General features: G+C 42.9%; 2 protein-coding genes and 1 long non-coding RNA gene across 10 annotated transcripts; 1 reads left to right on the forward strand and 2 right to left on the reverse strand.

Moving 5' to 3' along the window:
- Window positions 1-1,742: 1,742 nt before the first annotated feature.
- TEX29 (testis expressed 29) lies at window positions 1,743-27,385 on the reverse strand. The gene is made up of 5 exons (XM_025179421.3): window positions 22,843-27,385; window positions 13,424-13,534; window positions 10,318-10,387; window positions 4,970-5,094; window positions 1,743-2,958 (listed from the first exon to the last, which is right to left on the reverse strand). Exons 1-5 carry the CDS (start codon window positions 23,108-23,110, stop codon window positions 2,927-2,929), a joined length of 606 nt encoding a protein of 201 aa, XP_025035206.3. The 5' UTR covers window positions 23,111-27,385; the 3' UTR covers window positions 1,743-2,926.
- Window positions 27,386-30,824: 3,439 nt separating this feature from the next.
- On the reverse strand, window positions 30,825-225,959 carry ARHGEF7 (Rho guanine nucleotide exchange factor 7). 8 transcript variants are annotated; one of them, XM_075918736.2, is made up of 22 exons: window positions 225,578-225,958; window positions 208,156-208,242; window positions 163,905-163,989; window positions 152,962-153,092; window positions 132,222-132,423; window positions 112,241-112,329; window positions 99,674-99,768; window positions 99,203-99,298; window positions 87,676-87,798; window positions 71,433-71,571; window positions 70,330-70,389; window positions 69,108-69,254; window positions 68,259-68,345; window positions 65,479-65,557; window positions 62,877-63,016; window positions 61,243-61,467; window positions 58,129-58,222; window positions 51,870-51,959; window positions 48,305-48,481; window positions 35,807-35,906; window positions 34,144-34,198; window positions 30,825-31,277 (listed from the first exon to the last, which is right to left on the reverse strand). In XM_075918736.2, the coding sequence occupies exons 1-22, from the start codon at window positions 225,740-225,742 to the stop codon at window positions 31,155-31,157; spliced, it is 2,589 nt and encodes an 862-aa protein (XP_075774851.1). In that variant the 5' UTR covers window positions 225,743-225,958; the 3' UTR covers window positions 30,825-31,154. The 8 variants fall into 8 exon arrangements, with proteins under 8 accessions (XP_075774851.1, XP_075774669.1, XP_075774693.1 ...); XM_075918554.2 differs by lacking the exon at window positions 48,305-48,481 and adding an exon at window positions 207,613-207,654; XM_075918578.2 differs by lacking the exon at window positions 48,305-48,481.
- A 184-nt stretch (window positions 225,960-226,143) lies between these two features.
- LOC142826462 (uncharacterized) lies at window positions 226,144-236,673 on the forward strand. The gene is made up of 3 exons (XR_012900599.2): window positions 226,144-226,284; window positions 234,655-234,846; window positions 234,954-236,673. It is a non-coding gene; the product is annotated as an uncharacterized LOC142826462 (long non-coding RNA).
- Window positions 236,674-256,283: the final 19,610 nt, after the last annotated feature.

Consider the following 256,283-nt stretch of genomic DNA (forward strand, 5'->3'; position numbering starts at 1 on the left):
TGATTAGGTCTACGTACGACATCACCATCAAACTCGCCTTGGAACCCCAGTGGAAGGGCCCGCATCAGGTGCTGCTCATTACCCAGATGGCTGTTAAGCTATCCGGCATAGCAGCATGGATACATGCTTTGCAGTGTAAGAAGGCACCACCCCAAGCAGACCAGTCATCACCTCAGGACCACGCAGAGTCAATTTTGACTCCAGAAGAAGACGTAGAGAAACAGCCTGCAATACCTTACAACCTACATTCACGTAAGGGTTGCCTGAAGCAGACGACAACCAAAAGCAAGGCCCAAGAAGAAGCAGTAGTGAGCCTAGCGCCTGCTGCCTGGTGGACATAAAACCGTGACTGCGGTTCCCTCAGCTGAGGTTGTCAGAAACAAAAAGGGTCTTGCCTTCAACATGTGCCTCTGGTGGGGCCTGTTCCTCGGCCACTGGTGTCTTAAGGTCTGGGGAATTCACAATGACAATTCTTTTGTCCACCAGCAAGTATGGATCGCTCAGACCCTTAATATCTCTAATTGCTGGGTCTGCAGCCACATCCCAGCCCACTCACAAGCTGGTTCCTGTCTTGGCAATCCCACTTAATTCCCCAGGCCTCACCGGAGGACCTCATCCGTTTAACAAGACATGGAACAGTAATGACACTTGGGAAGCAGTGGGAATAAATGTATCTAAATGGTTAAGTGTGGAGGAGGGAAAAGGTCACTGGTGTTGGGTGTGTAACGGGACGGGTCTGAATCTGGGGAGGAGCAGTTGTCTAAGATCGGAGAATGAAATCACTCTCATGCTCCCCCTACAGCCATCCTAGTGAGAACAGTACACTCTTTCAATGCCATGCAAATAACACCACTCCTCGTAAGGAGAATCACCGTGTGCCCTTCGGGGGATATTACTCCTCCTTTGTAGACACCTATATGGCAAAGGGGTGCAACCGACCCTTCCCAGCTTTGATAGGGCATCAGTGGGTCTGCGGGACAAATGCCTATACCGCGTTACCAGTTAACTGGTCAGGTATCTGTTATCCCGCCCAACTTTTCCCACAATTCCGAGTGTTAGAGTCCTTCCCACGAGAACGCCTCCGTAATTTTAGGCGAAAAAGAAGGGACTTGTCAGATGCCCAATTGTATGTGAATCACATAAGCCCCTTAACTTGGGAAGAGGCTATTGGTGGTTCCTTTATCCCATTTGGGGGAGTAATACATCATGCAAAAAGGCTTCTGAGGTTACAAGCAGTAGTTGAAATCATGGCAAATGAAACTGGAGAAAGTTTAAGGGCCCTGGCCAAAGAAACAGGAGCGATCCGACAGGTGGCCCTCCAAAACCGTCAGGCATTGGATATAGTTCTGGCAGAAAAAGGAGGGACCTGTGCTCTCATTGGCAAAGAATGTTGTGTATATATACCTGACAACACCAATGATGTAATAGATCGCGCTAGCCACTTGGAACAGATTGCATACCTTCCCAACGAAGAGCCAAGTTCCCTGTGGAAATGGCTAAGTAACTTGTCCAATTTCTCTGGCATAGGAAACTGGTTGTTTCAGGGAGCCCTGACTTTTCTATTTGGGATCTTAATGATTTTTTTACGTTTTCAGTTCATATCCTGTTGTATCCAAAACTGTGCAAGACATGTCACAGACATGTCCCCTCACCAGAGTGCTAATCTGATGATTTTAAATATCACTGATGAACAGAGAGACAAAGAACGGTTAATGTATGGAACCCAGTAATTGTTGGTCGTAGGCGTGGCTTGACCAAAAGGAGGGATTGTGAAAGTAGAAAGAATTATAATGTAAGAGAAAGATGAATTGTGCTGTAATAATTGAATAAGTTGAGGGAATACTGTTTGTCTCTGAACAGGAAGAAGAAAAGTACATTAATGTTGTTTGTAGGTATGCAGATCAATGTGCTAGCCAGAGTTAATAGGAAAAGGAACATTAGGTGCTAGGGAGAAAGCAATTGAGAACCAAGTAGATATGGACAGGAGATAGCTGTGTGCTTGATGTGGAAATGAAGATACTTGACTAAGTCTCACACTAATCATGTGAAGTTTTGCCCCTCCTTTTAATCCTGTTAACTTGACTTTTTTTTGACTGTATAAATCAAGGGGTTTGAACCTTGTATGGTACTCACATTTTCTGGATGCATTTTAGCAGAGCTTTGCTGAATAAACAGAGCGGTCTGACAAATCTGAGAGTCCTGTCTGACTTTGACACCGGGAACAGCACTCCACAGCCAATGGGAGCTGTGATCCCCTGTACCTGTACCTGTGGAGGTAAACACAGCGGTGGGGGGGGGGGCCTGGCAGACAGGATCTGGCTCATGGGCTGGTATCCCCCTCTTTTTGCCCTCCAAAATACTTTGCTGAATAGAAATGAAGACATGTCTAAAATGTAAAACCATGCATCTCTTGATCTCATTCATTTTAATGAATCTTTTTTCTTTCTCTGTGCATGTGTGTTCAAGGAATACTTAAAAGGGTGATTTCTGTAGTGGCCCACCAAACCACAGAGAAACATGTTTGACGTTGTAAGAGTAAAGTGCAGGTTCTAGTGACCATCTTGTGACCACTGAGTCCAAGAGCTCCTATTTAAGGGTGTGGCTCAAATCCCATTGACATCAATGCACAAAGACATGTTGAAAGTTTTGCTTTAAACTCTTCCATACTGGGAATTATTCCTCACTTACCAAGAAACACTTTCCAAACATCTCTCCCCTTTGTGGCCAGTTATGACATGTTAAATACGGTAATTTAATGAAACATTAAACAAAATTTATTGTTATAAGTAATATTTGGGGAGGGTTCTAAGGAGTGTTATACGAGATACACCGTGTAAAATGGAGGAGTATACAATACCGGGACTCCATATTAACACTGGATCATTTTTTTTCTTTTCTCTTATTCCAATTCTTCCTGTATCATCTTTCATCCATCCTCACCAGTAGTTTGAGTTTCACCTTATACAAAAAGATCACATTATAGAAATAAAAAGAGCCTTATTGTCTGAGTCAGCTTAGTTACACGTACGGTGGGTGATCTTTTACCCTGGGGATAAATTTGAATTAAGATATGCAACTTCAGCTATGTTAATTGCGTAGCTTAAGTCAAAGTACTTTAACTTGAATTTTGGCTCTATCCACACTGCGGTAAGTTGAAGGGAGCACACTCTCCCTTCGACGTCACTTACTCCTCACAGAAGCAGAACTACTGGCATCGACAGCAGCACCCTCTCAGTTCAAATTAGTGTGTCCTCACTAAACCTGCTAATTTGAACCCGGGAAGATCAACTGTGGCTGCTTCGGTCTTACCTATAGTGTAGATGCTTATGTAATGCATGAGTTTAGCCAGAGAAGATATACAGCCTGGGCAGTAGCAATATGAGCTTCACCACAAATCCCCCATAAACATGGAAGGACCACCTCTGGGTGAGAGAGAGAAACTCAGTCTCTGTGTACCTTCAAGTTATATAATGCTTGATTGACATGGGAAATGGCACAAGCACCGCCCTAGCAACATGGCTGGCACTAGCCATAAAGCTTTGTCAGGTTGGGCCAAGTGTGACAATGGATTTTGGTGACAGTCACTTGACTGAGAACATAAGCTCACTTCAAGCAGTGGACAAAAACGTGGACTTTGTCAGCTGTTTGGTGGTCCACAAGCGACAGTTTTTAAAAGCACAGGCCTCTCTCAGGAAAAGATAAAGACACTATGGCATGACAGAAGTGGACTTCAGTGTCTGTTGCTTTCAATATGGCACCTTGGAGAGCCCTAATTTTTTTTTTTAACAGTCACTGCCATAGCCCAGCCAGAGGAAAGTTGAAATGCAACCATGGGATGTGTTATGATTTTACAAACTGGGCTAGTTTGGTGATCCAAGGGTAATACTGTGCACTAATAACCAGGAACCTGGGTCAGTTCCAAGATCTGGTCTTTTGCCCTCTAGGCTAGTCAGAACCAGAAGTGCTTCAGAGAATATTAACTTAGTCTGTGCTGTTAGAAGAGAATGTCTCATTTAAGCATTTGCAATGTTAACTGTTTTCTCCAGTTCTGTTCCCCTACTCTCCTTTCCCTTTGTCCTATCTCATGCATTTATGTCTACCTAGCATTCTTAGGGCACATCTACACAGCAGGGCTAAACTTGAAATAAGCTATGCAACTTGAGCTATGCTAATTGCATAATTTAAGTCAAAATAGCTTATTTTGACTTTTGGCACTGTCTACACAGCAGTTATATTGAAATAGAGCACTCTTCCCCCGACTTTCCTTACTCCTCGTACAATGAGGGTTACAGGAGTCAAAGAAAGAAACCTGTTATTTCTAATTCATTTCAAAATAATAGACTTGTTGTGTAGACTTGCACTGATGTTATTCCGAAATAAGACTGCTGTGAAGACATATACATAAATATATATAAAGTTTTTACTATTCAAGCAGCACTACTTCACAACATGCAAGGAGAATGCCAAGGTATATCCATTACAGTGAACCCTCGTTTATCGCGGTAGATAGGTTCCAAACCCGACCGCGATAGCTGAAAATCCGCGAAGTAGGCTTTGAAAGCCGCGGAGGGGCTCCGGCGGGGGAGCAGCCCAGGCGCGCCTGGGATGCCCCCCCGCCGGCTTCCCCTGAGGCTTTGAAAGCCACGGAGGGGCTCCGGCGGGGGAGCAGCCCAGGCGCGCCTGGGATGCCCCCCCCGCCGGCTTCCCCCGAGGCTTTGAAAGCCGCGGAGGGGCTCCGGCGGGGGAGCAGCCCAGGCGCGCCTGGGATGCCCCCCCGCCGGCTTCCCCCGAGGCTTTGAAAGCCGGAATATACGGTAGTACTGTTAACAAACAACCCTTTAATGTACAGAAAAAAGTCCGCGAAGTCGTGAATCCGCGATGGTCGAACCGCGAAGTAGCGAGGGCTCACTGTATATAATATCCAATTATAGCCCTGCCCCAAGGAGGTGTGATAAAAATATGGCCTTACTTTTTGAATCAGAATTATTTTTTCTTTCCTTGTCTTCTTCATTAAAATCAATAGCAGTGGGGTACAGTTCTGATGCATTTTTCTGTCGACACATGTTCTTTCTTCTCCTCTTCTCCACCAGAAAACTAAAGGAAATTATGCCCTGATTTAATTGTTGTAGCATTGTTAATTTAACCACCCACTCCAGACTAATCGCAGGAAGAAAAAGGAGCATTGCCTCTTACTCGGAGCATGGAATTTTGAGCCAGGAATGCCGACATTTTAATTCTTCCTTAGAAAAAACTCCCTCTGGAGTCCTGAGCAAGTCATTGTTTCTGGCTCTGTGTGATTATACTAACTGCTCTACTTCACAGGGATGGCAGGAGGATTAGCATTTCATATTTACAAAGTGCTTTGAAGATGAACAGTACAAAGTACAACCAGCACTCTGGGTCAGTGTGGTACTGAAAATAAAGTGAGATGTCTGACTTTCAGCACCACAATGCTCAGGTCTTGAGTCAATGCTCCAATGTACTTCCTGGCCTTGAGTCTGGGTTAACAGGTAATACAAAACCAGCCATGTAACCAGCATGGCTGTCCCACACATTTCTATTTCGCTTGTCCTAGCCTCCCAGATTCCTCCCTCCAGAAAAGACTCCACTGACCTTTACCTCAGGAGGAGTTAATAAACTCCATCTGCTACAAAAAATTATGAGATAATATATAATTACACATGACTACAGTGAGGTCTAAAGCATGATGAACAACATAGTAACCTTCAGCCAAAATCTTGGTCCAATACCCTTCTACTATCTGTTCCTTCAGGGACATTACATTAGTGAGGAATCAACACAGTGCAACCTTGCTCCACCATACTCCTCCTCCCCACTGCCTTCCCACTCCTTGCCCCTGCCATTCCCCTGTTACCCTCCCAGGACAGGTACTGCTCCTTCTGGTATAGGAAGCCTACTCCCCCAGTTTTATGCAAGTGGACACCTCCCCTACCCAACAGGAATTCTGTATCGTGCTCTAGCTGTTTAAAACTGAAGTGAATGTGCCGGCCAACAAATCCAGCCCTCTGAGTTACTAGTCCCAGGGCAGAACTAGTATGGGAGAGAGGAAATTTGACCAAAAATGTAAGCTCTTTCCCATCGCCCACTGATCGTAGCAGAATATTTTCCTCTGTATATTCACAGAAATATCCTCTACTAGAACATATCAGAGAAACTACCTCAGAGGCTGGCATTTTTTGAATGAACAGGGGAGAACACCATATAATGCTCTCAATGGGCAGATCGTGGCATTTGGTGTAGCTGGAAATGGGGGAGGCAAGCCTGCAGCCCCACTTACCACCCCACCCTCTCTGCTAAGGCCCCACCACCATCACAGGGTGGGGAAGAGATGGGGCAGTATGCAGTAGTGCACCCCTTTGCCCTCTGCCACGAGGAGGGGAACAGACAGGAGGGAGCATGTGTCCACATGTGCCTCAGCCTGCCCGGCCCCCAAAGCACCAGGGAGGGAAGAGGCCAAATTGCTCCCACCTCCCTGGTTCCCAGTGCACTGGGGGCAGCAATACTCTACCCCCAGAATGCGTATAGTAGGCATTCTGGGGCGGAGTGTGGGTGGAGCCATGCCTGGCAGTTTGGGGAGGCAATTTTCTTCCCCTGCTTAGTCTACCGGACGCCCATGGGGCTGATGTTTCTTCTCCTTAAATATGTGATCAGTCCCTGTGATGGATAGGATGGATGGATGGCCAGCATTCAGTGACTAAAGGGTTAAACTCAGGCAGTGAGGGTATGTTGGCAGGGAGCCAGAGGAGCCAAAGGGAGGAAGTGTTGAAAGCTGAATGGGAAGATATACCTGCCTGCTGTTTTTTGTGTGTGAATTTTAAGTCAGGAGTTGGGGGGGAACAAGATGACTTAAACCTTGTAGAATTACCATGCCTACAAGAAATACTGGTCAGGGAAATGGACTGGAGCTGAAAGCATGAATCTGTAAGAAAATAGGGAATGAAATATTTATTTAGACTCAATTAGGTTTATTTTCTTTGTTTTATTGTTTGGTCAAACTTCTCTGTGCTCAGTCCATGTGCCTCCCTGCCCTCCAATACACTGTTTGAAGCTGAATCCCAGAGATACAATTCTCTGTGTTTTAATCTGTTCTTTTCTCAGTTGCTTTATAACACTTAGCAACCGAGTATGCTTTACCGTATATATCTTTTTTGTTTTGTTAATAAAATCACCTTTTTAAAGTGATGATTTGATTCTTGTGTCCTGGAAGGTAGGAGGTTTGAGTATGCGTGCCTAAGACTGAGAAGTCTGCTACCAGAGATTGCAGATTGTTTTCTCTCTCTTTTTTTAAAGCTCTCTTGTGGTAAAAGAGCTTGGGGTATCCTTCTGGAAGAAGTTCCAAGTGCTTTCTTCCTGGGCCTAAGAAAAAAGGGGTTTTCACTTGATGGTGGCAGCCTATCTCCCAAGCCCAGAGAATCTGTGACCTTGGGAAGTTTTTTAAACAAAAGCCTATAGAGGCAAGGTATTTTTAGGGTCTCTTGCAGGCCCCCATCTTCCGCACTCAGAGTGGGTAACAGCCTTGACAGTCCCTTTAAGATACTGATAGAAATGTAGCCGTGTTAGTCTGGGGTAGTTGAAGCAAAATGCAGGACAATGTAGCACTTTAAAGACTAACAAGATGGTTTATTAGATGATGAGCTTTCGTGGGCCAGACCCATTTGTTCATTTTTTTAATTGTATCCTTTGGTATATATGGTTGTGACTACTTTCTTCCACTATTTGATCTGAGGAAGTGGGTCTGGCCCATGAAAGTTCATCATCTAATAAACCATCTTGTTAGTCTTTAAAGTGCTACATTGTCCTGCATTTTCCTTTAAGATACAATTCATGTCAATGCCCAACATCTCTGAAGAGTGAGAAGGCTGTAGATGCTATAGCAGAAGGCGACTTTGGGGCAAGAGGAGGAGCTCTTCCTGCAAAAGCATTCTCCAGAACAAATAAAAATACCAAATGTGTTTCATTATTTTAGACCAGCAGTGCTCAAACTATGCATCGGGACCCCAAAGTGGGGTTAGATTTTCAGGGACCCACGTCCTAACCCAAAACCCAGGCCCAACCACTCAGGTTTTGACTTTAGCCCTGGACAAAAGGGTTCTGGTTACAGGCCCTCTGCATGGGACTGAGGCTCTTGGGTTTTGGCTGCCCTGCCAGGTTGGTGGCGCTCAAGCTTTGGCTTTGCCCCCTCACTGTTCGCCCAGGGCAGTGGACCTCAAGCTTTGGTCACTCCCTCCTGGGAGTCATCTACTAATTTTTGCTATCAGAAGGGGGGATTGGAGTGCAGTGAAGTTTGAGAACCTCTGTTTTAGATCATTCCATGGTATTTGTTTCATCTTTTTCACTACTCAAATCCTTAATTGTCTTATTTTTCCTCTTCCAACTTGAGGCACTGAGTGATAATGATCATGTATTTTGCTTTAATGGATCAAATGAACTTTAGGTACCAAATCAGATCATTTGCTACACATTGGTTGCATCAAAAAATAAATGTAAAAACATCAGGGAGTTGTTTTGATTTTTTTTTTTACCCTTCTCTGTTCCTAGATTATTATTAATGAAACTTCAAGAAATCTGTCAGAAAACTGAGGTTAAGTGCTGATAGAGCAACGAACCATTCAAGGCTGATTTGCTTGAATGAGCCAAATAATGCAAGTGACATATCTTGATAAGTGATCAGGTTTAAACTAAATATCCTAGATGCTTACAAAGCTTTGATGAGATAAAACAGCTGTACTAAAAGTCCTTTTAATCCCCGTTCTAAACAGAAGAAATCGGTTATGTATTACTGGCCCTATACACTCTACATTTCTAGCTTTCTGTAACAAATAATTCTAAAAGTACCAAAGATAGATGCTAGTATGTGTGTAAGAGATATGGGGTTTGCTACATTTAAATTCACATTTTTTGGAGCACAGCTTTCTCCTTCTAGACTTTCTTTCTAGGTGCTCATCTGGCCCACATCTTAGTAGCTCACAAACATTGGACAAAGTTTGCAATACACTTCTCCTCACTCCTGTTAGGTGAGGTACAAATGGAGAGTTGATCATGGATTAAGTGAATTGTCACTTGGCATATAACAAGACAATGGCAGAGCTGCACACAAAACCTGGCGCCTCTAAGTCCCAGTCTGGGGTTTTAACCATCCTTTCCTCACCTAAAAGGTCAGCCAGCTATAGGCTACTAAACAGGTGGCTACTCCAACCAACTCCAACAACCTACACACTACACAGAAAGTCACCGCAGAAAAGGTAGTTCAAAAGTTACATTATACAGACCCTCGCCTAAGCCTTCTTTCCAGTCTGAGCTGGTCCTATAGGCCAAACTGGTCCTCTGGGCAGAGCTGTTCTCCTTAGGATTTGTCTTCTCAGACTCTGGCTTCATCTCCCCAGAGGGCTATGCTCATCTCTCTTATGTCAAAGGTGAAATCTAATGAACAATACCTCCCCTAAGGCCATAGGTAATTTGCCTGCAGCTCCAAGGAGGGTACCAGGATCTCCTGTCAAAGCAGAATAAGACTTTCCCATCATCCTTCTCTCAACTGTCAGTTGCCATGATCTCAAGGTACCATTTCCCACATTTCCCTCCGGGCATATCTCCCAGAAGCAATAGAATCTGAGAGACCTGACAAGGCCGCTGGTGCCTTGTAAGCTAAGTCTCTGTACTGTTTCAGTATAATCCATTTTAGTACCTTCTGTATTTCTGTAGAAAAAGTCTAATCCTAAAGAATACGAGAATACAAAACAGTAGCCGGACACTTTTGTACCTGCACCCAAGTGTTCCTGGAGTTAAAATGGCTCACGGAATGATTCATTTCTTTTGGGTTCCTATATTTCTAAAAACTTCAGTTTTTACTATCTATGCATCCTATGATCACCAGCCAGATTTCTGCTTGTTTGCAGATCTTTGTTCATTGGTTCAAGGCTTTTATGTAAAGTGCAAAAAGAGGGACATAAGCCAGACTTCCTTAATGTCACAAGTCTTCTAGATATGATTAAGTATAATTTCTCTCAATCCCTTCTTCATTGGTATAAAGCTGTAATCAACCTCTGTTACCCTGTCTTCATGACTGAGAGGAGTTAGTCTCAACAAATCACCATCAAGCTTACATTGCAGATTACAGTGTTCAAAATAGTTTTGTCAGGGCTCACAACATGGATGATTCTCTGAAACATGGGGATGTTCGCTGAACATTCCCCAGGCAACTAATAGACGGTGTACTTTGAATCAAGTTATGGGGCACTTTCATTGGATATTCTCTGAGTCATAACTGTTAAACAGATTTTATACCATAAGAGTACTCACCAGAGGAATACAAATAAAACGAAGACTCCCATGATGAGCAGTATCAAGATGATGAACACTTGCATATACTCTGAAAAATAATTGCACTTTAGTCTCATCTACAACGCTCACTGATTTTTTTTCTTCTTCTTTAAATACTACTTAGGACAGCCTGCAGATTAAATACAGGTACAGCATGGAGAACACTGTACTAACAGCATGCACTCATCTTTGTAACAGCCATAGCTTTTGGCAGCCAATATGTGCTCCACTTGGTAAAGTCTAAGACACTCAGCTGGGTTTAGAAGCTGGAGTCTGGATTTTTCTGTTGAGTACTGAAGCCATTAAACTAAGAATGCTGTGTAGTTCCCCTTTCTAAATTCTTCACCGCCCTCCTTCGATTTGCAAATGAGACATGAAAACAACATCAAAATGCAAGGAATTTCTAAAGGAATTCCCCTCATACCTTTTCTCAGACATGTAGGCATACAGTAGCCATTGATGGCAACGTGTTTGATCTGCCAATGTTTCACAATAAAGGAATACACATTCATACACAATCTGTTTTTAAGGAAGCAGTTTATTCCTACCAGAACTCTGATGGAAGTTACAATTATTGTAAAATTAGATATTCAAGGGGAAAGTTTTAATTTTGATCAATCATCATTTTCCAACAAAAAAACTGGTTGGAAATGTTCCACTCGACTCCAGTCAGAAGGGACTGTGCCCAGTCTAGCTATTCTAAGGCATCCCTGAAGTTAAAGGTGTCTTGAACCCTGCCACCTGCACCTCTAGGAAAAATTCCACAGGGTTATTGTGAACCTGCTGCTTTAGGGGAACATAGATCCCTAGGTCATGGAAAATAAAGTGGGAGAATAGAAAAGCTAACTGGCACAATGTGCAAGTTATCAGCACTGAAACACTGGAGCAAACACATGTGGGTTTGTTTCACAAAGAGGAATGAAAGGAAAATAAAGTCATGTAAAAACAAACAGTATGAAGGGGCAGAGAGCCTTAAAGTGAAAAGAATCTAGAAATGGAAAATTAGGTCATCTAGTCCATCTCCCACTGTTAATACAGGACTATCGCCAGCTATATGTTCACTAGCCTTTTGTTTAGTCTAGATGTAAATTTGCCTAGTAAAAGTGATCCCACCACTTCCATTGTTCCCCAGGCTAAATGATGTCACTATCAGGAAGTTTCTCTGCATAGAGAGGGAGTGGTATGTGCAAGTGGGTGTCAAGGGCAGGGAGGGGTGCTGCACTTACCTAGGGCACCCCCCTCTGGCAGCAGCTCTGGGGGAGAGAGGGGCTGCCACAGATTTCCTACCCCTACCCCCCGCACATCACCTGACCCCACCTGCTTCCCTATGCACCCCCCCATGCATCTCCCAGTTCCACCTGCCACCATTTAATACAGGTGTTTGTTCCATGCCACTGCTACAGAGAGAGAAAGAGAGAGAGAGAGAGAGAGAGAGAGAAGGCCTCAGAGATGCATGTGGTGGCTCGTGGTATTTTAAATTGCCCAGAAGTGGCAGATTGAGTGGGAAAGAAGGGGGCAGGGCCAACGGCAGTCGGCCTTCAGCACTGTCTGGACCACAATGTGCCCCCTCTCTGCAGTCTTCAGTACTGCTTGGAGCATGCCGCACAGCACATCAGCAGCAATTTAAAGGGTCAGGGGTTCCAGGACCTTTTGAATTACTGGGCCCCTGCTTCTCCCCCCGCCATTGTCAGGCATGGCAGAACGTAAACCTAAACATAATGTTGAATGGGAATGAAACAGCTATCTCCACAATCCTTAGTTCTTCTCCCAATTGGCAAATTTCTCAAAGATGAATAACACCCATCATTTAGTATCTAGAATTTGACATGCTGATTTCTTATGTAACCTGGGACTGCAGTATCTCCCTCAAAAATCACATATTGTGTCACACCTACAGTTGTCACAACACTAACTGTCAACACGGCTCCGGAGAGATCATTTTGTTGATAAATAGTATAGTCAGTTGCTTGACCACACTATGGTTTATTATAAAATACACTCAGGAGACCAAATGACCAATGTTCTTTACATTTATTCCTATAAACCAGTAATAATATATTACAGGAAAAAAGCTTTATACTACACCAATCTCCAGAAAACCATCTTCTACAGTGAAATGAATTCACCTTACATAGAAGGCGTATTGCCAAAGTTACACATTTCAGCTGGTATAATTAATCTGATGATTTCACAAGTTACCTATCTCTCTTCATTCTCTAAAATACAAACTAGTTATCCCAGTTCCCTAACTTGTTGTTCTGTTCCTTCCTGATCTTTTGTTTTGACCACTAGCATTTCAGGTAGCCATCCAGGAAGTTACTTCCATAGTTAGTAGTAAGACAAAGAACCACTGTATCTTGAGTTGACAACTTTCCAATCTCCTTAAGGCTTACTTCAACTAATGCAAGGCATTATGGGATACTTAACACAAGAGAATAGGATTATAATAAAGGCATAGCCAATTTAGGCTAACTGCTATGTTATTTATGTGTAATGCATACTAATGTATATATGGTACCGATAATGTGTATAATTTTAAAACATATATTATAGTAAAGGTGACAACACTGCTAAATTAATATATCAAGCAGTGGTAAAGGCCTTTATTTGTGATTTCAAGTGTTTTACCAAACTGCATGAGCAACAATACATAATAAGAACAGCTAAAATGAATACATCTTGTAATACAAGCAAAGCTTTAAATGCAATTTCTATTCAATATGTGAAATTAGTATTTCAAGATCCCGATCATAGACAAGGTCATTCAAGGCTTGGTTTGGCTTGTGCATGTCATTGCTCATTTGATTAATGTGCATGTATTACTGATCTACATTTAAAGATGGTGGATTAATATGCACATTAAAAACAGGTACGTAAGAGTCAACTGTATTCTAATATTAACCAAGTCAAAGGAAAGGCTCCTGTTGATATCAATGGGCCATGGACCAGGCTCATAACATGCTTCCAAATCCTGCCATTGGGGGAATGAGAGAAGTGAGCAAGGTGCATAAAACTAGAGTTAAGGTCACTTTAAAAACAAGGACTAGGATCTCGAGTATATCATGTTGTTATTCTAAGTACTTACCTGGCACCGCTTTCTTGTAGCAAATTTGTTTATGGAAGCAACATCCTAATACTGAACACTGGATTCTGGATACATTTTGGGAACATATTTCATACAGAGGAAGCTCACACACTACGAAAAAAAACCAAAACAAAATATTAAAAATTAAGCAACAGACTAAACATTAACTTGTAATGCAATTCCACTGAAAGTAGTATTCTAAGATATAGAATACATTTAATTTATAAGCCAACAAAATGAGATTGTTAATTATACAGAATGAAACACAGTTTTCAAAAGTTTAAGATAATACACTTCAGTGGAAGGCTTCTGCCAATGCCAATCCAAGTAAGCACTTTGTGCACTCAAGCAGAAGATGGGGACAACAGAAATTTTTGGAATTCAGTTTGTAATGCATAATTATTCCAAATTTAAATGTTCTCCAAGTTTAAATTACCATGGGATTTTCTTTTTTAAGATTTTAAGTGCATGCAATTTTTACTCCAATTTTGATAGAAAAGATAGAGAAGATCGACAGAAAGCTAGACAGAAAGATAGATTTCCTAGTAAATGACATTTTCAATCATTCAACATTTGCATCAAGAAGGGGTTTATATTATAAAGTGGAAATGGGAAGACAAAATCATTTGGACTAGGTAATAATACATTCTAAACTAAAAAAGACCCATATATAGACATATTAAATGGACTACATGAGAAATACTTCATAATAGGAGGGAAAAGAACAAGCAGAATTTATCACTTCCTAGCCACAAAACAAGCACCAATAAAAAGAAAAACACTTTTAAATAAAAAAAAAACAATATATATCTCAATAGAAATTTTATAATCTACTATTTATTTGAGTGTGTGTCTGTCTGTCTGGCCATTTGTTCAAGAACTCCTCTTAACAGGTAAGAACTAAGAATTTGGTACACGACTTCCTCTTATCATAACTTAAAGCTAGATAAGTGTTTGGTTGTGGCAGGAAAATGGAATGTGCTTGGAATGGGATTGCTTCTCATAAAAACAAATAGAAGAGACAGAATCAGGACTGCTCCAGCCCTCCAACCCCCAGGCACCCTTTTGGGAGCACAGGGGGTGCTAATGCTCCCCCCTCTCTGATTTCTATGAAGATGTTGCTGGTTGTGCCCTTTTGTCAGGCTATGAGGGAAGTTTACTGCATTCCTCACTGACTGGGCTGTGCAGGGAACAGATGAACATGGACCTGCATCAGCTGGGGGCATGCACCTCTCCCTTGACTCTGCCTGCTGGAGCTGCAGCAGCCATGGCAAGATGCTTCTCACCTGGCCCCGAGCTGCTGTGGTGAGAGATGGATGGGGCAGTTGTTACCTATCAGCCCTGTGCTCTTGGGGAGCCAGGGAGTGACATTCATGGAAAACCATCCCCCCTTCCCCTAGGCCTCTGCTAGAATCAGACAAAGCAAGGAAGAGGCCAGGGAAGACACACCTAAACTAATTAAGGAAACACTCCAGCCTCATCTGCATTGAAGATAGAACTCATTAGCATACAGAATGGAGACCAGCTCTTCCAAAACAGAACCGCACTGAACTATGGGATACCAAAAGCAGAGGAGCACTGACTGATGGGAAATCTCTGCTCCAGATGCTAATGAAGCCAGGCCTGCTCACACCCAAATTAGTCATTATCAGACCAATTTTAGTAATGGATCCTATTGATATCCAAAATACTGAAGCTGCCTAGTTGCATTGTGAGCTCTTTCAAGGAACATCACCCATAACCAAGGGTGATCAGTCTCTATTGTCCCGCCTCTGTTTCTCTTTGAACTATTGTCCTATCCCTATCAAAACTCCTACCCTGGCCCAAGAAAAACTGTTCTGATACCTGGATTTAAACTGCATCAGTTCCATTGAGACTTTTTCATCTCCTGTCTGATTGTGCTGGGGGCTCTACTCTGCTTGTCTCCTGCCCTCTGGACCCCCAGCTCCCATCACCATCTGGGAACCCCAATCAGTGCAAGTTCCACAGAGTGGTGAGGTCTCTCTCTCTCCCACCAACTACCTATCTCTCTAAGCCTAACCTTCTGACTCTGCCCTATGTAAGCTGTTGTATGGTTAGCTAGCCCTAACATTTGTAATCAGTTTCAATTTAGATTTAATATTGTAACTGTTATGTGTGTTTGGCCTCCTATCACTACCCAGAAATTAATAACTTTCATTGTTAAGCTGGTTGCTTCTCTCTCTTTCTTTCTCTTTCACTCACTCTTCCTCAAGGGGTGTTGTTTTGGCTTCCCCATTCGCTCTGCAACAACGCTTCTTGTACCCAAGCTAAAGATCCCTGTAGTGCCCAAAGTCCTGAGGGGTTTGCTTATCATGTGGTTTACGGCTTATAAATGGGGACAGAGTGGTGCTGAACCCAGTGGTTTATGAGGATGGCAGCTTAAAGTGCTGTTTAATCCAGTCACGGAGTCCAAAGGCTCATGAGGGTGCAGTGTGGAATTGCTGTTAACCCAGCCTGCTAAATCCAGGGACATCTGAGGGGTCAGCTTGTGAGTGCTGATTACCCAGTCCTTTCAGGCATGCTCTGTTAGTGGGTGTGAGTGTCTGTGGCTGTGTCTAGACTGGCCAGTTTTTCCGGAAAATCAGCCGCTTTTCCAGAAAAACTTGCCAGCTGTCTACACTGGCCGCTTGAATTTCCGCAAAGGCACTGACCATCTCATGTAAGTTTGTCAGTGCTTCTTGTGGAAGTACTATGCTGCTCCTGTTCGGGCAAAAGTCCTTTTGCGCAAAAGGGCCAGTGTAGACAGCTCAGCTTCGTTTTCTGCAAAAAAGCCATAATCGCGAAAATGGCGATCGGGGCTTTTTTGCGGAAAAGCGCATCTAGATTGGCACGGACGCTTTTCTGCAAAAAGTGCTTTTCCGGAAAAGCATCCGTGCCAATCTAGACACTCTGTTCCAAAAATGCTTTTAACGGAAAACTTTTCCGTTAAAAGCATTTCCGGAAAATCATGCCAGTCTAGACGTAGCCTGTGTGTGTTGCTAAAGTGGGAAGAATCCCATCCTGAGGAACCTAGTTCCTGCAGGAGAGCTCCAGTGGGGAGGGAGGGGGTATTGACAGCAGGGAGAGAATTCAGCTCCATATGAGAGCACAAGTAAGCACTGATAGAATTCATAACCTTCCCCAGTCCCATAAGAGTAACCCTTATAAATGAGCATACCCCATAGTATTGAGCAAATCTGGTAACACAGTCCTCTCTTCCCAGGGTAGCCTGCATACTGAACCCCTCATCCCCCGCTCCATCTCAAAACAATGATTTAAATGAAGCATGAAGATTTTAATTTTATATTCCAAGCAACAAAAATTGAGTAAAGGACCTGAACAATGCCAGCTCAATGCATTGCTAGTAAAATATAATTGGAAACATCCGTAGCTCAGAATCATGGGTTTGCAGAACATCTCTCTCTTCATAATGATGGGGATTTGAAGTCCTGTTTTGAAACACCACTGTTGTTTCAGTCTTGCACAAAAATATTTTTACAATGATCTCAGGCTTATGAAAAACATTTGTATGGTTGCTGGTTAAATCAGTCTTGCTTCACATATACTGCAAATTGCTTAAGAATGGAAAACTAGCACAAGGCCCTGGAAAATCATGACTAAACAGAAATAAGACACACACTTTTTAATAGTGGGGTAATTATTTATTGAAACAATTTACAAAGGGGCGTGGTGGATCCTCCATCACTGGAAACATTTAAATCAGGACTGGATATCTTTCTGAAGGACGTGCTCTAGCTGAGTCAGAAGATATGGAATTCTATTGCTTTTGAAAGAAAGAAAGCCCTGCCTAATTAAGCCTTGCCTTTACAGCCCTAAGCCAATATGCCTAAAAACCCTGGCTACAATGGATGAGATGATCATTTAGTTCATCATCTAATCCTTTCAGTTTCTTCTCTTCTAACAAGAACCCCGGTCATTGCTTCCCCTCTGAAATAGTGAGGTATTTTAATGACTTTTATCAGCATCACCATATCATAGTGCCTGGTGTATCCACGAGTGATTATATTTTTCAGTTGAATACATTAACTGGCGCTAGGATAGTTGGGTATCAGAAAGCCTGTTGAATTTCAGAAGTCTTGTTCTTGAGTATCGGAGCACTATGTAGCTCTTTCATTACCTTACAAAAGTTGGTTTTGGCCTATGTGGTTAAACACTTCAAAGTCTGCAGTGCTAGCAGCCCAGTTTAACAATCGGAAGAGCATTGATAAGGAATCATATATATATATATGACACACACACCACAATATTTTGAATTATCTGCAGTATTCAGGCTATTTCATTGATCCCTATTTTCCTGCTGGAGTTAGACCCATGCCTAAATTCAGGTCTGGCCCGAGCCATTTATGGGCCCCGGGAGCACAACCCCGGGGGCCCGGTGCATGCGCGGCCCCGCCCCCAGGGCACCAGCACATGCGTGGCCCCGCCTCCACCTGGTCTGGCAGCCCCACGTGGTGCCCCCTACAATGGAGCACCCTTAGTGGTAGCCTAGTCAGCCTGTAGCTTGGGCCGGCTCTGTCTATATTCCAAGGCCAAAAGGGACCTCTGTGATCATCTATTCTGACTTCTTTACAAACCAGGGCATAACATTTCTTTTCGAAAAACATCCAGTCTTGATTTAAGAATTGCCAGTGAGGAAGAACACACACACACAACACATGGTAAGTTGTCCCATAGTTAATTATTCTCACTATTCTAAATGTACAATTTATCTCCAGTCTGAATTTGTCTTGCTCCAAATTCCGGCCATTGGGTCATGGAATAACTTTTTCTGCTAGAGTGAAGAGCTCCTTATCAAACATTTATTCCCCATGCAGGTATTTATCAACTAAACAAGTCATCCTTTAAGGTTCCCTTTGATAGACTCAAGGAGCGGAATCTATTCAGAAAGTTACCTTTACCGGCCTTGTTACATTTTAAGATGCTTGATCACATACAAGGCAGACATACTTAATAACCAGCAGGCGGAGCTCCTCAACTATTTATAATGTCTATTCAGCTTGCACAAAACCTGATTTACAATGTGCAAAGGCAGCTTTTAGGAGCGCTACACATACCATACTCAGAGTATGCTTAGAACTTCCCAGGTAATATACAGCTCTTTACTTCTAAGTGATCATGTTTTTTTAAATGTAAAAGAATCAGCAATAAAAACCAGACTAAGACTCAGGTTTTTGAAAGTATGTAGGTGTTGCTGTGCTAACATTGCAAAGTCTAACTGCTAGGACCTTAAATCTCATGGTAAGAGAGAGGAGCGGAGGAGCTAAATCCATTAGAATCCTAAGTGTCCAAATCCCTTTTGAAAATGAGATTTAAGCCCCTAAATCAGTTAAACCTTGAGACACTGGGGCTATGTCTACACTATGGGTTTTTTCCCGGGATACCTCCAGTATCCTGGAAAAACTCCACTGTGTCCAGGGAATGCATCTGCTCTTCTGCTTTTTTTTTGCGGAAGAGCACACACGCTCTTTTGGAAGCCCTGTCTTCCACAAGGAAGAAGCGCTCTTCCGAAAGAGGAGGTTTTTTCGATTTTTGGCCCAGTGTAGACAGGCCAAATTTCGGAAAAGCATCTTCTGAAAAAACTATTAGAAAAAGATACGCAAATTGTGGAGCGCAATATGCATACCTTTTTCCGATAAATCATTGTAGTCTAAACATAGCCTGAGTGACGCAGTCCAAATACCTTTACAAATCTGAGCTGAAGGCAGTGTCAACACTTCAAAGAAAAGTCAGAAAAAGAGACTTTCACAACATCCCTTCTTCCTTGTAAAATGAGGTTTACAGGGATGCTGACAAAATGTGTCCGCTTTCCTGACATTTTTTCAGAAAAATGGATGCATTCCTTGGAAAAGCTCTGTAGTCTAGACAGTCTCCTAAAGAAATCACTTAGGGCAAGTCCTACATGGAAAGTGAGCTTTTGTCAAATGCTGGAGGGCATTTCTGAAGCTTGCAGTTTTCCGGAGGCTTGCTTCAAAAGAGGTGATATTACATAGCCCACCTATGGCTCTGTTCAACCACTTTTAAATGAAGTTCAAACCTGTGAAAATCTTTTCCCATGCCATACTCACACAATGGCTACGTCTAGATTGCATCCCTTTTTCGTAAAAGGGATGCAAATTAGACGTATCGCAATTGCTAATGAAATGGGGATTTAAATTTCCCCCACTTCATTAGCATAAAAATGGCTGCCGCTTTTTTCCAACACGGAGCTTTGCCGGAAAAAAGCACCAGTCTAGACATGGATCTTTTGGAAAATAAAGCCTTTTCCGAAAGATCCCTTATCCCTTATTTTACGAAAAAGGGATGCAATCTAGACATAGCCAGTATGTTCAAAGCCATGTTCATAGCAGATTTATCTGCAGGCATCTACTATCCTGTGTTCCTCAGGAACTCCCCTTGAAGTGCCAGTTGAAGTTCCCTCACTTTGCCCACCATAACTCCCCCATGCCCGACAACAGCCCCTAGGAAAAAAGGGGAAGTTTCAGCTTAACCTGGGAAATTGCACCAGGAAGAAGGACCAAGATAGGACACTCAGCCCAGGAGCAGACACCACGAATGGAACATTACTGGGAGGCCTCTCCTGGAAGACCAGAATTGGGGGGCTGTGATAGGGTCTTTGCTCTCTGGGATGAGGAAGCCACACACACCCAGCAATGCTGGGCATGCTCTGACTGGCAAATATGTATAAAAGAAAACAGCTCACTCATTCAGGGCTGACTGGCAAAGAGGGAGAACACATGCTGCAGGCTCCAGACCCAGATTCACTGAAGCCCCAAGCGATGGAAGAGATGCCAAGAAGTAGGAGATGCCAAAGAGTGACAGAGCTGCACAGATCAAGGAGACCAGAGACCTTGGAGATGCCAAGTTCACTGTCCTAGGGATAGGGTAGGAAGTAGCTCAAGGTGACTACTAGTGTCAGTGTCTTTTGGATGGATTCTCCACTGACCAGCATACTTATCACTGTCAGGGCCCTGAACTGCATCCCAGTGGAATCGGAAAAGTCCGGATCCCTCTACCCATCCCCACGTAGCAGCCGACACCCCCGACCAGCCACCAGGCTACACTGCCTTACTGAAGACAGCCACTATTCTGTTTCTGGGCCACACAGTCCTGCAGAAGAGGGCAACCATATTGATTCTGGCTACTAGGACACAGAGTCCTGAGAGAGGGCAGCCATATTGACTTTCACTCCTAGGCCACACTATCTGGAGACAAGGGACAACCTATGGATACAGCTGCAGGGAAATAATTACACTCACTCTGTTGCCAAGAGGAAGAATGGTGCACTTGCCCCATGACAAGGCTCATGGTAAAAGAGTCTGGTCACACTCAGCTGGATGGGCTGATGAGTGGGACTCTGGATTTGGTGCAAAAGGAATTGAAACAAAGTGCTGCTACTGATTCTTGGCTGAATGACTCCAGCCTTGTGTCCTGGGAGAGAGGCCTGGAAAACCGCTGACTTTTAGTATTTACCGTGGGAACTGGAGAGTGGTTTTACTACAAAGCTTGTGGGGATTATTTATGCAGAACCTGTCCCTCCATAGGACAATTCTGAGTGGCCACCCTGGGCCCCACGTTTTGAGGTTCTCATGGCAGATGCCTCAACCGTCCTATGGATGGGACACTCTCCCGAACTGAGTTTAGCTCACAGGACCCAGGGTGGCTGGGATGATTACCTGTGGCACCTGGCAACAGCAAGAGTTGCCCCCTCTCTCCCACATATGCACTCTCACTGCAACGGTGGGAGCCACAGGAACCAGAGTGACACAACAGCCTGCTCTGTCCCCACCATCTCCCAGCCAGGTTGCTCTGCTTCACCATGGCAGCAGAAAGTGGAGCAACCTGGCCCTGGCCTGCTCTGCTCCCTCAAGTGACACAAGTTCAGGGGAGTAGAGTGGAGAGGAGCCGGCTGGGGCTGGGTCACCCTGCTTCCCATTACCATGATGAAGTGGAGTGACCCGGACGGAAGCTAGTGAGGTGGAACAACCTGCTGGGTAGCTCTGCTTCCTGCTGCAGCGAGTGTGAGGGCTCAGCCCCCTACTGCATCCCATGCCAGGTAATCTCACAAGTTGCATAGCTCGGAGAAGGGAACTTGGTTGAAAAGGTGCAATGGGGGTAGGAGAGAGTAGAGCAGGAGCAAGAAGAGGCAGAGCGGGGCCTTGGGCACAAGGTGGTTGCTTGGGCCCCGTTCCCCTTAGAGATGGCCCTGTTTGTATAGAATGGTTTTATATCAGACACTGAGAAACGATCATCCTTTTACGGCTGAACCAAATGGGAACAGAGACTGGGTGCACTTTTTGTGCCACAGCCTAATGCTGGAAGGCTCCCAGGAAGGAGCCACCCTATGACAGGTTCCCAACCCCAGGAAAAAGTAGTTAATATGCATCTCAGGCACTTAGTTCCAGTTGTACTTATCCCATTTGAAACCATTTCCTTTGTCAACACCCATACCTCAGCTGGAGACATCTCCACTGAAGAATCTCCCTAGGGTCAGTCTTTATGAGCGGAGGGAAGGACTAAGCACCTTATTCCTAAAAGGATCTATGAAACCCCTCTATGGGTGTGTCTAAACTACATGGCTCCATCAATGGAACCATGTAGATTAGGCTGATCGGCAAAGGGAAATGAAGCTGTGATTTAAATAATTGCGATTTCATTTAAATTTAAATGGCTGCCACGCTGAGCCAACAAACAGCTGATCAGCTGTTTGTTGGCTCAGCGCGCTAGTCTGGACACTCCCGCGCCGACCTGAAAGCCCTTTATCGACCTCTCTGTTATGCCTCGTAGGATGAGGTTTACCGGGGAGGTCGATAAAGGGCTTTCATGTCAGAAGGGGAGCATCCAGACTGCCTCAATCTGCTGACAAACAGCTGATCGGCAGAGCGGGGCAGCCATTTAAATTTAGCTGGAAACAACACAAGCCACCAGCAAGACAATGGCCCACATAGCAAGGCCTAAATAGGGCTAAACCATGTCATGAGAGAGTATTTCCTGGGACTGGATGCAAATGCACGCATTAGTGGATTGTTAGACAAGCTGTGTGTGAAAGAGGAATAATAATCATCATCATAATAAAAAGAACAGAGTGAGAGAAACAGTATTGAGCATGGCCCTGGGAGAGAAGTAAACAGGGCTCTTTGGGCACAGAAATGAAGACCTAAGAATTTATAAGCAAGGAAACGGCCTGTTTCAGTTGGTTAATGCTATGTTCAGGGAAACAGGCCTTTGTACACTCTGCATAAACAAACAGGATTAATCCAAAGAAATACTTGTCTGGTATCAATTTCTCCTTCTAACAGAAACCGTTCAGTCCTAGACCCAGATATTGGTTTACTGCTTGGGCCAAAGGGGTGACAATACATTTATTCGCAAAAAGATATGGATTCAATCCCTCATCTTACCTGCAAATCCATACCGCATAAAATTTGTAGATCTTTTCTTTAACAAATGAGCAAAAGGTGCAGATTTCATTGTACTGTCTAAGTTAGGAGGAAGTTTAGCAAATGCACATGTAAGAGAATACACTGTGAGGAAATACAGTAAAAAAATAAACTGGGGGTTCAACCCATGTACTTGAAGCCTTTGTGTTGGGAGCACTAAAGACAAAAGCTTGTGCAAAAGCCATGAAATCAGATGAAAAAGAGTTCTAGCCAGTCTTCTGTGTGGCATCTGAAAGCCTTCAGAAAGTCAAGGAGAAGGATATATTTGTGAGGAATAGCAATCTGAGTGCTCACAGTCAGGCAAATCTTTTCTCTCTCTTACCAACTTCCTGCCTGCTAAGATGCTGCCGCCATTCCTTGCCACCCACAGCCGTGAGCAATCAGAGAACATTGTGACATCACAGCAGACACCTGTGTTGTCACAGTCCTGGTTTACCCAGATACCTGAAGGCTAGAGCATGATTCGGAAGAGGAATGGAGCAGGAAAAAATTGACACAAGTTGGCAGGAAAAGAAAGGCACCCTCTAAATAATTCCATCTCCAGCAATGACACACAATCATCCCTGAGTAAAATACTTTACCCCCTTACGTCTCCTTCTGCCCTCCCTCCCTCCGCACACAAAGCAATTCTAAATCCATCAGCTCCAGGCTCTTCCTCTCACTAAAAAAAAAAAAAATCAACCTGATTGAGAGAATCCAGACAGCCCTCACCCTTCTGTTACTTTGTACCCAGCTGGGTTTCCCTTGTGCTCATCACCATGGTATTGGAGCACCTTCCAGGCATGAAAAGCACTTATATCACAGCAGCTGTGGAAGAGGAGCACAAGAGTTGCCGCAAATTCAACAGATGTCATTTTGAGTGAGTTTTTAGGCAGACCCGATTTATTTCTACTGTACTCCCTTACTCCCTGTTCAGCTTTGGGGCAAGGACCAGTCAATTTGTCAGTATGTGGATTGACTGGCTACTGACTCCCTTCATGAGCAGGGACTCGGCACTGGAGATAGCAATTGTTGCCGTATGGCTGAGCTGTCAGTTTCAGAATGTCTCCATTGTCTCTACATCACAAAGGAGAATCCCTCTGCCATCATCCCCCAGGGGAGCACTCTGAGTCAAGCATCCAGGTAGCCAAGCATCATACATATGTAGCCTCTGTTATTTTATTTAGGGTTTTTATTTTATTTACCGCGTTATTCCCCAGAATATCTCAACATGACAGGCGAACTAAAACCCACTCTATGGGATACAATTATTGCAAGTATAACTGCCTATATTTAAGTGACGTATTGTAATAAAATACAACATTCTATGGACAGAAATGATCCCAAATAATCAGATTGTACAGAAGCTTTTTCCAATGCGATGGTTCACTAATACTCACTTCTGTCCATGTTTGTTTCCAGATAAAATCAGATTAATTGTTACACTTAAAACAATCTAAGATTCTGCAACTGTAAAAGGCAAGAAGACCTGTATGTGTTGTGTTCTGTGCCTTAGGGAATGCAAATCATACAATGTATACACATATAACCAAGTGAACTGCAGGGTCAGGAGGCAGCACAGCACAAGCCATGACTGGGGAATCAGATGACCAAGGAGAGCAGCGCAGAACCTTCAGTATCATAAAGAAACTTGAGTTGCTGCAGAGCCCGCTATCCTGAGGAAGTTACCTCAACACCAACAGTTCCACCAGCAACAGAACTAGTGCGTCTGTTTCCTCAGCTGCCCTGCTCACTTACAAGCCATCTGGACCTAGATCAGACACTGGTGTTCTTTCGGAAGCCCTGTATTCTTCATAAAATGAGGAATAAGGGATCTTCCGAAAGAGGAGGTTTTTCCCACATTTGGCCCCGTGTACATGAGCCAAATATCAGAAAAGCCTCTTCCAAAAAAAGCTGAAAAAGATTGCAGTGTAGATATAGCCTCTATTTATTCCCTCTGGGGCATCTGGCATTGGCCACTATCGAAAGACAAGATACTGGGCTAGGTAGACTTTTGGTCTGGTCCAGTATAGCCATTCTTATATTCTCTCACAGTACTGATAAGACTGTAAACTTAAGACATGTATGTTTTGGGGGCATCAGCTGTTCCTTCCAGCTATCTACAGTCATTTTCCTGCAAACTGCTTCCAAACACTTGTGAAAATGCTTTGGGGAGTAAAACCTTTGTTCTCCAGTTTGCTAGGGGAATTGGAGATGCTGGTTAATCAAAGATTGTGGTTGACTGGGAGTTCTACTTTATCAATGAAATATCAATTTTCAAAGAATTAGAATATAATAAGATGAGTGAAGTGTAAAACACTATATAATTACTCCCCAATCCAGTAGTAGTACTGCACTGCAGAATGATTGGTTTCTTGAAGCACTTATGTGTATACAGGTAAAATGTTCTATACAATAGGTTATCTTATCACTATGAGCAGTGCCCGGCATATAGCCAGATCACTAAAAATACACAACCCTAAAACCATACTGAACATAATTTAATTTTCCTTTGATTCAGAAGGCATTTCAGGATCTTGCCATGTCTCATCATTATCAACTTCAATTATCATTGCAGATGAGGAAGATGTAGGAGATTGTGCTGAATCTATAATGAGTAAGACACAACCTGGAAGCTGCTTTTTAAAATAAAACTCTGATTTCAGCTTGCGTGGTTTCTGCTTTTGCATAAAAATTGAGCAGAATATCCAGTTGCATAATGCACTGGGCAGTATACTAGTCTGAGTTACTAGGTTGAAGATTTGTATCGGCCAGTATCAGAAATGCCTGTTAATTGAGCTTTCTGGTTAATTAAGTGCTTGATAACAGAGCTTTTACTGTGAAAGATTAACAATGGCTTAAATTTAAACAGGTATGAAATGCTCAAAAATGTTCAGAAAATGCATTTCACACATTTATGAAACATGAAATTCAGCTGCTTGGACAAAATATAAATTGAGAGAAATTCTAAAAATGGCTGAGAAACTTAAAAAAATGCATTAATATCAGTTATACAAAGAACAAAGTGGCCAATTTCCAAGTTCACATTTGTTTGGCTAGCTTAGGGCAGAACATTTCCTCTTCCCTTCAAGATACATCTCTATCCTTCCTGTATTTTCTATTTATATCTCTGCAGAAACATACACTTAGTTAAGTCCTGCTATGCCTACCATAGCTCCCAATCCTGCAGACATTCAAAATTAACTTTATTCATGCAAGTAGTCCAATTTGAGTTTAGGAGAGTCCCATAAATTAAACTATTAGACTGGGACCTCTGCATAAGGATTTGTACACTGTTTATTTTTTAGACTTGCTCACCTCACAGTGCCCCTCCCCACAATAAAAAAAAATGGAAAGACACTTCTCAGCAACATCAGCAACGAAATATGCCTGGAGTTGGCAGGCCAAACCATTTCTGAAGCTAGGAGAAGCCAGAAGAGAAAATATTTAAAGTGAACATCAGGCAAAAAATTAACACTAACTCATTTTTTCATTACTATATTCCTAGAAAAGCTGCCCAAAGTTTAAACTTCAGGAAGATTGCTTTATCATGGGGGTATCCAAGGGAAGTTTAAAAATTGGGCCTATATTATGAAGTTAGCTTCAACCTTTGATCATCACTCACAATTTTCCCTATCCTATCCTAGACAGATTGTGTAAACCAAAATTAATGTTTTAAGTATGAAAGATATCCAAACATATGTTTATGATGGACCTACCAAGTAAGCCCGCTTGTTTGTTACCTTGTATCCCTCCATTCTTTCTGCCAACTCCTTAACCCAATTCTTATTCTTCCTTGTTTTTTTTCTGGACTATAAGAGCCCTAAGAAGTATTACATGCAGAGATAGTTTTTCTTCTCTTATATTTTCATTTTATTTCTTCCATCTTTTTGTACATCATGTATTAGTTCACACGGGCACGTACTATGTAGATTCCACTCTGGCCCCGATAAAATTATCAATTTTAATATTGGCACCCGGAAGTCAGATCACGCGGTTCACCATTCCTGGCCAAAGGGAGCTGAAGGCAGCCATGCCTGCTGATGCGCAGGTAAATAAAACACCTGGTGGCCTGCTAGGAGCTACCCCTGGTGAAGCACATCAGCCCATGGATCACTTTTTGACCACCTCTAAACTAGAATGACATCTTTTCCCTTTCTATTCCGTTTACCTATTTTTCCAGTATGTCTGTAAGACCATTCTTCTTCCTTAAACACCCACACTTCATCTCTTTGCTCCTTGTTCTTCATCTAGTGGATTAAGGATTAGGAAACTGCTGTTGGTATAATCATTACATTTCATATTATCTTTTCCCCAGTTTTGTGTTGTCTTCTCTTTCCATTTCTCCTATTGGTATCAAGGTCTTAATATGTATGCCAATATAAATCCTATGCAAAGGTATTTTTTTTCAGGATAGCACACTGAATTATAAAAATATCTATAATTCAGGAAAAAAAGGGAAAAATGTTTTCCTTCATATTAAAGTTGTGCATCACACACTAGATGAAACTTAACTCTTAGGGGAAAAATAATTGTTTGATTACATCAATCTGATACAAAAATATAGTAATCACTATCAGGACATTATCTGTAAAGCGTAGATTATGGTTGAATTCTCCACAATTATTGTAAATGGATACCCTACATTCTTTAAATGATTAGCATAAAAAATGTTTATACAAAGGCAGTCAGTTGTTTAATTTTTAAGATGTCATGACATGGTGAAACAAACAAGCACATACATTATTTAAGTACACAGTAATGTTATGCTACATTTTTTAACAGTTTAGAACTGAAAGTGCTTCACATCGATAGGATGAGAAATGGCTTCACCTCCTCATCCCTAAATGATGAGAGCAAAGAAACAACCCTTTAATAAGTTAAATAAACAGTGCCCCATTTATCCATGCGTATATAATGTTCCCAACAAGTCAGAAGGTCACATAGTGAAATTTACAATCTTTATACAGTATAACAAATTTTAGAAGAACAGTTAACTATTTCTTGATTCCCGAAACCCTGATCTTGCTCTCTTTTGTAGAGCTAAAGTAACGACAAAAAGTAACATACTGTATTAGCCTTTTTGCTGTGGTTTTAATACCAATTTCATCCCAATCCATTTTGAACATCATTATATCATGATATTAACTGTTTAATTATAATATCAAAGGCATATTCATTAAGATATCAGTATGAGGGTACAGTCAAAGTAAAAAAAAAATTAGATCTCATATGTACTGTCAGCAAATGTACATTGCAATGCTACTGTTTACAATGCAATGTAAAATAAGATCATGTTATGATAGAAGCTGTTCCTGAGTTAAAATTTACTGAATACTATTAGATTAAATATCTTCCTTTCATGTTTTTCCTCTGGAATGTCTTTTCACGGGTACTCAACAGAAGATTAAAATTCACACTAAAATAAAAGCTTGAGTAAATCACTTGAATTTCAGTGCCTGAACTTTTACAACTTCAGCATACCTGAATAAAACTCAAATTGCAATGGTATTCCTAAATCTAAATTCGGCAAAAACACTATAAATTTGTGATATTTAGTATCATGCATCTTATTCTTTCTAAATAATGATATACAGTATGCTAAACAAATGCTAATTGAATATATCAGCCCAACAGTTTGGTTTGATTTCAGCAACAGGAAAACATTTCAAGGTAAGACATTATAATTAATAATGAGTTTTTGGGAAGATATCTACAAAGCTCTCAGAATATATCTACACTACAGGATAAGGTCAAATTAAGACACGCAACTTCAGCTATGTTAATTGTGTAGCTGAAGTTGAAATACCGTAATTCAACTTTTGGCGCTGTTCACACTGCAGGAAGTTGAAGAGAGCACACACTTCCTTCAACTTCACTTACTCTTCCTAAAAGCAGCATTACCAGCATGGACTGGCGTGCCCCTCTAAGTTCGAATTAGCATGTCTTCACTCGACTCGCTAATTCAAACCCTGGAAGATCAACTGCAGCAGCTTCGATCTTTTTCAGTAGACATTCTCACACACCTGAATGCTTTAACTTTTACTCAGTCTGTTCCTTAAAAATATAGGCCAGAGGATCAATTTTCAAATGTGAGTATATGGAATCAAGTGCCTAAAAATATATTTAGCTGTCTAAAATGGTCTTTTAGGGTCTAAGTGCCCACTTAGATCCCCAATATTATATTCCCAAGCAATTAATGTAATTTTTAAGAGATATTTTTACCCATTGTTAAAAGAAATCTCTATCCATTTTTCTCAGCCAAGCAATTTGAAAAAAATCACTTTTCACCAGAGATTAATTAAAAACTGCATATGAAAAATGAAGTTTGTAGATAAAATGGACTTTTCAGAGCACACTCTTCAGCAGTCATCTTGCTAAAATGTGACACAACAGGGCATGAGCCCTATGAAAAAATGTGAGAAATAAGCATCACTTCTATTTTTAAAATGGTTTAACAGACAAAAATACTACTACTTAAACACAACAAGAAACAAATCTCATTCTATTTGCCTTCATATGGGCTCTGTTTCAACAAAGCCTTTAAGTATGTACTTCACGATAAAATCAATAGGAATTAAGTCCAAGCTTAAATTTAAGCATGTGCTTAAGAGCTTTGCTGAATCAGGGCTACAGTAAGCACCACTGGAGTAGATGGAACCACTTGAATAAAGATTATGGCCTTTTTTATAACAATAATTAAGCCAGTGCTGAATCTTGACATACAGGTGCTTATGCTAAACTTCCACTTTTGGCTGCTGTCAGCTGACGAAAAGAACAGAGAAGGAGCTGGAACATATTACTTAAATGAGGATACACCCCTCTCCTCTAGTGTCATGATTAAACAGAGTAGAAATTTGTGTTTCCTAGTCCTTATCCAAGCCTACTAAAGTCAATGGGAGTCTTACTATCAACTTCAATGAGTTCTGAATTGGATTCTTAAGGAGGGTATCAGCTGCAGATCTGTAGTGTCTTCTATTTTAAATCTAGGAAGACACCACAATTATTGCATTTCTAAAACCTACACACTGAATGTTTTTTGTGATGCTCTCTGTATGCATTGCTGAGCTTCCAATTTACCAGAGTTGCAAATTATGAAACACACTTCAGTATAACAGATGCCATGAAAAGGCTATTTGCAATTACAAACCTTATTTCTAAACTTGCTTCTGTTTATTCAGGCTGAAACGAAAACAATATTGTCTTCCATGTGATAAGAAAAAGGGATTGGGCACAGAAAATTCTTCCACTAAGGGTGTTCTGAATAAAAATATCCTGACTAGTAAAGAAAGAACAAAAATCTGTCATTAGGCTGGCCTAACCTGACTGGCCTATGCTTAATGAGAATTTCTGTTTGATTATGATTAGGCCTTTTTTTTTTTTTTTGCTTTGACAAAACGGCATGTATGTTCCATTACATTATCAGCCAGTGTATGTTAAAGTACATGCACGACAACAGAAAATGTACATAAACACCTAAAAATCACAGTCATTAAAAAAAAAAAAAGCAAGTACATCAGTCTTTAATTGGTCAAAATAGTGTTGCATATTAGTGCTCCAAATATGTGTAAATAAATATCAATTATGGGGGCATTAGAAATGAAACAAAAAATGGCGTCAATCCACAATTTATTGTATCTCTTTTGATTTAATACTGTTTTCAAAAGCATTTAAAACTGTGTTTAAATGTTTGCACAGACATAAATAATGTTAATTAAATGATTTAAATATATTGGTCAATCAGAAAAAATAAATTTTGTAGATTTGTGCATGTGATACGAGTAGGATAATTTGAAACAAACCTACAAATGATCCAAACACTCCATCAAAGAACTCTGATCTGTCTGAGGTGAGAGTGTACTGTTATTTCTAAAACTTGTGACAATATAATGGGGGCGGGGGAAGTACAGTATAACGTATCAGCCCTGATACATCAATCACATAGGCATTCAAAATTACAAATATTTACATGAAAAATATATATATTTAATTAAAAAGCCACTGAAAAACATGGACTTTTTTAGTCAGCTGCTGCACATTCTGCAAAATGAGGTAATTTGGATGAAAACAAATTAACTTTTGTAAAGTTCAGGATCCATGGTCTCCACACACTTATTGATTGCTTCAGTGAAAGGTTTGACTTGTTTGTATACATTACAAGCAAGAAAAATCATTAGATCCAGTTAAATCCTGTTTTGTAGTGCTCTTGGTGCAACACTGACTAGTCAGAAGGCTGCCCAGCTTGGTTTGACAACTGGTCTTTCAATAGAAAGAAACAAACAATGGTATATTAGTTATAAATTGGTTTCATCCCAAGAAGGATCATTCATATTCTTTAACACTTTCCTAACAAGCTTTTCAAGGTCCTTGCGAGCTCTTTGCTCTTCTTCTAAAGATTTCTTCATCTTTTTGTTGTCCTGTAAAACAGAGGACAAATAGTTTATGGCAACTTTTTTCAACAGCACACTTATCTTTCCTCCCCAAAATGCATGCTGCTAATTGAATGGCTCTTTTAAAGTAAAAGTCTGTTACGATTTTGTGGCTTCATGTGACTATTTTGTGTTGTATTTCTTCAACATTCAAAAGTTATTTACACAATTACTTGGTAGAGTGAAGCAGAAATGCCTAATGGAAACTAAAATGCTTCTCTCTCATACAAATTTATTAGTGGAAACTAGCCATAAATCTAATCTATATACCTATATAAAGGAGAATGTTTGTATGTTTGTGCTCTAATAACTTGGACACTGTAAAACCTACAGCAACCAAACTTTCCATGGGATAACCTTTCCTCCAGGAAAAGGTTTTAAGGTACTGTGGGAGGGAAGAGATGAGAGACCAACGCTTCTCCTTGGGACTGCACGGAGGTTGGCAGTGCAGGGAGAAGCGGCTTCTCCACCATTGCTGGAAGCATATGGAGGTCCCTCTTCAATACTGCGATTGGCTCAGGGTCCAGTGGCCAACCAATGGGCGGGTGGGTTGCTGCCGGGGCTCGCTCTAGTCGTGGGGGCGGGGCTGGTGTTACTGCTCAGCTGCCACTTTGAAAAAATGTCTGGAAGGAGGTGCATTAGGGATCTGGAAGTGAGAGCGGGGGGGGGGGGGCGGGGGGGGGCGCTGGACCATTGGGGGCGAGTGGAGGGTAGGGCAGGATTGGGGAGGGCTGGACAGTTGGTGGCCGCATGGGAGGGAGGGCAGGATTGGGGGGGATGGATCATTGGGGGCAAGCTGGTCCAGGGGGGCTGGACTGTTGTGAGCAAGTGGGGGGAGGGCAGGATTGTAGAGGGATGAAGGAAGTGGGGCAGGACAATCCTGCAGGGAGTGAGTGAGAAATGAAGCCCATGGCTGGGGGTGGGGGGTGTCTCTTTTAAGGGGCACTGGCCCAAGGGACAGCACTGGATGATGCTGGGTGGGTGAGAAATTAATCCAAGGCGGGGGGGAGGGGAGGGAAGAATCCCTCAAATCCGGGCACTGGTCCTGGGTTTGATACTGGATGATCCTGGGGGGAGTGACAGATGCAGTCCATTGGAGGGGCAGCTGATCAAGGAGGTGGTGCTAGAGGAGGGACTATACAGGTGAGAGCAGGCTCAGGTAGTTGACTCAGTTTCATCAAAAAAGATGGGAGAAAAGTTTGAGGTGTCACCTTGAAATCTCTCAGATTCAGTAGGGCCAGCCCCATTGATTGAGACATCCCTATACTCAGCTCTTGGATGAGAATTTGCAGACCCAGCATGTCTATCTCCTACTTCCCTAACAAAAAACCATTAGATTCTACAAGGATAATGAGCAAAAATACCATCTGATAGGAGCAAAACATTTCACTATTGAAGAGAGGCCTCCACATGCTTCCAGCAATGGTGGGGAAACAAGCCATGGTGATTTGGGGGCTCTCCCTTCCACTGTGCTTTTAATGGCTCCAAGACTCATGACATGGAAAGAAAACAGAGACATAGTTTCTATTGTGACTTTTATATCTAAGTTTGCCAAGTCAAATAGCTCTGATTCTCAACATTGCAATGCCTCTTCTTTGAGTCCGAGATTTTGCTTTATGCAGCAGTAGAAAAGCACGGGGGTCTGCCATAATGGCCAGATGTCAGGCACTGGCAGCTGCGGTGTGGCTGGCGGCTGTCAGGACCAGCTTCTGTTTTTATAAATTTTGTTCCTCCAGTTTCCTGGGCAATGCCAGGTAAGTCCAGCTAGTAGAAAATAAGTTTGAAGTCTCTTGTGAGAGTTGAAGTATATAAATAACTACTATGGAATATATTTGTAATAAAGAAAGAGGACGAAATAAATAGAAACCTGATAAGAACTACTGATAATTCAAAGTTCTTTACATGCAAATAAGATTCACAAACCTAAAACAAGACTCACTGAGTATTAATTTGCTTTATTAGGAAATGGTATTGCTTTATTGATCAGAACACAACTCTTGATTCCTCCTGACGTGTTTTGTGACTTCACTTCCAGTTCGAAAACTACTAGTCAAACAAACGAAAACAACTCCTCTAATTACACCTTTTCACCCCTTAATTGTGAATCCAAGTCCCAGAATTTTGCCCTGTGTTTGAAATTCAACCCACAGCCTTTGGGGACACAGGGTGCTTCAAACTGAAATAAATTATTATTAATTATTAATAACAATAATAATAATAAATCCAGTGGAGACAGTGGGGATATTCGTGTGGTCTGGGGGAAGCAACCAGAGGATACAGTAAGTATTACAATAAAGCTCCCAAGATTGAAGGTGTGTGTGTCTACTGTTTACAGTCAGATTTGTAATCTGGACAAGAGCCCAGCTGATCCTGGACTCCAAGCAGTGCTGCCGCTTTGAAATGCTGGATGAAGCCTGGATTCAACTGGGGACTCTTCAGCTGACCCCAGGCTCCATCCAGCATTTCAAAGTGGCTGGGAGCCCGGGATCAGCTGGGGACTGTCCAGCTGACCCCAGCTGCACATGGTGCTGCTGCTTTGAAATGCTGCGGCAGCATGGCGCCCGGGGTCAGCTGTGAGGCGCTGCCACTTTGAAGTACCCCCCCTCTTCCTTCCCTCTATCTGATAGAGGCAGCAGGGCAGGCGGGGAGAGGAGGGAGCGACGAGTCGACAATCCTGTTAACTATCCGATAAGCATTTGCTTATCGGATAGTTGACTAGTCCTAACTCTGCTAATGAAAAAAAAATTAACCCTACTAACTTTAATAATTATTTGCCACAATTACAATGTACAATCTGCGCACTCCCACTCCATCCTCAAGCATTAACAAAACACAATAAGCACTATTTACCAACCTGTCTTAATTCCTGTACTTCATCCTTTAATGCATATACTGTGTCAACAAGGCTTCTAAAAAAGAAGGTTAAGATCCATTACAATCATTTTCTAAAGTGAAAATGGATTAACAGCTCTATAGATTACTAAAAGACATCAAGCGTCATGAAATAAAAACTATATGAAAAATCATGAAGCAAAAAGCCAGCTAGCTCTAATAACTTCCCTTTTATATAATATTATACATTCCTATTAAGATATAAGCAAGCAAGGTAAATTCTTTGGAAAAGCACCTATTATCATATTTGTAACATCCAGCATAATGGATATTATTTTATCTGTCTCTAAAACATTATGCATGCCTAGTAAGTTTAAGTTATATATACTGCAAAATAAATAATACAGGCAGTCCCCGGGTTACGTACAAGATAGGGACTGTAAGTTTGTTCTTAAGTTGAATTTGTAAGTAAGTCGGAACTGGTACATATTGTACCCCAGGGTTCCCCGATTCAGCCACTGCTGAAACTGACCAGCGGCTGACTACAGGAAGCCTGAGGCACCGCTGCTTTGCCCCGAGCTTCCTGGAATCAGCCGCTGATCAGTTTCAGCAGCAGCTGACTTATGGACACCTGGGGTAGAGCAGCTGGGGTGCTGCCAGGTTGGTCCCCGCAGCGCCAAGGTGCGGCGCTGCGGGGACCAACCCGGCAGCGCCCCAGCTGCTCTGTCCCAGGCGTCCAGATTCAGCCGCTGCTGAAACTAACCAGCAGCGGCTGAATCGGACACGCCTGGGGAAGAGCAGCTGGAGTGCTGCTGGGTTGGTCTGGTAGCACCAACCCTTGGCGAGGCGGGACCAACCCGGCAGCACCCCAGATGCTCTTGGGGACGCCTGGGGCAGAGCAGCTGGGGTGCTGCTAGGTTGGTCCCGCTGCGCCGCACCTTGAAACTGACCAGCAGCGAGAAAAGCCTGGTCTGCTGGGGGGGTGGGGGCGCACTAGCTGCGCCACCCCCCCAGCAGACCAGGCTTTGCTCGCCGCGGAAGACGGGAGCGGTGCGTCTTGGCTGTCCCGCCGCCCGCGTCCTCCGCGGCGAGAAAAGCCTGGTCTGCGGGGGAGGAGGGGGCGCACTAGCTGCGCCCCCCCAGCAGACCAGGGAGATGCGGGCGGCGGGACCGCCCAGACGCGCCGTGGTCCTGCTGCCCGCGTCCTCCGCGGCTTTGCTCCACGTCTCCCTGGTCTGCTGGGGGCCCCCCCCAGCAGACCAGGGAGATGCGGAGCAGCTTTTCTCACTGCGGAGGACACGGGCGGCGGGACCGCGGAGCGTCTGGGCGGTCCCGCCACCCACGTCCTCTGCGGCAAGAAAAGCCCCGTTCGTAAGTAGGGATCCGACATAAGTCGGATCCACGTAACCTGGGGACTGCCTGTACACAGTCGGAAAGAAGCCTTTAGGTTGGCACTAAAAGACTATAGCACCCAGGGAAACTATTTTTCCAACAAAGTTTAACAATTTGCAGCTGATAGTATAACCTATGAATAACCAGTAAAAATCTCCAGTATGTATATCACTACTGCTACAGAATAAAAACAGAAAAAGAAAACTTCACAGCCAAGTATATCACACAAATTACTTTTGTACAAGTGCAAAATTTAACTGTTTTAATCCCATAGTCATTAGATACTTTCTTACTTTTCTTCAATCACAGTCTGGCCATTACTCTTTGTTTCTTCTACAATAATTTTCTCTTCCTCTGGAAGCAGCACTTGGGGAGCAGACTCTTTACGGGAACCTATTATTACAAAAAAATGTATAAAATGAGTAACATGCAAACATCATCAGAGACTTGCTGGTGATTGTTTCATCTCTATAATGCATGGCACATTGATGAACTAAGGTTTTGCTTTACATTATTTTTCTCACAGACAGACAGACAGCTATTGACTCATCTCCTTTACTTCCTTAACAATGTTTTTCAGTAGACTGGAATTAAAAAAAAATCTGACCCTTTTTTCCCCTTTTCAGTGGTGATGCTGTCCAGAGATGAAGGCACAGTACAGTATCTGCCTCTTTGAATTGGTGAGACTCGTGTGGTTTCACCACATTGAGGTAAATGAGAATTGCGTGTGTTGTACAGACAAATTGCAGTCAAGCCTTTAGGGCTAATTCTGATCTTCTATACATGAATATAAATCAAGATTAACTCCAGCAAATCAATAGCTAAACCAGTGAGAAGCAGTGAAATTGATTGATTTCATTTGTGTCCTGGAACGCACATAAGAGTGGGAGTAACGAGAAAAAAATAAAGGATTTCAATTTTTTTCCAGAAAGCAAGTTATTCTTTATGTATCTAAGTTTAGAAAGATCATTCATCCTCATATAAATTATTAACAAATTACATTATTAAAAGCATTATACTAAATGCACAGCTAAAATATAAAAACACAAACTACAAGGGAAAAATGATTTCACAACTATCTCAAAACACGTCTCCTTCCACACCATTTTACAATGTACATTTTTATTAACATTACAATATGATAGCACTCTAAGATAATTAGTGTAAATTGTAAAACAGGTGGCCCTTAACCAATATTGTGCTGCTTTGAAGGCACGTGTCTTTCATGAAGCAAACTGTTCTAGAAACGATAATTAGGCTGCAACAAATTACTAGCGTTTTTTGAAAAGGTTTGTAAACAAATGCTGCCTAAGTACATATTTAGTTAAATAAAGTTGACAAGCCTTTGGAGCTGTTGTGTAGTTACCCAAAATGTTAACTTTAAAATCATAGACAATACTGTCTCATATACCAAATCATTATCATGATTTTCATCTAACTAGGAATGTATTAATTTTAGCACGATTTCAGTTCATAGTCAGTAAATGTGTATTGCGGGAGCACTTCTGTTAGTGGAAATTCATTCATTCTTGATGACCAGCTGCTTCATTCTTATCTTGCCCTTTGCTTCACAGATGGTAACAAAATGCTGTAATCTCTAAACACAGGGCAAATCATGCTGAAGAACATGAGCCCAATGGAAGACATTAAACTATCAAACCACTGCAGTCCTATGTTCTGAGAACAAATAAGCCAACAGGGGAAAAATAGAACGCTGCTGAATCATATAGAAAAGCTCAAACTACTTTTCAGTAAATGAGGGCAATCAGTTAAATCAGTGGGAACAGTCCTTTGGCAAGTAAGGAGGATCTAACCAGTTCATTCACATCTCTGTATAGTAATGGTCCTGAGAAAACTGAGAGAAGAATCTGGTCCTAAACAATTGTAAATCCTATGTAATAAAAATAATCAAATGTTCTTTTAAAATGAATTAATGCCGTTGTGCAATGAGAGAAATCATAATTTTGCAAGGAAGGAGTGACTTGAATCACTGGCACAGCAAAGCTCTATGTAGCTGGTGAAAGTAATTTCTGTACTGGCACAGTCCATCATAATTAAAACTGATGCAAAAATTATTTGCCTTGAGCTTATTATTGATTATTAAGCTGAGGCCTGAGGTAAGTCTGGCTATTTGTGAAATGTCAGTCTATTATGGAGCAATGAGATAAAAATGATTTGAAGAGGCTAGACTAATGATCTGGCAGTATCAGAGTTTGGGTCCCACCTTCCAAGTCAGGAGGGGCAGAGGGTGGTGTTTATTTGGGGGAGAGGAACGGGTTACTTCTCTCCAATGACTCTCTTGAGCCAACTGAAGGAGTGAAACATTTATCTTTAGATAGCTGTATCCAAGCCTCTTAGGTCACAGTGACATCGGTAGGAGATGGCATGGGGAGAAAGATAGCTAAAACCAGAAAAAATGTGACAATAGAGAAGCTATTTCACAAATATCATATATACTCTATGCATAATCTATACACACACGCACTATGTTCATTATATATAACCCGGTGTGTGTATGTATGTGTATGTTAAAACTGAAACAGAGCACACAGAAAACATCTTGTGATACTGGGATGTAGAATGGTGAAATAAAATTTAATCACATTTTATAAAAAAGAAAAATGCAGACAATAAATACTGCACGCACAATTGTACACACACAAGTACACATGTGTATAGCAGTTATGTGAAATATGAACTATTCCTCTGACTGGTTTTTGTGGTCCAGAGCATACAACAATAATGAAGTCAGAACATGGAGAGCTCCATTGTCATTCTTCTTGCATTGACAAGCTTCATAATGTTTAAATTGTTTTTTTATCGTTGCCATCATGCAACTCTCATTGTTCTGTCCTCAGATAGATGTGTTTGTCTTGTTCCAATGAAAAAGGTAATTTTGTATTTCAGTCTGTCATATTCTATTTGCATTTCACAAACACCTTCTGATAGAATATTAACAGAAGCATGAGGGAGACAAAAAATACCATTTTTCAATCTGTACTAAAACCATCTTAGAAGGGCGACTCATATAGTATTTGCAGAAAGCACAGATTTGCTGTGTTAACCTACAACAGAAAAATGCAAATCTCTATTAAACTATTTTATTGTCCTGATAATTCTTTTCTATACCTTAGGTTGTTAACATAGAGATTATATGGACTTCGATATATTTGCCTGTAAATCTGCCTTTAAAATAAGTTTTCATCTCAATCAGAAAATCTAACTGTGTGAATGGAGATGACTATCACACAATAAAATGAGAGCACACAAGCTGCAAAACTGTACAACTGAAAAAAGCCCAACACTGCTTGAGAGCTGAAAGGCACGCCAGGGTTCCGAACCCACATCACAATTCACTACCGCCAACACAGACAAGCTGAATCAACAAGCAGACACAAGCTTCTGTCCAGCAGTAACACTTCGGTTTTCCAGGGCTGAGGATGAAGTAGCTCTGATGTTCCTTTATAGCAACATCTTCCAAGGAACAGGCTGAACTTGTAAAACCCACCAGATAAGAGAAATGTGTCTGTATATCAGCTCATACATAGCTCTCTAAGCAGTATTAAGAGATTTCTGATACACACTTAACACAGGAAAGAAAGATCTATATTTGCAGAATGCACATATCAGATCATTCAGTGATGACACTGCTTTTAGTTGCCAGTGACTAATATCTTCTAGACACGGATTATTCACAGGGGAGGGCAGTTTCACATATCTGGAACTTTCATCAAGCAACATAACATCATTCCACTTACATTAACAGCTGCATTCACATGGGGACAAAACAGGCAAATGCTCTCTAAAGCCAGCAGGACAAGACTCATGACCATGACTAGCACAACTCCAAAGGAAAGCCAGAATGCAGACTGGAATCCACCAAAGTTCTCCCTAGCGTCCAACTGTGACCAACACAGTAATTCCTCATTTAACACTATAGATATGTTTCAGAAAATGATCACGTTAAGTGAAAACGTGTTATGAGGGGCCAATTTTCCCACTGAAAATAATGGAAAAGGTGGGACTTGCGTTTCAAGCAGTGGTGTCTGTTGGGACCGGGACATAAGGTTGTGGGAGAAAGGAAACTGGGTTACAGCAGGGAGGGGAGGTGTTTGGCTCTGGGGAAGGGAAGAGGAAGAGAGGAGAGGGGGATTGGGTTGGGAGTATGCCCCTCTGATGGGTCTGCTGGGACCTGCACTGCGTCCAGTGAGGTGGGGTCGCCAGGGAATGGTGCGGCAAGCAGCGAACCCTCCGCCGCTTTGCAGGGAGGCGGGGGAAGCCCCGCGCAGCCACCAGCGACGGGCCGGCTAGGGAAATCATGTTATTCTGCGGACGGTTGTGTAATTCAAAAAACATTCCCTAAAAAAAAAAATCATGCTATAGCGAAAACGTGTTAAGAGGGCACGTGTTAAATGAGGAATTACTGTAATTAGTCAGCTCCTCCTAGTTCTGCTTCTCCAACAACCAATGACTGTTGGAGTTGAGGGTGGACTACAAAATAAAATATGCAAGAACACATCCATATGTGTATATATATGATACAGCTCTACTGCCTTCAAAGGAGCTGCATCAGAGATGTGCCTGGCACTTGATTTTGAATCTGACATTGGGCACACTATATGATGGTAGCTGGATAAAAGCAAACATACCTAATTATATTTTTAAATGAAAATAAAAGGAAGACAATAAAAGACAAACCATTTGTAATAACCACACATTAGGCCTCTTCCTAGACTCAGACCCTGGGCTGGTTTAACAAAAATTATTTTTTTTAAATACAATTAAGACACAAATACCCTATATACACTGCACATGGGTGGGCAAATACCAACCCCGGGACTGACTCCGGTTCCCCATGGTTAGTCCTTGGTAGGTCTGTGTTGCTATATTTACTTGCACCTCCACAAGTACAGGTGCTTGCAGCTCCCCCTAGACACAGATCACCATTCATGCCAATGGGAGCTGCATCACTTTCCGCAGTTCCCATTGGCTGGGAATGGTGAGCCGGGGCCAATGGGAGCTGCAATTGCTTGTACCTGCAGAGATGCAGGTAAATAGAGTGGTGCCAGCCGCCAGAGGCTAACCCTGCTGAACTGCCGCCATTTTATTGTCCATCCTTGGTTTAAGAGCTGTTAATTCCCAATTTGTGCCGTTCATTATTGTAAGTGTCCTACTGCCTGTCTGCTTTTAGCTTTTAAGTGGCCAAATTAAAAACAAAAACAAAAACAACAAAAAAAAACCCAACAAGGTTGAGGGTAAGGCAGACTTTTACACTGATCTAAAGTCTTTTGTAACTGTAGTTTTCACAATGCTGCTAGCCATTCTTGTTTTCTATCATCTCTTTCTACAAAATCTGATTTTTAATAGAATAGCAAATCATTTTCAATCCTAAGAAATTCCTTTTTAAAGTAACTACTAACTGGATTGTTGTGCTTGAGTTTCAAGCTCTAGTTTGGAGATCGAATTCCCCAAGTGTGAATGTGTAAATCAGGGGTGTGCACATGCTAATGGCTATATATAGGACTGTTGATTATTTACAGTTAACTCAAATTTATCATAATTTAAAAGAATTAATCATGCTTAATCGCAGTTTTGATCACACTGTTAGTACTAATTGTTTCCTATTTTTGAATATTTCATAATATTGTAACATCCAAGAAACGTTATACACGTTTCAGCATAATGTCTCTGTTCAGTATGTTTTATTGTTAAAGCAAATTACTGCAGTGTCCTCGCAGTACCAATCACGTGTGCCATGACCCCAAGGTAGCTGTGACTGGTCAAGGATGACCAGTGATCTTCAGACAAAGCATCAGCTAGTGCATTTTTCAGACATTCCAATCTTGTGGTCTTCTTGTTATATAGGTCATGTATTCATAATACAATGATTCCTCGAGAGGACCAGGTGTATGATGCATTGGAAGAGGCAATTTTTATAACATCTCTTAGCCCTCTGCATTTACAATGGTGAGTGACCTACAATTCATTGCTATCCACTTTGCAGTAGCATTGGTTAAGCAAGGGCTACTCAACTTTCGAAGCCCTAGGGGCCACAATGATACTTACAGCACATGCCGAGGACCGCAACTTAAGTGTGGTTGCATAAACATACAAATATATATGCAAACATACGCAAATAGCCTCTTTCACACTGACGGGCATGAATACAAAGATTAAGGCAAGACTACACAACACACAGGCCCCATTTAAGTCAGTTCTGCTGATATTAATAAAATGCAGTATATGCTTGATTTCCACTCATATGACAGCACTTTTAATGAGCAATGAGAGTCCAGGAATTTAACTACAGGAGGCCCCCGCTTTGCGACAGCTCGATTTACAACCCCCTGCACTTATGACCTTTTCCGTAAGTGCAGAAGGGGCCGAAATCCCCTGACTTACGTCCTCAGCCCCACATTTACAACAGTGTACGATGCCTGTCGTAAATGCAGATTCAAGTTACAATGCCCCTGACTTGGGACGCTATCTCCAGAGCCGATCATGTCTGTCGCAAGTTGGGGGCAGCCTGTATTAAAACGCGTATCAACAGAAGACCATTATATTGACTACTTTTTTGTTTTGGCTCCCAACCGCAGGCCGCAAACAAATGGGCTGCGGTCCTCATGCGGCCCATGGGCTGTGTGCTGAGTAGCCCTGGGTTAAGCTATTGTACATTCAGGATCGTTACAAGCCCACGGATCAAACAAACTTTGCAAACATACTCTGTCATAGCTGGTGGAAGTCACCCACTGTCTGTGTTATCTGTAGCACAAAATTCGGAGGCGAAAGAGTGGTTAGTGTATAGGTGGTACTGTTGACATAAAGTACTTTAATGTTATTGGAACTTAGCCTTGCAATAGCTACATATAATTATCTTTTTATCCAGTGCAATCAAAACCGTAATTGTGACTAAATTTATTTTTAATCTCCTGACAGCCCTACTTATCAATCTCAGTCTTGAAACAAGTTCATTTTTTTATGCCCACTACTCCCCTTGAAAGGCTGTTCTAGCACTTCACTTCTCTGATTAGACCAACCCGGCAGCAGAGCAGCTCTGCCTCGGGCTTTCTGGAGTCAGCCGCTGGTCAGTTTCAGCAGTGGCTGAATCGGGGACAGCTGGGGTGCTGCCGGGTTGGTCCTGCAGCCCTGAGGGGCAGCGCTACAGGACCTACCCGGCGGCACTCCAGCTGCTCTGCCCCCGGCTTCCCCGATTCAGCCACTGATCAGTTTTAGCAGCGGCTGAATCAGGGAAGCTGGGGACAGAGCAACTCCAATGGTCCGGCTGCCCGGAGCACTTTCTGGTTCCTGATGGTGCCGAACCATCAGGAGTGTCAGACCATCAGATGCCGGATCATCAGAGTTTTACTGTACAATGGTAATAACGCTTACCTATCACTACTGGAAATATCTCACCCAATGCATCCTATGATTGAATTAGCTTTTTTCACAGCTGCATCACATTGGCAAACCATAGTCATCAACCAAAACACAACACCTCTCTCACTTCTAGCTGGGGAGTCCCAATGACCTTTCACTCTGCATTAGAGCTGTCAACTAAGGATTAATTCACAGCATAATTCATGTTTTAATTTTTAATGTATTAATCAGACTCCAAAGTCAATGGGGCCAAAAGTCCGCATCTGAGTCCTGCGTTGAAAGAGGACGACTGTTTAGGAATATAATTTTTTTTCTATGTGGGTGGGGTCACAACATTATAAGACCAAATGGGTTCACCAACACAAAAAAGTTTAAGAAACATCACTCTAAAGTTTTACAGTGTTTTGGTTTTAGAATGCAGTTATGTTAAAAAAAATTTACATCTGTAAGTTACACTCTCAGTAAAGAGATAGCGTTATAGTACTTGCATGTAGTGAACTAAAATACTCTTTGCTTTTTCACAATGCAAATATTTGTAATAAAAATAATATAAAGTGAGCACTGTACTCTTTGTTCTATGTTGTAACTGAAATCAGCATTTTTGAAAATGTAGAAAATATCCAAAATATTTAAATAAATTGTATTCTATAATTGTTTAACAGCACAATTAAAACTGCGATTATCATTTTTAATCTCATGATTGTGATTTTTTTTAACTCGCTTGACAGCCCTACTAGATAGATATCTAACTATTTGTATGTACACTTGTGATATAGTCATTTGCAAATTAGGCCATACACACTTTAAATGTTCAATTCCCATTGCATTATTCACATTCTATTCATTAACACAGATGGATATTACTGCCAAATCAGGTACACAATTACCCATTGAACAAATTGTATAGCATGTTCTACTGAAGAACTCTAAAAATGGTACCCTGTACCTTGTATATGTATTCAAATAATAGAGATTTAGCCATATTAGTCTGGTCTTGCTGAAACAAAAGACGGGACTATGCAGCACTTTAAAGACTAACAGGATGGTTTATTAGGTGATGAGCTTTCGTGGGCCAGACCCACTTCCTCAGATCAAATTGTGGAAGAAAGTTGGCATGACCATATATACCAAAGAGAGACAATCAAAAAAAGTAAACACATATAAAATTGACAAATCAGATTTTAGAACGGGGTGGGGTGGGGGGCGGAGGTTAGTTATCTCATAGACACTAACCTCTCCCTCCACTCCCCCTCTGTTCTAAAATCCGATTTGTCAATTTTGCGTGTGTTCACTTTTTTTGATTGTATCCCTTTGGTATATATGGTCATGCCAATTTTCTTCCACAATTTGATCTGAGGAAGTGGGTCTGGCCCACGAAAGCTCATCACCTAATAAACCATCCTGTTAGTCTTTAAAGTACTGCATAGTCTCTTATTCAAAGTAAGTTTGAGCTACTTTTTATTTTTGTTAGCCCTAATAAATATAAAGAAGAGTGAGCGGTAATCTGTGCTTTCTCAGGCATCAAATCAACTGTTAACCAGGTTCCAATTGCAGAGCCAAATTTTGCCCCAAGTCTAATGTATACAATGCCATTGAAAACCACTAGATTACATAGTTAGGTTTAAACACAAAGAGGGTACACAGGTGTAGCTTTAGCTAAAGACAGAATCTGCTTATAGCTGATGCTCATGTATAAGCAGGAAAGAATCTAACATGACTTTCTTATCTTAGGTTGAGTTTGTAGGACTAAGAACTAAAACTATCATTTTATTTACATGTCAATATGGCAAATTCAGTCTTTTTTTGGAACAGAATGAATTTTCAAGAGTTTATAGACACAAGTAAATACTTGGAAATAATAATGGTGCACATAGATAGTATATATGATTGGAATAAAATTAAGTAAGGGGCTTTCTACTTTTGGAATAATGACAGTATGTGATGAGCCTTAAGAAAAATATTGAAAGGGTATACTTACGTTAAATACAGGATTGCCTACATATTTCCTTAACTGATTGAGATGTTCACCAGAAAAGATTACACTCACCATTCTGTTAGATGGCTCTCAGGTTAGAAAAAAAATTGCTACACTGTAGCAAAAAAATTAAGACTACAGCTATATGCACTAACCTGTACTATTTCTTCTTGTGTACCAGGTCCTCTGCATATTATATTCAATCTTTTAAAAACTGATCCATTTTTCTCGAGTGTCTGTTTAGCTTGTTCTCCTACTAACGATAAACTGACAAAATTCAATTTAAGTTTCCCCATATTAAGGGGAAAATTACTACTTCCATATATGGAAACGGAAATCACGTTCTGTAGATGACAATATCTCTAGAGAAGAAAAGTTTTAAAATAAGAAGGAAGAATAGCAGGATACAGAATAGCTTGTACTCTGATGGATTATGTTAGACTGTCTAGGTTACATTACACCCAAATCATACGTGGAAACCTTCACTAAAGCAGGTTAGTGCTCTTATTTTAGCATTTGGCTTTCATCATATCATGCTACTTTCAGAAAAAGCCAAACCAACATGAAATTGTGACTTATACTATCCTTTTCCCTGTATAAAGATGAAATATTAAAGTCACAGGCTAGCAAATGCAAAATTTATTTCAACTGTACATAACAGATGTCCTTTTTTATAAAACAAAACACTTAATTGCTATATGCAACCACAAACAATATTCGGCATACTGTACAATACAATGCAACATTTAGATATACATCCAGTTTGTATTTTCAAAAATCAGTCACCTTCTAAAGATGGCTTTTCCCATTCACAAATGAAATGCACAATATATAGATTTGTCAATGTTTTACGTCACTATATACACATTACTGTGTTTTGGCAAGATTATGCAAAAAACACAATATAGCTTGGTGTCAATTTATGTTAAATACTAATTTAATGGAAACACCATTTAAGCCACATGAAAAGGAGTTGATAATGGCTTAAACCTACCTTCTAAATCTGATTCTGCATTCTTTCAGTATAATACGAACTGTACACACATATTTTACAGAATTGCATAAACATAAGATACTATTATTAGCATTACTAAAGTTCCACAAAAATAGAAACACTGAACCTTTGGACTGAATACCACCATTTTCACACTGGTATATTTTAAGCTTGTTGTATTAATACTTTTAATTAGCTGACAATAGTTAATGATCTGGAACATAAAAATGCAGATGATTTTTAATTCTGCAGTGATGTTGGCACTGAAGATCATTATTATAAAATAACATTATTCTGATGACAGTTTGTGATTTAACTGCTACAATAATGAATGTGGTAAACTGTCAAAGCTTTGGTGCATAGAAAGTCAATAAAATCTTCAGATCTGGGTAACAAAAACATTGTTTTGTATTATAAAGGAAAGTTTAAGTGCAGCAACTATTTCAAAAACTCATTTATAGTACATAATATATGTAACATGGTAGTATTATGTAAATGAAAAGGAATTTAATCAATGCAGAAAACATCAATATTATTCCACCAGAACACTGTTTGTCCAAAAAAAAAAAAAATTAGGGAAAAATTATCCATGCTTTCAGCAATATTAAAGTAAGTGAATCCTTTGTGCGACTTTTAAAATAAAAATTAAAGCTAAGTGATTTATAGATGTATCTGATACAGCATGAAGTACATACACCATATATTTGTCCCCTTAGCTATTTTTCCTAGTTAAAATTAGGTACAGTGCATACACGTACCTAGTTGTCACAAAGGGTCAATAAAATGACCAGTACAATAATAAACCCCTGAAATATCTCTCTCATAAGCATTTTAATTTCAAATATAACAGTGGTAGAGTATCAAGTAGGTTATCAAACACTTAAAACTGACAGTGAAGCTTTGGATATGAACTGCTTCTAACACAAGCTTATCTATTTTGACATCCTTGTAGGATTGGTCATATGAAACCACTGGTTCTTGCTTAGATCACCTGTAGATATTTACTATTAGCTTAGAACTTGTAAAAAGTGTAATCAAATTCCCAGGCCACAACGATTGTGCCAATATTAATTTGGTCATATAGTGATGTCAGAACACTGAGCACTGTACATGTCTTAAGAAAAAAATGCAGCATCCTGGAGTCTTAAGGAAAGTGAAAAATGTTATCCCTCTCTTAGAATGCTGCCATTTATGCTAATGTTAATAAAGGATTAGAATACAGAATAGTTCCATTTCAATTCCAATGATGTTATTCATAATACAGATCACAGCTTTTCCCCCAGCAATATCCCAGGTGCAGAATATATAACTGAATATGTAATCCATCATATTCAATTCTGTGCAAAGCAAAAATTACTGTGAATGATGAGCCGGTTGCTGAAAACCAATGTTCTTATGAGAGCAATTACAAAACATAATAAATACATGTCTCAGATGCATTCAAACTATGAAAACCAAAGCCAAGCAGTCTACTTTACAGAACTTCCTACATCTTCATTTAGAGCACAGTTATACCTATGGTTCCAGATGCTGAACACATAAGTTTTCATAATGGGAACCTTCAGGGATGCTCATTTTCTCATTGAATTTTGTTGTTTTCATAAAGAATGATCAATGATTTGTTGATAATTGTGCATTCTACTAGGCAGGTCAGCATTTAAAACCTGGAGCCTTTTACACAGTTGCGTACAGTACAGCGAGTGTATGACTATTGGTCAAGTGAAACTATCAAAACACTGTGTTTAACAACACAGATTTCCAAGTCTTTAAGACAACTATACTTAACTTGTGAAAAATGTAAGTCTCTTCATACATGTTTAAACAATGAAAAAAAGACAGCAATATAAACATTTTCATGGGTTTCCAAACGCTCCACCATACACATTGCCCAGGATAGGAGTATCTGAATGATTTTACAGTTCTTGTACTGCATATTTTAAAAATTTCTCTTGTTCTCCCTGCTTTATACCTTGTGTTTATAATACATAGAAAATTAGACCACTCTAAGGTTAAAGTGGTTCCATATTGCTGGCACTTAGCTCGCAAACCAGTATGGTTTCAGTACAAAATACAAAAACGCGCTGTATCGGGGGCAGAGGGGTAGAGAAGAACTGTGGCTACACTGGCCAAGTCAAAAAACAAACTATTCCGAGCTATAAATCAACAGCTGTCACTTTTAAAAAACCTTATAATATCCTTCGCAGGATATACACACTCAATTTAGAATGACTTAGTTGTATGTGCATTAACTTGGCAACAGAGCCTCCCACGAGGTACAATTGAAATATCAGAAACTTTCAAAAGTTGTTAAAATATCACATTGAAGAGACAAGGAACAGCAAGAAAACATCTAAGAAAAGCAGGCTGTGATACAACAAGCATTTGTTAAGAAAAGCTCAGAAGTGCATTAGTTCTGGTGAGAGATATATGAGCAACAGCTCTTACGAGATGTAGACCCCATTCTGTAACTATGGGCTGTCCATATACTGTCATAGTCAGAGTCTTCTGAGAGGTCTGAAGGCTCCAAACGAGAAAGGCTACTGCGACGACCCAAGGAGTCTAGACTTGATTGGTCATCATCAGCCAAGACGTGATTATGCATCAGATCAGTGCCTTGCCATGCTAAGGATGTACGGGTGAAATGAAATGGTGGATGTGGACACGCAGAGGTGGAATGAGGAGGGGAACGTAAGGAATAGCCACAACCAAAACACATGAAAACGAAAGCAAAAGGTGATGGGAAGAGAAGGAAAAGAGAAAATATTGTTAAAAAGGCAGCAAAGCTTTCTTATTCTTATTTTTGGTGGATTTGATGTAAAAATTACATTTGGCATGTAATAACTTTGAACCGTCTCAATCTAATTTTTTAATTTTAATTGAGCAGTTTTATTTAAAAATACATGTCCTAATTTGAGTATGCCTGAGATTTTATGACTATTATTATCATTATCAAAAGGGCAGTCAACACTAGTTAACAGAGAAATCTGAAAGGGGAGGAACATTATATTAGCCCACAATTACAACTTTGCTGTAACAAATCAACTGAAAAGCTTTTTATAAAACGCCAAATTGATAGGGCTAATAAAATGTTTCAAGCCACAGTAATTATCTCAAATCAACTGCAAAATATTTTAAAATGTTTTAGACCTTGTGTGCTACTTCCAGTTACCTCCTTCCAAAACTAGCTAGCCAGAGTAGTCATTGTCATGATTGTGTCTAAGCTTACTTCTCAATACAGTCACTATAAAATTTCTATTAGGATGCCGAGGGGGGGGGGTTCTTATGAAAGGTAAAAGCCTGAAAATATTTGGAAACTGAAAACTGTAGGTGGCCATATTGTGAGCTACTGCGTTACTAATGATGTTAAACCCTTATCTAGAGAACTAACTTATTTTTCTGAGTGACGGATGGAATGCATAGCAAAAGACAAGATTTATAAGAAAGGAAAGCCCCACCCTTCTTTCCATTTCTATTGCCCCGTCATCTCTCCAGATTTTTTAAAAAACTGCTTTTTCTACAAGTAGTAACAAAAGGTTGCTGTCTTACCTCTGATGCCACTGCCTTCCAATCCACTGGTGCCCTACCCGTGCTGCATTTGCATTCCCAAAAGCAGCACCTCCTGGATGCCAAACAGAAGGTGCTGCTAGCAGAATTGCCAAATCAGCGCAGTGAGGGACAGGCGGAATGTGAACACAGAGGTAAGAAAGGGGTATAAAAAGAATGAGACATTTTTACTCAAGTGGTAATTTTTGAAATGCATTGTTACGCTTACAGAAGCAATCCCAACACCAAATGGAGAAGATTTTCTATTTGTGACAAAAAGCTAGACATGGAATGGTAGAAAACCTAAATTTGTAATGCTAATACCACCCTTTACAAGAGAAGAGGCCGTGCATGTCACTGATACTTCAGTTGTTTCTTAGTGTGGTTAAATGCAAATAAAAGCTGTTGATTTTTGATGTATGCAATGATATTTACTGCACTATGTATATTCCTTAAATATACATAGAAAGGGAAAAATAGAGGGGGAAAAAGCAAAAATATACTTTGCACCAGTTGCATGTGTTTTTGAGTACCCACACAACTTCAGAATTAAAAATTAAATGTTTCACAAACCATTTCTTGTCAGTTTATCTTTGAAAAATGATTAACATCAACTGAGCACAGTTGTGACATTTAAAATAGTATAATTTAATTTAGCTGTATTTTTTTCCATTGTTTATTTTTAGAATTTTAAACAGTAAACTTGTTTCTTTCATTTTTACCAGGTAAGCCACATTAAAACAGAATGATCATAGATTTAAAAACAAATTTGTGGTGACTAAAACATGTCCAAAACAGGGAAAAGCTAATAAATTACTTCATTTTATCACCTTGAAGACTGAGAATTTGATAAAATGGATCACAAAGACAGACCGGTAGCGTCCCTTTTCATACACATTTTAAGCTTGAAACAATGTAAATGAAAATAAAAAAACAAACAAATAATGTTGCCATAAGCTCTTCATTCACACGAAGAGCCAAATTTCAAAATAAAGTATACCTGCATGCAAAGCAGGATTTTTCAAGGTGATGAGAAGGCAGGCAACTTCACATTAAAAAAATTTGTGCACTAAATTTCCAGTCTTATTTTGTGACTTCCCAATTTCCAGTCAAAAATGCTTTTGCTTGGAAATGAAGTATGCACAAAAAAAAACTGTGTTGGAAATAACACTGACAAATATTTGTCAATTTACACTGTTTTAATTTCTAATGAATTATTTACAATGTCCACACTAATAATAATATCTGACAACAATAAAAACACTATCTCAGAATCATTTTACAGCATGCTGCAGAGATATAATTCCTAAATTTAGGTTTATATACAATGGCAGAACTGTGCAGCAAATTGGAGCAAAATGAACAGCATGCTCTCCTACCTTACATAAACATGCATGCTGGTGGATTCCCCTGCTATGTTGAGTGTTTTACTTACAACACAAAGGGCCTCCATAGCTCCTGTCTTGTTACAGATTAAGTGAGGGTGTGCAGCTGAACATATATTTGAAAAACTTGAGAATGGCAACCTTACCCAACGCAGAGATCTAAGAAAACTAACAAGTGTTCCCTGAAATTATTGTAAGAGAGAATTTAAAAACAGTAATAATAATCTAGTGGTAAGGAAAACTTTATGCCCCATTTACCCTCCCACAGTAGGAGTGAAGGTTTCTCAGAAGCTTTTGGGCAGAACATGTACACCCGTGGTCCCCAACACGGTGCCCGCGGGCGCCATGGCGCCCGCGGGGGCATTTGTTGGCACCCGCCAAGTGCTCAGGGCTGGCCTGGTCCCGGGCACGTGGCGCATGCGCGGTGCCGGAGCCGGCCCTGGGTGCGTAGTGCACGGTGAGCACCGGCCCCCGGGGCGCTGCGGATTGACCCCCCGCGACGCATGGGGGGGGGGGGGGAGAGCGCCAGCGCCGGCCCCAGGCACGCGGCGCTTGGGGGAGGGGGGGGAGAGAGCGCCAGCGCCGGCCCCAGGCGCGCGGTGCTTGAGGGGAGAGCGCCGGCCCCCGGAATGCGGCTATGGGGGGGCCTCGCCCCGCCCCCCCCAGGCGCCCGGCGGGCGAACGGCCACGCCCCCTGGCGCCCAGCAACCCCAAATGGTTGGGGACCACTGATGTACACTATTGAACAGAACCCTCAAAGGCATAAAACAGATATAGCTCCAAAGCCTAACATTAATACTGCTCTTCCATTTACCTCTACACTTACCATTTTCTCTCTGAGAAAGTGTACTGCAAGTATCATTACATCCAGACACTTCCCATTTCTTGGCACGTGCTTGATAAAGATCCATACCATGGAAAATGTAGTCTCAAAACTGGACCTCAGGCAGGGCTTCTGATATGCTAGGTAGGACACCCAAGCACACCACTCTGAGACCAACTCCAAAGGCTGATTTTCTTAGTGTTGGGACCCACCACTGCAATAGCATTTTTGTTAATTATTTCTGCCTTTTCTAACTTACTTGAATTTAGCGTTTGGCGTGTTTTGGCACTTGTGCAGTATGCTTCAATCACCTTAAGAATCTGGGCATCTTCTTCCAATGCAGCTGTACCTGAAGTCAACAAAAAATAATTTTTTACCATGACTCTAGTTACTACACCAGTCATGTCATTGTAAAGTCATTTTAAGCCTAGAGGCAAATACCAGATGATTCAACTATGGTTTAGCCTCAGTAATTCTATACATTACCATCCTGAACTTCCCTTCACAAGTTGTAGATGATACCTTAAATTATAAGAAGGGTGGTTATGCCCGTCTCATGCTGGTGTGAGTTTCAATGAGTGAAAAGCAGAGTTTCAAAAAACAAATATATACTCAAATATTTTAATGAAATGCATTGAAAAACACCTCAAAACTGGGCAATTAAGATAAAGAAGGTTTCTTGAATATTTCAAAACTGCCCCTTTCTATTTCTCTTAAAAAAAGATCTGTGTGGCATGTTTCGAAGAAGCACGTCTTCCCTCTTTGGTATTGAGCAAACAGCAGACACAAAGTATACCCAGTTATTAGTTGCACCTTAATACATATCACAGTTTAGAGAAACACAAGGGATTAATTTCTAGAAAATCAGAGCACACGTAGTTCAACCATTAAGTTTTTAATTGGGGTTCACAGGTAAAACATACATACAAATTTTCCATAGCAATACTATGAAAGGAAGTCTAGCAATCTGAAAATTGAACTCAGCATCACATTACAACTTATGCAGTTGTACAATTTCAGCCTTGTATCCACCAGAAAAATACCACTTACCATAAAAGCACTTTTGTGAAATTTGACAGCATTTCACAGCTATTTTCAGTGTTAAGTGATGCTTGTTAGATTTCTTAGCAGAGCTTAGGGAAGAGAAAACATTCCAGAGACAAAATTGGAAGACTATTTGCTTTGGAGATAATTAACAAAAATCCATGTGTTCCTCCTGGGTTTCAACAAGATTCTTTTATCAAAGTTGCTTCAGTTAACAATAGGGGGTGAAATCCTGACCTATTATGAGGTAAATGGGAGTTTAGTCCTTATTTCAGCGAAGCCAGAATTTCACCCAGGTTCATTGGTTATTAAATTTTCATCCGTTTTTCCCCATCCCCAAAGCGCTTTATATACCACAGGCCTTGAAGATTTTCACTAAGGGCATCTGAAAGGTCTTTCAAAATCAGCAAGTGAGCACTGTCTTCTCTGAGCAGGTAAGACATCCAGAAATTCCCACTTTTACAACAACGCAGATACTCTACAGAATATCCACTAGTGGTGACTGTTTGCAAACATGACTAGGAAGAGTTCAGAGCAATTTGATAGTTTCCCAACAAAGTTTAGAAACACTTCCTACCTAATTCCAGAAGTGAGAAAAATCTCTCAGCAAAGCAATTCTTTAGGCGGGGTATAACACCATTTTACTGAATGCAGAGAAGGAGAACTACGAATGATGTAGGCATTACTTTCCTACATTAGAAGTGATTGGTTGACACAGCTCACGTATCTGATCGGTTTGTTGAAAGCACAATTAACACAGCAGGACAAAGACTACTAATGACTGAAACACTGGATAAAGGAAGATGGATATCCAGCAGCATCAGTGACGACACTCAAGTAAGTACAAGTCTCTGCAAAAAAAAAAAGTCATTAACTTTCCCTTTCAGCAGACAAAGCCATCCCTTACATCAAACATGCTGACAACTAAAATTTTAAAAAGTCTTTCAATTAAACAAATAAGTTCTATTTCATCTTTCTTTGAAGTTAAACAATAGCACTTATTAATATAAGATTTTTTTTATCATCTCTGAGCTTTCAGGGGTCTGGTTGCTATCTTGGAGAAGTGGAATGAAGCTGCAACTGCATGCTGATGATACCTGAAGTTTCAGACAAATATTTGATTTGATCTGTTGTACTGGGACTGCACTGCAGCAATTTCTTTATTCCTTAGCTGACCTCCATCAGTTAGAGTCCAGCATTGCTTCTCCACATTGCTTCATTTCTATTTCTAATTCTAGCAGCTCTGATAGAATAAAACATTGATATTTCAGAAGTTCTTAAAATTAAAAGATGGTCAGATTAGAAGGGACTAGCAGTTCTAGACTATCCTTTCTTCCATATTTTGATACTTTATTTCTCACATTCTCCTAAAATAATTCAGTTTGTGATGTACTGCTTTTACATTCCATATAAGTGAAATACAAAGGCATTTTAAGATTATAGATCCATTTCCCTCTCCCATCAGCCCATCTGTTATCATCATACCTCTCACTTAAAAGGCAAAAGGCATAATAATGAAAAGGATGTTACAACTGTTTTTAATTATATAGGTGCATAAGCTACAACTAGTTCACTGTCTCAAACAATTAATACCCTAATTAATATTTTATTACTGGGAAGCATTGTTAATCTGTGCAATCTTTAATCTAAATATATAAAAAGTATACGTTGTAAATTTAAAGAGCCACATGAGAAATGGTCTAATGTAATTATGTTGTATGTTTCCTTTAAATGGATTTAAAATAAAAATATTAGTTGCTTGGATAAAAAAGTCTTTGCCATTTTTTGATGCAACAATCACTTTAAAGAAAGTGCTTCAATTGCTCAGGAGAATCTGATGAAAAAAAAATGTCCTTTGAATTCTCAGCTGTGATTGGGGAAGAGCAAGAGAATTAAAACAGCATCGACTTGTTTTGTACTATTGGGAAACTTTACTCTCTTTTGTTTTGAAGATTCTGAGAGGACAGTACATTTAAATAAAGAATGCCTCCAGATTCAAAGTCTTTGAAGATGCGAAGGGAATAAAGCAAATCTTGTTTTCACAATATCAAATAGAAAGTCTAAAGTATTAAGAGGAGTGAACTTGAGTGTCTGGTACGAAATGAGGATGTTGATATTATAGTCATCAGTGAAACTTGGTGGAATTATGATGATAATTAATGGGGACTGGTAATTTCAGGGTGCAAATACATAGGAATAACTGAGTAGGTCACATTGAGGAGGTAGAGGGTAAAGATTGGCTCTGTGTGAAAGAAAGAGTCAAATATAATAAAAATCTACACAGTACAGAGAAAGAAAAAACTAATTAGCAGCTGCCATGTGCTGAGAAAACATTTAAAAGACTGACTTCTCAGTTTAGAAAAGAAATAACTAAGGGGGGAAGAAGATAAAGGTCTATAAAATCTTGAATACTGTGGACACACCTCACATAAGAGCCAAGAATCACCCAATGAACAGGCTGCAGGTTTAAAGCAAACACAAAGTAGTACTTCTTCACACCATACTAAGTCACTTGTTGCCAAGGCCAAATATATAGCTGGGTTCAAAAAAAGAACTGATTAAGTTCATGTAGGACAGGTCCATTAATGGCGATTAACCAAGACTGATGGTCCCTAAACCCCTGGCTCCCAGAAGCTGATGACAGCGGATGGATCACTCAATAAATGCCCTGTTTGCTTTGTTCTCTCTGAAGCACCTGGAACAGGCACTGTTAGAAGACAGGACCTACAATTCCCTATTAAGCTGCATGGCCACGCAGCCTCCCATTAAGCCTTGCGCAGGGGATAAGGGCTGCAATGGGCAGAGACGTCTCTTCCCAAGCCTTCAAACTGTCATGGCTGGTGTGAAGGTGCCTCTCCCTGCTGGCCCCTGTAAGGAGCTCCTGCAGGTGGAGGAGAAGGTACCTTCCCACTGGTCCCGTCATGGAAACAACCAGGGCAGCAGGTCCAGCTCCTAGCAGGGGGACCAAGGGACTACCGGCAGTGTGGAACCTCACCCTCCACCCATCAAGAGCTGGAACTGCTGGCTGCTTCTGGGGCGCAGCGTGGTTTCTCAGGACAGGTAGGCAACCTGCCTACCTTAGGACTACTGACAAGGAACAACCCAGGTAAGCCTGAGTCCCAACCGCCTACCTAGCCTGAGCCTCCACAAACCAGAGCCACTTCCTGCACCCCAAACCACTCATCCTGGCCCCATCCCAAACACCACACCTCTAATCCAGAGCCGGTAGCCCCCTCTTGCATCCCAAGCCCCACCATCACCAGGCTCACTCAAGAATCCTCACCCTTCCTATATTTCAAATCCCTCTGCCCCACCCACCTAACCTGAAACCCCCTCCTGAAACCCAAGCTCCTCATACCTCAACCCTGTGTCCCATCCATGAGCCCCCTCCCAAATTCAGAACCCCATGGCCCCACTCCTGCCATACAAATTTTGTTACGTGCCACAACATGAAGATGATGTGTACTTGTCATATTAGTAACAAATAGCCCAAGGTTTATAGCTCAGCTGTTTCATGCAAGTGAACTTGTTATGGACAAGTCAGCTACTCACACGCTACTCAAATCATTTCCATCAGCATTATGTGTAAACAAAATATCATAGGTTCCTGCCGAAGAAAATCTACAGCACATCCTAAGGGAACAGAAAGCCCCCACTCTAAATCAGCAAGTGGTGTAATGGAAAAAATTCCTTCTCAACTGAAAGTATGGTGATACTTCATGACACTACTGACTCTGTCCTTCACAAATTCCAGAAACTCTAGACAAACAAGTCTCTGCTCTAAGAAGCCCACAATTTTAAGGACATGGAAGCAGACAAAAACTGAAAAATGTGAATGTGGTTATGAGTATATGAATTAGATCAATTAATTATTTTAAGCACTACACAGTCCCGTTATCGCAAAATGAACTTGTCCAGTCGCACATGTGAATTGAGATATATTATTAAACACTACAGAGCCAAAACTAAACTGATGTTAAGACAGTAGAATAAAGACTTTTTTTCCTGGATAACTCCACTATTTACACTTGTCTTTTCTTTCATCCTTTCTACTCTCCCATGTTTCTATTCTACTGCCAATGGTCCCCCTATACTTGCTTAACCTTTTGTCCTTTAGGGTATTTTTTTTCCAATCTATAAACGCATCTTGTTCCTTGGAAACTTCTCTAGCTTTCTCTTATCGCCTATGAAACATCTGTCCCAAAATAAACAACATATAGACAATAGTTCTATGGATATACCAGTACAAATAAATGACCTACTCTGAAAGATATTAGTACCAGTATTTAGAGGTATCTTCTTTTAAATCCCAAACCCACTGGGAACTTTGAAAACAATCAATTAGATCTATATTCTTAACTATATCTTGAGATGGTAGGATACCATTTTTAAAATCTAAAATTGCTCTTCACAAACCTGAAGTTTGCGTATTCAGATTTATAATACTTTCTTTCATTTCAAAGAGGTAGTTACAATACAAATAACCAGGGTATGTCTACACTACCCCACTAGTTCGAACTAGCGGGGTAATGTAGGCATACCGCACTTGCAAATGAAGCCCGGGATTTGAATTTCCCGGGCTTCATTTGCATAAGCAGGGAGCCGCCATTTTTAAAACCCCGCTGGTTCGAACCCCGTGCAGCGAACTAGGTAGTTCCTATTCCGAACTACCGGTACACCTCGTTCCCGGGCTTCATTTGCAAGTGCGGTATGCCTACATTACCCTCCTACTTCGAACTAGCAGGGTAGTGTAGACATACACCCAGAGAGTTAAGAAATGAAGTTCTACTATATTAAGATCATTCCAGGAAAAGTCTCCTTCCTCCCTCCCTTCCCACCCCGCCCCGCTAATTAGCATAAACAGCAAACTGGAAGTGTTGATACTCAAAGAAAGTTGAAAATGACATTTTTAATTAAAGTTAAATTGTGTTTAATCAGCTAATTGAGTAGTGGATGGAATTTCCATCGATTACTCAATTAGTAGGTAAGGGGGAAGACTGCAGAGCCCAAGTGGGGTTAGCTCCCAGCCCCAGGAGCTAACTCCGGTGTGGCTCTCTCTTTTAAATGTAGTAGGAGCCACCCTGCTCTTATTCTATTTTAAACACAGGGGTACAGCATCTGGGACTGGGCACAAACTGGGACAGGTAAGTCTCAGCTCATGCCCGGTCCCCTGGTGCACCTCTGCCTCCCCTGCCCCCCTGCGGAGACAGTGCTGGGAGGGGAGGAAATGGCTTTTAAGATGACTCCCCTCATCACTGGCTCCTGCTCCTCCCCCTTGGAGAAGGGACCAGTTGAGAAGTGACTACTACTTAATAAGCCCAGGCTTATTGGGGAGTCTACTACTCAAATTAGTTGCTTACATCCCTACTTTTCATTAGTTAAAAAAATATAAATGCCATCTTATTTCTCTGCAACTTTCTTTTTATATACACTAGCACCTTGGGAATACACAGATATTTTTCAGTCTTACTTACTTTTTCTCAGTGCAAACTCTTCATCTGATGGCTTCCGTTCAGGCTTGCGCTTAGGAAGCAACTTTTTCATGGTTTTAGGGCTTTTACTGAGATCCTGGATGAAAAGAACAGAAAAAAATAAAGCTTCTTTAAAAAAAAAATCCAAATGCCAAAATTTTAATTTGTGTTCAAGTAGCTATTAACTCTAAAATCTTATAAAGCTACATCAACATTTTGCTGGCTGATATTTTTGGCATATTTCAGGCTTGCTTGAGTTGTCTTATCTCCCCTCAACCCTACTGACTATTAACATGTTATTCTTCTGATTCTATTAATGCTGCTATAAGTATTCAAGCTGTCTGGGAACTAGAGTGAAGCGAACAAACGCAAGCAGAACACAAAGTATTTTTCTTAACTTTTGAGAGGTAAACCCATCTTATTTATAAGAGCTAAGAGGTATTTCTTTAAATCAAAATTTGAAAAGTGCTTATTATAGCTGTGAAAGGAGACACCTACAGCAAAAGTATGACACAGGTAAGAGTCATGCTAATGTTATAGGGATGCAAAATACATACTGATCTACCCCTTACCTTCAGAATACAAGACAGACTCACAAGAAAGTGAAAAGATGAATGAGCAGGACAAAGACCAATGAGGATGAAGGTAGGTTTCAAACATTCAGCCATACACTAAATGTTATACATATACCCATGCATGAAAGAGGTTCACTTATATTTAATTTAAAAGATGGACATGCACTGTAACTGAATGAGCTAATACAGTCATTAAACTAAAACGTTTAATTTTAAATTCAAGCCCAGCTCTCTCTCTCTCCCACATTCCTTGTTTTCTTTTGCTAAAGGGTTTTATGAGTGACAACTGTTTGTCAAAAGATTGACCTCAATTATTAAACAGAGAGCACAATTTGTGTGCCTGAAAAAAATTCAAATTTCTGACCAACCCTCACTGTGGCTGCAAGGCTTAAACCTGGTTACCTGGTTGAGCAGGCTCCGCCCCCACAACCCTGCTGGGCATGCTCCAGCTGGAGGCCAGATATAAAGGCCTGTGGAGCAGTTCAGTCTGGACTGACTGCTGACAGGGAAGAAGGTGCTGCTAGAGTGCCTCAGGAGGAGCCACAGATGGACCAAAATGAGGCCAGTCAGTGGGAAACTCCAGGAGAAGCCCCCAGTCTGGAGGAAACTGCTGAGGATGACACTGGAGAGACCAGTAGAAAGTAGCCTGGGTGCAGGTGGGAAGGTTGCACACTGGGAGCTCAGCATATTTCAGTGGAATTCCCTGCTGAGCTAGTGGTGAACCGCCCCACTGCTGAGAGGGCGCTGGGCTGGGATCTGTGGAGACGGTAGGCCTGGGCCCCTTTACCTCATCTACCCTATGTGGGGATCTACACCTATTGCTAGTGACTCTGGCTGCTGAGCTCATCACCCTGTGAAAGAAGGACATTGTTATTAACTCTCACCATTGGGACACAGTGCCCTATGGAAGGAGGGTGGTGTTATTCACTCTAGCCATTAGGCTTGACTATCCTGAGGAGAAGGGGGGTTGTTATTGATTCTGTGATTGTGGCCACCAGGCCCCACACCCTCTGAGAAGATATTGGTAGTGACTCTGGCTCCTAGGCCATGCTGCTCTGTGGGAAGAGGGCAGGGTTAGTGACTCTGGCCATTAGGCCTCACTGTTCTATGGAAGGAGGGATTTGTTATTGACTGACACTGCAGATCTTACAGCCTGGGTCAAGTTACAGGTATAGTTGGGAGGGGAGGCACAGCAATCCCCTTGCCCAAACTGGTACACAGATGGATTTCAGCACCCCTCTGAGGGGCCTCAGATGCCCAGCGCCCACTTCCCAAAGGCGGGGGGCTTGCTCGCACTGAGACATGACCATCTTTCACATGCAATTTCATCTCCCACATGCACACTCAAGATATTTTCAGCAACAATTGCACACGCTCCTTTGGGAACTGGTTTTTAACATTAAATCAGAATCATGATGATGCATTTAACAAACTTTTCAAAAGAACTTTAACGTTGCTTCTGAATAAAATATAATACTTCTCTGCTATATGCCCATTAGTGTACTGAATCAGACAATCTCAGCATGCTGTATCAAAGTGGCTAACTACTATTTCTCCCATTTCATAGCTTGTACATCAATAAAGTGGCTGTGAGTTGCCCATGATCTCACAGTAAGTCAGTAATAGAATCTCTGGCTTAATTTACTAGACACGGATGCCTCTGTTAAATTAAACACATTACCAAATTCTGCATAAACCTAACATTTTAAATATTGTTCACTTTTACAGGGTAGAATTTAGTGCAGAACGTAGTGCCAAGAACAAGTTAGTCTACCACTGACATTCTTTTGGGGATTAAAAAAAAAGTTTTGTATTTCTATTACAACCCTGACTCAAATCTGCCAACATTATAGCATGAGGGGTGGGGTAGAAGGAAAAATAAATAATTATTATATGTCGTCATAAATGGTACCATAATTCAAAGTTGATGTCAAATGAGTTTCACGTGAGCACAAAATGTCAGCATTAACTTCTAGTATTAAATTCAAAGGTTTAAACTAAGTGCAAATAAACAGTTTAATATTCAGGAATTAAATTAGGCATAACAACTGTAGATATTCTACACTGTTTGAGACGCCGTATTTTCATATGAGGTAGGAAACCGATGTCAGATTGCTGATTCTGGACTCTTTGTCCATTCACAGCAAGCAGTGGCAACGCTCTGATCTCGGGAACTACTCAGAGAATGTCTCACTTTGCTTGCTAATGACTCTGATCAATTTAAAAGCAGCATTGTCCTCATTAACCAGGACGATGGTAGAGGTAGAGCAGGTTACAGAGAACAAGGTATAAGGGAAGTAGATAACATACACACACATATTCATGGTTTGGAGAAGGATGCATAAATGCAGGGGATTTCCAGAATGAATACAAATGGGCATTAATTACCATTCTTTCAGTTATAGCTTAAATGAGGTGAAAACATACATAATATAAACATACATACAGAACTATATAGGATTGCGATATGAAGAGAACTGAGTTACACCTCTTAGTGTACTTCTGTATTTTACAGTAGTATTTCTGGGTTCTAGCGCCTCACCTCTTTATAACACAGAGCTGCTGAAGGCCGTAGTGGAGGTGCAGGTCGTAAACAGCTCAAGCTCCAAGGTTTGGGAGTTTTAGGAGGTTCCAGAGGTCCCCAGTTTATAGTGGTATGTGGAGTCCCATGATGTGAAGGATGTGGAAGTGTGTGGTATGCAGGAGTTAGTGTTATTGGTTTGCTGTCTGAATGTTTGCTGGATGGTGTTACTGAATGAGAAGGAAGCTGCCAAATGTAGAAGGAGAGTGAAAAAAATGATACTGTATTAGTCTAAAAGATAAAGAAGTAATTGTCAAAGACACATGCAATCATTTACACTAGCTACCTAAACATTTCTATCTATTATAGTTCCAGCTATTGTTGTTTTAAAAGCTGAATAATAATTGACATAGCAGAACATAATTTCTTTCAAGAAACTCATTGTCTACCCCAGAAACAATATGAACTGATCCTCAACACCCTTGATCGCATCCCTCTCACATCACATTTACCAAGTGAGTGCAAAAGAGCTATTTAGCATAACTCACTCAAATTTAGAATTACTGGAAAGTTTGAAACTCAAGACTTCTAGTATGTGGGGACATTTGGAAATTTAGTTTTTGAACTGAAATATTTTCTAAATTACCTGCATATCAGTTTCATAAAACTTTTGTTTTAGAATTTTGTCACAAATTTTGTTAATGGTTTCTCTATTTTTTCCATTATTTTTGCCTTATTTTGTAATATGTGAACTATTACTACTTCTGACATCATCATATAGCATACTATAATAGTTGACATTTTATTTTAATTTATATTTAAATCATTATAGACTATGCTATTAAGTGTAGACTGACACATTTTTATCTTCTTTTCTCGGTCCAAGTGTCTCCTCTGTGTTGTAGTGAAACAATCTGACACAAATAAAATCCATGAACGATAACAGTTAACATGAACATAAAGTTAGAATGCCATAATGCTGCCAAAAACTGCAATATAAATTGTACATGGCTTTTCCTGACTTGCTATAAATTAATATAAAAATAATATACAAATGGAAAAAGCTACAAAATAAATTAAAATTAAAAAATGATACTTCAGAATTGCCCAAAATAAAATCTTGGAATTTCCTAAATCTAAAGATTTCCAAAATTAGCATTTTTTCATTTAGAAGTTTTTGTCCTTGAACATTAGCCAATATCAACAATTTCATCTGAAAAAACTAACAGATTTATTCAGAAAAAATGTTCTGATGAAAAAGGTTCCCAACCCAGTCTCAACCTGCTTTGTCAAGTTGATGCAATATAACCTGTAATTCTAAGGACAATTAAAGGAAAAAATCAAATAAATTATTCAGGCACAAAAACGAGAAGTTAGAGATGGAGTCACAGATTAACCACAATTTTCCTGGGGTTTTCTTTTTATTTGTTGAAGCCAAACTATTCAGTTACATTAATATATTTTGTATCTGCATGAGTGGCCAAACCTTTCTTCTCATTTTGAAAATATATAAAGCAAATTGGGTCAATTAAAACGTCTGGTTCCTGTTACTCATGGCGGAAAAAAAAGTTAGAATGATTTATAAAGTAGTATGAGATTCATAATCCTGATAATCTCTCAATTTCAAACAAAAGCTTGAGTACAGTATTTCTTACAGTGTGAGATGGCACAGAATGAGGTTTAATAGTGGGATTCCCAACGGTTGTAACTTTGGTTTGCTTCTGCAGATGATCCACCCATTCATGTAAATCCTGTTGGTTGTTACATGATACTAATATCCGCTCAATCATATTTCCTAGAAGAAATCACAAGATTGAGAGTCTAAACACAACTTTATTATTTTAGTGTTTATAAAGAATAAAATAACCTCTTTTTCCATGCACCCAATTCCTGAAGTACCTTAGGCCTGAAAGAAAAAATTAAAAGTGTAATTTCTGTCCAAAGCAATGATATTTCAACCCATTTCATCATTGTGATAGTTTTTTCTCCAACTATCTGTCCCTAGACACAGGTCATTTTGAAGTCTTGATTAAGGGAATTGTATGCAAAGAAATTGATCTACCAATTAAAGTCATTCTGGTCTCTAGTGAGAAACACAGAGAAGACCACCAAAAAACAAGCAAGCAAGCAGAAAACAGCACCTAATAAAAATATTACCTCACCTACCTTGACTCTCTAATATTCTGGGATGGGCATAGTCACATCCCTGCATACAGAATCCAATGTGAGAATTTCTCCCTAAGCTCTTATAAGTTATACATTTTCTTACACTGAAGAACCACTAATCTTAAGGCATGTACTTAATGAGGAAACTTGGGTTGCTACATCTTCATCATGCAGATGACACAGCTTAGTGTTTCCATTTCATCTGACCTGGCCAGAACAACAACTCATTGCACTACACAGGCTACATCTATATTGCACCCTTCTTCCCCAAAAACTTATAAAAATGAAGCATGGAGTAGAATATCACTGCACTTCATTTGCATAACTAATTAGGGGCCATTTTTGTGCAAGAGGCTTTTGCGCAAAAAGAAGCTATGTAGACGGCTCCTTTTTGCGCAAAACCCCCCCTCTTGTGCAAGAGCCATTCTTCCTGAAAAAATGAGAAACTTGAGCTGAGGCCTCTTGATGGTGGGAGTTTCTTCTGGCAGACAGTTCTCTATTGGAGACCCTCTAGAATATTCTTATTTTCTTGGTCTAAAGGAGTAGCCTGAATTTGCTGACTTTTAGAGGCATAAGCTGCAAAGTTTGTCTTTTCTTTTTTGTTTTTAAAGGGGTAAGGGGCAGAGAAGAGATTTGTGAAGACTTAGGCCAGGGGTCGGCAACGTTTCAGAAGTGGCGTGCCAGGATTTAACTTACTCACTTCAATTTACGGATTTGTGTGCCATTGATACTTTTTAAAGTCAATAACAGTCCTACTTACATTTTAGCAGCATCATTAATAAGTAAATTAAGATGCAGATCTTACAATGAATGTAAATAGCCACAATATTATAGCTCTTTCACCATGTAAACATCTTACTGCATGCCATTAATATCTATTGAAGAGAAAAAACATATAAACTTATTTGATAACACTCAGCACCTGCATAGATAAGAACAGAGAGACAGCGTGGAAACGCTGATTTCTTCGTCTTTCTTTCTGGTTGTTTCAGCTCCGTGCTCAGAAGAAACACAATCATGCTGCGGTGCCTACAATGCTCAACAAGCATCCCCAAACTGCACTTTAAGGCTTGCTTTCTTCCACACAAACCCACTAGCTTCTGCAACTCCCTACCAGGTGATTTAAGGAGAGTGAAGATCAGAAAGCTGATGATTCTGGCCTATCAGCTTTTGCAACTTTGCTTTCTGGGAGCTAGTACTGGGGAGAGGAAAGCAGTTCAATTGCGCCCTGCTCCCTCCTATCCATCCAGTGCCAGCCTCTACGGGACTCAGGAATTGCCCCCGCCTGACAGTTCAGCAGCAGCTAGCGCTCCGCACACGCATTTGTTTGGTAGCAAGCAGGAGAGCAGCAACAGGATTTCTGTCTCCCGGGCTGATCAACCCTCCGCTCTCGTGCCCCCACTCGCAGGGTCTCATGGCCAGGGCTCCTTGGCTGCAACTCCCCACCTAGGAATCAGGGCACTGCCTGTATTTTCTCCCTGCAGAGCTAGGTACTGCTTGGGACCACTGCCCAAATACCTTCCCTGCTTCCCCAACCACCACTACCTGCTTCTCTGAGCCAGGAAAAGTGTGTGCCGCGCCTCGGACAGGAGCCACCTGGCCATTCGCACCATCAGGAGAAGAGCTTCCCTAGGGGAGGGGCCAGTTCAGGCTGCCTGTCCTGCGCTGTTAGCCTTTCATTGCATGTGCCACTCAAAATCATCTTGGGTGCCACTTATGGCACATGTGCCGTATGCTGCTGACCCCTGGCCTAGGCAATTGTGTTGATGGGGACAGAGACTTGGAGGAACAGCTTATGTGAAATATAAAATGTCCTGCTTGGAGTACACAGGAAAGATCAGTGGGGTTAGAATGATGTAAAATACACTAAGTGTAAGGGCATACATAGCCTGGGATAGCCAGTCATTTTTTTTTTTTAATCAAAAATAATTCTTGGAAGTTTTAAAAAATAGGTAAGATGAACAGGGATGACCTAGCTGTACTTAATCCTGCCTCTGTGCTGGTGGACGGATGAGATGGCATCCTAAAGACCCTTCCTATATGTGTATGGAAAAACAAACACAAATCAACAGACATGCATATGAATTTTACCTGCTATTTCAAATGAATTTTTGTGACTTTCACTGTCTTCTAGTTTTGTGATGGTCATTCCTGTCATTGGCAGTTTTCCCTAGAAAAATAATAACTTTTTTGTTTTTTTTTTTAAACCCTAAAAATCTTTAATCAAAATATATACATTTAACATATGCATAATTCAAACATGCAAAAAAAATGATAAACCAGTAAACTGAAACATACATGTTAGATCAGCAATATTTAAAGTTCCATGGAAAAAGAATAGTCAGATTACACAGCTTTATGAGCCAAAAACAACTTCTGTATTTCATATCATGAGTCAATCTGAAATCTGTACGAGCTGTAGGTGGTTCATGCAAATATATTAAAATGCAAATTCGCTAAAAGAGGACCTTGACTACCTGTGGATTTGAGACCTACTAAGAACACATATTTCCACCCCTGTTTCATACTTAGTGAGGATGATAGTTTAAGTAGTATGAATGGAACTTGAGACAGTAGTGAAACAAGACACTAGCATGATGCCAGAAAACCATACGATACAGTGGAACTGTCTTTCTGATGACATGGAAAACTGAGGACCTCTTCTGGCTTGACATCACTTTATGCAAGAGTACCAAGGTTTTAAACTGAACTGAGCAAGTAATTCCTCGTCAACGAATTATGATTCTTTTCCTGACTGCAAACGGTCTGCAAGCAGATTGCAGTTCTCATGTTTACTTATTAAATTAAGATGATTCAATAATGTCTGCACACAATTTTTTGTCTGTAGCTCATTCAAGTATTCAGTATTCAACATTTGAGCTGTTTTGATGGGATGTATAGGCCACATAGTAAATTTCTATGTGCTAACTGGATGACTGACACTTAGAATCTTATTTCCAGTGTAAACAAGTATATAGACAAACTGAAATTCCACAAATATTCACATTTTTTCCCCAGGCTCACCGTAAACGGAGGCTGCTCCATGGGAGGCAGAGCAGCCTCTGTCCACGGGGAGCTTAGACCCTCAACAGACAGAGGCTGCTGCCATCCCGCACTGCTGCCTCTATATCAGAGGCAGCAGCACAGGGTGGCAGGCAGCCAGTCTGCGGGGGGAGCTGGTTTTTAAAATGGCTCCCTGCATGGGCCAGCTCTCGTCTGGCATGCTGCTGCCTCTGATACAGAGGCAGCAGTGTGGGGTGGCAGGGAGCTCCCCGGGAGTGGGGCTGGAGCACACTGGAGGCTGGCCCTATCCCCAAGGTCTATAGAATAGCTGAGTAACCGATAAGAATTCATGTGGTTACTTGACTATTCAGTTACCCACTTTCTAACATCCCTAGTGTAGGCACAGACCAATTCTCACTGCTAGAAAAGAACCTTCCAGTCTTGTGTGCATGCAATGAGTGCACTCCCACCGCGAATACCTTTGGGAACAACACTCAAAGAAAAACCAAACTTTTCCCAGGTGACCACAAATTGCATGTTCGCCATTTTCAGTATGTCATACATGAGACACCTAGAGCTAGATTTATGGAAATGCTGAGCATTTGCTGCTGCAGCTGATGTCAACAGGAGTAATCTTTGAACATACCTGAAAAATTGTGTCCACCTCGCTCCACTGAGATATTGTAAAGATAAATTCATTAATGACTGTAAAGCACACAGTTATTATGGTGACAGCATCACCATTATTATTAATTTCTCATATGGAAATTAATAATGGTTTATGCCATGCAGAGTTTGAATAGTGAATGTTAAATAAGGCCTTGTGTCACGTGCTGAATGTGGACCATAAAAAAACATGAATGAAAAAGGGGACTTCTGGAAAAAATAATATGTAATTATAGAATACAGGTTGTACCTCTCTAAGCTGGGACTCTCTGGTGCAGCAACATCCGTGGTCTAGTAGGACCACAGATGTTCCTGGACCAGAGAGCCCACAGGCAGGGGGCTCAGGCAAAATGGGGAGCACAGCACCAGAGGGCTCAGGCAGTGCGGGGAATCCTGCAATGCGTCCGGGAGCCCTGTGGCAGGGGGCTTGGGCAGCGTAAGAAGTCCCATGGCAGGGGACTTGGCCAGCCCAGGAAGTTCTGGTACTTCAGCCAGGGGTGCCATAGCAGGAGCTCAGGCGGTGCAGAGTACCCCACAGCACAGCTAGGAGCCCTGTAGCTGGGGCTCGGGTGTCATGAGGAGCTCCAGTGGCACAGCCAGGAGCACTGCAGGGGCTTAGGAAGTGCAGGGAACCCTGCAGTAGAGCTAGGACCCCTGCAGCAAGAGGCTCAGGCGATGCAGTGGGGACTCCCAGGGCTAAGGGGTCCAGCCAAGGCCAGCAGCACAGCTGGCTGAAGGCAGGGGGCTAGTTGGTGGCAGAAACAGAGTCAGCAGGTGCCAGGGGACCTCCCCTGGTCCAGCAAATTCCCTTGTTCAGGACCGGCTAGGTCTCAAGGGTACTGGACCACAAAGGTCCAACCTGCATCATAATATATACACATATGGAAGTTGAATTAAGGTTGCAGTGTTAATGATGGCATTTCCTAACTTCTGAGTGCTTAACTTTGTAACCTGAATGTTTAACAACGTATATAAAGGAAAACAGTAATACACAAATAAAGCTGCTCGCCTACATTAATATAGCGGGTCAGTGGCAGAAACAGAACCTAGGTCTCCTGACTCTCAGTCCAGGATCCCAATAGCTGGATAATTCTGCCTTCTATTGCATATACACATACCGAGAACATACAAAAAGAGAGTGAACATTTTTGAAAACTTTTTAATTTTGCAGTGAATAACCATAGTTAAAATATCTGATTTACCTGATAGATAAACCCACTCATCCTAGGGCTGGCAGACAACATAAGCAAAATATTAGGGAAGAGAAGAAGATATCTTTCATTCTTTTCCTTATAAAAAAAAAGAAAATAATTAATAATAAATATAAAGCAGTAAGCCCGAATTATTTTTTTACTTAAAACATTTACTAGTGTAGTATCCATTCTACTGTATTTTTAGCAAAATTAAACATCTATATTTAGCAACAAGAGGAGTCACACGGCACTCAATTTTCTGTTCAGAAAGGTCAGTGACAAGCTGTTGTACTCCGATTTTATAGTATAAGGAACTTTGAAGAAATAAACCTCAACAGTAGCAAGTAACTATACTGCTACTCAAGGGATTCCTATTGCACAGGAGACATTCCATTCATGCTAGTTCTTTCTATTTAGGAGTTAAGGTTTTTTTCCTGGGGGGGGGGGGGGGGGCGAGGTTTAAGCAAAATATTTACAATTCTCCCCCGCTGTCCCATTCTAAAAGTTATCTTAAAGTATTCTAAATGGAGTTTTTTACTATTTATGTGACCCATAGGCCAGTTCCTTAGCTGGAATAAAAATGGCATCGTTACTTATGAATTCATGGCCAATAACCTACACGACCCAAACTGAAGATCTAGATCTAATGTTTTCTTATGCATTTGATAAGAGAGAAAGCATATGAGAGTATCTGAGGGAGTCTCAGATTTTGTTGAGCACGATGTATATTTATGAGTTTTGTAAAAGAACATAATCGTTTAGTCTGTTTTATCTTGTTTTTACTACATACAGTCCATTATTAATTAACTGTAGTGGCAAGAACAGAAAAATATCTAATGAAGACTTGAACTGCATTACCTCACTTCCAGCACACTGAATCATGACTTGGGACATGTAAATTACATTGCCAAGGGTTTTAATGTCCTCTCCCTCCCAGCAGCGGATGGCTTCCGTCAGTATTTGGAGTTCAAGTTCTTTTCTTTTCCGTACTTCTTGACACTGTGCCTGTTAAATGTATGGAAAGTGCTAATAAGATGGTGTCTGTGAGAACTCTATTATGAGTCAGTATGAGCTGAAGTAATTACTTGCTTGGAGTATAAAATAAAGCACAGTGATAAAGCTTTCAAGTGCAAAGTATTTCTTTCAGTGGACTATATTAAAAATGCCAACCATCTTGTTAGTCTTTAAAGTGCTACATAGTCCTGTATTTTTAAAAAAATTTAGCTTTGTATTTTTCTTTTAATGTACTGATCTCCACATTCCTTTAAAAAGTCACTACCTTGTTGTTCTACAGGGCCAATTCTAATGTTATGTCTATTATTCACTCCCCACTAATGACTAACTAGCCCTGCAGAAAAAAGTAGGAATGCTGATCTAATACATATCCTTTTTCCTGTTTGATCACAAGTCTCATAGTGACCACACAGTCACACTAACAGTGGAGCTCCATCTAACAGGAAACACAATGTTGACTATTTTAGTAGCTACAAAAAGTGTTAGCCGGTTGCACACATCACTAAAATCACATCTCTATTCCTTGCTTGGATAGCTATGTTAGAAATAGTCTTAATCCCCAGCATTGGAGCCTCTCAGCTCATACATTCAGGGCTTCAGTGCTGTAATGCTCATTTTCTCCCTTGCACTAGGGAATAGGCTGGATTCCTTAGCCTTCTATCACCACTCTGCCTAAGTGGCATGATGAGGCCATAAAGTGGATGGAGAAGGCCAGGGTGCAGGTGAGCCTTCTTCTACTCTAAAGCTAAAAAGGAGATGATTTGGAGACAAGGAGCAGACTGGAAAGGGAAGTAAAGCAGAGTTCTGCTACATGGAATTTTCAACTGAAATTAAGTTAGAGCTACTAATGTACAGCCTTAATTTCCAATGAAGCTGGGCAAACAAGGAAGGAAGGAGCTGGAACAGGCTGCCAGCAGACACCTCCCACACACTTCACTATGCATGAGCACAGGATCAAGAACTATATTTGTAAAGATTTCAAGTGTTAAAATATTAACTTTTATAGGGTATGAAAATAGCACCCATTCTCCCAAATAAATACATGTCTACTCCTCAGAAGTCTTACGGAAAGATTTTTGAAGGCTGTCATGGATTTCTGAATGTCTGGTCGATCTGGATGATAATCCTGAAGACAAAAACAATAATACTGTAATTCCCAGTAAGGGTAATGAAATGTTTCCTAGAAGGCATAGTAACTACAGTATAGACAATTCTAACAGTTGTAGCAATCCTTTTTGCTCTCTTCTTATGCCCTTTTCATTGCCTCCTTCCATTATTACACTTGTATTCATTCTTCTAGCAAGAATGCAGAATTTCTCATGATGTTAATATTAATGCTATACTTTCATGAATCCACAAAGCAAGATCTGGAAAATATACTTCATAAGATTTCAACAGATTACTTGTAAACTTAAAAGTTTCTGCCACTTGCACTCCTTTAAAAAGGTTAACATAAATCTGATGCTTTTCATATTGCTCTTTCCTTATTGTCACAAGTGTCACTCTAAGTCATGCTAACATGTGACACGATCACATCTCGCAAATCATAGATATGCCACACCAATTCCACTTCCCAATTTTTTTAAACTAAAACATTTAAATGGACGTTTAGATCCTTCAAACTCTACCACATTAGAACACTTCCAGCCCAACAGAAATTCAGTGAAACTGTATCAAGCAGGGAGTTTGCTACTAAAAAAATACATTCTTTTTTCTAAGATAAAACCTAGAGCAGCCTTAATTACAATTTTTAGAATACATATTCAGACTGTAATCCACCTGGAGAGCCTGTGGATTGGATCCATCCAAGAAAAATTCAGATTCCTAGGTGGGTTTTGCCTTATGTTTACTGAGTTTTTAAGTGAATCTGATTATACTGAGTTTTAGGCCTGTTGCATCTGTGATTTCAAAGGCAGTGCTCATGTTGCACCAGAATGCCATTTTGGCACTTCTCGTGGTGTTCCAGTACTTCCAATATTTCCATGATATTGGAAATGCTTTATGGCACATCTTTCCCGCCCTCTCTCCCCTGATTGGAGCACTGTTCAAAAGGCTGAAAAGGAGAGAAAAGGAACACAAATATGGGGCCCAACATGCTTGACATGTACCTTTAAAATAACTGTTGCCAAATCATCATTAAGATGGAACATAAATGCTGATAAGATATACCTCCATGTGCCTTTCAAGCTCTTTGAGTAACGTGGGGTATTTATCCAGGCGCATAAAAGGTTTGCTGAGGCCAGTGGTCAATACAAGGATCCCAGGACTGTTGGCACCTTTCATTTCCATGAATTCGCCTAGTTCTTCACTGAGCATGCAAAATATGTAAACAAATGAAGAATGAATTACCAACTGAAGAGAAATAAATTAGACTCTTGATTATACTGATCCTTCTGCTCATGGGAATTTTGCTTGAAATTGCTAGAGGTGAAAATAAACAATTCAAATGCAAAATATATATTTGTAATTATTGTTTATCGATCCAAGCTGAAACTGATGAACTTACAGCCACAAGGATGCCCCTAGCATGGGATTATTAAAAGACTGCACTTGTCAGAGTTCTTGTGAGAGCTCAGATGAATTTTGGTAAGGTTATTAGCAGGCATATAGGACCTTTTATTATTTTTATATGGTTTCTCTGTAATGCTTTGTACCTAAATTCCCTAAAAACTGACATTTTGATTTGGGAATTACTGAATTTCTTTTAAATAAATAATTACTCTTTGGCAGACCCTGAACAAGTCCGGTGATCAGAGCTGGATGAAGTCTGGGTCACAGTCAGAAGTCATGCCAAAGGTCATAGTCAGAAGTCATGCCAAAGGTCATAGTCAGAGTCTGAAGCCATAGCAAGGGTCAATCTAGAGTCAGCAGCCCCACCGAGAGTGAGTGGCAGGGTCGGGGTGGGTAGCCATGCCAAGTGGTAAGCTGGAATTGGAGTGAGGCATCACACTAAGGGCCAGGACAGAGTAAATCAGTGGAATTAAGGCAAATACATAGGAATCAGGAGGAAGAAGCAGAAAGTAGGTGAGGAGGCAGGAAGTAGGATAAAGGTGTGGTAATGGGAGCATGGAGAGGGAAGCAAGCAAGAAGGGAGAAAGTTGGCCACAAAGGTCTCATTAGCATCTGGCCTAGCGACTTGTTGGACCAGGCATAAAGCTTCCTGTTCCACCTCTTCTCTGACCAATCAGCTGTCTGTTGCTAGTCACCTGACCCAGCTGAGTCAGTGAGTGTAGCTTCTGGGCTTTGAGGTGTTAGATGCAGTTTCTTTAGCTGACCCTGTAGCATGGCGGTGCAAAGGATAATGTTCTTGCTTGACAATCCCAAATCATTAAAGGTACAAATTCTTGCCAAAAAACAAGATTCAGGCTAATGGGGGGCTTCAAGTCTAAATTGTGTTGGAGTTATAATAACTAGATAAATAATTTAATTAAAACTACTTTCATCAGACTTTCCTTAAACTTTCCAGAACAATTCTATCTAACCGGGCATAAAATCTCATTGAAAAACATACAGCGAATACAGTTACTAATATCAAACAAAAATAAGGCTCAATCCGTGTTCCAAATGCAGTGCAATTTTAAGTCATACAAGTTATCAAGGGTGTGACTGTCAAAAACTGATCTTATTGAAAATTAACATTAGCAAGTAGAGTCTAGATATAGCAGCAATTTTGTTATCTACTAGTTCTAGACAAATATAAAAACTGTATGTGGAAGGGATACTGTCTTCATACTTGCCCGGACAATGCCATGCACATCCACAGATGGCACTATATATAGCAGGGCTACTTAATGTGCGGCCCGTGGCCCATTTGTTTGCCACCCGCCCATGGTTAAGGTATACATGGGGCTCAACACATAGCCAGTGGGTGGGATCCTTGGAACATGACCTCCATTGGGAACATACTCCACAATAGCGAGGCATCTCCCAGGTGGGATGAGCATTGACAGACACAAGCAGATGGGCTGGCTGGAACAGACGGGTTCAGGATGTCGGCATTTCTAGGCCCCAGAGAGGAGATGCCAGGAACTCCAAAGCATTGCGGGAGGTGTTGGCTGCTTAGCCTTGTAGGCAGAGCCTGAGAAGTGCTAACTGGCTCACATTGGCCACATTTGGGTCTGGCGCCACAGCTTAAGACTTAATCTTTGTATTCATGCCTGTCCATGTGAAATAAGTTATTTGCATATATTTGCATATATATGCAACCACACTTAAGTTGCAGCCCTCAACATGTGCTGTGAGTATCATTGTGGCCCCCGTGGCTTCCAAAGTTGAGTAGCCCTGATATACAGTAAACTTTATCTAAATAAAACACTAGTGATAGCTATTTCCCTGAATATCCTATACATTTTTCAACCTACTGTTTGCCTTTTTCCCAGATATTGTTTTCCCCGCTTATGAACCCTGTTTGGCTTCTTTGTCTTTTATTTGCCACCATGGGCGGGTAGCAAATAATTTCTTTTACGCTGTCTGCCCTCTGCCCCATTTCAGGCAACACTATCCAATTCAATGGTAAGTTAGCCTTCCTCTGCTCCTCAACAACATTAATCTCTTTTATGCATTCCAATTATGAAAAATCACAGCCCACCCTTTTTACTGTTTTGTATTGTTCAGTACCAACATGTGCCTTTAGAATTATACAATACTGAAATCCTTGCCTCTCATCATTCAGCACATTATATGCACGCACACAATTGTTTACATATGATGGTATAATAAAAATACTTGCAGATCTATCTTCAAGTACAATGCCCCTTACTTACTAGGTCCTGCTACCATACAGCAATTATGACTACTAACTTCCCTTCCCAATCTTCAAACAAACTTCTGCTCCTTGTGCTACCCAATTATATTGGGATAAAATACTATTGTGCCAATTGAGTCCAATTTTGGCACCATGGAGGCTTCAATGGGTCACAGATTTGGCAGGGTCCTGGGGAAAAGCCAGTATGAGAGAGTGCCCCATACAAACCCATTTTGACCCCTTAACTTTTTTCATTGCATGCTTTGGGATTCCTGCCTGTATTTGTTGACTCTAACAATATTATCTGATGCTTCAGAAGGGTAGCCATGTTAGTCTGTAAGGGTATGCGTTTGCTCTTTTGGAAGAGTAAAAGCACTTTTTCGGAAGCCCCCTTATTCCTCATAGGACGAGGAATAAGGGGGCTTCCAAAAGAGGGTATTTTTCTGACATTTGGCCCATTCTAGACAGGCTAAATGTCGGGAAAGCCTCTTCCGATAAAAGGATTGAAAAAAGCTAAACAAAATGCAAAGCATATTTTGCATAGCTTTTTTCGGGGGGAAAAAAGCAGCAGTGTAGCCATACCCTAACTGGAAAAACGTAAAAAACAATGAATAGTCTAGCAGCACTTTAAAGACTAAGGGTTGTGCCCACGAAAGCTTATACCACCATCTACATGTTTTGTTAGTCTTTAAGGTGCTGCTAGACTACTAGTTGTTTTTAAAAATTATCTGAGTTGTTCTCCAAGTTGTTTCCTGTTCTTCAAAACAAACGATGTCTAGCAAGAGGTGGCATCTGTTTATTTGCTCAGAGTCTGAGAACCTAAGTTTTAAACCTAAAGCAATTTTAAATAGATTCAAAACCTGTAAGCATAGTTTATTAACAGAAGCATAAAAAACAATTTAATAGAGTGGAGTTAACGATAATTGAATTACATAGTTTTGCTCCCAACATTCCTAAGATGATAATGTTTTTGTTTCCACAGTATTTCTCTATACTTTAGCAGCGTAAGATTTGTCATGCTAAAAATAACAGGATTTTAAAAAATAAATACATAATTTTTCTTTTAATGTAACAGATATTGAATTATTCAGGCAAAAACGTTCCATCATCCAGACCCTATTAGGAATCTGCTCAAGCCCACACAAGAGAGTCTACTGTGTAGTTTCATGAATTTCCCTGGATTCTTCACGTCTGATTAAGACAATGCAAATAAAATGGAACTTTATTCCGATGAAAGAACAATCTTTTTTTTTTTAATGGAATATGCATTCTTTATCCAACATATTTTAAATGGCAGAACAAAACAGTACTGGAGATGGGGAACAAAATACAAGTCATACATCAGTTTTATTTACTTTTTCACTGGATCATGAGTATTCAAATCAATGCCGTTAGCTCAAGATCACAGCTGTTTTGACAAAGACAATGGCTCTTTCATATCATGCAATTTTGACTGGCACTTGCAAGTTTTGCACAGTGTATCTCCTCTGTACTTACTGAAATGACACAGTTAAGAAACAGGGCACACATAAAAAAGAAGCATCTTTTAACTGAGCACGAAATAACAATTATGCTTTTGAAATAACAGGCTAAATGATTAAACCTATAATTTATTCAGAATAACTAGTCACAAATACCTGCTTTTTGAAGAACAACAAATAGGGTTATTACAATATGCTACATATGTTTTTTTAACAGAATTAGTGTATAAATAAAAGCATAATGGAAGCCTTTGCTGTATAAAGTGATCATTACAACTTCGATGCCATGGTCTGCAGCTCAAAGTAAGGCTATCTTAGCGATATTTTTAGAAATCAACACTACAACCTCAGCCTTTAAAATGTATCAATATTCACATCTCAGTGTTAGCTCTAACATATACTCAACAGGCAGTTTTACAAAAACAAATGAGAAAAAAGCTAAAACAAGAAAGTATCATTCAACAAACTACAATAATTTGGAGGGCAGAAAAAGTGACTTCTTATATCATACACAAAAATCAAGAACTAAACATGCACCTTTAAGAGGTTTTTTTTTTAAACTTACACTTCTGAAGCAGGTCTTTGTTTATAGTAGATAGAAGTTGAACTCTCACTGCTGAGCGGTCTGAGGACAGCACATAAACACCGCATTCTGACAATGTTACAGCAAGAACTTGGCTTACTTAATGAACCCAAGTCTTATAGCTTCTAGTTCTTTACTGCTGAATTTCTAGAGAGAGCGCCTTACTCTGGGACTGTTGCTTAGAGGATGACATCAGCCTGCATGCTTGCAGGCTCTCGGATACACAAAGCAGAGGAGGTACAAAGAGTTGTCTGACTCAAATTTAGCTGTATTCCATACTCCTGTTATTTGTAGAAACTAATGTAAAAGCTCCACAGAATGTATCCAAACTGCTATTAAAATGAGGATGTAAAGTATACATACAGCAAATGTTTGAAAGGAATTATCCCAATAAAATTGAACTCTCAGAATCTAAAAAATATGATACTGCTTTGGATATCTTTTAAAAGCTTTAAATTAAGGATAATTGTCTACCATTGAAAATAAACTCTTCTCAGCTTTGCACTGGCAAAGAAAAAAGCTAAACCTATTTATAATAGTAATGATTCTTGCTTTTTTTGAGGCCATAAAATAATTTTCTGCGCTTACAGAGTTATTCTTTTTTCCGCTTATTTTGAGATTATGTGCTATTCACTACCTAATATAGTAAATTGGAGTTTGTTTTTTAATCTGGAAAAAAAGGTTTTAGTCCATTGTCCACAAGTTTCAACACATAAATATTTAATGTTAAATTAAAGATTATGCCCCTGATATTTCTTCAGAACAATTACACAATGACTGAGTGTAATACTTAGTGACTTTTCTTTGTAAATGTGTCACCACTCCTTCCCCATCTCCACAATATTATGTTTTTGTACAGTCCATGTAAGGTCCTCTTCCCAAGACTCTGCTTCTTTTTAGATTAATTCTCCCTGGACTTTTTTGCTGGAGTTTCCCTTGCAATAGATTTCGTGGCTCAAACTCCTCCACGAGCCCCCACCACATCCCCTCAGGCTTCCGATAAAACAGGTGCCATATCTTGATTAGTTTTCCTGTCCATTCCCTTTCTGCTCTGTGACAATTATTTGCCTCCTTTCTTTACCTCCACTTTTCCCTCACAAAACATCAAGCACATTATCAATGTGCAGTAATGTGTGTAAGTAGCCTCTTTAAAGGCCAATATTATTTAGTCATCATTGAATGTGCATCTTTATATGTTCCTCACTTTACTACTACTTCCGTATACATTCAAATACCTCCCTCTGGAGTTGGAAATTTTCTGTTTAACTATCAAAAATGTCTACAAATGCACAAACATGTACCATACTGGGATGAGATTTTCAAGGAGCCTAAGGGACTTAGGCACTCAACAACCACTGAAATGAAGCCATGAGGTAAGAAAGGAAGCCATGCAGGATAAAGTGTACCAGTGGAAGACATGACCTTAGAATGCTAACAGGTAGGGGAGCCAACAGCCTCCTGAACAAGGCCTCAAGAGCTGCCTGGAGCATGTCGCACAGCGCTAATGTGGAGCATTGTGCTCCTTTTGGAATGCTGGGCCCCGGGGCAACTGCCCCCTTTGCACTCTCCTGTTGACAGGCTTGCTAAAGGGCATAAAAAGTAAGAGAAAAGAGAAAAGATGAGAAGAGCAATGAGGCGGAGCCTAGGAAGTGCTGAGCTCCATCATATTCTTCATGTCAGAATGTTCAAACTTAGCTACGCCGAAATTGACTGCATCCTTTTAAAATCTAAACAGTATTAAAAGAGTGAAGTTTCTGGTGAGACACCTGCATCTAGACTCCTGTGGTTTTACCGCCATAATTTCCTAGTTTCATAATTTTCTCTCTCTATTGTTGATGCATTAAAGCTCCACTTGGACAACAGATGCTTGTATATGCATTTGCCCAAACCCAGCAAAGGTATTATATATGAGAGTAGTTAAAGAGTTTATTCACATGCATAAAAGTTCTGGATGAAGGCCTAACTGACTACATGCAAAGCATGTAGGAAACCCACAGAGAAAATATTTTTTCCTCTAAGCTTTTAGTTTGTCAATTTACACATTACCTATATAGGTAAAGAAAATTCAAGCTGAAAAATTCCCCCCAAACAAAGATCCAAGGAAAAAAATAAGCTTTGCCAGGCTTATTCCTGGGAAAGAAGCTGATGGTTCTAAAATAATCCATGGCATTTAAAAATTCTGGCCCAATTTCACAAAGAAAGGTATTCACTGGAAGAATAATACCTTAGTTAGTGAACCTAATGCATGGATAAAGTTACACTCGCACAACTGAAACAGAACAACAGGGCTAGTTTAGACTATCCCAAGCTTAATAGAGGATGTGAAAAGTGAGAGTTCCTGTCTGAAAGCAAGCAACAACTCTAGAACAGATGGCCCGGTAGTCAAACTTAAGAATGTACAACATCAGCTATTACTCCTATTTTTGCATGCTGATTTATGAAAATTTAGGATTCCAGTTTTTATTTTACTGATTTGGTTTTTAACTAATTTTAACTAATTTTACTGATTTGGTTTTAGTACTTTGAATTCTGAGAAAAGACAAACAATGTATATGCTTGAGGCTTGGTAAATTTGAGCTAAACTCTTTCATTCACAATGAAAGTAATAAAAAAAGAAAAATATCCAAACCTTTTTTAAACAGTTCTTTATTGTTTGCATCCTGTATTTCAACATTACCACTATACAGAAGAGCCTCTTTTCTTTCTGATGCTATATGAGGCTAAAAGGAGAACCATGAAGAACATGAACAGGAAGCAATACAGACTGGCATTTATGGCGGCTGGTGCAAACAGCAGGTTAACGTCATTCAACGTCACTTCAAAATAAAAAACTTGGCATTTTCTTGCTTGCTCTCTCTCTCTTTTTTTTCAACTGATGCTTGAAAAATTATAATTCACCCAGACTAGACTAGATTTCTAGAGAACAAGAAGTTGGCTGGTTTGAATAAAAGAAGATACACCAGCATGAAGGCAGGAAACAGATGATCAAATGGGTGAAGAGATGTGCTAGATGTTGGAAACGTTTCCAATAGGGCTCACTGTGCTTTTCTATACTGTGCATTTTTTTTTCCATCTGTTGGCCTAAAGCCTGAAATGAACCTTATCCCAAGAGATGCAGAGCACCTTATTCCACTGTCCCTGCCACCCCAGAAGGGGGGGGGGGGGGAGAAGAGACCTAAAATGGAAGGGGTGGGGCCACAATGCTTCTGGGCTTCCCCACCCACAGACCATGATTGGTCTGTGGATGGGGAAGCCCCTTTTCCCTGTCCCCCCTTCCCACTAAGCACCCATGTTCCCTGGCAGGGCGGGAAGAGGCTTCACACTCTCCCCCACCCTCAGGCCAATTAGGGCCTGGGAAGAGCACAAAGTTTCCTCTGCCCTGGCAGGAGCACGTAGCACTTTGAAGGGCTGAGTGCTCCTGGCATGGTGGGAGGAGACTTCACATGCTCCTCCGTCCCAAAGACCTGATTGGCCTGGGGGTGGGAGGAGCATGCAAAATTTCTTCCGCCCTACCCCCACTCCAAAGCCAATCAGAGCTTGGGGGTGGGGGAGCACGTGAAGTCTCCTCCCGCCCTGCCAGGAGCACATAGCACTTTGAAGGGCCGTGCACTTCAAAGTGCTACGTGCTCCTGGCAAGACAGAGGAAACTTCATGCCTTCCACTAACCCTAATTGGCCTGGGGGTAGAGGAGCAGCAGGGCCTCCATGGGCCAGATCAACCCGATTGGCGGGCTGGATCCAGCCCGAGGAGGCCCTTTTGCCCTCCCCTGCCATAGAGGATCAGGCCTTGTAGCTCTTGCCCATCTCTTCAAACTACAGATGCAGCCTCAAAACTTTCCAGAATTCCTCTTTTCTAAGCCTCCAAAGAACCTCTCCACCAGGCTTTTGGGGATGATTAAGAGTAAACCAACAGATGTTTTCAATCTCGGATATAAGTGACAAAAAATAAACACATACTGTATACAGATCTCAGTCCTGCTCCCATTCAAGTAAATGGCTACACTTCTTTAGGTTTGAAGCCTCCGCATTTTAAAATATGGTACAACTTCTGACTATATTAAACATAAGGGCTACATCTAGACTGGCCCCTTCTTCGGAAGAGGCATGCTAATTTCTAACTTTGGAATAGGGAAATCCGTGGGGGATTTAAATATCCCCGCGGGATTTAAATAAACATGGCCGCCGCTTTTTTTCCGGCTTGGGGAAAAGCCGGAAAAGAGCGTCCAGACTGGCGCGATCCTCCGGAATAAAGCCCTTTTCCGGAGGATCTCTTATTCCTACTTGAAAGTTGTACTTTCAAGTTGACTTGAAAGTAGGAATAAGAGATCCTCCGGAATAGGGCTTTATTCCGGAGGATCGCGCCAGTCTGGACGCTCTTTTCCGGCTTTTCCCCAAGCCGGAAAAAAAGCGGCGGCCATGTTTATTTAAATCCCACGGGGGATATTTAAATCCCCCACGGATTTCCCTATTCCAAAGTTAGAAATTAGCATGCCTCTTCCGAAGAAGGGGCCAGTCTAGACGTAGCCAAGGAGATGGGTGTCAGCAACAAAAGTATGGTAAGAGTGACCTCCAGTTCTCCCCCCAAAAAAATCACAGCAAAGCGAGTTGCTCTAGGCATTGGGATAGAAGAGATAACTCAGTGACACTAGTCAAAATTGCATGCTGAACATTCAAGAAAATTAAAGCCATTCTATATCTTGACAGGCAAGTGATATTTTAACACACATAGTTTGGCAGTTTCACCTCAACTGTCTCCCCGTCCCTTAAACTTAAGTTGAATTTTAAAAGGCATCAGGATACTAGCTCAATGTAATTTAGAGCTTGATATATTTATATTGAAAAATGAAGCAATGGAGTCCAGCTACCTAATGTTTCCTTCAAAAGGACTTGTTGAACGCTTATCATATGACCTTGATATTACTGCATTCAACTGGTAGCAAATGCTACCATGAATGCTATAAAATGGTTTCTAAAGTAACCCATACTTATGCATGCTATGAAAAATTCACCTTTATGGATGAACTTCCTGAGTGAAGGGACAATTTCTATAATTATATTTTCAAAGCTAGAACAAAATCCTTCTAGCAGCTTGGGAATTCTATGAAAGGGGAAAATATTTTTAACAATTAAAATCATCCTTTTAAAAAGTCTTGGGTGTAGTAAGAATACCCAAAATGTTTTCTATAACATGGCATGGACTCAGTCCTCTTTGAGGACCAGTGGCTTTGGTAAATTGCACAACACTTTTTTTTTTAATGTAGCCAAAGTTGACTTTAAAATTGTATACTGAGCACATGAAGGGGACCATTTTGTATTCAAGCGCAATGCACAAATGTGCAAGTTACTGAAGCACACAGAGGCTGAGTACAAGGAAGTTACAATCTCTGATGGAAAAGATGGAAGGTGTTTGAAAATGGCTTTGCACTTACTCTCTCAAATACAATTAATTCAGTCTCACAATATATGTAAAACGCCAAAAAGTTAGTGAATGACTTCAGACTACATGTTGTTTTTTCTTGTTAAATGTATAGCTTAGTAATATTCATATTTTTTCTGTTAAATACATACCATAAAAATATCCAGGCTTCGCAATACAACTGAGCATTAATTTTGGAATCTTAACTTTTGCATTCTCTAATTTAGTGCAAATGTAACTGTGCAGTCTTAATGATTGGCATTTAATAATTGTAAAGACGTCTCCTCATTTACTGTTTTAGAGGCTGCTATACTCATACAGATCTTTATGTTAACAGAAATAAATTATGCAACTAAGAGGCATGGTGTGGTATTATCCTTAGAATTTTTACTTCTGTATTTTTACTTGTGCCATCAATGCTCAATGACACAAAGCACAAACTGATGTTTCCAGATCTTACAATCTACGGGGTTTCTGTTGCTCAAAGAGAGAAGTCAACAGTTCTGGAGCTGCACAGTTTACATTTAATTTCTTGCTTCTTTAGAGTAGCTTTTGAAAACAGAATTTTTAATGGCATACACTGCTCTGTGTTTAATAAAAGAAAAAGGACTTAAAATTTTAAAAGGAGGTTTAGCAGCCTTCCACCAAGACTCACAGGGAGAAACTACTCAAAGCCCTCTAGTGGACAGAGCCAGGCTGCACCTGCCCCTGGTGCAGGAAGCAGAGGAGCAGAATAGGAAGTGTAAGAGGTGAAGCCTCCAGCTCAGTTGAGCCAGAACCAGGGAGGGGTTTGGACACTTCTGCCTTGCCACTAGGCCACAGGCCAGGGACTGAGCTGTGTCGAACTCTACTCCTGGAGGAAGACCCTAAGGGAGGGCAATTTCTGAGGAAGCCATCACCGCATACCCCAATGAGATGCTGGGAAGGGCATTAGACAAATACTCTGAAGAGCTGCTGGGATTGCTAGCTGCCAAGTACTCTGTAGAGACTGGGGGCCTATGAGCAACAGAGCCTTATGAACAAGTAGAGGTAGGAAGTAGCCCAGAATCAGCATGTTTTGGCATGATCCAGAATGACCCAGTGGCGGGCCCACTCACCACTGGTAGGGTCCTGGTGGAATAGGATGGGGCTGGGTTCCCCCATCCTCCAGTTGCCAACCCACTCCTGGGCTGGCAGCCTCCTCAACTTAGGCTAGACAGGGAGCTGGGCTAAAGACTTCCGGAGCCATGGACGCTTTGCTGGCACTTACGGTATTTCTACATGACAAAGTTTTGCCAATTAAACTTATGTTAACATGCAAAAATCAAGAAAGCAGAAATCACCAGAAGGTATTCATACTTGCTCCCTCTGTCGACAGATCACGTCCACACTGCACTTGTGGGAAGGAAGAGCTAATCCCTGTGCATCTTGGGATTCCGTCTAAGTTTTTTCACAGTCTCCTCTGCTGTAGGGAACAGCATCTTGAATAGTTCTGTGAGGTTTCTGTGCTGAGGAAAGTCTAAGCAGCACAGCAGCCTATCCCCCTCTCCCTGCAGCAGCAATCTACCAACCGTGAGGCAGAAGAGGAGCATTCCAATGGTTTGGCTCCCCAAAGGAAGCAGCTTACTCAGCTGTCAAATACTTCCCAGAGCTTTGAAAGGGGCAGGGCACATGCCTGCAGGGCAGCAGAGACCAGAGCAGAGTGATCAGGGGAGGGATTCTGGTGGAAGCCAAATCTGTCAGCAAAAGAAACAGCAGTGTATACACAGGCTCTTTGTCGACAATAAAGGGAGGGGGAAAAGAAAGTCTCTGCTGGGGTGGAAGTATTTTGTTGTGGAAACTGGGCATTTTTCCTGACAAATGTCACATTGCACTGTGTACACTCTCACTGTCTTGTCACCAAAAGGCAGTTTTTGGTGATGACATCTGATAGCATAGACATCTGATAGCTTCCCTGTGCTAATCCCCTGACAATTAGCTATCAGCCATTAGGTGGTGTAGCAAGGTGGAGTAGCCAAAGCTGACAGGAAGGAAACATTCTACCTATTGTAGAGACTTCATTACAAATCAAGGGTTCATGTTTCCACTGACACATCATATTGAAACATAATATGACATGCTAAACAGGATCTCATTCATCAGGACTTGCTTCTCTTTGCTCTCTGCCTCTGGTAAACAGTCCAATTACCTTCCAACTAGCTGCAATTTTACAGTCTATGTAATTGTTCTATGATATTTATGTTGATTCCTACAGGGTTTCACTAAATTGATTTTACAGACTAGAAAGGAAGTGCCGTATCTTTTACCTGGGTGATATCTTCCGGAAGCAGCATTTCTTCCTTTGTCTAGTCACACAATTACCTTGATTAACATTTTATCTAACGCACCATTTTTCCTCCTCTGCTCTATGAAGAGTTTTGAAACACTGGATAAATCTCCCCCCCCTACACACAGCCAAATCTTAAGAAACGTATCTGTTTATTTTGCTATCAATCAACTTGTCATATTTATATGGAATCCCAGCCCAACACGTGCGAAGAAGGCAGAGAGGCACCAGCTACTTAGCAGAAAATTTGAGAAAGTCCTTAGGCTGAAAAAGTTTATTAAAAGTCCTGAGCTTGGACAGTCTGAATGCTGTTCAGCTACAGAGAACACCAGCTGAAACTAATCACCAAAAAGAAAACAAAGTCACAGATTTTAAACATTTAATTTTGTTTTCCTTTCTCCTCCCCTCCCCCAGAGTACTCTTGTCACCGTTTGCTTGTACTGTAACATGTAGCAGGCATTTCAGTTTGATTTGTCACACAAACAAAAATTAGAAAACTTTAAGAAAAGAAGAAGTCGGGGCAGATCACCTGTACCAAATGATTCAGATTCATACTTTATATTATTGTGAATGAAGAAGAGGCATGACTAGACCATGCTTCAGAAAAACTAGTAGTGGTGAAAATGAAGGCCTCAGTCATGCCTTACTTTGCAGATGTGGAGAGGGTGCAACAGTGGCGTAGCGGGGGCAGGGAGGCAGTTGCCCCTGGGAACCACACTAGAGGGATGTCAATTTATTCCATCTCGGTTCCCCCTGTCATCCCTCGGCTTCTCTGCTCCTCCACCACCCGCTGGCGGCGGCTGGAGCCTCCTCTCTGCCCCCAGCCTGACCCTCCTCCATCTTCACTGGCGGGTTAGTGTGTGCGGGGGCCCGGCCCCAAACTGGAGGGGGTAGGGGAAGACGCGGTACAAGCTCTCTCCCCTCCTCTCAGGGTCAGGCTCAGCTATGCACCAGGTTTGGGGCCCCGTCATGCGGCAGTAGCAGGAGGGGATGCACGCAAATTTTGCCTTTGCTCCTGGGTGTATAACACCCTCGCTACGCCTCTGAGATGCAAAGTGCTTTTTCCCACCAGAATTTTTGCCCAAGACATTGAGCCATTTGCTGTCCTGTAACCAATCTCCTCCAAAGGATTCATGAGAAGCAAATGCTAGAAAGACTAGGAAGTGTTGGTGGCTGCTGTGTGCATGAGTCAGAGAACCATGGCTATCCTATCCCGTCCATGAAGTTAGAATCTATGGGTGAGCTAGCAGGGAGCAAGGGCAGGGTAGGATGGCCAAGAGTTTCTGACTGATGCACACAGCAGCCACCAACACCTACTAGTCTTTCTAGCATTTGCTTCTCATAAAGCCTTAAGAGGAGATCAGTTGCAGGACAGCTCCCCCACATTCACGTGAATGCCGGCTGTGGCTTAAAAGCAACAATCTGGCCCCAAACTTTCTCCCTCTGTAAGACATAGTGTCTCTAACTGTGCTACAAATGAATGGGCCCCATGGGTGCCCAAGTTAATGTAGGCAAGGGAAGACACAGCTTTCCCAAAACTGCATACGTGACTGACTGCCTAAGGCTGCAGCCACTGCTGGAGAAGGCTGAAACCACTATGGGTATGTCTACACTACCCCCCTAGTTCGAACTAGGGGGATAATGTATGCATACCGAACTTGCTAATGAAGCCCGTGATTTGAATTTCCCGGGCTTCATTAGCATAAAGCCGGCGCCGCCATTTTTAAAAGCCGGCTAGTGCGAACCTCGTGCCGCGCGGCTACACGCGGCACGGACTAGATAGTTCGGATTAGGAAGCCTAATTTCACCTGACAGCCATGATGGGCCCTAAACACAGATGAACAAATCTCAGCATCTAAAGGCAGTTATGGTAGCTCAAATGCCCATTTCTGAAAAAGTAGAGAAGCTCATTTTGTAAACTGTACACAATTAATGCCCTGATCCTGCAACACCTATGCACAGGGCTCGACAATTAGGGCAATCTACTCGCCCGTGGTGAGAAGATTTTAGCCCGGCACGGCTCCACAGCACAATCATCGCATGCGCAGCGCGCCAAACCGCCGCCGCTTGTCAAGCCCTGCCTATGCACATATTACCTATAGTAACAGAAATCGTCACATTGATTCCACTGGAATTGTTTGAGTGAAGTTGTAAATATTCATAACTGTTTTCAGGATTAAGTAATATATTAACATTTTCTAAATGGTTTTTCCATGCAAATGTATTGCTCTTTAAGGGTGTGTCAAAATACATCCCTCTGTCGAAAGGGGGATGTAAATTAGGCAAATCGAAAGTGCAAATGAAGCGGGGATTTAAATATCCCATGCTTCATTTGCATAATCACATCACAGCAGTCTTTTGAAAAAGGGAATTTCGAAAGTGAAACCGCCGTCTAGACGCGGTTCTTTCGGGGGAAAAAACCCTTTTTCGAAAGATCTCGTACTGCTCAAAAATCCCCACTTCATTTGCATTTTCTATTTGCCTAATTTACATCCCTCTTTTGACAGAGGGATGTAGTTTAGACACACCCAAAATGAAAGATTCAAGTCCTAATTCCAATATGTGGAAATGCAGACTGCCCTTTACTGTATTGAAAAATTAAGTCTCTCACATATGTGTTGAAAGAGATCAAGTTTTTCAAGACATGTGGCGATTTATGCTTATGCATCTGAGATTAGACTCTAGCCCTGCACTTAGCCCTTCAAGAAGCTGGAAGGTTAGTTATCCAGTAGTACCCTTCAAAGATTAAAGTACAGATGGCAGACAATAGAAAGTTACAGAATCCAAAATCAGTCATGCCAGAACTTACAAAAAAAAAAAAAAAAAAACCCACACATTTTCATATAGATCAGTGGTGGGGAACATAGGATCTGGGGGCTTGATTATGGTCCCCGATTTGTCTGAATCTGGCCCCTAGCACTGGGCAGCCCACGCTAGTGCTCCAGACCCCCTGCCCCGCTGTCCCTCCATGGGGCTGGAGCTACGGATGTTAAATGACATTTAATCAGCTTATCAACTAGTTGATGGAATTTCCATCGACGAGTCGATTAGTTGATAAGGGTCGGAAACTGCAGAGCCACACCAGGAGCTAATCCTGCTGTGGCTCTGCCTTTTAAATGTATTAAGAGCTGTCAGGTTCTTAATATGTTTAAAAGGCTAAAGCACAGTGGGGAGGACCAGGCGTGAGCCAGGACAGCTGATTCCTGGCTCATGCCTGGTCCCCCACTACACCTCTGCCTCCCCTATCCTCCACAGAGATGGTGCTGGGGGAGAACTGGCTTTTAAGCCAGCTCCCCCCAGCACAGGCTCCTGCTTCCCCTGCGATTGCTGCCTCTCTCTAATAGAGGCAGCAAGTGGAGGCGGAAGTGACTACTCGCTTACATCCCTAGCTAGAGCACACAAAATTTACTAGCTTGGGCCGCCCAAGGCTCTGGTATGAGAGTGGAAGGTCTCCTCCTCTGAGGCTGCCTTAGTGAGGGCTTTGTTTTGTTTTTTTATTCTCTCTTGTGTGCAGCCATTTACTAATTTTCTTGTGGGTCAGTAGTTCCTGACCCAAAAAAGGTTCCCCACCCTGACATAGATGCTATGAAAACTAAAATTGTATGTACTATGGCTTCCTTTACACTTTCAACGTTTATGTGCATTCTTTATGCTGTAAAAGTCTTCTCAAATAAGACTTTTTCCCAAGAGTGATACAATGGTACTAATTACGCAGAATAGCTTTGGTTTGGTTGAAAGAGCCTACAATGCACTGAATACTCACCAAAAAAGGCTATAGGAAATTTACAGTAAGTGCACTGATCACTTTAAAAAATAAAATCATACTCCTCCTTATTTTAGTCACTTTTTATGAATGCATTTAATTGACTATAAAATAAACATACCTGTGTTCTGTGAGAACATTTACTGCTGATGGGTGGTTGGCACAATATGCAAGGTACAAATTTTTCATCTGTGACATCAAATTTAGAAAGCATCCTCCGACCCTTTGCTGAGTTTCAGGCAATCTGAAGTAACATAAAAAGATTAAATTATAGTAACACTATCAAGAATACCAAAAATCTTAAACAGCAAGAACATGTTATACTTTGAGAACAGTGATTCAACACACTTCATTTAAAATTAAGAAAGGCTTTTATTATTCTAAAACAGTATTTCTCAAAGTGGGCTGAGGGGTAGCTCTGAGAAAGCTGCTGCTGGGCCGCTCCGGTTTGTTTACTTACCGGTTCCGCAGCCACGCAGCCTCACGACTCCTATTTGCTGCAGTTCTCCATTTGCAGCCAAGGGGAGCTGTGGGAAGCAGCAGCCCGGGCCAGCTCCCGCAGTTCCCCTTGGCTGCCCACAGCAAACCAGAGCCAATGGGAGCTGCGAGGCTCCATGGCTGCAGAGTCAGTAAGTAAACAAACTGGAGCAGCCTGGTAGCAGCTTTCTCACTGTGGGCCCGTGGACCACTTTGAGAAACACTGCTCTACAACCATCAGTCTTTCCCAGAACCAGGAACTATAAATATCTTCCTCTCCCAAAGCTTCAACCCTATAATCACCATACACCACCATTCAAAGCTATACATTCTACATGATTCGGTAGGCAGAATGTACAGTGACACTTATAATTCAAAGTAGTTGTTCTCATGATTTTTCACATCAAAGTTGTACTGGTAAGACAATGTTGGCTAGGGATGTGATTTTTTTTAACCAATATAGTTATACCTATACAAGCCCCAATATAGGTGCAGCTATACCAGCATATAGGGGACTTACACTGGCATAGCAGACTTCCTGCCAGTGAAATAGTTACACAGTACTGGTGTAAAGCACCGTTACACAAATATAACACTATATTCATACTAAAAGGATTGTACTGCATTAACAAGTTGTAAAATGGTACAACTTTCCAGTGTAGACAAGGCCTTTGTCAATTGCTCATACACCTTTTCTTGTCATTTACTTTTAATGAAGGAATTTCCCACGTTGGGTCTCTGCATGAGGATGAATTTGGCGGAAAAGTTTCAATAAAAACAATTGAACCATTTTTAAAAGAGGTTGTTGTTTTTTTTCCCTTTCTTGAGTGCTTTAGCCTCAGCACAGGCAACAAAATTGAAATGTGTCAAGGAGTCTGCCTTTAGGAGGAAAGTTGTTTTTCACAATGTCTTGGTCAAGATCCGTTTAGATATATCAGAGAGATACATACATTGTATTACATACAAGCACGGTATACTTTTTAAAAACTGTTTTGTGTGCATAATTATCTCTCAAATTTCTATGAGCAAGGAGTTAAATGTAGATGCTGTTAAGTTAACAGAATGTAACTTGGGGTAACCCAGAGGAAAATCAGGCCCTGAATTCTAAAATGCATATATACAAAGGGGACAAAGTTAAGGCTGTGCGGGTAATCTTATTTTTGTCACTTCCTTACTTTTAATATTTCACTTCACAATATTAATGTTTATTAGTTTCATCCCTAGAAAATATTAATGAGCAATAGAATAATTATACTAATTCCCTTTCAACCATAAAGTCATTTCAATTTGAGGAAATACACATTGATGGGAATTAGGAGGGAGGAACCCAAATTTAGCAGTCTAGTTTTGTTTTGTTCCTTCTCTGACTACCATCAGGGCTGCTCACAATACTACTACTATAATAATTTACATCCTTCATATGTTATTTTAGACATTTTATTGGCAGGCATGTGTTATTTTGGGAGAAAGTGCTATACTTTCAATTTTAAAACAATAGGTGGGAAATTACATTTTGTCTAGACTAGAAAACTGACTTGTTGGAAATGATTATCAAAATAACTGGCATTTCCCAAACTGGCGCTAAAAGCTTTACAGGTACTGTAGATGGAATAAACCTTTTCAGCATTATTACAGGATGTGCTTGCTCTTGACACTTAAGCTCACTACTTCCAATCTCTTCAACAATAATCTTCCATTTCCCTGAACAGTGACTTGAGAAATTTATCTTCCCTTCATAGAATCATAGAATAATAGGACTGGAAGGGACCTCAAGAGGTCATCGAGTCCAGCCCCCCGCCCTCAAGGCAGGACCACGCTCCGTCTACACCATCCCTGACATCCCTTGTATTGCATATCTTGTCTCTCTCAGCTTGTAAACTCTTTGGAGCAAAGGCCATATCTTAATTTAACACGCTGTGTAAATTTGCAGCACAATGGGGAAAACTTTTAAACTAAAACACTATGAAGTTACTGTATCGCTCTTTAAATCAGAATGAAATAATCTGCAACCCTTTGCCTCTGACCATATATTTGGTCACTTTTAGAAAACATCCATTAAATGAAACAATGTTCAAGTTTGGAATTTCCAAAGCAACTCAGACTGTCTGGTAAGCATTAGGAATATGACCCATTATTGACATGGATCCCTTTGACCAAGTACAGGCAGTCCCCGGGTTACGTACAAGATAGGGACTGTAGGTTTGTTCTTAAGTTGAATTTGTATGTAAGTCGGAACTGGCGTCCAGATTCAGCCGCTGTTGAAACTGACCAGCAGCGGCTGAATCGGACACGCTTGGGGCAGAGCAGCTGGGGTGCTGCTGGGTTGGTCCCGCAGCGCCGCTCCTCGGCGCTACTGGACCAACCTGGCAGCACCCCAGCTGCTCTGCCCCAGGTGTTCCCAAGTCAGCCGCTGCTGAAACTGACCAGCAGCTGACTACAGGAAGCCCGAGGCAGAGATGCTCTGCCTCGGGCTTCCTGGAATCAGCCGCTGATCAGTTTCAACAGCGGCTGAATCTGGACGCCTGGGACAGAGCAGCTGGGGCGCTGCTGAGTAGGTCCCCGCAGCGCGGCACTGCGGGGACCAACCCGGCAGCACCCCAGCTGCTCTGTCCCAGGCGTCCCCAAGTCAGCCGCTGCTGAAACTGACCAGCGGCTGATTCCAGGAAGCCCGGGACAGAACAGCTCTCCCTCGGGCTTCCTGTAGTCAGCCGCTGGTCAGTTTCAGCAGCGGCTGACTTGGGGATGCCTGGGGCAGAGCAGCTGGGGTGCTGCTGGGTTGGTCCAGTAGCTCCACACCTCGGCACTGTGGGGACCAACCCGGCAGCCCCCCAGCTGCTCTACCCCAGGCATCGGCGAGAAAAGCCTGGTCTGCTGGGGGGTGGGGGGGACACGGAGCGGCTTTTCTCGCCGCGGAGGACGCAGGCGGCAGGACCACCGCGGCGCATCTCGGTGGTCTACTGGGGGGGGGGGCGCAGCTAGTTCTGGGTTCCCTCACCCCGTTCGTAAGTAGGGATCCGACGTAAGTCGGATCCACGTAACCCGGGGACTGCCTGTACTGACAACAATTCAACAGCTTGCATAGGGAGAACAACATCATTTTCACTCCTTCTCAATAATGTTTTCTTTAAAGGTGCTAAAAACAATTTTATCCTATCAACAGTAGCAGCTAACACTCTTTCCGCAGCAAAGAAGGCTGTTTCTCAAAATAGTTATTGGAAGTGGGTCAACTTCCTGGTGTTAGAAGTAACAGTTCAACCCTATTAAGAACAAATTACATATACTACAAAAACCTTACAACATTTACTTGCACACATGCACATACAAGCACACACACTTCTTGGTGTGGTAACTGAACACTATAAACCTACTGCAGCCTCACCAGGATTTCCCACATATTTGAGAATTGATCCCTCCTTCCAGATAATGCAACCAACTGTCTCTCATTTTAGGTTTACAGTCCGGAGTGGAAAGTCCTTACTCCCCGCCCCAAAAGCAGATATTCAGACTCAGTTGTGTGGCTCTGCACAGAATACGTAAACTACTTCATGTCTCAAAGCAACACGGACATTAAAAGTCTCATTACTGCCTTGTGAACTTGTAAGGATAAGGCCTTTTTCTGAAAGCCTAAAGCCTTTGTCTGCAGCCAGATTGAAAAAGCAGCAACCATTAGCTGAAAAGCAGGAAGTCACACAGACATAATGAAATTCTGATGGAATAAAAGTAGTGTAATACCAGCCTGTAAAAAAAATACCCTGACCTAATGGCACACAATAACACCAGATAAAAAAAACGGATCAATAGCTGGGGTTGTGAAATCTTCATCCCATTACTGTTCTATTACCATTCTTTCTACTTTCTTATTATTTTGTCTCTATGATCTCTGTATGGTTTTTAATTGTTTCTTACTACTGTATAATTAATTTTGTTAGGTGTAAATCAATTAAAGTAGTGGTGTATGATTGGTTAGACAATTTTGTTACAGTATGTTAGGATTGGTTAGTAAAATAATTGGTTAAGCGATTGCTTAGCAGAACTCAAGTTTCACTATATAAACTGGGGTTCAAAAGAAGTTTCTTTGGGAACCAACTCCAGGAAACAGCTCCAAGATCAGAGGTTGCAGACCTCAATCCTCTCATAATGATACTGTGCAGAAACTGGAATTCCCCCAGATGGACCTGGTCCTGACTGGCTATCAAGAAAAAGGTTATCTGTGTGGTTGGGAGCAGTGAGCACTGTATGATAGGGTTGCCAGGTGTCCGATATTTTCACTTCCTGTTCAGTAAAAAAAAAAAAAAAAAAAAAAAAATCAGAAAATACCGTACACCTAAAATGTCCAGTATTTTCTGTTTTTTTCCCCTGCCTAGAAGCAGGGAAAATACCAGACTCCTGGCAACTCTATGCACACTCAGCAACTGAGCCCAGTCCCTAGGCCCCCCCCAACCCACCCCCACCCCCATCCCCCCACACACACACACAGTTTACCTGGTTCCACAGGGGAGCTCTCTTCTGGCACAGAGTAAGAAAACAAGATGACCACCAGAAAAAAAAAGCCACAAAGGCCTTGAAGAGGCCATGCTTTTTTGTATTTTTTTTGTGTGTGTTTAATAACTGTCGGGGTCCTTCCCCCCCCCCCCCCCCAACAACTTTGGTCTCCCCCTTTTTTCCCCCCTCAACAGTGGTTGGGTTTTTTTTTGGGGGGGGGGGGGGTTGTTTGGTATTTTTGGTTAAACAATCTGGCAACCCTATATGCTGAGCATGTGCATTCTGTTTTTGATGATTGTTAATAAATAGTTACTAAATAGAATATCAGTGGTAAAAGACCCTGCAAAGCCACGGAGCGTAAGATTATTGTGGAGTCTGATAGCAGCCTTTAACTTCCTGAAGGGCGGTTCCAAAGACGATGAAGAGACGCTGTTCTCAGTATGGACGGATGGCAGAACAAGGAGCAATGGTCTCAAGTTACAGTGGGGGACGTCTAGATTGGATATTAGGAAAAACTATTCCACCAGGAGGGTGGTGAAGCACTGGAATGGGTTTCCTAGGCAGGTGGTTTTTAAGTCTCCGCTTGACAAAGAAAGCCCTGGCTGGGATGATTTAGTTGGGGTTGGTCCTGCTTTGGGCAGGGGGCTGGACTTGATGACCTCCTGAGGCCTACCTTGCAGGAGGCATAAGGGATCTGTCGAAAAAGGCTTTCTTTCTCGACAGATCCCCCTCTAGACTGTTGCTTTTTGTCAACAAAGTGCTGAGTTGGCAAAACGCGGTGGCCATTTCTATGCAAATTAGGCACAGGATATTTAAATCCCTGCCTCATTTGCAATGTTGACCTCCCTAATTAGCATCCCTCTGCCGACAGAGGGATGCAGTCTAAACATACCCTTTAAGCCCATCCCCAACCAGGGGTCCCCAGGCACAGCTACAAAGTGCAGAGCCTTACTCCCTTTGGGTATGTCTACACTAGCCCCTAGTTAGAACTAGGGAGGCTTATGTAGGCTTTCAAGTTGCAAATGAAGCCCTGGATTTAAATATCCCGGGCTTTATTTGCATCTTCCCGTCTGGACGCCATTTTTAAATCCCCTTAGTCCGAACTAACTGCCCGCGGCTACACGCAGCAGTCAAACGTTAACTCGAACTAAGTCCTTAGTTCGAGTTAACTGTTACACCTCATGACACACACGCACACACACACACCACCAGCCCCGCTCACTCCACCCCTTCAGCTAAGGCTCCACCTTTGCATCTCCTATTCTTGAGAGGGGCTGATAGGCAGATGGGTGCAGAGTACACTTCCCCCACCCCCGTGGGTGCTCCAGCGATGGAGCTGGCACCTATGAATCTGATCTAGCCTCAGAATGCTCAGCAAGAATCTCAAAGCACCTAATACAAAGGATGACCAACAGCAGAATTCTGCACCCTTGAGAGGATAAAAGCATCTGTCACCCTGTACAGATCTGCAGTCACGTAAAATCACTCCATTTAAGGTATGGTAGGTTAAAAAGAAAATAATATACAAACAACCATGTATAAAGTTGGAGGGATGGGTGGAAGTATGCAAATACATAACAGAATGTTTGGAACATTATAAAAGGAATATCTTTGGGTGTGTCCATACTGTCCCACAATTTGGACTAAAGGGGCGTGAATAACAGTGCCCTCTAAAGCAGAGTTTAGTAACTTCCCTGTGTGGACACACCAGATAAAAGCTAAAAGGTTGCTAGTTTGTGTTAACATAGCCCTGACTGAAGTTGATTTTCTTAAATAGAGGATCATGCAGTTAATGAGTAAAATCAACATTCCTTTCCCCAAGTATAAGTACATGTAGCAAGGCATCAAAAATAACCATAACTATAGCACAATTAAGTTTTTACACATTATTTCAAAGACAGATAGGCTTGGTCTTTCCCAGGCAACTGACATGCCTGTAACAATGTTTATCAGAAACAGGCCATCCCTCCTCTAAATTGCTGCTGAAAAGGATTTATCAGTCTCTCTCAATGTTGTTTTCTGTTTAACTGACACATTTTCAATATTTTTTCCCACATAGCAACATCAAATTGCTTGCCCCTTCCCTTCAAAAAATCTCTACTTTTACCCAGAGTGAAAGACTATTATTCTCTACTGTACATTTTTAGATGTATTGTAATATTAGACTATTTATTTCCCCATCAACCTGAGCTAATTGACGTAACACACTATATGAAAGGGTTGGTAACATTAACTATTATAAAGAGCATGTCTTTTTTATCTCATTTAGCTGTCTGAAGAACAATGGTTAATATCACCACATCACATAAAGCGGTTAGCAATTATAGTGTTAAATCCAGTAAAGATTATTAACTATTTTATGTAATTTATTCTGAAGTTGACATTCCAGCAGTATTCTCACATTTTTACACTAATTAAAAAGCAATTACAGGAATTAAAAATACTTAATAGATCTATGTATATAATATACACACAAATGACTTTATAAAGTAATAATTTTCCTCTGCCAGTAAAATTATAGTTACGGTTCTGACAACATATACACATTATAAATGACAGTGTTATTGTGTGTGTGTGTGTGTGTATTAACTCTATGAATTTTCAAGACAATACACTTTTTGAAGTAGTAAGTCTCAGACAGACTTTACTTTCAGATATGTTTTGTATTAAAGTGATGTGACTGTTTCATTTATGAGGGGGACCAAAAAAGTGTATTTATTCTGCATGTGGAATTATAGGTCTGTAATTCACAACCTGCATTTTTGTACATTTACTATACAAGTTGTCATACGACTACATAATCATATATCTGTGGGATTACTATTATTTATTATGATATCTATGAGCACTAGCATCAATGGTATTACTTAGATTTAGAATGGAGAATCAGGGGTTTTGTAATGAAAATACTTAGAATAGCCTCATACAACATGTCAGAGGAAAGCTGGAAGTTTTGGCTGCAACAAATGCTGTTCGCTCCCAAGGATGAAGTTTGGGATAGTGGAATAAACACTTTAACTGGATATTATTGTTTATATTAGGGATGTTAGAGTGCAGCTGAACAACCGTTTAACCAATAAGCTGATACTTATCGGTAATGGTATCAATTGCCTACCCTCAGAGGGAGTAACTCAAACAATCTAATGACACCAAGTGCCCAGGCAACCAGACAAATGTCTGTGGAGCACCACACCGTCTACCCTATAGTACAAGTGTCCCCGAGGCAAGTTTAAGGAACAGAAACCTTCTACGGAACCAACAATATTCAAAAACACTAAAATTATCACAGAAAGATTAGGTCCCAAAAAAACAGGTGATTTTGCCATGCCAAAAAACCCACAACAAAGCACAACTTTATCAAGTGGCTAAGGCATGTGTGTTCTATTATCATCTAATTTACACCCATAGCAGGACTAAACAAGTTATATAGCAACGTGCTTAAAAAGAAGCCTAACAGTTCACTGGAAAATATCTGTTGCTCAGATACAAACCAATGAATCTTTGGGAAGCAACTCAAAGAGAAACAAAAAACAAAAAGCCACTACCTAAGAAGAGGAAGTGAAGTGATATTCAGATTATTTCCATTCTCTTGTACGTCAATATGTCATATTATCAGGCTGGCAATACTATAACACAGAAACGATTTTAAAATTTCTGTCAGAGTCTGCTTTTGATTATTTGTGCACATCACATCTTTTCACTGTACACTGCAACACTAAGTGCCTCAACAATGAAACCTTAAGGTTCCTGCCAAAAAGACAAAATTATACACCTATTTTGAACCTAGAAGTGGCTATCAGTTTATAAAGCAGGTTTGCCTGCCAAAACAATAACCCAAGTTGACAAAACCCAAGACATCATGGAAAGCATTCTTCTACACTGCAGGAGTTATGATGGATTGGATTGAAACAACAGGAAGTAAGTCAGTATAGTAGGATAAAAACTAAATGGAAAATACAAGTTGGCATTGCTAGTATGTTTATGAGGACAATGTAATATAGAACATTTGCAATCTTCTGTAGACCTGGGGCATTGTTTCCTATACCCACTTACCAGCATCCATTATGCTCTCAACATATTACACAATAGCATTATTTTAAGTAGCAAGAACAGGAAATAAAGGATATTACAGAAAGGTGGTCTGCTACAGTTTACATTAGGTAGAAAAGTCAAAATAATTAACTTCATATAAAAAAGTTTAAATGCTGAATATCACTGCACTAATCTAGATGTCAGTGGTACACAAACTTGCATTATTAAACAGCAAAGGTCTTTCCTTGGGCAAGGGAGGCTGGTGTTATGCTCTTGTTAACTTTATATATCTCAACTATCAAAATGCATGAAGAATTACAATATGTACATGTAGAACATTTCATTTAAGTGTCCTCCAAAATGCAATAGCCATTATATTGGCACCAACAGAATTGGGTAATACAAATGAAATGACCCCCAAAAAAAGGCATTTAAGAAGACAGAATATGGTTTCTTTCAAGGTTTTATAAATTTAAGTAACCCATTCAATCCAAGGACTATGCCTACTTGGCAGGGTGAAACACCTGTCCTCCCAGGCACCAGTGGAAGGAGTACTATTGCAAACATTCCTCCGTCACCCTACATGCAGTTCCAAACTCTCTTGTACCAGGGAGGGAGAGTAAAGAAGTCTCAAAGGTGTAGCCATATTAATCTTGTAACTAAAAAAAAAAAAAAAAAAAAAAAAAAAAACTTAAAAAACAATTAATGGTCCTGCAGCATCTATGGGTATGTCTACACTACCACCCTAGTTCGAACTAGGGTGGTAATGTAGGCAACCGGAGTTGCAAATGAAGCCCAGGATTTGAATTTCCCGGGCTTCATTTGCATATTGCTGGGTGCCGCCATTTTTAAATGTCTGCTAGTGCTGACTCTGTGCCGCGCGGCTACACGCGGCACGGAGTCCGCACTAGCAGACATTTAAAAATGGCGGCACCCGGCAATATGCAAATGAAGCCCGGGAAATTCAAATCCCGGGCTTCATTTGCAACTCCGGTTGCCTACATTACCACCCTAGTTCGAACTAGGGTGGTAGTGTAGACATACCCTTGGAGACTAACAAAAAATGTAGATGGTATCATGAGCTTTCATGGCACCAAACCCATTTCTTCAGATGAATGGAGCAAGGGATCCAGAAGTACAAATAAATAACAGGAAAAGAGGGGATAGGGAAGGAAAGAGAAGGGAAAAAAAATCCTTGTAATTATAGAGTGGCCGTGCTAAATGAGGCTAATAGGGTGGGCGTAAGTGCCCAATACTTCGTTTTTGATGTCATTAGGGTACTGAATGTAGCAGCCTATCCAGAGCAATGCCCCTCTGCCAGATATACTGGCCAAACTAGATAGCCTCCATGACAAAGGATGAATGGACACAAATCAGATATTCAAAATGGTAACACACAGAAACCTGTTGGGGAATATTTTCACCTGCCTGGGCACTCATTAGTGGATCTAAAAATGACTATACTATTCGAAGCAATTTAAAAAACCAGTTGGAAAGAAAAACTGTGGAACTTGCCTTCATCTGCAAATTTGACACCTTTAATAAATGTTTGAAGAAAGACATGAACTGGATAGGCCACTACATTCGATACCCTAATGGTATGCCTCATTCATCTGAAGAAATGCGTTGTGCCCAGGAAAGTTCATGATACCATTTATATTTTTGTTAGTCTCTAGGTACTGTAGCACCATTTGTTGTTTAAGTTTTTTCCCTGGTGCAAAGTTGAACGTGGAGCCAGATGTGGGAAATAAGCATGAGGAATTATAGGTGTACCCCAAACAGGGCCATGGCTTTAAAAAAAAAAAAGTTCCTAATTCCTTAAATGTGAGGTTTTTGTCTACATTAAATTTAAAAAAAAAAAAAAACTTTCATTCAAAATCAGTAGCTTATATTCTGCACTATGTTATACCGGGCATAAGCAGCAAACATTACGTTACCATTTCAGCCTACCTCTCCTGTGGGGGACCTTGATAACCGGATATAAACACCCCATGGCTATTGGTGTGGCAGCACTCTCTCTTTCTTGCCAATTGCACAGCCATATTATATATATGGTACAAGCACTAGGAGCTTGTGTATACACACACACACACACTCTCTCTCTCTCTCTCCCTCCCTCCCTCCCTCCCTCCCTCTCAAACAAATGACTGTCAGAGTTCAAGATTTAAACATATGCACATAATATTTCCCATACACAGGCTCTCTCCTGAGTCTCACACACTTTTTTTTTTTTTTGCATTATTTCCCTGCCATTTTCCTCACCTTATACATTCTCTCCATCCCCAACAACCTCTCTTGCACTCTCCAGTGGAAGAGGAGGGTTATTCCTGAGTTCCTTCCTTTCACAATAAAAGGCCTCTTTCTCTACCACTTCTGCCATCTGCTCAACTTTGCCTCATCATACATGCTGTGACATAACGCAACAGCCCCTTTCCATCCTCCTACTACTGCCACTGCATATTCTTAGCCATTGCTTCTTGAGCAAAGAACTGAGTGGGTTGTTCAAGCTTATATTGCTGTAAAAAGCTGAACCAACTATTGAGATGACAGCAATGATCAATGAAAGTTTCATTTTTCAGAAACAACAGTGCCCCCCCAAAATATGCAGAAGAAAGAATTTTACAACTAATTCTGCAGCCTGTTCATGTAGTACTTACTTGGTGCATTCTTCTAATGACTGTACAAGCATTTGCTGGTAAGAACTGATTTCTTCCAGGTTTCCCATTAAATATGAAGTATTTGCAGAGCTTAATCTGGAGCCAAGAAAAATAAAAAGAGCTTAGTAAGCAGCTACAAGCTCAAAAAAACCTGTATGCAATTTCACTTGTTTCTTCTTCAACCAAAAGTCCTATCTTTTACAACAAAAATATGTATTTACCATTATTATTTATTTGCATTAACATAGCACCTGGGAGCCCTAGTCATGGACCAAGGCCCTATTGTGCTAGCTAGCCACTGTACAAAGAGGACAAACCCACAGATCTTACACAATGATCTTATAATCACAGTATAAGAGTCAATGTCAAGTAGCTTCTTAAACTCTAATGCTTGTAAAACAAAAGTCTGGATCATACTAAAAACAAAAATCCAAGCCTTGGTTCATTTAAAACAAAACAAATCTCACATACTTTTCACTGACTTGTAATGGTCGCAGGTAGTTTGAAAGCATTGTCTGTAGTTCCTTAGCATATTCATTTTCTGTTTCTAAAATATTTTGTAGCACCTACAATAAATGCGACAATTAGTGACTACTTTTTTCCCAAGGAGATATTGCTAAAGATTAAAACTTTTTTGAAATTTTTTAGCATTTATAATAACTAACATAGTGTAAGTAAGACCATAAAACTTAGACAAAGAGCTAATAATCAGGTACTGAGTTAGATTCAGACACTAACAATGAGTTGTTAAATATTACACAGTGCTTCTATTAATCTTTTATCAGGTACTGTTTGAAAAATGCTTTTCCATCAGATGTCTATGTACAACAAAAGGAGGAAGCTCAAAAGAAGGTTTCATTATACTTGGCAAGAATGGCTCCTGTAGAATTTAGATACCTACTCACTGAGCTTTTTAAAAAGTATGAGACTATTATTGCTTCTTTACACTTTAAAATGACTGAGAGGTTATCAGAAAAGTACAAAGAAGTACAAAGAGTGAGCATCAGTCTTGAGTCCCTTGCTGCCATCTTTCTCTCTACTCGAATTGTTTCCTCAATCTTAACGATTAAGACCTATGCCCAATTTTGACTGCCAAAATTAAGACCCAATTTTGACTGCCAAAATTTGTTACTGAGCTTACTTGGAAGTGCAATTCTGTGTCTAAAAGGACAGCATACAAAAGTTACAGTAATTTTTAAACAGGCAATTTCCCACTTTACCTAGCAACCTGTTTAAACATACATTACAGCTTGCTGACTATGACTGTAGCCGCAGAACGCTATTGCAGAAAAGTTACAACAGTTTCAGACATAAAACAAAGAATATAGCATATGCTATTTTGTACATCATATTACCACCTGTAAATCAAGAGCAATAAAATAAGGAGTCATTTAAAATAACTTGAAATTCATACAGATGATTGCCCCAAAATATCCAAAAATGTATTCTGTTCAGAACTAAGAATATAAAAATGGACATACTGAGTGAAGCCAATGAGACCAGTTGGAAGACTGATTACTTTGGCCAGTGCCAGATGCTTCACAAGGAATGAACAGAACAAGAGAAGATATTAAGGAATATATTTCATCATCCAGTCCCAGCTTCTAACAGTCAGGGGTTTAAGAATACCCAGAGAATGTGGTTGATTCCCTGAGCTGATTTATTATAGAGGCTCTCCTTTTGTTAAGCAACCACAGTTTTGTAGCCCCTTCAAACGGATTTCATTGTGTCCAAAATGTCAACAGACACAGACAATATAAAACCAGAACTTGGTTTTGCTTAGAGGTGATTCAGCAACAGAACTGCCTTTCCTATTTGAGTTAAGTATACTTCTCCAGATTTAACTGTTAGAATGTTTATATGTAAGGAAACAGGCCATTTTTAAACTTTTCTGCCTTAAGAATCACAATTAGATTTGTTTTTGCTTTATAGAAACCAATATAAGATGGATGTGCTCTGGATAGTTCTGTGACTTTTAATGCATGGCATTAAGATGCCACATCACTTTCTCTCTTTTGTGTTATATTTGTCTATATTAATGTCTAATTTCATCATTTATAATAAGAACTGATCTAAATGCATTATTCACTGTTGTAGTTCATACTCTGCTTTAAAACATAAAAAAGCCATTCATGCCCAAATGCAAACCTGATGAAACAAATGACATCTGAACTATTCAAAATGAAGAATTCACTGTTTCTTTCATTGGTGTCATTGAATTCTGCTTTATCCCGTGAATGCTTCTATTCATCTGAAGGAAAAGAGACCACTTTCAAGTTCATTCTCTTGTTGGAGCTCTGAATCCTGACCCAAAGATTAAAATGTCTCCATTCTTTAAGACACCATGACAGAGGAAAGCCACAGAAAAAAAGCATTAGCTATTAATTGAGCAGCTACAACATACAGTACACCAGTGCACAAACTGTATGTGGAAATGAATGTATTAGTTTTAATGTATTTGGCAAGGGACTAAAAGATAAAACAATAATTGACCATTACAGAAGCACAAACAAGAGCGTACAAAGTTTCATACAAAACATAACAAAAAGAGTGCTGAAATAAAATACATAATAAATATAGCCATAGGTATTGGCACTCTAGGGGCTAAACCCAAAATTAAATCTTTCCAACATGGCTTTTCCATAAAACAACATGCACACAAACAAAAAAAACTTTCCAAAGCTGAAGAAATAGTAACGAAGATGACATCCTGTTGAAGCACTGAACCATTTTATAACATGCTCCAGTACCCAAAGTGAAAGAAATGTGCAGGCTAAGCTCCATATCATTGCAGTCTCTGACATAGCAAATACATTGTGAAACAGTAAACATTCAGTGTAATAACTGCCTGAAGATACGATTTAATAATATTAATCAGTATAGAGATTGCTTGAATTAAAAAAAAAATTTAAGGCAGCATATACAGTATTTCAAAATTTTATGAATCAATATGAAGCAGTACCTCCAGAAAATTGCAATGCATTGAATAGTAATCACTGTGCTGTTTTTATACAAAACAAAAAAAGAGAGAGAGTGAGTTACTGGATTCGCCTACTTTTCTTTAAATTATTCTGAAACTTTACTGGTCTGATGCAATGCTATTAGACATGCACATATTAATAAAAGTCAATTTAAATATATTAAAATTTCTCCATTAGTTGACTTTCCAGTCTCCACAAAAAATGCTGACTGTAACTGCATACAGCATTTTTATTTCTACTTTGAGAAGCACTTTTAAACCTTGTACACAGAGCTCTAAATGCCATTTTCTGTGTCTCCCTGCACCCAGCAACTTTCAGTATTACTCACCTCCCTCACAATGAAGTTGTGAGGATTAAATGTCTGTACGGCACTTCGAAGATATAAAGTTCTATAAAGTGTACAGAGTATTACAGTGCCTCTCCAGAGCACTCTTTAATTCCTAATCTCATCATCATGCCCGTATTCTCTAATAATCACCTTTCTCGCATTTCCTGCTTTCTGCATGTTCTGGCTGCTGCAAGACCCCATGAGACCTCAAAGACCTTGTTCTCAAAGCTCCATCACAACATTTGCACAGATAAGTGTAGGTACCAAAGGAACGGGTCTTATTCATTGAAAGGGCAGCTTTTACAATACATAACACTAATGAATGGCATAGAAAGCTGAGCTCATCCAGTGCAAGCTTTCCCTTAGTCACAAGGCATGGAAAAAATCAAGCGTGGTTAACAGTTCTGTCACATAAACCCAGTAACCTCCCTAAGGGAAAAACTATCCCCCAAAAAATGGATTTAAATGACCTACATAAAACTAAACAACTTTCAAACCACATGAAAACAAAGTCAGACTTCGTTACAAAATTGAAGGACGTGAGACATGTTCTCATTTTGACAAACAGCTAACACCTTGCTCATCTAAAGCATCACCTCATTATAACAAAGAATCATCATTGTGCAATTTGCTCATGTCACTGGAACTGGAAAAGTGACATCCTCAAACATGAGTTCCTAAGCAGGGTATGCAAATGTTGCACATGCACAAATTTTGCATCTATAAGCAAACAAAGGGGACTGTCCAGAACTATTGTCCACATGCAAATGACAGCTTAGAAACTTTGGCCTTATAGAAAAAAATAATGTAAAATTAAAATTGCAAAATGAACTATTTCTTTACCTCTTTTCTCAAAGCTAAAACAGTCACTAGAAATCTTTCTCTCCTTGACTTTGTGCTATCTGTATATAGCAATTATCTTATAGACTTAAATAACGGAGGAATAATTCTTAACTCATTAAACTCTATCTACTATATATTTGAGAGATTTTGTGTGTTTGTCTGCTCAAGAACTCCTCCTAACCCGAAAGAGTTAGGACCACTGTATTTGGTATGCAGATTCCTCTTATCCTAACTTAAAGCAAGGTCAGGGTTTGGTTGTATTATGAGAATGAGATGTACCTGAAATGGAATTTCTTTTCATAAAACTATACCGAAAGACAGAATCACCAGGAAGGTGAAAGGGGCTGGAAGAAGGCGTGCCCCCTACACCTCCCCTCCCTTGTGTGGGACTTACCCAGTCCTGAGCCTACCACCCTCCAGGCACCCTTTCGGAATGGGGGAGGGAGGGTAGGGAGCGCTCCCTCGACCCAATCCATACGGGAACACTGCTGGCTGTTCCCCTTCACCAGGGAGCTAGGGCAAAATGCATACTTTGTTGCATTAATCATTCTGACTGGGGAATGTAGGAGGGCAGACAAACCTGGACCTGCCCCAACAAGGATTAGGGAAGGCATGGGGCCCTCAAGCTTCACCCTTCCCATGTATACGGGGGCACTGCTGGCTGTTCCCCTTCATCAGGAAGTGAGGGGAAAGTGCACAGTTTGCTGCATTCCACACTTTGGCTGGGGAGTGTAGGGGCCAGAGGAACCTGGACACGCCCACTACAGCTGCAGTAGCCATGGAGAGGTTCTTCTCACCTGGCCGCAAGCGGCTTCAGTGAGAGATGGCTGTCCTCTCTTCCCAGGAAAGCCTGCACACTGAACCCCTCATCCCCAGCCCAACTCCAGAGCAATGATTTAAATGAAGAAAAACAATAATGAATTGAGTTAAGGACCTGAGCAATACTGGGTAAATCTTCTAGTTGTATAATAATCAACTACCAAAAGGTGAAAGTACAAATAATGTATTTCTTTAAAAGCCTCTCCTTCAGGGATTCCATGTGATAAGATGCCCACTTCGTAGACACTAGTTATTTATTTATTTTTCATTTAAGAAATTTATTTCATTGTTAATTCTACATTTGGTTCATATTATGTAGATCTTTAATATCTTTATGTGCTAAGATGGAAGGGCTGTGCATCAATACATTCTCTGCAATTTATATATTTCTCTGCCAAGCATACATCTTGTCCTGCATACTTAATCACAGTGTTATATGTACTAAATAAAAAACTTACTTTGAGATCAGAATATATGAAAGCAGTTTATTAAGTGCAGATGGTGCTCTATAAATTGATAAAATAAAACAACACGATCAAGGAAGAGAGGCTGGAATATTTGTGGGAACAGCCTCTGGCCACCAGATTATGAGATTTTTCCACTGCCCTATTCTATCTTGGAAGTGGAATTGGCAACGTTTCACCCACCATATGATGAGCTTACTCTGATCTGCACTTTGGCTCCTTCTTCTTTCCAAGAGGGCTGTCTAGTGTCACAACTCTTTCTCCCAAAAAAACCATAGGATCCATAAACTTACTGTGAGGGTTGAACGTAAGAATGACCATACTGAGAGTCAGACCAAAGGTCCATCTAGCCCAGTATCCTGTTTTCCCATAGCGGCCAATGCCAAGTGCATTTATATAATTCCAAGTGGAATTATATGTCATTACATTTTAGTTGTAACTGAATTTTAAATGTGAAACAATAGCTTACGATATTCTTAAAACAGCACTTCACAGGTCTTTGGGGTGCATATGAAGTAACACAATGTTACACAATTCCACGTACAGAAAAGGCAATCATCAAGTTATCCCTCCCGTGTCACCCATTCCCAGCTTCTGGCAAATGGAACCTAAGGACACCATCCCTGCCCATCTTGGTCAACAGTCATGGACCTATCCTTCATATATTTATTTAGCTCTTTTTTAGACTCTGTTATAGACTTGGACCTCACCACATTCTCGGGGAAGGAGTTCCACTACCTGACTGTGCATTGTGTGAAGCAATACTGCCTTTTGTTTGTTTTAAACCAGCTGACCATTAATTTAATTTTGTGACCCCTCTAGTTACTGTGTTACGGGAAGGAATAAGTAACACTTTCATATTTACATTCTCCATGCTAGTCATGATGTTATAAAACTACCATATCCCCACTTAATTGTCTCTCAGGGTACATCTACACTTGCTCCCTAGTTCGAGCTAGGGGTGAAAATGTAGGTGACCAAAATTGCTAATGAAGCTGGGATTTAAATACCCCGTGCTTCATTAGCATGATCTCGCTGGCGCATTACTCCGCTCAACAGCTGATTTGAACAAGGAAGTGCACACCAGGACGCGCTAGTTCAAATCAAGGGGTCTGGTTCGAACTAACGTGTCCCGGCGCGCACTTTCACTTTCGAAAGCAGCTGTTGAGCGGAGTAATGTGCCAGCAAGATCATGCTAATGAAGCGTGGGATAGTTAAATCCCTGCTTCATTAGCAATTTTGGTCACCTACATTTGCATCCCTAGCTCGAACTAAGGAACAAGTGTAGATGTACCCTCAGAGATTTCCTCTATGAATCGATACATTACAAGAACCACATTACAAAAATCCCCAGGAGCACCACCACAACTAAGCTTGCCAGTTTCAAAACACATCTAGTTGCTGTAGAGATAGACGGCCCTGAATGCACGTGGATCTGAACATATTTGTTTTGTTTGTTTTTAATTCACACTGAAGTTTTCAGCCTAGAAATGTCAACCACTCCATCCAAGATTGCCCTGTTTTTAGTCTCTTGGGATTGGCTCAAATTCATTAGCAGCACAGAGAGATGATGAAATATCTGACATAGGAGAAGGGAAGTACAGTGACTATGTAAGTGTGACTGACCATCAAAAAGCAGAAAGTTACAGCTAATGTTGGAAGATTATTTTAAAAACACAATCTGACTACTTATATGTCTTTTCCCGGTCCTTAAAGGCACACAGTATACATTTCTTTCCTCTGTAGCCTTCCACAAAGAATAACCCATTTATCAAACCTTCCTAGACACCACTACAGTAAACTTCCGATAATCCGGCACCTTTAGGACCCAGGGGGTGCCGGATTATCAGATTTGCCGGACTATCGGAAGGGGGGGCTATAAGGGGTCTGGGGTGGGGTATGGTGATGCCAGCCCAGACCCCTCATAGCCCCCCCTTCCGATAGTCCGGCTCTGCCCCAGGCGTCCCTGATTCAGCCGCTGCTGGTCAGTTTCAGCAAAGGCTGAATCGGAGATGCCTGCAGCAGAGCAGCTGGAGTGCTGCGTGGTTGGTCTGGTAGCGTCGACCCTTGGCGCGGCAAGATCAACCCGGGAGCACCGCTCCTTGGGAGTCAGCCGCTGGAGTCAGCTGCTGATCAGTTTCAGCAGCGGCTGAATCAGGACGCCTGGGGCAGAGCAGCTGGGGGGTTGTCGGGTTGGTCCCACAGCGCCGAGGAGCGGCGCTACTGGACCAACCCGGCAGCACTCCAGCTGCTCTACCCCAGGTGTCCCCAAGTCAGCCGCTGCTGAAACTGATCAGGGGCTGATTCCAGGAAGCCCGGGTCAGAGCAGCTGGGGCGCTGCCGGGTTGGTCTGGTAGCTCCAACCTTTGGCCCTGTGGGACCAACCCGGCAGCACCCCAGCTGCTCTGTCCCAGGTGTCCCCAAGTCAGCCGCTGCTGAAACTGATCAGCGGCTGATTCCAGGAAGCCCGGGGCAGAGCAGCTCTGCCTCGGGCTTCCTGGAGTCAGCCGCTGATCAGTTTCAGCAGCGGCTGAATCGGGGACAGCTGGGGTGCTGCCCGGTTAGTCCCACAGCCCGGAGGGGCAGCACCACGGGACCTACCCGGCAGCACTCCAGCTGTTCTGCCCCCTGCTTCCCGGATTCAGCGCTGGTCAGTTTTAGCAGCGGCTGAATCAGGGAAGCTGGGGGCAGAGCAGCTCCAATGGTCCGGCTGCCCGGAGCACTTCCGGGTTCCTGATGGTGCCAGACCATCAGATGCCGGAACATCAGAGTTTTACTGTATTACTTTTTTCAAACAAATTTAATATTCAACAACCAAGATTTATTTCTAAAATATAACAAAGAAAAGTGGACTATGTCGAGCAACATGTACAGTCATGTGCCAGAACTCACTAGTCATTCTTTTTTCAATAGAGTGAAAGCAAAATGTATTAATATTTGTTACATTACAGAAAAAGAAAGCATTATTTCTTGAGTTGTCTAAAAAAACCTGTTCTTTGCAGTACAATCTCCAGGTTTGATGCCAGCATAAGGCAACTTTTTGCACAACATATTATTGTCTCTTCATGAGAACAATTGAGAGAGAGGTCATAACTACTGACCTATTTCATCAGTTGTGCACACCCAACTTTCACTAGACTTCAGTGGTAGCTGCCTGTGTGCAAATGACAAAACAATCTGGTTGCAGGAGCTGTTTGCAGGAGATTAACATTTGATTAACTGCTTCAGTGCTTTTGTGAACCATCTCCATAAATCAATGGTTGATAATCACTTTCTGAAGTTTTGGGGATTTCTAATGTTGTATCTAAATCTTTATCATCTATGATGCAGTAAAATGAAACAATAAAATAATATCCAGATTCTCTATAGCACCTGGTCACCTTAAAGCACTTTACAAAAGAAAGAAGTCCGAATATGTATAGGGGAGTTAAAAGCTGAAATTTATATCCAAATACAGACATGGCATTTTAAATTCTGAGAAAAGCAACAGGGAGGCTAAACTGAAACATTCACAACATGTTTAGAGCACTTTGGTCACCACTGAATTCAGTGGTGCATAGTTCAGACAAGCGTGATGCACACTATGTTTACATATGGATCCATATATCTAAGTAAATTATATACGTAACTGTGTTATTTATAAAAATCCATTATGAGCTTTAAAAATAAAAATATTTCTACTGAGAAAAGAGCAACTTTTAATTAAAAGTGTCTCAATCTTTATGATGCATAATGTAAGCTAATGCTAATAGGAGTTGCACGAGTGGAAAGAAGATCCCAAAGTAAACTGCACTGGGTCAGAGTTCAGAGCATAAGAAAAGGATATTTAAAATGCATTTTAGACTTAACACAAAATGTAGGTTCTCTTAGTGAAAAATGTATCCTTGATGTCCTGCCCAATACCCTAATCATGTGTTTTTGCGGTAGGGCAGGAAGGTGGGCTGTAAAGCAACCATGCCAACACTATTACTCTGTATCCATTCAATTCAGCTTGAAAGTAAGGAAGTTGGAGGAGAGTCTGTTGAACATCAATGAATAACTTTAGAAGGATTAATCTTCAGACAATAAATGAAAAATGTATTCAAAATAAAGGCTGCCCTGTTGACAGACACATTACTTTGTGCACAAGGCTGAAGCACAAATTTCATACCATAACAGGATCATTCACATTTCCATGGATCATTAGGAAAATCACTTCACAGCTAAAAAAATTGTAACATTAACATTTTCAAACCCAAGAAAACAGAAGAGGGAAAAGTGAGTAATATTTTAAAAACCCACAGCAACAGTGTCAGTTTTTTGAAGTTTTGTGTTTAAAATTACATACTCTTACACACTTAAAAGAAGTTATTAAACAATAATTTGTTTGTCATGAAGAGTACACAAGTATGATCCTTTAGATTACAAAGGGAATATGGCAGAACCTTTTTATTTGTTTTGCTTGTTTATCCTAACAGGTACTGGATGCAATACATAATCCACTGGAGCCCTTCATTCCCAATAATATTAATGATTGGGAGAGGCACTCTAGGACAGTGGTTCTCAGTCCAGAGTGTACAGCCTTTTGGGGGTCTACAATCTGATTTCAGAGGGTCCATGAGCCCCGGAGCCCTGACCCTGCTCATAAGTGGAGTTTGGGGACATTGCTCTTCCCCAAAAAGCAGTGCTTTAACCACAGGAAGGCAGCTTCAGGGGTGGCTCCATGCGAGTCCCTTCCCCCTGCTCCTCCCTCCCCCATACCCATTAGGTTCATGATGGTGTAAACGGTTAGCTGATAAGCCTAGACTCATCAGTTAAAGTTCACAGTTACATGTAGCCCCCCGCCCCTCCCGCCACACACACACACACACACACACACACACACTGGTGCCTTTGTATCAGCAACACAGGAGGGAGGGAGAGCAGGAGCTGTCAGTGCTCATGGGGAGCTAGCAGCACAGGAGGGGCAGGCGGGAGGCAGTATGCTCTTCCCCACCATGTAAACATGTACCCGCTAAAAATCTCAGCAAGTATATGTTTACCAAAACAAATGCATTTTAACATCCCTGACCCACACTCCTCTCTCCATGACCCCCTGAGGCTCTACTTCTAGCCAGTTTGGAGGCAGGAAACCAAAGTCAGGCAGTGTGCATTCGGGCTGCTGCTCTGGATGATAGTGTGGCACTAGCCTCTCTCCTCCGCCTCCTACTGCTGGTACCCTAGGGTTATGGCTGCTTAGTTCCCAGCCTCCTGGGGTGGCAACCAGCTCTGGTGCTGGCAGAGGCCTCTGGAAGCACCAACCACAGTGGGGCTCTCCAAGCACACAGCCCCTAGCTACCTCACTCCCCGCACCCTGAGCTACGCCTTGTCAGCAGACATCCCCTAGTTATCCTCTGCCTGTGCCTTGAACTACTCCCTGCCTGCACACAACCATAGCTACCCTCCTGCCTTCACCCTGAATGGTTTTCAAACTTTTTGAGCTAACTCTTCCTCCTGAGGATTATAGTTTTTGGTTGTGTGTTTCCCTCGCCATCCCAGAAAAACTGGGAGAGGGGAAGCCTACTGAGGTGAGTCAGGGCAGAAGTGGCACTCCCTACTAGGTAGCCTGACCCTGCTCCCCTAAATGTAGAAGTCAAATTACACCTGTGCCAACCACCCTTCCTCCCCCAACAGCTGAAGCCCATCTCCATCCCACTGTGCAATGGAGTTTTTATAGCATACTGAGGGGGCCTTGGAAAGAAAAAAAAAAATGTTGAGAACCCCTGTTTTACAGTCAGGATCTTTTTTGTTTCAAATCACTGAGTTATGTACAATTACTGCATTCTTCAAAATGATTCCTGTTGGTCCGCTCCACTTCTCCACAAATCATAAGAACATCAAATAATTATATTCTCTACTTCAAGAGTCCCTCTGAAAAAATACTAATTAAGCAGAAGAAAGAACAGCTGCATCTAAGCAAAAGGAAGACTTGGTGTTCTGATGTCAGCAAAAAGCAGCAGTTAAAATGATAAATGTTTTAATTTCAAACAAGATGAAAGAACTTCCATAAGTACCCACATTTTATAAATAAGGGATAAAACCTACTGTATTGATAGTATTGATTTTTAAAAAGTTTTATAATATTATATATTGTATCCAGTAAAGAAATGTCAGTAATATGCTAAGTAAATCAGGCAGTCCCCGGGTTACGTACAAGATAGGGACTGTAGGTTTGTTCTTAAGTTGAATTTGTATGCAAGTTGGAACTGGTACATATTGTAGGGGAAACTCTAGCCAAACATTTCTCCAGAGGTCAGTTTTATTCTCCCACACTTCACTTCCCTCAGTCCTTTATTCTCAAGCTGAGGTGTCTGCTGTGAAAAGCCGCTCCACGTCTCCCTGGTCTGCTGGGGGAGGGGGCGCTAGCTTCGCATCTCCCTGGTCTGCTGGGGGGAAGCAGCTAGTGAGGGGTTGCCTCGCCCCGTTTGTAAGTAGGGATCCGATATAAGTCGGATCCATGTAACCCGAGGACTGCCTGTATATAAAATGTTGAAAAGTTAACCAACTCTAGGGTTGCCAGGTGTCCGGTATTCACCAGGACAGTCCAGTATTTTCGCCTTCTATCCGGTAAAAAAATTCAGAGACTACCAGGCACCTAAAAAGTCCGGTATTGTCTGATTTTTTCCCCGGTCAGGAGGCGAAAATGCCAGGCACCTGGCAACCCTACAAACACTCAGTGCCCGGCCGCCTCCTCCGCCCTTAACCCTTCCTCTCCCCTCCCCCCGGCTCCCAACACCCCCAGCCCACCAACCCCAGTCCCCATGCTTACCTGGTTCCGCAAGACAGCCGACCAAAGGGAAGCAGTGCTTAGTGCTCAACTGCTCCCCTATTCCTATCCCTGCACTCACTCTTACAGGGGACACGCTGTTTTAATGCTGTTTTATTTTAATTTTATTTTATTTTAGTTTTTGCTTAATAACTCTTGGAGTCTTTTTTTTTTTTCTGAACAACTTTGGTCCTCCCCCCCCACCCACCCTTTTTTTTTTTCCTTCAACAGAATTTTTTCCCTGTGGTTTTTTTTCGGGGGAAGGGGGTGTTCGGTATTTTTGTTTCAACCATCTGCCAACCCTAACCAACTCTGTCTACTGATTTTTTTCTCTGAAAGTTCACATCAACTGTGTAAAAGGAGAGTCCCAGCAGCTGATTATTCAGTTATGTAGGTTCATTAAGAGCACAGTAAAGGAGACAGGGAAGACAAGAAACTTCTTTGCATAATAGTTTAGTCTCTTTGTTTTAATACAGCGGACAAATAAAGTATAACCTTGTTAATTTAAAAGGAATGGAAGAGATTGTAAATAGCTGATTTTTGAAAATAAACAAGTGAGCAAAAAGGTATAACATGCATTACAGACAAACTTTGGTTTGCTTACTCTGACACAGTCTTGTTCAATTTACTTATCACCACACCTTACAGCATACACATATATGTAAACAAGTGTATTTTGTAAAAATATCGTAGGCCTTGGTAATATGACATTCACCACAACCCTTGGCTTTCTAGTTTGGGCTAAGTTTTGGCACTTTTATATCAATTATAAAGAGAGCAATCTCCTATTATATGTAATTCAAAATGGGGATCACTCACCACATTATAATAGCTTTTGCTTATTGCAGACGTATCAAAACCTTTGGGAGGACTCTTCAGGGTTCCTGATTTGGGGGACACTGGTTTTTCTGAAATGTAAAATGTTTTGTCAATAAGATGCAATTTCATTCTTCAACACTAGAGGTCAAACAAGCTGCTCTAAGATCACTGAAATGAGATAAAGTGGATATACTGCTTGCCTGAGAATTTTACAAAGCTATATTTAAGTCTTGTATACCTATGCAGGATCAAAATTAAGTATATAATCACAAAAGATGAAATTCCAGTGCCACTGAAGTCAATGGCAAAATGCCCATTAACCTCACTGGGACTAGGACTGCAGCCAATAACATTAATTTGACCAAAATATCTTTTCAACAGTGAACACATCATCACAGTCATGCTGTAATTTTAAAAATAGGTATTTGCAGTAGTCTAGAGCATGTCATCTGTTTAGACAAAAGCAGTAAATTACTTTTGCTTTTTCACTGAATTTAAATGGATAAAGACAAAATCCACAAAAAGTCCAACTTCATCATACTTGTAGTTTGTTGAAAGAAAATACAAAAAAGAACAAGTTAGTACAGAAATAAAATGATCTGATAGAAGACTTTTCTGGGATATTAGACATTTACACTTATTATCTATGTAAAAGAAATGCTTTTGCAGCAAAAACAGTGTCTCCATCAGCACAGAATATGTGCAATTTTCCAAAAATAAACAAACAAACAAACAAAACCCCAACCAACATCTCTGGAAAATGCAGCCCCCTAAAGTATCTATTCCTCAATTATGCTCTTTGTGGAGAGACAACATATGTCTGCAAGATCAGAATGATTGTACTGACAGCTTGCAACACAAGACTGCACCACTTAATGAGCTGTTCTAAGAGTAGCTTCTCTCAGTAGCATATACAAGCACAAAACAAATGTTCTCAATCCTCCTTCCACCACTCCTCTGATTTAACACTAGTGGGTTGGAAGAATTTCAAATGTAAAGCCGCTCTGCAGAATCAAAAGATGGAAGATACATAGTTTCTTGCAACCTCGTGCACGTGACTTATTTAACAGATCTGAATGAGCAAGCTCTTTTGGCAACTGCCAATTAAACTACAAAAAGGCTTTATTCATCTGGACATTATGATCCTTTCATTTTATATTAAAATGACTTGTTTTATATGCTGACTTCAGACAAGTACTTTAGTTATTAATACTAGATAGTGAAATGACAAATTGTCTGAAATGAATTGTAGTAGGATCAAAACACTCCTACTGATAATCGAGGCATGCCACTATTTTGAAGACAAACTCCTTCGGTTCAGTAAAGCTTTAACTTATTTATACATTTTATTTAAAATTTAACTTGAATTCTGGTCAGTTGATTTTTAAGTATCTGGGATGAGACTCAAGTGCAGAACAGCTGTTTTACTGGACTTTACATCACATGAGGAATTTTCTACTGAGTTGGCCATACCAGTCATGGGAGAGGGCTCTAGTGGCTCTTATGCCACTCTGCCATACGGAAGTTTCGAGAGGAAACTGTATGTGGACCATGGGAGGCCATGTTGCACAAATACTCAGTTATGGCTTTGTAAGGCTGGGCAATAGCTGTTAAACTACAGCTATCCAGAAGCTGCTGAGTGTTACGCCTAGGGCCAGGCTGCACACACAGCATCCTAAGGATCAGGAGAATGAAGAGGTAATGAGACACTCTTGTGCCTTCATCCCCCCGCAGATATTGTGAACACTTGGGCCTAACCAAATGTAAAGTTGCCAGGTATCCGGTATTGACCTGGACCGTCCGATATTTTCGCCTCTTAAAACGTCTGGTATTTTCTGATTTTTTTTCCCGGCCAGGAGGCGAAAATACTGGGTGCTTACCTGTTTCTGTAGGGGAGCTGTCTGGCCCGGAGCAGGAAGACAAGATGGCAGATGGCCGCCAGCAGCCTGTTAAGGCCAAAAAGCCCTAAAAGCATTTCTTAAAGGGGCCTTATTGCTGGGTTCTCCCCCCCTTGGGGTCTTTTTTTTTTTTTCCTTCTCAACAACTTTGGTCTCCCTCTCACCTTTTTTTTTTTTTAAACTCAACAGAATTTTTTCCCCGGTGATTTTTTTGGGGGGGGGGAGGGAGGGGTGTTCGGTATTTTTGGTTAAACCATCTGGCAACCCTAACCACAGGATTTGGTCCAAGTGGCAGCTTTGTCTCTCAGATCTCTCTTCATAGTCCTTTGCCAAGACATACCATGACATCAGGGAAACATGGACAAACTGTTCTATTGTACTGCTCCTTAACAACAGAACATGTAGACACAAAAATGGGAAAACCTAAGGCACTACATGAATGAATAAGAGGTTCTATAAATATGTTAGAAATAGAGATGTAAACAGGTAACTGGTTACTTAGAAAGCATCACCCTTAACGGTTAACTGTTACCCAGGAGCAAAGCTCCTTCTACCCTGTCCAGTAGGCACGACCCCCACAGCTGCTTAATTGACAGTCAGGCAAGGCAACTCCATGTGCAGAGCCCTGAGCCCTGGTTAGGGCTGATTAAGCAGCCACAGGGCTGTGCTGCCAGGCAGCTTAGAAGGAACCTTGTCCAGGAGCAGCCTCTGTCTGCAGCCCATGCCAGGCAGAGGACTGCTCTAGTCCTGCACAAGGCTGCTGACGCCCAGACCCAGCAGCCTCATGCGGGGCCGGAAGTGGTGGTGGAGGGAGGCTCCTCCAGTCCATTAACATCCATAGTAAGCACCTAGAGGAGAATAGGAATAGAAGATCAAAAAGAAATGATCCCAAATCAACATAATTTTCTTCTAGGATGGGGTTACAGGCCTAGGAGATAGGAGAAGTAGTAAATACAACATATCTTGATTTTAGTACAGCTTTTGACAGAGTCCCACTAGACAGGATGGGAACAGATGCTGTCCCTAGCCATTCCCTTTGCCAGAAACTGGGAACAAGTGACGGGGAATGGATCACTGGATGATTACTTGTTCTGTTTATTCCCTGAGGGCACCCAGAACTGGCCAATGTCAGAAGCCAAGACACTTGGTCTGAGCTAGAATGGCCATTCTTAGGTCTTTTTATAAGCAAAGGAAGGAAACGCAATCCAGATGAAATTACTATAAAGCAAATAAACTGATTGAAAGACTATATTCAAATATCAATGATTCACCATCCAACAGAGAAAACATAACTAATGGGATCAATACTTTCATTAATGACTTGGATAACAGAATGAAAAACATGCTTATAAAATTTGCAGATGACATGTTGGGAGAGGCTGGAGGCATTCAGGACAGGATTAGAATTGAAAATGACCATGACATATTGGAGAACTGGTCTGAATTAAACAAGGTGAAAATTTAATAAAGATAAATGCAAAGTACTATACTTAGAAAAGGAAAAATCAAATGAACAACCTACAAAATGGGTAAAACACTGTGTTTCAGTGTGAGGTAATAGGCTGCAGTGACTGTGAAATTCGTAGCAAAACATATCCACCACAATCTCAACCTCTACCGAGAGGACAGCTATTCAGTCTCTGAAATCCAAACAGCAGAGGGCGAGCAAACCAGCAAGCACAAGGAGCACCCCTGTGGTCTCAACAGTGATGACTATGTCAAGGAGTCCATTCAAAATCTCTCCGGGAACATCTACACTGTAATACAAGACCCACGTCACTGCTGCAGTTGGCCCAGATCAGCCGACTCAGGCTCATAGGACTCAGACTGGAACCTAGGCAATGGAAACCCCAGAAAATGGTTTCCGGCTCAAAACATCTACATTGCTACTGCTACTTTTAGCTGAACAACCTGATCCCTGCAAGCTCGAGTCTACTGACCTGGTTCTGAGACTTGCTGCCATGGATTTTTAATACAGTATAGGCAGTCTTCAACACTACTTACTATAAAGAATTCAAAGAAAATCCCACATCACAACACACCTAAGAATTTGAGGCTATCACATCTTTCTCCAAAAAACTTCAACAGAAAATCTATATTCTCATCCCCAACCACTCCACCACTGGGATCTTCTACATGATTCCCAAGATACATAAACAAGAGATCCCAAACAAACCTTTCATATATGGCCATAACACCCTACTGAAGAAACACTGGGACTGAGATACCATCCTCAAGCCATTCAACACACAAAGAACCTACTTTTCTCAGGACACAACCAGTTTCCACCATAAACTCTGCAACAAACTCCCCGTACCTCAGAACATCCTCCTTGCCACTGTGTATATGACCTCCCTATACACCAACATCCCTTGCAATGGTGGCATTACATCTACAAGACAATGGGCAACACTCAGATTTGCACCCCAAACACATCACCAAACTCATCCCTTTCATCGTCACCCATAACAACTTTACAATAGACAACAAACACTTCGTGTTCATGCTGTTCCTGTAGTTTGGATGAAGACAGCTCTCCGATATGCCGGTATCTTCATGGGCCACCTCAAGGAAGAATTTTTGCAAAAAACACACCATGAAACCAATGATGCACCTGAGATACATCAATGATATTTTCATCCTCTGGACAAAGGACCCAAACTCCCTCAAGACTTCCTCTGCAACCTCAGCAACCACCATTCAATAAATCAAATTATTTTTAGAACATTCCCAAACTACCATCAATTCCCACAAAACTACAGCCATCTTTTAACAGTGGAACCTTGCAGACAATAATATACAAGAAACCCATGGATCACCACACTTACTTATCACACTCACAACCTCTTTCATAAAACAAGAACACTACATAGAAGTAGAAGATCTGGAAGAATCTGCATCCATACAGGAAAAAAAAATATCTAAGGCTGCATATCCATAGTTGTTAACTACTACCCCATCCTGAAACCACACAGGGAACATTGCACAATTACAATCCATACTCAATAGGGAACAAATCCTGAAAGACATCTTTCCCAAACTTCCTCTTCACTTTACCATATGCTAATCCCTTCCAACACGCCCCCAACTTTGCCAAACTTGTCATCAGAAACAAGCTCCCCAATGACCAGGGCACGCCACCTCAAAGGGGCACTAGAACCCACCAGAACAGATGGAAAGCCTACAGATACATCTCCACTGCTACGGTGCTCAATACTACCCAACACTACACCTTTCAAAATCAATGGATCCTACACATGCCTATCACAACCTGTGGTGTACCTCATGTAGTGCATCTAAATGCCCCAACATCTTTGAGTGAAACCAAACAATCATTATGCTCTCAACTGAAAAAGGCACAGAAAAATTATAAAAGACGAAATCATTCCACATCACATAGGGTACGAACTAGGGATGTGAAAGTGTAAGTGTGTACATGGTTAACATATGAGCCTGGGCTCATCAGTTAACCTTCACAAATACATGCAGCCCTTTTCCCCGCTCTACTCCCATGATGCTGCCTCTGTATCAGAGGCTATATGAACTCCTTATGCTAAACGATTTGTTCCAACTTGTATTTAGCTGTGAGATGTGGGTAGCTCTCTAAGACTTGAGGAAGAGCTCTATACGCTCAAAAACTTGTCTCTCTCACCAACAGATAATACCTCACCAAAGTCATCTGTCATAAACAGATAGGTGTCCATACTATCACACTAAAGAGGTTCTTAAACTGTGATCTATGGACTACCACTTGCTAATGACCTATAGAAAGCTGGCTGGCCATATAATGCTGGCTCTTTTCTTCCATCTGCTACATCATATAAGCTTGACAAATTGGTGAACTGGCCAGTCAAATAATGCTCATTGACAATCACCTATTTGTTAACAGTGCTTAATTATTATAAGCAAAATGCAGGATAATGTAGCACTTTAAAGACTAACAAGATGGTTTATTAGATGATGAGCTTTCGTGGGCCAGACCCACTTCCTCAGATCAAATAGTGGAAGAAAATAGTCACAACCATATATACCAAAGGATACAATTAAAAAAAGTGAACACATATGAAAAGGACAAATCACATTTCAGAACAGGAGGGGGATGCGGGGGGGGGGGGAGGGGGAGGAAGGAAGGTAAGTGTCTGTGAATTGATGATATTAGAGGTGGGGAGAGTGGGATGTCTGTGAGCTAATGGTATTAGAGGTGATAATTGGGGAAGCTATCTTGGTAATGGGTAAGATAGTTTGAGTATTTGTTCATTCCTTCCCGGAGAGTGTGGAATTTTAACATGAATGACAGTTCAGAGGATTCCCTTTCAAGTGCAGATGTAAAAGGTCTTTGTAGCAGAATGCAGGTGGTTAAGTCATTGAGAGAGTGTCCTTTCTGGTTAAAATGGCAAGAAACTGTTGCAAATCAACAATGGAAAATTAGACACCACTCTCTACAGAAAACCCACCGACTCATACAGATACCTACATGCTTCCAGCTCCCATCCAGAACACACCACACGATCCATCGTCTATAGCCAAGCCCTTCGATACAACCGCATCTGCTCTAATCCCACTGACAGAGACCAGAAGCTTCAGGATCTCTACCAAGCATTTATAAACCTCAACCACCCACCCGGAGAAATAAAAAAGCAAATTGAAAGAGCCAGACGAATACCTAGAAACCATCTACTTCAAGACAGACCCAAGAAAACCAACAATAGAACACCACTTGTCATCACCTACAACCCCCAACTTAAACCTGTCCAACACATTATCAATAAACTACAGCCTATACTGGAACAGGATACCATACTCCAAGAGGCTCTGGGAGACAGACCCATAGTCTCCTATAGACAACCACCTAACCTCAAGATGATTCTTACCAACAACCACAGGACATACCACACTAATACCAACCCTGGTACCTTCCCTTGCAACAAACCCCGTTGCCAGCTTTGTCCACATATTCATTCTGCTGATACCATTATTGGACCTAACCAAGTGAGTTATAAGATCAAGAACACATACTCCTGCGCATTCAGAAATATAATTTATGCTATCATGTGCCGAAAGTGTCCGTCTGCTATGTACATTGGACAAACATCTCAGACACTTCGCCAAAGGATTAATGTCCACAAAACAGATATCAGACAAGATCACAAAGAAAAAACAGTTTCTTACCATTTTAACCAGAAAGGACACTCTCTCAATGACTTAACCACCTGCATTCTGCTACAAAGACCTTTTACATCTGCACTTGAAAGGGAATCCTCTGAACTGTCATTCATGTTAAAATTCAACACTCTCCAGGAAGGAATGAACAAACACTCAAGCTATCTTACCCATTACCAAGATAGCATCCCCAATTATCACCTCTAATACCATTAACTCACAAACATCCCACTCTCCCCACCTCTAACATCAATTCACAGACACTTACCTTCCTTCCTTGCCCTCCCCCCCTCCTGTTCTGAAATGTGATTTGTCCTTTTCATATGTGTTCATTTTTTTTAATTGTATCCTTTGGTATATATGGTTGTGACTATTTTCTTCCACTATTTGATCTGAGGAAGTGGGTCTGGCCCACGAAAGCTCATCATCTAATAAACCATCTTGTTAGTCTTTAAAGTGCTACATTGTCCTGCATTTTGCTTCAGCTACCCCAGACTAACACGGCTACATTTCTATCACTAATTATTATAAAATATTCCTGTGAGAATGCCCTTATGTAGGAAGCAGCTTACTGTTTTCATTGCATCCTGATGCCATTTGTTAACAAGACTATTTAAATGCCTTGATCATTCCCTTTATCGTATGCTAATAACACCACTTAGAAAGAAGGTGAACGATGGAAGTTGAGCATCTTGATTGGCTGCAATCTTCTAGAACTAACGCGTGTGTATGTATGTATGTATAGTTTTATTGGTATTCCAGGACACTAATGTATATGGCGATTTACAAAACAGATCAAACAAGTTTAAAGACACAGTTCCTACCTTAAAAAAAAAAACCTTACAATGTAAACTTAACTAGACAAGCATACAGAATATGCCTACACTGCAATCAGACACTGGTTGCTGGCCCATGCCACCTGACTCAGGCTCAGAAATAACTTTTTTAAATAAGTTAGGCCTATGTACCTAAAGCTAAGCCTACTGTGGCCATAAAGTCTTCCTCTTTTTGTTACTGATGTTTCCATTCTAATAAATTAGTGCTTTAAAATATCTGACTTTTTTACATTATCTGATAAAAATAAGTTATTGGTCATATTTTAACTGGTCAAATGTCCAGTACTAAAATCACATTTAAGTAAGTAAAAATCATTACTTTCCCAATTTTACTTTTCCATTTCAAAAACTGCAGTAGGTACTAGATATTTTTGCTGGAATAGATAAATAATTAAAATTTCAGACTACGAACTACTCTGACCAATCAAGAATAGAGTCTAGGATCAAATCCAGATATTCCTAAATCCTTTGGAATTTAGGTTCATTATATACTGCATTTTCAATGAACAGTCCTAAACAAATTCAACTTTACCTCATTTTAAAATATAGTATTTAACTATAGAAATACAGGATTTGACATAGCATGTCAGATAAGTTGTTAAATCATGTCTGGTATTCTGCCTCTGGTGACTGCTTTGCTGCACAAGGGGGCATAAAAAGAGCCACAATACAAAATGACCAACTGGGTGATGCAGCATGTGGTAGTGGAAGCAAGGAAGTGTGAGATGAAATCACTTTCTTAGTATGAATAATCATATATAACAAAACATTTCAATTTTTTTGCCTCCTTCATGAGAGGATCTTAAATAAATAATTTGACAAACATTATGATGCATAATTAATACAGGAGGTTACAAACTTTTAACTAAGGAAACCCTTAGTTGCCTTAAGCAACTTAGGCACATGTATTTTGTTTTTTTGGAGACCCATCATTACACATGAAGAATGTGCATGTCTGTAAAAATACATATACACACATATGCACACACACTCTTTTTTAAATAATTCATACACAAGGAAAAAAAGAGCAACAAATACATGCTTTCCACATTACAAATAGCCAGGACAAACTACATTCCCTTCTCCTCCCCCAGCTCAGCCCCCTAAGCTTCCTACTCAGTTTTTCACATTACTCCCTACTCAGTATTCCATATCATTTTTTGAGGAATAAGGGTTCTTGCGCAAAAGGGGGTTCTATGCAAAACGACCCCATCTACACTGCGTTTTTTTGTGTAAAAACCTCTTCCACAAAAAAGATATGCTAATGAGCACTCCAGTTGCATTTCCTCTTCCAGAAGAGGGATGCAGTGTAGAGGCAGCCTGAGCCAGTTCATTTCTTCACAGCACTCAAACTCCTCATCCCAGTCTTGTGAGTCCCAGCTCCAGTCTCAGTGAAAATATGTAAAAATGTAAAATCTAAAAATCAAATCCCACAGAAATTAGCTTCTGAGCCAGCACTCAAAGGGACAAGTCTAGAACAGGAATGGGACAAAGAGGTCACTTCTCACTGCAGATTCAATTCTGAAGAACCAAGAATTATATTCCTCCCCAGGGCTCAACAAATAATGCAATCTACTTGCCTGTGGCGAGTAGATTGCAACCTGGAAGAGCTGGGTTTGGGTGATCTGCGCATGCGCAGAACGATCTGCACATGCGCAGATCGCCGGACAGTGGTTTGGCGAGCCCTGTTCCTCCCTATCTACTTCTATTTCAGTAACTAGATAACGCACATCTGTAATCATCATTATCTTCAGAGACTGACTTTCCAGAGCCTGATAGGATTACCAGATGGTTTAAAAAAAATTACTGGACACACTTGATCTCAGATGGGGGGGGAAGCGGGGGAGAGACCTCCCAGGAGGGGAGCAGGGCTGGCCAGGAGGGGTCAGAGGGAGCAGGGCTGGCCGGGGGAGATCGGGGCATGGGGGGAGAAGAGGAACTAGCCAGCGGGAAGCAGGGTTTGGACAGAGAAGATGGGTTCGGGGGGGACCAGCAGATGAAGCAGGGCTGGCGGCTGGCCGGAAGGGGGTTGGGGGAGAACCGCCAGGCAAGAAGCAGGGCTGGCAGGGAGGAGGTTGGGAGGGAATCGGCTGCCAGGGCTGGCCAGGGAGGGAGTGGCAGGGGGGAACCAGCCGGCAGGGAGCGGGGCTGGCCCTGGCGCACGCAGATCCCGGGGTGCTGCCCGTCCTGTGCACGGTTCCAGCGGGGCTCAGGGGCTAATCTGGCCACGGGGATTCCATCCCGCCCCCCTCCTCTCTACTGCGTAGTTGTGTACTGCCTGGCTGGTAGACATACCCACACAGTATGAGCGTGTCTATCAGCCAGGCAGTACACAACTGATACTCGTGATAATAATAAAAACATAATTAGAAAATACCGTACATTTATGTGTCTGGTATTTTCTCTATTTGTTTACCGGACAGAAAGCTGAAATACCAGACTGTCCGGTTCAAAACTGGACACCTGACAACCCTAAAGACGAATTAAAAACTGTTCCTTTAAGCTCTGGGTTCACTAAAGGCTCCCCTCTACTTCTACCCATCTGTGACGGGGCGGAGGCGCCCCACACTCCAGTCCCGCCGGCGGCCGCTTATCTGGCGGCTCTCGGGGCAAGGGGCGGGGTAGCGGCATCAGGTGCACCGCATGATGCGGGCCGAGTGGCGCAGGGGCCGGCTTACCGGCTGTGCGGCAGCTGTTCCCGGGGGGGCTGCCCCGACAGGACGCCCACGCACCGCCTGCAGGCCAGGCGCTGATGTGGGAGGAGTAACGTCGGACCACGGCCCCGCCAACGGACCGGAAGCGGGGCCACGCCGGAAGGGGCGGGATCCCACGGTCCGGGAGTCGGCGCGGGGATTTAAACACCTGGAGATGCCGCAGAAAGAGGAGTTCCGAGGAAGCGGCCTCTCACCAAGGCCCAGCAGCGGATGGAACCCAAGGCAAAGAGGTGAGCCCGGAGGCAAGGAGATATCTGACCGTGGAGAGAGGAAGTAGCCCAGGGCAGGCAAAGGGAGCCTGTGGGCTGGCGAGTTACGGCTGACGCCCCGCCAGCCGGACCGAACAGTAGAAGCGTCTGTGTCCTTAGGGCCCTGGCCTGGGGTCTGTGAGAGGGGGCAGGCCCGGACCCCCCTCTCCTTGCGGCCGGTGCGAGACCGGTCCCTGCTTAGGGGTCAGCGAAATCCCAGGCAAGTGAGGGCCCGGCGAGCCTTGGAGAAAACAGACTCGAATGCTGAAGGGTGCTCAAAAGGGTAAAGAAAACACGGGGAAAGGGAAGTGATACCAGGTGAAAACGGGGCGCACGGCCCAACGCGTTTACAGGATCCCACCCCCAAAAAAGAAAATCCTTGTTATAGTCCGTGGTACCTGTTACACTGAGTAGAAATGTTCACCCTAATGCTCATGACAACAGCTGGGAACACTATTTGAATAACCTTTTATAAATGCATATAAAAAGGGCTCAGATTGTCTGAAACAAATTATTTTGGAATAACAAGGTGAGTGAGGCGATATCTTTTGTTGGACCAACTTCTGTTGGCGAGAGAGACAAGCTTTCGAGTCCACACAGAGGAAGAATTCTGTGTAAGCTCAAAAGTTTGTCTCTCTCAGGAGTCTTGTCTCTCTTGTATCTGGGGACCAGGGCTATAACAACACTGCATACAACAAATGATTCTGTCCTTTATAAATAAATAGCTGGGGTTTTTTTAAGTGATTACAAATGGCTCTAAGCCACACCTGACTCTTACAAAGTTTTTTATTTTTTTAAAAGTCAGTCAACAGAAATATTTGTCTGGTTTATCTTCAATTCAATCTCATGCTCTCTAATTCAAGACTCTTCCACATGTCGCTAACTTATATCAGATTTATAGTTGCAAACTACCTCCTTGTACTCCACAACACATTTCTTCAGCAAAATATTTCTACCACAACTTCTGCAAGATTTCTGTCATCTTGAATTCCTATTATCACCAGACTGTGTATGTTAACTGATCTATTTGCATTTACACTAGATTAAAATTCCTAGGTTCCTTACATGTTTGCACAGTGCCAAGCACATTATAAAGTGCTCAACAAATCTACTTGACAAATCTACATTCATTCAGACAATTGTGAAAATGAAAGCGAGTAGAAGTTTAATTTTTAGAAACAGAAAGAGGTGAAATTATTTTAAGGGAATAGAAAGGCAGGAAAAGCTAAAAAAACTAAGTCAGCAGTGCATAAAAATAAAGTTTAATAAAACCATACTTTTTCATCTTACTCTTACAACCTTGATAAAATGCTCAAGAAAAATGTGCTGTCTCCAAGGCTAGGATTTGAATGAAAGTTACAGAGTAATAGGGCTACCGCTCTGAAAAAGAAAGATGGAATGTACTTCTGAAAAAAATTATGGACAGAAAAACATACTTTTTATTGTTTCTACTCTCTTCCCTCAGGTCAACTCACTGTGATTAGTATTAGTCCTAAATGGTTTCCATTAAAAAAAAAAAAAAATCAGGTCCAGTAACAATTCATAGGCAGGTCAGATATGGCCATGCCTGTCTTCCCTTGTAAATTAGTATGCTACGTAACTGGGAATGTGTCTATACTACATAGCTTTTAGCAATAAGGCTATGTCAACACTTTTGTCCACAAAGTAATTCTACCCCCAATGAGGGGTTTTGCTTTGTGAGCAGCAGAGCCCTCCTGCAGACAGAGCAGCACTCACACTTTCACTTGCCCTGGCAAAAAAACGTTTGCAATTCTTCCAGCCAAGGGAGGAGGGGTAAGCACCCGTGAATGACAAAAGTTTTGTCAATCAAGTACAAATGTAGACATAGCCTAAGAATACCAAGAAACTGACTACAGAATATTTTTCTATTAAAGGTGTAATTAGAAAAGAACATTCAAGTTTTACCAACTAATAGAATGATTAAAATCTGTGAATCAAATGACAGTCACATGTCAACAGTGGTCTCATTCCCAAGTATAATTTCTTATTCATCTCAAATTAACCAGCTCTTAAACACTTCTCCAACTCTCTTCTTGTACTATGCAACACACAGCACTACCTATATGAAATGACACATTTCACAACTTCTCAAGTTCACTTTGTATTTTTTTTTAACAAAAAAGAAATGCTATCAAATACCTCACCCAGTAAATATTCTTATCCAGCAAATCTTTTCTGCCCTATTATATGTAGATGTTACACAGAGAGATAAAAATAAGGATATTATCTCTCATCAAATAATTTGCTATCTCTTGAAAGAAAAATAAGCCTCCTTTTGTAGGCTTTAAAGGAGACCAAATGGGGAGTAGCGGAGAGATGTGCCTTTTTTAGGGATTCTTTATAGCATAAACAAAGGCTTAAAGAGGATTATTTTTCCTGACAGAAACAAAACCTGGTTTTTGTTTATCTAAAACAAGATGCCAAAAATAGTTTAAAAACTGCAACTACAAAACACAGAATAACTGGTGAGGCAACAATATTGCTGAAAAGGGTGTATATCGACCCTACAGCCTTCGTCCCACTGATTTAAGAGCCCTACCTTCCCTGGCATAACTAATTTACCTCCACATAAGGCTTCGGTCGGTTTGGTTAGGGCAACGCAGTGTCTGTGGAGATACTGTGTCCCTTGCATCAGTTGTTGGCTGTCCCTGTCAATGAACTTGACATGGCTTCCTGGCTCCAGCAGAGAACAAGCAAGGGGGGGGGGGAAGGCCTGAGAAGCCCAGGCATCTGGGCACCACTCCCTAGAGCCACGAAGCCCTGAGCAGCTTCCCCTCCATTCCCAGCAGGAAACAGCGAGCCCACCAGAAGTCTATGGGGCAACCAGGCTCCCAGTAAAGAGCTACCAATGGAGCTGAAAGATCCAACTCTTAGCTCCCCACACTGCCCCTCGTAGGTCAGTGGAAGTGCTTCTGGTGAGGACCCACACCACTGACCCAAAGAGGGCAATGTGAACATGGAAGTCGACCTAATATAGTTCAGCTTACATTTCTAGTGTAGACATATCCCCTGATTCTATGAAAACATTCAGAATAAAAATTATTTCCCTTCTCAATTGACAGATTCTCTTTCCTGGGATCTGCAAAGACATAACTCTATATACTTCTATAGAAATTAACAAAACATAATTTTCTCACATTAAAAAGGCAAAAAAAAATAGCTTTAGTAAAAAGTTAAGACTTTCTTTGCACATCATAAATTTAGACAGAAGATTTTTTTTTCTTTACAGCTAATCAAACTATGATGCACTAATACAAGTGTTAGAGTTTTTTTTAAACCATCTTGAGCTGCACATCACACAGTTAGCAACTGAATTACTAGTCAGAAGAGACAAGAACCACATTTTAATTTCAGATTTAATCCCAGCTAATTCCATATATCTCTTTTCCCAGATCTCTCTTTTCTCATCATTCCACCCTCATGTGCTATTAACAAGGGCAGTATTACAAAGTTAACATCTAACTCTTCCTATATAAAAAAAAAAATTAGAGATTAATTTCACACCTGATTTCAGCATAAATTTCAATCTACAATTATCTTTTTAAAAAACCTTCAAGCAAATGTATACTTTTACAAATCTTGTGAGAATGCAAATATTGTATTTAAAGTAGTGATTTCTCCTTAATTACTTTTCTAATTATTATTATTATTATTATCATTATTGAATTTGTCAAAAACATGAACTATAATAGATTGATTATTATAATCAAGTTTACAGTCTCTCTGCTAGTAGGGTTCCTGTTTGGAAACTGGATGGCAGCAAGATTACATCATTCCCAACCAAAGCATCAGGTGGTCAATTCTCAAGGAGCAGGATAAAAGAATTGTCGCTGTCCTAGAATGACTAGCTTCACCTCTCCTCAGGAAGCACACTACTTCCTTGAATTTCTAACCAGGGAAATCTGTACATCAATGTCTCGCTGCCATGGCACACTTTACCATTTATTTTGGCCTTTTAGTGAACTCTGTCTCCCTCCATGAGGATGGGCCTAAAGACATTAAATGAGGCTCTCTCTGCCACCACTGAAGTCTGACTCAACGCTGCTTTAACCCAGATAGGTTAGGGAATGAACTTGGAACCCCTACACCTATGGCACCATCTTTTCTTGTGGTCAAGGAACCAAGAGTAAAAACTTCTTTGGCCACGGTCAAATAGCGAGGGTCTCTAGGGGAAGACCAGTACTGAGGCAACATGGACTTGGTTCCTTCATCCCCTTCCCATAGACAAACTAGGAACCTACTTTTATGCCAGGTTTTTGATCTTCCCTGTGCAGCCTGAACTCCCTGAATAGTCTCTCTTGTTCATACAAGTCAGCTGTTTCAATAGCTGTTTCCCCTAATGCCGGAGTTTCTTCCCACACGGCAGCTCATGCTCTTTCAGAGTCAACCTCAAAGAACTGCTGCTGGACAAAGTGCTCCATCAATTAATGATGGTTGTTTGCTCCATTACTCTGCACCCATGTTTCCAAATAATCCACCATTTCATGAACATATTCCCTATGACCTCACATATCATCAACTTCTTTTGAGGTTTATGAACTCGAGATGATATTCCTCTGGGGTAATTTGAAGCAGTTTTAATGGAGACTCATTAGACACATCACACCTCATGGCCTCATCTATATAGGGTAACCATATTTCCCAAAAGGAAAACAGAACACTGCATCGGGCTCGCCCAACTCTCTGAAGCCTGCGACCCAGAGACTAGAGCGGACAGCCAGAAGTCCCAGCATCTAGCATCAATGCTCGTCTCCCTCAATGGGTCCTTTGCACATCCCCTCCCGCCTGGGATAACACACCCCATTATTTGGCTGCTTCACTGAGAACTGTGTCACGCTGGTCCTCTAAGCCAGCGTTTCCCAAATTATGGGTCACAGCCCGCTACCGGGCCGCAGGAAAAAAATACCGGGCCTCAGCATGGCTGCTAGGGTATTCTGGGCTCCAGGAGTGCCCGTGTGGCGGCAGGTCTCCCAAGCCCTCAACCGGGCTGAGCAGAGTCTACAGCCAGATGTTCCGGGCTCCCAGCAGAGGTGTAGCTAGGGTTACCAGGTGAGTTGAAAAAAAATGCCAGACATATTTGATCCAGATGGGGGGAAGGAGATCGGCCGGGAGAGGAATGGAGCAGGCTGGGAGCAAGTGTGTGTATAACAGGAAACTGGCCACCATGAAGGAGGGCTGTGGGGGGTGGGGTTTAGGAGTAGAGGGGCTGGCCAGGGGAGGTCGGGAGGAGGTGGAGGAGGAGAAGGGGAGAACCAGCCACCAGAAGCAGTGCTGGATGAGGGTAGTGGAGCTGGCCGGGAAGATGGGGGGAGGGAACCGGCAGGCGGAAGCAGGGCTGGACTGGGGCTGGCCCGGGGAGATCAGGAGGAGAAGTAGGGCAGAACCGACCGGCTGGGAGGGGTTGGGGGGGAGCAGGCTAGTTGGGGGGGTCATCGGGGGCAGTGGGTCTGGCCAGGGGAGATCAGGGGGTCTGCTGAAGCAGGGCTCCCGGGGGACGCGAGATCGGGATTAGGGGGGCTGGCCGGGAAAGATGGGGGGAGGCTGGGGAGAACCGGCCACCGGAAGCTAAGCTGGACAGGAGTAGCGGGGCTGGCCGGAGGAGATCGGGGGCCTGCGGAAGCAGGGCTGCTGGGGTGCGCAAGGTCGGGGGCAGCGGGGATGGCCGGGAGAGATTGGGAGGGAAAGTGGGGGAGAACCAGCTGGCTGGGAGGGGGTTGGGGGAAATGGGGCTGGCTGGAGGGAAGCGGGGGCGAGCGAATCGGCCGGTGGGGAGCGGGACTGACCCGGGAGCATGCAGATCTCAGGGCACTGTCCATCCCGCGCACGGTCCCAGTGAAACACGAGTGAGTCTGGCCCCAGGGATTCCATTTTGCCCCCCCTCACACACTCTCCCATGAGTAGTTGCAAACTGTCTGGCTGGTAGACACACTCACGCAGCCTGAGCACATCTACCAGCTACGCAGTTCGCAACTACAAACTGATACACCTCATAATAATAAAACTTACCTAATGGGAAAATACCAGACATTTTATATGTCTAGTATTTTCTCAATTTGTTTCCCAGACAGAACCCTCAAATACCGGACTGTCCAGTACTAAACCGGACACCTGGCAACCTACCCCTCCTTGCACCTTCCTTCCTAGCCAGATCCCTACCCCCAGACTGCTCCTACTCCCACCTCCCAGAGTGCCTGTGTGACGCTGGGTCCCCCAAGCCCTGGCCCGGGCAGGGTGGAGGATGCAGCCGGGTGAAACAGTGAAAATTTATCAATTTTTCATTCTTTTTTAATATGCGTTTATATTTTTGGGCTGAAAAAAACAGTACTGAAAAAAAACGGGTTCCAACTATAGTAAAAAGTTTGGGAATTCCTGGTTTAGCCAGCTTTCTGTCCATTTTACAGTCCATTTATCCAATCCATATTCCCTTAACTTGCTGGCAGAATGTTGTAGGTGACCATATCAAAAGCTTTGCTAAAGCTGGCACTGGGGGCTTTGGGAGGACCAGAAACAACATATTTGAATATTCATCATTTGCTTGATGAATATGCAAATATATGTTACTGGTCCTCCAAAAGCTCTTGAATGGATTTACTGGTCCTCGTGTCAAAAAGTTTGGGAACTCCTGCTCTAAGCCTATTGCTCCTTTGAGCTCAGTTCCCTTTTGTTAAGTAAGTCTGATCTCTTTGCCATTTGACTGGCTTACTCATCTTACACTGCATTTATTCAATTTTCTTTACTGGAAATAAGCAAATTAACAAACCACAACCTTTAGTTTATTTGTTTCCAGTCTTTCTATTTTTGGATCTCTGAGTCTTCAGCTGATAAAAATTGAAAGAGCTGTTTTTTGTTTGCTAGCAAACGGGGTACTGATGCTGTCAATTTCACCTTTGTGACATTTCTCAGGGTGCTCAAGGCTAATAGTCACCACCTGCCTCCAGCATCAGGGAGTCTTGCATCTATTTAGGGCCATACCGAATTCATAGGCATGAAAACCGATAGATCATGAACTCTAATCTCCCTTGTGAAATCTGGCACGTAGCCAGGGACTCCTACCCTGCACTGAGCTCTAGCTGCTAATCCGCTGGGGATGGGGAGGAAGGAGATTTCCTCTCCCTCTGCAGGGGCCATTCCTGCAATGGGTTAGACCCACCTCTGGGATCCCTTCCAGATACAGAAAGATCAGGCTGCTCCTTGGCCTCTGTTTGTCAGAGGCTGGAGAGGGATGGCAGGAGACAAATCGCTTGATCACTGTCTTCGGTCCACCCTCTCTGGGGCACCTGGTGCTGGCCACTGTCGGTAGACAGGATACTGGGCTAGATGGACCTTTGGTCTGACCCAGTACGGCCATTCTTATGTTCTCCAGCTGTCTCCTCCACCCGCCCACCCAGTCCCCATCCCATGAGGCTACAGTTGAAACTATGACTTTTCTGTGTAGCAAGACTGCAGCCTCAGCTGTCAGCCCCCCACTTGGACAGGAGATTGGCAGAAAAACCAGACCTATGATAACCTGTCCTCCATACCCTGTTACTTTCATTTTTGTGCTGCTGGTGGTGATGCTGGCCATATAGCTGGGAACCCGCTCAGCAGCCTTTCTCTCTGGCCGCCCAACTCTGAAAGCAGTGTCCCTGCCACCAGCAGGGCAGAAGTAAGGGTGGCACAAACCCGACAATAGTCCAGATGGCCATAGTTTCAACACTGTGAAATTTCAGATGTAAACAGCTGAACATTTTAAAACCTTCTGGCTGTGAAATTAACCAAAATGGACCGTGAATCTGGTAGGACCCAGGAGTGTTAACAAAAATCACCCTATCAAATATTCTCCCTCTGAAGACATAAGGAATATGCGCATAAGTCAGCCAGCAATACGAAGTCAGGGCTTGTAACAGAGGCACCCCCACCTTACAATCCTTTCAAAGTGGCTCCTACGGAAGTCCAGCCCCTGATCACACAGAGGTCCCAGATGCTCTGTTCCCAATTGAATAGTGTATCACAGTTTACCAGTTTTACCTTAGGCAACAGCTCCTGTATGACCCAAAGCACTTGAGCTCAATTATAAAATGAAAAGTGAAGTTTATTTAAGGAAGAAGAGAAATTTCATATAAAAAAGTGTGACAGATGGGAATGGTTATATTATATCATCCAAACACGCAAACAAATTTAACTAACCAGTTAGCCTCCTGTCTAAAGAAGCTTATCTTGCCCAAAGTTATGCGTATGCACACTCAGCAGTATTTTTCCCTTTACACTGCAGTCATTAAAAAAGTATTAAAACAATCTAGTACGTGGAGACAATTTATCTAAAAACACAATGAAACAGAAAGCCTGTCTCCTCTCAAAATGATATGCATACTTTTAGCAGGGAGACACTCAGAAAAATCAGTTTGAAAATGTACAAAGGCAGGCTTAAAATATATAGATAGCAACACAGAAATAAGATTATTCATGCCTACTTAAAAGAGATAAATTGTTATTTTATGAAAAATATGACGTTACATTTAAAAACTTGCTTTGTCTTGAGGGGAAAACTAAAAATTTTCAATTCCATGTTGTTGAGAAATTATCTTTTAAGAACACCCACGCTTCCTTATATATTATATGCAAAGTACAGAACATAAGACTGTCCATGCAGTTGTCAAGGGTAAAAAAAAAAGCATAAAGGGTATCGATTTCCATGAAATACCTATGTACTAACCAGTCTAGACATATGGTAATATTTTAGTAGAAATTATTTGAGAATGTGGAGAGCCTACCTTGAATCATTATCAATAACAGCACCAAGACAAAACCCTCCACTCACAACACGGAAATCAATCGTTATAGGTGACAGAGACAAACATAATTGTAAATATAATGGATGCCAAGAACGCTAAGCCAACATCACTTTAACATTCTCTCTCAGCTCTTTGTAAAATATACATCACCTGTGCACTCAATCTATGAACAGAAACTATATTAATAATTTGGAAGAATTAAGAATTAAAGACTTATATGGCTGAGAAATACTGATACGTATTCATTAGCATTTGGAGATATAATCAATTATTTCTCTCTCTTCTTAAAAGCCAAGAATCACATTTTGCAAATATGTTCTCTTTCAGACTCACCATTTGATTTTATTTCTCGTACATAGTTACTAGGAAACCATCCTGTTTTGCCATTGTGAGTTCCTTCCCACCAGCCTCCTTCTTCCACTCTGGTAACATGAATAATATCTCCTTTTGCAAATGAAAGTTCATCTTCATTGGTCTGTTGAAAACTAAATTTTGCTCTCACCACCAGCTGATGATTGCTGTTATCTGTCATGTCCTAAAAAAGCAAAAATGCAAATGAAGGACAGAACTTTAAGCATATAAGTGTTCTTTCATTACCAATACACATGTCTCTTCATCAAGCACAAACATATTAAAATTAAAACACTATATTTATCAGAAGCTATAAAACAAGACCCGCAGAAACTAGTATGCAAGAGTTCATTTATTCTGCCATTGTATTTCTGTGACTTCTTAGAATCAGGCAAGGCCAACAAAAATAAAATGAAAAAGAAAGATTTATACTATTCAAAAAATCAGATTCAAGATCTCTGTGAACAGAACTAAGTTTATAAACAGAGAACACTGCCAGGAGAGGAAAATGGGCAGTGGGGCAGGGTATAGGTGGAGAGTTCTGGAAGAAGGGGGTGTGTACTGAGAAAGAGTATTTAGGGTGTTGGAGGAGCACGCGTTGGGCAAGGTTTTTTGGTGGGGATACTTACAGTCTCACACTAGGTGAGGGGCAGTGTCACACTCCCTGTCATGATGGCAGATGGGTGGCACTGGCCTAGGACACAGTACCACCCTATCAGTCAGCACCTCCCTGTAGTGAGCTGGTGGCTGGCCTGAGCACCCCTCCCTGCTAGGCTCTGAGGCCCAGCAGTGGTGCAGGTTGCCTGGCCAAGAGACAGTTGGCAGCTCCATTTACCCAGCAGACTAGGCCAGTAGCTGTGTGGGCAGATACCAGCAGGGGAAGGACCAATCAGAGTGTGGAGGAGAGACAGGGCCATAGCCAAGCCAGGCCAAGTGGAGTACAGTAATTGCCCAGGGTACAATGCAACAGAAGTGGAAAAATGACAGAGACCCAGGGCAGGGAGTTCAAGTATGCTTGCTCACCTGGAAAACTAAAGAGTCTAGCTATGGCTCTCCGGAAATGGGTATTTCTGATCTGGAACAATCAAGGAAAAATCCCAGACATTTCAAGAACCTGCCCAGATGAAGATCAGATGACCAAAAAACAGGTCATGTCTGGGAAAACCCAGATGTATGATAACCCTATAACTACCAAAAAATGTAAGAACTTAGCTGGAAAAATATTCTGTACAAGACAGAGACCGGTGGAGAGGGCAACAGATAGACCTGAACCAAAATCTTAAAGTTAGACCTATGTAAAAGGTCATATTAGGAGAGTCAGATCTCGAGAGTTAGGATTGAAGTGTTCAAATTCCAGTTAAATTAAGCAAATCATGAGAATTGGGTGTGGGGAAAAAACCCACAAAGATTTATTGGCGGTAATTCAATAACTACGTGATTCATTTATTAAGACAACCATTTTTCAAATATAAAAATAATGGTTGCAGAAGTATTTTTGAACATCCACACTGTATTTTAAGTTTGTATTAGGTGTAATTTTTTCTTCATTAATATTAAATAGTCTCTGGCTCAGAAGTGTAAGATGTCACTCACAAAAATTCTCTTTTTTTCCATTCTATTTTAATTATTTGGGCAAATGATAGTCACATCCTCATCATATTTTCCTCCTGATTTCGGTGATGGTGTTTTCAGCAAAAACCTGGACACAACGGTTTGTGAGATTTATTTTCAGACACTGACTCAAGCACAGTAAATAGTAACAATATTTGCCGGTATGCTAGATTATAGTCATTAACATGGATGTAAGCAACTAGTCGACTTGCATAAGCTTATTGGATAGTCAAATGGAGTACTCGACTACTCACATCTCCTCCCCCCGCCTCTGTATGAGAGGCAGCAATGCGGGGGAGGAACAGCAACCTTGTCCCCCACCCATGGAAAGGGGCTACTGCTGTCAAGAAGCCCCTGTTCATTGCCAGCTCCGGAATGGCTGTACATCTTCATTTTAAATGTAGTAAGAATCACCAGGCTCTTACTACACTTAAAAAGCAGAGTTGCACCAGTCCAGAGCAGGTGCGAGCTGGGACTGCTCAGTCCTGGCTTGCACTGGCTCTGGGAACCACCCCCGCTGCAGCTCTGCAGAGCAGCCCTTATCGACTAATCATGTAGCCAATACAAATTGTACACGATTAGTCAAATAACTGCTCTTTAACAGCCTTAGCCATTAACAGATCATATTTTATATTCAACCAAACATCTTGCGTTAGTATCTCCGCTGATTCTTTTCTCCTCTATTTCCTCACTTGCAGCATCTAATAGCAAACCTGCAACTCTAATTGAAGAAATAAATGCAAGTGTTTCAATCTTTTTTTAATGGTTTGATTTTGTGCCACATGGAAGACGGTTCCCAGGAGAATGTAGCCAGGGTGGAGGTGAGGGGAACCTAACTTGTTTCAAGACTGATTTTGAAAAGATCATGAAGGGCATAATATGCTGGCACTGCATACAACGAGCATATGGTCCATCCACAGCTGCTACGAGCAAATATCTCCAATGTCTGGTGGCGGAATACTAGATGGGAGAGGGTCTGACTTACTACTGAGAATTTTTTCCCAGAGGTCTGGCTACTGGCTCTTCCACATGGCTTAGGGTTCAATTTATCACCGTACTTGAGGAAGGAATGTTCCCCCAGATCAGATTTGCAGAGATCCTGCGGAGGATGCGGGGAGGGGTCTCCTTTCTCTGTAGCTTTGAGCACTGGTCACTTGCCCATGTGAACTCATGAAATGGTGCATGCTCTGTAATGAAGTCTTTAAGTCAAGATTTCAGGTCTTCAGTAACTCAAGCAAAAGCTATGGGCCTATTATACGAGTGGCTGGGGGAAATTATGTAACCTAGGTATGCGCAAGAGGTCAAACTAGATGCCCACTGTGATGGACTCCCCCTCCCATGGTTTATGAAATGGACTCATGGACATGAATATACATAACTCAAAGGTGGTTTGAGCGAATTATTTCATGTAACCCATCGATCTTCATGTCACGATCTGCTGGTTCTGTTTATCTTACTCTGTTGTATGTATCATTTGTGTGTGTAAAATTAGACACAGGGAGTGGGGAATAATGTGTGAGTTTCAAATGTATGAATGAGAGACATGGAGGGTGTTACCCTCAGCTGTTAAATTACGTCTTTTGTCCTTCAGCCTGAGCAGTGGTTGGTAGGGAATGGCCTCAATCCTTTAACAAAAAGAATAGGAGAGGAGAGGTCTGGGTCTTTTGGCTGGGCTGCACCTGAAGGAAGGGGCCAGGGACCCCAGGGTGTCGAAGAAAGCCCTGGTTTGGAGGGGCAGCTGGAAAAGAGGTCATAGGGTGAGTTTAAGTTTGCACTGATGTTTCAGTGGAAAATTAGCCACGCTGTTTTGTTTCTTTTGATTTGTAACTTACTTTGCTCTGACTACTTTCACTTATTACTACTTAAATCCTACTGCTTCAACTTAATAAAATCATTTGTATTTTCTATCAAACCCAATGTAAATAATTGTTACCTGGGGGGGCAACTAGTGTGCACATTCCCCCTTTCATTGCTAAAGGGGGCTTCCCTAATTCTTTGGGGTTTGATCCCATCTAGGGAGTGCTATCCCAGGAGGTTGGGCCCTAAATTGCACTCTCCTTGGACCTGAGGAGGTTCAGTGTTGGTACTGCTTCCCAGTGGGGGCAAGGACCTCAGCTTGGGGCCTGGGCTGCGGGAGACCAGGGAGGTGGCCCAGCAGGACCGAGCAGTGAGGAGCCCCAGAGAGCAGGAAGGCGAGTGGCAGTGCCCATGTCAGCACCCCAGGAGGCGCCCCTGAGGGGTCGGCTGTGACTACACCTCATCAGAGCCCTGATGGTTCCTTCTTGCTGTAAGGTCTAGGAATTTATGTTATTAGTATCAATGGGCAAAGCTGTCTCACCAAAACATTTGTCTTTCAGTTTTTCGTATAATCATAGAACAATTTTTTGCTCATTTTCTAACATCAAAGACAGACTGCTTCTGAAATAAATTTGTTTAAAGGTTTTTGAAGGTCTGATGGGACTGGGATGGGACTTAAATTATCACTGTAACTATGTTTTAATGACAATAGCATAAAAATCCACCATGAATGTTAGTAAATTGTACAAAGAGCTAATTATGCTCGCCATTAAAAATGTATGTCTTAATTTCGGTTTGAATTTCTCTAGCTTCAACTTCCAGCCTTTGGATCATGTTACACAGTTCTCTGTGAGACTGAATAGCCCATTATTAAATATTTGTTCCCATGTAGGTAACGACAGACTAATCCAGTCATCCCTTAATTTTATTTTTGGTAAGATAAACACAGTGAGATCCCTGAGTCTATCACTATAAAACATGGTCCGGTAGCACCTTAGAGACTAACAAAAATAGTATCATGAGATTTCATGGGCACAACCCTCTTCTTCAGAGGACAAATATGAAGCAAGGGTTGCATAACTGTCATCTGAAGAAGTGGACTGTGTTGTGTAAAGCCTCTGCCCAAGCTATTACCCTTTAAATTGGAGCTACTTGATTGATGCGGTTTAATACATTTCCGGAAAACATAAGGTCCTGCCAACATCACTTAAGAGTAGGGCCACTCAACACACAGCTAGGATCCTTTGAACATGGCCTCCACTGGGAACACGGCTCCACAACGGTGAGGTTTCCCCCCAGGCAAACAGATGGGCTGGCTGAAATAGATGGGTACAGAGTATTGGCATTTCTTGCCCCCAGGGAGGAGTGCCGGGGCATTGTGGGAAGTGCTGGCTATTTAGCCTTGTGAGCATAGCCTGAGAGGTGTTGACTAAGGATGCTAAGGACATGCTTAGCAAATGCTTAGCAGATAGCTGAGTCGATTAGTCGCTTCCCCCCAACGTTGCTGCCTCTATTAGACAGAGGCAACAAAAGGGGGGGAGGGAGAGAGGGAGTACTTCAAAGCAGCAGAACCACATGGAGCCCGGTAAGAGCTCTGTGCAGCACTGCTCCTTTGAAACGCTGTGGCGGCATTTCAAAGGGGCAGCGCCACACAGTTGATCCCAGGTTCTGTGAGGCACTGCCCCCCGGGCTCTGTGGTGACATTTCAAAGGGACAGCGCCACACAGAACCCAGGATCAGCTGTACGAGGCTGCCCCTTTGAAACGCTGCCATGGCATTCCAAAGGAGCAGCGCTTGAAGCCTGGGGTAGGCTGGGGGCTCCCTAGCCGATACTGGGTTCGATGCATCATTTCCAAGGAACCCCGAGTCAGCTGGGGAGTCCGCAGCTGACCCAGAGCTCCACGCACTTTGAAATTCCACTCATGGAGCCTGGGATCAGTTGGAGACTCCCCAGCTGATCCTGGGTATGCGAAAATGCATCACGGAACCCGGGATCAGCTGGGAAGTCCTGAGTTGACCCCAGGATCCATAAGGCATTTTTGCAGAATCCGGAGTCAGCTGGAGAGTCCCCAGCTCACCCCAGGCTCCACACGGCCTTTCAAAGTGCCTGGAGCTAGCTGGAGAGTCCCCAGCTGATCCCAGGTTCCTTGGAAATGCCGCACGGAGCCTGGGGTCAGCTGGGGAGCCCCGAGCTGACCGCAGCTTCCCGTGCCATGTCAAAGCATCAGTGCCACATGGAGCCCAGGGTCAGTGGGGAACTCTGAGTTCCCCGCTGACCCCAGGCTCCATACGGGTACTTCTACTTTGAAATGCACTATAACCACCACCCAAAGCTGGCACGCTGCACGCAGCCCAGGGCCAGTGGGAAGTCCCACTGACTCCGGGCTCCATTCATGTGCTTCCACTTTGAAATACACAAGAGTCCCCGGGGACTCTTGTGCATTCAAAGGGTAAGTGCCCTCTGTGGAGCCCAGAGTCAGCGAGCCTTCCCGCTGGCCCCGGGCTGCACACGGAGTTCCGCAGTCCTCCTTTGAAATTAGGGGCTCTTGTACATTTCAAAGGAGGAATGCGGACGTGCCTATCGACTAGTTTACTCAACTAGTAAATTAACTGATATTTAACATCCTGAGTGCTGACTGGCTCACACTGGTCACGCTTGGGTCTGGCACCGCAGCATAAGGCTTAATTTTTGTATTCATGCCCACAAGCGTGAAAGAAGCTATTTGCATATTGTGGCCAGAAAGACTAACCCCATATCATCCATCTTATTTGCCTCTCTGAAGCATACAGGACAGAGAAGGAGCAATAAAATCAGCATAGTCTATGCTGGCTCATCTGATCCTGAGAAGCTGAAACACAGATATGTGGATAGAGAGCAGTTAAGTCAATAAGCTGGCCTCGAGGCTGCGGCTGGCACCTATGTTGATTCGAACACACACACAGTCCCTGGGAGGGGAATTTCCCACTGAGAAAACAATGTCCTGTACTTCCAATTTAATCATCTCAAATCTCTCTTACAAGTGTAAATTAAGTTCACAACTCCCTTGTAAGAACTGGTCTCACAGCAGACAGACCAGCATCAATTGGCATTACAGATAAGAAAGAGAAATACGTGACCCCATGAGTATAAAAGATGAGCCCAGCACACACTCACTTTGAGTGTCATTCTACCCTCTACCTGCTGGTCGGGTTAGGTGTTTGACCTCCCGAGGTTCTATGGGGACGCCCACCTCGTATTTTCGTCTTTCCTAGGAATTGAGGGACCGGCCCTGGACTGACATGCTCGAGTCGAGAGGCACAGAAGGGGGTAAAAATGGTACCTGGATGTGGTCCTCTGTCTTAAGTGTACACATAGAAAGAGTAAGCTGTTACTTGGTACCATTATTTCTATTTTTCTATCTTTATCTTCTTTGTAACCATTTTTAAGACCTATATTTTGCTAATAGTTAAGAAATAGAGCAATAGCCATTGCAACAATATGATTTATAAGCTTCCTCAATAAACCTGTAACTGTTTAAGCTTTAACCTGCCTCCTTCAGTTGCTGTAACAGAACCAAGCACAATTTAAAAGAACTTCAGCCGGTCTAAAGGGACAGTTATAGGAAGAGCTTAGGCGTTTGGATCTGTGTCACTCCCAGGTGACAGGATCCACTGGGGCATCTTTCAGTCTTTCTCCAAGGCTGCCCGCTGCGAAGGAATTATGAATTCTAGCAGCTGAAATCTAAGATGTAATAAGCTCTTCCTATATAACGGGGCGTCTGTTGGCCTACTGGCCACCCTCTGCGATGGGACCCCGGTCCTAGCAGTAAAGGCACGGACGTTAAACCTTTTCTCGGAAACATACACACACACACTGCCCTGACCGTCGGCTGACACATATATATGCAACCATGCTTAAGTTGAGGCCTTTGGCATGTGCTGAGAGTATCATTGTGGCCCCGGGGGCTTCCAAAGTAGCCCTGACTTAGAGAATGACAAAACCTGCTGCTGACAGCATTATTGTGAACACTGTTTGGGGGAGTGGGGGAAGGCAGTTGTCTTCTAAGTCACTTTATTACTGATGATTTGTAGATGATTAAGATGGAGATTGTTCTCAATCAGTTGCTGTGCCTTGCAAATTATTTTTGCAACTACTGAGCTTTGAAGCTTTTAATGGTTTCTTTGTAACTTTCAGCTGCTTTGCTTTTTAAATTCTGTAACTTATTCTAAGCTGTATTCCACCCTGTGATAAGAATGTGTGTGTGAATGGAGGCTGGAGCTTGTTTGGGGGTGAGGAAAGCAGCAAGGCTAAAAAAAAACTTGGAGCCAAGAGCCAGGAGATGACTAATTAAAGCACTTCACAGAGACACTGCTGCTCTAAGCAAACAAAGAACCCAAATCGAGGGAGGCCTGGGCATGCTCCTCAGTGAGAAAGGACGCTGCATGAGTGACAGGAGCTGCCCAGTTCCAACAAAAGGAGAGAGCACATGGCAGAAGCCTTCTCTATGATCAGCTCACCATGACTGCAGGCAGATGCTCAGGACATCCTATGCCTTGGCTTTCTCTTTCGCTCTCTGAAATCCTTGCCTGTGTAAGTGTGAGTGTGCCTGAAGGCATTGTAGGGATAACATATCAATGTATTAAAAATGTGACTCCCCATAATTTGTTCCCCACAACTTAAAGTGTTTAGATTTATTATTAATTCTTATTATTATTATTATTAGTTAAGATTGTTAAATGTTTAGATTTATTATTATTATTGCCCCTTTAGAATATAATGTATTAGGTCATGTAATTTAGAACTGTTAAGAATATAATCCTATGTAGCCAGAAACAGCTCCCCCTCTGTGTCCCAAGGTATGCTCAAACTTGTGCAAGGGGCTGCTTGAAATTGACATTGCAGAGATACATTGTAACAATGCATTGTCAAGCCACTAACTCTGCTATGGGAGCCAAGCCCTGTAATTGACTAAGGGCATTGTTACATAATTGGCGCCTGTTCTCTTTAAAACATTGTAACTTTACTCAGCACTCAGAGAATGTTTTAAGCAATACCACCCAGAAACTTTTGTAACTACAACTTTTATTATTATACAAAATACTGTATGGGAAACATTAATTAGGGAATGTATGTAAGAGAGAGAGTGCTTGGACGATGAATGAATGGTTCTGAGAGGTGCCAGCCTGAGAATACAGCAGCAAAGGGCTGAAGAAGGCGTCAGGTGCCAGTGCAACCAAAAGGTGTCAAGTGGAGAAAACCAAGTACTGGAGGTCCACCCGATGAGATCACTGACGAGCACCTGGCAGCCACCCTGAAGACATCAGCATGATGCAGCAATTTCCATAGACTGGTATAGGAAGAAATTCCTATAAGAACTGGACTAAAAAACTATGGAATCAGAGTCCAAGGTTCTGCTGCCAGCCTACCAGGAGTTTCAGATGCGCATCTGATCAGGACTTCGCTCCCCACTACCATCACTTGTGTACAGAGTACCTGGCCAGTATTCTGTCACAAGCAACTTCCAGGCTAGTAACTATAACAAATACACAGAACCTGAATGAATGGATGAATGAATGTTTATATGTATAAGGGTTAAGTAGTTAAACAACGTTGTTTGCTTCTATCTTCTCTTTATTTTTTTATTATTATCTTTACAATAAATGTGTCTTTTTGCCTTATCCCCCTCATAAGATCCTGCTTGCTTTTATTGGTACAACAGCATGAATGAATGTGAGAGAGAGAGAGAGAGAGAGAGAGAGAGATGGATTTTTCCCCTTTAGCTTAACCCTATAGAGGATAATTCCTCATTTAACAAATCCATGAGTGTAACCCTGGGGTAATCTCCAGTGCAACTTGGGGTAACAGACTGTGCCCCGAAAGCTCATGATACTATCTATATATTTTTGTTAGTCTCTAAGGGTATGTCTACACATCAAACTTAATTCAAAATAACAGCTGTTATTTCAAATTAACTTTACTAGCAACTACACATCCAAACCACTATTTTGAAATAAAATTCAAAATAGTGGAGCACTTATTTCGAATTTGGTAAACCTCATTCTACGAGGAATAACACCAAATTCAAAATTGCTAATTCAAAATAAGCGCTGTGTAGACACTTATTTCAAATTAGGGGGCCTCCAGCCTTCCCAAGGTGCCCTTGTGGCCACGCCTGCCTCAACCAAGAACACTCCTCTTCCTCCTCCCCACCCCAGAGCCTTTAAAGGGTGTCTCTGGCCACAGTGCCTGTGCCAGCCCCAAGCCTGCCAGCCCAGAACCAGCAGTCACTGCCCCTGAACCAGTGGCCCCAAAACATGAGCTAGCAAGCCATTGGCAGATATGGGTGGACCTTACTCAGGTTTGGGGGAGGATGCACCCAATGTCCATGATCTCTGCACTAGATGGAGGAACACAGCCGTATATGGCAGGATAGCTGCCAGCCTGGCCACCAAAGGCTACATGCAAACCCAGGAGCAGGTCCGGTGAGACACCCCCCCCCCAACTCTGAGCTTTCCCTCCCCCCTTCTCCTTGCTTCCCCCTTCCAGCTCCCTCCTCCCAGGTTTCCGCTTCCCCTCTCCCACTCTCTCTCCTCCACTCTCGTCTCCTTTCTCCAGTTTCATCCCCCTCCCCCAGTTTTGTTAAATAAAACGAGTTTGTGTTTATGAAAATACGTGTAGATGTGTTATTTCGAAATAAGCTATTTCGAAATAACACTGTAGTGTAGACATACCCTAAGGTACTACAAAACCATTATTGTGTTTTACGTTTTTTTTAGTTAGGCTAATACAGCTCAGACTATAAAACATGTTCTCATACTCTTTAATCATTCTCACAGCTCCTCTCTGAACCCTCTCCAATTTATCAATATCCTTCTTCAATTGTGGACATCAGAACCATAGTTACCTGTAAGCTTAGTGCTTGTGTGGCTGCTCAGGAGATACTGGTTAGCAGAGAGCTCACAGTTATGTCTGTGTTTCTATTGGCAGTGCACAAATACATGGCTCTGTGCACATAAAATTATTCTCGACATGAATGGGAAAAATACACACATGAATGGAAAAGATTAGAGGCAATACTGATCAGAACTACCTACAATATTCCAGCAGTGGTCACACCAGCATCAAACAGAAGTAAAATAACCTCTATATTCTTACTCAAGACTATTTAGTCTATGCATCCCCAGGATCATATTTAGCTCTTCTGGCCAAAGCTCATGTTCACCCGATTATCCATCATGACCACCAGATCTTTTTCAAAGTCATTGCATCCCAAGATAGACTCTCCCATTTGTAAGTATGGCCTACATTCTTTGCTCCTAGATGTGTACATTTATGCTTGGACATATTAAAAACTAATGTTATTTGTTTACACCCAGTTTGCCAATCATTCCGGAGCTCTCTATATCCTTTATGTCCTCTCCATTATTTACCACTTCCCAATTTGTGTTTAATCTAGAAGGATGTTAAAATTTATTTATTTACTTAAACGTGTAACTGCTGGTAATTTCAGCGGTTACATGTTTACACATGGGGGGCCAAGCAATTCTGTGCATACCCGCTCCTGCCTCCCCACCACCATACTGCTGCCTCTGATACAGCAGCAGCAGCACAGAGGGACGGGGCTGCGTGCAACCGTTCATATTAACCGATGAGCCCAGACTCATCGATTAATCATATACACAGGTATTCCTAGTAATCTGCAAGCTTTATTAGTGATGATTTAAGATTTTCTGCCAGATAACTGATAATATTAAATAGGACAGACACAACAACTGACCCACTAGAAACACACCTGCTCAAATACTGTTTCTCCTTTACAACGTTTTGAGACCCATCAGCTAATCTTTTAATCCATTTAATGTATGCCATGTTAACTAGAAAGATATAAAGTTTTTAAATCAGTGTCATACACTATCAATCAAAATGTCTTACTAAATATCAAAGTATACTAGATCTGCACTATTACTAGGGATGTTAAGTATTGGTTAATTGAATAGTCGATTAACCTCATGAATTCTTATCTGTTACTCAACTGTTCTATAGTCCCCGGGGGTTGGGCTGGCAGCCAGTGCACTCTGGCCCCACTCCCGAGGAGCCCCCTGCCACTCCCCACTGCTGCCTCCATATCACAAAAGTAGCAGCACGGGGCGCCAGGTGGGAGCTGGTCTGCAAGGGGGAGCCAGTTTAAAAACCAGCTCCCCCTCGCAGCCCGGTTGCCTGTCCAGAGGCAGGGCTGAGCTCTCAGACCCACTGCTTGGCTCCTAATACATTTTAAATGCAGAGCTGCAGCAGGTGTAGGTCCTGGATCTAGCATGAGCAAGGACTGTGCCAGGCTGCTGGCCAGCCTGCTAAAAAATTTACTGTTGGAGCGGAGGTGGGGAGGGGGGGTAAGCTTTTGCTTATTGGCAGGGATTGACAAATCACTTAATCTTCTTGATTTCAACCAGTCGCCCCGTTCACCGGCGGTGCGTGCATGCGCAATGCAGGTCTTGCGCATGCGCAGTGTGGGACTGGCGAGTAGGTTTCGCCGCCATTTGTCAAGCCCTGCTTATTGGTTAATCGACTACACTTTTGCATCCCTAACTATTACCTTTATCAATCATATCACGTCAGCGAAAAATATATATAAAATTATTTTATAGGATCTATTTTCTATAAACCCATGTTGATTGGCATTAATTATACTGCATTTCTTTAATTCTTAATTAATCAAGTCCCTTATTAGCTACTCCATTGCCTTCCCCACGACCAAGGCAAGTCATCCTGTTCACTCGTTTTAAATATTGGTACATTTTCTTCCAATCTTCTAGAACTTCTCTGGTGGTCCAAGTCTTATTGAAAAAAAAAAAACCCTCAATATTATTGATCTGGCATGATTCAGACAGTTTTTCTAAAAATCTTGGATACAAGTTCTGAAGCTGATCATTTATAAGAGGTCTAACTTTTAGTAGCTGATGTTTAACATCCTCATGAAAGAATAGTAGAATGGAAAAAATGACCTCATATGACTAAATCATCCATTTTTTTCTCCAAATACATAACAGTTATTAATAATTCTGCCTTTTACTAACAGAACAATACCACTGTTAGTACTTTTTTGTTCCTCATATAACTTATACTCCTCGTTTTCCTTAACTCTGCTTACCATAGAATTCTGCTTGTGCCCCTTTGCTTCAATTTTCTTCAATTGATAACTTCTGATTATATTCATTACTATCAAATTCTCAATTCTTCCATTTGTGAGCGCTGCCTTTTGTTCCCCGCTAAATCAAGTCTTGTTTAAAAAAAAAAAAATACAGCCTTCTTATTCCATTGTAGGATTGTGGCTTTTGGGACATGTAGTAACATTCTTAAAAAAGTCCTAATTATCCTTCACATTTTTCTGATTAAATTTTCTTTAGATGATTTGGCTCATAATTATTTTCAGTTTTGTGAAGTTAGCCCTTTTAAGATATGAAGCATATACACCACTGGTGCAGACTTCATTCAGTTTGCACAATATAAGCACTCAATTCCAGATCCTCTGCACCTCTTCAGAGGAGACAATGTTGAACTCTCCCATGTTAGAAGCAACATGAGTTAGGAAACAGTCATCTATAATATATAGAAATTCCCAGACTGTTTTTATACTGGAATTTTATACTGTTTTTATACATGAGACCAACAGGATGTGTGAGCCAAACTGAATTCCGCCATGATCATGCAGATTTTTTTCCTATACATTATAGATAGGGGCCAGTCATACAGACCTTGTATGATCTAGTGTCTGTAGCAGATGCCAAATACCCCATCATGTGCTTTATCAGTTAGGGCATTCATCCACTAGCATTCAAGATCAAACTTAAAAACCAGAAAATAGCAAAAAAAAAAGCACTTCAGAGACTAACAAAAAATGTAGATGGTATCATGAGCTTTTGCGGGCACAACCCTGCCCACAACCCTGAGGACCATTCACGGTTTAAGTTTTTTCAGTTACGGACTAACACGGCTACCCCTCTGAAATATCCAAGATCAAACTGTGCTGTGATACAGAGGGCTTCTCATCCTCCCTTTTCACCTACAATCTTTCTTAAATAGGTTATAACCCTTGATTTTCACATTGCAATCACAGGAATCATCCCACCACTTTTTAATAATAATCATAATAATAATTAATACCAACAAGATTAAATTTATACTCTGTGTAAACAATTTTGTTATTATTTTTAAAAAGTGTCACCAAATGGCCCATTGCATCTTAAGACTACTGAAGTGAAAAAGAAAAATGCTGGATCTGGGGCTCTTCTAAGGTAGAATATTTTTATGACACAGCCTGGAACTGGTATGGGACTGCACATAAAAATAAAGACTTTCTAAAACCTAAAAACATCCATTGAATTCAGTCATCATCATCATCATCAGAGATCAATCACTCTGATTACACCACACACACACACACACACACACACACACGGAGGGGGGGGGGGGGGGGGAGTCAACACTTGTTTCTATTCCTCTGGAAGGGCCCTGTGGTATCAGACTTTAAAATCAGAATGCATTTATGAACAGAAAAGCAATACTGCATGGAAATATTTTACATATATTAGTTTAAATATTTCCCTCTCTGAAGCCTCTACAGCTGGATACATAATAATGAAGGCATCTAGTTTTACAAGCCAAAGAACAACAGGTGGCAATGTTTAAAAAAAACCAAACCCACTAACACAGAAGTTCTAACTGGATGTCATGGACCCCTCAGGGGGTTACAGAGAGTTTTAAGCTGTCTGTTTCATGAGACTGACAACTCCACGCCTCCATTTAATTAAATACCACTTCATTTTTAATTTGTAAGGGGATCACACTCAGAGGGCTGCTGTATGAAACGAGTCATCAATACAAAGTATTTGAAAACCATTGCTCTAACACGTTTCCTAAGTATTTTCCTTAAATTATATCATGTGTATAGAATACACCAGGATGTATTTCAGTGCAAATGGTTTATCTACTCATTTGGGATGACCTGCATAATTAGAGTTTACCCCACACATGTGCTCATGCATATACAGCATTTGAATCTTACCACATGTGTACTATTTAATCATGTGTGCAAGTGAGCATGAAGGAGAGAGGAAAAACGGTCCAAGGACTCCATCTAGCAATCTGTTCCTGCAGATATTACATGTTAACTTCACCAGAGAAGTGAGAAAGACCATGTTTTCACTTCAAGCTGCACTGACAGGCAACAACTGATCCCAGCAGGAGAGGTTATGTCCCATCTAATATAGATGTGCTAACTGACCAGCGAACGTTCTTCTATCAACTCCAGCAATGCACAAAAATGAGAAGAGTAAGTGGAGCTGAAGGGAGATGTTGCATAACTTAAAATTATTGACATTGCATAACTTAGTTCAACGGCCCAAGAAGTGTACACAAGGCCTACATAGGGCTCTCTGGTAACAGTGATCTAGAACCCAAGACTTAGAGGTCTCAGGAGGGAAATTCAGGACAAGGGCTTTAACAGATTTACATTGTGTTAATGTTTCACACTAAACGAAAAGGCTGGGCTCTCCCTTCAAACCTTTTCATTGCTAAAAGTGATTCTTTCTCGGGGTTCCTTACCTTTCAGAGACAGGGGAGAGGCAGGGAACTCTTGGTGTCAACTGGACACAGAGGACGCCTAGGCCTATACAGAGATTATCAGGGTTGGATATAGAGATGTAAAATCCCATTTAAAATGTAGCCTGTTAAACTATAAATTTAATCAGTTAACTGGCCCACCGTGTTGCGCTGGGAGCGGGGAGCCACAGGAGCAGTCACCACCTGTGGCGCAGTGGGCACAACCTGGCTGAACAGCTCCTTAGCCTCAGTGTGCCACAGCCATGAGGTTGCTCCAGCCCAGCTCAGCCCATTGCTCAGCAGGCTCCTTCAGTCAGAACGGGCCATGCCCACCACACCATGGCCTGTGTGTGGGGAGGGGGCAGCTACTGTGGCTGGATTCTGGTTAAACGGTTACTATGCTAGCATGCTGGTAAGGTGAATGCTTACCAGGTAACCGGTTAATCCTTTACATCCCTAGTTGGATGTGTGCATAATAGTTCACGGAAAAGCGACAAGAGCTCTGAAATCCAGTAACCCGCTAGTTAGCATAATCATGCAAAACATAGGTACAGATAAGATAAGGAGTTAAATATCTATACTAAACAGAAAAAAATTAAGGTCTTCACCTGGCTTCACTCTACCAGAAGGTGACATACCTCAGGAATATTTCTTTTAGGCAGGAGATAGCAGACAACTCTATCACTGTCTGGTCATTTGAGCATCAAGCACTTTACTCTCAGTATGCCCATTTGCACACTCAATAAGAGATTACAAAATCTACAGTAGAGGAAGTCTACAAAATAGAACCAAGAACAGGAACATGTCCTACTTTACAATAGACAAAGGATTATTTGGGTATATCTTGGATTGCCAAGCGCTCAGGCCTCAGGAGACAAAGGGACCTCAAATTTTGACATAATTATACACCTAGCAGTTACAACAAACTATATATACATACATGCAAAAAATTGATTTAAGACATTGTGGGACCTCAGGCCTTCGCCAACTTTTCAGTCACATTCGAGTTTTCATCTGTGTGACTGGAGTAGATTTTGTAATTAGTGATTCTACATTATGAAACGCTGTTTACAGTCTCTGCACAGTTTAGAGGTTTTGAAAGTCATAATTAATTCTGTTACTGTAAAGTGATTTTGCTTGGCCTGAGGGTGAGTTTAACATTTAAATTAGATGTTTATCTCTGCATAGGAAATGTTCATATTCCTGTTTTTGTCTTAGGTGTCTTCGTATACAATAACCATATCAGGCTCAGCTGCAAACTACCTCTTCATCCAGTTTTAGATTCACCTGTAAAGGCCTCTTTGAGATAATAAACTTTTCATTCTAGTTGTTTAATAAACTTTATATCTAATCTGCCAATCGTCCAATTTTTGTATTCATAATAATGCTCCAGTTATATGAGGAATTTAATCATGGGAACAGGTTAGCAGACGAAATGTCAAGACTTTGACATAAGACTATTAGGGCCGTAGTAAACACCACCCCCATACCATTATCATATAATATTCATTGAAAAGTATATACAATTAAAATTTTGTATAAACCAGCAGCCTTTAGTGAATTAACTTATTGCGTGTTTCCGTGTTTAAAAGAACCCCTTTATAAAAATGAAGTGAAGATTTGAAAGTGGTTCAAGTAACAGATGGAGAAAGCAAAAGAGTTGAGCAACAGTTAAGAGTTTAAAGCCAACAACATCATTTCTCAGCTATTAGACGGTGGCCATACTGACAGTGACACTTCCAGTTCTGATGATGAAAACTTTGTACCCACAAATGACATGTCAATGTGACTGCTTCAAAATGAGGAGCTATTAAGACACAGAAATGCTAACAGTAGCGATTGATTCAGAATCTATGCTCAATTTAGAGACTATGCAGGCAGAAAACGAGGACCTCAACAATGCAGTCGTTTCTCAAAGTTAGTTTTCAGATCCAAGTAATATACCGAAAGATGCTGAAAATCATGCTTTTCCCCATTGTCGGCTGACAAAAACTCTTCCAAATGGAGATATCTACACAAGAGACTGGCTCTGCTGGAGCATAGAAAAGCAGGCTCTTTACTGTGTACCCTATTTCATTGTTAACAGTAATACTTCAAATGCATCAGTATTGTCTGATCCACCTGATTGGAGCATCAGTAGCGGTTGGAGGAAGTTGAAAGACTGAATACCTGCACATGAAACTTCAGTATCGCATAATGGTAACTATGTGACAGGGAAATCAGCTAGTACAGCAGCACTAGCTGATAGTTCAATTGAAAACTTATGCGAGTGAAATAAACACAGAAACTGATAAATGGAAAAAACTCCTTGAGCACATACTGAATGTCATTTTTCTCCTTTCGGAACGGAGACTGGCTTTGTTTGGTTCCAGTCAATGTATCGGTGACCCTACAAATGGAAACTTTCTTAGCAAGTATGACCTACTTTTATCAGGCCATATTAAGTGTGTTTGTGAATCACAAGAGAGAAGAAAATGCATGCAAGTCCATTATCAGTCTACCAGAATACAAAATGAGTTTATTGAACTGTGTGGGACATTTGTGGAAACAATTCTTGAAGAGATTCGACATGCAAAATACTTTTTGATTATTACTGATGCAGCTCCAGACTGTTCTCAAAGAACAGATGACCTTGGTTGTTAGATATGTTAAAACTGCAGAAAGTTCAAAGATTTGAATTGAAGAATGATTCATTTTGTTCAATAATTTCATGAAAAAAAACTGGAAAAGAAATTGTCACTCCTGTATTATAAATTCAAAATAAATTTTCAAGTCTCCATTGGCCAAGCCTGTGACAATGGATCCAATATGGCTGGGAAGTACAACAGAGTACAAGTAGTCATTGAGCAAAATCCAAACTGTATTTTCTCCAGTTGTGGCAACCACACAACATATGTTATCAGCATTGATTGTGCTGAATCATACAAGGAAGCAATCACATACTTTGGAACAATCTAGCAATTGTACAACCTCTCCAGTAGCAGTCCTCGAAAGTGGGAAATTCTAAAGCAGCAACTGCTACCTGTTTCCCTTCATGGCATGTCAACAAGATCGTCAGCATGAATTGATAGCATTAAACCCGTTGCACAGCATTTGAACCCTGAGAAAAGCTTTAAGTGAGCTTGAATCTCTTACTTTCACAGCAAAGGTTCGCACTGAGCTTAAGTCAATTCGGAAGTATACATCCAAATTTGAATGCATTTTAATGCCATGTATGTGGATGAAGCTGCTAAAAATAATCCACAAAACTAATCTTGTAATTGAAGTACGCAATGTTACATTTGATGATCAGGGATAACATTGAATGACTTCTTAAAGATATTGAAAAGATTCATGATGAATGGGATACTATCTTTTCTGAGTCCAAATCAGCAGCACAGGGTATTGACAATTCATCTGAGTTTTCCACCAAACACAGCCTAACATCTCCATCTCATACAGAAAGGCACTATTGCACCAATACTTTGTTGTAGTTATTATTGATTCCATCAAATCTGGTCTTACACGTCAATTTGAGTCATTGTGACTAATTTGTACACTTTTTGGATTCCTTTGGGAGTTCAGAGGACAATGTGATGAAGATCTATATTCAGTGGTTGAACAGTTTCAACGAAGGTACAACAATGAAATTTTAAGAGAGCTCTGTAGACACTCCACCAACTTTAAATTGGACTGCTTCGAGAAATATTTGATTTCAGCCAGTCGACTGCATTTCCTAATATCACAATAACATTATGTATTTGTGTCAGTCCTCCTGAACCAGCGTCTTCAGGTGAATGCACATTCAGTGTGTTAAAACAAGTGAATTATCATCGTACTATAATGGGACAAAAGCATTTGAATGGGCTTGCAATGCTTACCACTAGCACTGTTGTTGCACGTAAATAAGTTTTTTCTTCAATTACAAATGAGTTTGCACACGACAAAGCCAGAAAAACATTCCTAAAATGAAGAGTTTTGCTTGCAGTGGAAACTTGCAATTAAAGTTGCATTTTTAATATACATGCTATTGTTATGACGACTTAATTGTTAATAAATAAATGTCTCAAGTGTTCATTTTCATATATCCTTTTGGTTTTAGTATGATCCTGTGGATGAGAAGTTAGATACATCTGGGGCTGGGGCCAGCATATTTTGGGAATAAGAAGGAACAACAGGTTGAACCTCTCTAGTCTGGCACCCTTGGGACCTGACAGCTTCCAAACTATGGCATGAGCGGTCAGTATTGTGGCGAGTGGGTCTCTTATTTTTATTTCACTGAGGTGAATAAATGGAACAATACTTGCAATGCTGCTTAATAATTTAGGACTATACTGATACACCTTGATTTAGCCTATGCCTAGCCAACGCTTATCAGCTCTCTTCATAACCAAGTATTAGTGTTGTTACACAATTTTATTGCACTGGCACAAAAAATAAGTAGATAAATAATAAAAATCATGCCATTAGCATCCCTTCCACTGCTTGCTGGACGCTCAGAAAAAATTTAGGGGTAAGTTACAGCTACATAACAGCACAGAATATTGAGGGTCAGGACTAGAGGCGGTAAACAAACTTTATGGGACTGCAAAAAACTTGGCCACATCTAAGAATGTTGATTAATCAAAATTTATCTAATTGAGTAGTCAATGAAATTTCCATCAACTATTAAATTAGTCGATAAGAGAGGAGACGGCGCTCACTATGCTCGCTGTGCCTCTGCTTTTTAAATGTAATAAGAGATGCCCACAGCACTTACTACATTTAAAAGGCGGAGGCACAGCAGTCAGGACCCAGCACGAGCAGGGACTGCTTAAGTCCCCACTCGCACCACTTCCCCGCTGCACCTCTGCCTTCCCGCAGAGATGGTGTGGGGGGGGGGGGGGGACTGGCTTTTAAGATGGCTCCTGCTCTTCCCCACCCCCCACCTCCTGTTGCTGCCTCTGATACAGCAAGGCACAGATACTGGGAGGGGGGAAACAAGTCGAGTAGTGATTCAACTACCTCAATAAACCTAGGTTTATCGGGTAATCGACTAGTCTCTTACATCCCTAGCCACACCCATGGTAAGTGAACATTTGGCTAACTGAAATCATGCCGGACCATGGATGTTGCCAGACCAGAGTGTGCTGGACTAGAGAGGTTCAACCTGAAGAAGCTGTTTGAGGATGGTGCTGGGGGTAGCAGTCTCTTGTCTCTGTCTATCCAGTAAAGTCAAAAGTCTGTTAACTATGTGATTCAATTGGGCAGTAGACTCTTGTGAGGTTGTGTCAAAGAATCTGTGTTACATCAACTTGTTTGTTGCCAAAACTGTCAAGTGGCTGGAAAATCTTCCAAATGTCTCCTCTAAAACTGTGTAAGCAAAACTTTAGACGAGGCTCTGCCCTGGGAAATCCTGGAGAGTTGGGATGGCACAGTCCCATTGGAGGAGATGGAAAAATTGTCCTTTTGAGAGGTGCTTCTTTATTTAAAAAAAGAAAAGAAATCAAAGAAAAATGTATGCATGCATGCAACGAGAAGTACTTATTGTTATAACAGAAATATTTCTGGCAGAGGAAATCTCAGAAGAGAAAGAAAAAAAAAGCCACTGCAACACAGCAGAACTTCAGAGGTCCCAATTATAGATAAGCAAGAGAACAGTCAAAGATCTGTGAAATTCGATTCACCCATCTTGACTTGCAACACTGTTTTAATATATATTGACGGGGGGGGGGGGGGCAAAAAAAATCTTGAATATGATTAAATTCCAACAGAACTTACCAAACTTCGATACTGTCCCTGAAAGAGTTTTGAAGTTCTACTGTGCAAAGACTGGGATCCAAGGGAATCAAATGATTTTATCCGATGAGATGAGGGTCGTGCACATACGGAATCACTTCCTAGCCCAATGTCTGTAGAGATGACAGTAAAATACTAGAATTGCAGAAATTATATACACTTTTTATACACCAAGATCAAGTTGGGTGCCTAAAGTAAATCCATGAAATTTGTGGATACTCAATACCTCTTAACACAAGAAATGAGATCAAATATACCTAAAGTGGATAAAACTGTCCAACCTTAAGCACCCAAGTTTGAAAATCTTGGCCTTTTAAAAAAAAAAAAAAAAAAAAAAAAACACAAGGGAACCCAGAGGAACTCCCCACAACCATAATGCAGTCAGTCATGGACACGGACAACAAAATCTGACTAACTTCTTCTATTCTATTTTCAGGAAATCAAAAGTTTTGGGAAAGATTCTTTTCAGTTCTTTTAAATTATTAAGACACATTCTGAAGTTAAAATATTTGTTAAAAGAAAAAATAAATTAGCGTATCAGTTAAAATTGTACTAAATACCTATAGCAGTTACATTTTTTCAGATGATCAGAGTCAAAATTCAACCAAATTCTCATTGCTTGCAAGCGGCTAATTTAATCTCCTGTGATAGTGGCATTCTCCTTCAAACACTCATTCTTATGGAGGCTGGGAAGGGTGTATAGATGGCTTCCAAAATTTTACAAGAAGAAAAAGGACTGAAAGTATTTCTCATTTTCTATCAACAATCAAGCCAATTAAAAAGAGAGTCTTCCTCCTTCCCAGTCATTCTCTCGGACACCTAGATTTTCCTCAATTTTGTTTACACTGCCCTTTCATCATTTAATTAATAAAATAATTCTCTCATAAGCCTTTTTTCTTTTTGACAAGGCTTAGGTTGTTGCAGGGGGCAGGAGAAAAGAGAGGTGGCTTTTTGGGGGTTTTTTAACCTCTTAATTTGCTTGCCTTCCAAACAGATCACACAGTTGAGACCTTCCATCCAAAGGAGTGCCGTCACACTCAGCTTTCCTTAGAACTCATCAGTGCTGCTCTGTCATCAGACAGCAACACAAAGCCACTCCTTATCTCAGCTTTGTTTGGGCGCTATTCCTGGCTCTTAGTGATCCCAAACCGCAAGGTGATATGTTTCCTCCCAGCTCTGATACTGCACTAGTATACTAGTAGGCCACTCTCTGCCTTTCTACCATTGGCCCTGTTTGCTTGTAGCAAGCCTTGAGGCCATTCTGGTGGTGATGGTGGTGAAGCAACTACGCTCCTGCACATGACACTGTCTCAACAGCAGATTGAAACTAACAGCTTACAGTCCAAGTCTATTCCTGTTGCACATCCCTAGCAGTACCATAGGCTGAAACAAAAGAAAATGTGAGATGCCTGCCATACCATGTCAAATTAAAGCAGAGGATAAAGCAACTCATTTGACGTGGGAGAAATGTAACAAGGAGAATGACGTGGGGATGAGGGTGAAAGAACAAATGGAACATCAGGGAAGCAGATGCTGTTAAATTCATAGGATGCTCTAGTTCCTTCAACAACTTCTCCTAAAACTTTAATCATCTTGTACCAATGACTCATCTTTCATCTTTCAGAAACAATATAAATGTACTATGTAACAAATGCAGAATGTTTAACTGGTACATTATTAAAGATATTTTTCTCTCTTTTCGCTTAAATATACATTTTATTCAGATTGTCATCAACACAACTTTATACCAATGCAGCATTTACTCTGAACAGCTTAGAAACTTCTTACTCTAAATTTATTTTTGAAAACTCCTTGTGATAATAAGAGCTTAAAATAGGTTTAGATACTACATTCTTCCATTAGTAGTATGTCTAAGCTCTAAATTTTTTCATGCACTATGAAAACAAGAGACAAGACAAGACAACACTGCACAAGACAGAACATTTCACATATGGATCACAAGTTTACTACCAAGGTAGTTGTTGGGTTACTTTAATAATCTTTGTACTTAACCTTAAAAATTCAGATATGAGCACTGTCAGACAGCAAGATATTTTAGAAGTGTAACAGTTACCTGAGGCGTTTTTGTGCTGCAAAAAAAACACGTAGGGCTCATCTAGACTACGCAGAAGATTCGAAAGAGGATATGCAAATTCTGGGGAATTTGCATATCTTCTTCTGATCTCACTTTTGAGAGCAGAGCTTTCGAAAGTGAAAGTAGTCGGGATGTGGCTTTTTCAGCAACCTCCTCCCCTTTTTGAAAAGCCACTCTTCTTTAAAAAATTAGATTTACATGGCTTTTCGAAAAAGGAGGCTTTGATGAAAAAGCCGCATCCCAACTACTTTCACTTTCGAAAGTTCTGCTTTCAAAAGTGAGATCGGAAGAAGATATGCAAATTCCCACTGAATTTGCATATTCTCTTTCGACTCTTCCATGTAGTCTAGACATGCTATATTTGCAATTTGCCATGAGAAACAGAAGAACTGAAATGTCACCAAACTGAGTGGTAAACCTGGAAGCAATTCATCAGTGTTTCCAGATAGAAATCCCCACCCCTACATCCTCCTCTGCAAATGGAGATCATCAAGTATTTCTTCTTCGATAAATTGCTTAGTTATCCAGCTTGGATTGAATGTGATTGGAAGATAACTGCAGCGGCACAGGAGCCAAGCAAACAGAGCTGTAAACAGGGGAGTTTGAGTGGGAGTTTGTAAAGGGAGTTTGGATTGTGGGACTTGTTTGGAGTTTGTTTTTGCTGTGGAGGGGGTGTTTTGGTTTGTTTTTGTGTTCACCGGACTAATAGGATTTTGGTGAGAAAGTAGATAAAACACAGAGGCATTAGTGGCCATGGCCCAAGGAGTAGAGAACACAAGGAGGATGATTGGATGTGGTAGCTGCGGTATGTACATGATTCTGGAGGGGGTACCTGAAAGGGAGTTTTGTTTGCATGAAGTGCCGCCTGATAGAGCTGATGGAAGAAAAGATCCGAGGACTGGAGATGTAGGTGGAAACTCTGGTCGAGTTTAGAAGGGGGTTTGAGCAGCTGATGGGGCAAAGGCATGACGTGGCTGAAGGGGAAAGCTTAGATACACAGATGGAAGCAGGATCAAGGGCCTCAGAGGGGGGACTGCTGGGCGAAGAAAATGGACAGTGGAAGCATGTGACTCAGAGGACCAGGCAGAGGAAAAGATGGGTCAGTGAAGGTAAAATAGAGCTCAAGAACAGGTATGTGGAGCTGGAAAACGTAGAAGGGGTACAGCAGGTAGATAATGAAGATGGAAGGGTAAGAAAGAAGAGAAGAGTGGCTAGTCCTATAGATAAAGGGGAAGACTTAATGGAGACAACACCAATAATGAGCATTAGGATTACAAGGGAAAATAGGAATGGCGAGGACTTGCAGCCAGAGGAAGCTAGAGATAGACCAGAGAATTTCACTGTCACTAGGAAAAGGCAGGTCTATGTGATTGGGGACTCCTTATTCAGAAGAATAGATAGGCCTGTAACCAGAGCTGATCCAGAGAATAGAAGGGTGTGCTGTCTGCCAGGTGCTAAGATAAGAGATGTGGAACTGAGGTTGAAGAGAATTATTAAGGGAGCAGGAAGGAATCCATTGATCATCCTTCATGTAGGAACAAATGATACGGCTAGATTCTCGCTGGAACGAATTAAGGGAGACTATGCTAGGCTGGGGAGGACGCTCAAGGAAATTGAGGCTCCGGTGATCTTTAGTGGGATTCTGCCTGTTCCTAGAGAAGGGCAACTAAGATGTGACAGGATTATGATGATCAATAGATGGCTTAGGCAGTGATGCTATAAGGAGGGCTTTGGGATGTATGGTCACTGGGCGGCATTTATGAACAGAGGACTTTTCTCTAGAGATGGACTTCACCTAAGTAGGGAGGGAAACAGACATCTAGGGTGGAGGCTGGCTCAACGTATTAAGAGAGCTTTAAACTAGGAATTTGGGGGAAATGGTTGGGAGATGCCCAGGTAATCTCTACACCAGATTTTAACATTGAGAGGGAGGAAAACGAAGTAAGAAAGGATATAGCTGGGGGTAGGAGAATGAACATGAGGAAGGGGGGGGTGGATACTAGTCTAATAGGTCATATTGGAGGTATATCGTCCGTGCCAAATTGGGTAAAGAATGTGAATGAGGCCAAACAGCAAAAATTAAGATGTTTGTACACCAATGCGAGGAGCCTAGGTAACAAAAAGGAGGAACTAGAGCACTTCCAGGAAGTAAAACCAGATATTATAGGAATAACAGAAACATGGTGGAATACTAGGCATGACTGGAGTACAGGTATTGAAGGGTATGTGCTGTTTAGGAAAGACAGAAATAAGGGTAAAGGTGGTGGAGTCGCATTGTATATCAAAGATGAGGTAGATTGCATAGAAATAAAAAGTGATGGAATGGAGAAGACAGAGTCCGTTTGGGCAAAAATCACATTGGGGAAGAAAACTATCAGATCCTCCCCTGGGATAGTGCTTGGGGTGTGTTATAGACCACCACGATCCAATTTGGACATGGATAGAGACCTCTTTAATGTTTTTAATGAAGTAAATACTCATGGAAACTGCATAATCATGGGAGATTTCAACTTTCCAGATATAGACTGGAGAACAAGTGCTAGTAATAATAATAGGGCTCAGATTTTCCTAGATGTGATAGCTGATGAATTCCTTCATCAAGTAGTTGCTGAACCAACAAGGAGGGATGCTATTTTAGATTTGGTTTTGGTGAGTAGCGAGGACCTCATAGATGAAATGGTTGTAGGAGACAACCTTGGCTCGAGTGATCATGAGCTAATTCAGTTTAAATTAAATGGAAGGATAAACAAAAATAAATCTGAGACTAGGGTTTTTGATTTCAAAAGAGCTAACTTTAGTAAATTAAGGTAATTAGTTAGGGAAGTTGATTGGACTAAAGAAATTACTAAGGATGGAGTGGAGGTTAAGGATAATCTAGGAATGGCCCAATATTTGAACAAATACTTTGCTTCAGTCTTTAATGAGGCTAATGAAGAGCTTAGGGATAATGGTAAGTTAACAAGTGGGACTAAAGATAAGGAGGTAGATATTACCATATCCGAGGTAAAAGCCAAACTTCAACAGCTCAATGGGAGTAAATCAGGGGGCCCAGATAATCTTCATCCAAGAATATTGAAGGAACTGGCACATGAACTTGCAAGTCCATTAGCAAAAATTTTTAAGAAATCTCTAAACTCAGGGGTTGTACCATTTGACTGGAGAATTGCTAATACAGCTCCGATTTTTAAGGAAGGGAAAAAAAGCGACCCGGGTAACTATAAGCCTGTTAGTTTGACATCTGTAGTATGTAAAATCCTGGAAAAAATTTTGAAGGAGAAAGTAGTTAGAGACATTGAGGCTAATGGCAATTGGGACAAATTACAACATGGTTTTACAAAAGGTAGATCGTGCCAAACCAACCTGATCTCCTTTTTTGAGAAAGTAACAGATTTTTTAGATAAAGGAAATGCAGTCGATCTAGTCTACCTCAACTTTAGTAAGGCATTTGATACAGTACCACATGGGGAATTATTGGTTAAATTGGAAAAGATAGGGATTAATATGAAAGTTGAGAGGTGGATAAGCAACTGGTTAAAGGGGAGACTAAAGCGGGTCATACTGAAAGGTGAACTGTCAGGTTGGAGGAAGGTTACTAGCGGAGTTCCTCAGGGATCAGTTTGGGGCCAATTTTATTTAATCTTTTTATTGCTGATCTTGGCACCAAAAGTGGAAGTGTTCTAATAAAATTTGCGGATGACACAAAGTTGGGAGCTATTGCCAATTCAGAAAAGGATTGGGATATCATACAGGAAGATCTGGATGATCTTGTAAATTGGAGTTGATAGCAATAGGATGAAATTTAATAGTGAGAAGTGTAAGGTTATGCATTTAGGGATTAATAACAAGAATTTTAGTTATAAGCTGGGAACACATCAGTTGGAAGTAACAGAGGAGGAGAAGGACCTCGGAGTCCTGGTTGATTATAGAATGACTATAAGCTGCCGTTGTGACATAGCCGTGAAAAAGGCTAATACGATCTTGGGATGTATTAGGCGAGGTATTTCCAGTAGGGATAAGGAGGTGTTAGTGCCATTATACAAGGCATTGGTGAGACCCCATTTGGAATACTGTGTGCAGTTCTGGTCTCCCATGTATAAGAAGGATAAATTCAAACTGGAACAGGTACAAAGAAGGGCCACTAGGATGATCCGAGGAATGGAAAACCTGTCTTATGAAAGAAGACTCAAGGGGCTTGGCTTGTTTACTTTAACCAAAAGAAGGCTGAGGGGGGACATGATTGCACTTTTTAAACATATTAGAGGGATAAATACCAGGGAGGGAGAGGAATTATTTAAGCTTAATACCAATGTGGACACAAGAACAAATGGATATAAGCTGGCTAGTAGGAAGTTTAGACTTGAGATTAGACAAAGGTTTCTAACCATTAGAGGAGTGAGGTTCTGGAACGGCCTTCCAAGGGAAGTAGTGGGGGCAAAAGATCTATCTGGTTTCAAGATTAAACTAGATGGGTTTATGAAGGGGATTGTTTGATGAGATAACAGGATCTTGGTAACTAATTGACCATTCATTATCAGTGGGAATAGGTCAATGGAGGGATGATAGGAGTTACTATAGAGAACTTTCTGGGTGTCTGGCTGATGAGTCTTGTCCACATGCTCAGGGTTTAGCTGATCGCCATATTTGGGGTCGGGAAGGAATTTTCCTCCAGGGTAGATTGGCAGAGGCCCTGGAGGTTTTTCGGCTTCCTCTGCAGCATGGGATACAGATCACAGCTGGAGGATTCTCTGCATCTTGGGGTCTTCAAAGTATTTGAAGGCTTCAATATCTGAGATATAGGTGAGAGGATTATTCTAGGAGGGGCGGGTGAGATTTTGTGGCCTGCACTGTGCAGGGGATCAGACTAGATGATCATAATTGTCCCTTCTGACCTTAAAGTCTATGAGTCTATGACTACTCTGAACCCTCTTGTATATAAATCCTGTTTTTAAAAGGTGTGTGCTGCTTTCTGAAATTTGCACTTCCATGAAAACAGAGTTAGTATGCGACAACTTTTGTTAAGACCTTCATCTACCATATAAGAAGAAAATATTTTCTTTAAAAAAAATATATATTGTTTTGTTTAGGTATCACTCTGTGTCTCGCAGCCTCTCCCTCCGCCCTCAGTTGCAGTATTTCCTGTCCCCTCTCCCATGCTCAGGGGGAGATGTGCAGCCTCCAGCCAGGCCTTGCCATGGCAAGGCCTTGGCCTGGCCCAACCGCCCAGCAGCCGAGGGGGGAGAGCTGGGCCTGGTGAGGCCGGGGAGGGGGACAAAGGGGTTAGGGCTGGGGCTGGCCTGGCCTCCCACACCCTCAGCAACCAAGCCTAGCTAGGGTTTCCAGATGGTTAAACCAAAAATTACCGAACACCCCTCCCTGCTCCCCCGGCCCCCCCCTCCCCCCCCCAAAAAAACAAAAAAAACCCAACAACAATGGGAAAAAATTCTGTTGAGGAAAAAAAGGGGGGGGGGGAGACTAAAGTTGTTGAGCAACCCCCCCCCCCCCCCGAGATTTATTAAACAAAAAAATAAAACAGCATGGCCCCTTTAAGGCTTTTTGCAAGCAGCCATCTCATTTTCTTGATCGGAGCCAGAAGGCAGCTTCTGTGAGGAACCAGGTAAGTGGGGGATCCGGCAGGGGGAGCAGGGGCTGGGCCCGGTTGCTGAGTGTGTGTAGAGTAGCCAGGTGTCCGGTATTTTCACCGGACAATTTAGGTGTCTAGTATTTTCTGAATTATTTTACCGTACAGGAGGCGAAAATAATGGACTGTCAGGGTCAATACCAGACACCTGGCAACCCTAGGCCTAGCCTAGCCTAGCCTGGCCTGGCGCAGCCTCAGCCCTGCTCAATTTCCCAGGGACTGGGGGGAGGGGCGGGGAGGGGAGAGGAAGAGAGGGGAGGGAAAGAGAGTTGGGCCTGCTAGAGCCAGGACCAGGCTCAGCCCGACCCCTGGGGGCAGAGCCAGGCTTGGCCTGGCATGGCACACCGAGACCCGGCCTTCCCTGGCCACCGGGGGCAGACCGGCCATGGCTTGACCTTCCTGGGCCACCAGCAGCAGGGCCTGGTTTGGCACGTCACAGCCCCGCCTTCCCCAGCCACAGAACCAGATTTGGCAAAGCCTCGGCCAGAAAAGGGGGGATTAGGGTTAGGCTGGGAAAGGAGAAGAGGCCCAAGCTGGTGCAGCTGCATCCTGGATCTCCCTAGTGGCCAGGGGGAGAGCTGGGGTTGCCTACCACCCATGAGAGGGGTTTTGCAAGCGTAGCGAGCCAGAGACGTACCCCCTACTTCCCATTAAAAAAATATAATCCAGTGTTCAATTGCAAGGATGATACCAGAATGCCCTGTCCATGTTCTTGCAATGCCAAATAGGAGGAACACTCATATCAGGTAAGTTGGGCGGTCAAAGAAAAATAATTCTTTATAATTTTCAGAATTTTGAAATTGTTTAATTTCCAATTTTGAAAACTACTATGGTTTGTGCTTAATTTGTTCATTGGGTCCTTCCTCTTCCTTTCATTCCGCTCCCTTCCTTCATTTTCCTTTGCAAAACTGGAATTTTTGATTTTCAAGAATGGACAAGAAACAATTATTTTCGGCCACTGCAAAAAAGGAATGGCTTTTTTCTTCAATTTTTGAGTTAGTGGGAAAAAATAATTTTGCAAAAATGTCCCTTGGTAAAGTCATTTTTCAACTAAAATCTTTTGAAAGTTTCTACCAAACGTGCATAAATCTGGAGATTTGATGGACTATAATTTTCATAGTTGATAAATATGCATTGCCTTACTTGCATAGATTCTAAAAACCTAACCCCCCATGCCTATCCCCTCATACCTAACACTTTGCTGACTCTCTACTTTCACTACTTCAACTTTGCCCCATTCCTGATTCCCCTCTACCGCCTCGGAGTTTCCCCAATCATCTTGCAATGTAGTCTCTGACCACAGGACACTGCCTAGAGTAAGATTCCCAACCCAAGTATGGTTATAGACAGGGCTTGACAAATGGCGGCGAAACCTACTCGCCAGCCCCGCACTGCGCATGCGCAAGACCCACATTGTGCATGCGCGCACCGCCTGTGAACGGGGTGACCAGCTGAAATCTACTCATCACAGGCCAGTAGATTCAGTGATTTGTCGAGGCCTGGTTGTAGAGATACATTGAAGTGAGCGTTTGCATAGAACCACTCTCTCACCAATCCTCTAGCAAAATCTAGTAAGAAATGTCTATGGATAGTCTGTTAACTGTGCTCTTGAGAAGGTCTGTAGGGGTACAATTTTTGAGAAAAGCACCATGGCCTAATGGCAAGTGCACCAGACTGGGACTCAGGTGACTTGAGTTCTATTCTTGCCCCTGGCTTCTTGTGTACTTCAGTTTCCCCATCTGTAAAATGAGTGTTATATGAAAACTACAAATTACTTTTAAGAACTCACTGGAGACCATGATGGCTGTCCACCAAAACTAACTATTGATAAATTGCTGGAGTACCTCCCACATACTATCCCCATGAAAATAGGAAAAGCAGTTGTTTGGAAGAGGAGCTTTAAGAGCTCTGGCCACTTCTAAGAACAAAAGGACAGATCAGCTGGCAGGCCAGTGGCACTAATAGACTTCGACTGAGGGTCAGATGATTAATTCCTTGGAGCTATGCCAGTTTACACCATCTGAGTATCAATCCTAAAAGTTCTTACTAATGCCCTAAAACAATGCAATAAAAATATTTCCTGATGTAAAAACAAACACAATTTTCCTTCTGTAATATAGCAGATGAGCATGGTATATTGAAAGCTATGTTGGAACTGCAATCTACTACTTCCAGAATGGGGGAAGAGGGCATTTTCTAGTCCTCCTTGCAAGCTCCCAAGCTCTACAGAGAAGCATGCAATCTGTGATTAATTCTGCAAAAAGTCTATAATAAAGTGGGTTGGATTATGCCTCTCTGTTTTAGGGATCAAACAGTTTTGTGTCTTTGCTTTGGGGTTATGTTATCATTCTGATTTTTAGCAAAACAAGTAGTGGTATGTTGCTACTTTCTAGCAAAAGTATTTATGTTTTTATCTTCTCTGTGTTTATGCCATGAACATAACAATACATACAATAAACACGAGAAAGACATCAGAAGAGTTACTATCATGGTAAGGAAAAACAATTTATAAAAGGCTTCTCTTCTCAAAAGTTTGGAAGTGTTGAAATAAGGGCCTTCCTTCCATAAAGTCCATCTTCTCTTCTTTTTGAGACCTAATATGGTAATCAAATGATTTCTTTCTAACATTTTCATGAAAAAAAAACAGTGTTGTCCTCTCAAATACAAAATTATAGATTCCATCCAGGATCAGAAAGAAACTTAATTGGGAAGGAGAACGTTTTTAGTAGCATTCAGTCCCATCTTTCAAACCTTATTCATGGGAGTTGTATCATTTACTTTAATTAAATTAGTCGTACAAGTAAAATTGACCCGCGTATGAAGATTGCAGGGCTTGATCCAATGTGTATGTTCCCAGCATCTAAAGAAACAAGTACTTAAAAAAATAGTGTTCTATCTCTAATAACCTCCAGCTTCACCTCACTAAGAAACCACTATCTAAAAACAAAACTAGAGAACACTGACAAGTCCTTAACAAGCTTCTTTAAAACAATGCAAGACTAATACATGGGAAGATGAAGAAAACAAACAGAAAGCATCTCTACAAAATGACAATTGGTGGTATTTTTAGAAATTATATTTTATAATAGCATATTATAAATCAATTATATTCATTTATCCAAGCTGCTTAAGGATGACATTATAGGGCACCTTCCTCATAGTATGCATCAAAGCAAAACAGAGTCTACTTACCTGCAGTTACTTTATTTAGAGCAACAAGGGAGCTGAGCACCTTGTTGAAGTTCTGTCCCTGATACAGATCATTTGCCTCAAAAGTCTGAAAACAAATAGGAAAACAACATTAGGATACCAGTCACTAAAAATAATAATAATAATAATAATAATAATAATAATCCTGAAAGCTAGGTAAGTCTACAATTACCAATAATGAGAACACACACAAGTACAAACATTTCTTATTAAACATTTGTACTTTGTTTCTTTAAAAAAAAAAGCTACAAGGGAAAGATTGGTGTACACGTTTTGGTTTTATTTTAAACTGGAGACACAGTACAGATAGCTGTATCGAGACACAGTGAGATGGATCTTAAATTCATTCTTCCACGAGAGTTAGTTATAATGATGTAGAATAGGTCCAGATTTGGCAAGGAAGGTTTGTATAGTTAGATTTTCTCTACAATCTTGAAGCAGAAAAAGGTTTTCTTCCTGTTTTACCTGATGGGAGGGGGAGGGGGAAGGTGTTACAAGATCCAAACAAGCACAGATCATTAGAGCAGCTAGAACAGAGTTTCCCAACCTTAAATTAATGGAGATTGCCTATCTCCTAGAACTGGAAGGGACCTTGATAGGTCATCAAGTCCAGGCCCCTGCCTTCACAGCAGGACCAAGTACCATCCCTGACAAATTTTTGCCCCAAAACCCTAAATGACCTCTGCAAGGATTGAACTCACAATCCTGGATTGAGCAGGCCAATACTCAAACCACTGAGCTATCCCTCCCCCACCATAAGTCTGGACCCAAATATGGGTCGCCATTACATTTCAAAAGGGTCACCCACTGTATCACCAGGTGGCTCTGCCCCCTCCTCCCCGTTTTTGAATTGCCTTGGGTCACCAAGTCTTCCTGAATTGTCAACATGGGTCCCCATCTGGAAAAGATTGGGAACTGCTGGGCTAGAGCTTGGGACCTCAGTAACCACCATGTGTTGCAGGAATGTGGAATTAGTCAGCACTATCCTGGGCAGATGTGACAACTCGTAGTATTGGATGCCATCAGTTGGCTAAGGAACATCTATTTAGAACACGACTGTTTATCAGCAATACCCAGAGAGATGAGCTGCCACTGAGAAGCAAGTCAGAAAAATAACTTGAATTAGGGATATTAGCGAGTAGTCGTCTGAATTATCAACTACTCACTTTCCCACTCTCCCCTTACTGCTTCTCTGAGAGGCAGCAAGGGAGGGGTGGGAGAACAGGAGCTGGTACTGGGGGGGACCTGAAAGCCAGTTTCTCCCAGCACCAGCTCCGCGGTGCCGCCTCCCCATCCCCCATTGCCTCTATCAGAGGCAGCAGGGGAGGCTGCTTTGCAGCCTCTGCCCACCACGGGCCAAGACTTGCTGTGGATAGAGGCTGTTCTGGCAGCAGCCCCTGTCGTCAGGGTTCCCAGTGGGGAGTTGGGCCCCCCCGCGGCCAGGGGCTGCTGCCACCAAGCAGCCCCTTTTCGTGGCAGCCTGAGCTGGCTGTGCACACGAGCTGCTGGACTCAATGTGAGCCAGGACCGAGCAATGCCGGCCCACACTGCTCCAGGATACTGTGCCTCTGCATTTTAAATGTAGTAAGAGCCTGGAGGCTTTTACTGCATTTTAAATGCAGAGACACAGTGCAGGTGGCTCCCGGTGTCAGCTTGAGTAGCGACTGCTCAGTCTCAACTGGAGTCAGCACCTGGAGCTACTCGTGCTGTGGGTATGTTAACTACAATTTGTATCCACTACACAATTAGTCAGATAACTACAATTTCATATTTCTAACTGAAATACTTCTCTGATGGATAACTACTGAAGGACAACCTATCCTAAACACTCAATTACTGAGGCACAATTTACACTCATTGCGATGTTTGTTTTTCTACCTCCCTCCCTCTCTCCCCCCACCTGCTCTCTCGTGCTCTCTCTCTCTCCCCTCCCCCTCATTTTTGACAAGTGATGTTCCCAAATATTTGGATGCTAAAATTTAAACTGTACTGTTAAATTTATACACCTAAATTTGGATTATTGCTGGTTATGTACTAGATATATTATTGAACAAGGAGTTTGGTGGCACTTTAAAAGACTAACAAATTTATAAGGGTATTTTTAAACCAAACTTTGTACTGTTGGACAATTTAAGCACTATACCCAGAAGTGCCAGCATTCCTTCCTTATCCTGTGTATTATCTAATTTTAACATTTGTTTTAAGAACAGATTTTAAAAAACTATTATTGTACTGTAAATGGCTCCCTTGTTTCACCTGAAATACATTAATCAGTCACCACTGTAGTTGAAGTGTATGTCTATATCTGTCATACACTGTAGTTCATAAAGCACTTTGAGAAAAGGCTGTCTTGTATAAACTACTATATTCTTGTGCATTTTATCCATATAGAGATGTGTTTGCCTTTGGTGCTCTACAAGACACAGAAGACATGCTCCCCCACCCCAAAAAAAACCCAATAATGCATCAATTAAGTTTTCTATTCTGATCAAATCACTGGAACTTAAATTTGAACGTAATTTAGCTGTTTAAAAAAAAAAACACAAGCCACCATTGGAGAAGAATCTAAATTCACAAAATCTTGACCCAGAACATTTGCTTGAGGTAATAGCAAAACTCATCCAAAACCTCATGAAAATAGATATTGCACATGATCCTGTTTATGTATGTTAAAAGGAGTTCTAGTATTCTCATGTGCAAAATCAGAAAAGGACAACAATGCCAGCACTATTATAGTTGCTCTTGGCGTCCTAAAGTAAAACAGCTTTTATCTACAAAGTCAACAAGCTCCTGTTTATTTTCCTGATAAGAGATCCACCCTACAAGCACATCAGAAAGAGTCTGTCTTCTAAAGAAAGCATTCAGACAGAAGGGAAATGAAAAGATCATATGGGGGTGGGGGAGATTAAGAAGTGAGAAGACATGCAAGTCATGCAGAGTGAAAATTATCTCAAGTGACCATTCATAGGGCTAACAAAGCAATTGCTTAACACAGATCCTCTAATAAAAGTGGAACACTTTGGGAGATTGTGTTAGCTAGGCAGTGTCCTGTCTTTTGTAAAACATTCACTGTATTTCAGAGGTTCTTACCAGCACTGTTGCTTACATTACCCCCAAAAAAAGTTGCCAAAACCACAGCTTGTTCTTCATTCTCCTTGCAGCTGAACAGTTCAAGCTCCAGTTTAGCTGCAATGGATGCTGACACCAGTTGTTAGCAATGGATAATTTTCAGTGTCATACACTGGTTTTCAAACAGTGGTCTGTACCAAAAACAAAGCTTAGGAACTCCGTAAGCCTACAGAATCAAGCTGTTAAGTCAGTGGACAAGTACAACTTCTATAAAATATTCCAGAGGAATCTCTTCTTTAAGTATCACCATACCAGAGACAATTCAAATGACATTTAGGCTTATTTAAAATTGGAAGAAATAATAAGGGGCTCTCAAGTACCCCCAGCTGCAATTTCTGTGATGCCAACTACGAAAAATGAGATAAAGTATTTAAAAAAACCCAACATCCACAAATATAGTATTCAATATAAGTGAATGAGACACTATTAGCCTCTATAGAAAGGGAGCAAAAAAAAAAAAATCAACAAATTCTGTTGTTTCGGCAAAGTTGCATATTAAGTTAAAGAGAAAAGAAAGACACCAGGATCACACACTATTAAGAGAAGGAATAGGTTGTATACATTCTGCTTGAAATCAACCAGCTGATGTGCGGGTTTTGTTTTTTTAATTTGGCACTCTGCTTGGAAAAATAAACAGTGGCAAAAAGTTGCAAAGATTCAGGCTTCCTGCATGTATGTGTTTACTGTGGTAGCTTTCAAATGGACACAAATTACAAAGTGATATGAAACTACAGTGCTGATCCTGTAAGACCATGTTGTCCAAGCCGCTAGCCAAATGTGGCTATTTGGCTGGCTGAGTGTGGCTAGTTCGCTATAGCAGCAGGACACCACGGCTCTAAGAGGATCCACAAGACCAGATTCTTATTCCCACAGAGAGTCTTACTGATTTCAATGTGATTCTATAATTTGTGCTTCCAGAACCCTTTATTGACGTGGGGATTCTAACGGTAAGTAGATATGAGAAATACTTAATAAACTGGTATCACAGGGAAGGACTGTAAAGGATGGGAATGTATTGTTTACAAAGGCTGATTCTATTTAAGTTGTCCTACAATTTTTTTTTTTTTTTTTAAGACTTTGCTCATAAAGATGAGTCCCATCATGTCCACTAGACACTGAGGAACAACAAGTCTCTGCTTCTGTGCTGCACCATAAATCAATGGAGTTATAGCAATCAGTGTAAATTGGCCTGTTTGCTTTTCTACATCCATCTCTCTCTAAAATTTTTCACAAGTGATCTACTCAAATATTTGGATGTGCCCAGAAAGACATTAGATCAAAAGATAAAGACTTGCACTTCTCTTTTTTAAGGCAGTTTAAAAAAATGTGGACAAACGTTTGGAAAACACATTTATGCAAGTCTAAAATAAAGAACATAAGTATATTTAAGCTCACCTTCATTGTGGCTTCTTCTACAGCAAAACGCTCTGCACCAAAACCAGTTTAACTCAAGAATAACAGGAAGTAAAAAAGCCTTAAGTTTCCTGTTATGCTGAGACTTATATGGGATACTGGGAACAATTTAATTGGGTCATCCCAGGATGAACTATGTCATCTAGAAACTGTAACTAGGAAGTACATCTAGTCTGAATGACTTCGCAGGAAGGCAGACAGACAATGAGAGGCTAAAGGAAGGTTTTGCTTGTGAGTAATATATAATGTTACTTGAAGCACAGAAGCCCTTATAAAGGCTGTCTAGCCATAACAAAAACACTGCCATTAAACTGTTCAGTAAAGAATGGTTACTTACCTCGTAACTGTGATTCTTCGAGATGTGTTGCTCATGTCCATTCCAATATAGTGTGTGCACGCAGCGCGCACACACTGTCAGAAATTTTTCCCTCAGGGCCAGCAGGGAGCCCCCTGAAGTGACGCCGGTATGACAGCCCATATATACTCCTGCTGGCCTCCTCACCCACTCAGTTCCTTCTTACCAGCATACTCTGGATAAAGGGTGGTGGGTGGGGATTTGGAATGAACATGAGCAACACATCTCGAAGAATCACAGTTACAAGGTAATGCTATGGGCACCCACATGGTCCCACAATACGTCAACGTTTTTATGGCTGACCTGGAACAATGCTTCCTCAGCTCTCGTCCACTTACACTCCTTCTCTACGTACGCTACATTGATGACATCTTCATCATCTGGACCCATGGGAAGGAGACTCTGGAAGAATTTCACCACGATTTCAACAGCTTCCACCCCACCATCAACCTCAGCATGGACCAGTCTACATGGGAGGTCCATTTCCTGGACACCACGGTGCAAATAAGTGACGGTCACATAAATACCACCCTATACCGAAAGCCTACCGACCACCATGCTTACCTGCATGCCTCCAGCTTCCATCCCGGACACACCACACAATCCATTGTTTACAGCCAATCACTGAGGTACAACCGCATATGCTCCAACCCCTCAGACAGAGACCTATACCTACAAGATCTTCAAGAAGCATTCTGTAAACTACGATACCCACACAAGGAAGTGAGGAGACAGATTAACAGAGCCAGACGTGTACCCAGAAGCCTCCTGCTACAAGACAAGCTCAAGAAAGAAACCAACAGAACACCACTGGCCATCACCTACAGTCCTCAGCTAAACCTCTCCAACACAACATTAGTCATCTACAACCCATCCTGGACAATGATCCCTCACTTTCCCAGGCCTTGGGAGGCAGGCCAGTCCTCTCCCACAGACAACCCACCAACCTAAAGCATATTCTCACCAACAACTATACACCGCACCATAATAACTGTAACTCAGGAACCAATCCATGCAACAAACCTCGGTGCCAACTCTGCCCACATATATACACCAGCAACACCATCACAGGACCTAACCAGATCAGCCCATGCCATCACTGGTTCATTCTCCTGCACATCTACTAATGTAAGATATGCCATAATGTGCCAACAATGCCCCTCTGCTATATACATCGGCCAAACTGGACAGTCCCTACATAAAAGAAATGGACACAAATCAGATATTCGGAATGGCAACATACAAAAACCTGTAGGGGAACACTTCGATCTCCCTGGACACACAACTGCAGATCTAAAAGTAGCCATCCTGCAGCAAAAAAACTTAAGGACCAGCCTTCAAAGAGAAACTGCTGAGCTACAGTTCATCTTCAAGTTTGACACAATCAACTCAGGATTAAACAAAGACTGTGAATGGCTAGCTAACTACAAAAGCAGCTTCTCCTCTCTTGGTATTCACACTTCCAGATCAGCTACTAGAAGTGGGCCTCATCCTCCCTGATTGGATCTACCTCGTCATCTCTAGCCTGATTCTAGCCTGCATATTTATACCTGCCTCTGGAAATTTCCACTACATGCATCTGACGAAGTGGGTCTTTGCCCACGAAAGCTTATGCTCCAACACTTTGGTTAGTCTATAAGGTGCCACAGGACTCCTTGCCACTTTTGCAGATTCAGACTAACACGGCTACCCCTCCGATACATGAGTTACGAGGTAAGTAACCGTTCTTTCTTCTTCGAGTGATTACTCACATGCATTCCAATATAGGTGACTCCAAAGCAGAACTTAAGGAGGCGGGCTGGACAATGAAACTACAGAAGAGTGGAGGACCGCCCTATCCACAGTAGCATCCTCTCTGGCCTGATGCGACAGTGCATAGTAGTTGGCAAACATATGGACGGAGGACCATGTGGCGGCTCTGCAGATGTCCAGGATGGGAACCTGCACTACAAAAGCAGTGGAGGCAGCCACCGCCCTCGTGGAGTGTGCTCTAAGGGGCTGATGTCCCCTCACTGGGAGGTAGGCCCGCCTGACCTAGGTCGGTCGGTCTCCGGGCTTGTCAGCGCCGCGTGCCCCACTAGAGGGTGCATGGAGGGTGCGTGCCTAGGCAGGTACCAACCCCTGTGAGGCAGCCTCTTCTTCTGAGGCATCAGCAATTGAGAGCAGTGCCGGGACCCTTGCAGTGCCGGAGAGGGATGGTGCACAGAACCATCAAACACCAAGGCCAGTGCGCTCTGGGAGGCTGGTGCCGAGTCTGGTTCCAGTCAGAGAGTCGCTTCCATGAGGAGGATCTTAAGGTGCGACTCCCTCTCGCGTTTCGTCCTGGGCTTGAAGGCCTTACAGATTTTACAGGCTGCTGTAAGGTGTGCTTCTCCCAGACACTTTAAGCACGATGAGTGCGGGTCACCGCATGGCATAGGCCTATTGCACTTTTTGCAGGGCTTAAAACCTTGCGGGCCCACGGTGCGCTGTGGTGGGGAGCAATCAACAAAAAACAACAAAAAAGTCTTTAACTTAAATTGCAGACACTTAGCTGAAGATTAACTAAAGATTGAAGAAGAACAATGAAGACAACGATCACGTTGAGGAGCTAAGGGTTGTTCCAATGACTGTCACAGCGGTAAAAAGTAACTGAGTGGGTGAGGAGGCCAGCAGGGGTATATATGGGCTGGTATACCAGCGCCACTCCAGGGGCCTCCCTGCTGGCCCTAAGGGTACCGCTGAGGGAAAAACTTCCGACGGCGCATGCACACCCCTATATTGGAATGCACATGAGCAATCACTCGAAGAAGAACTTCTGTTCTTTGAGATGTGTTGCACACATCATCCATTCCACTCAGTGTCAGGACATTCAGTCATGGCAGTCAAACTTTTCCCCGCCTCAGTGGCACCCATCAATTGGCTCAAGCTTCTTTTGCTGCCATGTAGCACTAGGCACTAAGCCCTATCTCACCTCTCCTTGCTGGAACTCCAATAAAGAAGGATAGATTAACGGGACATGAAATGGACACATGCAGCACATATTAAACAACAGTTATGGAACAGATTTGTAACTATTTTTAATTTGAGTGACTGTACATGCATATTCTACTCCCGCAAATACCAACAGAATAAGAGATTCGACTGGAGTCTAGATTGGAGAAAAACTAGTCCAATTTTAGCAGTCTCTGGAGTTTTGAGCCACACCACATTAGGAAGCAAACGTGGACAGAGGACTATCTTGTCACTCTACAAATGTCAGTGATTGGAAATTATACCAGAAAGGCTGCCAAACCTAATGTGACCTAATCTAATGAACTGTAACGGCCTGGCAGAGGAACATTAACCAAGTCATAGTATGTGCATATATCGGATACAATTCAGGAAGAAATTCTCTGGTGCAGGCTGACCAACCTCTTACTCTGGTTACCCCTGCTACAAGTAGCAGGTTACCCCTGCTGCAAGCTCCCTCCCTGTCCAGAAAAAACACTAAGGATCAACTGACATCCAAAGTATGCAAACACTGTTCCTCTGTGCTTGTATGTGGCTTTGGGTAAAATGCAAGCAAATAAATTCCTTAGCCGATGTGTAAAGAAGAAACCACCTTTGGCTTGAACTTCAGATGAGGAAGCAGGTAAGCCTTATCCTTAAAAAACACTTGCATATGGAAGCCTTGATATTAATGCCCATAGCTCCCCTACTCTTCTTGCAAAGGCAACAGCCACCCTCATTGATTGCTGCAGCACAGATCAGAGCAACAAGGTCAAATGGGGAACCTAAGTCTTGACATTCCTAAATGTATATCCTGTGGTGGTATAATCTGACTAAGACTTTTTAAAGGTTTATACACATGTCATCAGAAAAAAAAAATTAACTATCCACTTTAGATTGGAACACAAAGAGCTTCCAGATGATGGAACTAATTGCAAAATCCTGGTGTTTCAGATATAACAGTTAGTCCAGAAAGTACTGAAGAGGAGGTCAGTGACGTTCTGTGCTGGTGAGACCAGAGAGAAAAATGTGTCCACTTAGAGAAGGAAACAGCACATATAGAAGGTTTTCTACTATAGCAGGTTCTTTTGAATGGTCTTTCAAGTAGGCCTGCTCTCTAATATCTAGTCATAGAATATCCATGCAGTTAAGTGAAGGGACTGTAGGTTCAAACAGAAGATTAGGACCAAATCTAACGGAAGCTGAAACTGGCAGTATCACTGACAGTACCAAGGAAGTGGAGAACTAGTGCTGATAGGCTGATGCTGGAATGGTAAGAATGACTCTGGTCTGGTCCACTCCCATCGTTAGTAATACCCAGTGAATGAGTAAGAAAGCACAGAAGAGCTTGCCTGACCGCATCAGTAAAAAAGTGTTATAAAATAACTTCTACTCCTATTCAATAATCCCATTAATACACCTAAAGACCATATCAGTCCTTTTAGCCACAGCTTTGCATTGGGCATTCTCATTCCACTATGTATCTAGCATGAGTCCCAACCCTTATTCAAATTCACTGCTTCACAAGAAAGAGTTTCCTCATCTCGTAAATAAAACCTGTCTTCTTTGTTCCTAGATGTCTGGGAGGGAGGCAGGGAAGGAGGGAGGGAGGGAGAGAGAGAGAGAGCGTGCGCGCACGTGCGCGCGCACACACACACACACACACACACACACACACACACACACACACACACAAAACAAACCTCAACCATCATTTACTTGGTCCTCCTTACCAGGGGACCCAGATTGCTCTTGAATCACCTGTGCTTTTCATTATTTTCCATACCACATTGCAAACATGCTCCTATGGTTGAAGCCAAAGCAGCAGCTAGACTGTAGTTGATGTGGGGGGGCAGGGACCTCAAAAGTTTGAAAATGGTGACATTGTTTTTAAAAAAAAGAAACACATCTGCCTCTCATCCCTCCCCGCCCAAATGTTATTCACTTCCCCCCCCTTTTTTTTTTGCCAGCTATATTGGTGGCTCCCTGAAAGCCAAGTGGCTTCTCCTGCTACTAAAGACGCTTCTAATGCAGCCTTGAGAGCAGACCATGTGTGCAAGATTCTAGCCCAAGGCAGAAGCCCCTCTGCCCTAGCTTCTCTTTCTTCCCAGTAACAGATCAGCCTTTAAGAAAACACATGTAGCTTGCCTTTTTTAACCAACAATTGACTGCTCCCACCTTGATATCACCCAACCTTCTGAGCAGCTGGGGAGGGGAGAGGAGGAGAGGGGGAAGAAGACAGACAGACAAGGGGAAAAAGGGAACCAAGACAACAGGAACAGCGAGAAAGGGGAAAGAAGAGGTGGTAATGACAACTTGCTAGGAAATGGCATGAGGAACACTGCTCCTATCCACATCTGCCAAATCATTGCAAAAAGTTGAGAAGCATAAGATTTGAAGACAGACAGAAAGACAGAAAGAATTTTTTTTTTTAAAAAAGAGTAGATGCACATAATTGGGTGTCCAAGCCGCTTCAGTGTAGGAGTGCCATATGGTTTAGTAGCTAAAAAATACAAGTATTAAAATATAAAATTGTTTCATGTGTGCAAATATACAGGACAGACTAGAATAAAATCTAACCCAGATATAAAGTGAACTTTTCAGAGATAAAACTTCATAGTATTAAGACATTGCAAAGCCTAGATCAGTGGTTCCCAACTTGGGGTCTGTAGACCCTTAGAGATCCGTGAAAAGAAATAGATGAAATACAAAATAAAAATGAACATAGAATCATGGTCACCAACCCGTCAATCGCGATTAGTCAGTCAATTTTGGGGGCACAACCAGTTGATCATGAGGCATCCCAGTCCCCTCGTTATTCCCCCACTACCTGTGAAAATGGAGGTAGCACCGACTTCCTGCGGTGTGGGGGAGAAGTGCCACAGCTGTGCACCAGGTCCAACATCTCAGGAAGCGAGCAGGTGGCTCCTCCCCTCCCCCAAACAGCCGGCGCACTTCCTGAAGAGCCAGGTCTGTCACGTCGCCGGGGACCTCCTTCCCCCTGCTTCCTGCCTTCCTTCCTGCGCAGGAGGGGAGTGGGAGGAGAGTAGGAGTCCCGGGAATGCACATCAGCTCCAACTTCTCAGGAAGTGTGCCAGCTGTCATAGGGAGCGGAGAAAGAGTTTAATGACGTGTACACAGCGGCTAGAATTGGCTTTGATGGGGGTCCGCAAACTGTTTGGGAGGGCAATAGACGGTCCGCACTAGTGAAAAAGGTTGGGAACTACTGGCCTACATAGTTTTCATTCAAATATTTAGTATTTAGTAATTTCAATATCTCTAAGAAATCTACAATAGTAGGCAATATAAATATAGATTATATAAAATGTACATATTGGTACACACTAAACAAAAAACTAATAGGGAGAATTTTTTTTTTTGGTGAAGATATCTGAAAATCTTCAGCTAAAACCTTTCCTATCCATAAGGTGAATAAAAATATGATTTTAAAACAAGCCATATAAATTCAATACAGGTACATCTTTAAAATAAATCTTCTTAAAACTAAATTTTAAATGGACAATTCATGTTCATATCTAAAATTATTAAAGTAATTTAAATTAAATAAAATTAAGTTGTGCATGTTTCCTGTCAAACTTTAAAGAAAATCAAACCACTGAATTATAAATCACTGGTGCAACAGAGAGACATATGGTGTGAAGTAGAAAAGAGTTTAATCATTTTTCCCAAGCAACTCCTCTGGTCTTAGACCTGTCAAACTCTCCATAACTAATACCATGAAATTAGTGTACTTGTACACAAAGGGCAGTATATAAGGTCTCCACTGAAAGGTTGGAACTTATCAATACTCAATCATTGTGAGATGTATGTGTGAGTAATATTTAAAGGAACAGTGTAACTCAGATTGAAAATTACTTTATGGTCTTGGAGTGAAGGTGAGTCACCAGGGAACTGATACATCTCAATGAGGGTCCATTCAAGTTGTCACCCCCCTCCGAGCTAGCCATTTACCTAATGTATTACTCAACTGTCTACCTTTGCACCAACCCAGAAAAGTCAATGGAAAACCAGCAGAGAAACTATCAGAATCAATTATAAGGGTTGGGGTCCCACTTGCGGCCCCCACGCAGCCGGGGGATCCCACTGATCCCATGCAGGCACAGCCCTGCCTGCCACCCCCACACAACCAACTGCACTTAGTCAGGGCAGCTCCATCCTGCCTAAGTTAGCTGTCCAACCAGTTACCCGGTAAGCATTCCAGTAAGCCTAATGCTTATCAGGTAACCAGTTAACCTTTTACATTCCTAATTTGGGAAGACTTAAGGTAATGCCAGATTCCCTCTCTGACACAGACAGACACACACAACTGCCTGGGTTTTCTGAATCTTTGTTTGCAGCCAGTACCTTAAAATGGCACTGTCAGGGTTACCAGTAGGGCATTCTTGGAATTTTCAAGTCAGAGGCTTCCTTTGAAACCTAAAATTGAATGAATCTTAAGACTACTTCAAGTGTTGTTAGTCTAAGAGTTGGAAGAAACAAAGAAAGGTTGAGAATGCAACTGCATTTGTACTTTCACATAGAAAAGCCTCAGCATCTTCAAGAACCTACCTGCTCAGTTAATTATAAACTAATATCAAGTCACACTTCAATCCTGATGCATTGCAAACTGCCATATAAAATGTAAAAATGGTACAGAGGGGTATAGTCTCTTCCTCGCCTTTGAAATGTAACTAGGGTAAAAAACTGTCAACACTTAACAGTTTAAAAAACATTACAAAATTATTTCAGGCAAGAGTTAGAGGGTATATTTTCCAGCTGGAACTGCAGGTGGAATGTGGGTTGTCAGAATGCAATTGCCAGAGTTGTAATTTGACTAGAACACTAGAGAACAAAATCCTCCTCTTGCAAACAAAAACCATGTACAAGTGGTAGGTATCTCAGTTTTAGAACTCATCAAAAAAAAAAAATCAGTGTCTTCAGCAGAACAGATCCCATGGAATTAATGTAATACTAACTCAATGGAAAGAATGCCACATGTAGAATCATTTAATTCCATGTCTTGCAGTATCCAGGTATGCCTTGGAGACCTCCTAACAGAGCACAGATAGGTCAATCCTCACCTCCAAACAACCCCCTAACCTGAAACAAATTCTTTCCAGCAACCATTCAGGACACCTCAATCATACTCACCCAGGAACCCACCCCTGCAATAAAATCCGGTGCCAACTCTGTTCACACATCTACATAAGCAACATTACCACAAGACCTAATCACATAAGCCACCACATCAGAGGCTCATACATCTGCACATCCACTAACATGAAATGTGCCATCAATGCCCGTCTGCCATGTATACTGGCCAAAATGGACAATCTCTATGACAAAGGATTAATGGACACAAATCAGATATTTAAAATGGTAACACAGAAAAACCGGTTGGGAAACATTAACTTAACTTGTTCAGACACTCACTAATGGATCTAAAAGTGGCTATTTTCTTGAAAAGTAATTTCAGAAACCAGCTAGAGAGAGTGTGAAGAACTGGCCTTCATATGCAAATTTGACAAATTCACACAAGGATCAAACAAAGACATATCTTGGAAGGGCCATTATATTCAACACCCAAATTACATCAGAAGCTAACTATCGGATACATACAGCCCACTCTATTAGCCTCATTTAGCACAGACACTTTAATTGACAGTCTTTATTTTCCCTCTCCTCCCCTCTTTTTTTGTGGTATATTTGAACTCCTGTACCCTTGCTCCATATTTATCATCTGAAGAAGTGGCTTGTGCCCACAAATGCTCATGAAACTATCAGTATTTTTTAGTTAGCCTCTTAGGTGTTGTTTTTGAAGTTTTCTTAGCAGAGTAATGACTCAGTCTCACATTGCTTAGCTTACAAAATCTGATAGAATCACACAGTGCCATGACTGCAAACATATCAGTGAGTCAACATTTCTACCTAAGAATCTTAAAATTGACTCAGTCACTAAAAATAATCCCACTTTCTTTCAACAGACAAGTCATCAGACCTAAGGACACATTAGGTGCATCTACACTACAAGCATAGTTCGAAATAAGATACGCAATTTGAGCTATGCAAATTGCATATCTTATTTCACGTGTTTCAAAATAAACTACAGGCAGTCCCCGGGTTACATGGATCCGACTTACATCAGATCCCTACTTACAAACGGGGTGAGGCAACCCCGCACTAGCTGCTTCCCCCCAGCAGACCAGGGAGACGCAAAGCTAGCGCCCTCCCCAGCAGACCAGGGAGACGCGGAGCGGCTTTTCTCAGCAGACACCTCAGCTTGAGAATAAAGGACTGTGGGAAGTGAGGTGTGGGAGAATAAAACTGAGCTCTGGAGAAATGTTTGGCTAGAGTTTCCCCAACAATATGTACCAGTTCCGACTTACATACAAATTCAACTTAAGAACAAACCTACAGTCCCTATCTTGTACATAACCCGGGGATTGCCTGTATTTCAAAACTTCCCTTAATCTTCGTGGAATGAGATTTGTAGGGACTTCGGAATAGTGAGCCTATTATTTCGAAAGCTATTTTGAAATAATGTGCCTGTTTAAAAGATGCAGAATAGCTATTTTGGGATATCGGAAGTATCCCAAAATAGTGCCGCAGTGTAGACATATCCAAACTGTTGGTAGGGATGTTTGCATATAGTCGAGTAAATGATTAACTTATAAGCCTAGGCCTATGGGTTAATCCTATCTACTACACACACTTTCCCCTCTTCTTGCTGCCTCTGTATGAGAGGCTGCTCTGCATCCCACGGAGCAGCCTTTGTCTGCAGAGAGACTGGGCCTGCCGTGGTCAGAGGCTGCTTCGCAGGGGGTCCAAGTAGTTAGGTCTGCGAGGGGAGCTAGTTTTTAAACTGGCTCCCCTCATGGACCAGCTCCCCACCTGCCACCCTGCATTGCTGCCTCTGATACAGAGGCAGCAGCACAGAGTAGCAGGGGGCTCCCTAGGTGTGGGGCCAGGGCAGGCTGGCTGCTGGCCCCACCCCCAGGGACTATCGAATAGTTATGGAACCAATAATATTTTATGCAGTTACACCACTATTCAATATCCCTGTTACCACATCACTGTGTCTCATATACCTTCTAGAAAGAGAAAACAAAATAATAGACATGTTTGACATATGTTTCTGATGCTTTTCAGGGATAAATTAACTAACTGAATAGTTGATGGGATTTTCATCGACTATTCAATTAGTCTACAAGGGCACCTCTGCCTTTGAACTGTAGCAAGAGCTCTGCCAAGATCTTGCTACAGTTCAAAAGCAGAAGCCCTTCAGGGAGCACGGGGCCAGCGGGGGACTTAAGTTAAGTCACATGCAGCTGGTCTTTTGGAAACTGTTAGAGCTGCTCTGCAAAAGTCGGTAGCAAGTCCCTTGAGAGCTCTGTAAAGTCTCGTCTCTACCCCAGAAAATGAATGTGCTGCCTTGGCAGCGTAAGTGATAAAACCACCTATGCTAACAGAAAATACAGCCTGGGTATGTTACCATCAAACTTGTCAGTAAAGTTTTTTTATTAAACACAGGCTGCCATTTTAACATGAATGTTATCATCAGTCTCACATTGGGCATAGCAGAAATTTCACATTGGGCATAGCAGGGCATAGCAGAAATTTAAAAGCACACGGTGGCTAGCAGCCAACACTGTAATTAGTATTAGATACAGAATCCTAAATCATGAAACCCCAGGCCTAACTTTTTCAAACCATGGTGCCTAAACTTAGATTCCAAAATACTGAGGCTCCTGAAAAAAAGTGGCCAGTTGGTCAAACATACTGAGTTGCATGAGGAAAAGAGAAGAGGACAGGGGCAGACTGGAAATCAAAATATGCCCAGGAAATGGGTTGAGTATGGCCGACATTTTCACTTTTTCATGCACACTATCTTTGTTCGTTTACACCGTACTCACACTGTTATTTATTGTCAGTTACGGAAAACCACACATCCATAACAACAGATGATAACAGAACTCATCCAACTACTGCATACTCTCTACTCGCCGGTCAAGACTCCAGCAATTCCATCACTAGTTCCACCATTGCACAAAGCAGGCCTACACATTACTGTCATGCACCATCACGCATTGCGCATCGCACATCCATTCCATTGATTTCAACCATAATGAAACGTCATTCACTTTAGTGTCAAAGAAACCAAGCCGGAGTCAGTATAGCGGCCTACACCCGGCCACGCACACATACACGGCCTCAGCCGCCTCGGATTTATTCTGAAACATTTTGAATTTTGGTATTATAGATTTTTTGGTATTAGAACCATGTTCTCCAACCTTTTTACACCCAGGATCACTTTTTAAATATCTTAACAAGCCAAGATCTACCACCCCACCCTTCCCCCTTCCTTGAAGCCATGCCCTCTCTAGTCTCCTCCTCTTCTCCATCACTTGTTATCTCCAGCCTTTATACACTCTACATTGCCACTTTTTTTCGATTAGTTCGTAGGAGGAGGTTTTTCCAACATTTGGCCCATGTGGACAGGACCAAATGTCAGAAAAACCCCTTCTTTCAGAAGCCCCATTATTCCTACTGGAACGAGGAATACAGGGCTTGCTGAAAGAGCATATTTGCTATTCCACTAAAAAAAGTGGAAGGACAAACGCATCCATGGACACAGAAGAGTTTTTCCAGGATATCTATGGAATCCTGGAAAAACTCCTGCAATCTAGCCATACTCTCACTGGCTTGAGACAGGCTATGTGGGCTCTGGGGTGGGACTGAGGGATTTGGGTGTGGGAACGGGTGAGAGGTGCAAGCTCTGGGAGGAAATTTGGATGCAGGAGGAGGTGGAGAAGGAGACGCTGGCTCAGGGAGGGGGCACCAGACTAGGGAGTGTTGGGGTCAGATGGAAGGTTGTGGTACTAAGGAAGCCACAGGCTTTTGGATGTGATGGTGCAGGAATTTGGGTTAGAGTATGTCAGGGGCTCAAGGCAGGGGGTTCCAGTGTATGATAGGCTCAGATCTAGGGGGGCGTGCAGGAGTGTTATAATGCTGCGGCCAGATGGGGGCTTGGCCTCAATTGGGGGTTTGTTGGCCAGGCTTCATTTTTAAATAAAATACTATGTCAAACGCAGAAAGTTTCTGCGTTGTCTTTATTTATGAGAAGGGCAGGGAACCTGTTTTCAATCAGGGGTCACTGACTCACAGGGGGGCCACACAAGTGAGATGCAAAAACAATAAAACACCTCCAAACCCCCTCTCCTCCTAAGTCTCACTAATGTGGCCCCAACTGTGCTGGTGGGAGCAAGGGACATGGTACTAGGGAAGGGTGCTAGTGGGTGCTGGGGCAGGGGACAGGGTGCCAGTGGGGGACAGGGTGCCAGAGCGGGATGGGGGACAGGGTTCTGTAGCAGGGGGCAGGGAGTCCCCCACACCTGCCTCCTCCAGGGACTCCTCTCTCCTCCCCCTCCTTCCACAGAGGAGGGAAGCCCTGGCATGGGCCTCCTCCAGGGACTACTTCTCCCTCACCCCCAGAGGAGTAAAAGCCCCGGCGCTCGCCTCCACTAGGGACTCCCCCCCCCCCCACACACACACACACACTCCACCCTGCAGAGGTGGGAAGCCCCGGCGCGTGCCTCCATGGACGACTCCCCCAGAGGAGGGAAAGTCCCCACCACGCCACACCAGTTCCTGGCACGCCACAGACATGGAAGAGGGGAGCAGCCGCTGCACTTCTGAAACACCCGGAAGAGGCGTGCAGCTGCTGGACTTCCGTCCACCCCGCAGGAAGCTGCCACTACTTCCACTGTCACTGGAGGTAGGTAGTGGGGCTTCTTGGGGGTGGGGGGAAAATCAGAAGGGGGCCCCCCAAATGCCTCACGATTGACCAGTCGATCATGATCATCGGGTTGGTGACCACGGTATTAGAAGCTTTACGGTGGCTATTACAGTCCATTCGGATGACAGCCCACCGGGAAATTCCCGGTATCCTGCCGGGCCAGTCTGCCCCTGGATGAGGACTTTGTATAAAAGATACTTTGTATAAAAGATATTCTGAGACCTCTGCTCAAGACACTATCTCTTGATACTGGTAGTTTTGCCTGCATTCCATTTCCCTTGTAGGGAGAAGCTGGAAGGAAAAGATTATAGCAGGGGTGTCCTTGGAGTCGCTCAGGTTTGTAGTCCTAAGCATGGGAAAGAAACCAAAGTGATTGCACTTTGATTATTTCATCTTGAATTACATTAAGTCTAAACTTATCATCTGTCTTTGACAGTGTTGACACATTTGTGGTCCCTGGCAGGTGTGATGTATTCCCTCTTGAGTAGGTGTAGTTATTTTTATTTAAGTTCCCAGAGGATAGTTTTGGAGAATTGCTCATGTACCCCAGGATTTTGCCTGTGTTGAATACCCACAGGGTTATATATCTTATCAGCTATATTGTTCAACATGTGTAAGAGGCTACTGGAAGGGTTAGCAGGGAGACACAGATTATAATGTCATCAACATGTTGACAATGTCCAGCTGTATGCCTGTGTCACCTCCAATCCTGCCAACACAGTGAAACAAATGACCCACTGTCTGAATAAGTTTAGTGTGTGAATGACAGAAAGCTGGCTAAAACTCTAGCTGAACAAGACTGAGGTAATGCAAGAAGGTTGATGTAAGCCGCTAGAGAGGAATTGGAGCATTATTCTGACTGAAGGAATACCCTGCCTCCTCCTCCACCCCCAACTGAAGGGAAAAAGTCTATAATTAAGGGGTCTTTATTATACTGTGGAGGCAAGAGCACTCACTCTGTCCCTGTTAATGTCATAATTAATTGTGTGTCTAAAAAGCAAGGACTATTTTTGTGAAATTGTCATGACCCTATTTCCAATTTGAAAGCATAAAGCAGTATGAATCTGTCATTGGCATCTACCCAGAGATAATGCCTGATAGAACAAATATATTTATATAAATAAGTCAACATTTCTTCCACCATCTGTATATTGTTATAAAACAAATGTGTATATAAAGTTCAAAAACAAAAGGAAAAAACAAAAAACACATGCAAAAAACCACAAAGAATTAAAAAGCCATTTTTTAAACACAGGTACAAAAATTGTGCCTATAAAAACAACACTACCTAAAAGAGATCAACTACATCTGTAGCGCAAATCAAAACACATGATTAGACTCTGATGATCACAAACTCTCAAGATTAGAGAAACAAACCACTCAGGAGCTGGTCTCCAGCAGTGAAAGAAAACAGTCTTCTTGTTCATTCAGTTCAGCATGCCCCTTCTGAATACAGATACACCAAATTGTGTAAGTACATGCTGTTTCTGCAATATAAATTATTGTTCCTTAGTGGCGGAACGGAGGAAAAACTCAACAGGTGTTTTTTGTTTGTTATTTTTTTAAAGAGCCAGGATATGGATTAGGGGTGTAAAATCCTGTTTAATTAGTTAACTGGTTAAACATAATGTTTAACCAGGTAACCGATTAAATGGAGGCAGTCGGGCACTGGTGAGTAGTTACATATGCAATCAGTTCTATTAACGTCAACATAGCTTCTTACATGGGTAACTTCGCCTCTCAATTTGAATAAGAGGCTCAGATCCTGACTCTAAGTAATTTTTCTACATATTAAGATACCTTTCACTGTATCATCAACTGTGGAAGCATGAAACAAAGAGCACAATTGTACAATAAGGTAATTCTGTTTATACAATCACAGAAAGCAGGGCTGGAAGAGATCTCAAGAGTGCATCTTGTCCTGCACGTACACATGACCAAGTAAACCCAGACAACTCCAAGATATGTTTGTCTAATCCAGTGGTCTCCAACTTTTTTATATCCAAGATAACCTTTTTAATTTAAGGGAAACTCAGGATATACCCTGGCCCTTCTCTGAGGCCCCACTCACTACATTCCCACCTCACTAACTCACTTTCAGCTGTCTGGGGTAGGCATTGGGGTGCAGGAGTGAGCACTCTGGAGGGAGTCTGCCCCAGGCAACAGCCCCTAGTTGCTCCCAAACTCGGTCCCACAGCTGGCACTCCTCACTCTCTCCTGCACCTCACCACTCTGGGTGCAGGCGGGAGCTCCAGGAATGGGCAGAATGTAACTAATACAGCCATATTGGTGGCTGACTATTCTTTTGGTCTTTCCTCCATATAGGGATGGTTTTCTGTTGTTCCTTCAATCTGCTGCTCTTGCTCCCTCCTTTCCATACAATCATTAAATTTATCATGTAACTAGTAGATGTACCCGGCGTTTTTTGTTTTTTAAATAAATGAAAAATATATACGCTTTATTTCAATGATTGTAAGTTTTGAAAAGGAAGGCTGGAATGAGGGTTCAAGTGTAGGGAGAGGCAGGGGATGGATGGCTTAGGGCAGGGGGAAGGAGCTGGGGGGGGGCTCCGAGGAAAGGAAATAGAGGTGCAGAAGTTAAGGAAGGTTGGAGGTGCAGGACTCAGGGCAGGGGGCTCATGACAGGAGGCTGGGAGGTGAGGGAGTGGTGCTGCTCTGGCGGTGGCTCCTCCCAGGGAGCCGTGGCTCCCCAGCGAGCAGTTCCTCCCAATGGACTGGGGCCGCACTTCCCAGAGGGAAGCTCCCCACAAGGGGATGAAGATCAGGGTCTCCACGCCTGTTGGGTGGAGAGGAGCTAGGTTCCGGGGGCTCTCCACCAAACAGCCTGCAGGCTAATCTGCGGAGGGGCCAGACTTAGGGGGCTGCCCCTTCCTCCAGCTAGTTCTCCCTCCACCCCCATATCCTGCAGGCTCTCCCTGGGGGAAGGTAGGCTCTGGGTTTGGGACGGGAGGGGCTCCTTACCTGGTCTGGAAGAAGGCAAAGATGGCAGAGCCCCAGTCCTGATGACCACACTCTTGGGGCAGCAGCTGCCCCCAGTGGCCACTCTCAATATTGGGTCCCTCATCTCTCTGCCCCCTCCCTTTCCATGTTATCCAAAACGGTCCCATTCCCAGCACTTCTCATTTTGCAGGCACAACCAAAATCTAGATAGATGATCACTTCCACCCAAATTGCCTAAAACTTCCAGATTTCTTACTGCTAATCAGCATAAAATTTAAATGACTATTTCCACTACTTCCTACACCATCTGAAACAAAATGGTTTAGATCATCACTATGGGGGGGGAGGGAAGGAAAATTATTTTCAGATTTTTGGCATAGGACATGGTTGGTTTATGAGAGGAAGGAATGCAGAAGCCCTGACAAATCAAAGAGAGAAAAGAAAGCTATTTAAAAGGACATTTTAAAATGCAGCAGTAATCATACAAATATCAAAATAAGTGTTACTAAACAGTCTTCTTGCAGATGGGAAGAATTCAGCGTGTTCAGGAAGCAATTAAGATCCTTGTTAAAGTGCCAGAAACTAAACAAGAATAATGATTGCAGGAACTCTATACTTAACGGCTGTACAATTTTCATTTAGAATCCTGTTTTGGGGGCTGTATGTTTCTGCTATTTCTAGTATTGGATCCAGATGAAATTTGGCATGCAAAGAGTTGTTTGGGATGCAGAGATAAAGTTGACACTTTAAAATTAAATGACTGCTTCTTGGAGCAGCTAGTTCTGAAACCTACAAGAGGAGAAGAGATTCTTGATTCAGTTCAAGGGGACCACAGGATCTGGTCCAAAGGTGAATATAGCTGGACTGCTTGGAAATAGTGACCATAATATAACTAAATTTAACATCCCTGTGGTGGGAAAAACCACCACAGCAGCCCAACACTGTGGCACTTAATTTCAGACAGGGGAACTACACAAAAATTAAGTTAAAAATAAATTAAAAAGGCGCAGTGCCAAAAGTGAAATCCCTGCAAGCTGCATGGAAACTTTTAAAAGACACCATAAGAGAGGCTTGTAGTGATCAGGGGTGGCCACTCACTGACCCTGATGGGGAAAATCCCCTCTCTCAGCCTGGGTGGGCTGAACCAAATCCTGCCGCTTTACCACCCCAGGAGCCCGGGGCGGGGCAAGTAGGAAGAAAGCCCAGACCAGGAGCTCAGTAGGGGCCTAGCCTCCAGAGGAAGCAGAGGCCTGCTCTGAGCTCCCAAGCCAGGAGGACCCCGAGGACCTTGCAGAGGCTGAGGAATGGCCCGGACTGCCTGGCCCCTGCTCCGAAGAGGAGACCTTCTTTACCCAGCCTGAGGGTTCAGACTATGATGATCCCAAGAACCAGCAGCCAGTGTGGAGCCAGGTAGATGCCAAGGGGGAGTTAGGAAGTGGCCTAGGAGAGCCGATGACTGTCAAGCTGATCTTATAACACTTTAGAGTGTGTCCGCGTGTTGTGGGCCAGATCCCCACTGACCCCAGTGGCAGCCAGGGCTGCCACTGCTAGGGCCCTGTGCCAGGACATGGTGGAGTAGTGAGGGCCCGCATCCCCGTCACCCTATACACAAGGTGGCACTCTCCCCCACCCCTCTCTTCCCTGCGGGACTATGTTTGTGTTGCTGTCCCACTCTGAACCGGGGCCTGAGCCTTATTGTCTGTGGGACTGTTTGCACTTTGCTGCCCTATCCTGAGTCAGGGCCAGGGCCAGAGCCCTACTAACTGGGGAGCTGCTATATGTTGGTCTTTGTTTGCTTGGCCCACCCTGTACTCAGGGCCCAGGGTTTAAAGGTCCAGTGATCCCCTTCATTCACAGGCCTGAGCACAGATTTGGGACCCAGGACTAAGCCTTACAAGGCTCAACCTAAATGTCCACATTAAAAAAAAACATAATAAGAAAATAAAAAAGTACCACCTTAGCTAACTACTAAGTAAAGGAAGCAATGAGATAAAAAAAAAAAAAAGCATTATTTAAAAAGTAGAAGTTAAATTCTAGTGAGGAACATGAACTCTGGCAAATGAAATGTAAAAATATAATTAGGGAGGCTAATAAAGGAATTTGAAGAACATAAAAATGTTTAAGTACATAATAGCAGGAAATCCGCTGAACAACCATTGGCGACACTAGATCAGTGGTTCCCAACCTGTGATCCGCAGACTTCTGGTGGCTCGTGATGGTACTGCAGGGGGTCTGTGGAAAGTTTTTTTTCTTCTTCACCTTTCCTTACTTTTCCTTTTTCATCGATGGAGGATACAAGACAGATTTCTAAACCTGAGCCATTCTTGTTAGGTGACAAATCTGGACAACTGTTCAAGACTAAAGTCTTTTAGAGGTGGTTTGGGAACAAACTGACAATCTAAACAGTAGTAAGTCACCAGAACCAGATGGCATTCACCAAAGAGTTCAGAAAGAACACAAATGTTAAATTACAGAACCAATCTACTAGAATTTTTTGAGGGGCTCGACAAGCAGGTGGACCACATAGATCCAGTGGACACAGTGAACTTAAATTTTCAGAAAGCCTTTGACAAGTTCCCTCACCAAAGGCTCTTAAGCAAAGTAAGCTGTCATGGGAGAATGGGAAAGGTCCGCTCCTGGATTGATAACTGGTTAAAAGATAGGAAACAAAAAACAAAACACAAAACACAAAACACAAAAAACAAAAAAAAAGGACTAGTATGGAATAAATGGTCCATAACTAATGGTATCCCGCAGAGAAAGGGATAAACAATCAGGTGGCTAAATTACATCAAATTAATAGGCAGCAGGTTTAAAACAAAAACAAAGGAACTACTTTTTCAAACAATGCACAGTCAGCCTGTAGAACTCTTTCCCAGAGAATGTTGTGAAATCCAGGACATTATCAGGGCTCAAAAATAGAATTAGATGACATTACGGAGGATTGGTCCATCAATGGCTATTAGCCAGGATGAGCAGGTATGGCGTCCCTAGCCTCTGTTTGTCAGAAGCTGGGAATGGTAACAGAGGAGGGATCACTTGAGTCCCTGCTCTGTTCATTCTCTCTGAGGTACCTAGCATTGGCTACTGTCAGAAGACAGTATACTAGGCTAGATGGACCTTTGCCCTGACCCAGGATGACTGTTCTTATGGGTAGGTTCAAATGTCTATTCAGGTCATCTGGGGAAAGACTGATGTCTACAAAGTGACAGACTCTCTGTCCACCGAAACAGAAGGATGCACTGAAGAGGCAGTGGTTTTTGATAACTTTAGGCGATTTAGTTAGGCAGCCATGACTAAATTATCTCTTTGGACTGGGATTGGAATTTTCAAATTGTGGACCCCAAAGCAAGTCACAACCCCATTTTAATGAGATCACCAGAGCTGGTGTTACATCTGTTGGGGCCTGGGGCTGAAGATGGAGGCAGGGCTCAGGTTACAGGTCCTCTGCCTATGGCTGAAGACCCTGAGCTTGGCTATGCCCTCTCCCACACACTCAGGGTGTGGGGCTCAAGCTTTGCCTCTAGGCCCCACCACCCAGAATGGCTGGACTTGGGCAGGCTCAAGCTTCTATATGCCCTCCTGGGGTTGTGCAGTAATTTTCATGGCCCCCAGCTGCCTTCTGACAAGAATATTTAAAAACCATTCAACTAGGACTTGTTTGTTAACACCGCCCAGAATGGAAACAAGGTCATTACCAGAATGACTATATTTACTATTGTTTGAACTTTAACAGAGAACAATTCAAGTGATCCATCCTTCTCCCCTTCCACATAAATGCACATCTGTCATTACAGCTCTATTGGATACAGAAGAGAGATGCTCCCTTTAACAAGTTCATGTCTCAGAGATTCACAAGAAAAGGGAAGTTTATCAGTCTCTAAATCTTTGGTCCAATGTGTTCTGGCACAGCTAAGGAAAAAACTAGGAAAAGTCCCAGGGAACAGCCACAAAGAAAAAGAAAATGGTTGCTGGTGAACAGTCTCTGGCAGAAAGACCAGAGTTTCAGAAAGGAGATTCCTCGCTGCTGACTATTTTAGCTGCCTTATCTGCAATCATGCGCAGTCTCTCAAAGCCAGTGCACAAGTAGACTCCAAAGGTTGATATTCTGAGGGGGTAGAAAGGGGAGAAGAGTATGCTCTTGTCCAGTTTCATAACTATGTACAGGTTCCAAACTATAGCTAAGTGGTGAAAAATGGAAGAGTTTTGAAAATGAGATGCCTGAACCAGCTAGTCAAGGCAGGGAATTAACAGGACCTTGTTCTTGCATAAGTAAGTAGCTACTAGAGTTTGCCAAGATTTGGATAAAAGTTGAAGGATAGAATGACAGAGGTACCAGAGACAAAACACGTAACTGGACACGTAAAAGGCATTTTACAAGTCTCTCCAGGCAAGGAAGTTTACTATAGGCACCTACTAAAGGAAATGTCTGACTACAATTCCACTGGGGAGCAATGTAACATAGTACAAAAACTTTACGAATCAAGAACAGGGCAAAGTCAAATAAGATGCCAGGAAACACTGAGCTAAGAGAAGATCATGCCCGTATCTAGTGACACAGTTCTCCAGAGAATTTTAATACTATAGTGTATGGAAGAAAGAAATTCAGAACTAATTGATTAAAATCGCTGGCAGATTACAACAAGTAAAAACAGCCAAATGAACACACACATAAAAAATGTGTAGGATTTCAAAAAGTTACTAATCATTTTGTCCAGAAGATACCTGGGGGCAGTGTTGCATTCTAAGTAGCGAAAACTTTTCTGCACAATTGGCTATTCCAGTATTCATTAAGAGCAAATCATCCATAGCTCTGATTTGTCAGCTGGTAGCTTTTATAATTTTTTTTAAAAAGTAGGGAAGGTAAAACTAACAACAAAGCTCCCATACTTTTAACTGTTGAGAGTAAAGAATATCATCAAGTGAGGTCCCACTGGCACCAGTTCTGGTTCTAGTTCTGTTCAATAGCTTCATTAGTGATTAAAGGCATAGAGAGCACAGGATTTCAGCACAGGATTAAGACAACTGGAGAAACTGAATTTCCATCCTATTTACTTCAGACAAGTGCAAAATACTCCACTTAGGAAGGAACAATCAGCTGTACACATACAAAATGGGAACTGACAACCTAGGAAGGAGAACTGCAGAAAGGAATCTGAGGATCCCAGCGAATCCCAAGCTCAATATGAGTCAATACCATAACACTGTTGCAAATTTAGTCCCCTTACTAAAGGTGCCTCTGCTTATTTTCTGGGAAGACCCTGTGTGCTGCAGTCTAGCCCCAGAGACTACAATTCCCATGAGCCCTGGGGGAAAAACATGTCCTTTTGTTTTGGAGATCTGGAGTCTCTTCATGTGTGTGGAGGAAGACTCAGCAGTCTGTGGACTTTTCCCTCTGTTTTTGGAGCAGAAAGGGAGCCAGGCTGCTGTGGAGGAGTTTGATCCCGTTCAGGAGCTGTTATGTTGCAGTTACAGATTGGGACAACGAGCCCTTGATACTGGGATCTAGCAGGCTGCTTCTGATTGCTCTAGAGGGGAGGCCCTTTGGCTATACTTGTGGCTAGAAGCTACACTGCATCCAGCACACAGAAGGAGACTGAGTAACTGGGCATCTTTGGGAAAATGCTGCCTGAGACAGACCTCAGAGATACAGACTAACTCTGGGTTCAAAGAGAGGCAGAGAGGCCAGTCCGGTGAACCAGAGCTGCTGCATAGCTGGGACCCACATATACACTACCTACAGAGAATCTCCATTACAGCTTCAGTTCTTCAAGCGCACACACGCAAGCAAGAGTCTGGGACTCTGAGTCCAGGAGTGTGCACACTCTGGAGTGGGATAAATATTGGCAGTGTAAGCAGAGGCAGTGCAAATGGCAGCTAGATAAGTTCCTTTTACTTCCGTGTACTTTGTTAATTGATGCTATTCACTAATAATTTGTTAAATCCTGTTTCTTTAAGTTAAGCAAAGGTTGTTCATTCTAATGCAATCTATTAGATGTCTAATATTTATGATTTGTAATTGTTGTTCTGGAGTTAGATCCAGTTTATTGCTGGAATAAGTTATTCCTGGAGGTTCTCAAGGCACACCAGTAAGTGTGTACAGGGCCAGCCAGGTGGAGACACCGCTATTGTACATTCTTTATGAGCAAAGGACTGCAGCAAGGGGGTGGATAGGTTTTCCCCAACCAAACATCACCACCACTGGGGTACTCAGGATCTCCTTTTATGTCAAGACCATCAGGTGCCCAGGCACACTTGTGAGTGTGACGTGCTCCCGAGTAACCCGGGGAGGAAAAAGAGGGTTACACAAATAAAGCAAACTTCATTCTGGGATATATTAGCAGGAGTGCTATAAGCAACACATGAGAAATAATTCATCCACTCTACTCTAGGGATATAAAAATCCCAGTTAACTAATTAAATAGCTGAGCTGGAGCAGCCTCCTTTCCCCCACCGAAGGCAGGGGCTGCTCCAGCATGTCTGCCAGCCAGCAGAGCCACTGCCGCTTCCAGGGCTGCTTCTGCATGGGGCTGCCACTGGCTCCCAGCCTGTGGGGTCCTGGTGGAGCTGAAGCAGTCCTCCATCTGCAGTTGAACTTAGGCATGATGCTGCTCCCTGGATACTGTTTACTGTTACCCAGTAAGCATTACCCATTAAGGGTGATGCTTACCAGGCAACTGTTAACCAGTAACCTGTTAATATCCCTACATTACTTTTCACTGATTATACCTCAACTGGAGTATGGTGTCCAGTTCTGGGTACCACTTGTTACAAAAGATGTGGACATACTGGATAAATTCCAGAAAAGAGGAACAAAAATGATTCAAGGTGTAGAAAACATGACCTATGAGGCAGATTGGAAAAAAAATGGGTTTCCTCTGGAGAAAAGAAGACTGAAAGGGGACATTACAGCTTTCAAGTACCTGAAAGATAGTTACAAGAAGGAGGGAGAAAAATTGTTCTCCTTAACCTCTGATGATAGGACAAGAAGAAATGGGCTTAAATTGCAGCAATTGTTTAATAATTGTTTAATAGGACATTAGGAAAAACTTCCTGTCAGCATGGTTAAGCACCGGAATAAATTGCCCAGGGAGGTTGTGGAATTTCCATTACTGGTGGTTTTTAAGAGCAGGTTAGACAAATAACACTTATTTGGTCTAGATAACACTTAGTCCACTTCCCTGCACTCAAGGCAAGACTAAAAGATCTCTTAAGGTCCCTTCCAATCTTACAATTCTATGATAAAATACTACATTTCCCTTAAATAAAATATTCTTCTTGGTTCCACAAAAATGGTACATCTGGAGTTTACAAGATATAGAAAGTAAGTTAGGCAGACAGGACTACCAAACACCACATTGTAATGGATAGTCTAATTACTCCTACAAAAGTCATATTTCTAAAAAAGTGTTTTATCAATGGAGTCAAGACTCTCTGTTCTCATTTAGACATGCAACTTTAAAACATTATATAATAGCAGCCCAATCACTAGAGTCAGTTACAAAAAGGTGTAGTTGAAAACGGCTTGAAATACAGCAATTAGCCTCTAATTCCTGTATTTTTTAAATACTGTAGACAAGTTGGCCTATTGAACTAGATTTTAGTAAGAAGTAAATGATTGAAATGCCATGCAACTTTGATGATACAGAGATAATCTCAAATAGTATCAAGACAAGTAATACAACAATGTTTTACTGAATTTTTTTAGAAGTTAGAAGGCCTCTAGACCAGGGATGTAACGGATTTACTGGTAACCCAGGAAGCATGCACCTTACTGGTATGCTTACCAGGGTAACGGTTACTCAACGCCCAGACGGGCCAGAGCAGCTGCAGCCCATGGCGCAGTACAGCATACCCTGCCTGGTTGGGCCCACCGCGACCCCCCGCCCTCGGGATCAGTTAACCAGTTAACTTTGTAAATGGGATTTTACATGCCTGTTCTAGACCAGTGATATTGTCAAGCAAATCTCCTTGACTTCACATAAACCATTTAGAAAATACTTACATGGATTAAACTCTAGTTTTCTTCAAAAAGCAGCTATCAGTCAATGTCAAGATGGGCACTGACCAGGAGACCGTGTCAGAGGAATACATACACATCTTTTTGGATGAGGAGGAAGGACAGGAGGGTAACAACTGTGATGCAGACTACCACTTACAACACCAAAGGAAATTCAGAATGAAGGCTAAAACACCATCCTGAATTCATTCCACTATGCCTAAGCTATATATTGTTCTTGGTTCACAGACACAGCTGACATTAATAGGACTTCTGCAGGTGGTTAAGGGTTATCCTTTGACACCAAATACATCAAAGCACAAGAAAGCCCTAATGGAGGGAAAAGAAAGTCGTACTGAAAATGTATCATTAAAATACAACTCACTAGAAACGCATGAAACTATGTATGCACTTATAAACTCTCACCATCCATTACGTAAATCATCATCAAGATAGCTACTTGCAGAGTGCTTTAGCCATTTCTAAGTTGGCAGGTGGCAGAATGAATGCTCTGAAACAGAATTCTAACTGAAGAGACTGCAAGAGCATTATGGGATTGCACTGGGAAGATTACCTGCTCTGAAGCATCTACAATATCAGTTCTTTCAGTGCAGTCTAGCACTACAGTGCTGTAAAATGACCAGCCACATGATACACTTCTGGTGAGTCTTGTCCTGGGCAAATGCTCACCATAATTGCTCAGGACAAGACTCACCGTAATTGTATCATTAAAATACAATTTTTATGTATTAAATTTGTAGCCAACTGCAACAACTTCTGCATGTAAGCACCAAGAGAGTTTCAAGTCTGCCAGGTACCTGGAACAGAGCTGGCGATACCAATTTTTTAACATGGCATATGTGTTTATATTTAATCCTACTCCTCCACCACAACTCAAAGTATCAAGAGTTAACAGGTTATCTATTCTGTTCTTGTTCTGTGCATGTGCAATAAATATTTAGAAATATCCAAAATCTTCTAGGTTGAAAAAGCAAAAGGACAACAGATGCTACAAATAAAAAATTAAATTACTTTGGAAAATATCATGGAAAAAATAAGCAACCCTAGAAGTAGGTTGAGAAGCCAACCAATAAGTCATTCTAATAGGATGATGCTGGAAACTGTGATTAAATCAAAAGCTTAGCTCCAGCAAACTGGATCTGTTTTCGCATCTCTGGCTACAGATCCTCACACAGTTGGCGTTACATATTATGTCATTTTCCAGAACAATGGCCACCGCTATCTGAATAAGGTTCAGAACATAGAAATTCCAGGCATCTCACAGAAGTTATTTCAGATAGCTATGCTGCAAAACAAAACGCAACACACACACACACACACACACACACACACACACACAATGGTATAAATTTTCTTAGTGTCAACTACAGTTCTGGCAAACAAACAATGCAAGTGAACATTCTCTCAACATTTTGAAAGCTCAGAATAATATATTTTATGTTCATTCATACTACTGTTAGCAGCCTGAGAGATGCCAGTCAGATACCCAGTAAAAAGATGAGCATGAAGTCAACATTATCAAACTATTTTTAGGAATGCCAAGTGCTCAGCTGGGTAAGACTACACAACTGAATCAGCACTATAAGGCTGTGTCTAGACTGGCAAGTTTTTCCGCAAAAATCACATAATTTTGCGGAAAAACTTGCCAGCTGTCTACACTGTCAGTTTGAATTTCAACAAGAACACTGATGATCTCATGTAAGAGCGTCAGTGTTCTTGCGGATATACTGTGATGCTCCCGTTCGGGCAAAAGCCCTCTTGAGCAAATCATTTGTGCAAGAGGGCCAGTGTCAACAGCACAGTACTGTTTTCCACAAAAAAGCCCCGATCGCGAAAATGGCGATCGGGGTTTTTTTTGCGGAAAACAGCGTCTAGATTGGCCACAGATGCTTTTCCGCAAAAACAGCTTTTGCAGAAAAGCATCCTGCCAATCTAGATGCGATTTTCCGAAAATGCTTTTAACGGAAAACTTTTCCGTTAAAAGCATTTTCGGAAAATCATGCCAGTGTAGACGTAGCCAGCATGTCTGAGATGAGCCAAAAACAGCAGTACAACAGAATCAGTCCTACCCAAATGTTTAAGTCAAAAGAAACCCAAAAGATTTGTTTATAACCTGAAATCCACATCTCACTCACACTCACACTCACACTCACACTCACACTCACACTCACACTCACACTCACACTCACACTCACACTCACACTCACACTCACACTCACACTCACACTCACACTCACACTCACACTCACACTCAGAGGTTGGGTAGCAGAAGTTGCTCTCTTTCTGGAATACTATTCAAAGTCTGCTGGCTTGCCTCAGATTTCTGTATTTTGGGGCTGAGACTGGCTCAGCTGCATATTCCTTTCCTCTCATAGTGATTGTCTGTGTTTCATTCCTCTTATCTAATCAGCACTATTCTCTGCTGGTCTGTTTCCCATTCCACTTCCCATTATATAGTACTCTCGTTCCATCCTGTACATGGTGTGAATACAGGAGTGGGGGGGGGGGAGAGAACCCCAAAGATGTGGTGGAAAAAAAGTGGACTGGAAGGAATCAACATTCAAGGCAATTAAGTGAAATCGAGCAGAACATAACTCATGAGAAAGGAGTTAAAACAGGAGAAACTGGCAGAGTGGGAACCAGTACATATGGCACTGAAAGGAGGCAAGTACAGACAGTTAACACAATAAAGTATCACAGTGCAGGCTATTACAAAGACAATGTGAAAAAAGATTGTGAATAAGTCACTGCTAATTTCTCCCATTTAGAAACGTAGGACAACGATTCTCAAAAGTTCTCTCAAATATCTGAAGTGTGGATGCAAGTAGTCAATGAAGCACCAGGGGCTTTTGCAGTTACACACCTCGAGTGCATGCACTAGAGGTATGCAATTGCACATGCAGTTTTGAAAAAAAGACAGGTATAAACAAGGGACTCCACAAACACAAAGCTTGATTTTTAAAGACAAAGATACATGTAAAGAAGCCTGCATATGTTCCACACAGGAAATGGCACATGGTCTCAATGTTCCATGTATGATACAGTAATAATACACATGCAACCAAAATATGGACATAATAACTTTGTTCTACATATCACTGACTAAAGCAATATGCAGAGCTTTGAAGTTTTAAAACATGATTTCTACAACTATGATGTAGTGTGTGTCTACCATGTGTAATGCTGGTGTTGGTGGATCCCCAAGTTGCCTTTAAATGATTACATCGTGCAGTATTCAGGAGCACTTTTTGTGATCTGCACCTGGCTAGGAGACTAAGATAATATCTTTCACATACGGACTTTTCTTCTGTGATCTGTGCAGAAACTGCAGGTAGATAAGCCCTAAAGCAGGGATGGGGAACCTTGTTTGGTCAGGGGCCGCTGACCCACAGAAAAATCAGTTTGGGGGGGCCACACACAAGTGAAAAGAAAAAAACAAAACAAAAAAGCTCCTCACTGATGTGGCCCTCAACTGAGAAAGAGAAAGACACTCCCCACACTCCTCTCCCATGCCAGAGCCTAGGGGGGCTCAATTTAGTAGATTTTGTGTGCTCCAGCCTTGGGGTGGGGCAGCAAGGATGCTGGAGCGCCAGCCCGGGCTTCACAATGCTCGGGGGGCCCTGAGCCTCGGTGGCCAGATCCAGGCAAGCTGGGGGCCACATCCGGCTCCCAGGCTTGAGGTTCCTCATCCCTTCCCCCAAATATAGGCTGCACTTTGCTTTTTCCACCTAATATTTGTATTTATGAGTGTCTATACTTTTAAACCATTTAGCGTATGCTATATCCTCTCTCTCATTTCTGTCTCGGTGAGGAAGTCATCCATTCCTAGAGTCCAGATCATCCAGACTGCCCTGGAGCCAGGAAAACACTGTTTTGATGACACAAGTATTTTTATTGCTATTATAATCCTTTACTGAATTCTGCAATATCAACTGATTTTGTTTGTGACTATATGTTCATTGCATCTAAAATGCAGTTTTAACTAAAGTGAAACACAGAATAAGCAAATACAGGCCAGAGAGACAAACAAGCTGATAGGCATCTTTGAAACAGAGTCCTCCAAGCCAACTAATTATTTAAATATTAATCTGATATCTACATATTATTTATGAGTTCTCAGACTACAATAGCTTTCCAAGTTGTAACACAAAGGCTTTGTTTACACTACAAAGTTTGATCAACTTGCATTAAGTCAGCATACAACCAACAACTTATGTATACCATGCAGGCTCATGCATCTTCGCTATTCACAGCAGCACTGCCTGTCTTCAACATAAACATTTTTGCGTCTATGGAAAATGCAATACACCATCGGTAGGCATCCCAGCATGCCCCACTGTAATCCTGCACAGTGTTTTATGGAACATTTCGGCACTGCTTTGTGAATACCAGCATGTAGCCCAGGGATTTCTGGGACTAGAAGGTTAAGTTTACACAGTGCCACTTTCTCCTTCCCATAATGCTTATTCCATCCCATATAAACTTCACATTTTTTAAATCTCCACAGTCCCTTGCATTTCTTTTCCATCTGTGCCATGTTTTGTAGAAGCAGGGACCTTGCAGTACTCAGCGATGATGTTAAGAATTGCACTAACATAAAACACACCATTATGAAGAAAGCAGGAAGCTACCCCTTCCTGCTTCTCCACATGGGAACTAACAATACGGCCAAGAATGACCTGGAGTAGGTTACTGCGGATTATGTAGCGCTGGGAAGAAAGATCCAAGAATTCGGAGCACAAGTGGTGTTCTCTCCCTTCAACAGGGATGATGGACAAGGACTGAGCAGGGATCGTCAAATTGAGGAAGTAAAAGTGTGGTTGCACAGGTGGTGTCGCAGAGAGGGCTTCAGTTTCTTCAATCATGGGACTCTGTTCCGGGCACAAGGATTGTTAGGAAGAGATGGGATCCACCTAACCAAGAGAGGAAGGAACATCTTCACGGGCAGGCTTGCAAACCTAGTGAAGAGGGCTTTAAATTAGGTTCATTGGGGGACGGTGACCAAAATCCTGAGGAAAGTGGGAAAGTTGAATACCGGGAAAAATGCAAAGAGGAACGAGCAAGAAAGGAGGACCCCTGATTTGAATGGAGAAGATAAGAGGACCAACTGGTTATCTGAGATGTTTGTACACTAATGTGAGAAGCCTGGGCAACAAACAGGGAGAACTAGAGGCTCTGGCCCAGTCCAAGAAATATGATTTAATTGGGATAACAGAGACTTGGTGGGATGACTCGCATGACTGGAGCACTGTCATGGGAGGGTATAGACTGTTCAGGAAGAACACGCAGGGGAGAAGAGGAGGAGGAATTGCGCTATACGTAAGAGAGCACTATGATTGCTCTGAACTCCAATATATAGAGGGAGAAAAACCTGTTGAGAGTCTATGGGTTAAGTTCAGAGGTGCAAACAACAGCAGTGATGTTGTGTTTGGTGTCTACTACAGGCCACCGAATCAGGTGGATGAGGTAGATGAGGCTGTCTTTGGACAACTGAGAGAAGCTTCCAGATTGCAGGCCCTGGTTCTCGTGGGGGACTTTAATCACCCTGACATCTGTTGGGAAACCAATACGGCAGTACACAGGCAATCCAGGAAGTTTTTGGAGAATGTGGGGGATAACTTTTTGACACAAGTGCTGAAGGATCCGACCAGGGGCCGTGCGCAGCTTGACCTTCTGTTCACAAACAGGGAGGAACTAATAGGGGAAGCAGAGGTGGGTGACAACCTGGGAAGCAGTGATCATGAGATGGTAGATTTCAGGATCCTGACCGAAGGATGAAAAGAGAGTAGTAAAATACACACCTTGGACTTCAAAAAGCAGATTTTGACTTGCTCAGACACCTGATGGGCAGAATCCGCTGGGATGCTAACATGAAGGGGAAAGGAGTCCAGGACAGCTGGCAGTTATTTTAAAGAAGCCTTATTGAAGGCACAGAAGGAAACCATCCCAACACGTAGCAAGAGAGGCAAACATGGTAGGAGACCGGACTGGCTTACAGGGGAAATCCTTGGTGAACTTAAGCACAAAAAGGAAGTTTACAAAAAGTAGAATCTTGGACACAAGACCAGGGAGAGGTTTAAATGTATGGCTTGAGAATGCCGGGGGTTATCAGGAAAGCGAAAGCACAATTGGAACTGCGACTGGCAAAGGATGTGAAGGATAACAAGAAAGGTTTCTACAGGCATGTTAACAAGAAGAAGGTGATCAGAGAGGGTGTGGGGCCCCTACTGGATGAAGGAGGTAACCTAGTGACAGATGATATGGGGAAAGCTGAAGTACTCAATGCTTTCTTTGCCTCTGTATTCACGGACAAGGTTGGCTCCCGGATGCAAGATGGGACGCAAGATGGGATGAAGTGACAAGATGGGATGAAGATGGACAGCCCTTAGTGGGTAAAGAACAGATCAGGAACTATTTAGAAAAGCTGAACGGACACAAATCCATGGGTCCGGACTTAATGCATCCGAGGGTACTGAGGGAGCTGGCAAATGTTATTGAGGAGCCTTTGGCTATTATCTTTGAAAAATCATGGCGATCGGGAGAGATCCCGGATGACTGGAAAAAGGCAAATGTAGTGCCCATATTCAAAAAGGGGAAAAAGGAGATCCAGGGAACTATAGGTCGGTCAGTCTTACCTCAGTTCCTGGAAAAATCATGGAAGGGATCCTTAAGGACTCTATTTTGAGGCACTTGGAAGAGAGGAAAATGATTAGGAATAGGAATGGATTCACAAAGGGCAAGTCGTGCCTGACCAATCTGATTAGCTTCTATGACGAGGTAACTGGCTCCGTGGATGTAGGAAAGTCAGTGGATGTGCTATACCTTGACTTTAGCAAGGCTTTTGATATGGTCTCCACAATATTCTTGCCAGCAAGTTAAGGGAATGTGGATTGGATAAATGGACAGTAAGATGAATAGAAATCTGTCTAGAAGGCCGGGCCCAGCGGGTAGTGATCAACGGCTCGATGTCAGGATGGCGGTCGGTTTCTAGCGGAGTGCCCCAAGGTTCAGTTCTAGGACCAGTTTTGTTCAATATCGTTATTAATGACCTGGATGAGGGGATAGATTGCACCCTCAGCAGATGACACAAAGCTAGGGGGAGAGGTAAATACGCTCGAGGGCAGAGATAGGGTCCAGAGTGACTTAGACAAATTGGAGGATGGGGCCACAAGAAATATGATGAGGTTCAACAAGGACAAGTGCAGAGTCCTGCCCTTGGGACGGAAGAATCCCAAGCATTGTTACAGGCTGGGGACCAACCAGCTAAGTAGTGATTCTGCAGAAAAGGACCTGGGGGTTACAGTGGATGAGAAGCCGGATATGAGTCAACAGTGTGCCCTTGTAGCCAAGAAGGCTAATGGCATATTAGGTTGCATTAAGAGGAGCATTGCCAGCAGATCCAGAGATGTCATTATTCCCCTTTATTCAGCTCTGGTGAGGCCACATCTGGAGTATTGTGTCCAGTTCTAGACCCCCCTACTACAAAAAGGATGTGGACGCATTGGAGAGGGTCCAGCGGAGGGCAACCAAAATGATTAGGGGGCTGGAGCACATGACCTATGAGGAGAGGCTGACGGAGTTGGGTCTGTTTAGTCTGCAGAAGCAAAGAGTGAGGGGGGATTTGATAACAGCCTTCAACTAACTTCCTGAAGGGAGCTTCCAAAGAGGCTGGAGAAAGGCTGTTCTCAGTAGTGACAGATGGCAGAACAAGGAGCAATGGTCTCAAGTTGGGGTGGGAGAGGTCCAGGTTGGATATTAGGAAAAACTATTTCACTAGGAGGGTGGTGAAACACTGGAATGGGATACCTAAGGAAGTAGTGGAGTCTCCATCCGTAGCGGTGTTTAAGTCTTGGCCTGACAAAGCCCTGGCCAGGTTGATGTAGTTGGGATTGGTCCTGCCTAGAGCAGGGGGCTGGACTTGATGACCTTCTGAGGTCTTTTCCAGCTCTAGGATTCTATGGAACTTCAACAAGAACTACTACAGCTTGTGATAGGCTATGGAAGAGGTGTTTGATGGCTATTGATGCTGATAGACCCAGATAAAAATGTTAGACTGCTGATGGGTTCCCAGAGCACCACACACGATGGATTAGCTTTTCTAGATCCAAGAAACAAGCACTGATTGGTGGGATCACATTATACGAATGTTTAGGATGACAAGCAGTGGCTGCAGAACTTTCAGATTAGAAACACCACATTTATGGATCTATATTCCAAGCTTGCCCTAAACCTCCAGCACAGGAATGCCAGAAGAGCAGCGAAGAACAGCAGAAAAGCAAGTGTGGCAGAGAAGCAAGTGCAGCATACCAAAGACAGCAGGCTACTGGAGTCTGGTAGAGACCAGGTACAGCGGGAGCTGGGTGAGTGGGTTCCTGTTCCCTGACAGAGACTGCTGCTCAGTAACCAAGACCTGAGACTCATTAAGAGCTGGCCTGCAGTAGCAGGCTAATCGGACACCTGCAGCCAGTGAAGGCCTGCTTGTCCACTATAAAAAGGCTTCCGCTCAGCTAAGGGAGGGTGTACAAGAAGAGTGATGGATGGAGAGGAGGAAGTGCAGAGTGGAGAAGCATGGAAAATACCGTGGGAGTGGCTGAGGAAATGGCCCAGGGAGAGGCTATTATTCTGTGGGGATAAGGACAAGAGCCCCACTAGTGGCCAGTACCTAGGACCCTGCGCAGGAGCCCGGATTAGGTGGGCAGGACTGGGTTCCACCCAACTTTCCCCATGTCCGGTGGGCTGCCACCAAGGAAAAAGGGGAGCCTACAACCACAGAAGGGTTTTCCCTCAAGCTAGTATCTTGCCTGTGATGAGAATGGTTTGTGAAGCAGGGACCTTACCTCTGGGAGAAACAGGAGGCAGTTGGAGGGTCACCACACACTTCTGAGGCATACTAAAAACCAGCAAGGGAGCACGGGACCAAAGCACCGCCACACAAGCAACAATTGCATTCTGAAAACTGCATAAACTTTCTAAAAATAGCCCTGAATTGGGTGAAGTGGTCTTGTATCTTTGCTCATGTAAAAATATTTATACTTGAGTCACTATGCTCCCTAAGGCAGGGGTGGCCAACCTAAACCCGAGGAGCCAGAATTTACCAATGCACATTGCCAAAGAGCAACAGTTCTAGGTCACCAGCCCTGATCATCTCCCCACCACCACTCTCAGCACATCCTGCCCAATGGCAGCCCCCGCAATCACTGCCTCCTCCTCCTTTTCCTCCTGCCCACTGTGATCAGCTCTCTCTCAGTGGGAGACACTGGATGTGGGAAGAATGGATGTGACAGGCTCAGTGGAGAGGGTAGGAAGTGGCAGGTTCCTAGGGGGGAAGAACGGAGGAGGACAGCGCCTAGGGCAGAGCTGGGGGTTGAATAGTGAGCACCCTCCGGCTCAGTGGAGAGTTGGCACCTGTAGCTCCAGCCCTGGATTGGGTATCTGTGTAAGGAGCCACATATTAACTCCTGAAGAGCCGCATGGTTCACATACTAACTTCTGAAGAGCGAATAACGGGCTGGTTATTTCAAAATCTGTACTCCTGCTTTCCTCGGGTAATAAGCGTAGTTCAAAATAGTTATTTTGGGAGTTATTCGGATTTAGTAATTTCAAAATAAATTCCTAGTGTTGACATGCCCTTAGAGAGGCAGGTGGGTCAAAAGGTAAAACAACATAGTGATAGTGTTGCCAGTTCCATGTGAAGCGGAGATAGATCTTATGGAAAATTCATATAATCATGTGTAGACAGGTACTCTTCAGATCTGTTGATAGAGAAATTAAAGTGTTTCTTTGGGAAATTGTTGCTTTGGTGGTACTTCTGTCCTCCATGCTGAACTGTGGCTTCTGGAGGAATATGTTCAAAAACATCTGGTTCTGTGTTCCTCTTTCTAACACTTGGGCAACAAGAGGAGGATGGAGTAATTTGAAGCAGATATACTGGAGTCTTCAAACCTCTGTGTTTCAACTAGTTGAAGGAAGAAGGGGATGTCAATAAGCTTGACACTAATGTAAACCTGAGTGGATACATCTCTACCTAAGATTTATTTGTTAAACATATGATTGATCGCACACATCAGGATTTCCTGCCACTTCCCCATATTTGGAGAACCACATTATATAGCATCAACCTAAATCAGGCATGTCCAAAGTCCGGCCCACGGGCCAATTGCGGCCCGTGTTCCGGTTTAATACGGCCCCACAGATAATTTGGCAATATCTATCTTTTATGGCCCCCAACGAATCCATATGTATTGAGATGAATACATTGTAAAATCTCAGTTAATGTCAGTTGGTCTAAATCAGTTATAAATATATTTGGACACAACATGTATACTTGGTGTTATGTTCCTGTTCATATTTTTTTAACTTAAAAGTTGACAGACAACCTTTATTACCAATAATATGTAATGTACTTTACAATGTTCCTGACATATATTTCAGCTTCCTGGATTTTTTTTTCATCTGGCCTTCAGATATGAAAGCCAGAGTGATTTAACACCTGTTTAGATTTGTCATCCATGTGACGAAATGAAAAGTATGCCGTTTGCAATAAACTTTGCATAAAATAGTTAATTTGCATTTCATTTTAATGGTTCAAAGAATGTCAGGCAAAATGGTCGGCCCTCACGCTTGTTCACTTCATCAAATCTGGCCCTCTTTGAAAAAAGTTTGGGCACCCCTAAATGATTTAAGGATGGAGAGGGCAAAGTTCCCTCAGCCACGCAGCTACAGGCAGCCCCCGGGTTACATGGATCCGACTTACATCGGATCCCTGCTTACAAACGGGGTGAGGCAACCCCGCACTAGCTGCTTCCCCCCAGCAGACCAGGGAGACGCGAAGCTAGCGCCTCCCCCAGCAGACTAGGGAGACCCGGAGCGGCTTTTCTCAGCAGACACCTCAGCTTGAGAATAAAGGACTGAGGGAAGTGAGGTGTGGGAGAATAAAACTGAGCTCTGGAGAAATGTTTGGCTAGAGTTTCCCCTACAATATGTACCAGTTCCAGTTTACATACAAATTCAACTTAAGAACAAACCTACAGTCCCTATCTTGTACGTAACCCGGGGACTGCCTGTACTCAGCCGCACAGCTAATGTTCTGATCCCTGCACAGATGTTCAAAGCTTCCCGCGCAGGCAGAGAGATCAGCTGCTGGGTGAGGACTGGGTCTTCATAAACAGCAGCTAAATGCTTGAAAGGGAAGACAATCAGCAGAGATAAGCAGGGAATGAATGGCTGGGAGGAGGAAGGGAGTAATTAAATAGCTTGGGGGAAGTTCCGGGAGGGAGGGAGGGGGGAGGGAGAAACCCAGCAGTTTTCAATCCTTCTGGGCTCGGAAGGGGGAGGTATATATGGTGTGTGTTTTGTTTGTATTAGTGGTGTACATCGACACACTACCTCAATATTAGTGGCAACCCTGTAGTACCTCCTCCATCCCTGATGCCACTTGGTATATTCAGTCATCTAGTAGGAGTAGGTTATCCCTCCTGCAATTCTTAGCTGGATCAAGAGGGTCTTGTAACAGGATCTGTATTTCCTTTTGAGCTACAAAGGCCTTCCTAGTTTTTATTTTAAAAGTTTCCATGGCTTCTTTCCATAGTCATTGAAAAGTCTCCCTCCTCAAGTGGTAACCAGCCTCTTCTTTGCCTGGGGATTGATTTTCCACAGCCTCAGGCAGGGCTGATGCTGTGACACAGTTAGAACTCATTGCTCTTACTATAAATCCCGTCCCCCAAACAACCTCCAACAACAGCTACTTAAGGAAATCTCTCTCAAAGAAAGCGCTCAGACCAGAGATCTTCTGATCTAGAATGGCAGCAAGAACACTAGGGAGAATGCATGCATGGCTTTTGTCAGTATGTGGAAGAAGCAAATGCATGGATTGCCAGAGAGGCTTTACTTGTTTATAGTAGTTTTAAATGCACACTTTCTGTTTCTTCTACCAGGCTTGAGGGTTGTATTGATTTATACTTCCAAAAAGTAAGACATTTACACTTATAGGTGGACTTGCTTTCCCACCCTCTCCTTTCCCGCTGCCTCTCATGCTTCCCCTTTCACGAACTCATCTGGAAGAGCATAAAGCCTGCATATTGATTTCAAAATACACCTTCTCAAGAGAAGAATGATGATAGAAATGTAGCCGTGTTAGTCTGGTGTAGCTGAAACAAAATACAGGACTATGTAGCACTTTAAAGACTAACAAGATGGTTTATTAGATGATGAGCTTTCGTGGGCCAGACCCACTTCCTCAGATCAAATAGTGGAAGAAACACTATTTGATCTGAGGAAGTGGGTCTGGCCCACGAAAGCTCATCATCTAATAAACCATCTTGTTAGTCTTTAAAGTGCTACATAGTCCTGTATTTTGTTTCAAAAGAAGAACTAATTCGGAGCTTTTTCTTCTATGAGCTCTGGGTCCACGTCCAAAAAACTTGCCCTTGCTCTTAGGAAGATAAATCTGAGGAGCCCACATAGTTTCTGGACTCTTCCTTGTCAGTTTTACAGCCTTTGCACTGGAAAAGTTTACATTATGGTGAACTGGAGAAGAGCAGGAAGAGAGTCCTGCATCTCTTGTTCTTTATTTCACTAGAACAGTGTTTCCCAAATGGTGTTCCGCGGAACCCCGGGGTTTCATGAAGTGAAAATAAGGGTTCCGCAAGAAAAATCCATTACAGTAACATTTATGATTTTAAAAAATAATTAATATTTAAGCATTTATGAATTTTATTGAAAACAATTTTCATTTTTGTTTGCCACGATATGTGTCCCTGTGGAATGCCAGCTTAGCCAGAGAGTGGAGACAATGATGTCACTACTCAGCGCTGCATACGTGATCAGTCAGTGGTGCGATTACCTGTTAAATACCACCATAAATCCCCGTACTCACTCTCAGGGAGTGTGGATCACGTGGGTGACTGAATACGATTATACTAGCGCCGTGTCGGACAAAGTCGAAGCTTCAGCTGTCAAACCAGTTGCCTGTATAGGAGTGTGCAGGCGGTGCTCTCACAAATACTTTATTTCAGGATAGTCATGTGATGTCTTGTATTTAAAAATTTAACTGTGACAAATATAAATTGACTATGATAGATGACTCTACATCTCTTTATTTATTATTATCCTTACTTATTGGTGGCCTACGTTTTCAGCACCCTATACCAGACTGTTATTAGGGGTTCCGCAAAACTCTTTTGAGTTTAAAAGGGTTCCATGGCCAAATAAAATTGGGAAACACTGCACTAGAAAAAACTTAGTAAGTGGAGTTCCATTAGCCCAGCAGATGTGACATAATTGACAGGGTCCCCATGCTAAATTCAGAGTTAAAAATAGATTACCCTGCTTGCTTTAAATAAACACAAACAATGTCTGGGAAACCCACAACTGCACTCCATGAATGGAAGACACTCGAGGGGTTAGGGAATACGCCTCGGACAAGGAAGACAAGGGTTTAATTCCCTCTTGCACTGAAATTCCTATGATACCTTTGGCAAATCATTTAGACACTGCCCTTATGTGATGTCTAGATGCTGGAAAGGAAGACAATGTTGAATGCTTACTATTATCTATAAACATAATACTTTACCTTGTACAATCTCTTCTGGCTGATAGAAAGAAGCTCTTTCCTTTCCCTCTACCAAACCCAAGAGAGTTAGGAGGTTTTTTTGAGGGGAAGGTGAGCAATGCAGCTCTAAATCCTGTCTTTATTAATAAACTTTTTCCAAACTGAAACCAGAAATTAACATGATTCATGTAAGTTTCAGGTGTTCTGAGTAACAACAGCAAAACTGAGTAGGGGCTTATTAATTCCATTCTATTGCTTCTTGGAAAAAGGGCATTGTACTGATCTATGGATTAACGAAGACAGCATTGCACTGGTTCATAGTCAGAAGCAATTCTTTACCAACCATAAAGAACATAAAAAAATTCCTTAAAGAAAGTTTAAACTGTCCATAACTACTGCAGGTCCATTCAATTGCCAAGGCAAGCTCCTCAGTCACCAAGAATAAGAAAACTTTTCAGCCCAAGGGGATGTCACACAGACACTAAATTTTTAACATTACTGAAAAAGTTAGACAGCAGCATGGGTTGGATTATATAGCAAAAATCTAACAAGTGATATGCAAACATCCTGGTAATCCAAAATGACAGGAAAGAAAATATACAAAATGCCTACGATAATTTGATATGGTTTTAGATAAAATACTTATTTAAAATGTTAGACAGTGGTTCCTTAAGAGTTTATTAAATTCTACATATCAAATAAATCTCATTGGACTTTTACGTAATTAAATTCTACATGCCAAGTCATCATCTAAATGCCAGTTTTACTAAACAAAACTATTACAACTTTAATTTGATGAAACACTACACACAGGATCTTTTCACCTGCCAAAATAAATTTTATAAGCACATGTCAATGAAACCATAAACAATTCACATCAAATCACTGAACAGAGTTTTGGCAACTCTCTGGAAATATCCCTCCCATTCTCTTTTTTAGGTAATGGTATAGAATACTCCAAAATTCCTCAATACTTACGAGGAAGAAAGACAACACAAAGTTAGCCTTTCCTTTGTCTAACCAAGATCACAGTTTTAACATGAATCACCACCAAACAAAATTCTTTAAAAAGGCATAACGGAGCTTACTCTGTACCCCTAAACACTGTTTAGGAGTCAGATACAATAACATTTAACTGCTTCTGTAAACTGGTTAGGAATACTCACTTCTAATAAACTCTTACTTTTAGAAATTGTGTATTTTTACAGTGTTCTTAATCAAATAGGACCCTATACATTATAGAGATTTAAAATAAAGCAAGAACCATACACACAGTTCACACTATCCATCACTGAAATACAGCAACCCATGGTGGAACGAATACCACAAGAGAGCATACCGTTACAACATCTGAGAACAGGAGCAAAACAAGAATTAAAATTCACTCTCCAAACTGAATTGGTTAAAGTAGGAAAAACAAAACTTGTCAGATCAGAATCTAGACAGAGAGATCTTGAATAATCACACAAAAAATCAGAAACTTGATATGACGACTCACCCAAAAACTCTTCAAATTGCACTCTAGCACCATCTGTTCATTCTGGACTCAAGGAAAGACAGTAGCTATCACCTTCTACAGGTCAGTTTTACCTTCAAAAGCCACCAGCAGCCTTCACTTCCCCTCACACAAACAGCAGCTCTTTTCGGATCATTATTCACGCACCCCACCCCAGCTCCTGGGGGCAGAAGCACCTCCCAGGGACCTGAGCAGTATCTCTAGGAAAGCCAGAAAATGCCACCATGAGTCACTTCAGGCACTGGTGCTTGAAGTAGGGGTGCTGCAGCACCCTCTGGCTTGAAGTGTTTCCACTATAGGCAGGGCTTGCAGTTTGGTTCAATAGCTCTAAAAAAAAAAAAAAAAAAAAAACCCCACTACACCAGTTGTTCCGTGGCTGCAGGAAATTTCCTCCCAGGTAAGGGAGTGGGAAGAAGAAACTCTCCAAGGGAACGGGACACCCTCTGCAGCTTGCCGGGGCCATTCAAGGGGCCCGAACACACTGTGTGCCCAGACCCATTCCCCACACCTCCCTGCCAGGCTCACCTCCAGGCGCAGCGTGGCGCCGCAGCCGCGCAGGAACTCACGGATGTTGCTCAGACACTCGCTCTCGGTCCGGGGCTCCGGATAAACCTGCAAGAGAAGAGGCGCCGGGTGAGGGGGCTGCGCTGCGCGGGGGGCCCGGGCTGCACCTACTCACCCCGCGGCTCCCTCCACAGGCTGCGCTGGGGCCGTGCAGGGGCTTTGACCCGGGAAGTAAACACGGAGCCAGGAAATCACGTGCGGGCCGGGGAGGAGCCGGGGAAAGTGCCGGGCCTGCCCCCATCGGTGCGCGGCACCGGCTGCTGCCCCCGGGGCGCGAACACCCCGCCCGGAGCAAGGCGCGGGCCGCCGGGGCACTGCAGCGCGCCCGGGTGCGGTGGCCAGGATGAGTGAGGAGCCGGGGCAAGTGCGCTGCACTCCGCGTGCAGCACCGTCAGGGGCCGAGCCAGCCAAAGCCCAGCCCCGCTGTCGGGGGAGGGAGAGCTCCTGCCTCCCACGCGTGCATCCAGGAGCACACTTTTCTGCCCTTGTAAAAAGCACTGCCTTTCCCTGAGCCCCGTGGGAAGAAGTCCAGGCTCAGGCAAGAGACTCGGTGCAGCGCAACTTCCTGTGATAGGGCATCTTTCAAACACACTGAATCATGAAATGCAGCCAGGCTGCTCGGCGCTTCACCCAGCATTATCACTTACTTGCATTACAGTTAGGGTTGCCAGATGGTTTCAACAAAGAATACCAGACACACTTGACCTTACATCACACTCTACATTACATCTTATTTAGAAAATACCGGACGTTTATATTTCCTCGTTTATATTTTCTCAATTTGTTTCCAGAACAGAAAACTCAAATACTGGACTGTTCAGTTCAAAACCAGACACCTGGCAACCCTAATTACAGTTGTGCCCAGGCAGCACCCAGATGGGAGGCCCTGTACTAACAACATACAGTGTAAGAGAAGGGACTTGCCCACCAAAGACAACAATCCTGCTGTCTGGAGATTTCAGACAGGCAGGGGCCCATTAAGTTTAATGTGAGTCCCCTCTGAAATCAAAGGAGTCCATACAAGTGTAGCAGTCTGGCCACTTGGATGAGATTATAGGACTGCTGCCTAAATTGAGATACAAGTGGGTATAACAAATGGAGCAATTGATGACAAGAGTAACAGTGATAGAAAGGTGTGCCCACAAAATAAATTTGCAAGACTGCTACCGTTTTCTATATCAGCAGATAAAAATCCAGTGCAATGGATGAGCCTTACCCTGGGAAAACCACCTTTGAGATAATGGTATCTCCCCTGCCAGGTAAGTATGCACAGGGCTTGGCGCCATACAAGAATTGTCCCCTGGATTATAAAAAAAATTAAGTCATCTATGCAGGTCATGCATGCTTATGGCACGATAGACACAAATACAATACTCTACAATATTTGGGGGTTCAATTAGAACAGGACAGGGGACCCTTTTTGAGGTTAGAGACAACACAGAAGTGAGAAGCAAAAAAAAGCCCCAACCCCTCACAGACGTGGCCCCTGGCTGAGAACAAAAAAAACGCTCCCCACATTCTCCCCATGGGAGCTCAGACTAGTAGATTTTGTGTGCTCCAGCCCCACTGTTGGGGGAGACAGGAGGACTGGGTGCCAGTGCAGGCTCCCAAATGCCTGGGGGGAATACCTGAGTCTCAGGGGCCAGATCTAGGCAAGCCAGGGGCCTCATCCAGCCCCTGGACCTGAGGGTCCACACCCCAGCCTTAGAATATTTAACTCCTGAAATCATGACATCAAGTTCTTTTGGGGGCAGAGGTTGTACCTTTTGTATAATGCCAAGGTCATTTTGGGCTCTGTGATAATATACATAAAAATCAGTGAAAAGGAATGACTTGCTTGAATCAGGAAAACTGGAATGATTAGAAATAGTTAGTCACCATGAGCTTCCAGATTTAAAGTTTAGGTTGTAGCAAAGACAACCGCCAACTGGGGAAAGGTCATAAAAATCAATGCTAATACCTTTAAATCAAGATCCAAGTGACATCAAGCAGGCAGAACTTAGGTTTAAACCAAGTGTTACATCTTTAGGGAATCCTATGGCTAAACTTCAGTGTTCTAAGTCTTGCCCTTAAAGATCTTTAAAATGTAGGATCTGTAAAAAGTTCAGAAAGGGCAAACTCTTGCTAAATACTCTTCTAGTCATGATTGTCTGCTTAATGATTTTGCTTTCATGTTTGCTTGCCTTTAGGGTTTCGGTGTTTCTGTATTATATTCGCTGAGTATACCCTATTGAATATCAAAAATATTTAAAAACAAGAAAATTTTCATAACTGAGAGTACACTGATCACGAACTTCAGCATGTAAGTCTCTGGAAAAAGAAACAAGCGTAAAAGAAAATGCCTGGAAAAGTCATTAAGTTCATCCCTGTTGTATCAGTGGACTTTTTTTTTATTATACTTGCTAATTAACTTATGCCTAATTTACTTTGATAATTCTAACAACAGTGCTTCAAACTCCTTTAGCAAATTATTCCATCATCCAATTAAACACGTAGTTAGAATATGTTCCCTAAAATCTAATTTAACTTTTCCCCTTTCTCTCCTCTGCCTATGCTCTTTATTCTGCAATGTTAAATATTTTCTTCTCCATGTTATCTTTCAAATATTGATAATATGATCATATCTCCTTTTTGTCTTTTCTTTAGATATATAAACACTGAATTCTCTTAATCTCTCTTCATAGTTTATATTTTCTAATCCCTTTGTCATTTCTTACATCCTCCTTTACAATCTCAATTGCAAGATCTCTTTTCATAGTAAGGAACTCCCAAAACTATGCACAGTGCAAAAATAAGAATGACATGTATAAATCCAAGTTTCTCTCATAAGAAACAAATTCCTTGTCCACCAAGTAATTCTTGTGGCACAACCAGGATTATCTCTTTAATAAGCAATAATCCTTATTCCTAAAGCCCTCAACTACATAAACACAAGATTCAGATATGTTAAAAATCAAGCCAGCATAGCTGGCCCAAGTGATAGATATTTTGTGACATGCTTTATGAAAATTGGCTTATGGATATAAATATGCACAACTTGGAGATGCTTTGGACAAAATACTTCATATAACACATCAATCTTAATGTTACAATCTGCTGGATCTGTAGCTCCTATTTTGGTGCATGTATCGTTCTTGTATGTGAAGTTACAAATATGAAGTATGAGACTGTTTATAGTTGTAAAGATGTTAATGAGAGCCATTACTGGTTCTCATCTCCCCTTCCTCCCCGCCCCCCCTTAACAACTTGATGATGAACTTATAAAAAGCCTTGTTTGTTCTTTAAGTCTAGAAGGTAGTTGGTCCTAGGAAAACATGCGACCATACCACCTGGTACCAGTATCCATTTCTGAATATTTTTTTCACCAACGGAGTGGGGGTGCAAAACAAAGGATTCCCTCCCTGGGGAAGATTCTATTTAAGCAATGGGAAGCTATCAGCCCTTGATCTTCAGCTCGCCTGAAAAACAGCCTCGTACATTCTAAAATGATAGAAAGAGGGCTGGAGGCCCAAATCATAGTGAAAAAGTTTCTCTGACTTGAAGAACAGCTCTTTAGGGTAAGAATCTGCTTGCAATAAGTTTCTTAGTGGATTAGAACTAGCTATGAATTTTCTATTCATTTTAATTTAGTACCTTGGAACCACTTAAATCCTACTTAATAAAAACACTTCTGTTTAATATCAGGCCCAATGTAAATAATTGTCACACCTGAGGGAAGCAAACATTGTACATCTCTCTCTTTTATTGCTAAACTAAGCTTACCTGATGAGTTTTCACTGAGCAAAACTTTTACAGAGAAAAATGTCTCGGGGGTAGCTGTGTTAGTCTGTAACTTTAAAAACCAATTAACAGTCCTGTGGCACCTTAGAGACTAACAAATATATATAATCATGAGCTTTTGTGGGCAAAAGAAGGGGGATTGGCTATGAAAGCTCATGATAGTATATATATTTTTGTTAGCCTCCAAGGGTGCACATACCCTAAACTCAAAAACTTATTTTGAATCTATTTTGAAATAGCTTATTTTGAAATTTGGCACATCTACACAGCACCAAATTTCAAAATAGTGCACTATTTCAAGCCATTCCTTATCCCTTGTGCAATGAGTTTTACTGGGACTGTGAAATAGCATGCCCATTATTTCAAAATAGCGGGTGGCTTGTGTAGATGCAGATACCAGAGGTATCCCGAAATAGCAGTGCAGTGTAGACATGACCTAAGATATCACAGGACTACTTGTTTTCAGCAAAAAAATAGGTTCATTGGGGGGGGGGGATTTTAGTCCCATTTGGAGGTTGGTTACCTGGATGCTGTGCCCCAGAACTGCATCCTCCCAGAGATGAAGTGGTTCAGTGTCTGCATTGCTCTGCAGGGGGTGGTTACCTCAACTCTGTGGCTTCTCTGGGAGAAATCAGAGGATCTGGTCTGACTCCAACAGGATGTGGTGGTGGGGAGCCCCAGAGAGCAAGAAGAAAGATGTCAGTGCAATGATAAGCACACAGGGGAACAATCCCAACAAGGACTTCTGTGGCCACAACCTGGTCACAATTGTCTCATAGGTGGCAGCAATATCTGGTAACAGGACAAACAAAGAGTTCACAAAGGATGCCATCAAATGTGACAAGAGGGAGAAAACTGCCAATCAAGACTTTGAAAAAGTGGCAACGAATTCCCATCCACGTCAAGAAGCTTAAACATTGGTCATGTTGCATTTTTAAAATGTTTTGAAACTTGCCCAGAAGTATCAACACTGTCAAAATCAGGCAACTCTCATCTTTTGAGGGAAGCACAGTTGTGGGCTAGAAAGTCAGTTAGCAAATTCTGGCAAATCTTTAGAAAGATAGTTCATATATAAAAGTTTATATAAACTGTTTCTAAGTCATTTGTGGAAGAAGATTGCAAGGATGTTTGCAGAATTTTAAGAATTTCCAGGGTAATATCTGGCAGGGTGTGTTGGGAGGGGGGGGGTTATATATATAAACTACCTTTCTAAAGATTTGAACCACTTCATCTCTGGGAGGATGCAGCTCTGGGGCACAGCATCCAGGTAACCAACCTCCAAATGGGACTAAAATCCCCCCAAATAATCAATTTTTTGCTGAAAACAAGTAGAAACATTTATATGAACAGTTTGACATGTGAAATAAACTCATTGAACTGTAGATATAATTTCAAAATACATTAGGTAACATTCCTTACAAGAAGTTATGGGAAACAGAAACTTTATCTCTCACACTCAGAAGTAGTATTATTACTACTTCTGAGTGTGAGGCCATGGATTATTTAAAACATAGATAGGAAACAGTAGAAATAAATAGCCAGTTCTCAAGCAGGAAAGGAGGTCATCATTGGGCTGCTTTTGCAATCATTATGAAAGAAGTTTTTCAGTTACAGTCATTAATTATCTAGAAAATAGAAGGTGCAACAGAGGCAGAAAGATAAGTTCATGACCCAACCTTATTTAACTTAATGAAGGATAAGCATTGTGCACAACTACTCTGAGAGGGGGAAAATATGTTTTTAATTCTGTTACTGACGCGTTTCTCAAACTGTGGGTCCCGACCCCCTGGGAGGTTACGGTATCACAAAGTTTGAGAACCCCTGTGTTACAGCATTCTCTCCGTCTTTGCTGACTGGATTGTCCCCCTCTATTATTAACCAAGGGACTCTCTTTTCACTACCGCTGTGTCTACATTGGCCCCTATTCCGTAATAGGGATGCTAATGTAGCACTTTGGAATAGGCAAATCCGCGGGGGATTTAAATATCCCCTGCGGCATGTGCATTAACATGGCTGCTGCTTTTTTCCGGCTTGTAGATAAGCCGGAGAAAAGCGCCAGTCTGGACGCGATCCTCCGGAAAATAAGCTCTTTTCCGGAGGATCTCTTATTCCTACTTGAAAGTAGGAATAGGAGATCCTCCGGAAAAGAGCTTATTTTCCGGAGGGTCGCGTCCAGACTGGCGCTTTTCTCCGGCTTATCTACAAGCCGGAAAAAAGCGGCAGCCATGTTAATGCACATGCCGCAGGGGATATTTAAATCCCCCGCGGATTTGCCTATTCCAAAGTGCTACATTAGCATCCCTATTACGGAATAGGGGCCAATGTAGACACAGCCTACATGTTTGTAAAACCCCTAACAAATTGGGGTAAGTGTTTTCTGACTGGGGCTTGTAAGTACTACAATAATATAAATAATAAAGAATAGGAATAATTAGAAAAGGCAGGAATATCAGAAGGATCTAACAAATATTTAAATAGAAATTGGGGCAACACAATTGAATTCAAAGAGATAAGTGCAAGGTAACACATGCAGCAGGAATCATTTCCATACAAAGGTTTCTGCTAAGTGTTAATTGCTCAAAAATTATTATGGATAGCTCCACTTTGATTTTTAATGCATACACAATGCTGATCAAGAAGGGATTATTTAATGTGGTAAGTAATAGAATACTATATGATATATATAAATAGTGCATCTTCACCTTAAACTGAATATTACATTCAGTTTGGTGAATCTATATCTATGCTCTTCAGACAAAAAATCATCTAAAAAGGACAGAAAAGCAATAGACAATCTCCAGAGTATGCACAGTAGAGCTTCCATGCCTGAAGACATTGAATACATTACAATTATTTAATTTGGAAGGTAGAACAGTAAGGAGAGCTGTGGTAGAGGTACAGAAAATTATTATATTTACATGAGGGAAAGAAAGCATTCTCATTTTATTGAATTAATATTAGAAATTGCAATAAACATCTTTCTGAAGACCTACTTCATCCTTCCTCTGCTTTACCTATAAAGAACCGAGTCATCTACTTATTTCATTTATTTATCTAATAAGCAATCTACTTATTTATGATGAGAACATCGTCAAATGAGAGAGAAGGCTCTAAGAACCCTGAAATTTAAACTGGAAATTGCTGTGGAGGAAAGATAGGAAGGCTGAATATTGGAGGGAATATAGTGCATACTATAAGAATATAGCCTTAACAAAAAGATCAAACACACATAAAGCTAACATAATATACAGTGCATGTACTGTCATGATGTAAATGGGCTATCCCAGTAACAAAAAAAAGCACTTACCACTGGGGATGTAAAAGACTAGTCATCTATCCGTTAAGCATTTGCTTATCGGATAGTCTTTTGACTAGTCAACTAGTCGATATCCTTCCCCTCTTGCTGCCTCTATCACACAGAGGCAGCAAAGGAGGGAGAAAGGGTACTTAAAAGTGGCAGCACCACACAGCAGCACTGCCACTTTGAAACACCAAGGCAGCTGCTGCACAGCTGATACGCAGATCTGCTGTGCGGCAGGCTACCCCTTTAAAACGCTACCTCTGTGTGATGGAGCCCGGGGTCAGCTGGGAACTCCCCAGCTGATCCTGGGCTCCCTGTGGCATTTTCCAGAGCCCAGAAACTGAATAATTTGGCAACACATTTGTGATAGATAAAGATTTTGTTTTCTCAAAACCACTATTGGAACACAGTGACACAGAACATTACTAAGGTAAATGGTTTATGGCTAAATCCTGTTTCTTGCATGAAGCCCAAGTAGCTGGGCTTGGCAAAGGGATTTCAACAGAGGCTGTGGTGGAAAAATTAATTCTCTCACCAAGTTGTGGAACACCAAGTGGCAAATGGAATCACTCTGTAGCATCAGTTTTCAAACTGTAGGGATTGACACCCTGGGGTGGTACACGGCTTTCAGGGTAGGATGTGAGACTGCAGTAGATGGGATGTCCAGGCCTGCTGCTCTCCCCCTGTTCTCTTCTCTGACTGCTGGGGACTCCCTGTTCAGTCTCCCAGCTACTGTCCTGTAGTGGATACCCAACCCAGCTGCATGTCATATACAGGAAACCCTTGCCATTTATGGCACCACATTCTTGGCACCACTGCAAATGGCAAAATTCACAAATATGGGGAGCCGTGGCTTTGTGTATGTCCTTACTGAATTACATTGTTTAGTTCAGATTGTTTTTTCAGCTTGTCAAGATCACGTTGAATTCTAATCCTGACCTCCAAATGTTTGCAGCCCCTCCCAGCTTGGCAATGTCCACAAACTTTTTAAGTGTATTCTCATTTGTGAAGATATTGAATACAACTGAACACAGGACATATTCCTGTAGGACTCCACTCAATGTGTGCCCTTCAAGCATGATAGAGAATCATTGATAAGTACTCTCTGAGTATAATTTTCAAATCAGCTGTGCATTTACTCACAGTAGTAGGTTCATCTACGCTATGTTTCTCTAGTTTGCTTATAAGAAACAGTCTCAAAAGCCTTGCTGAAGTTGAGATATATCACATTTGCTGCTTCTCCTCATCCACAAGATGAGTTTAGTTACCCGTCAAAGAAGGGTATTTGGTTTGACATGATTTGTTCTTGACAAATCCATATGGGCTGTTACTTATCAGCATGTTATCTTCTAGGTGATTACACACTTGTTTGTTTGCACCATCTACAGTAACAATGTTTTCTAATTTTTTTTCAGTGTATGCTTTTGGAAATCTGGCAAATTTAGAATCTTCTTGTATTGAAGACAGAATATAGTTTAATGGGAAAATAATGCAACCTAGCTTTCTGAAAGGAAACTCTACTTGTTATTCTGTGTCCCCTGGTCTACAATAAGGGATACGTTTGAATGATTATACACAACTTCAGCTACATTAATTGTGCAGCTTAATTTGAAGTATCTTAATTCAAATTTTGGCACTGTCCACGCTGCAGAAAGTTGAAGGGAGCATACTCTCCTTTCGACTTCCCTTACTCCTCATAGAGGCAGGACTACCGGCATCGACAAGAGCACCCTTTCAGTTTGAATTAGCATGTCTTCACTAGACCAACTAATTTGAACTGCAGAAGATCGATTGCAGCTGCTTTGGTCTTATCTGTAGTGTAGACATGGCCTCTCCAGGTGGTGTATTTATTTTAAACAGAAAAGTCAGGTTTTCTACTATCAAAGTCCAGTGGCTTCTTTCTCTACTTAAGACAAACCAGTTCTTTGATATTTTTGCCTTTTCATGGGCACGCTGCCTTTGTTTATTGTACTTCTGTTTTCAATCATTATTATTATTATGGTGCCCAAACATCTTAAAAGCAGGACATTTTAAAAGTATTAATACTATTATATATAACTTCCTCTTCAGTCCCTCTCCCCAGACAGATGTCTTCTAAACACATGCTATTTACAGCATTTTCTAAAAAGCAGCAATTGACAAACATTCTATTTAGATACTCTCCTGCCGATCTGTCATTTATTTTCTGTATGTCCCATCTGTTTTTAATTACTAAGGGTATTTGCATGAAAATGAGGTCTGTGTTTTTTTAGTAGTCTGTTCATGTTGTTTATTTCTAGTGAGTCACAATTGGAACTCTTTGGGGGAAGTGAATGAGTCTTAGGCCTTGTCTCCTCTACAGAGTTTTGTCAATGCAAGCTTATTGATGATCAAAACCAATATAATTACATCGTTTGCCGGTATTCACTCAACATTCCTTCTATCAGTGGAGCATGCCCTAAGTTGTTGCTTTAACATTGATAAAAAGAGTAGCACTCTGTGGTTATTTATTCCACTTTGCAACTTGCCATCTTCTACTGCTAGGAGTTGTTGGAAAGCAGAAAGGGTTGCAGTGCATCATAGGTGAGGGTTCAGTGTCCAATGATGAATTTTTCTGGGACTTATGACTGTGTTTCACAGCATTTTTCAATAGTCTGTTTACTGTGCATCCACTATCTCTGTTTGAAAGGATGGATCCTACACTGCTCTCTAGTGTTGCGGTCATGTTATGAACACATCGCAGTATATTATGAGGACCCAATCGGAACAGGAATCAGAGATGCCTGGTGTGCTGTGTGCCATGGAAAGGAACATGGCCAGCCTACTTTTAGCATTCAAGGGAAAGCTGCACATGGTGGACCAGCACTTTGGGGATCAGGAAACAAGCACTGAGTGGGAGGATAACATTGTTATGTAGGTCTGAGATGATGAGCAGTGGCTGTAGAACTGTGTGGAGCTTGCCTAACAAGTTGACACAAGAACACCAAAACAACAGCTGCCTTGTTGGTGGAGAAGCACATAGTGATCACTGTTTGGAAGCTCACAACTCCGGACTGCTAGTAGTCAGTTAAAATCAGCTTTGAACTAGGAAGTCTACTGTTGTGGCGTTGTTAATGCAAATGGGCAGAGACATTAATTGCATCCTGCTGCAAAGGAGCTGGTTCTTGGCAATATATATGGATGGCTTTGCAGCAATGCATTTCTCTAACTGTGGAGAGGCAACAGATGGCATATATATTTCAATTATGACACCAGACCCCCTTACAATGGAGTATATCAATAGGAATGTGTACCTCTCCATGATGTTGCAGGCACTTGTGCATCACCATGGGCATTTCACTGACATCAGTGTAGGGTGGTTAGTGAAGGTGCATGATACATACATCTTCAGGAACACTGGCCTCTACAAAAAGCTGCAAGAAGGGACTTTCTCTCAAGCAGTAGATTCATTATGGGGACAATGAAATGCCCATAATGATCCTTGGAGACCCAACATGCCCTTTATTCCCTTTGCTCATGAAGCCTTACATGAAAAACCTGGACAGCATGTTTTGTCTTCAATAGGCTGAGAAGGTGCAGAATAACTTTGGCAGATTAGTAGCACACTGGCCCTGCCTTCATGGCAGGTTAAACCTAAAGGAGGAAACTATTCACATGGTCATAGCCGCCTGCTGGGTGCTCCATACTATTTGAGAAGCTAAGTTTCCTGAGAATGGAGCACAGAGGAAGATCACCTGATGGCTGATTTTGAGCTGTTAGATACCAGATTTTAGGTTCACAACAGGAGGCTATTTGAAATCAGGGAGACTTTGAGGCACCATTTTGCCAATGAGCTCCGGTAATGTGTCATTCAATATAGAACTCTGCCATGCTTTATCAAAATTGTCACTCAAAGTGGCAAGCTGATTCCCAACCAAGATTTTACTCAACAAATGACAAACATTCTGGCAGTCAATCTTCCAGGGTTCAGTTTAGCAGGTCTAGTAAAGATCCGCTAAATCAAACACAGACAGTGCCCTGTCGGCACTGGTACTCTTCACTGTTGTGAGGAGTAAGGGAAGTCAGTGGGAGCAGTTCTCCATTGTCTTCCCACTGTAGAGATGGTGTCAAGCTTGACTTAAGGTACATTGACTCTAGCTAAATTATTTACGTAGCTGGAGTTGTGTACCTTAAGCCAACCTTCCCTTTGCAGCGTAGACCTGGCCTAAAGTTTTGACCCAGCAAAGAGTTGGTCTGGAATTATGCAGTCTGAAAAAGCCTGGGGTTAATCTCTGCAACACTGGACCCTACTCAGACAATAGATGGGATGGGAGAAAAGTAGTACTATTCCATTTTGTAGATGAGCAACTGAAGCACAGAGAGATTGGCTTGTTGATGTGCTGTGACCACTGCTTATAACATTGCTCATATGTATCTCTATATTGTGCTTCAGCCCTGTTTGTCATTACCCCTTGTTGCCATGTCTCATAGTTAGATTGTATATTCACTAGTCATGGGCAGAATTCTTTTTGGTTTGCACAGTGCCTAGCACAATGGGATTCAATTGTGACTGGAGCCCCTGGGAACCATTGCAATGGCAATGCAAATACAGGGTAATAGTACAAGTTTTACTTCCCTAAACCGGAACTTTCTGGTCTAGCGATATCTGTGGTTCAGCAGGGCCACAGATGTTCCTGGACCATAGACCCCAAGAACCGGGAGGTCTGGCGGCAGGGTAGGTGGTGGGGCTGAAGGGGGAGCTGGTGAGTCTCCAGGAGTCCCCTGTTGGGGAAGAGGGTGGCTCCGGCCCTAGCAGTAGCCAGAGAGCTCTGGCCACAGCAGCAGGGAGCTTTGGCCCCAGCCCTCTGGCCCCACCACGAGCTGCAGAGCTCTGGCGTCAGCTGCAGAGCCAGGTGGTCATGGAGCTCCACTGCTGAGTTCCAGCTGTGGCACTCCAGCACCAGCAGCAGTGGGACTGGACTGGAGCTCAACCCGGGTGCAGCAAGGCAGCATAATCCATGAAGAGAGGGACCTCCCGTGGTCCAGCAAATCCCCTCATTCAGGACTGGTCAGGTCTTACAAGTGACGGACCAGAGAGGTCCAACCTATAATCTGTAACAGACAAGAATTGAACTCTGTTCTCTACCATTCCAATCTAGTGCCTGATAACAAATCCATTCTAATTCCTTTATCATACCTTATTTTAAAATACAGGGGTTTCCCATTGGCCTATTATTCTTCATCATTCAGGATATGTCTACACTACCCTCCTAATTCGAACTAGGAGGGCAATGTAGGCATACCGCACTTGCAAATGAAGCCCGGGATTTGAATTTCCCGGACTTCATTTGCATGAAGCCGGCCGGCGCCATTTTTAAATGCCGGCAGTTCGAACCCCGTGCCGCGCGGCTATACCCGGCACGGAGTAGCTAGTTCGAATTAGGCTTCCTAATCCGAACTAGCTGTACTCCTCATTCCACGGAGTACAGCTAGTTCGGATTAGGAAGCCTAATCCGAACTAGCTACTCCGTGCCGGGTGTAGCCGCGCGGCACGGGGTTCGAACTAGCCGGCATTTAAAAATGGCGCCGGCCGGCTTCATGCAAATGAAGCCCGGGAAATTCAAATCCCGGGCTTCATTTGCAAGTGCGGTATGCCTACATTACCCTCCTAGTTCAAATTAGGAGGGTAGTGTAGACATACCCTCATTTCCTCATTATCTTGTATAGTATAAAGTTTTAACACAAGTGCCCATGCACAAATCAAAGTTTCCCTGTAGAAAAAATGTGCATTTCAGTGTCCATGCAAACACCTATTTTTCTGATATTCTGTATAAAAATGGGACTGCAGTGCGGCTGTTTAGATCTCCGGCAGGCTGCATTACCTGCTGGGACAGGGGAGACTAAAGGCTTGAGGATGTTCAGGGGCTGGGGGCAGTAACCTGCAGTAAGGGCTCCAGAGTGAGGGATGTTGTGGAAGGAGCAGAGTCTCAGGCAGAAGGGGCAGGGCTGGGGCTTGCCTTCCCTAGCTAGGCATTCACCCACCAACTATACCAAATACTGTAGCCTACTTTGGAACATGGAATAAATATTCAAAATCCTTTCCAGTTGGATCCCAAGAGGAATTATTGTACTGTATGTAAGCAGGGTCTGAATGAATGCTTCCATTACAGACAGCTGGAATGGGAGAGAAACCCTGGGTGTGTCTATGTAAATACAGTTTGCCTCTGCATTGCTTAGATGTGTTAGATATTCAGCTGTTACAATGGTGTTTTGCTCATTGTAATCAACTTGGATGGTGTTGGGTCACAAATTGTGTTCACACTAATAGCAATGTCTGTAATTATTGTGGGAATACAAAAGAAAAAAGTCTGTGCTTAACTTGACACAAAGAAGAAGGGGTATGTCTACACTACCACCCTAGCTCGAACTAGGGTGGTAGTGTAGACATACCCAAAGAGACACTGTCAGTGTAAATCAGTGGTTCTCAAACTGTGGTCCGTGGACAGCTGCCTTCCAGGTGGTCTGCGGCTCAAGCTCAGTTGGCCCCCTTCCTCCAAACTTCCCTTCCCCCTCCCCCAGCTGAGGAAACAGCAGCGCACTGATTAAAGGCTTTCGCCACTGCTCCTACTAGCTGGAATCCAGCCAATGGGAGCAACAGGCAGCTGTGCCTGTGACACGATGCCTGTGACCAGTGTGGGGTGTGAAAGCAAGTAAGTGCCCCTGCCGCCCCTTCATGCCCAGATCCTGCACCCCTACCCTGCTCCTGCATCACCCCCTGCTGAGACCCCGAGCCCCAACCTATTCCTGCAACCTGCCCTGGCCTGATAACCTTCCCCCAGCCTGCTCCTGCACCCTCCCTTGCTTTGCCCTGACCTTGCACCCTCACGCACCCCACCTCCTACTCAGATCCCACACCCTCACCCTTATCCCACTCACTGGCAGCTTTGTCCCACACTGAACCTCAGAGCCTGGGAGGTCCACAAAATCCACTAACCCTGAAACCCCACAAGAGTAAAACCAGCCCATGGAAAGCCCTGAATCTCAGTCCTCTCTTGCCCCCTGGGGCTGGAATGCCAGAGGAGTGAGGAGTATCAGTTGGCGGGTACAACAGTGAGGGTTGTGGAGTTTTGGTGGAGTTTTTTTGCTACTCGCTTGTGTGCTCCAGCAGATTTTTTTGTTGTGGGTCAATGGCCCCAGATCCAATAAAAGGTCCCCACCCCTGCCAACAATAAAGAAAACATGGGAACCTTTTGTATTGGACATAAATTAATATTTTACTGTATTTAAAATGAAGTTTGATAAACTAAATTGAGTTAAAGTACTTGATCTGTTTAATAAGTTAGTATTTCCTTTTTTACTGGTTAAACTGTTCTTCCTAGCTGCAGCAACAACAAAATAGCTTGGGCGTAATTAACAGTGACTTTCCATTAGCAACTGGTGGTCCCTAGAAAGGCTTGCATAGATCCAGATGGGTCATGGGCCAAAAGTTTGAGAACCACTGGTGTAAATAAACTTGGATGGATAGAAGCCCCAATCCCAGAGCCTTGTAAGATTAAGCTGTGGAGGGCAACTCTGAGTCAGCAGGCTACATACCCTCCAGGTGCGAGCTGTGAGTCTGGTGCATCCTGTTTCTCCCCTCTGTTTCAATGATAGAGCTACAGAAAGGCTTCATAAGAAGTCTCTTTTAGTATTTAAATCTACTCCAGCAAATGCTGGAATCTCTTGTGGCTGGACTGTGCTTTGGGCCAAGAGCTGAAATCACTAGGTTTGGCCCAGAGTCAAATCCACCACAAGCCAGTGGAAGATGCCATGAGCAGCAGCAACACGATGAGCAGCCAGCAGGGCGGCCATGGAGAGGCATAATGAGCAGCCAGCAGAGCAGCGGCAGCAAGGGGCGACGAATGGCCAGCAGAGCAGTGCCAGACAGCAGCGAGCAGGTGGATGGTGAGTGACCAGTGGAGTAAGATGCCTCTTTACCTCCACCCCTCTCAGGATAGGAGGTGAACTCTGAGGATGCACCTCTGAACTCCGGGTCTGCCCTGACCAAGGGCAGCAACTGTGAATGGGGTGCAGAAAAGGGCTGGGTATGTGGAGGGGACATTTACATTGCTGGGCCTAAGAACCTGAGAGGAAAAGGACATTGTCCAATCTACTTGGGGTGGGACTGTTACTCATGGTTTTGATTATGAACCCTGTTTGTGGTGTTTTCACAAATTAATACCACATTACTTCCCTTTCCTCTATTAAAGGTTATATTAAAGGTTTCTTTTCTGCACTCAGACTCTGTGCTTGCAATGGGGAAGCACTGCCTCTCAAAAGTACCCAAGGGTGTTGTTTGAATTTCCCATCTTACGGGTTGGGGGCTTTAGCCAGTTCTGTGTTAGATGGATGGAGAGGAACCCCCACATATTGAACCTAGCCCTGGATGCTAGTGGCGCTACCTGGAAAAAGGGTTACATGTATATAAGTGTACATGGTACATAAAAGTTATTTCACATCTTATGTTTGTATTTTTCACATAACACAAAATAAAACTGTAATGCCATGTCAGTTTAAAAAAAAGTAGACTGTTCTGAATGATAGGTGAACAATAAAAGGCCTGAGTAATAGAAAAGCAAACAGTCTACATGAAAACTATTTCTAGTGTTTAAAAACATTCCTCTACTGTTTACTGAGACCCAGTCACATTGCATCCTATGCTGTTGGAAACATTTTTAATATTCCAGTAGTTATATGGACTGGTTTTGGAATGTCCTAAAGTAAGACAGATATAAATACATCTAATTCTGTATACATTTCTCCTTCACATGCAGCTAGGATTTTAATATTGAGAGACATTTTCTCCCCTATAAAAGAATCTCACAAAAATTGAAAAAAACTCCTCTCCCCAAAAACCTATATACACAGGTCACCATTTGAGCACACTACACTGCTGTTGTCTGGCCCACTCTCCCTGCTTATAATCACCTTTGTTTAGGCCCCAAACCTGCACTGGGGTGGATCAACAATGACTGCACAGAACCACTCCATTCAGTGTACCCACAGAAATCAAATCATGGCTTTTGAACGTAAATTCCTTGGGGCAAGGTCTTTACAAGCACTTGGGGCACTTCATAACCAAGAAAGGTGAGGGGTGTGAGGGTGTACACACCCCACTGTCACCCTTATTGGTTATGAAGTGCCCTAGGTTCTTGTAAAGACTCCTTGTAATACACTTAATAATTTCCTAAATAAGAATTCGTCACGTGGTTCCTGCAGGAAGACATCTGATTGGGAAATTGTTTTCATCTGGCCATTTTTAATAGACCAGTACAGAGTCTAACACATCACAGTCGTATTCAATCAGCTGAATTCCTGTTCACCGGGCAGTCTCCCCCTTTCGTCCCGCGCAGGAGGGGGGGCAGCTCTGCCTTAGCCCGGCTCCCTGCCCTTTTAAGTGACCTCCTGAGTCCAGCCCTGCGGGAAAGTCTATGCCCGCCTGCGCCCCTTCCTCCGTCCCCCGGCAATGGCGCCTTTGCGGTGCTGCCCGCTGGAGGAAGCTGCCGCGCGGCTGGCGACCGCTGGCCCAGGGGAAAGGCCGCCCCGCTCCCTTTGCCGCTGCCCCGGGAGAGGCCCCGGGAGCGGCCGCGGGCCCCGCAGCCCGGGTTTGGGGGCAGGCTGTTGCTGTGCGGGGCGCCATGCGGCTGAGAAGCGGGATGTGCCGCGCAGCTTCTGCCACCGCGCGCACCACCCTCAGCTGCCCCGGGCAGGTGGGGGGCGGGCCCGAGGCTCCCCCGGGAGGCTGGAGGGGCTCTGGGGGCTCCGCCCGTGGGGGTGGGGCGCGGGCGGAAGGGGCGGAGATGGGGCTTGGCCTCCCTGACGTGGGGCACCCCCCGCCGCCCGTGCCGCGGTCTGTGCATCCAGGGGTGGGGTGAGGGGGCCCGGTGCACAAAGGAAAGTGCGCGCATCTCATCCCGGAGCGGCTCGCTGCCCGGCCTGGTCGTGGCTGGGAAGCAGCGCGGGGGGACCCGGGCGGGGACGCGTCTCCCGGGTGCAGCCCCTGTGGCTGCGCGCAGCAAGCGCCGCTCTCCCCGCCGCGGCGCCCCCTTTCCTCCCTACACAGCAGAGGCGCTTAGCGCCAGAGGCTCCTCCTGCACATGGGGCGGTTGCACTGGCGCCTGGCTGCATTTGACACCCTGCAGGGCGGATGCATGACCCGCTGCGGGGCATTATTTGGGTGCGTGAGCCTGGCTGCTAGAGGGCTTGGAGGGGGGGGGAGGTGAGCTCGGAGCCAAACACACGCCCAGGCTGCTCCCGCCGCAAGGGGCCCGGGTAGGGCGAAGGGGCCGAGGAGCGTGCACTTACTTTATCGATGGTGCCCGGGAGCAGGCGGTCCAGCAGCCTGCACAGCACCACCCCGTCCTTCAGCGACGATTGCAAAAACCCCTCGGGGTCCGAGATGGTCTTTTTGGGCGACTCCAGCACGCCCAAGGTGATCAGCCATGTAACGGTCTGCTCCGCGGAGTTCATGGCTGCTGCCGCCGCGGCCAGGCGTTGCGGCTGGGGGGGGGGAGGAAGCAATCGCGCGCCGGAGGAGGCTGGATTTGGACGGTGCCCCCCCAGCGCCCCCACCCCTTTGCTGGGGGTTTCACATGGAAGCAGCAGAGGCCGGGGCCGCCGCCGCCTCCCGCGCCATGGAGCTGCTGCAGATGACGCCTGGCTCTGCGAAAGCCAGCGGGTCCGGTTCCTCTCCCTCTCGTGCGCTTTGGCAGCTTGTCAACTGCCTTTTCATTGCACACACATGAACCTGCAGCGCCTCCCCCTCCTCCGCCCTCAGCGCCGGCTGCCGCCTCCGCATGACATCACTGACAGCCGGCGGGGAAGAAAAGACGCGGGGCCCTTGCCCGGCACACAGACCTGCGGCTCGTGGAGGGCGCAGCTGCTGCGGGCACCGGCCTCCTTTGCAACCCGCGCCGAGCGCTGGCACCTCTGTGGCGATCGCACCCTCCCGCCTTTGCACCCCGGATACAAATGGGAACGTTTGAGCTAGTGCACAAATGAACCCTGCTTAGGTAACAGGAACAATGTGTGTGTGGGGGGGGATGTGTTTGTGTCTGATAGAGTCACACATATTGCATGGGGATGGGTGTTGCCATGCACACATTGGCAAACCGTGCACATATTTATACACATAGCCAGTATCCATGGTGAGATTTAGATGCTGCCTGAGACACTATTTAAATCCTCCCCCATATACATGGTGGCTAACACTGGTAACATTTATATAGGCGTTATTCACCTCGAGGCAACGTGGATATTTGATCTGGCAAATCGTGGCATCCTTCAGGATTTTGTGGCATTACAAATAAGTGTGTGCCATATTCTCTTTTACTGCCCGGCAAGCCAACAGTGCTGAGTGAACATTTTAATTCCCTATGTAACACGATGGATCCTAAACAGTGCAGAGTGGACTCATAAAATCTGCCAGGAATAGGTCTGCTCTGTATTGTGCTTGACCTTGGTAGCATTAACAAGGATCTAACATTAAACAAACAATTTGTTTTATGTGCCCTCTAGTGTAGGGTTGGTTTATGACACTTCATTGCAATCAATGAACGCACCATATAAAAGAGAACAGATTTATAAATAACGATTTTGTATAATTTGATATTTCCTAGTCAAAGTGTTTTACTGCTATTACATTTGACTTCTGGAGCCATACAGATACCAGAAGGAAAAGAAACCCAGTGCAATACCTTAATAGACTTCCAACAAGAAAACTGCCGTTTTTTGAAGGAGCAGAATTGGCAGGAGCAAGTCAGGTATTGAAACTCTACTACCAAAATAAAAGAGGATTGAGTTGCTTTCTCTACTTTTGATAACGCTGACCCATTCTAAACACCTTTACAGAGATAACTGTTTTCACAAAAATATTCTTGAGTAGATTTTTTTTCTTTGAAATGTACCAAATTGTAGCTACAGAGTTGTAAAAATTACCAGGGCAGAATGCTCCTAAACTTCCCGCAAAACTGCACTCAGCTCCCTATTTCAAATTACACAAATTTAATAGTGTACTGTAAAACAGTTTATATCTACTATATATTTAAGAAAGTTTGTCTTTCTACAATCTGTCTGTCCATCCGTCTGTTCAACTCCTCCTGAACAGTAAGAGCTAGGACCACCAAATTTGTGATGTAGCTTCCTCTTTTCATAACTTAAACTTAAAGTAAGGTACGAGTTTGGTTCTGCGGGGGCAGAGGGGCTGAATCCCCCCCCCCATTCATACAGGGATGCATAAAAAGAACTCCTAAACAATAAGAGTTAGGACCACCAAATTTGGTATACAGCTTCCTATTATCATACCTTAAAACAAGGTCAGGGTTTGGGTGTGTGGATGGGGAAGGGTGACGCTCCCCACTGATTCATACAGGGACACACAAAACCATACAGAAAAGAGGCAGAATCACTAGGCAGGTGAAAGGGGATGGCTGGGGGTGCACCCCCCCCCCCCATCTGGGTCAGCCCCAAGCCTCCCACCCCTCCCAGATGCCTTTAGGGAGGGCAGAGGAAGCTGCAGCTCTTCCTGCCCCAATTTGTACAGAGACATTGCTGGCTGTTCCCATTCGCCAAGGAGCAAGGGGAAAGTGCATATTTTGCTGCATTCCTCACTCTGGCTGGGGAGTGTAGGGGGCAGACAAACCTGGACCTGTCCCAGCCAGGGGACATGTGACCTTCCCTTAGCTATGCCCACTGGAACTGCAGCAGCCATGGAGAAGCATTTCTCACTTGACTCCAAGCTGCTGTAGTGAGAGAGGATTGGGATTGTCCTCTATCCCTGGGGCAGCCAGCACACTGAACCTCTCATTCCCAGCCCCACACCAGAGCAATGATTTAAATGAAGCAAAACAAAAATTAACTGAGTTAAGGACCCAAGCAACACCAGGTAAATCTTCTAGTACTATATAATTTAGTTTGTATTTTTGCAAGAACAAAGGAACAGCAAAATACACTTGTCTTGGTCAAATTTTTTTTGGTCAAATTGTTTTTGTTTAAACAGGAGAAAAAGTGTATAGTTTCATCAGATCCTCATTGTCCTATCTGCAAGTACTCTCATCTCAGAAATATGGGTTTTATCAAGGCTAAAGGGGGACATTTTAATGAGAATTCCTTCTAGGAACATTGGCAGCATATCCATGGTCCAACTGATCCCATTTGGATATTTTATTCATTTGCTTGCAGTTTATATGAGCAATGAGCCAATTATTAAAACAATGTTCAGTGACTGAAGTGCTGGCTTCCCTGGCTGTGTTCATTTCCAGGCATCATGTCTACAGTCTGCCATATGGTTCACTGATTTTCTTTCTGTGACTTTCCACAATTATAATTTATGGTACTTGTTGCTAAGCCAGTGTAAAGTACTTACAAATATTTTGCAAATGAACTTGTGCAAAGTGGTTTATAATGTATTTGTTGCTTTTTCCCCACTTATGTCAGTTAGGGTGTGCTTCGCAAATTGCCTATCTTATTTCAATTGTATTTTGAAATTATTTCTAATTATTTCTATACAGCACCAAATTTCAAAACAATGCACTATTTTGACACATTCTTTAACCCTTGTGGAACAAAGTTTACAGGGATACTGAAATAGCATGCCCATTATTTTGAAAAATATTTCAAAATAACGGGTGCATTTAAATGATGCAGAATAGCTATTTCAGGTATCCCAAAATGGCCCAGCTGTCTAAACGTACCCTTAAACTACTTCTGTGACTGAAATTATCCATGTGCTTAAAGCCTTGTCTAGACAAGACCCTATTAAGGCACTTAAGGTCAACATTTTTGAAAGTATTGAAGTGGCCACACAAGGTGCAAAGTTATGTTCAAAGTTTGGTAGCTAACTTATTTTAAAAAACAATCTGTTTTCCTAGCCTAGAAAAGGTCCATGTGATTGCAGGATTGGCTGCATCATTAGTGGCCCAACACACTTTGCTATATGTTGCTGCTAAACTCATTTTATATGCACACAGGAAACATAGCAATTGCGGAAGGTCTGTCTAGTCCAGTATCCTGTTTCTAACAGTAGCTAGCAGCAGCAGCTTCAGAGGAAAGTGCAGGCAAATATTGTATAGTCTGCCCTCTGCATTACATCTCCTCATAATCCTTTATAGTTAGAGATTGTCTTAAACTGACAAACATGCGATTTAATAAACAACTAATAGTCTTGCAGCACCATAGAGAATAACTAAAATGCAGATGGTATCATTAGCTTTCATGGGCACAATCCACTTAATAACTTTTCCAAAATGTATGCTAGCATTCAATTTTATATCACTTTTGCTTTTCTACTTATTCCTTCAACAGACCATTTAAGAGCAACTAAATAATATATATCTGTACAAAAAAGCAATAGAAGAATATTGGAATATTTGATATTGTTCAGAAAATAGTATAGATGGCCAAACTAACTGGAAAACCTGTGAGCATAGTTTCCAACAACATATAAAACAGAAAGGCTATGTCTACACTCGAGGCTTCTTGCGCGATTAATATGCAAATGAGGCTAAGCGTGGAATATCGCCGAGCCTCATTTGCATACCTAATGAGCCACCATTTTTTTCAAAAGAGCCTCTTGCGCAAGGAGGAGCGTCTACACTGCCCCTTCTTGCGCAAGAAAAACTCTCTTGCGCAATGCTGTTCTTCCTGAAAAGTAATAGGTGTAACGGCATTGCTCAAGAGGGTTTTTCTTGCACATGCTCCGCGGCTTTGCTCTGCTTTGCTCCCCGTCCCCCTGGTCTGCAGATCCTCATATGGTCTTCATTTCAGCTTCTGATCTCCCTCTATGCCCATCTCCATCTTGCCCTCCAGCTTCTTCCTGTTTTTCCCTCCCTCTTTCCACTCACCTTTTATGTTTTTCATTTTAGCTAATCTTCCGGTCATCCAATCCCTCCTATCATTGCCCTATAATGTAGTTAATACAAATAAAAATAAAGACTAAAATAAACAAAAAGCCACCCAAAGATTGTTTAAAATGTTAAAATATTCTATTAGTTCTATGACACTGACAAAGCATCACTCATTTATTTCATTTGCACATTCTCATCTATTCTTTCCCCTGTGTCTGTCTTGTACAGGCAGTCCCCGAGTTACGCGGATCCGACTTATGTCGGATCCGCAGTTACAAATGGGGCCCTCCCTCTCCCTGGTCTCCAGCAGACCAGGGGGACGGGGAGCAAAGCCACAGAGCCCGAGGGCAGCAGGACAGCCACAGCGCGTCTGGGCTGTCCCGCTGCCCCCATGCTCCGCGGCTTTGCTCCGGACGCCTGCGGTACAGCAGCTGGGGCGCTGCCGGTTGGTCCTGTAGCGCCGCTCTGGGCGCTACTGGACCAACCCAGCAGCACCCCAGCTGCTCTGTCCCAGGCATCCTGATTCAGCCACTGCTGGTCAGTTTCAGCAGCGGCTGAATCAGGACGCCTGGGGCAGAGCAGCTTGGGTGCTGCTGAGTTGGTCCAGTAACGCCGAGGAGCGGCGGCACTACTGGACCAACCCAGCAGCACCCCAGCTGCTCTGCCCCAGGCGTCCCCAAGTCAGCCGCTGCTGAAACTGACCAGTGGCTGACTACAGGAAGCCCCTGCCCCGGGCTTCCTGGAATCAGCCGCTGATCAGTTTCAGCAGCAGCTGACTTGGGGATGCCTGGGGTTCTTAAGTTGAATCTGTATGTAAGTCAGAACTTGCGTCCAGATTCAGCCGCTGTTGAAACTGATCAGTTTCAGCAGCGGCTGAATTTGGACCCAGTTCCGACTTACATACAGATTCAACTTAAGAACAAACCTACAGTCCCTATCTTGTACGTAACCCGGGGACTGCCTGTAGATGTAGATTGTCAACTCATTGGGCCAGGGATCAGCTCTTATTCTGTTACTGGAAGATTCGGAGTTAACTATACAGAACCAATGAGTTTGCCTAAAACACTACTGTTCTATTTAAAACCTTTATCATTTCATGTATCTAATCTGGTAGTCAAGATTGTGACCCACCCTAAAGGAAATTCCAGGCAAAACCACCATTAGCTAACTTTCCCTTTAAGGACACAGATTCATCCTTCTGATCAAGAATAGGCAAATAAACTGTAAAGTCTTTGTAAACAAAATAATATTTACTTAGAAGTGTTTATAGTAAAAGAGTAAAGATAGATAAAATGGGATTTCAGAAAAATGGAATGAAGTAAAATGGCAGACACAACACCGCAATAACACTTTCACTTAACTCAGTCTATAGCATGTAACATTCTAAGAATATAATCATTTATTTAACATTCTGATGCCTTATAACAATATACCAATTAACTGTGATAATATATCAATTAAACATTTAATATTAAATACTTAACACTAAACATCCAACAAATGCTGATCAGGCAATTATTATATAGATATGAGAAGATCTTACTGACACCACAAGCATCCAGCTTTATTTTTCTTGAAACCCATATACTCCAAGATGGTAAGAAAAAAACCCAATTAGACTCACAAAAGCCTTCTTAAAAAGCCCTCTGAGTCATCTTACAAAGATCCTTCTGCTCTGTGAGCAGATAAAGATTGCTGTTAATGGACGGTACATCCAGGTGATAGTTGTTGCAGCTGTTGCTCCTGCTAAGATGAAGTTTCTCTTCAGGTAATGGATTCGGAGCCTGACTATGGTAGCTGGTGCAGTAGCTGCTATGGTAGCTGCTATGGTAGCTGGTGCAGTGGCCTCCGGCTGGTGGAGTGGCAGAAACAGCTGTTATCAGGCATGCTGGTGCTGTAGCTGCTTGAGAACGATGCTAATAAGTGTGGGTTACGGTTAGAGCCAACCCATCCATTGGATGGTCTGGGAAAGCCACCCTGAGCCCTGTGCTTTGAGGGGACCAGCCGGGCCCAGAGCAGCCTAGGAGATTACCTAGGGGAGCTGGGGGCTGGCAGCAGGGGTCAGGCCTGCCCCTACATTCACCAGTGGCAGCAGGAGCCAGGGGAAGCAAAGCGACCCAACCTTGGCCCTGCTCCACTCAACCATCTCAGCCAGGTTGCTCCACTTCACTATGGCAGCAGGAAGTGGTGACCTAGCCTCAGTCCACTCCTATCCCCCAAGCTATGCAGCTGGGAATCGGGAGTGGGGTGGGCTGGGGCTGAATTGCTCCCTTCCCATCTGCTGCTGGCACCGCCCCCAGTAATCCCTTGGGTCGTGTCGCTTGGGGGAAGGGTGGAGCAGGGGGTGCAGTGGGGTGGAGCAGGGGCAGGAAAAGGCAGGCTGGGTGGAGCAGAGGTGGGAGTTGGGGGAAAGGTGTGGAATGGGGGCAGGGCAGTGAGCGATTGGGAAGGGGTGGAGTGGGAGCCATGTGGAAGCAGAGTGGGGTAGGAAGAGGCAGGGCCTAGGGCAGAGGGTGGGGTTGTCCTGCTGTAGCTGCTAGGGTACAAGTGCCATAACCTACATATGGAAGCCGTTACTTGTGGCTTGTGATGCTGCTGTCTGAGTGAGCAGTGTCGATGCTAGTGATCGTGGGCAGTTAGCTATTCTACTACTGTAAGGCAATAGCTAGCTTTCTTCCCCAGAAGGGTTCCATTGGTGTGGTTACTGCAGCTCCATGAATGCTTTCTTCCTTTGGCTTTCCGGGGTCCTGCAGCATATCCCTTTCCTTCAGTTCCCTGTCCACTTTAGCCTGCTGAGAAGGGGGAAAAAACTGTAGATGCAGAGCCATTCAATCCATAGGATGGTTCAGGACAGGTGCCCCAAACACCATGGTGGCCACCTCAAACATCCTATGGACAGGACAGTCCAGGGAATTATCTGAGGTCCTGGTGTGGGGAGGCAGCAGGAGCGCCCCCTGCCTGCCCTTACCACAGTGGCTGGAGCCAGAGCGACCCAGCAACCTGTTCCAATCTGCTCTGCAGCTCTCTCCCAGCCCGCTGTACTTTGCTTCACGGTGGCAGCAGGAAGCAGAGAACCCAGGCCAGGAGAGGGTTGTGGAATGGAGTGGAGCAGGCTGCCAGGTTGCTTCAGCTCCTGCTGCCATGGTGAATGGAGGGGGGGGGGCAACCCTTGCTGCCATCCCTGCCAGACTCCCCAGTAATCCTCTGGCTTTCTATTGCTCAGAGAAAGCTTTGGGTAAGGGGGCAGAGCAGGGGCAGGAAGGGGTGGGAAGGAAGCAGAGAAGAGGCAGAGCTTGGGGAAGGGTTGGATTGGGGGAGGAGCAGGGGTGGGTGGAGGCATAGCCTGTAGAAGGTGGGCACTGGTGGGGGATGCCACAGCCCCACACACCGCTAGGGACAGCCCTGGATAGAGGAATAGTGGAATCAGGGAAATCCACATGGCTGTAGATTCACCCTCTCCCATTGAAAATGTGCTTTCCAGTACTTCTCAGCTCCCACAATAGTTCTTTTTTGTACACAGTTGGAGGAGCATCTAAGGTATAGGGCTACAGTCACAGCCAGCAGCAGCCAGTCAGCTGAAGCATCTCTTCTGAAGCATTAAGTTCAGCATGAGTGGAATTTGTCAATGGGTGATCCTCCCTACCCTACCCCATCCTGAGTAGCACATAGTTTTCTAGTGAGTTAATGAAATAGGAAGGAGAAAAAGAAGGAAGCAAATAACAAGAACGAGCAATACAATAAAAATAGAATGGAAAAATAAGAGACAAGCTGAACAAGAAAACAGAGAATTATTTATTTATCTGTGAAGTGCCAATTTGTTGGACACACTAATAAAGAAGGACATGATCTCAAAGAGCTTGCATTCTAAAACAAAAGGATACAATAAAAGAGATGCCAACCACTGTGCAATGGAACATGTTAAGGGAATCTTTTTAGCCACCAATTCACCCCAGGAAGGTCTCGAAAGGAAAAATCTGGTGGTTAGAAACCACTGCCCTAAACTTTAAGGTTTGTTTTCACTAGACTTTTGTACCTTAAATTTTGATTGTGATACACACACCATATTGGTTAGGGTAGCCTGCATGGACATGGCTTATAGTTTTCCAGGCTACAAACATTTGCTCTGTATCCCTGACTGATCTCTTTTCTCAACGTTTTCCATTAAAGTTTGGACCCCAGCACTGAACACAGTGTTATAATAACAATTTCATTAAAGCCATAGACGGTGGTTATAACACCTCCCAATTTCAACTTAACCTCTTATAAATCCAAGGATTGCACTTGCTGTCTTTGATCCCCCGTGTTGCACTGGGAGCTTATGTTCAGTTGATTATTGGCTAGGATCTGTAATGTCAGATCCAGTGCCTACCTCAGCTTCTGAAGGGGTTTGTCCACACTATCTAAGAGGTTTAGACTTAGTGCAGAGTACTTCTGTATTCCTGATAGGCTAACTGGAATGCCAAGAAAAAACAGTCCAAATGTGTTGTTAAATTGTTTTTAATTTCATATAGTGATTATGATCACTTCTTTCCGATACAGAACTTGCCACAGTCATCCATTCTTTTTGAATTTTTGTCCTGGATTACTGAACTGCTCTTTAGACACACCATCAAGAACATTCAGAATTTCTGAGGGTCCAGGATATGTGTGGCAATGTTGATCACAGGATATTTGTTTACATCAGTTCAACAACTGAACTGACTATGTCTTTTCTATCAGGCTCGCTTCAAGGTAATGGTGTTGCTCCATTATATTCTTTATCAAAGTTTATTTCTAACAATTAATGTGTATTCCACATGTATTGCTATACTGAACAGAATTTGATCTGCGTTTCCTAGGAACAAAGAGTCTAGAAGAACAAGTGTTCCATGTGACGAACAGGGGTTAATTTGAAAAGGGAACTGAGTGCAAACACAATCCAGGCTGTTATATCCCTCAAAGTGAATATTAATTATACTTGTTCAGTGCTTCATGATAAAGTCCATCAGAGAATTACAATAATGGAAAAATCCTGCACTATGAGAAATTTCTCCACATCAGTGGGCAGTACCAAACTGATGCTGGTGAAAACTGGAAAGCCAAAAAAAAGGGGAGGGGGAGGGAAATGGAGACACTAATAGAATCCCTTCCACCTGGTTAGATCAAAGAACCAGTTGATAGTAGCCACTAACATCTTCCACTTTAACATCGCCCCCATCTCAGCTCTGCCCATCTTCACAAACAATTTAAAAGGTAGACACCCCAAATAAATTATCACCCAAGCTATGTCTAGACTACAAGGTTTTATCGGGAAAAGGTATGCAAATTGCGCTCCAGAATTTGCGTACCTTTTTCCGATTTTTTTTTGGAAGAGGCTTTTCCAAAATTTGGCCCATCTACACTGAGCCAAATTTCGGAAAAGCCTCCTATTTGGGAAGAGCCCTTGTTCCTCATGGGAGGAGGAAGACAGGGCTTCCAAAAGAGTGTGTCTGCTCTTCCGCAAAACAAAGCAGAAGAGCAGACATGTTCCCTGGATGAGGCAGAGTTTTTCTGGGATTGTCATGATTATGAGGGTTAGCCAGCAGCCTGGGGAGTAAGGAGTTAACTACACCTAGCCAGGTGGAGTGACCAGTAGGAATGTTGGTGGGACTTTCAAACAGGGACAAAGGAATTTGGGTTTTTTCCTTTCTCCTTTTGTCTCTCTGAGTGAGTCCTCTGCAGCTACAGGGAGGGACAAGCATGCTACAGTGAGGGACTGTTTAACTCTCTCCAAGAAACAATTCTACACTTTCTGTAAGTAGGGTAAAGTTTAGGTAGGTTCGTTAGGCTTTATTGTTTTAAGGGTTGGGTATGGGATCTGATATCTGGCACTGCTTAAGAGATGTTTGGCTTTTCTTTTTAAGTAAGTTCTAACCCATGGTGTAACTCCTCCATGAGTATATTTTGTTACCTTTCCATCTGATCCTTATGCTTGCAACAGGAATATTGTTGTAATAATAAAAGTTTTCTCTTTTCTTTTTATTAACCTGGCATTGGTTACTTGTGTGTCCTGATTTTTATAATAGAGGTGAGATTTCCCAAATGATCTTTCCCCTAATCTCGTTATTACTATTTGGGTGGTGGCAGCGGAAGTTTTATTCCCAAAATCTAGGTTTTTAAGATTTTTGGGGAAGTTTTATACCAAAGCCTGGTAGATAAGGCTTTGGGGTACACTTACTGGCCCCCACTTCTGCATTTATTATGCTGGAGTGAGGAAGGAGCCATGACAGGGATACCTCCGGGATCCCGGAAAAACCTTGTAGTGTAGACATAGCCCCAAACAGAAATAATGGAAATGGGGATACACAGAGCCCTTGGCCTGGAGGGAAGGATAGGAAAAGGTGATGAGACAGATTGCCACCCCAATCACAAAGGAGTTAAACTGTTCTTAAGCAAAGTAAACAGTCATGAGATAAGAGGAAAAGTCCTCTCGTGGATCAGTAACTTGTTTAAAGATAAACAAAGGGTAAGAGATATCAGGGGTGAAAGTATCACATTTTTTACAGGTACTGTCATATTGCAGCCTGCCCCGTTGGGGAGTCAGGGTAAAGCAGGGGTGGGCAAAATAGGGCCTGTTGGCCAGATTCAACCTGTCGAACATTCAAATTCAGCTCACCATGATCCTCTGGGCTGCCCTGCCAGCCATGACCCCACACAGTGCTCAAAGCTCCTGGGTCAGCCTGTGCGTCTCTGTGTATGGTATGCTCCATGCGGGGGGGCGGGGAGGGGAAAGGAAGGGCTCTGCACACTGCCCCTGCACCCAGCACAATCCTCGCAGCTCTGGTCAATGGGAACTGCCTGGGCTATATTTGAAGGCACAGGCAGCTCACAGAGCTCCTCCCCCACCACTCACTGTGGTGCAAGATCCACACATACATTGTGGCCACAGCAGCCAGCTGCTTTGAGCAACGTGTGGGGGCACAGCAGGCAGGAAGCCTGCCCAAGGGTCTCGCTGGGCTGATGTCTGGGAGCCACCAGGAGTAAGCACTCCCACCACTGGCACTCCACCTTCTCCTGCACCCCAATTGCCTGCTCCAAGTCCCAACCCAAATCCTCTGCACTCCCTCCGGCACCCCTGCTCCTAATAATAACCCCCCCTCCCAGACCCTGCACCTCTTCCTCCACCCCTCCCCCAGTCAGAATGCTCTCCTGCACCCAAATTCCCTCTCACACCCCACACCCTCTCCTATACGCCTATCCCCTAACTCGAGCAGCAGGTACCCCATGGCTGTTTGCCTAAAAAGGACACCAACAAGTTATTTAATTGTGTGATTTTGGGAGGTACCATCAGACAGGAGAACAATGGATTTCCCTTTCTATGGGCAAGATTATAAAAGGATCCTGAGGGTTTCTCTATTTTTGTCTTCAATCCTGCCCTTCACTGCAGAAGCATTCTGCTATGAACAAGGGTCCCGGAAGGATTCTTTGACCCATCCTAACATAAGATGTATTCCAGAGACTTTTAAGATTACAGTTTATTACATCTCTGCTAAGAGCCTGCATCAAGAACTTGGTGATTGATATATGCAATGTGCTTTCTTTAACAATTCTACTCTCAACTATTTCTTTCTTTTTATTAATACACCTTTAGATTTTAGATTCTAAAGAATTGGCACAGCGTGCTCTTTTGGATAAGATCTGAGATTTATGATCTGGGAATATGGCCGGTCCTTTGGGATCTGGAGAACCTGTTCTGAGTTGGTGAGATTGGTTTTCATAACCTCTCATCTGTATAAGGTGTGTTGCTGGTTGTGGCACAGGTAAAGCTGGAGTGTCTAAGGCAGCGGTTCCCAACCTTTTCCAGATGGGGATACATTTTGACAATTCAGGAAGATTTGGTAACCCAAGGCAATTCAAAAACGGGGGCAGGAGAAAGGGCGGAGCCACCTGGGGAGACACTTGGTGATCCTTTTGAAATATAATGGCGACCCATATTTGGACCCCGTCCCATAGGTTGGGAAACCCTGGTCTAAGGGGATTGCTTGTGTGACTTCTTGCCTTTCCAGTGTAGTAGCTGTTGCGGGTTGCTGACTGGCCTTCACTAAGCAGCAATCAACACTGACTCGGCTTCATGACTGGCCAACACTGAGCTACTGAGAATGACTGAACTGCCAGACCTCAGCCTAAGGCCATAAACCCGGCAGGCGCTGTTTTGTTTTGGCATGAGCCCATGACACATTTTAACATACACAACCATGCTTCTCAATGTGAAAAACTCAATTTCTGATGAAGCACTGTTTTACAAGTTCAGTATTTGATACTTTAATTTATAAGAAGATAACCTATAACTATTTCTTTAAATAGAGAAAAACATTCACTTTTGTCTAATTAAACCCCTTAATGTCTGCTGCTCTACGCCAATGTTTCTCAAACAGTGGTACGAGTACCCACAGGGGTACTCGAGAGGAATCTGGGGGATATGTCAACACAACTGAAATTTGGAGAAAACTGAATTTTTGTTTTAAGTTTTACAGTGTTTACTATTTTTGTACTTTTTATACCCAAAAATTTCATCCCTCCCTCTCCCCACCCCAGCTACAATTAAGTTGTTTAAACAAATGTGTTTCAATGGTAGAAAAAAATGTGTCTGAAAACTGTAGGTACTGGGGATACTTATAATTTTTTTAAAGAGGGTACTTTTTTTTCGGAAAAAGGGGTACATTATAAAAAAAGATTGAGACACACTGCTCTAGGTGATTGCCTAGTTCACCTATATGGTTAGGCTGGCCCTGGGTTGCACAAGACAAGGCAACCTATGACAGGGACTCTGGTATGGGAAAAGGGGGAATGGGAGTCACACAGAGCCGCTAGCATGTGGGGGGAGATGGGGAGCCCACAGAACCCTTGCCATGGAGGGGAGAATGAGGAACCCTCCTATGTGGGGAGTACACAGAACCCCTGACAAGAGAGAGGAGATGGGGGGATTGCTAGAAGTCCCTGAAATAAAGGGGGTTGGGAGGGTGGCACACTGAGAGTATTTGCGGGGAATGGGGGAATGCAGGAAGCCCGGGGTGTGCAATGAGCTTCTTCAATTGTAACAAAGTGGGCAACACCTTAGTCAATGTGTTCATTGTGTAATAGCCAGCTTTTACTCTCAGGCTCTTATCTGTGATTGTGATTGGGTGGAAGGAGGGTTAAGAAAATATTTGACAGGAATCAGGAGCATGAGGGTGTTGTGAATGGCCACTAAGATTTCTAAAGTGTTTTTATATAAAATTGAATCTGTGCTCAAGGACTGTGGTATTTGGCATGTTTTACAAATTACCAAGATGGAATGCGCTCCAGCTATCCATGTCTTTGTCACTCTCCCCATATCCCACCACAACACTTGCAATCTGCTGGGTCATTCTTGCTGTCAGTTCCTGGGGCTGCATTCTGCAGGACTGACAGCAGGGCTCTCTCAGGGACAGCCTAGGCCTTTGGCACCTGCTCATTTGGCAGTTGGCCAGGCACCATAACTCGGCAGGTCCATTGTAGTATGTATTTGTTTAGTCGAGCTTTTCTCTCATCTCTGGACTATTTTTGAAGCAGACCACATGAGCTTATGGAGTCTCTATTTTTAGTCCTACAGAATAATTTGACAACTTTGTGTTTATTTTTAGTACACACAAGTCACTCGAGTGATAAGGTGATAGAAACAATTTACAGATTAGTCAATAAATATCGCCATTTACTTTGGGATCCGTGTTTTGTGGATCACCACAACCCTCATGTTTAGATTATAGCCCTGTGTATCATCACTAAGGCTCCATGTTTGTTACGGAGGTCGAATGTGATTTGTCCTTTTCATATTTGTTCATTTTTTTTAATTGTATCCTTTGGTATATATGGTTGTGACTACTTTCTTCCACTATTTGATCTGAGGAAGTGGGTCTGGCCCACGAAAGCTCATCATCTAATAAACCATCTTGTTAGTCTTTAAAGTGCTACATTGTCCTGCATTTTGCTTCAACTACCCCAGACTAACACGGCTACATTTCTATCAATAGACTCCATGACTTTCCACGACCTCTGTGACTTTTGCAGCAGCCAGTGTACCTGGGAGCCACCTGTGCAACTCAGGCACCCATGGGGCCAGAAGAACTGGCCACTGCTGGGACAGTCTCAGGCCCTCACTGCTGCCAGTGGAATCCTAGGATTGGAAGACATCTCAGCGGGTCATCAAGTCCAACTACCTGCCCAAAGCTGGACCAACCCCAACTAAAACATCCCAGCCAGGCTTTGTCAAGCCAGGACTTAAAAACCTCTAGGGGTGGAGATTCCATCACCTCCCTAGGTAACCCATTCCAGTGCTTCACCACCCTCCTAGGGAAATAGTTTTTTCTAATATCAAGGGCTGGGGAATATCCTTGTAGGGAGGAATGCTAGCAGTTCCCATAGGACCCCATAGCAAACTGTCACCAGAAATTCAACATGTTTAATAACTGTCATGCTTCTCTTTTGTTAACAGCTCTGATTAAAAATTCACGTTGGCCTTTATAAAACATGTTGGGTCAGGCTCTTGTAAGGACTTTTTTAAGTGGCTTGAAAGGTTCCCAATGTGTATGCTTACATTAGCAAACTGGTGTGTTGTGATGTGCTTTGTGTTATGTTATGTGTGAATTTAAAGAGAAGCAAAATAGACAGTTGTTGCTAGCAAGGTTGTGAAAACAGAGGAAGGATAAACTGAAGGAAATAAAGATGCATGGACCCATCATAGGCAGTAAACAAAAATTCATGGTCCATGACTCTATATAATCCCTGACTAACACTTAGGGGGGTTGGCTCAAAGGGTGGCCTTGAGGGTGCTGGTGGGGGGCACAACCCAGGGGGACATGTGTTAAGGGAGGGCAGGAATTGATGGAGATGGGGCAGTTCCTTACCCAGCTCCTGGAAAATGGCAACATCCAGCTCTTAGCTTCAAGTTCTGCTTCTGCTCTGCCCCAAACCCTAGTTATGCAGCTCCTATTGAGAACAGGGGCCAATGGAAGCTGCAGGGCAGTGCCTGCAGTGGCAGCACTTGGAGATAGGACTTGAGGGAGAAGAGGTTATATCACCCTGCCGAGGAGCCCGCACTCACTCAGAGGCGTAGCGAGGGTGTTATGCGCCATGGGGCAAAGGAAAAATTTGTCCGTTCCCCGCTTCCGCCGCCATGCGGCATGGCCCTGAACCTGGTGCACAGCTGAGGGGAACTTGTACTGCATCTTCCCCCACCCCCTACAGTTTGGGGCCGGGCTCCCGCATGCACTAACCCTCCAGTGGAGATGGAGGAGGGTCAGGATTGGAGCAGGGTTGGGCTCGGAGCAGAGAGGCAGGGAGGAGACTCCAGCAGCTGGTGGCAGGCGGAGTAGGAGCACGTGAGCTGAAGGGATAACGGGGGGGAGCAGAATGGGATTAAATTGGAGCTTCCCTAGCATGGTGTCCAGGGGCAACTGACCCCTCCAGCATCCTCGCTATGCCACTGCCCCCCCTCCTGCAGATCTATCATCTTATGCATGTGCAAGATCTGTGAGAGCCATCCCATGAATCTGCAGTTAGTGTCTGTGGTGCTGGCTTCTGGGTGGTGTCTCAATGCTGCCACATTCACCTCCAAAGAGGGGGCTTCCCAAAGCAGGCCCTTGCTGCTGACCCCCAAGGCATCCACAGGTCCAGTCTTCTTTCAATGGACCCACTTCCCAGGGCTCATTGATCTTGGATCTGGCTTCCATCCCCTCTCCAACCTTTGCAAGTGCCCAGAGGTGCTCACCTTCCGCCTTATATATTCCCACCTTATTCACCCCACAGGGACAGTCTCTGCCTCACTTGTCCTAGGGACTATTCTACCAAGACTTAATACAAAGTTTCCATGTAAAAGGACTCAATACAAAGCTAAAAACTTCAGTGAGAGAATGATTAATACAGAGACGTGTCTACATCTGCTGCAGGGAGACACGTCTGCCTGCCTCCACCCCTCTCCCCCAGAGTCTACAGGCCCATTGCAAAGCGAGGGAGGGGAAGAAAAGAGGCTGAGGCCCGTCCAATGGGACTGAAGCAGTCACGAGCAAGCCATGCCCAGGAGCCATTCTCCTGTCCATTGCTGGTGCTGTGTTGCTTCAGGCACACTAAAATGCAGTCACCTCGAGGGTGGGCTGGACAGCTGTTTAACACCTGCACAAGGTTTCAGGAAGGAAGCAGTGCGGGCTGCCTTCCTGCAGAGCCCCCATCAGAACTACTATGCCCTCCTGGCTTAGGAAAATAATAAACAGGAGGAAGGATTGGAAATTAACCCGCCCAGTCTCACGTCCCCTAGGTAGGGACTGAGCCATCTACATTAGGCCCTAGTTGGAGTATCATGTTCAGTTCTGGGCACCACATTTCAAGAAACATGGAGAAACTGGAGAAAGTCGAGAGAAGATCAACACAAATGATGAAAGGTCTAGAGAACATGAGATATGAGGCTAGGCTGAAGGAATTGGCCTTATTTACCTTGGAAAAGACCGAAAAGGAACATGAGAGCAGCTTTCAAGTATCTAAGGGTATGTCTACACTACCACCCTAGTTCGAACTAGGGTGGTAATGTAGGCATACCGCACTTGCAAATGAAGCCCGGGATTTGAATTTCCCGGGCTTCATTTGCATAAGCCGGCCGGCGCCATTTTTAAATGCCGGCTTGTTCGAACCCCGTGCCGCGCGGCTACACGCGGCACGGGCTAGATAGTTCGAACTAGCAAGCCATTCCGAACTATCTGTACGCCCCCGTGGCTACACGCGGCACGGGGTTCGAACAAGCCGGCATTTAAAAATGGCGCCGGCCGGCTTATGCAAATGAAGCCCGGGAAATTCAAATCCCGGACTTCATTTGCAAGTGCGGTATGCATACATTACCCTCCTAGTTCGAACTAGCGGGGTAGTGTAGACATACCCTAAAAGAGTAACATAAGGAGGAGGAAGAAAAAGTGTTCTCCTTGGCCTCTGAGGTTAGGATGAGAAGCAATGGGCTTAAATTGCAGCAAGGGAGATTTAGGTTGGACATTAGGAAAAGCTTCCTGCCTGTCAGGGAGGTTAAACACTGGAATAAATAGCCTAAGGAGATTTTGGAATCTCCATCACTGGAGATATTTAAGATCAGGTTAGACAGACACCTGTCAGGGATGAGCTAGGGCAACTCAACTTTGGAAGCCCCAGGGGCCACACTGATACTTACAGAACATGCTGAGGGCCTCAACTTAAGTGTGGTTGCATATGCAAGCAAATATATACAAATAGCTTCTCTCACACTGACAGGCACGAATACAAAGATTAAGGCAAGACTACACAACACACAGACCCGTTTAAGTCAGCTCTGCTGATATTAATAAAATGCAATATTTACCCCATTTCTACACGTGAAAGCACTTTTCATGAGCAATGACAGTCCAAGAATTTAACTACTAAAACACATCAACAGATGATCATTACACTGACTACTTTTTTTGTTTTGGCTCCCACTCACTGGCCACATGTTGATCCCCACATAAACCCAAACTGCACCGCGGGGCGCAAACAAATTGGCCGTGGGCAGCATACCAAGTTATTAATAAATATTTTTAAACCTTTCCCTTTTTTCTCTGCTGCCATATCTCCTCTCCTTGCTCCATCAGCTCCCCAGTGCCTGCTGCCCCCCAACTCCTCACCCTCCTCTGCTGTCCTGACTCCTGCCCTCAGTCCTCCTGCGACCTGCCCCCCTCCACCAGCCCTTCTTTCCATCCTGTGCCCACTCCTCCAGTAGCCCCACTCTGATCATGTGAGCTCTCCCTCCTCATCCTCTCTTCTAACACTTCCCTCTACAAACCTGCCCTGCCTCTCTCCTCTGGTGCTGGTCCCCCCTACAAGTGTCTGCCCTTCTGCTTCACCCCCAGAATCTCCTGGCACCTGCACCTTCCCTTAGCCCTGCACCCTCCTGGTGCCTCCCCCTTCCCTCACTGCCCCTGCCCCCTTTGCCCTCTTTTTCCCTGATGCCCACCCCCTCAGCACTCTCTGCCCCCATTCTCCTCATGCCCCTGTGCCCTCACACGACTTGCTCCATTCCCACCTTTCTTATGCCCACCCCTTCTTTCAAGCCTTCTCCCAGCACCTTCCCCTCCCCCTCCACCTCTAGACCCTAATGCCCTTCCCTTCTCCTCTCCTCTCTCAGCATCACCCTGTCCCCGTCCCACTGACACCTCCCCTCCTGCCCTTTTCCTCATTGTCTGCACTTGGCCCCCTGGCATTTGTATCTTCTCTCTCCCTTCCACCTTTGCACAAGCTCCTCTCCTCCCCTCCCCGCTCCACACAACCCTCTTCCTCTCCCACGCCTTCCCCCTAATTTTCCCCCTGCCCTGCCCTTCCCTGCCCTGCAGTACCTTCTGCCTTCCACTTGCGGGGCCAGAGTCTGCGCTTGGGCCCCAAAAGTCCCTGGACTCCAAACCGGAAGCTAGGCTTGCACCACGCAGCACTGAACACTTTTAAATCATAGAATCATAGAACTGGAAGAGACCTCAGAAGGTCATCAAGTCCAGCCCCCTGCTCTAGACAGGACCAATTCCAACTAAATCAACCCGGCCAGGGCTTTGTCAAGCCGAGACTTAAACACCTCTAGGGATGGAGACTCCACTACTTCCCTAGGTAACCCATTCCAGTGCTTCACCACCCTCCTAGTGAAATAGTTTTTCCTAATATCCAACCTGGACCTCTCCCACCACAACTTGAGACCATTGCTCCTTGTTCTGCCATCTGTCACTACTGAGAACAACCTCTCTCCATCCTCTTTGGAACCTCCCTTCAGGAAGTTGAAGGCTGCTATCAAATCCCCCCTCACTCTTCGCTTCTGCAGACTAAACAGACCCAAGTCCCTCAGCCTCTCCTCATAAGTCATATGCTCCAGCCCCCTAATCATTTTGGTTGCCCTCCGCTGGACCCTCTCCAATGCATCCACATCCTTTTTGTAGTGGGGGGCCCAGAACTGGACACAATACTCCAGATGCGGCCTCACCAAAGCCGAATAAAGGGGAATGACGACATCTCTGGATCTGCTGGCAATGCTCTTCTTAATGCAACCTAATATGCCATTAGCCTTCTTGGCTACAAGGGCACACTGTTGACTCATATCTAGCTTCTCATCCACTGTAACCCTTAGGTTCTTTTCTGCAGAACTACTACTTAACCGGTTGGTCCCCAGCTTGTAACTATGCTTGGGATTCTTCCGTCCCAAGTGCAGGACTCTACACTTGTCCTTGTTGAACATCATCAGATTTCTTGTGGCCCAATCCTCCAATTTGTCTAAGTCATTCTGTACCCTATCTCTGCCCTTAAGCGTATCTACCTCTCCCCCCAGCTTAGTGTCATCCGCAAACTTGCTGAGGGTGCAATCCATCCCCTCATCCAGATCATTAATAAAGATATTGAACAAAACCGGTCCTAGAACCGAACCTTGGGGCACTCCGCTAGAAAACGACCGCCATCCTGACATCGAGCCATTGATCGCTACCCGCTGGGCCCGGCCTTCTAGCCATCTTTCTATCCATCTTACCATCCATTTATCCAATCCACAATCCCTTAACTTGCTGGCAAGAATATTGTGGGAGACCGTATCAAAAGCCTTGCTAAAGTCAAGGTATATAACATCCACCGACTTCCCCATGTCCACCGAGCCAGTTACCTCATCACAGAAGCTAATCAGATTGGTCAGGCACGACTTGCCCTTTGTGAATCCATGCTGACTATTCCTAATCACTTTCCTCTCATCCAAGTGCCTCAATATGGATTCCTTAAGGATCCCTTCCATGATTTTTCCAGGAACTGAGGTAAGACTGACCGGCCTATAGTTCCCTGGATCATCCTTCTTCCCTTTTTTGAAGATGGGCACTACATTTGCCTTTTTCCAGTCATCCGGGATTTCTCCCGATCTCCACGACTTTTCAAAGATAATAGCCAAAGACTCCACAATGACATTTGCCAACTCCCTCATTACCCTCGGATGCACTAAGTCCGGACCCATGGATTTATGTACGTTTAGCTTTTCTAAATAGTTCCTAACCTGTTCTTTACCCACCACAGGCTGTCCATCTTCATCCCATCTTGCGTCACTTGGCGCAGAAGTCCAGGAGCCGACCTTGTCCGTGAATACAGAGGCAAAGAAGCATTGAGTACTTCAGCTTTCCCCACATCATCTGTCACTAGGTTACCTCCTTCATCCATTAGGGGCTGCACACCCTCTCTGATCACCTTCTTCTTGTTAACATTCCTGTAGAAATCTTTCTTGTTATCCTTCACATTCTTTGCTAGTCGCAGTTCCAATTGTGCTTTCGCCTTCCTGATAACCCCCCGGCATTCTCGAGCTATACCTTTAAACTCCTCCCTGGTCATTTGTCCAAGTTTCCACTCTTTGTAAGCTTCCTTTTTGTGCTTAAGTTCACCAAGGATTTCCCCTGTAAGCCAGTCCGGTCTCCTACCATGTTTGCCTCTCTTGCTACGCGTCGGGATGGTTTCCTTCTGTGCCTTCAATAAGGCTTCTTTAAAATACTGCCAGCTGTCCTGGACTCTTTTCCCCTTCATGTTAACAACCCAGAGGATTCTGCCCATCAGATCTCGGAGGGAGTCAAAATCTGCTTTTTTGAAGTCCAAGGTGTGTATTTTACTACTCTCTTTTCTTCCTTTCGTCAGGATCCTGAAATCTACCATCTCATGATCACTGCTTCCCAGGTTGTCACCCACCTCCACTTCCCCTATTAGTTCCTCCCTGTTTGTGAGCAGAAGGTCAAGCTGCGCACGGCCCCTGGTCGGATCCTTCAGCACTTGTGTCAAGAAGTTATCCCCAACATTCTCCAAAAACTTCCTGGATTGCCTGTGTACTGCCGTATAGGTTTCCCAGCAGATGTCAGGGTGATTAAAGTCCCCCACGAGAACCAGGGCCTGCGATCTGGAAGCTTCGCTCAGTTGTCCAAAGAAAGCCTCATCTACCTCATCCACCTGATTCGGTGGCCTGTAGCAAACACCAACCACAACATCAATGCTGTTGTTTGCTCCTTTAAACTTAACCCATAGACTCTCAACAGGTTTTTCTCCCTCTTTATACTGGAGTTCAGAGCAATCATAGTGCTCTCTTACATATAGTGCAACTCCTCCTCCTTTTCTCCCCTGCCTGTTGTTCCTGAACAGTCTATACCCTTCCATGACAGCGCTCCAGTCATGCGAGTCATCCCACCAAGTCTCTGTTATCCCAATTAAATCATATTTCTTGGTCTGGGCCAGGGCCTCCAGTTCTTCCTGTTTATTGCCCAGGCTTCTCGCATTAGTACAAACACTTCAGGTAACCAGTTGATCGTCCTATCTTCTCCATTCGAAACATGGGTCCTCCTTTCTTGCCCCTTCCTCTTTGCATTTCTTCCCGGTATCCGACTTTCCCACTCCCCTCAGGGTTTTGGTCACCATCCCCCGACGAACCTAGTTTAAAGCCCTCCTCACTAGGTTTGCAAGCCTACCCACGAAGATGCTCCTTGCTCTCTTCGTTAGGTGGATCCCATCTCTTCCTAACAATCCTTGTGCCCGGAACAGAGTCCCATGGTCGAAGAAACCAAAGCCCTCTCTGCGACACCATCTGCGCAACCACGCATTTACGTCCTCAATTCGACGATCCCTGCCCAGTCCTTTCCCTTCAACAGGGAGGATGGAGGAGAACACCACTTGCGCTCCAAATTCTTGGATCCTTCTTCCTAGCGCTACATAATCCGCAGTAACATGCTCAAGATCATTCTTGGCTGTATCATTAGTTCCCACGTGGAGAAGCAGGAAGGGGTAGCAATCTGAAGGTTTGATCAGCTTGGTAAGCCTCTCAGTGACATCCTGAATGCGAGCTCCCGGTAAGCAGCACACCTCTCGAGATTCCAGGTCCAGACGGCAGAGGGATGGCTCAGTCCCTCTTAGAAGGGAGTCCCCGACCACCACCACCCATCATTTCCTTTTGGGCGTGGTGGCCGTGGAACCCCCATCCATAGGACTACGCATCCCATGCCTTCCAGTAGATGGTGTTCCCTTCTGGTTTCTTCCTTGTGAGGTCCCTTCCAGAGCTTTCAGCACTGCAGAGCCTGTGGAGAGAGCTTGAAAGCGATTGCTTACCTCTATAGCATCGGGGGATTCCCGTGCTGGCCTTTTTCCCCTTCTAGAAGTTACATGCTGCCAGTTCTCTTCTTGGTCACGTACTGCCCTCTCTGGCTCTTCTGCCTGCCGTGCTTGAAGGATTAAATGCTGCCTTCTATCGAGGAAGTCTTCATCCTCTCTGATCAAGTGTAGGGTCGACACTTGGGCCTCCAGTCCTCTAATTTTCTCTTCCAAAATGGTGCAGATGAAATCCGTTCTTTCATCCGGGAGGAAGACAAACATGGCACACGCTGTGCAGGTAACAACAGCAGACCCATCACCAACCATCGCTGCTGTCCTGGAAAAGGGATTTAAAAACAAAGGCAAGAGAACCTCCCGCCCTTCCCAACTCCCTCTCAAAACTCCCTGTTAGCACTCACCTGTTCGCAAGCTCCTTGGTCGCTTGCCCACTGCCTTATAAAGCCCCTCCCCCTACCAAGGCTCAGCCAATCAGCAGAGGCTTCTAGAATTCAAACTTTAATTAGAAGCCAACAGTTTCCACCTGCCAATCACAGCCAATCAAGGGGAGGGGGAAGGGGGAAAAAAAGCCTCACTCTCAAACACGGGAAAATAAATAAATAAATAAACAAAAAAAACAAAAAAGAACACACACCAACCCTCACTCACAAACACAAGCTCAGCACACAGCAAGAAAGCCCCAAACACAACACCCACTTCCCTCAAGACTCCTGTATCTGCTTCTCCTCTACCTGGAGAAATCCCTCTCTAAAGCCTCACTCAAACAGGGAAAGGGAAAAAAAAAAACCAACACCACCACACACCAAACAAACACAAGCTCTGCACACAGTAAGAAAGCCCCAATAACAAAACACACTTCCCTCAAGAGTCCTGTATCTGCTTCTCCTTCACCTGGAGAACTCCCTCTCAAAACTCCCTGTTAGCAATCACCTGTTCGCAATCACCCGGGCCGTGACGTTACATCACGCCCAGGCATCTCCCCGGTCACCTGCAAATGCTGCGCCGTGTGCACAGGCAAGGGGGAGCTGACTGAACGCTGGCTTGGGTGGCGAGTTCTATGGCCATCCCTCCCGGCCCTGGACCATCCCTGCCATGCACAGCATGCGCGGGCAAGGGGGAGTGGACTGAACGCTGCACACAGCAGAGCCGGCCCGGGGCCGGGTGGGGGATGGCCATAGAACTCACCGTCCATGCCAGGTGAGCCTGCGCAGCGTGTGCTCGCTCTCACCCCAGCCCGGTGCCCCACTAGCATGGCGCCCGGGGGCAATTGCCCCCCCCTGCACACCCTTCGCTACGTCTCTGCTGCACCCCATCCCTATGCTCTGAGCCCTCCCACAGCTAAATTTCTGCTACTGGGGATGTTTAGATTGGATAAATGGACTGAAAGCTGGCTCAATGTCTGGTTGGCAGTCAGTTTCAAGTGGAGTGCTCCAACAGTTGGGGCTGAGGGATTTGGGCTTATTTAATCTTCAGAAGAGAAGAGTGAGGGGGGATTTGATAGCAGCCTTCAACTTCCTGAAGGGAGGAGGGGGTTCCAAAGAGGGTGGAGAGAGGCTGTTCTCAGTGGTGACAGATGGCAGAATGAGGAACAATGGTCTCAAGTTGCAGTGGGGGAGCTTGATATTAGGAAAAACTATTTCCATTGGAGGGTGGTGAAGCACTGGAATGGGTTACCTAGGGAGGTGATGGAATCTCCATCCCTAGAGGTTTTTAAGTCCCGCAGCCACCATGTGCAGCCCACAGCTTCGGGATGTGCCTCAGGTAGGATGCGCTACCCAGGGAGGTGGGGCCAATAATAAAGTATGGGGCCATGTACAGGGCAACTGACTGCACACACCTCACACCAGCACTAATGTGACTGGTGCTGTCAGCATATACCAATGTGCTCCTCATGGTCCAAGACCTGCTGCGGGTAGAGGCCTGTCAAGCCATTTACTCAGTGGAATCCTTCTCCCGGGTCAACTGGATCAAGAGCTCTAGCCTGGTGGTTGGGGCTGAGTGGCAAGTGAGTTCCTTCCCCACTGTGCCTACAGGCTATTTGGTGGAGCTGGGTCCGCTGCTATATCTCAGCATCTTTCTTTCTTCCACATATCTGTCCCTTCCAGAGAACTGGTAAGGTTTAGAGCAGGGGTGGGCAATAATTTTTGTCCGGGGGCCACTTCAAAATTTTTTGAAGTAGCCCCGGGCTGCACAGGAGGGGGCAGGTCTACCTCTGCCCCAGACCATGATTGGTCTGGGAGAGCCCCTTTGCCCCCCCTTCCCACTAGGCACCCATGCCCTGAAAGAGGCTTAGTACACTCCCCCACCCCCAGGCCAATCAGGGCCTGAAGGCGGGGGAGCACGGGAAGCCTCCTCCCGCCCTGCAAGGAGAATGTGGCACTTTGAAGTGCCATGTGCTTCTCACAGGACCAGGGCAGGGTGATTGGCCCTGATTGGCCTGGGGACGGGGGAGTGCACAAAGCCCTGGTTGGCCTCCTTCACTCTCCCCCCACCCTGCGAGCAGTGTGCAGCACTTCAAAGCTCCATGTGCTCCTGGCAGGGCAGGAGGAGGCTTCCCGCACTCCCCTGCCCTCAGGCCAATTAAAGCCTGGGGTCGGGGGCACACGCGAAACCTTCTCCACTCTGCCCCTGCCCTGCGAGCAGCACACTGCTTCAAAGCTGCTCTTAGGGCGAGCGCAGAGCGGAGAAGGCTTCGCGTGCTCCCCTGCCCCCAGGCTGCATGAGAAGTAACAGTTACCGAGGGAGGTGATGGAATCTCCATCCCTAGAGGAGTAACATTCCACAAGGAGTAATAGTTCATTCGAACTAAGGACTTAGTTCGAATTAACATTTCACTGCCGCGTGTAGCCGCGCAGCAGTGAGTTCGGGCTAGTGAAATTTCAAAATGGCGACCGGACGGGAGCATGCAAATAAAGCTCGAGATATTTAAATCCCGGGTTTCATTTGCAACTCTGGTCGCCTCATTTGCCTACCTAGCTGGAATTAACGAGCGAGTGTAGACATACCCTTAGATATTTGTAATGTGTCCATCAGTTCAGTAGTCACTGTAATGGTTTCTTCTCAGAGATGTTGGGTTTTAGGAGAGCTTGCCACAATGCCCTGGAGCTAGCATGGCCATTTCCCACAGTGCCCCAGAGCTCACTGTCCATTGATTTCCCACAATGCCTCGGGGGCTGGCATGACCATTTCCCACAATGCCCACCTGATGCCATCTTTTGTCAGAGACACGGAGCCAAAACCATCTGCACTGACTGCATGGAGAGAAGTAGAAGGGCAAATGTGCACCATTGGCTTCTCTCTCCAGTTGTGTGGGTTTAGGGATCTTTTTGGTTTTTCTTATTCTCTTTTGCTCCTATGCCCAAGACAGCATGAGACCGGGTGTTTTGTATTGCAACATCCAGTTAGCTCAGACAACACTAGTTTATGCAGTGCTCAGTCCTTATGCCACACTGAGTTCAATAAAAGTTTTGCCGAAGGATTGGATTTACCCCATAGAGCTTTCTTTTTTTTCTATCTCCCAAGTGTCACTTCTCCAACCCTTTCCCTTAGGCCCTGTGCAAAGAGAAGGGCCAGAGGTTGAAACCTCAAGCCCCAGCAGCTGCCTTTGGGGTGGGGGAGAATCCCCAAGACCCTCCCACCCACCTCCCCACAGGGCAGATGTCCCATTAGCACCATCCCACCCCCACTGGGCAGAAGTCCTGAGCCCCCTCCTCTTCCTAGTTTGGTAGGTGGGGGGAGGGGGACGAGGCCGGGGAGCTCTACGGGCTAACGATAACTGTAAAAGAGACACATGGCCTTTGCAAGCGACCTGTGGGAGTTAATCCCATTGCAGATCAAGTGGCAGGAAATACCCATCTTCTGTCACATTCACTGGAGTTTTGCAGAAGCAAGGCTTTGTCTATCCCAGGATTTTAACCACTAGTATAACTGCATAAATGCAACCCTCTACAGAAGATAGTATTTACTCCCACAGTACATAATTTGCTCCACTGTCTATCATGTCTACACTAGGGCTATGTCTAGACTGCAAGCCTCTTTCGAAAGACGCTCTTTCGAAAGAGAGCGTCTAGACTGCACGCGGAACTTTCGAAAGAGCAAGCCGCTTTTTCAAAAGAAAGCACCCAGTGAGTCTGGATGCTCTCTTTCGAAGAAGCCCTATTTACATTCAAGAACGCCTTCTTTCGAAAGAAGCACTTTTGAAAGAAGGCGTTCTTCCTCGTGAAATGAGGTTTACCACCGTCGAAAGAAAAGCCGCGTTCTTTCGATTTAATTTCGAAAGAACGCGGCTGCAGTCTAGACACAGGTGAAGTTTTTTCGGAAAAAGGCTACTTTTCCCGAAAAAACCCCTGAGTCTGGACGCAGCCTAGGGGTTAGCACACGTGTATCCATATTGATGGCTGAAACCTCAGTATGAACATGGCCCAACTTTCTTCACTCTCTTCTCTGCAAAAAATGGAAATGGCTGTTAATGCAGCTTACAGGCAGTCCCCGGGTTACATGGATCCGACTTACATCGGATCCCTACTTACAAACGGGGTGAGGCAACCCCGCACTAGCTGCTTCCCCCCAGCAGACCAGGGAGACGCGAAGCTAGCCCCTCCCCCACAGCAGACCAGGGAGACGCGGAGCAGCTTTTCTCAGCAGACACCTCAGCTTGAGAATAAAGGACTGAGGGAAGTGAGGTGTGGGAGAATAAAACTGAGCTCTCTAGAAATGTTTGGCTAGAGTTTCCCCTACAATATGTACCAGTTCCGACTTACATACAAATTCAACTTAAGAACAAACCTACCGTCCCTATCTTGTACGTAACCTGGGGACTGCCTGTACTTGGCTTCAGTGCATTCTGTCTCTGTCTAGCATACCTCTGTCTCTTGTTAAGACACTTAGCAAAGTACAGCAGGGAAGGAGCTATATACAGTACCAACTAAAAAGTCATTTTGAGAGCTAGCCAAGAGTGAAGTAATAATAAATACTAATAAACTAAAAATACATTTATACAGCTGCCTTCACAAAACGTTCCAGGGTAACTAGCATTTCAGACACAAAAGCTGCATCTCACATACACTCCATTTCATATTTTATTTAAAAATTAAAGCAGGTTCATTTTCTCAAATGTCAAGAAGCTTATCTTAACTTTCTTGTGTAAATATGAAAGAGCACTTGCCCCAAACAAGTGAATGATAGTTAACCAATCAATCCACAGACTGACTAGAGTAAATAATTGGGCACCCCAGATAGCACTGACCTGTTATCCCCAAAATGTGGAGTGCACCCCCTAGTGAAGAGTGGAGGAACAGTCAAGAGGTTGCAGTGTGACTGAATTAGCCCCCACAGAGAGTGTAGAGGGAGTGCCACTCTGCCACCAGATCTGTTCTGCTCCTGACTCCCAGCCAAGACTCTGCTCCCAGTGCCAGTGCCCCACCCCCCAGCTGCAGCCCCAGCCTCAGCTCCTGGCTCCCATCCTGGCCATGGCTCCAAATTCATCCTTGGCCCTGCCTGCTGGAGCTCATCTCCTGGCTGCTGCCCCAGCCACAACTGTTCCCAGACCTGCCCCACTCCCAGCTACCACGACAGCCCCTCCTGAAGCTATAGCCATGGTCTTGGCCCCTGATTCCCAGCTCGACCATGACTTTAGACCCAGGCTCTGACCCGGGCCCCAGCCGCAACCGTGGCCTCAGCTCTCAGCTGCAGCTGAGGAGGGAGGGAGGGAGGGCGCGGATATGGGGGATGAGGTAAAAAGTTTGAGGACCACTGCAATAGGAGCTCTAGTGCAGCATGTCAGCTTCAGTCTCAGCACTGGCTAGAAAACCAGGCAATAGTAGTGTATATAAATAAATAATCTACCCTGGATATCACAAATCCATTGGTCTGTCTTTTTCTTGGTAAACAGGAATCTCAATCCGACTGTGAAATAATGACAAAAAGAGACCTTGGTGACAAAAGCAAAATGCTTGTAGGATAAATCTAAATTGTAGGTAATACAGTACCAGGATATAATCTTCTTCTGACCCCTGTATCCCATTTCCCTACTAGCATCACCTTTCTGCTCATCAGCACTAGGTTCCCACTACTTGCAGGTTAGCTTCCCTGTGGAGGAGAAATCAGCCTTGTGGAGTCTGGGTAAATGCTAAATTGTAACTTTTTTTAATCTGTGGTTGCACCAAGTCCTGGAGCACAGCTGGCCAATCAGCATGCAGGAGATCCCTTCTTTCAGGAATGGTAGCCCAGTGCTTGGCTCCCGGGGAGCAACTCTACCCTAAGAATTGACACCAGTCAGAGACCAAGGCAGACAGCAAACTTCTTGGCTTGCTCCCACAGCTCCCTTTCCTGGGACCAGCTCATCTACACAGAGTTTTGCAAAAACCAAAATTACTAACAATCAGGGAGGCCGACAGACCTGCTGATTGGGGAGTGGGGCTGGCCTGGGTGCACGCAGATCCTGGGGCGCTGCCCATCCCGCACACGGTCCCAGCAGGGATTCCATCCAGCCCCGGGGATTCCATCCAGCCCCTCCTCGCCTCTCTACTGTGTAGTTGCAGCGTGAGCATGTCTACCAGCCAGGCAGTATGTAACTACATACTGATACTCATGATAATAATAAAAACTTAATAAGAAAATACCGGACATTTATATGTCTGGTATTTTCTCAATTTGTTTCCCAGACAGAAAGCACAAATACCGGACTGTCCGGTTCAAAACTGGACACCTGGCAACCCTATTACCAGAATATAAAAATGGTCTTACTGGGTTGGACCAAAGGTCCATCTAGCCCAGTATTGGGTCTTAATACCTGCTGTACAAATTCCAGGTGTCCCCAGAGGGAATGAACAGAACAGGTAAACATCAAGCAATCCCACCTGTCACCCATTCCCATCCTCTAACAAACACCATTCCTAGCCAGTGGTAAGGTCACCATTCCTATCCATCATGGCAAATAGCCATTGATGGACCTAACCTCCATGAATTTATCTAGCTCTTTTTTGAACCCTGTTGAAGTTCTGGCCTTCACAATGTCCTCTGACAAAGAGTTCCACGGGTTGACTGCGCGTTGCATGAATAAGTACTTCCTTTTATTTGTTTTAAACCGGCTATCTATTAATTTCATATAGGCTATGTTGACACTATCAGATTTTGCCAGAAGAGGCAATGCAAATGAAGCACTGATTAGCATACTGCCGTGCTTCATTTGCATAATCTATTCCGAGCCGTTTTGAGCAAGGGGTTTTTGTACAAAAACAAGCAGTGTGGACGTGTCCATTGTGTGCAAAAACCCTTTTTTGCACAAGATCCTTATCCCTCTCCCTGTAATTTTGAGGAATAAAGATTCTTTTGAAAAGCGGGGGGGAGATTGTGCAAGAAACCTTGTCTAGACTGCTTTCTTTTTTAAACATCCTCCAAAAAAGGTATCAGAAGAAGATATGCAAATTAACACCAAATTTGCATATCTTATTTTGGAAGCCGAGGGTAGTCTAGAGGCAAGTGTTGATGTTTGAGATTGGTCTAAATGTTAAGAGAGGTTGAGTAGAACCTGCTTTTTGCTTTGTTCCTAAGAGACTGTCTCATACACACATGATTTCCCATTCTGGAGTTTCCGCTAGGAGTGGATAGCTTTCGTTTAAGAGCAGCACACCAGTTAATATTTTACTGACGATATGATGAATCGGTGTATACATTAGTGGGCCACCCTTCTATTTCTTGATATGTGCTAACCAGCTGCGAAGTCCCTGAAAGAAAGAACATTCCATATCACTTCAGCGCCTCTCCAGGCTGATTGTCCATCCCTAGAGTCTGCACCAGTAAAAGCCGACGCAGATGTTGAACTAACATGTCTATAATTGCTCCAAATGTGTAACATTGCAGTACCAATTAATCAGCAGTGTATGCAAGATTGACAGATGGATCCTGTAGCATAATGAAAGGATGAGAACCCAAAGAAGTGGGAATGGGGGCAGCAACTGCAGTTTAAAAAAAGAAAGGTCTTGTGACTAGAGGATGCATGTTACACACTCAGACACAGAAGCTTTAACTTGATTCCCCTTTGAGGACCTACAGTGCCAAGA

The sequence above is a fragment of the Pelodiscus sinensis genome, chromosome 1 (assembly GCF_052426305.1).
Source record: "Pelodiscus sinensis isolate ZL-2025 chromosome 1, ASM5242630v1, whole genome shotgun sequence".
In the NCBI taxonomy this organism is placed as follows: Eukaryota; Metazoa; Chordata; order Testudines; family Trionychidae; genus Pelodiscus; species Pelodiscus sinensis.

What these genes read in the sequence shown, in the direction of transcription:
- TEX29 (XM_025179421.3), bottom strand. Translation starts at nt 23,110, where the DNA reads ATGCCACACAGAAGACTGGCTAGAACTCTTTTTCATCTGATTTCATGG. An exon ending in TATGCGGTATGGATTTGCAG is followed by an intron (nt 13,535 to 22,842) that starts GTAAGATGAGGG and finishes TTTTTTTCGTAG; the next exon opens with TGTGTGAGCTTCCTCTGTAT. An exon ending in GTTTTATTTGTATTCCTCTG is followed by an intron (nt 5,095 to 10,317) that starts GTGAGTACTCTT and finishes AATTTCCTTTAG; the next exon opens with TTTTCTGGTGGAGAAGAGGA.
- ARHGEF7 (XM_075918736.2), bottom strand. Translation starts at nt 225,742, where the DNA reads ATGAACTCCGCGGAGCAGACCGTTACATGGCTGATCACCTTGGGCGTG. An exon ending in AAATTCATTTGAAATAGCAG is followed by an intron (nt 63,017 to 65,478) that starts GTAAAATTCATA and finishes GATTTCTTCTAG; the next exon opens with GAAATATGATTGAGCGGATA. An exon ending in AGAGTTTGCACTGAGAAAAA is followed by an intron (nt 51,960 to 58,128) that starts GTAAGTAAGACT and finishes TGTTGACTTCAG; the next exon opens with GTACAGCTGCATTGGAAGAA.